Source organism: Lynx canadensis, chromosome B2, assembly GCF_007474595.2.
Source record: "Lynx canadensis isolate LIC74 chromosome B2, mLynCan4.pri.v2, whole genome shotgun sequence".
Lineage (NCBI taxonomy): Eukaryota > Metazoa > Chordata > Mammalia > Carnivora > Felidae > Lynx > Lynx canadensis.
This window is the reverse complement of record NC_044307.1, coordinates 101648458-101936815: the sequence shown is the minus strand read 5'-3', so window position 1 is coordinate 101936815 and position 288358 is coordinate 101648458. Positions and strand designations below refer to the sequence as shown.

Sequence of the window (288358 nt, the reverse complement as noted above, 5' to 3'; positions counted from 1 at the left end):
ACTACATAGACTGACTTCTAGGGGAAAATGAAGTAATTTCAGTCCTACTTCAATCTGTTAGCAAGTTCATCTATTCAATTTTTTTCTTTTTCCTTTTTCTCTTTTACAATTCTTTTTCTTGAATACGGAAAGAGAAAAAATTCATTTTTATTTTCAATTTTTATTAAAAACATCTTTCTTTAATTTTTATCACTATATTTTTTACTTTTGTGTAATTTTTTTCAAATTCTACTTTACTTCCATTATTTTACTTTAGTCTACTTCAGGGTATTCACCTTTTCAAATTTTCAAACAATTTCCTTTTTTTCTTCTTTCTCTTTTTTTCTCTTTTTCATTTCTTTTCTTTTTCTTGAATGCAGAAAAACTTCATTTTTACTTTCAATTTCTATTAAAAATATTCTTATGTAATTTTCATTACTATATTTTTCCTTTTATGTAAATTTTTTCAAATTCTATTTTATGTCCATCATTTTATTTTAGTCTACTACAGTGTATTCACTTTTTCAGATTTTCAAATGATTTCTTTTTTCTTTTTTCTCTTTCTTCTCTTTTTTCTTTTTCATTTCTTTTCTTTTTTCTTAAGTACAGAAAATGAAAAAATTCATATTTATTTTTAATTTTCTTTAAAAACATTTTTCTTTAATTTTTTCTACTATGTTCTTTACTTTTATGTATATTTTTTCAAACTCTATTTTACCCCCATTGTCTCATTTTAGTCTACTTCAATGTATTCATTTTTTCAAATTCTCAAACGATTTGCTTTTTATTTTCTCCCCACCTTTTTTTTTCTCTAATCTCTCAAACCACTTTCAACACCCAGACCAAAACACACCTAGGATCTAGTATCATCTATTCAATGATCTAACACATCTAGAATAGTATCATCTATTCGATTTGTGTGTGTGTGTGAGTTTTTAATTTTTAATTTAATATTTTATTTAATTTTAATTTTTTTAATTTCAACTTTTCTACATCATTAATTCCTTTTCTCCCTTCAAAATGACAAAACGAAGGAATTCACCCCAAAAGAAAGAGCACGAAGAAACGACAGCCAGGGATTTAACCAACACAAATACAAGCAAGATGTCTGAACCAAAATTTAGAATCACAATAATAAGAATACTAGCTGGAGTCAAAAATAGATTAGAATCCCTTTCTGCAGAGGTAAAAGAAGTAAAAAATAGCCAGAATGAAATTAAAAATGCTATAACTGAGCTGCATTCACGGATGGATACATCAGCGGCAAGGATGGACGAGGCAGAACAGAGAATCAGCGATATAGAGGACACACTTATAGAGAATAACGAAGCAGAAAAAAAGAGGGAGATTAAGACAAAAGAGCACAATTGAAGAATTAGAGAAATCAGTGCTTCATTAAAAAGGAACAACATCAGAATTATAGGGGTCCCAGAAGAGGAAGAGAGAGAAATAGGGATAGAAGGGTTATGTGAGTAAATCATAGCAGAAAACTTTCCTAACCTGAGGAAAGACACAGACATCAAAATCCAGGAAGCACAGAGCACCCTCATTAGATTCAACAAAAACCGACCATCAGCAAGGCATATCATAGTCGAATTCACAAAACACTCAGGCAAGGAGAGAATCATGAAAGCAGCAAGGGAAAAAAAAAGTCCCTAACGTACAAGGGAACAGATCAGGTTTGCAGCAGACCTATCCACAGAAACTTGGCAGGCCAGAAAGGAGTGGCAGGATATTTTCAGTGTGCTGAATCAGAAAAATATGCAGCGAAGAATTCTTTATCCAGCAAGGCTGTCATTCAAAATAGAAGGAGAGAGAAAAAGGTTCCCAGACAAACAAAACTTAAAGGAGTTTGTGACCGCTGAGCCACACCTGCATGCAATTTTAAGGGGGGCTTTCTGAGGGGAGAAAAAGATGAAAAAAAAAAAAAATATATATATATATATATATATATACCAAAAGCAACAAAAGATTAGAAAGAACTAGAAACTCCAACTCCACAAGCATCATAATGGCAATAAATTCATGTCTTTCAGTACTCACTCTAAATGTCAATGGACTCAGTGCTCCAATCAAAAGACATAGGGTAACAGAATGGATAAGAAAACAAGACCCATCTTTATGCTGTTTACAAGAGACCCACTTTAGACCTAAAGACACCTTCAGATTTAAAATAAGGGGATGGAGAACCATCTATCATGCTAATAGTCAACAAAATAAAGCCGGACTAGCCATACTTATAGCAGACAATCTAGACTTTAAAATCAAGACTGTATCAAGTGATGCAGAAGGGCATTATATCATAATCAAGGGGTCTGTAGACCAAGAAGACTTAACAATTGTAAACATTTATGCACCAAATGTGGCAGAAAACAAATATATAAATCAATTAGTCACAAACATAAAGAAACTCACCCATAGTAATACCATAATAGTAGGAGACTTCAACACCCACTCACAGCAATGGACAGATCATCTAATCAAAAAATCAACAAGGAAACAATGGCTTTGAAGGACACACTGGACCAGATGGATTGACTTAGCAGATATATTCAGAACATTTCATCCTAAAGCAGCAGAATATACATTCTTCTCCAGTGCACATGGAACATTCTCCAGAATAGACCATATACTGGGACACAAATCAGCCCTAAGTAAGTACAAAAAGATCAAGATCATACCATGCATATTTTCAGACAACAATGCTATGAAACTCAAAATCAACCACAAGAAAAAATTTGGAAAGGTAGCAAATACTTGGAGACTGAAGAACATCCTACTAAAGAATGAATGGGCTACCAAGCGGTTAAAGAGGAAATTAACAAGTATATGGAAGTCAATGAAAATGATAACACCACAACCCAAAACCCCTAGGGCGCAGCAAAGGCAGTCATAAGAGGAAAGTATATAGCAATCCAGGCCTTCCTAAAGAAGGAAAAAAGATCTCAGATACACAACCTAACCTTACACATTAAAAAGCTAGAAATAACAGCAAATAAAACCCAAAACCAGCAGAAGACAGGAAATAATAAAGATTAGAACAGATATTAATGCTATCGAAACCAAAAAAAACAGTAGAACAGATCAATGAAACCAGAAGCTGGTTCTTTGAAAGAGTTAACAAAATTGATAAACCACTAGCCAGTTTGATCAAGACGAAAAAGGAAAGGACCCAAATAAATAAAATCAAGAATGAAAGCGGAGAGATCACAACCAACACAACAGAAATAAACACAATAATAAGAGAATATTATGAGGAGTTATATGCCAATAAAATGGGTAATCTGGAAGAAATGCACAGATTCCTAGAAACATATACACTACCAAAACTGAAACAGGAAGAAATAGAAAATTTGAATAGACCCATAACCAGTAAGGAAATAGAATAAATAATCAAAAATCTGCCAAAAAACAAGAGTCCAGGGCCAGATGGCTTTCCAGGGGAATTCTACCAAGCATTTAAGGAAGAGTTAACACCTATTCTCTTGAAACTCTTCCAAAAAATAGAAATGGAAGGAAAACTTCCAAACTCTTTCTATGAAGCCAACATTACCTTGATTCCAAAACCAGACAGAGACCCCACTAAAAAGGAGAACTATAGACCAATTTCCCTGATGAACATGGATGCAAAAATCCTCGACAAGATATTAGCCAACTGGATCCAACAATACATTAAAAAAATTATTCACCACGACCAAGTGGGATTTATAGCCAGGATGCAGGGCTTGCTCAATCAACTAACATGATTCATCACATCAATAAAAGAAAGGACAAGAACTATATGATCCTCTCAATAGATGCAGAGAAAGCATTTGACAAAATACAGCATCCTTTCTTGATAAAATCCCTCAAGAAAGTAGTGATAGAAGGAGCATACCTCGAGGTCATAAAAGCCATATATGAACCACCCAAGGGTAATATCATCCTCAATGGGGAAAAACTGAGAGCTTTCCCCCTAAGGTCAGGAACAAGACAGGGATGTCCACTCTCGCCACTGTTATTCAACATAGTATTGGAAGTCTTAGCCTCTGCAATCAGACAACACAAAGAAATAAAAGGCATCCAAATCGGCCAGGAGAAGGTCAAACTTTCACTCTTTGCAGATGACATGGTACTCTATACGGAAAACCCAAAAGATTCCACAAAAAAACTGCTAGAATTGATTCATGAAGTCAGCAAAGTTGCAGGATATAAAATCAAAGCACAGAAATTGGTTTCATTCCTACACACCAACAACGAAGTGACAGAAAGAAAAATCAAGGAATCAAGCCCATTTACAGTTGCACCAAAAACCATAAAATACCTAGGAATAAATCCAACCAAAGAGGTGAAAAATCTATACACTGAAAACTATAGAAAGCTTATGAAAGAAATTGAAGAAGACACAAAAAAATGGAAAAAGATTCCATGCTCCTGGACAGGAAGAATAAATATTGTTAAAATGTCGATAATTACCCCAAAGCAATTTACATATGCAATGCAATTCCTATCAAAGTAACACCAGCATTCTTCACAGAGCTAGAACAAACAATCCTAAAATTTGTATGGAACCAGAAAAGACCCTGAATAGCCAAAGCAATCTTAAAAAAGAAAACCAAAGCAGGAGGCATCACAATCCCAGACTTCAAGCTATACTACAAAGCTGTAATCATCAAGACAGTATGGTACTGGCACAAGAACAGACACTCAGATCAATGGAACAGAATAGAAAACCCAGAAATGGACCCACAAACATATGGCCAACTAATCTTTGACAAAGCAGGAAAGAATATCCAATGGAATAAAGACAGTCTCTTCAGCAAGTGGTGCTGGGAAAACTGGACAGGGACATGCAGAAGAATAAACCTGGACCACTTTCTTACACCATACACAAAAATAAACTCAAAATGGATGAAAGACCTCAATGTAAGACAGGAAGCCATCAAAATTCTCAAGGAGAAATCAGGCAAAAACTTCTTTGATCTTGCCTGCAGCAACTTCTTCTTCTCAACATGTCTCTGGAGGCAAGGGAAACAAAAGCAAAAATGAACTACTGGGTCCTCATCAAAATAAAAAGCTTCTGCACAGCGAAGGAAATAATCAGCAAAACTAAAAGGCAACTGACAAAATGGGAGAAGATATTTGCAATGACATATCAGATAAAGGGTTAGTATCTGAAATCTGTAAAGAACTTATCGAACTCCACACCCAGAAAACAAATAATCCAGTGAAGAAATGAGCGAAAGACATGAATAGATAACTTCTCCAAGGAAGACATCCAGATGGCCAACCGACACATGAAAAAATGCTCAACATCACTTATCATCAGAGAAATACAAATCACAACCACAATGAGATACCACCTTACACCTGTCAGAATGGCTAACATTAACAACTCAGGCAACAACAAATGTTGGTGGGATGCGGAGAAAGAGGATCTCTTTTGCATTGTTGGTGGGAATGCAAGCTGGTGCAGCCACTCTGGAAAACAGTATGGAGGTTCCTCAAAAAACTAAAAATAGAACTACCCTATGACCCAGCAATTGCACTACTAGGCATTTATCCAAGGGATACAGGTGGTCTGTTTCAAAGGGACACATGCACCCCCATGTTTATAGCAGCACTATCAGCAATAGCCAAAGTATGGAAAGAGCCCAAATGTCCATCGATGGATGAATGGATAAAGAAGATGTGGTATGTATATACAATGGAGTATTACTCGGCAATCAAAAAGAATGAAATCTTGCCCTTTGCAACGATGTGGATGGAACTGGAGGGTATTATGCTAAGTGAAATTAGTCAGAGAAAGACAAAAATCATATGACTTCACTCATATGAGGACTTTAAGAGACAAAACAAATGAACATAAGGGAAGGGAAATAAAAATAATGTAAAAATAGGGAGGGAGACAAAACACAAGAGACTCATAAATGTGGAGAACAAACTGAGGGTTGCTGGAGGGGTTGTAGGAGGGGGGATGGGCTAAATGGATAAGGGGCATTAAGGAATCTACTCCTGAAATCATTGTTTCACTGTATGCTAATTTGGATGTAAATTTTAAAAAATAAAAAATAAAATTAAAAAAATAAGTAAAATTTAAAAAAATAAAAATAAAAATACATAATTACATGCTAATGGTTAAAATAAAAAAAAAAAATGTTACATACCAAAACAATAACAACAAAAAATACTCTCCAGTTCCATCCACATTGCTACAAACGGCCAGATTTCATTCTTTCTCATTGTCAAGTAGTATTCATTATATATATAAACCACATCTTCTTTATCCATTTGTCAGTTGATGGGCATTTAGGCTCTTTCCATAATTTGGCTATTGTGGAAAGTGCTGCTATAAACATTGGGGTACAAGTGCCCTTATGCATCAGCACTCCTGTATCCCTTGGGTAAATTCCTATCAGTGCTATTGCTGGGTCATACGGTAGATCTATTTTTAATTTTTTGAGGAACCTCCACACTCTTTCCAGAGTGGCTGCACCAGTTTGCATTCCCACCCACAGTGCAAGAGGGTTCCCGTTTCTCCACATCCTCGCCAGCATCTACAGTCTACTGATTTGTTTATTTTAGCCACTCTGACCGGCGTGAGGTGGTATCTCAGCATGGTTTTGATTTGTATTTCCCTGATGAGGAGCAACGTTGAGCATCTTTTCATGTACCTGTTGGCCATCTGGATGTCTTCTTTAGAGAGGTGTCTATTCATGTCTTCTGCCCATTTCTTCACTGGATTATTTGTTGTTCAGGTGTGGAGTTTGGTGAGTTCTTTATAGATTTTGGATAGTAGCCCTTTATCCAATATATCATTTGCAAATATCTTATCCCATTCCATACATTGCCTTTTAGTTTTGTTGGTTGTTTCCTTTGCAGTGCAGAAGCTTTTAATCTTGATGACGTCCCAATAGTTCACTTTTGCTTTTAATTCCCTTGCCTTTTGGAGATGTGTCGAGTAAGAAATTGCTGTGGCTGAGGTCAGAGAGGTTTTTCCCTGCTTTCTCCTCTAGGGTTTTTATAGTTTCCTGTCTCACCTTCAGGCCCTTCACCCATTTTGAGTTTATTTTTGTGAATTGTGTAAGAAAGTAGTCTACTTTCATTCTTCTGCATGTTGCTGTCCAGTTCTCCCAGCACCATTTGTTAAAGAGACTGTCTTTTTTTCCACTGGATATTCTTTCCTGCTTTGTCAAAGATTAGTTGGCCATACATTTATGGGTCCAATTCTGGAGTCTCTATTCTAGAGAATTTCTGAAATTTTGAAGTAGAGGAAATTATACCAGTAGTGGACAGTTCTGACTATTCTACACTGTTTTTATTTTTTATTTTATTTTAAAAATATTTTTAGAGAGAGAGCATGAGTGGAGGAGAAGGGGAGAGAGAGAGGGGGGAAGTATAGATATTTTAATTAAAACAACCTCTCACATGTAACGTGTGATTCTTATATTTTTAAACAACCAGAGTGTAAAAGTCACTGAGTGGCAGAAAAACTGATGGAAGATTTCATTTGAAAGACATTACTAACAAGCTCTAGGACACTGTACATGCTAAGCCAAAATGATGCCAATATCCCTGTTTGATTTATGCAATTTTATTAAACCAGATTGTCAAAAAGCATTTTACTGACTTATTTGATGGCTAGCTATCATATTTCAAAGTGATTCTAATTCCAGATTGGACATTTCACTACCACAATATCCAAAATATATATTGTGGTCTATTATGCTAAAGGTATCTTTCATTCCAACATTTTTGACTCTGCTCCTATTCAGGTCGTCAATACTGCAAGAGAGTTTTCTTATTGAAAGTGAAAGTCAATAAAGGGCTGTCAGAGTTTTGTTCTTAAAGTGAGCTATCGATCTTGTCATAAGCTGGTTATTGCAGGGTGAAAAAAGAAGGTTTGAAAATGACAATAGAAAAATGTGTTCCTTTTGCCTCTAATAGTTACACTTTAAGTTGATATGTATAAAGAACATAGTATGACATACGTTTTGAACTAAGAGAAAATTTTGCTCCAAAACTCAACGTTAGTTTGTGGTGAGTACCTAAGGTACTATCTTGCCACACCATCGCTTACTTTTCCAAGGGTGTGTCGCTGTCCCCACAACTACTCCATCCAAATGGCTTCCTTGGGAGATGACATTCTTACCTGATCTCATCCAAGCAAGGCTCCAGTCGATTGGCTCAGATGTGGATATTTCATTCAAGCTGGGCCAACTGAAGCCCTTCTGGGGAATTTTTTTGGACTGATACTGAAAAAGTAGATCAGTCTTCAGTGAAAAATATAATATCAAAAACTCATGAGCTCATGGCTTGTATTCAACTCTCTGTGGAGCAAATAAAAATGATAATGGGGACATGCAGAATGTCCGAGATGTGAGAGGTTATGCTGCTGGGAGTATGCAAATTCCTGGTCACAGATGCTTGGGAGAGAGAACTAGCTGCTTCTCTGAGGCTTGGTTGTTCAGTTCTTCCATGTATTCCGGGAGGTGATTTTGAATTTGATTATGGTCATTTTTAACCCAGAGGGCCTCATTCCCACAAGGGTGGGAACCAAAATTTTTAAATGGCTGAATCCCTCTAAGGTAGTAGTGAGTATCATTTTGAAAGTCAGGGCTTTAGGGGCGCCTGGGTGGCGCAGTCGGTTAAGCGTCCGACTTCAGCCAGGTCACGATCTCGCGGTCCGTGAGTTCGAGCCCCGCGTCGGGCTCTGGGCTGATGGCTCGGAGCCTGGAGCCTGTTTCCGATTCTGTGTCTCCCTCTCTCTCTGCCCCTCCCCCGTTCATGCTCTGTCTCTCTCTGTCCCAAAAATAAATAAACGTTGAAAAAAAAAATTAAAAAAAAAAAAAAAAAGAAAGTCAGGGCTTTGGAATCCAGCAATTGAATATGTACACTTTTATTAATATGTATACTTTGAAGATGGTAAAGCAGTTGGTTAAACTATTACCTCTTGGATTCAGACCAAGGAATCACTAAGACCTGAGCCTAGAGAGGTTGGTAGGAAAATGCAATAATACCTATCATTGGATGTTGGCTTTTTCTTTTAGCATTCATAAAAATGTGACACAGAGAGACAAGCTGACTTATCTGAAAGTGGACAGGGAACAAAAGGACAAGTGATGTAGCTTTTTCAAAGAAAGACTGCTCTCCATGGACTCAGTAATCCGAGGCCTCTGAATACCAGATAAGAATACAATTTGATGATTTGCCACAAACTCTATCTTTCCCTCATGTAGTGAGTTGAATATGAGCTAGTGGTTCCCAGCAATTGGAATGGGCATATTCCAGAGGATCCAGAGTTATTAGCAAAACCTGATTCCTTGACACTTCCAATGTATCTACTATAAGAAAAAGATGATAAAGCTTCTCATTAAAAAATGCATTTGTGTTCTAGCTAAACATGGAAAATTAACCCTAGGCTCCTTTTTGCCTTGAACCCCACTAAAGGGGGGTTAGCTAAGGGGGATAAAATGATACAACCCCAAAGGCAAGAGGGATGGGAGGCAGAGCAATGGCAGAAAAAGGTTTTAATACAATTTTTGAGGATGGAAAGTGGATGGAGTAGCAGTAACTATTCTCAGTAAGTAACTGAGAACTGACTGATAATCTGTGCCCTTATGGAGAGAGAGCATACCAATAGGAAATGAGTCAACACACCCCAGAGCACCCACAAAAGCTCGCAGTTGGGTGAGATACCAGGTAAGCATTAGGTGTGAAACTGAACACAGGTGGATTTTCTGATAGTCTAAACAGGGAGTAGTTGGACTTCCCAGCTCTCTTTCCTAATCAAACACAACAAGTAACTACCCCTTCAGTAATTTCCCAAAATAAATTGCAAGATTTATCGGAAGCCTAAGCAATGAGGGTCTAGACTTAAGGATGCATGAGTATGGCCAAGCGTAAGATTGAAAAGGGGATTAATGAGAGCATACACATGGAACTGCTGGGTTCAAAGACCTTCTGTTGTGACCAGAATTCTTCTCTGGATAAACTAAACACCAGCAAAAAAAGGCAGCCACATAGTAAATTTTGGCGCCTTCCAACAAAAAAGCAGTTTTAATATCTGGGAAGCTTACCGTGAGCTCCATGGGTCAAGTAGCCTAATGCACGCATACACAACTTGCAACCACCTTTTTAGTGAGTCACTCTTAATTATGAACAAAGAGCCAAGGATCATGGGACATTTGAGAAAATCTTCAAGTATGTAAGATGAACATCAAATTAACAAAGAGAACTCAGAGAAAGTAAAGACAACAAAAACCAGGGAAAAAACTTTAACCATGTAATTGAAAACCTCAAACAGATAATGAGCATGGCCAATGCTTATGGAAGCTCTTGCTATGGGTCAAGCTTTGTTATAAGCACTTTAAGTGTATTGAATCAGCGAATAAATACAACCATCCTTTGATGAAGGTTTATCCCACTTTACAGATAAGAGAATTTAGTAATTAGTCCAAGTTTACACAACCAGTAAATGGCAGAGCTGAGATTTGAGTGTAAATGGTCTGGCTACAGGTCAACCTCTTAACCATGTACTACAACACAATAATTTTTTTTTCCACGCCAACAAAGTCAGTTATATCCATCTGAGAATAAAAGAAGCTCTTCAAAATGAAATATGATAATCAAAATAAAGAACACAATAGAAGATTTAATAATTTCAAGAAATCTTCCAGAAAGTTGAATAAAAATATTAATTTAAAGGTAATAAAATCAGGGGCACCTGGGTGGCTCAGATGGTGAAGTGTCCAGCTCTTGGTTTCAGCGCAGGTCACAATCTCATGGTTTAGTTCATGATTCGGTTCTTGAAATCGAGCCTTACGTCAGGCTCTGTGCTGACAGTGTGGAGCCTACTTGGGATTCTCTCTCTCTCTCTCTCTCTCTCCATCTCTCTCTGCCCCCCCCCAAACTCTCTTTCTCAAAATAAATAAATAAATAAGTAAAAGATCATAAAATCAGCAGTTAAGTACATGTGATCCAGTACATGACTAATAGGAATTCCAAAAAGAGAGAATGGAAAGAATGGAAGCAAGGAAATTATCAAAAGTGATGATGATGATGATAATAATATCAGAAAATTTCCCAAAACTGATGGACATAAGTTCCCACATGGAAAAATGTTCACATGAGTGACAACCACACATAATTTAGAAAACACGAAGACACATCGTCATGATATTTCAGGATACCACAACAAGTGAGAAGATCCTAAAAGCACGGAGAGGCAAACAGAAGGCCACATGCAAAAGAATGGGGATCCAAATAGCATCAGACCTTTTAAGGGCAACAGTGGATACTAAAAGAGAGTCGAAGAATACCTTTAAGATTCAAAGTGAAAATTATTTTCAACCTAGAATTCTATATAAGATCGAATTATCAATCATGAGCCAGGGTAGGATAAAAACATTTCAGATATCAGAGAACTCAAAAAATATACCTCCCATTCATTTTAGGAAAGTTACCAGTACATGTGTCCTAAGAAAACAAGGAAGTCCACTGAGAAGGAGGAAGGTCATAGAATTAGGACACCCAACCAACACCCAACACAGAGACCTGGTAAAGAAAAGTTCGAAAATGAGAAACTGCATGCCAGGTGCAGAAACCATTTTGTTCAGATCAGAGCTGAGGGAATGTACCAGGAACAAATGAATGAATGAATGAATGAATGAATAAAGGAATTCATAGATTTTCAAGTGTTTTGACCATATTACTAAAACAATAAAGTAAAATGTTCTAGGATTTGCTAAAGAATTCATGTTCAGTACATACAGAGTTTAGAAAATAGAAAATTATATTAAAATGTATATCAGAAATATAGTTAACTACTGGGCTCATCAGTAAACATGTTTATATATTGAGAAAAATGTAACAGTAAATGTTAAGTTAACCCAAGTTTGAGTTTTGACCCTATTGGTTGGGTAGAGACAGAAAGAGAAGCCCTTGTTAAAGAATTAATGGTTCAGAGAAAGACAAATCTCATAAGACTTCACTCATATGAGGACTTTAAGACACAGAACAGATGAACATAAGGGAAGGGAAGCAAAAATAATATAAAAACAGGGAGGGGGACAAAAACATAAGAGACTCTTAAATATGGACAACAGAGAGTTACGGGAGGGGCTGTGGGAGGGGCGATGGGCTAAATGAGTAAGGGGCATCAAGGAATCTACCCCGGAAATCATTGTTGCACTATATGCTAACTAACTTGGATGTAAATTTAAAAAAAGAAAAAAAAAAAGAAAGCATTTGCACACAAAAAAAGAATTAATGGTTCAACTACCAAAACATCATGTTATAAATAAAGTCTAAATTTAAGAGTGAGCAACATAACTAATATTTGTAAAGATACAAACGTAAATTCCAGGAGAAACAGCTAAGAGTTGAAAGTAGCTCTAGAAGTGAGACTGAAGCTGGGGAGAGATGGGGAAGGAAAAGTTTAATGTGAGCTTTTTGGTAATTCTTCAATTTAAAAACTATGTGATATTACTTTGACAAGGCTAAACATTAAATTTTGTGAGTTGCATTCAACTGAGTGGCAACATTCCAGGGGTACCCCATCTCCCCACTAGAGCCCCTGATCTCCCTCCCATGTTCTATGAATGGCAGAGCCCACAAGTTCAATTTTAAGAAACGGAAATTCTAAATTCAGAATCCAGACTCAAAGTGCTTGACTGGACATAATTTCTAGCCTTATTAATTATGCAATGCCCCAAAATTAAGTTAACAAGAGATCCACTAGAATATTAAGTTGTATTGCCAAAGGGGGGAAACAATGAGTATATGTGATTATTCAACCCCAGCAATGTCCAGCTTTATGGAGCCTGACCAATGGGAAGGGGCTGTCAAGGCAACACAGACTGAACAGAATTGCCTCTCATGTCCTTCACAGCAACACTGAGGATACTAGAAAAAGAATTCATGTTGATAAGCGGACCCTAGAGAGACCAAGAGACTGACCAAGGGCTCAAGAGATGCCCATGAGATTCTCACATTCTGTAATGTATTCCATGGTCTTCAAATTATTTTACATTCTCAGAATTTTGGAAAACTATGGAGCCCTCACATATTGGCACTTAATAGCTTCCATTATAAATGTAAATTGTTGCAGTTAATATAATGCTTGGCATATTGTAAATATTGACATTTTAAAATAAAAAGACATCTTCTAATATTTTTCATCATAAATTTAAATGGTTGAAAATAATGTAATACTTGGCGTATTGCAAGTATTGATATTTTGATATTTTAAAAAATAAAATTATTATATCACTCTTCTAAATTAATCCAACGGACTGTAAAAACCATGGGATTTACATCTATTATCATCCATTTAAAAATAATACAAGAATATGTTCATCTTAAACAGCTGGAAATTTTATATTCCTTTTTTCCTTGAACTCATATTTATAATCTACTTTCTCACATAATTTTTTACTACTGCAATATACTTTATGCTGTAATATTTTTCTTAATCACACATATTTTTCTGCAATAAAATTTTGTGTCTAGATTACAATATTTTAAAATTTAATATAATTATAAGATTCGAAGCATTAAAATAAAATGAAATGAAATTATCATTAGAGCACAATGGATGAAAAGAGTCTAATTGCACTATAATTCCAATGAATAATTATTAAACATAAAAATAACTTTCATGCATCTGTGTACTTATTGCTAGAATGAAATGGGTGATTCCAATATCAGCCAGGACTGAGAACCAGTTGTCTGTGGGAGAATCTAAGGAGCCAACCTCCAGCTGTTAACAAATGTCCTACCCAACTGTAGCCATCTTCTCGAACTTTTATTGTTAAGATGCACATTCTGACTTGACTAAGCAAGTCTGGGCCCTAAGTTTCCGTGGGCCCAACAAGCTTTCAGATGATGCTGATACCACAGGTCCAGGGGCTACACTTTGAGTAGCAAAAAGCTGGAGCTGTGGTTCTTTTTTGTTCGTTTAAGTTTTATTTTATTTTTGAGAGAAAGAGAGTATGAGCAGGGGAGGGGCAGAGAAAGGGGAGCAGAGGATCCGAAGCGGGCTCCGCACTGACAGCGGGTGAGCCCAATCCGGGGTTTGAACCCACCAACCGGGAGATCATGACCTGAACAGAAGTCGGAGGCTCAACCAACTGAGCCACCCAGGCGCCCCTGGAGCAGTGGTTCTTAACCTCAGCTGCACTTTGGAATCACTTGGGCAGATATAAAGCATCCCACCCACATCCAGCCATTCTGAGGTAATTGGTCTGGACTGTGGCCTGGGTGTTGGAATCGTCTAAAATTCCTCAGGTAATGTTAATGTGGTGCAAACTGTGAAAACCACTGAGATTGAGGATGAGAGAAACCATTCTAACCCGCCTTTCCACCAACATTGCTTAATCACATTGGGCACAAAATATCAAGACTTTTAAAAATAGGAGGCCTGATTCTGGGATAAAGTGGACAAGAAAGAAAGCGGCATCGGCCCTTCATTCCCTTTTCTTGCTCATCCCCGGCGGAGGGCAGATCATCCTATGGTCTAGGAATTCTCGCCATTGGAAAAAAGAAGCTAACGCGAAATGTGGTATTAATATTTCCTCCCAAGCTTCCTTCGACGGAGCCCATGCCCTGGAAGGCCTGCTACTCTAAGGGGAAACAGTATAAATCTCAGGGTATCATCTGAACAAACCGTCTGTTGTAGGCTGGTTTCATGAGTGTGTAACCAGTGCTGGCGCTCAGAATACCATACCGAGAAGGGCCCTGCATTTGGTTTAATGCTCTGCTGTCACCATCTTTAAATTCTTAAAAATACTGCCTTCGAACTTCTGTTTTGTAAGTGAAGTCTGATAGGACGATGGAGCGTGAGCAGAGAAGACCGCGTCGTCTGCACATCAACCGTTTCTTGCGGCCCTTTTCACTTACAGCATTCTCACTGCCCCATGAGTGAAAAATTCCGGTGGACCCACAATGGTGAGAGTCCAGCAAGACTCAAAAAATACAGGAGATGCATGTTATATTATGTCTGAATAAGTGGAGGCACAGACAGTCCCAAAACGCCACAGTGTGCATTCTATCAGGCAAAAGGCAATGGTGGTCTGAGAAACATTCGAGACTAATCATATTCTTAGTATTTGCATTACTCCCTCTAGTAACTAAACACTTACACTAAAAATGATGACATTAAAGGAAAGGGGAAAGAGAGAGTAAACTATATTTTGCATATATCAAGAAGTGAAGTAAAAACAGTCAAATCAGTTTCATGCAGCTTTTCAGGTCTTCCAGTAAGAACGAAATACGTGTACATGAACAAAATACAAATTATATAATTTCAGTGATTCTGCATACAAGCTGAGTGCTGTTACATTTATGTTTAGACTCTAAAGATGAATAAAATTCACACTAATAATTTAACATTGTACTTTTTTTTTTTACTTTCAAAAACATTAAATAGCAAACTGAAAACCCCATGACAATTTGGGAGAGACTATGGAATATAGAGAAAAGCTTTCTATTTTAGTACGTTTAATGACACCTTCTTCCTGCTTTTTGAACAACGGAGCCCACTTTTTTATTTTGCACGGGGCCACACAAATTTCACAGACAGCCCTGGTCGTAGGTTAAGCACAGCTTTGGTCCTTGTGACCAAGACTCCCTCCTGTGCAACCAGCCACGCCTGCCTCCCCTCGATATTCCACAAGCTAAGGTCCTTAGAGCTGGCATGGGCGTTACTTCTCCTTGGCATATTTACTCTTCCAAGAAGTAATGGTTTAATTATCAAAAGCCCAGTTCTTTATCTTAGAGAAACAGAGATTAAGTTCTACTTTAGTGCTAGAATTAAAAATATTTCAATGGCTCAGTTACGCTGATCGATACAAAATTATCTTTATGTGCTCAAAACAGAAAGTCCTAAATCAAAATGTACTCAATATTCAAACCCAAACATTCATTTTCACTCTTATTTTGCTTTTACTTAAAATAAAAAATTATTTTGAAACTTCTCAGGGCTGCTGTTAATAGGGAAGTAGATAGAGCATTAGCAGAAATAGCAAAGGTTATTTTTGCTACTGAATAAGAATTTTTCAAAAACATGAGTTCATGCACATGTTTTCCATTTAACACTTATGGCTGTCACTATTCCCTTCCCCCTTTTTGGTATGACAACAAAAAAGTACTCAATCTGACCAACCTGAATTTCCTTTTTTATTCTAATATAATAGATATAAATTATTTTCTTCAAATTTCTTTACATGTTTTTCTGCATTTTCCTATAAAATGTTATAGCAAATAATGAACATATATTAATTTATGCTTACATGTTTAAGGTTTTAAATGTAATATCTCTAATATACTCAATATATTAGCAACAGATTCGAGAAAATTCTAATGCCATTATCACCCAAGGTTCAGTTTCTTTCATAGGATTTGATAATATGAAAGCACATTAGAAAGAAATATTCATGGCATGAATATTAACATTAGCTACTTAAACTTACAGAATGATTGGAGATACAATCCATTCCACATAACCATACCACCATTATTCAAATTAAACAGCATTAAATCTTTTTCTGAATTGTGCTACTAGGTTTGGCTCATTGGATATCCATATGGAAAATAAGATGTATGTTTCTCAAGCCATAAAAAAAAAAATCAGTTTGAGGTAGATTGCAGATCTAACTGTAAAAGTTAAAACAATAAAACTTAGAAGAAAACATAGGGGAAGGTCTTCATGACCTTGGATTAGGTAAAAATTTCCAAATAGCGTTAATAACAAAGAAAAGATTATAAATTAGACTATAGCAAAACGGAGGCTTTTGTTCATCAAAAGACACTAACTAGTAAGAAAGTAAAAAAGCAGCCCATAGCATGGAAGATATTTGTAATACATTTACCCAATATATCAAATATATAAAGAAGTGTAAATCAATAAGAAAAAAGACAACTCAAATCAAAAATGGAGGAAATGACTTAAACACTTAAAGTGTACAGCTTGATTAAACATCATGATTATTTCACTTAGCATAATAAGCCATACAGAGAAAGACAGATACCATATGGTTTCACTCTTATGTGGATCCTGAGAAACTTAACAGAAGTCCATGGGAGAGGGGAAGGAAAAAAAAAAAGAGGTCAGAGCGGAAGAGAGCCAAAGCATAAGAGACTCTTAAAAACTGAGAACAGGGGCGCCTGGGTGGCGCAGTCGGTTAAGCGTCCGACTTCAGCCAGGTCACGATCTCGCGGTCCGTGAGTTCGAGCCCCGCGTCAGGCTCTGGGCTGATGGCTCAGAGCCTGGAGCCTGTTTCCGATTCTGTGTCTCCCTCTCTCTGCCCCTCCCCCGTTCATGCTCTGTCTCTCTCTATCCCAAAAATAAATAAACGTTGAAAAAAAACTGAGAACAAACTAAGGGTTGATGGGGGGTGGGAGGGAGGGGAGGGTGGGTGATGGGTATTGAGGAGGGCACCTTTTGGGATGAGCACTGGGTGTTGTATGGAAACCAATTTGACAATAAACTTCATATATTGAAAAAAATAAAAATAGAAAAAAATAAACATCATGATTAAACAAATTAAAAGCAAGTGTAATATCACTATGTACCCTCAAAGAAAATATCTAATGTTGGCAAGGATGTAGAGCAACCAAACCTCTCTTACACTGATGGCAGGAGTATAAATTGATACAAACATCTTGGAAAATTATCTGGTAGTATCAAATGTATAAAATATGCCTATTTTAAGATCCTATATACACAAAAGAGACATATATATATATATATATATTCACCAAAAAAACAACAACAACAACAACAACAACAACAAAACACAAAAAGAACATCCATAGCAGCACTTTTTCTAACAACCAAAAATTGGGGATTACCCAAGTGCCCATCAAGAATGGAATGAAAAATAAATCATGGTCTATTCATATAATGGAACACTATTTAGTTATAGTCTTTATTAATAATATTCAGAAAAAAACCACATACGACAATATAGAAAAATCTCAAATACAATTCCAAGTGAGGGAAGCCAGATACAAAAGAGCAAATACTGATTTCATTTATATCAAGTTCTTGATTGTTTCCTATCTGGATGTTAGTTTACATGAATGAGTTCATTTTGGAAAAAAAGTCATCAAACTTTGCATGTGTATGAGGCTCAACTTAAACATTAAAAAAAAAAATCTCTGCCATGTGTAGAAAGTCTATATTCTTAGCAGAATATTATAACACTTTGCTGAGTTGTATGACATCATCTCTAACAGAAAAGTTGAGTGTGTGTGTGTGTGTGTGTGTGTACCTCAGTGTATGTTTGAGTAGGGAGTTGCCTTTCTATGGGCCTCAGCATGACCAGAAAAGAGCCATTGTGCTCAGCAATGCTAATTCAGCTGAATCACATATTTAAAATATTTTAACCACTTTCCTGGTATCTGAAGAGTTGGAAGCCTAATTGTGTTGAGTATAAACCTTTTTTTTTTTTTTTTTTTACTTTGTGTCACCTGTTCTTGACCCGAAATTGAGTTAAACTGCAAATAAGAATTGGAAAGCCATTTTAGGATGTGAGTTTATAAAAATCAAATACATTTTTTAAAGTTGATACAATTTTTAAATCTAGAAAACTTAACCTTTGTTTTTTCACATCCAAGAGTCTTAGCTATGACTTGGCTATTTCCTGTCCACAGGAGCAAAGCAATTAAGCTACTGTTCATTTTTCGCTGAGATATTCAAACCATTAGTCACCTCCATTCTACAAGCTTTCCTAAACCTTTCCCTAAAGTAAGTAAAACTAAGTTGTGAACCCTGATTATCACTAAGTTTCTGGAGCTTTCTGAAAAGCAAGAGAATCCTCTGAACCCCTAGCTTCCACTCCATACTCTCACGGGAATGCTGCCTTGAGTGCCTTGAGTTGAGTGTTTGACCCTGGCTGAGTGCAGCAACATGGGCTGTGGAGCAACGTGCCCTTGCCATTGGTCAGTGCAGGTGAACGACTGGCAAAAGAGAGAGAGAGAGAGATGTAGGGGGTGAGAAATTTGGCTCTGAGGAAAGCAGAGGCCCCTGAGGAAATAAGATTTAATGGTAGACCCGGGACCAGAGCTTAGTTGTGGCTTCTAATGTCTGAGCTGTCTTGATCTAGTTATCTAAACTATATGAGCTATACCATTTCCTTACCGGCATATTGGTGATAATAATACCCACTGCAGCATAACTATAAACCAAGTTGACAAACCATCTGGACTTGAATAGATGTTTCATAATTAGCACCTGTTATTTATCCATTGAACTGCAAGCTCTTTAAGGTGGCGATCATGCATTGTTCAATTTTGTCTTCAATGACCAGCCAAGTCCTTGGCAACAGGAAGTGCTCAATACATAGTTGTTAAATAATTAAGTTAACGAATTAAATAATTACTTGGAAATATAGATTAATGGCTGAAAAATGTTCCACTTTGTATATAACTTGGTTTGTTTTGAAATACTAGGTGAACCTGTCCTGTTTTCCTGGAATTCTATGCCAGAGCACACAGATGAAAACCGAGGTATCCACATTCTCAGTTCAGAGAATCATCTGTCCAGAGACCAATGGCCATCCTATGGAGCTTTCTGAGAAAGACGATTCAGGAGAGCTACTTGGCACAAACTTTGTTTATGAATGAAACATATATATCTTCCTAACCCATCCATCCTCCAACACTACATGAAGACACTCAAAAAGCTTAGATCAAACTAATGGCACACACACACACACACACACACACACACTTCAGGGAATTCCATATTCATTCATTGCTCTTTAACCTAACTACAGATTTGAAAGACTATAAGAAACACTAGTACTCACTGCCCATTACCAACCTCATATTTTCAAAGGAAAAATGATAGCCATCAAGAATGCCAGAGATCAAATCGGGTGTCTCAGTCAGTAGGCCGAATGAGCCTTACACTGTGTTCCTCTGCTCACAGTTCAAAAGCAGACACTTTCAGGGAATCAGTGCATTCTTCCACACTGGGGTATAAATCCCTGGAATCACAGAGCCAGTCACGTTCGGACTGGAAACTGAATTTCTGAAGGCAGTTTCAAAGGGTCGATCTATTTATTGACTGACAAGTGGTAGGTGCTGGGAATACAGCTCTGAACAAAAGAAAAGCTCTTCCTTCCTGGAGCTTACAATCTCAAGGAAGAGGCCCTCAACAAGTGAAGAAGTAAATAATAAATGTCACTTTGGCAAATTTTAAGTGCCATCAAGGAAAACAAAGCAAGGAAGGGGAGGTGACAAGGAGGGACGTTTGTTGTTGGCAGGTTGTCCCGGAAGACGCCTGAGCAAGGGCGTGAGGGTGGTTTGAAGGATGAAAGAGAAATGTAGGGAAGGGGCACCCCAGCACACAGAAGGGCAGGGAGGGCAGCCCCGCGTGAGGACACAGAGTGGGTCTGAGGGCTCCCACCCTGGCTCCCGCACGTGCCCTTGCAGAAGCTGCACGTCAGAGTCCTTTCAGAGTTTCATAACAGGAGTGAGATATATTTCAGTCACCTTTGCTGCACCTCCCAGCACCCTCACGCCCACACACACTCCAGAATTGAAAATGACCATTGCCCTGGGGCACCTGGGTGGCTCAGTCGGTTAGGCGTCTGACTTCAGCTCAGGCCATGAGATCATGGCTCGTGAGTTCGAGCCCCGCGTCGGGCTCTGTGCTGATAGCTCAGAGCCTGGAGCCTGCTCCGGATTCTGCGTCTCCCTCTCTCTCTGCCCCTCCCCCACTCGTGCTCGCTCTCTCTCTCTCTCTCTCCGAAAAAAATAAATAAACATTAAGAAAATGACCATGGCCTAATTTTTCTCAGTGAACTCATTTACACATAGTCGCAAGCACCCACATTATCTGCCTAAAGTCAGATGGGCTTTCTCTGAGTGATAATCCCTGGGCTACTTGCTTCAGTCGCTCGGGGTTCTTATTTAAGACGTTACCGTCTCATCTTCTCCATCTCCCCATAGACTTACTGGTCAGAATCCCTGGAGTGTGTGTGTTGCCTTGTAATATTTGCACACACTAAGTCTAAGAATCACGAGGCTATACCTGCATGTCTGCATTCCTCATTTAGCATTCCAGCGACCATATTCAACTTCTCAGTAATTTTCAAATTCACTTCCCCCTCCCCCCAAAAAACCCTATTTACATAAAAAGCAACAAATCAGTATGGACATATCCAAAGAGAAACAAAATGCATGATTTACTTAAAAATTATGATTAAAAAGGGTCAATTTTTTTTAAATCCCATTTGGGACTTTATCAACATTTTTAGCCACTCCTCAGCGTGTGTTTCTCCCTCTCAACCTAGGAGAGGATTTGAGGTGACTTTTTGTTTGTTTGTTTGTTTGTTTGTTTGTTTTGAAAGAGAGAAAGCACGCGTATGAGCACGAGAGGTACAGAGAGAGAGGGAGAGAGAGAGAATCCCAAGCAGGCTCCTCACTGTCAGTGCAGAGGCTGATGCAGAGCTCAGGCTCACAAACCATGAGATAATGACCTGAGCCAAAACCAACCAACTGAGCCATTCAGGCACCCCTTGAGCCAACTTTTAATATAGATGAACAAGGTCTCCACTTCTTTCTATGTCTCTGGGGCTGCTAAGGAGCTTCTAAGAAGCTTTGATTACGAAGAAAACTCAGGCTTTCTCATTGCCAAACAATATGCCATTTGCAGCAACATGGATGGAACTGGAGGGTATCATGCTAAGTGAAATAAGTCAGGCAGAGAGGGTCAGATATCATATGTTCTCACTCATGTGTGGATCTTGAGAAACTTATCGGAAGACCGTGAGGGAAGGGAAGGGGAAAAAATCGTTACAAACAGAGTGGGAGGGAGGCAGACCACAAGAGACTCTTAAATACAGAGAACAAACTGAGGGTGGGGGCGGGTGGTGGGAAAGAGGGGAAAATGGGTGATGGGCACTGAGGAGGGCACTTGTTGGGATGAGCTCTGGGTGTTGTATGTTAGCCAATTTGACAATAAACTATATTAAAAATAAATAAATAAATAAATAAATAATGCAATTGTAACAAAAGAAGGAAAGAAGAAAGAAAGAAAGAAAGAAAGAAAGAAAGAAAGAAAGAAAGAGAAAGAAAGGGAAAAAAGAAAAGAAAGAAAAGAAAGAAAAAAGAGAAAGAAAGGAAAAAAGAAAAGAAAGAAAGAGAAAGAAAGGAAAAAAGAAAAGAAAGAGAAAGAAAAGAAAGAAGAGAAAAGAAAAGAAGGAAAGAAAGAAACTCAGGCTGGGGTGCCTGGGTGGCTCAGTCAGTTAAGTGACCGACTTCGGCGGCTCAGGTCATGATCTCAGAGTTCGTGAGTTCTAGCCCTGTGTCGGGCTCTGTGCTAACAGCTCAGAGCCTGGAACCTGCTTCAGATTCTGTGTCTCCTTCTCTCTTGTTCCCTCCCCTGCTCACACTCGGTCTCTCTCTCTCTCTCTCAAAAATAAACATTAAAAAAAATTAAAAAAAAAAAAAGAAGCAGCTCAGGTTTTCTCAATTCCTGGCATACCACCCCTTCGGCACCTGACATTGCCTGTGCATACCCAGCAAAACCATAGAAAATCACCATAGAAAATCACTCTCAGACTAATGTTCCTTTAAAAATTATTACCTCTGATTTACATAAAGAACTTGGTAGTTTAGAAATACTGTCTAATTATAATATGTTTCATCTTAGAGCATAGAACTCTGTTTAATCTTGCATTTTTCTTTAAAAGCAAACCAAATAAATTACAAAATGTACGTAGTTAAAATTTTTCCCACTAAACCGAATTCACACAGACCTTGGTTTAGAGGCTTGGAGTAAGTACGCATGTGTTTCGCGATTTCAAAAATAACAGAATTGCTTGCAGGTCGGTCAGAAATTTTATACAAGCATGAAGAAAAAAATGCCCCTCCTAATGTCAAAACATAATTGAATTTAAATGAAGCACTTTATTTTTTAAATGTTTTTATCTTATTTTTGAGAGAGAGAGAGAGAAAGAGAGCGTGAGCAGGGGAGGGGCAGAGAGAGAGGGGAACAAAAGATCTGAAGCGGGCTCCATACTGACAGCAGAGAGCCAGATGCGGGGCTCGAACTCACAACCTGCAAGATCCCAACCTGAGCTGAAGTTGCAGGCTCAACCAACTGAGCCACCCAGGCACCCCTAAATGAAGCAATTCAATTATGTGTGTTGGTATTACTTCTAACAACTCATACTATTTTGGTGCCTTTGGAATACTTTTTTTTCCACTCAAGTAATTTTAATTAATACACATATACCACTTCTTCTATGTGAAAAAAAAAAATGAAATTTGACACATGCACATTTTCAAGAGAAAAAGCATCAAAAATTCTTTTAAAGAAAGGAACCCATTTCTGATAGTGCTCTTTTTGTGCACATTATTTAGCCACACTGTCACTCTTATCTATTGGTCACACCTCCTATTACATTGCATGGAAATATTCTTTCATTCCACAGGACTCCAGAAGTTAATTGAGATTGGATCAATAGTGACAGAATCATAGTATTAAATAAAGAATTTCCGGCTTGTTTTTCAAAACCTGAGCAATTCTCTATGCATCAAGTGATTTTAGTCTAATGAAAATTAGAATTTTTCTAACTTCGCAATCAGCTTTTCATTGTTATATTTCTTTCTTTTTAATGTTTATTTATTTTGAGAGAGAGACAGAGAGAGAGAGTGTGTGTGTGAGTGCAAGCGGGGGAGGGGCAGAGACAGAGGGAGAGAGAGAATCCCAAGCAGGCTCCCTGCTGTCAGCACAGAGCCCGATGTGAGGTTCAAACCCAGGAAACTCAAGGACCTGACCTGAGCGGAAACCAAGAATTGGATGTTCAACCAACTGAGCCACCCAGGCGCCCTCATTGTTATATTTCCATACTATGATATCAGACACCCCGACTCTCTTTTCTGTGAGGAGTGTCTCCCGAACTTTCTCCACTTCCCTAACATTTTACAAAGGACAGTAGAGTGAAGCTAAAAACAAGCACTGCACCACACCCTGTGCACACACACACACACACACACACTCACACCTTTACCATCCATTGCCCTTTTCCAGTCCTATGGTTAACCTTTCAGATTCTTTGTGTTACCACAAAGGAGCAATCGCAACCTACATATTAAAGGGTGCCAAAAGTGAGTAATGTCACCACCCCTGAACTGACCCGATCCCAGCAGTCTGTTTTATCCGTCTATACCAGTGCTTAAAATGTCCACTAGAGGGTGCACTATTTCTTTCTAACTTTTTGAGGGTGACCCAAATTAATAATTAATGGCAATCTATTCCAACCCTCGTAATCCACCCAAATATTCCACCTAAATAAAGCATTCAATTTAAGGGATATCAAAAGCCAAACAAAACAGAAGAGTCACATTTAATGGGTCGAGTGGCCAACTTGAAGTAGCAAGAACTACCTACCTTAGTCTAACGGCAGGATAATTTCTTAATCCAACAATTCTTAACCTCAGGATGAACGCAGTGGGCACTGTATGCACTATGATCTATCTGTGCTGCCTACGTACCCACACACACACACATACACAGTCCACACGTCCCGCAAGGTTCTCAAGGAAAAGATTAAGGAGTGAGATGAATCTCAGATCAGTAACCAGACAGGATAGATATAAGGGCAACAGCCCTGTTTGACCACAGAGCTCAACACTTTTAATAGCAACCCTTGTCTCTCTGCTGCTATGTGTCAGAGCAAAGCAGTTTTTTCAGTTGTTTCATGAGTTTGTTAACTCAAAAGCAGGCTTACTTGTCAATGATGAGTCAATAGGGTAAGCTCTTAACTGTGTGTCCTGTGATTTAGACAGACAACATGGTCACCAGGAGTCAGGCATTAACATCAGGAGATCAGTGAGCCTAGCGCTCCGTAGGACCTTCCGTAAGAAGGGCTGGGGAGGGGCAAACTTCTCATCTCCACTGCCGAGATTATTGATATTATTAAGGAAATACAAATGGCCTTCTTTTCTCAATAGCAATTATAATGTAATGCTCACAATATCATTCATTCAGTATATTATCTCTTCTTCAACCTTAATTCATGTGTTTCATGCAATTGTCTTTCCACAGAGTGTGTCAGTGAGCACACACCGCGTCATCTGTTGTTTTAAATATTATTACGAGGGGCGCCTGGGTGGCTCAGTCGGTTAAGCGTCGGACTTCAGCTCAGGTCACGATCTCGCGGTCCGTGAGTTCGAGCCCCACGTCGGGCTCTGGGCTGATGGCTCAGCGCCTGGAGCCTGTCTCCGATTCTGTGTCTCCCTCTCTCTCTGCCTCTCCCCCGTTCATGCTCTGTCTCTCTCTGTCCCAAAAATAAATAAACGTTTTAAAAAAAATTTTTTTTAAATAAATATTATTACGAAACTAAAATTCCTGTAAAAGCTCGCAGTATTTAGGGGCGCCTGGGTGGCGCAGTCGGTTAAGCGTCCGACTTCAGCCAGGTCACGATCTCGCGGTCCGTGAGTTCGAGCCCCGCGTCAGGCTCTGGGCTGATGGCTCAGAGCCTGGAGCCTGTTTCCGATTCTGTGTCTCCCTCTCTCTCTGCCCCTCCCCCGTTCATGCTCTGTCTCTCTCTGTCCCAAAAATAAATAAAATTTGAAAAAAAAAATTAAAAAAAAAAAAAGCTCGCAGTATTTAACTTTATGATAGTAATGGACTTTTGTTGGTCGCCACCTGTTCACTACTAGGGCTAGCCAATTTTCTTCTCTTGATACTACTCCAGAAACCTCTAAAGTTATCATTATTACCCATCAGCTAAGATGTTCCAGACCTCTCTTATGCTCCCTGCCCTAAGTTTAGCAGTAGCTACACTCAACAGAGACATAGTTCATTTCAGAGAAAGATACTACAAAGTCCTGGAATCTGGCTCCTAGTCTGCATTCTATATTATTCATACCATCCCTTACATTATTCATACCACCATAAGCCATCTAATGTTAGAAGCTGCGTAAGTGATTTCAGTAACATAAGAGTGGACTTTCAAAATCAGTTCTTCAGCTATATGGGTGAACTAACTGGTATTTATCAGGATTGTTACAACAGTGGGTATTTACTGCAATGCATGTTGATCTCCAGTAGGGGTACTCTCCTGGTGGTAGCGGAGTGAATTAAAATATAAAAACTGGTTCTCTAATATGGTAGAAACCCATAATGCGTCCAAACCTACACATAACAAAATACAGGTCCATTTCTGATTGATTTTTCCTGCATTACTGAGTAAAGCATGGAAAATTTTGTTAACACTCCTTGGCCAAGTGTCCCTTGACTTCTCAGTCCCAGTTAAGAAAGAAGGGATATAATAAAAATGAAGTTCATTCATTTCACTGTTCTTACTAGTACTACGGTTTGGGATGTAATATCTAGTATGTACTAGTCACCAATGTGCAGAAAAGTCCTGGGTTTCCTTTGACTTTGACTTTGTCCTAAATAGGACATGTTATTGCAGCTGTCTTAATTTTTTCTACCTATTGCATATCAGTTATGGGTGTAGTCATTAAATTTTTGTTATTGCAACCATAGGTTACAGACAAAATCTTTATAAATAATATCTTTTTTAAATTAAGCTTTTGAGTCCATTTCTGTTCCTTCCTACCAAAAGGTCTTAATTGTTAAAGGTGGTCTCAAGTCACTGGCTATTCTGGAATGGAACATCCTTAGCATTTTAATTAAAAAAGGTCACAATTGGAAAAGCTACTATTTTCCGACAAAAGTCTACAGGAGTCAGAATTCATTGGCACGTTTTCAGCAGAGTAAATTGAAAACTTTAATCAGGGACTGAAAGTGTGACCATTCCCAAACGGTAGAAAAGTCAAAGGTGAGAAGATATTCACCTCAGCTGCGCCCTTCATCGGGCTCTTAACTGAATTATTAATGATGGGAGAAGATACTACACTCATAAAAGTTTCCTTATGGGCTTTATTTAGAATCATTTCTCTATTTGGATCTTCTGAGGGATCCTGCCTAGGGTGAGTATCGACTCCAGGGCATGTAAAATCTTCTGAGCTGCTTTGTCTTTTGCGATTCTTAGCCCAAGTAGTTTATCAGCACAGCAACCGCTTTTAGGATAGTTTATCTCACCCTGTTGGGTCTATGAACCTGGCTCAAGCCCATAAAGTGTCTGCTCCTGAGGCCCCCTGCCCTCACCACCTGGAAAAAAATTCTGTAGAGCAGATGCCTTAATACAGATGCCTGTGTTGGAGATGGGCATCTCCATCTCCATTATAACAATCTCCATAATGTTATATCTCCATTATAACAATATAAATGGGTAGTTCTGACTGCTGAAAGACAGCAGGGTGAGGTAAGTGGTGGGAGATTGGTCCACATCTACCCTCCTAGCACCCACTAAGCCAGACCTTAGGTTGTCCAATCTACCTACGTCTCAAGAGAAACTGGGTTTTTATAAGTATGTTTACTGTAGAGATGTCAGATGAGCAGAATGGGACTGATCTTGCCATCAGCTCAGGACACGTGATCTTCATTTGTTCTTTATTTTATTTGGAGTTTTATTCCCTTCATCCTATATAACCCAATGTCTCTCTCCCTCCATAGACTCCCAACCTCAAGTATTTAATAGTTGTACTTTCAAAGCAATATTTCTATCGGTTCTTATTTATATGTGTATTTGTGATAATGTCTTTAAAATATGGATATTACTGTTTGTATATGTTTAATTTACATAAATAGTGTGGGAGCATAAAAATTACATTTTAAAGATCTATCCATGTCTACTTAGTTCATTCCCTGTGATTGCTGTAGAGTCTACATTTAACCTAATTATTCCCTGGTTCTTTGCTATCGCAAATAATGCTGTAATAAACATATTCGTAAATACCTCCTGGTACATCCTTGTGAGAATCTCCCTGTTGTTAATGGTCTATATAGTAATTACTTAATTCCACTGAGTATTGCTTTATTGCCTTCCAAAGCGACCATAGCAGTCTACATCCCCACCAGCAGGGCATGAGGTTCCCACGTCTCTATACCCCACCAGCGTTTGATGTCCAACTTTATAAATTTTTGCTCTTCTAGAACCAATATCTCGGATTTTAATTTGTATTTCATTGATTATTGTAAGGTTGAACATCTCATTTCTGTATTTCTTAATCATTAGAATACCTCTTAATAACCTTTCTATTTTTCTATTGTTTCTTTTTCTTATTAGTCAGAATTTGTTTGTTATTCTAGATATTAATTCTCTCTTGGTCCAAAATACTCTATCATTCTTCTCCCAGACTATCACTTAGCCCTAAATTTTGTCCGTGATATACTTTACTGTCCTTCATTAAGCACTGGCTGAAAACTGAAGTACAGCTTTCTCAGAAGCCACTGCAGCTGGGAGTGGCCAGATAACAATTAATTTTGATATAATAAATTATGTTCACCTTTTCCTTTATACTTTATGTCTCAAAGGATTTATTTTAAAATAATTCTGCATCCCAGGGCGCCTGGGTGGCTCAGTCGGTTGAGCGTCCGACTTGAGCTCAGGTCATGATCTCACAGCTCGTGAGTTCGAGACCCATGTCATTCTCTGTGCTGACAGCTCAGAGTCTGGAGCCTGCTTCGGATTCTGTGTCTCCCTCTCTCTCTGCCCCTAACCCACTCACATCCTGTCTCTGTCTCTCTCAAAAATAAACAAACATTAAAAAAAATTTTTTTTTAATATTTCTACACCCCAATCACAAAGAAGCCTTCTCAGATTTTCTTCAACTAGCTTTACAGCTTTGCCTTCCATGCTTAATTTTGTAGTCTATCCATTGAAACAACTTAATTTTTGGACCTATTCTATATCCTACCTCTTCCACGTTCTGTCCAGTTTTCCCAACATTATTTATTGAATAATTCATCTGTTTTCCAAAGATCAAATACTAAGTTTACTTATGTGTCTGTTGTAATTTCTACTCTTCTGAATAATGTCTTAATATCAAGTAAGATTTTTTGCCCCCTTACTGTTCCTCATTTTCTAAAATAACATAGCTAATTATAGGTCTTTATTCATCTATATAAATTTGAGAATCAGCCTGTAGAGATGCACACACAAAATAAATTCCCTGAATATTTAAAATATTAAATTGTGTCATCTATGAATGTGATTTAGCTCTAAATTTTTTCAGGTTTCTCTTATATGCTTTACTCATAAAGGTATGATTCATTTAAGTTAATTCCCAGATACGTTATAGATTTTGTTACTGCAAGTATTGAGATTAATACTCAAAAGGTCTCAAAACTACTTCTTCTCTTGTCTTTCCTATAAAGACTAGAAGCTAAAATACTTAATTTTCAGAACAGTGCAAAAAGGAGGCTCTACCCAGTTCTGTCCAAAGAGAGAAAATCCCTGCAAATGGCTGTCTTTCTGAACCACCTTCCCCAAAAGCAAGCCTGATGAGAAGGCACCAAAATGATATCTTAGACATCAACGTCCTTTTATTTGTAACCTTTATAATTTTATTTAATATATTTGAGCTATAGTGATATGCTTAGCACACTCCTACCACTAAGATTTCTTCACCCCGGTTTCTTCAACAAAGAAATCTCAAGGGAAAAAGGTAGAGGGGGAACTTTAGAAATGTATCAACCAATAGTGATGTTTGGACCTTATTTGGATCGCAATTCAAACAGAGAGACTGAAAAAATAATGGAAGAAAATATGAATATTGGATATTTGATATCAGTAAGGAATTTTTAGGCGTAATAATAGTATTGCACTTAATTTAAGGGTTCTTATATTTTAAAGATGATACAGTGAAATTTTTATATATGTAATGACAGTACCTCAGATGTGTTTCAAAATAATCTTGAGGCCACATATTTGTAATTCCTGAACTTGGTTGGTAGGTGCACTGGGTTCATTTTATGTATGTTTGAAACTTTACATAATAAAAAGTTTATTTAAAAAAAAGAGTGCTGGGGTACCTGGGTGGCTCAGTCGGCTGAGTGTCGGGCTTTGGCTTTGTGTTGACAGCATGGAGCCTGCTTCAGATCCTCTGTCCCCCTCACTCTCTGCACACGCTCTCCCTCAAAAAAAAAAAAAAAAAAAAAAAGTTGAAAAAAAGAGAGCGTTCATTTTCATGTTATTCGTATTTTCTGAATTACTTCTATTATTTCAAGGGTCATTTTTTGTTTGATAATCATGGTTCTTCTTTTCCCGTAGGTTAATCCTCTTCAAAAATGCCTGGTGACCTTTGGTTGTCCGCTCATATTATTAATTAACAACTAAGCTAATAACTATATATATCTGACACGAATTTCCTCTGCTGTTGGTAGATCTGTTTATCCCAAATCTTCTTTAATTAGAAAAGAGAGCTAAAGGGTCAGTGTCCATAGATAAAGTGAGTCAACACTCAGCCTTCAAATAAAAATAAGATTAAGCCAAGGGGTGTTCCCTTTAGTGTATTACTCTCCTGGGAAGAAATGCTCACCCTTTAATCCCACCCCACCCACCCCCATAGCTCCTTTGTGGATGTCTGGAATTACCGTGAGATTTACAGCTCTCCCATCTGGCCCAAAGCCTGTTGCAAGAGCCCCAGCTAGCCACTTGCTTTAAGAAGCAATTGTTGAGTTCTAACCTGGCGGGATAACAGATGACTGCAATTTGCAGCCATCGAGTGAATACATCTTGAATTAAGGACTCTAATTTACACCCAGTCTCAACTCCCACTTTCCATACTGGCTTTCTCTAAACTTGAAGCACCTCTGAAGCTCTTGATTCCCAGCTCCAATGAGCATTTTTTATGTGTTTTCTAGGTTGAGGTTTTTTCTGTTGTGTTTTGTTTATCAAAAAAAAAAAAAAAAGCCCAGATGTTTTATCAAATCCATATAACATATTTCCAGCTTCCCGTTCTCAAAATCCTAACAAATTCGACCTCTTGATACTTCATTCTCATCATTCCAAGAGAAGGTAACCTGTGCTCTGGGCCCATGAACTTGAACCTTTGTACACACCTGAGATAGATTTAGATGCAGCATCAAAGTAGCTGATGGGTGGGAAGTGAGAATCCTTTGATGTCATAGATATGCCCTGATGGCAGGGAAGGAAGGAAGAGGGGTGGTGGGAGGGTGTGATTACCAACGAGGCAGTGAGAACCAAGAAGAAAGAATCTCAAAATTTTCAGCACAGTGCTAAAGAAAAGCAGTGATCAGCTAGCAGCCAACCACTAGCCAATCATTTATCATCATTCCAGAGATCCGTATTTTTAAAATCAGGTCCCTTTTTGTAACACCAAAGTATAGTTCTCCAATGTCACTGATTGCACTTATCGCCACAAAGCAATAACTGTCTTTCTGTGGCATTCAGATATACAAGGCCCGAAAACTTGGGAAAGTAAGCAGTTTGCAGTGAAGGTGTTACAAGAAGGGCACTGGCGATCGGAGAAAGATCAAGTCCCCTCATGCAACGCATTAATGTCTCTGCAAGAGAGCGTCAGAGGCAGGAAAGGGTTAGAGGTTTTCCTGTATAGATTCTATAAGGGAGAAATGCATGATTTTGTTCGGTATTCTAGCTTTGGTCGAATGAAAGAAATCCCAAGTTGAACTGGCTTAGGCAAAAAATGGAGTTTAGAGAAAGGACATGATGGTGTCTCATGGCAGAACCCAGGAGTGAGCAAAGCCCCAAAGCGTTTGTGTAACTGAGCTAACACGAGTTCGCTGCTTGGTGAGTCACAGAATCTATACCAGGTGAGTTGTCACACAAAGGAAACTGTTTGGCAGCCAATAAGGAGATCACAGGGAATAATTTCCAAAGCTGTGACTCCCAGAGCAAAGATGAGTGGGTTCCTTTTATTTAGGGTTGGGATGAATTTTTTTTTTAATTTTTTTTTTAACGTTTATTTATTTTTGAGACAGAGAGAGACACAGCATGAATGGGGGAGGAGCAGAGAGAGAGGGAGACACAGAATCAGAAGCAGGCTCCAGGCTCTGGGCCATCAGCCCAGAGCCCGACGCGGGGCTCGAACTCACGGACTGTGAGATCGTGACCTGAGCTGAAGTCGGACGCTTAACCGACTGAGCCACCCAGGCGCCCCGGGATGAATATTTTTTTAATTAATTTATTTAATCCAAGTTAGTTAACATATAATGTAATAATGATTCCAGGAATAGAATTTGGTGATTCATCACTTACATGTAACACCTAGCGTTCACCCCAACAAGTGCGTTCCTTAATGCCCATCACCCATTTAGCCCATTCCCCCACCCATCTCCCCTCCAGCAACCCTCAGCTTGTTCTCAGTCTTTAAGAGTCTCTTATGGTTTGCCTCCCTCTCTGTTTTTATCTTATTTTTCCTACCTTTCCCCTGTGTTCATCTGTTGAGTTTCTTAAATTCCACGTATGAATGAAATCATATATTTATCTTTCTCTGACTTATTTTGCTGAGCATAATACACTCTAGTTCAATCCACATTGTTGCAAATGGCAAGATTTCATTCTTTTTTATTGCAGAGTAATATTCCATTGAATATATCTACCACATCTTTCTTTATCCATTCATCATCCAATGGACATTTGGGCTCTTTCCATAATTTGGCTATTGTTGATCGTGAGGCTGTAAACATTGGGGTGCATGTGGCCCTTTGAATCAGCATTTGTGTATCCTTTAGATAAACACCTAGTAGTGCAATTGCTGGGTCGTAGGGTAGCTCTATTTTTAACTTTTTGAGGATCCTCCACACTGTTTCCCAGAGTGGCTGTACCAGTTTGCATTCCCACCAGCAGTGCAAAAGCGTTCCCCTTTTTCCACATCCTCACCAACATCTGTTGTTTCCTGAGTTAATTTTAGCCACTCTGACCAGTGTGAGGTGATATCTCATTGTAGTTTTGATTTGTATTTCCCTGATGACGAGTGATGTTGAGCATCTTTTCCTCTGTTTGTTAGACATCTGGGGGTCTTCTTTGGAAAAGTGTCTGTTCATGTTTTCTGCCCATTTCTTCCCTGGATTATTTGGTTTTGGGGTATAAAGTTTGGTAAGCTCTTTATAGACTTTGGATACTAACACTTTATCAGGTAAAGGGATGAAGATTTACATAGGGGAGCCCTGTCATCAGAAGTAGAAGCAGGCATAAGGAGGCATGTGAGCTTTAAGGAAACATGCCTGTACATACATTGTATGCTATGTAAATGAGGCTTGAGCTCCTCCTTGGGCAGAGAACGTAGCATCATAGTGAGGCAAAGTTAACCGTCAGTCACTCTGTGGGTCACTCCATGGTCCATCTGCGCAGGCACGAGTCAGGGGTTACGCTCAAACTGGTCCGAGTGGTCTTTGCTGCCGGAGCTCTTCATCCGGGCAGACGTTATTGCTTGAGGGGTAGTTTCAGTTTCCATCACAGATGCTACACTCAGATCTTTTGCCTGAATTGAGAGACAAGCCAGAAAGAAGAGCTTAAGAAAAAAATGTGGGACAAAGGTCGTTGGATACAAGCAGGCGAACAGTAAAGGTCAGATCTTGGGGTCCAGGTGGTGACGTTTGGGCCCCGGGGACCTGTAAGAGCCTGGGCCTGGAACGGGGAGTATTACCACCTTCCACCTCTGGCTCCCACTAAATACTGACGTGGTTTATCTCTTGTTGCCGGCCAGTCTTCTCCACATGATGAAAATCACACATGCTTTCTGTTCCAAACTTTACTATTTGCAAATGGAGTCAACACCAAAGGAGGCATGGTCTGTCTCCAAAGCCTCGATCAGCAGTGTGGTCTGGAGTTTTTAAACATCTCCTTAACTCCTAGAGGGTCGCCCCTTCCCCCTAAAGATTTCAATGTATGAAATCATATTCTCTCGAGGCAACGACAGGGTTATCTTCCCTTTCCGGTAGTTAGCTTTATTACTAGCTTGTACATCAGTGCTTCGCTGATAGATGTTTAACAACCGATTTTCAAAAAAGAAAGGAAAAAGAAAGAAGGTAACTGTTGTAATATTTACCAGGTTGCCAGTATAAATACTGTCACCGTGACCCATTTAAAGCTACCAATGTGACATCACCGAAGCCACAGTTAGGAACAGATACATATAATCTGCTCTCCAGAGCCCTCACAAGCAGCACTCAGCACAGCACTGCTTATAATTTATTTATGTGACCTCTATTTAGATAACAATGTAAAATGGCAGTCAGCAGCCTCTTCTTGATCCTGATGCTTTAGAATCCAGTGGCAAATAGCTAGCATCCCTAGTGCTACGTTTAATTAAATATGAGTGGGCCTGGGGAACTCCATGTCTAGACTTAGAGGGAGTGTCACCATCAGTTAGAGATGTGGCCACGGACTAGGGGGGAGGAAATGTCCATGCCTCACCTCTGTCCGTTAAGACTATGGTCTCTGAATCCAACCCTTTGGACCCAGAGTCTATCTTTCCCTTCTTTGACGATACGCACTTATGGAGAAAGGCAACTTAATAATTACATTACTTATTTAACCTCCTTTTGCCTCAGTTTCCTAATTTAAAAAAAAAATTTAATGTTTATTTATTTTGAGACAATTCGAGAGACAGAGTGCAAAAAGCGGAGGGGTAGACAGAGGGAGACACAGAATCTGAAGCAGGCTCCAGGCTCTGAGCTGTCAGCCCAGAGCCCAACACGGGGCTCGAACTCACCAACTGTGAGATCATGATTTGAGCTTAAGTCGGACGTTTAACTGGTTGAGCCCCTCAGGCACCCCTGAGTTTCCTAATTATTAAAATAGGGGTATTAGTATACGCACTTCATATGACTTTTATAAGGATTAACTAAAATAATTCATGTGATACAAAGAGTTCAGTGCCTGGCACACAGTAAGGGTGCACTAAATGTTTTAGCATCATTTTAATTACTTGTCTTTTTCTCCTTAATGCTATGTTAACCAGAGTATTGTTTAATATGGTTCACACTACATTTTTAAATAGTCTTTCTCGTCCTTGTTTTCTAAGTTCTTTTTGAAAAACAAAGAATGGGGGCGCCTAGGTGGCTCAGTCGGTTGGGCATCCGACTTCGGCTCAGGTCATGATCTCTCAGTCCGTGCGTTCGAGCCCCGCATCGGGCTCTGTGCTGACAGCTCAGAGCCTGGAGCCTGTTTCAGATTCTGTGTCTCCCTCTCTCTGACCCTCCCCCATTCCTGCTCTCTCTGTGTCTCAAAAATAAATAAACATAAAAAAAATTAAAAAAAAAAGAAAAAGAAAGAATGGCTGTTAAATTTTGTCTTTTGTCTTTTCCGTGCCTCTTGTTTGGTTTTTCTTATGGATTACAGACAGGACTTTCAACGAATTAGCGTAAGCCAATAAATACCACCTTCCGCATCTACTTCAGGTTCCCTTTCTCCATAAAGCCTGGCCTTCCTCCAGCCTGGGCACACTCCCCCGCGTAAGGCCCACTACCCCTCAGCAGATCTCCACCTGGCCGCACCCCCACTAGGCTCCTGCACAGCCCCTGGCTCTAGCCTTCCTCAGAAGCAAAAATGTAAGAAAACAAACAGAAAACAAAAACTTGAGCCCTTGGAATATTACTGAAGGTGGGGTTGGGGGGGTTGTTATTTGAAACCACAATTGGCTGAAGAATCTTCTCCTCCCCCCCCCCCCAAAAAAAAAGAAGAGACAAAGACACCTAATTTGCTCAGCATAAAATGTAGGAATTTGAGTTTCCTGCACGTTGAGCTTTCTGAATTTCTTGAAAGCTGCCCAGGAAGCAAGGCCAGCTGTCTGTCTGGATAGGCGGGGAGGCGGCTGGGGCAAAAGCAATGGCTACAGGATGGGCACCATGATCTGGAATCAAGGTCAGCTGGAATGGTTATGAGGGTTTTACAAAACCTGACTATCTAATATCCAGAATTCGACTGTATGAGTCACGAGGCACATCTCATCACCCTAAAAACTGAAGACCTGCCTTGCTCGTAACATTGCGTTCAGAGTACTTTAGAGAGAGAAGTGAACATGCCTAATAGGGTTTCTAAGTTGACTTCTCCTGGCTGATCAGGACAGAACAGACACACAGGCTCCAAGCAGAGGAACTATCAGTACAGTGAAGAGACCATGATCAACCAGAAAACTCAGCATCTAGGAATGTTCCCACACACTGGAGGGGAGGGCTGGCAGAAATTCTGGTCTATAGAGAGGAGCCAGTGTTCTGAAGGATTCTGTGAACAGAGGTCCAGGAGAGCCCTGGAACCCATTCCTCTCTTCTACCTCCCAGCAAAGGCCAGAGGCGAGGCAGGGACCCCCAGGACACAGGACATGTGGGTGAATATTTTGAAGTCATTAGGTATGATAGATTTAGATCATTGGAGAGGAAAAGGAGGGAGGTAGAGGTGGGAACAGTGAAGGTCACATCACTGAGAACCACTGGAGTTAGTGAGACATATGCAGACTCCACTCTACGAGACAACTGTGCCATCTGATGAGAAATACCACCTTCCTAAATTTGTCACTCAACAGGAAAATTCCATCGCTTTCTGTTATCCCAACTACTCCATAGTGCACTTAAAACTAAATCATGGGAGCCTGGGTGGCTCAGCCGGTGAAGCAACCAACTTTGGCTCAGTTCATGATCTCACGATTTGTGAGTTTGAGCCCTACAATGGGCTCTGTGCTGGCAGCTTGGAGCCTGGAGCCTGCTTCAGCTTCTGTGTCTCCCTCTGTCTCTGACCCTCCCCTGCTCACACTCTATCTCTCTCGGAAAAAAAAAAAAAAAAGTTTAAAAAAATTGCCCTGGCATGAGAGAATATGGGTGCTTATAAAATAACCTAAACACATGGGACAAGTCACTTTAGTTTTTAAAGTGCCATACTTTGTGAAGCTCAGGTGTCATTGGTCCATCATCTCTGCCATCTTTCACAAAACAAAACAAAGCAAAGCAAAACAAAACAAAACAAAGAACATAAGCTCAAATGGACCTCCAGTCATTATGAGAAGCATAAGTAAATCTGTTTTAAAAATATATGGCAATCATTGGGCAGGGTTTAGGTACTTAGTCTTCCTCGATTTGTCACATTGAGATATAACTTACTTTGAATTTAAAAAGCCTTAATGAAGGGTGCCTGGGTGGTTCAGTCGGTTAAACGTCCGACTTCAGCTCAGGTCATGATCTCACGGTTCGTGAGTTCGAGCCCCGTGTTGGGCTCTGTGCTGACAGCTCAGAGCCTAGAGCCTGTCTAGGATTCTGTGTTTCCCTCTCTCTCTGACCCTCCCGCCCATTCACATTCTCTCTCTCTCTCTTTTTCTCTCAAAAATAAACATTTAAAAAAAAAATCTTCATGAGAAGTGTTTGTACTCTTGAGTAGAATATATGTTTGGCAAAATCTATTTGTGATTTCTAAAACCTGTATTAAATTTTTTTCTCAAGAATAATTGGACTTATTAAGTGCTATTTCTGAAGAAACAAATTCTAGTTTTCATGCACAACAAAATGTATGAATAAGTAAATAAACTGTTTTAGTAATAACAGTAAAGAGCTTCCAGAACAGCTTGTAGTAATCAGCTTTCCAAGACTCTGGTCCATTTTAGTCGGGAGCAAGAAAGATCTCTGTTCTATTCTTTTGGTTCATCATCTTGATTAAATCTTTGCTGACAGAAACAGTGGGTTGACACACCTTTCAAATGATCTGTATAAATCCGTTCAAAATTCCTCTTCTCAAGCTGTCTGGAGTATCTGTATGTGAGCCTAGACTAACTATTAACAAGCCAAATGCCCCCACCTCTTCTGCCTTCTTTTGAGGATCCTCCAGTCAGGCCAGGTTTTAAAAATATCAACATCTTGGGGCCTCTGGATGGCTTAGTCAATTATGCATCTGACTCTTGATCTCAGCTCAGGTCGTTATCTCATGGTTTGTGAGTTCGAGTCCCACGTCATGCTCTGAGGCAATGACATGGAGCCTGCTCGGGGTTCTGCCTCTCTCTCTCTCTCTTTCTCTCTGTCCCTCTCCCACTTATGCACCTGCAGGCACGCACTCTCTCCAAAAATAAATAAATAAACTTATAATAAATAAATAAATAAATAAATAAATAAATAAATACATAAATAAATACACACATAAATACATACATAAATAAATAAAAACATCAACTTCTTTTATGGTGGTTGCCAGAGGGGAGGTGGGTGGAGGGATGGGTGAAATAGATAAAGTGACACCCATCACTTAATTGTGATGGATACTGAGAAATGTACAGAATTGATGAATCGTTATATTAACCACCTGAAACTAATATAACACTGTGTGCTAATTATACTTGCATAAAAACTTTTTTAAAATAAAAATATCAACATCTTTTATGATAAACTTGCACCCTGTTATGCTTACAAGCCTCGCTCAGGATCCTCAGTGCCATCCAGGCTTTCTGCTCTGACAACAATTTGGATTTTCTGAGCCTGGTACAGGGAAGCATCTTTTTTCGCTAAGAAGCTATTACCATCTTCCTGCTTTGTTTACTATACTCAGCAACCTCTACGTGAAAAATAAAATTATTTCTTACTTGAAAGATTCAGGGCATGAGGTCAGTCTGTTTTTACCGGCTTTTGTTGTTGTTGTTGTTGTTGTTTTGTTTTTTGGGGTTTTTTTTTGTGGTAGTTAGCCATTCTAGCAGTTCTTTGATGGCAGTCATAGTGTCATGCATTTTGGAGTGAGAAACTCCAACGATTTCCTGGAAAACTGTAAAGAAACGTTTTGCTTAGAAACCTGATTGAGAACTGTTTTCACAAAAGTGACTGATTAAGTTGATCTGCACAGCACAGGAACTCCCATTATCTGAGTCCTGGGAAAAGACCATTTAAATAAATCTCCTTAAATATTCTCAAGGGAAAAAAAGCAAGGAACAAAACAATGTACATGCTAAATGAACATTTAGATAAAATATGTACATAACACATATAGAATACCTCTGGAGGAATCCCCAAGCAACTGACAACATGAGTTGTTTTAGAGGAGAATGAGGTGAATGGGGACAAGAATGCCATGAGACAGTTTCACTATGTGCCTTTTTGAACATTGCACCATGTGCATTTCTTAAAAAATACACACATATATGTATAACACATACACATATGTTATATATACATTTATACACATATGTACATATAAACGTTATACATATATATGTGTTATACATATATATAACATACATAGCATATATCATATATATAACATATCATATATATAACATATATAACATATATCATATATATAACATATACAACGTATATATAACATATATCATATATAGATATAGATATAGATATAGATATAGATATAGATATAACAAGTAGCAGGATGGGAAAAATATCTCTGATGGATATAAATCTAGCAGTTGGAACTTTAAGATCATTGGTCCCCCTGAAAACAAGCCACATGTTAGTGACCGTGGCAGCTCGCAGGTGCCCCACACAGGCATTGGAGTGGTATAGTGGCTGGGGCTGGGGGGCTGGAGGGGAGGAAGGCCCTGCTTGCCTAAGCACCTAACAAAATGACTGGGAAAAAAAAGTGCCTGCCTGTTTTGAGGTTGGAAATTTTGATACAGAAAGCACAGGGACTCCAAATGTAGGCAAATAAATCTTGGACCAGGATAACAGGAGCTACTTGAAGTGAAACTCTCATAGAGATATTTATTGACCAATTATGGATGAAATGATATGTGAGATTTGCTCTTAAATAATCCAATGGAGGGGCACTTGGGTGGCTGAGTCGGTTGGGTGTCCGACTTCGGCTCAGGTCATGATCTCACGGCTCATGAGTTCGAGCCCCACGTTGGGCTCTGTGCTGACAGCTTGAAGCCTGGAACCTGCTTCTGATTCTGTGTCTCCCTTTCTCCCTGCTCCTCCCCCATTCACGCTCTGTCTCTCTCAAAAATAAACATTAAAAATTTTAAAAAATAATAATAATCCAACGGGGAGGCCTGGCATTTGTTGATAATTGTTGAAACCCAATGAGGATACATTATACTCTTCTCTGTTTTTGTGCATGTTTGGAATTTTCTATTAAACGGGAAAGCTGAGACACACTTTGCACATCATCTTTTAGTTTTTGAAATTGGTCGTAGAAGGGATGGAGAAGGAAGCTGAGGGCAGGCTGTGAGCATACAAAATCCTGGAAGATTCACCAAAGTTCTAATGGCTGGAGCCAGGGAACATGAGACAAAATAAAGGGAGACTGTGGGGCTGCTCTATGGGTCTCCAGAAAGGCATGTAGGGAAGGGCGTCCTCTAGAAAACACCCAAGAATCAACCCCATGTCACAGCAATGTTGGCACACTAGAAAATGAGTCAGGAATAAGTCCAACTGCAAGGAGAACACAGAAAAACAACAGTGGCTTAACACAGAAAGCTGTTTATGTTTGCATCACACTGATGATGTCGGGGTTACATGTTCCAAGGCTAGCAGACTGTCTCTGCAGCCTTCCGAGGTCCAGGCTTCTCGGGCGCTGAAGCTGCCCCTTAGTCTTGTGGTCCAGGAGAGTAGCCTCTGCACTTGAAGCAAGAGGATGGAGGAAGAGCCTGAAAAGTGGGCAGAGAGGCTGGCTCTTAGGGAAGGTTCTTAGAAGCTTGTCACAAGGAAGTCTGAAACCAGGCTGCATGCGGCAGCTATATGCATATTGTAGCACCACAGCAGAATCTGTCACCTAGGAAAAACAAGCCCAGCTTTTGCCAAACTCCAAGCCAGTATTTATAGGTTGTCCAAAGACGGTAACCTCATAAGAAGCAGAAGATTATACCATTTTTTTTTTCCTGGATGCTTCTTATGGGGGGGGGGGGGGCAGGGGAGGGCGGGGCTCGGGGAACTAGCCCAGAAAGGCTTTAATGAGAGCCTTTTCTTTACCAAGGGTTCCAAAACCAAATATTAAGAACACAGACTTAGGGGGCGCCTGGGTGGCTCAGTCAGTTAAACATCTGACTTGGGCTCAGGTCATAATCTCAAGGCTCGTGAGTTCAACCCCCAGTCGGGTTCTGTGCTGGTAGCTCAGAGCCTGGAGCTTGCTTCAGATTCTGGGTCTCCCTCTCTCCCTGCCCCTTCCCCACTCATGTTCTGTCTCTCTGTCTCTCTCTGTCTCTCAAAAATAAAAAATAAACATTTAAAAAATTTTTTTAAGAAAAGGAACACAGACTTAGGTCACTGTAGTGAGCAGTTATTTTTACATACAGTTTTGGGTATTGTCAGGGTATTAGAATTGATGACAGAAATCTTGTGGTAAAAAATGTGGGTGGGGAAGGGTGGAGGGTATTAGGCAAGAATGTCCATAGCACTGTAGGAGTTTTGTTAATACACTAATCTAATTCCTGCTAAAACCATCAACCTCCCTCTCTTCCCTTCATTGTTCTAGGGTTGTTTGTTTGTTTAAAGGCAGGAGTTAAAATTAAACTTAAATTTAAATGGAATGAATTTTAAACCAATTAATTAATTGAAAGGTAATTCGTCGGATGATTCATTTAACACAGAGATTAAAATCAAAATGCACTGTGTCCTCTTGACCACTGGTTTCAAAGATGGTCCCCACCAACATCACTTGGGAATGTATTACAAATGCAAATTCTTGGGCTCCACCCAGACCTTCTGAACTCATCTGAGAGATTCTGGTTCACGATAAAGTTTTGGAACTGATGCTCTAGCCCAGCGATCCCCCACCCTGACATCACGTTACAATCACGGAGAAAACTTGGGAAAGTCCTGCTGAGCCCCATCCCCAGAGACTCTGATTTGATTGGTTTGGGATGTGTTCTCGGGCGTGGAGATTTTTGAACGTCCCTCTCCAGACTGTAAGGAGAACACAGGACTGAGGACCGTGGCTCTGGCCAGCTTCGGTCGTCTGGGCCTTTGTGGCCAAATAAAGCCACGCAAAGCAACTACATTCTAGGAGTTGTGGGGGACAAATGTCCCTCCCAAATAAAGACTTCAAGAGTAGTCGTTTTTCCTCTGTCCCCTCATAAGCTCCCTTTGACCCTAGGTCAGGAGGACCGAGCTGCCCAGACTCCATGAGCCGAGGGAGGAGCTCCCCCAGATCCCATCTACCTTCCCTCTTGCATCTCCACAATTTTTCTAGTTCTCCTTTCCCACCTAACCTGGAGTTCGGGTCAGTTATATCAAACGAGTCAGACCCAAACAAGTCGTACCCAAGATTTCGGTGGCGGAAAGAACATTGTATATGGATATTGTGGGAGAGGCAGAGGCAGACATGAACAAGAGCAGGGGTTATGATGCCAGTATAAGTTTCTGTGGGGAGGCTCTTTTTTTTTTAATTTTTTTTTCAACGTTTATTTATTTTTGGGACAGAGAGAGACAGAGCATGAACGGGGGAGGGGCAGAGAGAGAGGGAGACACAGAATTGGAAACAGGCTCCAGGCTCTGAGCCATCAGCCCAGAGCCTGACGCGGGGCTCGAACTCACGGACCGCGAGATCGTGACCTGGCTGAAGTCGGACGCTTAACCGACTGCGCCACCCAGGCGCCCCAGAGGCTCTTTTTAAAGGAACCCTGTGGGGCGCCTGGGTGGCTCAGTCGGTTAAGCGGCCGACTTCGGCTCAGGTCATGATCTCGCGGTCAGTGAAGTCAAGCCCCGCGTTGGGCTCTGTGCTGACAGCTCAGAGCCGGGAGCCTGTTTCAGATTCTGTGTCTCCCTCTCTCTGACCCTCCCCCGTTCATGCTCTGTCTCTGTCTCAAAAATAAATAAATGTTAAAAAAAAAAAAATTTGAAGGAATCCTAGATGGGGACAGGATGGGTTGAGGCCTGAGAAGGCCTGAAATTTGTGGAGAGCTCTTGGAGGAGAGGTGGGAAGGGTGGTCATAATTAATACTACCCTGTTATGCTAATTAGGATTTCTAATTATAATGTATTTCCATACTGCTATTGCTTTTTGGGGCAGCCAGAGTTCTTTTCCCCAAAGTGACACCACCTCTAACCCCAGCACCTGTCTACAGGCATTCGTACCCATGCTACAGTTCTCAAGAGTTGGGGGAGGGGGGTTGGCTGAGGAGTGGGAAGAGGAGGAAAGTACCTGACACAGATGGGTGAGAGGGATGGGCACACCATGATGCTTTCTTGTACGGACCCCTAAGCAATAGCAAACAATCATTTTAATACTAAGACTAGTCAAAATGCAGGGTGCCTGGGTGGCTCAGTCGGTTAAGCATCTGACTTCACCTCAGGACATGATCTCAAGGTCCGTGAGTTTGAACCCAGTGACGGGCTCTGTGCTGCCAGCTCAGAGCCTGGAGCCTGCTTTAGATTGTGTCTCCCTCTCTCTCTGCCCCTCCCCTGCTTGTGTTTTCTCGCACGCGCGCTCACTCTCTCCCTCTCTCAAGAATAAATAAATAAACATTAAAAAAAAAAAGTTGGATATGTGAAATGTTTTGCAAAGGGTGAATACTGACTGACAACAGAATGAGCTTGTGACTCATTCCCCTCAAGGTTTCCCCCCGGCCACAATATTCCATCAGACAGGAGAAAGGAACCAGGTCAATCATTGGCCACTGGCATTTTCCCCTAATGATTGATGAAGAAAAAAATCACTCAGGTCCATCAGCTGGGATGAAGGGAACTTGGAACTTAAACCTCTGTGAGGAAGAGACAGAAAGTCCCTCAAAACAAACAGTCTTTGAGAGAACCTGAAATAGGCAAATACAATACAAGCTGTCACCTCAGGTCTTAGGGAAACTGGGGCTGCCCGTTCTTTTGCATTCTGGGACATAGGAAGGGACTAGAAGCCTAGGGCCCATCCCGGGGTTTCAACCTACAGCTCTCAACCTGTTGACCAGTTGTGAAATCAAATGTGTGTGGGCCCAGCAATTTTTTTTTCAAAGCAAATATAATAAAAGAGAAAATTATAGTGTATCGCTCATAAGTACCGTTTCAGGAAACTTTTGTTTCCATATTACCAGGACCTGTTAAGGTGGATCAGGGTGGATGCAGGCCCTGAGTCAGAGAAGGGCAAGGAGACCCCTTAATAAAATCACAGGGATCAAAAGAAAATAAGGGGGGGAAATACCAAACCTGGACTGTCCTCCCACTCTGGTGGAGTTGGTAAGAGAAGGAAGCTGACTATCCTCAGTTTCTTTGGAAATGAGGTCAAAGCAGATTCCTGAACATGTCCCAACCCAACTCTTCCAAAGCAGATGTCACCTCAGAAGTGGCTGACTCAAGTAAATTAGAAAAAAAAAAAAAAAATAACAACAACAAAAAAAAACCACAACCCTAAAGGACCTGAATGGTTTGAAAAGGAGCCATCATGAGCACTTGAGCGTCCAGTATGAGAAACCGCCATCTGAGAGTGCGGGTGCGGTGTTGGGGAGAGGGGCACAAGTTTCAGACCGAACAGGAGAGGACCAAACACGACCAAACAGGAAAACATCAAACGTCTCAGAGAGTTAACTGCAAAACCTCTAAAATTCTAACATTAAAAAAATGAATTCAGAAGCAACCTGGAGAACAGTTTTTGGTGAATATCTGTCTGCAGTTTAACGTAGTTGATAAGAATTCCCACAGCAACAGCAGTGGCCTGAAGTTCAGGCGTGTGGGGAGGTGTCCTTTCCTCTCAGAAGGAAGGGTTTCCCATGCACAAATGCATCCGGTGGGCGGAAGGCCAGGGGTCCACTCTTCTCAAGGGCCGTTTCCCTCATTACTCATTTCCCTCATTCCCCATTCCTTCATTACTCCAGAAGGTTCGGGATCTTAACAGCTTGACATTGTCTCAGCCTGTTGGCATCTCTGTGCCTGCCGTGAGACCGTACCACATGGGAGGTGGTTTGACAACCACATGGGAGGCCAATCCTTGAAATGGGCAAAGGACAATTCCCATTAGAACAAACGTGAATCACCATTAACTGGAGACACCTCAAAGTTTTGTCTTTCAGGAAAACTTTGGCAGCTGTGTTTGGGAGAAAACAAAAATGAGAAACGTAGTTCTTTCCCAGTACTTTTGTCTCTCACTGAAACTTCATGTCAAAATATCTGATGCTGGCTGTTTCCTTCTTCTTTCCCAGACAGCTATCATTATCAGGAATTGCAGAAAAGGCATAAAATAATGAAAAAGGCATTGTCTCTACCCACAAATGTTTTATTTAACTTCCAATCTGAAATGGCCCATTTGTATTTAGTACAAAATAAATGCACAGCATCGTCTCTGATCATCACAGCTATTTGGCTGAGAGATATAATGATCCCCACTTGAAGACTAGGAAAACTGGGGCTTCGAGTGCTTACTAACACCCCCTAAGACCCCATAGTTCTTTAGCTACGAAGTCTACAAAATGCACCCCAAAAACTCTTCAGCTGCAAAGTCTACAAAATCTATTTCAAAAATCGGCACAACCTTTCTACTACACACATGGTCTCTCTCTAGGTCATTCTGCCCTTTCTCGAGTCAAAGGTCTCATTCACCTCTGAGAAATCTTCTAGGAAGTGCTGAGTTTCTCATGAGCAGAGTTTCAGGGAGGCACCACTGTCACTTTCTCTAGGCAGCTCGGGACAGAAGAATGGACGCAAAGGCTCCACACATGAGAGATGACTGTGTGTATAGATGAGGGCATTACCTCTCACATCAAAAAACTTGATTTCTTCCATCTCAACATCTAAAAAAATTCCTACGTGGCTAAGTTCAGGGCTCGCAGGAATTCTGGTTTCTGGGAAGGAGCTGGTATAGATGGTCCCTGCTTTCATGCTGATAAACCAGAAGCCATGCTCGGAGGAGAAACCGGCCTTTCTCTTTCTGTCGACTGATTCCTGGCAGATCCCCAGGGTCCACTCCTCCGCCTGTCCCACTTCGACCTCCCAGTAATGGCAGCCGGAGGAGAAGCATGGGGTGCCCAGGACACAAGCCAGGTGGGTGAACCTCTGGGGATCTTCCACTGGGTTGCGGCAGATCTTCCCACACCGAACATTCTTGAGGTCATCAGAGAGGATGAGGAAGGAGTGGGCGGTGCTTGTATCCAGGGTCATATCCTCCCGGAACCTCAACAACTCATTGCTTACGTGCAGACTTTTCTCCAGTAGGGCACTGTGCTGTGTGAACAGAAGTGATAGTGCTCCAATTTGCCATTCCTCCAAAGGGGGGCTGTCACTTACCCCTCGACACACGGGGCAGGTCAATTTCAGATCCCTGTGTTCTAGCATCCATCTTTGCACGCAATGAAAGCAGAAAATGTGTGCACAGGGGAGTAAAATGGGGCTTAAGAAAATTTCCAGACAAACCGGACAGGTCACCTCCTCTTGCAGACTCTGGGCCATGGTCTCTGAAGGTCACTCCTTGGCAGTGAACTGAGCTGAAGTCGCCCTTTATTAGCTTCTGAAAGCGATTGGGAGCCTTCAGTACACAATCTGCTCTTCAATAATCAGGATGTACCTAAATCCAATACAAACATTAAATAGTATAAATCTTCCTGCAGCTTATACAGGAAAGCAGCACTAAATCACCAGAGAATCATAGTAAAAGCACTATCTGTGAGAAAAACAGGGAACCGTGTATCTTTGAGAGAAGCTAGGTGATCACAAAAGAGAGACAGGACAGCGGACATTATCTTTTCAGGTGGGGCAGCTGACCTTGTGTGGAGACGCCCAGACGAAGTCTTCTCTGCTCTGACCACAGCTTCTCTCTGTGGGAGCTGAGTGCAATGAGGCCTTTAGCAGGATCTGGGAGCCCAGCTTCTGCCTCTAATCTCTGTAGGTCACCTGCAGTTCAAGAAAAATAATTTGCATATCCAAATCCAACTATAAAAATAAAGCCAATCCGACTTAAGCGGTCACAGAAAAGTGGCTCTAAGAAGCCCTCAGTATTTCAAAGAAAACTACCATATGTAAGTAAAAAACTAGAGAAAACCGCTGCAAAATGGTTGAGATACCCATTACAGAATCAATTTTAAGGATGAAGTATCATTCAGATGAAATGCTTTGAAGCACTCTTAGAAAACTCATAAGGCTTGAGTATGAATAAAAACATAACCATTGTCACGAACTTCTCTAAAATAAATGTCTGAACACAAGCCAAAAAGGTGTTCCTGACAAGGAAGATGCCCTCCAGTTACAGCATCCTCTCGCTCCTCCCAGAGCTCACTCCTCCCAGAGCTCACTCCTAGAGACACCTCCTGGGCCTTCCTGCAAAGGTTGCGTACTTTGAGTGAGGGCTTGGAACAAGTTGGGCCCCTGACCCAAAGACAGCCCCGCTTAAGGCTAGTCAGTGCCGGTGAGACAGTGTGAGCGGAGGACTCTTCTTGAAAAAGGGCCTATACTGAATAATAACTAACAGAACTTCTTCCTGAGAATTCACAAACCACACGGTCAGTCGTGGCTGAAGTAACAGAATCAGAGACAAAAACATGAGCCATGCCATTGTTACCACAGAGGGACAGAGTAGAAAGGAATGGGCACTCCTGAGGCTAGCCCAGAAAAACTCGGTTGCTAGAACATCCTGGAACACGTTTCCTCATCTTCATCCAACAAATACTTACTAGGAACTTTCCATGCTCCCACCCTTCACTAGACTTTGGGGATACAGACATATGTAACGATAGACAGGACATCTGCCCACAAGGAACTTGGAGTCTTTGGAAGTCTTCCAGTTCCTGGATGGCATTCCAGTCTGATTGGGCCTGGCTGAGTGACAAGAGATACGCTCCTTCCTGAGGCACCTGGGTGGCTCAGATGGTTAAGCATCTGACTCTTGACTTCAGCTCAGGTCATGATCTCACAGGTCACGATCTCACAGCTCAGGTCATGATCTCAAGCCCCATGATGGGCTCTGCAATAACAGAGCTGACAGAACCCTGCTTGGGATTCTCTCTCTCCCTCTCTCTCTTTGCCCCTCACCCACTCATGCGTTATCACGCTCACAGACACACATACACTCTCTCTCTCTCAAAATAAATAAATAAATGTTAAAAAGAGTGGGTGGGGCGGGGGGAACACCTGGGTGGCTCAGCCGGTTGAGCATCCGACTTCAGCTCAGGTCATGGTCTCGAAGTTTGAGAGTTTGAGCCTCGTGTCAGGCTCTGTGCTAACAAACAGCTCAGAGCCTGGAGCCTGCTTCAGATTCTGTGTCTCCCTCTCTCTCTCCCCCTGCCCTGCTCATGCTCTGCCTCTCTTTGTCTCTCAAAAATAAGTAATGTTAAAAAAATTTTTAATAAAAGAAAAGAGATACACCTCTTCTTTAAATCCCCATCACACTTTCCAAAAACCTGAATTTTTTTCCTTAATGTTTAGCTTTGAGAGACAGAGCACAAGCGGGAGAGGGGCAGAGAGAGACAGAGGCACAGAATGTGAAGCAGGCTCCAGGCTCTGAGCTGCCAGCACAGAGCCCGACGCGGGGCTCGAACTCACGGGCCGTGAGATCATGACCTGAGCCAAAGTGGGACGCTTGACCAACTGAGCCACCCAGGAACCCCCCAAAACCTGACTTTTTAAGGCAAATTGAATATGGTGCTTACAATCTAAAAGAGCTTGCCCAACCCACCTTGGAATATATGCAAGAAAAAAATTCACAAAAGAAAAAAAAAAACACTGCATTTGTAAAAAGTCCTTATCCGTGTTATCTATGACTCCAAACAATCAGAAACAATCTAATCATATAAAGATAATGAAATAATTCTGTTAATTATAATACAGCTATTAAAAGTAGCAATTCTTAAATTCCACATTTGAGTGAAATCCTATGGTATTTGTCTTTCTCTGACTTATTTCCCTTAGTGTAATACTCTCTAGCTACATCCACATCATGCCATTGCAAATGGCAACAAAACAAATGAACACAGGGGTAAAACAAGAGAGGGAGGCAAACCAGGAAACAGACCCTCAGTGACAGAGAACAAATTGAGGGTTGCTGGAGGGAAGGTGGGTAGGGGAATGGGTTCAATAGGCGATAGGGATTAAGGAAGGCACTTGTGATAAGTACTGAGTGTTGTATGTAAGGGACGAATCACTAAATTCTAACCTGAAACTAAAATGACACTGTGTGTTAACTAACTGGAATTTAAATAAACATTTGGAAAAAAAAAAAAAAACAACAATTGATAAATATATTTAAGTAAAAACCCAGAAACAGCTTTAAGAAATAATGCTAGGGGCACCTGGGTGGCGCAGTCGGTTAAGCGTCCGACTTCAGCCAGGTCACGATCTCGCGCTCCGTGAGTTCGAGCCCCGCGTCAGGCTCTGGGCTGATGGCTCAGAGCCTGGAGCCTGTTTCCGATTCTGTGTCTCCCTCTCTCTCTGCCCCTCCCCCGTTCATGCTCTGTCTCTCTCTGTCCCAAAAATAAATAAACGTTGAAAAAAAAAATTAAAAAAAAAAAAAAAGAAATAATGCTAGAAAATAAAAAGGAACCCTTTCAAAACACATACATTTGTCATTGAAAACACATAAAAATACACGTATGCAGGGGGCACCTGGCTGGCTCAGTCGGTTAAGCATCTGACTGCAACTCCGGTCATGATCTCAAGGTTTGCAGTCCAAGCCCTGAATCGGGCTCCATGCTGATAGGGCAGAACCTGCTTGGGATTCTCTCTCTCCCTCTCTCTCTTCCCCTCCCCAGCTTGTGCTCTCTCTCTCTCTCAAAATAAATAAATTTTAAGAATATATATATGTATTCAAATAATAATAATAAAAAACACTTCTATGCATAAAAAGAAAACCACCTGGGGGCGCCTGGGGGGCGCAGTCGGTTAAGCATCCGACTTCAGCCAGGTCACGATCTCGCGGTATGTGAGTTCGAGCCCCGCGTCGGGCTCTGTGCTGACAGCTCAGAGCCTGGAGCCTGTTTCAGATTCTGTGTCTCCCTCTCTCTCTGCCCCTCCCCCGTTCATGCTCTGTCTCTCTCTGTCCCAAAAATAAATAAACGTTGAAAAAAAAATAAAAAAAAAAAAAGAAAACCACCTGAAGTTAATAAGTAAAAATTTAACTAACAATATTAGAGTAGAAGGTGGAAAAAGTTCCCTGACACAGGATAAGACTGACTCCAGAAATCTAAAGATAAAAGCATTTAAAAGATAACTTGTAGCGAAAGAGAGAGAAATAGGACAGTGGAAATAGCACAGAGGGAAGAGACTACTTACACTGATTTAGACAATTGCAGCCATCTCGTAGGTCCAAAGTCTACACCTCCACGTCTCCTAGCCTTAGCTTCTCTCTAAAGTGAGTTTGAGCTCAAGAGATTCTGGCCTTATATAGTTCCTATGACATTGTCTCCACCCACACGCAGGGTCATTGTCTCCACCCCAAAGATTGGATTATCTCAACCTGACCAAGTAAACTCAAGCAACCCTCCTCCGCGCGCAAGATGTTGGCCTGAAGTCACATTCAAGATTTTCCAGCGGTTATCCTCCGAGGTAAACTAACAAACCTACTGCCATGCAAATGAGATTCTCTAATTTCAGGGCTCAACTTTAAAAAACAAAGTATTTTGGAGATCAAATACAGAAGCGCATTGCTGAAATCTAATGAAGTCTTGGCTAATGTAATAATTGGTGTTATCATCTCTGAAACTATTTTGAGTGAGAACAGGATCTAGAACAGTTTCCATATCCTTGGACTCGGTGATTCTGCTCTTCGGGGACAGTTATCGGACAGGATGAGAGATAGCAACCAGGTAAGCCTGTTACCCCACGATAATTATTAGTAACATCCCCTTTTACTTTCCAATCTGTCCCAGTTTAAACAATAAATTATATAGCGTTTATGTAAGAAGTAGAAGAAGCGTGCGTGGGTGGCTTAGTTTGTTGAGCGTCTGACTGTCGATTTCAGCTCAGGTCATGATCCCAGGGCTGTAGGATGCATCCCCCTCCCCCCAACCCCCATTGAGTTCTGCGCTGAGCATGGAGTCTGCTTAAGACTCTTTCTCTAGGGCGCCTGGGTGGCTCAGTCAGTTAAGCGTCCCACTTTGGCTCACGTCATGATTTGGGGGTCCCTGGGTTCGAGCCCTGCCTCCGCCCCCCCTCCACCCCCGCCGCAAGCTCTGTGCTGACAGCTCAGAGCCTGGAGCCTGCTTAGGATTCTGTGTCTCCTTCTCTCTCTGCCCCTCCCCCACTCACAAGCTCCCTTGCTCTCTTGCTCTCTCTCTCTCTCTCTCTCAAAATTAAATAAATAAATAAATAAATAAACATTGAGAAAGAAAAAATATTCTCTCTCCCTCTCTCCATCTGCCCATCTCTCATACTCACACTCTCTAAAAGAAAAACTAAAGTAGAAGAAGCAGTAAAAGTCATAATGAAGGAGAACTATGACACAATAATCAAACAAAAGGGAGATGAAAGGTCAATGAATTCCGGTAGTTGAGGGAAAGTAAGAATAAACCCTCTCCCTGAGATACACACATTCTGAACAACCTCCCGTTCCTCAGGGTTCCTGCTCTTGATGCAAAGCCAATTGACCAGCTTTTTCTCTCTTTTTACCCAGTTTCTGTCTCCATTTCCATGAGTTAAATATCTATAGCGGGGGTCTGACATTTTTAAAAGTGTTTCATCATAAGCTCCTTTCCACTCTTTTTTTTTTTTAATTTTTTTTCAACGTTTATTTATTTTTGGGACAGAGAGAGACAGAGCATGAACGGGGGAGGGGCAGAGAGAGAGGGAGACACAGAATCGGAAACAGGCTCCAGGCTCTGAGCCATCAGCCCAGAGCCTGACGCGGGGCTCGAACTCCCGGACCGCGAGATCGTGACCTGGCTGAAGTCGGACGCTTAACCGACTGCGCCACCCAGGCGCCCCTCCTTTCCACTCTTAAACATAACTGCAAATCCCCAAAAACTTCCTGTTTATACAAATTATACTTCTCCGTGTTTACAGTATTACCCATGAAAACTGCAAACATTTCTAAAGATTTATTTCACACAGTTAAAATAACAAAACTATTATATGGTAACATAAATAACATGGCTTTATAGACAATAAGTAGTTTCCAAAACAACCAAAAACATACAATTAAGGTGGAAGAGTGTCATTATTTTGCGTGTTTGAAAACCTCTATAATTCCTAATCAACAAATACGGCTGCTTTCTCACATCTGCTTCTGCTTGATCTGTCGCGATACATTGTTTTGGTTGAACCCTGTAAAGAATATTTGTCTTCCCACAGATACTTAATTGGAAAAAGGAAGTCCACTGCTTCTCAACCAATTTCATAACTCCAAGCGGCAGCTCCAAATCTTAGTTTCTTGGCAACCAAAGACCCCAACGATGAACCCAACGGTCTTTTTCGTGTGGCTTCTGTAGTCTCAGAACTAATTCATACGATGTAGCTAAATATGAAATGTTTTTCTTCTTTCTTGCCCAATCATAGAAAGGTTCTTTTCATTTTTTTCTTCTTAAACTATTTAACTGCAATAACAATGCCAAACCAGGTTTGTTTGTTTTTTTTTCTATCATTAACATCTATCAGGCCCTCAGCAGACCATTTGTCACAAAAAGCATCACTGCTCACTGAGTTTATATTTTTCAGCCAGCTCTTATTGTGGCTGTGGCTGAGACTTTATCTGCTGGGAGAAATATATCTTCCCCAGAAATACTTTAATTCCCAGATTCCTCATAACTACTGTAATGCTGAATTTAGTAAGAAATGTCATTTTTCATGTTCAAGTGCTGAAAATACTTGCAGTCACTTGTGTGTAATATCTTAGCATCCTCGTGACAACAGATCAAAAATGCGTGTATTTTTTTAAGCTTTAGCGTCATTTTTAATGATCATTAGTGCTTCCGTGAGTTAAGACTAAATCACAAAATACGCTTGTTTCCATAGCTCCCTGATTAAAAAAGAAATCGACTTTCACACTTGCTAGTTAGATAAGATACAGCCATTGATGGGGGAGCCGGGCACAGTCAGCCCGATCAGGAGTCTAAGATCCCTGCAAGGAGATGATGTATTCGTTCCAAACACCGTTTTTCAAAAGGCAGCAGCTACAGTGGGGCGGCTTTTCACAGAGAGCTTCCTTCCGCTGGCGCTGGGCTTTCTCTGGTTTGCAGCCTCCTCTTTTCGCCAAACCTCGTCCTCCCTGGCTCTTGGCTGCCTGGTCACATTAAAGTGGACCCGTCTGTCTAAATGGGAGAAGGTGGAGGGCACATCTCTGAATTAGTAATGTCGCCAGAATTTGCTAATGGAGTTCCCACACTCTCCTCTTCAAAGGGAGCCTATATTACGAACCTGGCAAACCCCATAAAGAAAATATTTGTGGCACTTTAGAGAACAGGTTTCCCCCACCATCCAAAAGTAGAAGGTTCCTATGAAAACTTCCCTAAGCTGAAATGGTGTAAAGCGAAGAAACAATCCCCATTGATTTAGATGGACATTTTTTTGAGTGTCCCCAGACTCAACATTTAATAACCTCTTAGGCATTTCGGATACCTTAGGATACATGTTGCCAATGGATGCAGAAAATAAAAGAAAAAGCACAGATGCGACCACACTGTTTCAGAGCTCTGGCAGCTGGACGCTGAGAGGCTGGGTGTAATTCCTGGGTGAGGCGCTTGGTGGCGCCACTCCGCTGCCCCAGCGCGCGTTGCGTGTATAATGGTTCCTGTCAAACAAACGCTGAATGCTATCTTCGCTTCCACATTTTTTTTTTTTTTTTTTTTTTTTTTTGGTCAAAGTGCAAATTCTCTTTGCATTGCTTTCAGTTAGCGAAGACAGGTACTAAGGTAGGTCTTTTATAAAAGCAAAATGGTGTAACATGAACCTTCCTAAAGCAGGGGGAGACCTGCGGGCAGAATGTCCCAGTTTCGCACTAATTTTCAAAAACAGTCTACAAAAACGGACCTTTGGACTCCATAGTTATATATTTGATATGTAACCTCTACTCTGATCCTATTAATGGGCCTCTTGTTTTTTGTTCCTTTGAAGGGTTTTTATTTATTTATTTATTTGCCCAAAATTGGGAGGAAAAAAAGGGAATGTTCATGTGGTTTATTCACGACGTGTGTTCCTTTCTGTATAAGAACTGGCAACAGAGGTCTTTATCTGCGGCAAATTACCTGTGAAAAGAACAACCTCTAACTTGGGTCTCTATGTGTCAATGACCTTAGGCCACCCACCCTCAAAAAAAAAAAAAAAAAAGGAGTAATGCTTAGTGACCCCAAATGGGCCCACCCTCCTCCCAGCTCGAAGGTTCCAGATGCTGAGCAAAGGCTGGAGGGAGACAGTGTGAATGTGAGTGAGCGGTGAATGTGCCGGAGCGCACACACACATGTGACCCTGCCCCTCGAGCTGTTGCTCTCTCGGGGTTTCCAGAGCCAACTAGAAACGTTTTCAGATTACCCGTATGTTTTCTCCTCCGGATTCGGGCTGTCAAAATATTTTTGTGGAGGTGAGGAAGTCGGAGTCAAAATAAATTTCCTCTCCACCTAATTAGCTGACGCTCGATGTATTATCAAATAGAGCCTGCAGATCTCTCACAACAAGTTGTGTTTCACCACCCCCCCCCCCCCCACCCCCGTCCTGGGAGTAGAGGTACATCAAGGCGAGCTGCCTGCAGTCCTGCCTGCAGCTGCTCAGCCTCACAGAGGTCAGAGACTACCAGTCCGGCCCAGGAAACAAGGCAGCCATCCAGGCTTGGTAACGCCCTCCTCCACCGGTTCATCTTCTTTGGTGGCTGTCCATCCGTCTTCGGAGACACGCCAAAGCCCCTACCATGGCTTCCTGGCCTCTGCCCCTCTCTCCAGCCTCATCCTCTCGAATGTCGACATACATCCTTCTTTCATTCCTTCCCTGTGCTCCTCCACAGTTCACAACAGTCAGTTCCCTCTAACTGGAACCAGCCCCATCTAGCCACCCTGACAACGCCTATTCACCCATCATTCAGACACAGCTGGGGGGTCAGTTCTAGAGGGGAGTGTGGTCGAGGCCAGTGCGGAAGCCCCTGTTATATTCTCCTGTACTACCCTCCTGCATCCTTCCTTATGCATGACCCCAGTGCTGGTTCTCCGTTTATTCACGCGGTCGCTTGACTCATCTGCGGTTCCCTCACATTGAATAAATCACACCCTCTGAGCACTTGCTTTCTGGCAGGCATTTTTCTAAAGACTTCACCTGTTTTCCAGCGTGGAATTCTTGTAGCTCTACGGAAGGTACGTGCTGTCATCATCTTAAGCTCACAGACGATGACTTTAAGACTCTATCAAGCCAGGTGCCCTCACTGTGTTGCGAAGCCTCCCTGGTGGCCTACCTCTAGTCATCTTTCACATGAGACCGAAATCAACATCTATCCTGCTCGGATCAGTATCTTGTGACGTCTCTATTTTATGCATACAATCCAATACAATTGAAGTCCGATTAAAATAGCCACTAACTTAATTCTTTTAGCTTCTGGAACTATAAATCTGTGCTGCCTTGATCATCATAGTAACTCATCAGATCTGATCTAGGGATTGAAAATTCTGGATCCTGTCGATATTTTCTGCCATTTGTTTGCATCTTAGTGATAGTTTATCACCTAACTAAAGAGAGAGGTGTGACACATATTTCTAAATGACCTTATTATTACTTGAATGCCTGGGCATTAACTTTTTAGGTTTTTGTCTGTCTGTCTGTCTGTCTGTTTGTTTGTTTTCTACAATTCTATTAGTGAATTCTTTAGCACGGTATCATTGCCAAACAAGAAATGGTAATGACTAATTAACAAAGTCAGCACAGTCCTGCGAACACAACATAGGACGAATTATGCAGTCCAGTCATTCAATTCGTTATCATTTAAACACAGCACGGTGTCTTAGCAACATGCTGCCCATTGCCATGAGGTAGGTCCAAATAAACTAAGCGAGACAACTGTCCTGCTTCAGAAGAGCCAGCCACACTTTAAGCCTTGCACACAAACATCCATTGAGTATCTACTAGCTTCAGATACTCTGTTAAATACTAAGGGGATCCAAAACACAGGAGTGACCCAGCTGACAATTTATATGTTACAATATAAGGAAGGGAGGTAAGACAAATATATGAGAAGGTAAGTAAGGTCGAGAAGTAAACAAGGCACTCTGTGGTGTATAATGGGCTGTTAGTCACCCATATACTTTTTTAACCACGTCTACATATAGATGGCAGAGGACAACAGATTTGGTCTGTTTTTGGACATCCTCTTTTCAGAACCCTCATGCCATTTAATGTTTATTTCTTAAAATCGAAGACCTTTGAAGTTTTATTGTATTTTTTAACGTTTACTTATGTTTGAGAGACAGAACATGAGCATGGGAGGGGCAGAGAGAGGGGGAGACACAGAATCCGAAGCAGGCTCCAGGCCCTGAGCTGCCAGCACGGAGCCCGATGCGAGGCTTGAACCCACAAACCGTGAGACCATGACCTGAGCTGAAGTCCGACACTTAACCGACTGAGCCACTCAGGCACCCCAAAATCAAAGACCTTTGAAAGCAATGCCAACTCATCTATCCTATGTGAATCAAATGGAAGTGATTCGTGTAGCTTTACTTTTCTAACCAAGCCCTCCTCTCACCCTAAAAGAATTCCAATTATTTAGGACTCTCCACAGAAAAGTGTCTAACAAGTATTGTGGACTGATAGTTCATAGTGAATTTATTGATTGACTCATGTTGTCCTACCCCAAATAACGGACTAACTATTCTACCCCATGTGCCTACTACAGCAAGACATCTAAGTGTCTCTATAAATGTGAGACATCTACAGTTCTGAAGCTCAGGAGAAGGATCTGGGCTACAGACATGGGCGTGGAAGGGATTTGTGTGTACGCGGTACGTGTAAATGGTAGCTGGGGCATTGCCCATGACAGCCGTACGGTATGGGGAAGGAGGGCCTAGGGCAGAACTCTGAGAAACACCAGCATCTAGAGGAAGGGGAAGAGCAATCCCCAAAAGAGATTATTTCGGAGCCACTGAGGAAAGAGACCCCTGCAATCAGCAACATAATCCCATAATCCAAAGGCCTTCGGTGCACTGGGGCAACTCTGAGAATACCTAGCATTTCAGCCTCACTGGGCCCTGTGTGCCGGCAGAGGAAGTCAAGCCAGGAAAAGCCAAAGCTAGGTGTTCTGGGAGACTGTGGAGGTCTGAAATCTAAATGGACAAAGAGATCTGGAAAAATAAATATGATGTAGCATATTTGTCCAGGTGGGAAAGGCCAGGCAGGCCACACACGCTGCAAGACAGAGGTCGGAGCAAAGCCCCCAGTCCCAGGACACAAATCCAGACAGAAGGAAAGGTTAGGAAAGCATGAGCATGGGTGCATGTCTACTTAAATTATTAAATCTCAGTGTAATTAAGTGTTGCACACGATTTACATATAACATTTCTCCTGTCCTCTAGGAGCTCCTATTCTAGGGAAATGCCCTTTTTAAAAATATCTGTTACTGATGTCAACTAAGGTCTCCTTTGCTAGTGTTTAATAATGAGCAGCATATTAAAAAGGGTTTCTTTGCTTATGAACGAAGTAATCACAGTTTCTAAATCTTCAACAAAACTCGATGCCTATCCCTTCTGTAATCAGAAATTTTACTTGCCTTAAGTACCTTTCGGGACTACTGAAAAATGAGCATTCTATTGGGGGGAATATGCAAAAATATATAAATGCTTTAAAAATAACCAAAGAAAACACAGTCGACGCTGACTGCTCAAATTAGGCTCCTCATGATGCTGAAAAGTCAAACCACAAAGTCCTAGTGTACTCAGCACGTACTTATGAAATGTCCAGAGGGCTTATCTATAGCTTGCCCAGAATGATCTTGTTTTAGGGATTAATAAAATATGAAGCATGGGAAGGTCAGCACATCGTATAACCGAAAGATTACACCATGCATTGAAGAAGAGTTTTGAGGTTCAGATTCTTTGCAGACTTAAAGAAGCTTAACATTCTTGGGGGTCAGAGCAGTTCAAAAGAACTGCAGTTTACTGATTCAGCAAAACCAAGTTTATGCAGAGACATCATTTCCTAGGAGGACAACCTCTTCCTCTGGCTGGGCTGGAAAAAAACAACATTCAGGTCCAGAGATTCAATCTCTTCCCAGTCATCTGCCCGGCTACGGAGGTCACAAGCTCAGGAATCTGTGTTGCACACTGCCATCTACCGCGTCTCTGTGGGAACTGCAGCCCCAGCCTTCATTATTCAAGATCCTAGCCTTGATGATGGCCAGCAGGAAACCAGTCAATGGGCATCACTTTCCTTGCGCTTGTGGGAAGTTTTATGAATATTAGCAATAAATGCAAATGAGATCTGCACCCTCACGCAGTTAGATTCATCAAGATTTGTAGCATGATGATTTTAGAAGCAGTGGAGTAAAATTAGCCAAGACATTGCCTCGCTGAGGGGAAATCAGTTTATAAAATTTATAATCACTTTTCTCAGCATCACAGAGAACTTAACAACAAGAATTCTGGTGTTTTTTATAATAAATCCCAAAGCATCAACCCTTATTAAGAGGACCGAATGATGTCTACGTAAAAGAAAATATTCACGCAGGTCTTGAGTTTCTTGCTCTTCCGATGTTTCCAGGCATCAATTTTTCGAAGATCAACAAGCCTATATTTGCTCCATCCTCTCTAATTTTTCCTCTTGGTATCTAACTTCTGCTCATTTCTCTGCAAGTGAGGCCAAAAGAAAGGAAATAATGCGTAACACCGATCTGTCACTAACGGGCTTGTTACTGGAGCTTGTTAGCGATTCCGATAGGTCAGTGGGGAAAGAGATTGCGAAATTCAAATAGGATTTCATTATGGATATAGTTCGCCAGACCACGGATATTACTACACATGAATACTGGTGGGCTTCATTTTAATAGGATTTACTAAGTAATTATAGTCTGTACTTAGTACGTGATGGACGCACGACTAGTGACCTGATAACTAGTGACCCGCAGTAGGACCAGCTTTGCAAGGATTTGGCAAACGGCTGAAGGCACTGTGCATTGGCAGAGAGCTTGAAATGCCACCATTCCAAATACATTTTTTCCTGCTATAACAAGCATGGGCTTGTAAAAATTACCCTGGGGAGAATAACGTTTTAGGATGATCCTTGGAGTAGGTGAGAATTCGGCCCCGGGAAAGGAGCATCTGAAAAGAAGTAGGAATCACAGCAGCTAAATCGGGAGGAGAGCAAAGGCATTGGAAAGAGGGGACTCCTGCTATGATGATGCTCACCCTCTTGTTCCTCAGCCCAAAAGACTGAGAGGGCTCCACTATGATTTTTTTAAATTAATTATATCAAAGAAATGGCTTGTTTTGCTCTGTGCCGGGTTTTGGCAGCCAGTTTTAATTAGAGAACTTTTACAAGAAAGACCTGCTTTCGGGGCTTCCTATCTCTACAGATCTTCCAGAAACGGCCAGACCTCCCTTCTCAAGGAGAGCTGAGAGTCGCAAAGGCGCTGCTGTTGCGTCAGTAAGGGAAAATACAGCAAAAATTTTGCACTTCAGCTCTTCGGGCCATCCGTTCCCCCTGCGGACTAATCCAACAGTGCGGGACAAACCTGCTTCTGGAGACGTAGGGGAGGCTTCGGACCTCTAACTTCAACCACCCACTGCTCTCCCTACTCAAGAGACTAAACAGTCACCGATTTTCCTCTCCCCCACAGAGAGACGGGTTAGTAGAAGAGGGAAGTTTTTCATCCTTTCTCATGCTCCAAATATGTATTTATCCCATTTTTCTGAATAGTTTCTAGGAGGAGCAAGGCCAAGCAAAATGTCATTTGGGCCCCTAATTTTAAACATCTGCCGGTATCATGCTCATGCAAGTTCAGCCGAAACCCTCCCTTCTGCACGTGCTTGCCCCAAGCCCTCATCGCTAAAGGCCAGCCACATCTCCCCACCACGTTGGCCCTTATCCCAGGCTAAGCTACCACTTGCTCTGGCCCCAACTACCACAACAGCCTAACTGCTTGCCCTGTATCTACCCTAGCCCCCTTCCAGTCTTTCTGTTACTCAGACCCACCACTGCCTGCCCCTTGGTTACAACTCTTCAGTGGATCCCCATTGTCCCTAAGATAAAGACCAAAATCCTTACACAGGCCTACAAGGCCAGGTACTGGCCAGCGTCTGGGAACTATCTACCTCTGCGGTCTTAACTCCCACCACCCTTTCCCTTTCCCCCCCATATACAGGGTCCTTCATCCAATTCTAGGATGGGCTAAGCCCCTCCCCCTAGCCCCTGAGCAAGTACTGATGAAATATTTTTTCTGCCTGAGGGACTCCTCCTTCCCTTCATCCCTAGTTTATTTCTCTTGTCTTTTAAACATAACTTCTGTAAAGCTTTCCCAGAACCCAGGCCTAAGTCCCATTCCTTGGATAAACTATCTCATAGAATCTTCCCCCCCCACCCCTTTGGAGTACTTAATATGGAATTATTATTAATACTGTTTTTATTATTGCCAAATAATCAAAATATTTGATGTGATTGCTTCTAATCTGTCTGTCCTAGTAGACCATAAGTTCCATGAGGTCAAGAGCAGTTTCTACTCACCTTTATATCCTGAGCACCTAGCCAGGGTCAGCTTTAGAGATGCCCGATCTATGCAATTGTATGGAAGACTGAGAAGAGCTTTACGCCTGACTTAATGTTCTGCTGTTGTTATCTTAAAATTCTTCATCTTTGAACACTTTTTTTTATTTTGAACTAAGACCTGCAAATTATGTAGCCTATCCTGTAGCTGGTGTAACATTTGACATACAGAAGGTAATAAATACATCTCCAATGAATAATTATACAGTGAATAATACACGAATGACCTTACATCCAACAAAAGATACGGCCTCGAGAATTTCACGTGCAGTAGCATCTCCAAAATATATACGTCTCTTAGTAACTTCTATCGGAAATTCTTGTAACATGCCTAAAACATTTTACTAACAGAGGAAAGCTAAAACTTCCAGTGTTACTGAGATTAAAACAAAACAAAAAAGCAAACAAAACTTAAGTTCACTCAGGGACATAGATCTGATCTTGCGATTTGCATTAAGACAAGACTTGTTGAGGAAGAATGGAAAGAATGGGAAGAATGGAAAGACTTGTTGAGGAAGAATGGTGGCCCATTCTCATACTGAAGACCATCCTGAAGCTGGAAATGCTGAAGTCAGACCTGGTTTAATGTGGAAGCTACACTACCATGTTTCAAGCTTGGTATACCACTCAATGCTATAATTAGGTCAACGTCAGACATTCATTTTATTAACGAATTTCTTAAGTTCATGTAGATATTTTACTCATGGAGAGCGATAGATCTGGGTTTGATTTCTAGGTGTGTCTCCCTAAAGCCAGTTATTGAACCTTTCTGAGACTCAGTTTGTTTATCTGTAAGCTAGGGGAAATAGAGCTTCATGCACAGTTCTGCGGAGAATTATAGATAATGTGTGTAAAGCACCTTTAATTGCCACTCAAACCATTTAAATGCCTACCAAGAAGAGGCAGAAGTCACCAGTGGCACTTATAGATTCGTTGCCATTTCCTTAATGTCTTCTCAAGTAAGAAAAAGTGTATTTTTCTTGCTTTCTTTACCACTCATTCATTGTTTTGAGTACCAAGATTTACAAGCCATTTAATAGCTTTGACTTCTTGATACTTAACTGAAGCCGTCTCTATATTACACATTATTCTCTATAACAACATTACTTTAAACTCAAGTAGTTTGAAAGTGAGTTAATCTTTCCCTCTCCTGTCCAAGTAATCAGATGGACCTAAAGGTCTTTATATTCAAAAAACCATTTCAATGTTTCTTTTGTAGCACTGGAAACAGTATGTCCACTGAATCTAGACTTTATTTCTACTTCCTAATGGGTACTGAGCTACAATCTCCTAACAAATGACTAGAGATGAGTGAAGAACTCTGTGGTCCTGGAATTGAATTGTTGACCTAGGATAGGGTTTGTCCTATGGAGAATTGGTAAGAAAATTATAAAACTGGACCAGACACCGAACAAGTGCAGAGTAGAGGTATAGAAGTTAATTTCTAAAATCGTGATTGTAGAGTTGAAGACTTGTTGTAGTATTCAATCTGTTACAAATGAAGAAAAGTAGTAGTAAAAAATAGAGAGAGAGAGAGGAAACAATTGAATTCCTTTTCCTTGTCCTTACCATAGGGATTTTATCCCTGGGTTCACAGAGCAATATCAGAAACATATTGAAATTGAAAGCCTCCAAACCCTGAAGCTTGTATCGATCTGATCGTGGAAGAATTTATAGGCATCCAGGTTTTCTTGGTGATCATCACTTATCCATCCATCCACTCACTTTATGCAACAATTTTCAAGGCCCTACTATATACCACAAAGCTTGATAGGTGCTAAAGTATTCAATGAAATGTCATGAAACTCACATTTTACGCTGGTAACCCAACTAACCACCATACAATGTGCACCACTCTTGGTGAAGGGTGGACAGCATTTGAATCAGGAGGAAGAAGCCTTTAATTATGCTGGAGTAATGAAAGAAACCAGGAGGAGATTTCATTTATCATTCGCATATGCAACATATCATACTACAGCTAAGGTAAGAATAGTGTGTATGTGTATCTTCCATTCCCTGATGGTCATGTTCTCCTTTGAAGCCAGGAGGGCACATCGTACTCCTTCATCTTTCCCCTACCTTGTGCAACACGATGCTCAGCATAGCAATGCCAAAGTTCCAATTGAAGTTAACTGAATTACAGAATGGATTTTGAGAAAAGAATATTGGTGCTTCAAGCACAAGTGGTGAAAGACTGAGCAATAAAGAGGTGAGTCTTTCAAAGATATTAAAGAGTTGGAGCAAAACTTTGAAATTGTCCACCTTGCCAATGAGTTGCTGAAAATCAGTCTTTATAGACCCATGTGCTGTCAGGTACTCAAAAACAATGAGTCAGAAAAAGAATAGAATGGTCAAATTTGGGACTGAGGGTCCTTTGTTTTTTAGAAAGTGAATTTTTATCGAACTACTTTTGATATTTTTTTAAAGTAAGAAGCCCCAAAGGCTTGCTTTCACAGCCGTGTTGAAAAACTCCCACATGTGAACATGCCCCGTACCCTGGGCTATTTGACCTATTAAAACAAAGATTCTCCACGAGCTCACATCATCATGGAATTTTTCTTTCAAATTTATGAATCAGGCCCTTAGTGTGAATAGACAGTGAGGGAATATCTTCATGAATAGCCTCCTATTATCATGGTTCATGACTTTTTACAATGCAATTATTGTGGCACGTCATATCATAACATAATTGAGATTCTAGAAATGGAAATGAGAGGTAATTGAAGGGACAAGGTTACTCAAGAAAATGCAAATGCCATTTTATTTGCAAATTAAATTAAAAATATAATGAGATGGGTGTAGAAATTGAAAAATCAATTGAGAGAAACGAATTTGGGATCTTTCTAGAAGGGACATCTGTAAGAAAATTCTTCTGCTCTGACACACCTTTTCAGAGAGTAAAGCTCTTCCTGATAGCTTGAATGGAGCTTGAATGGAAGCCGGAGTCAAGGCAGATCTTTAGAACACACAGGAATAGTGGAGGCTCGGCAGCCAAATGGTGAGCTTATGGATGTGCCTGGCCTTGAACAATAAGCAATAGGGAGTTTTTCCAACGTGAACTCCAAATCAATCAAGCTGTAAGTGAAATCAACTAAAATGCGAATAATCTTCCCACAAGAAGTCAAGAGTTGTACCTACTCTCATATGACTGGTGGTCTTATACAACCAGAGGCAAAGATGCTTACAGTCTTTAATCAGAAGTCCAATTTTTGAGTGCTGGAGTTTCTTTGCTTGTTTAACATTCTCTCTCTCTCCTCTCTCTCTCTCCTTTTCCCTCTCTCTCTCGCTCTCTCCTTCTTCTTTATCTGTGTCTTTACTGATTAAAAAAAATAATAAGTTGGAGCTATCAAGACATTTTGCCTCTAAATACTTGAGCATGTGATTCTTAAGAGTGAAGGAATTCTTTATAATCACAATATCATTATCACAAGAAAAAAAACCGAGGTGCAGGAGTCTATATTCCATTTGCTTGTCATATCTCTTAAATCTCCTTTATTCCAGAACAGCCCACCGGCACCACTTTTTTTTTTTTTTTTTAATTTTTTCAGGACCTTGACATTTTGTTAAGTCCATGCCACTTGGTCCATCTGGATTTGTCTAACTGTGTCCTCAGAATTAGGTTCAGGGCAAACTGAGTCATTGTGTTTAAAAGCGGACCTCAACGGTATTTACCGTTCACTCTATCTTTGAACAATGGTCTTAAAAAGAACAAAAGTGGGGCGCCTGGGTGGCTTGGTCGGTTAAGCGGCCGACTTCGGCTCAGGTCATGATCTCACGGTCCGTGAGTTCGAGCCCCGCGTCGGGCTCTGTGCTGACAGCTCAGAGCCTGGAGCCTGCTTCGGATTCTGTGTCTCCCTCTCTCTGACCCTCCCCCGTTCATGCTCTGTCTCTCTCTGTCTCAAAAATAAATAAACGTTAAAAAAAAAATTAAAAAAAAAAAGAAAGAAAGAATATGAGTTGACCTTTTAAAATATTTAAAGTACTAAAGATAAGAAGTAAAGAATTGTTGACCTGTTTTGGTGCCAGAGTCTTTAGATCAGGTTAGGACAGTATATTCATGAGGTGTTTGTGAATCTTGAAATTTCTGAGCATGTTTATAAAGGATCCGTCCGGCCTTTGGAGATTTACTCAAAACCTCCCGGTTTTTCCTCCACTGAGAGATTTTTGAACTTGAGAATTTAGAAAGTGATTGTTCATTATCCAAACTCTTTGAAAAAAAGAAGAAGGAGTGGGCGGCACTGTAAAGGAAGAATCTTAGTTACCGGGATAAGAGACAAAATTTATGACTTTCCCACTGATTCCTCAGCCAATTCTGCCCCTCCCCAGTCCCCACTTCTCCAGAGATTAAAACATGCTTGAATTGGAGAAGTCGTTTCCTTCCTTCTGTTCAGTGCCAGTTCTCAGAGGAAAACATCCATTTTGCTCTTTGATTCTTGTAGCCCAGAGACGGCAATGAAAGACCCACTGCTTCCTCGAGTATAAGGATTCCATCTGGGGGGCTGCTGGGCAGGAAGGAGAGTTGCAGGGTGTATGTGCATCAAGCGTGGGTGTGAGAATGATTTCCCCCCGGGGCCAGTTCTTTGGCCTGGAGCCCAGAGTGAACCATTCATCTACCTTAAATTGCACCGGGAAGCAGAGATGGCTGGGGGGGAGTCACTCCATGGCCCTGCCACTTTCTGCCAGCTTTCACTGGGTCTCCTCCATGTGGGATGTCCTAGAAACTGAGGCAGTTTTTGGTCTCCTCCAGGGGGAGTAAAAGACGCACCTTCCAGTGGTCAGTAAACTGTAAGTGAAATCAACAAAAATGTGAATACTCTTCGCACAAAAAGAGTAGTTGGACCTACTCTCATAATGACTGGTGGTCTTAGATCACCAGATGCAAGGATGCTTACAGTTTTGATCAGAAGTCCAATTTCTAAGTGCTGAGTGGATGTTAAAGACGAAAGTGCTGGGGGCGCCTGGGTGGCGCAGTCGGTTAAGCGTCCGACTTCAGCCAGGTCACGATCTCGCGGTCCGTGAGTTCGAGCCCCGCGTCAGGCTCTGGGCTGATGGCTCGGAGCCTGGAGCCTGTTTCCGATTCTGTGTCTCCCTCTCTCTCTGCCCCTCCCCTGTTCATGCTCTGTCTCTCTCTGTCCCAAAAATAAATAAAAAAACGTTGAAAAAAAAAATTAAAAAAAAAAAAAACAAAAAAACAAACAAAAAAAAAAAGACGAAAGTGCTGTTGATACAGACATAGAACCTGTTCAGACATCTGATGCTCAAAAACGGTAGGCCCAACTTGCTTCACTTTGATCTGAGAATGTTTACTTATAACATTCAGCTTCAGGTTGTAAGAAAAAGAAACACGAAATAAAGCACATAAATAAACCTGGCTGAGCTGTTTGCAACATGCAATCAATGTCTTTAGTTTCTAATTAGGGACAGTGAGTTGAAAGTACGAGGGGTTGTTTTTCTTTTGTCTTGTGGTGGTGGTTTTCGTTGTTGTTGTCGTTGTTGCTGTTGCTGCTGCTGTTGTTGTTGTTTGAAACAAGGAGAATATTTTGGTCTGTTCACATGGAGGATTTGGCTGAGCCTAGGGTGGCCGATTGGTCTGGTTTGCCCGGGACCAGGGAATTTCTCAGCACAAGGGATTTTCACTGCCAAAACCAGGACTGCCCCGAGCAAATCAAGATAATAGGTCATCCTAGTAAGGCCAAAATGGGCATAGCCTCTAAAACATGGAATGCTTGGCCTCGTCCCATTGATGTGATGTTCCAAGATCAAAGAATCCAGAGAACCAAAATGCTTGCAATTTAGGGAATTTAAAAAATTCACTAAACAATGTCTTAACATTCTAAATGGTTAATGCACCTTCAGGAGAATCTGTAAACTTTGACCACAGATAGTGAAGTTGAGATTTAGGGAAAAAATGTGCATCAGAAATCTGAAATGTTGATATAGGTTTTTAATTTTCTAAAACAGTCAAATAAGAAATAGAAGAAATACCAGGTCAAAACTAACAGATTTTTCTGTTACTCATGTATCTCAATTTTTAGGAGCATTTTAGTGGTGGTGCTTTATGATGAGCTCCACACATAGGTTTGAAATCAACCATATTTGTATTTAAGAGCCAGTAAATCTCCGGAAATTATATTAATTTATTGGAAAGAAAGGTTGAATGTACCTATTTTTTCAAAGATTTAATAATGGCTTGCTTTTATTATGAAAACAAGTTAAACAAAATTTGTTTGTGATTCCAAACAAGGCTTTTGAGATTTTTTGCGGTTTTGAATCTTCTTTTTAGTAATAACAGCTTTGTTTAAAAGAAAAAAAAAGCTTCAGATAATCACGCAAACTAGACGTCCAGTTATTTTATAACAGTCTTAGATGCTCAGGAATCCTGCTAAATGTTTCTTTGTAAGTAAAAAATTTGAATCGGCGCTGTCACAACAAATTCGTGGTCCAAATAGTTCTTAGGATACTTACAGTTGGAAAAATCTAAAGCATGATGGAATCTGGATGAGTTGCTATTGCAGATTGGAAAGTATAATATTTTATTTGAAATGCTTCTTGATATGATTGTGTTAGCTCTTAGCAATTAAATTTTCCTTTTGAAATGAAAAATCCATACAAAGTACTTTACATGCATTTATCTGAGTCAATCCTCATAACAATGTGAAACGTTGTTAATTTCGTTCTAAAAGAAGAGGAAACTGGGATACAGAGGGGTTAAGAATCTATGGAAGCACAAATAGTAAGAGACGATCTAATTCAGAAACTCTCACTCTTGTACCACCAAAGGCTACCTTCAGTGAACTTTTAAGTGATGAAAGATGGAGGGAAGCACAACCAGGCTGGAATGGAGAAGACCAGAAGGGCAGAGTGTTGGAGAAACCAAGGAAATACACAGAATGTTTTTAAAGAGAGGGAGTGGTCAACTGAGCCAAGTGCCACACACAGACCCAGGAGGACCAAAAAAGGTCAGTTGTATCTTGGCCATGAGGGGCTTTTGGTGACCATAGTGAGAGAAGTTAAGGAATGGTGGGGACAAAAGCCAGATACCTGTATGAAGTAAGAAAGCAAAGTTAGGGGTTAAGCCCACTCCCTTGACCATCTGAATTCTCAAAGAAGAGAGAGCCTTGATGGTAGCTGAAAAGGGAATGACCAGTTTATTTTTCTAGGAGCCTTGGGGAGGGCAAGGCTGGAGAGGCAGGAGAGTGGGACAATGACCTAGGAATGAGATGCCATAGAGTTCCGAGGGGCCTGGGGGCAGTTGACGTAGGTCCGTGTCCTAGTGGACTTGGACTTGAGAAAGGAGTGAGGCATTCTCTGAGACCAGAAGACAGATCTTGGGAACATGCATGGGTGTCGACAGAAGGAAGCATTAGGTACTCAACTGGTGGCTGATGATGGGCTTACCTGAGACCTAAATGTCCACGGTGTCTGGGCAGCAAGGTCATCTGCTGAGACAGAAGAAGAGGGCACTAAAGGGGGTCAGAAGGACTTCGGTGAGTGTGGGGAATCTTTGAGGGACCTGGACACTCTGAACAAGTATAAGCACTGACAAGAATTTCTGAGGACCCAGCCGAGACTGGAGACCAAGTGTCTGCAGGGTCCCTGATCTGCAGGTGGTGTGGCTTTTCATCCAGACTGTTTACTCTCCTGAGCATGGGAACAGAGAAGGCAGATACACTCCGGATTCAGCTTCGTGCAGAAGCAGTGAGAGGATGCAGTAATCAAGAAGTAAGATGACTGCCAAAAAGCTATTAAGATTCTTAATTATGCCATTCAGGCCAGATACAAAATGAGGTCCCTGCACCAGTGGTTGGAGGTCCTTTCTCCCTGTTTCATATTTTCCAATGTCCCCATTCAAGACCTAGTCAGCCAAAAGTTAAATCATATGCCCAGGATATTTCCTAGAGAGTTCAAGTATTTCACACTTTGGGAGCTTGACCTACAAACACTGCTCCTGGTGTGTAAGGAAATGAACTTTTAAATCAGAACCTTACAGAAAAACATCAGAAACCAAGAAATGTGCACTAACCCCTGCACACCCTGCAGAGAAAATGGACGGCGATGACTCTAAATTCAAAACAATATTTGTAGTGTGGTCTCCAGAAGAATTTCTCCCCCTGACCGTCACCGCTAAGAATGGATCCAATTTTGACAATCGCTCTAACATAACAAGCCCTCCCTTGGTTCACGTCAGTGGCAGAAATGTCACATGCCTTTGCCTGAAAAAAAAAAAAAAAAAAGATGGGGCGCCTGTGTGGCTCAGTCGGCTAAGTGTCCGACTTCTGTGCTGACAGCTCAGAGCCTGGAGCCTGCTTCACATGCTGTGTCTCCCTCTCTCTCTCTGCCCCTCCCCTTCTCTCTCTCTCTCTCTCTCTCAAGTAAATAAACATTAAAAATTTTTTTAAAAACGTAAAAGTAAGCATGTTCAAGCATTTTAGAGACATTGTTCAGGAAGTATTTGCAGGCACTGACAAATTAGATTAAGATTATAATTTGCAGGTTTGATATAACTAAAAGCAGGGATTTCTAGAGGCAGTGCATCATGGACTAAAACCCTTGCTCCAAAACTATCTGAGCAACTAAATTACTAAATTAACCTCTCTCTCTTTCTGTTTTCTTTTCTGCCAAGTAGGTAAACTAATACTATTTTACGGGATTTCTATAGAAATCATATGCCAAGTACCTAACAGAATAGGAAATGCAGGGAGTATTTAAAAGAATAGCTATTGTTATTGCTCCGAAAAAGGCTTTGCTTGAATTCTCTGTGGTCACAGAGAAAACAAACAGTGATTACTCCCCACATCAAAAGGCTTCATGGGGCTCAAGTTAGCTTCCTTTGAATCAGCAGGGAAAGCTTCATCTGTGAGCACACATTCTTTACATTTGAGCCTCAAGGACATATCTCCAAATGCTAAAGTTTAAATTAAAGATGTTTGATTTGCATCTGAACCACCAGAACCACCAGATGGTGGCGGGGGGGGGGGGGGGGGCCTTTTTGAATTTGCCTTTGTCCCCGCTTTGAGTCTTGGGTCTCCGGGATCTGGAATGTGAGGTGCCTCCAGACCGCCCCTGCCCCCATTAGTGCTTACAGCTTGCCTCTTTCATAGCACCTGGCACCCTCATTGATTTTGGTCTGTCTTCCCCAATACATCATGAATGACTTGAGGGCAAAAAATTCATCTCACTCTTATTGGTATTCCCAGTGCTTAGGCAGATAACAAATATTTGTTGAGTGACCAGGTCCTGCCCCAGCCGTGCCTCATGTTTCCACTCTTTGGAACACTTAGCTTAAATTCTTGATTAGCTAATGGACACTTCAGCTAATGGAACCGAGGTATCTTCACTTACAACAGAGAATGAGGCAGACGGACGGTTGCACTTTGCTTCTCTTCCATCCAAACATGTCCTGATTTCCAGTTTGTTCCTGGAGCTTCCCTGCTCAGAGAGAAGCAGCTTTGTATAAGAAAGGAATGATCAAAGAATTAGGCTGCTTAGCATATATCCCAGGAAAATTTAGGCATTTATAATGGAATAAAATAAACTATAATGGAAACTCAAATTCCTCATTATGCCAAAAGGTAAATAAGTTACTACAACAGTAGGTATGATCAGACTCAGATGTGTTAGCGGAAAATGATACAATTTCCCTACCATCCATGAGTATGTACAGTGAGGAAAGAATCAGCCTATCAGGGTCTGCTCTGCAGATCCGGGAAGGAGACACTGGCCTTATCTGTAAATAGCTGGCCAGGTAATACAGGATGAAAGATAAAGGTTTACTCTTTCTGGAGGAGGGAAACTAAAGAGAAAGGAATCCTCACACATCATCCTGCAGTCTGAGGTGTGAAAATGAGGAGAGAGGCAGGGGTCAACGCCTGTGAACTGAGTTCCTTTACAAATTGCCCTTTTGCTGCCAGACGCGTGTGCCTTTAGGATTTAACCCTTTTCAGTGGTCTTCTGTGGGCCAAGTTTCACACTTTCCAGGTGGTGGTGGATTGGAGTTGGCACAGCAGACAATGGCCCCGGGACGTGTGACGCAGCTGGGTGAGCCCAAGTAAATGCAGTGACCCAAAGTGCTGGTGGCTTCTCCTGAGGCCCCAGCACACTGCCTCATAGCAACCTGCCCAGATAGTTTCCTCCTAATCCACTCAATTCTAGCACAATCCCAATTTTGTATTTACCCTCCATTAGCTATTCTTTCAATATTATTTTTGGCCGTATAGGTCATGGACATTTCCCAGGGGATGCTCCTGAAGGCCTTCCAGAATCTCCAAGATTCTGGAATACAACAAGTAATTATTTCCCCTCTCTTTCTCTGATGAGAAGCTAAGTAGATGCTTGCACACTAACTTTAAATGCCCTCGATGGGGGCCAGTTAGGCTCACTCACTCACTAAGAAATTGCTCCTACAATCCCACCTTTGTCAAAGCCTGTGAAGTTCAAATTGACTACAAATTTCTACTTTCCGTGGTCTGAAAAGCTAACTCGTGAATAACAAAACCCTCCATGTTCAGCCTGAGAATATCACTTCCTGAGCAATATTCACCCAAATTGGCATGGCTGTCTTTGTGGCCCATGTGTCAGGTAAATGTCACTATTTCTGCTCACCTTGTTTTCGGCATTCATTTATTGATTCATCATTCAGTAAACCACTTGCTGAGCCCTGACTATGTGTCAAGCCCACGGAATACAAAATTAAATAAAACGGAACTTCTTATCCTTGCAGACCATGCAATGTACTGAGAGAAGATAAATAAAAGTGTATTATAATCTACTGAACAAATTGCTGTGGGCCAGAGCTGTTTTTTGTGTTTTGTGGGAGGATGACTTGGTTTCAATTAGAAGCCTACAAACAAAAGAGTTTCTAAGAGCAAAATGCTGAACATAAAATAGATCGATTCCCCAGGAACCATGGTAAATTATTTTAGAGAAATGGAAAACCGGGAAGGGCTCACCTTGATGCCATTTTTTCCTGATTGAACCAATTCCATGCGATGATAATCGATGTGGACTAACCAGGTGAGAAGCTGACCTGGAACAGGTGTTCCTGGGACTTCTTGTAGTAAAGCTAAGCTGGTGGCATTCCTTTGTGAACTACCGTAGCTGAGAAAACCTTCCAATATGAGAGTTCACAAGAAATGGATAGCGTACTTTGTCTCTAGCTTAGAGCCAAAAGCTGAGAATGCCAGTCTATTATGGCTGTGATAAAGGACAAATATAAAAATAGAACAAATGGTAATATAGACTTATACAGTGCGGTACTTTTATAATAACAGCTTTATTCAGCTATAGCTCACATACCTAGGACACATTTCGCCCATTTGAAATTTACAATAGTTGTTAGTATAGTCACAAAGTTGTACAACTATTACACAAATCAGTTTTAGAATATTTTCATCACCCTAACGAGGAAAACCCATATCCACGAGTTGTCACTTTTCATTTGCCCCCAACCCCTCAACCATAGGCAAACACCAACCTACTTCCTGTACCTACGGATTTGTCTACTCTGGGCATTTTATCTAAGTTGAATCATACAATATGTGATTCGCTGTGACTGGCTTCTTCCACTTAGCATGCTTTCAAAGTCCGTCCAAGTAATAGCACATACCAATACTTCATTTGTTTTGATTGCCAAGTAATATTCTATTCTATGAGTATACCACATTTTATTTATCTATTCATCTGCTGCTAGATATTTGAGCTGTTTCCACCTTTGGATATTAAGAATAATGCCCATGAACATTCATGTACAGGTTTGTTTGTTGTTTTTTTTTTTTTTTTTGTGGACATGTACTTTTATTTCTTTGGGGTATATAACCAGAAATAAAATTGCTGAATCATGTGGCCACTATGTTAAACTAAAAGAAACTTCCAGGCCGTTCTACCAAGAATCTGTACCATTTTACATTCCCACCAGCAATGTGTGAGGATCCCTATTTCTCCACATCCTCAACAACACTTATTCTCACCTGGCTTTTTTATTATAGCTATTTTATTCATAGGTGTAATGTGGTATCTCCTTGTGGGTTTGATGACTAATGATGTTGAGCGTCTTTTCATGTAGTTATTGGCCATTTGTAGGTATTCTTTAACGAAATGTCTATTCAGATCACTTGTCCATTTTTAAAGTGAGTTATTTATCTTTGTGTATGATACTTTTATTTGTTAAAGCTTATTTATTTATTGAGAGACAGAGTGTAGGGGAGGGGCAGAGAGAGAGGGAAAGAGAGGAGGATTCCGAGCAGGCTCCACACTGCCAGGACAGAGACCAATGCGGGTCTTGAAATCACGAACCGTGAGATCATGACCTGAGCCGAAGGAGTTAGATGCTTAGCCAACTGAGCCACCCAGGCACCCCTGTGTACAGTAGTTTTAAAGTTTACAAAAATGCTTTTATGTTTATTATTTTACATCTTGTACAACAATGCTATGGGTATTATTATTATTATTATACAAGATAAGAGAACTGAGGCTCAGAGATGTCAACTGACTTGCCAAGGTCACGTAGCTATCAAGTAGCAAAGCCAAAACTTGAACCCAGCAGAGGCATATCCCCTGCCATAACTGTGAGCTCTGAAAAAGGAAGAAAATTTTCCTTGTATTCTATCTGGTACTGATTAGGCAGCCCACCATGTCCAAACATTATTAAATCAAATAGTACTAGAATCTCTACACTAAAGATAACTTCCAAGGGAGAGTCAAGCCAGAGCATTCAAAATAAATTGCATGGATGGCCAGACAGGAATCTTCCTTAATAAGACTTCTGTCCAAGCCTGCCATAAATACCCCTGAGAACTCAGAAGATAAAAATAAATTTCATAACAGTGATCTTGCTGTGACCATAACCGGCCTAAAATCACACTGCTTTCTGAGGTCCTGCAGATGCTCAATTTTATTCTTCTTTTCAGAATGGGAGTTCTTCAACTTTTTCATGATTGATAAGAGCTTATAGATGTTTCCAAATGCAGTAGGTAAATCATTTTATAGGGTTAGTGGAAACCATCAGAAAAGACCCCCACAATCTACAGAATTCCAAAGCACCTTAAACAGAACACCAAGCAATTACCGCTGAGGATACATGATAAGCTTTGCGTTAATTTTAAGCTAAACATAGTATGAAAGTTACAGAATTGAAAAGAAACAGCAAAAAAATGAGGTTAGGTAGAAAAACGTGGACTCTGGAGCCAGACAAACTTGAGCTCACCTGAGAGGAGGCGTCTCAGTAGCTTAAACTTTTAAGTGATTTATTTTATCTGAGACATGGATTCTACATTGAATTTACATTTCTTCTGTGAAATGTAAATAAATAGATAGATAGATAGATAGATAGATAGATAGATAATTTTTAAAAAGGCAAAAACAAAAAAAAACAAAAACATCCTATTCTATCTAGCATTATCATAATATTAAATGAATTGTGTATATAAAATGTCTGGCACATTACACTCGATAATGGTGCCTAATTTATGAGAACAGAAGAGAATATTTGTAGGATCTTTGCAATGTCAGTTCCATTTGAAATTAGTAGCTCTAAAAAAAGGAATACTTTTCCAGACCCATGTCCCAAAGGGCATTTTTTAATATAGTAGGGGGAAAAAAAGAATGTTCAAGGCAATAAGAATGCTCTTGCAACATGGCCTAAGACTTTATATTTGACAGCTAATGTATCATTGGGAAGATCTGTAACCTTGAACCAAGGATACAAACCTACAGTGTAGACACAAAGCAGTGTTTAGATGGAAATGAAATTTCCTTTTTTGTTTTTTGCCTTCTTAAACAACCCATCACTCATTCTCTCAACAAGACCGGGCACGATTTTATCAGTCACTCTCAGATTTTATTCTTTATTGGAGGAGAGATGGCAGATACACTTTATTAAAGGCATAAGTTGATATAGACATACCTTTGGAAGCTAATGCTATTTTCAAGATTGGTGTTAGGACGCACATGCCCCATTGCATTCTGGGAAAAAAGGAAAACTTGTGCCCAGCTGATTCTCTCAGGCAAGTACAATGCAGACGAGGTCCACCATTCTGGGTCCAACATGAAGGACTCTGGGCAGGTTAATCAGAATTTTTTACAGAACCTGTTCAAAAGAAGTTTAATATACTTTGCAACATTTCAAAGAGGAAAAAAAATGGGACCTAAAACTAGCCATTGACGTTATTAGTGAAGTTGAGCATTATACATGTGATATTTATATTTTCTCTTCTGTGATTTGTATGTTTGTAACATTTGCCCATTTTCCTATTACAGTGTTTATCTTTTCCCATGTTATTTAAGGTTTTAATCTGAGGATATTAATAGGGTTGTCAAAGACAAAGCAAATATTTTCCAAGTTTTTTGTTTGCCTTTTCATTTGTTTTTTTAAATTATTGATGTAGACATGTCTTCCACTCTAATGCAGTCAAATCTGCCTTCTCCTTCATGATCTCTTGTATTGGAACATCTCCGTTTCTTCGAACCTTATTTTACAACTATACTTAATGGCATCTAATGTGACAGAAGGCCTAGGAGGTAAGGATGAAGAGCAGCTATTCCATTAAATAATTAGGACGTCCTTGGTCACTTTTCGAAAGAAATTTCTGTATACTTGTGAGTTTTGACCCAAGATTGCTGGAGTATAAACAGTAAATGCAGACTAATATTACAAGAGCCTTGATGTGAATGTGAATAGACACTATCAACATCTATGGATGAGAAAAATGAAGACCTGAGTTGAAGATACTGACCTTGGTCTTTTACTCTGGCAGATCTGATGCGCCTTCAGAGAGACGGTGTCTGTTCCTCATGATGGCTGTGACCCTTTTTGGTGTTTAACTCTATCCTCAGAAGGAAATTCCATGACCCTATAATAGGTGGTATTTCAGGGGGAAAAAGAGAGGTTATGCATCATGATAATTGTGGTAATACTTGAGTTTGAAAGCTTTGAAGCCTTTGCCCACTTTATTTCATTTTAGCTTCAAGTGTCAAAAAGGGATAGGTAGAGAAGCATCATTATTTCCATTTTACAGAAGAAGGAAATGAATTGCCCAGAGTTTAAGCCATTGATAAAGCCCAGCATGGTACCGCTCTGTGAAATACCTGACTATATTCTTATCCTCATATGCACAGATATAGTCTTGTGAGTAAGACAAGATATAAAAGGAACAATTAAGAGCACCCAAGAGAATACACACTAGCATCAGATTAAATGCCACAAAATACTCTAATGCATGGAACTCATAATAAATGCTGAACAGGTAGCTGAGAAAAGATTATATCCATGTTGCCTGATTATTCGAGAAAAAGTTGATGGAAATATGAGTATTTCAAATGGGAGTTGGATTTGGACAAGTACATTGAAAGAAAGCATTTTCGACAGGACTGAAAAGAGACCACACTAGCGTAAGAACGGAAGACCTGGACGGAGAACGCGGGAGGCAGGAAGCCGGCCTGCCGGAATAGCCTTGTTAGGAGCAAGATATTCGGCTGGAGAGGTAAAGTCAAAATTTAAAGGGCCTAGAATATCAGGGTGAAACATTTGAAACTGAACCTTTCAGCAACAGAGAAGCACGGAAGATATGTTCAAAGGAGAGGGAAATGGTTAAAGATGCGTTTCTTAGGAAGACTCGTGCGATGAGAACATGCAGAGCAGATAGAAGGAAACAGTGCGAGAGGCTAGAAAAAAAGAAAAGCAGAGGGGCAAACTCAGAATCACAGGTGCTGAAGAAACGTCTTCCCAAGAGTTCAGTCCCAGAGAGTGGAGATTACCTGATGCCAGTGAAAGGAGACAGGCAAGGAGATGTATTTTTCTATCTTTTTTATCCGTATTTTATGTGTACACACACACACACACACACACACACACACACACACACACACACACCACTGTGCTCATGCACCAGGCACCCAAAGGCCCCTTGTTGCCTGCTTCTCTTCCAGGGCCCTGGAGAGGACAGAGCTGAAGCAATTAGTTCAGACTGATAACTAGGCTTGTGGAAGTGGATGAGCCTTCAGACGCAACAGAGGAAGATATTTTTAAAAACCAAAGGCCCAAAGAGGGAGATTCGAGGAGCGCTGGTAGTTAATGGATAGGAGCAATGAACAAAGGCGATTAAGGGAGCAGAGCAGAACGGTAGCTTCCTCTGACAAGTGCACAGCACCTTCTAAAGCACTAGGTGTAAAGCCTCACATGCACTTGTCAAGGGTGTGAGCGGTGAAGTTAATGGAGAAAGCAGAGTTATTCTGCCGAAGAGACCCATTTGAAAGTGAAATAGAGGTCAAAACCCCACTCTAACATGGAAATTGGAAACTGCCAGATGTTCCAATGCTGTGGTATAGTTCAAAAAGGGCAGAATTGACGGATTATTAACTGTGCCAGCTGGCATCGTGGAATTTATGTTTTCTTTGTTGTGTGAAATGTACAATCATAACAGAAACATTAAAAACCTGAGTAGGTTCAAGGAAGGACATAAAACAATATAAATCAAAGTTTACTGTAATAAATATAGCTAACAGCAGAGGGCTCCCTTCAACGCCTGGCAAATTCTCAAGGCAGACAAACTCAAGGGAAGGAGTTTTTTTTATTTTCTGGTAACTTCTACCAGCATTGAACATTTTCATACATATGGGGGAAAAACCCAACTAAATAAATGAACTAAACTAAACTAAACTAAACTAAATGTATTACAAGCATAATTTTTAGAACTTCAGGTCCTAAGATTCCTTTCTTTAAAAATTTTAACTGTATTTTTTTTGCTAATGAGAAACTATCTGAAGTTATTAATGCAATAATTCAGGGCGGTCTAGTTATAAAATGCCTCGAGATAATAGAGTAACAGCAGTTACACCCAGAATAATAAAATATTTGGTAATTATGATAATGAATCAGTCAATAGGATTTCTTTTAAAATGAATGTAAAGATTTCTAGAATAGTGATACATGCTCCACATGGGAAATAAGTAAAAATAGAAGATAAAAAACAGTAAGCTTAGCCCTCAGATATATCCTTAGTTAACATTTTAGTTTTTTTTTTCAGTCTCTTTTGTGTATAAGTTTGTTTCCATATTAATATATACAGTCAGATTGATGACTGTATTATGTGTAGAATTTATCATTTTCATCTTGCTTAAATAATCCACATTTTAACAAAACATTTCATAGTCCATTATAAATTCATTTGTATACATAACTCTTAATAATTACATAATACTCAGTAATATGAGTATATGTCCTAAGAGGTACTTAACCAATGTAGGTACTTAACCAAATTTAAGCACATTCCAAGTGTTCTTTTTATGTAAGTATAATATCTTTTCACTTAAAATCATTTTTTCGTATCGTGACTTAACTCCTCAGGCTAGTAATTTTCAAGATAAAAAAACTTTAAGAAAAACAAGGGAGTATGAAATAAGTAGCCTAGCCAATTTACACATAACTTCTATTTAAGTGGAAATGACACTGTTAAACTACAAGACCTTGGTGTGGCAACAAAAGGACCATTTTTAACCACATTGCTGCCCTTGAAGGACAACTGATAGTGACTCATGGGAAATAGCCCACGAATAGCACAGAAAACATGTAAGGAGACACAAGTAGGGTTTGATTAATGCACATCATAAGCACACTATAGTCATATCTATATCTGTGTGTTTTTATATTGCTTTTAAATTTGTTTATACGTATTTACATTTAACTGGGGAAATGGACATAGCACATTCTGAAGTATAAATATAATTATTCTTTTACTTCATCATATTTTTGTTTTACTATTCAGAATTAATAGAAACAGTAGCCATTATGAAAAAGAGATATCAGATTGTAAAAAATAAATAAATAATAAAAATAAAGAAATGGATGCATCGGGCCATTAAAGAGAGAGAGGGAGCACGTGTGCTCTATTTAAGCCAGTTAGTACCCCTGACACCAGTGAAAAATTCTGGTGCCTGGAACGAACAGCCCAGATGCACAACACCTTCTAACACATGGTGTCTGCAGGGCTCAGCTTTTCCTTTTGCAGAATATTGTGAAGTGTGAGTGGTGCAATGGACTAAGCATAAAAATCTGCAGTCTGAGTCAGATGATGTGGGTTCAAGTTTCTCCCTGATCATTACCAGATGTGTGACTTTGGAGGAGTTAAGTAATCCTTGAAATTCACTTAGGGGTAAAAAAAAAAAAAGTGATTTTTATAACCCTCTAATGCATTTCAGACTATCTACCTAATGACACAGACAGCATTTCCATAAAATGGCAATTTTGACCTATAATCCCCACATCCAAACACACAGAATAGAAACCCAGGAGGGCTATACTCTGCAACCAGGGCTCTTTAGCAAATCAGGGCCTGGAAAGAGTGGACATTAGATTAAACACAAGCTGTTTTTAAGTCAAATTGAAATCCTACTTACATTTTTCATAAGATATTTTAGAAATAAAGTATTGGAATCATTTACGAAGCATATTATTGTATGCAGTAGACTATAGTGTAGCCATATTTTCAACCAGTCATTTTTAATTTATGATGATGAAAAATATGGTTAAAGTAGACTTTGTCTCAAAATGTTGTCATTTGATTTGCACGCTGTCCCCAGAAAGGATAATGATTTTCCAAAGGCTAGTTTTACTGCTAGTCAGGTACAGCACTCATTTGAATACTGATGTTTTTGTTTAAATACACATGTCTGAGGACTTCCTTGGATTCATCAAGGTACATCGTTAACTATACCATGAGTCAGCAAATTTCAACCCTTCAACTCAGGGGCCAAACCCAGCCTGCTGCCTGTTTCTGTACAGCCCTCAAGCTAAGAATAATTTTTTAAATTTTTAATGGTTAGAAAAATCAAAAGAACTATAATGGTTCATCACACATAGAAATTATATGAAATTCCAAGTTGAGCATCCGTAAAATTTTGAATTTCATCAGAAAATTTGTGGAAATCTGTTTTCTCTCTTGTTACATAAGCGCTTACATAATATCCTCAAATTTGCCTCTTGGCCTACAAAGCCTAAAACATTTTGTTTACTATCTGGCTCCATACGGAAAAAGTTTGCCAAACCCTGAACCATGCCAAAACCCAAAACCATTCTTCAGTGTTCCTTGGGCTCTTTATGAATAATTAAAGACTGTGCCCCTTTCATATTAGAAGCAAATAGTCAATAGCAGTGGTTCTCCAAAATTCTGTACTTTGCAATTACCTGGGTAGCTTCAGAAAATATTGATGTTTGTGTCCCAGCCCCAGAGACTGTGATTTAACTGGTCTGGGGTATGTCCTCAGCTTTGAAAGCTTTAAAAAAACCGTGCGTAGGTGATTCTAATATGGAGTTTAGCAACAACTGATTTGGTACTTTGGCAAATTCAATCCACTCAACTTCCCTCCTGCTGATTCCCCAACACATGGCCCATTGCAGCTGCCCTCAACCCTTCAAACTCCCAAACCTCTTGTTCCTGCTGCCCCAAACTCCATTTCTTGTAGTGCAGGAGTCCCTGACCAACTCAACTGAGAAGTTCAAGGCCAATCCACTACCAAGTTTGCCTGTCTTACTTTCTGAACAGAATTCCTTCCTGAAGTTAATTCTCTTCTGTCCTGACCCTTCTAGAGGGAATACACCATGGTGATTTAAAAGAGGTTGCTTGGGGTGCCTGGGTGGCTCGGCCAGCTGAGCATCCGACTTCGGCTGGGGTCATGATCTCACGGTTTGTGGGTCTGAGCCCCGTGTCAGGCTCTGTGCTGACAGCAGAGCCTCCTTGGGATTCTCTCTCTGCCCCTTTCATTCCCTCTCTCTCTCTGTCTCTCAGAAATAAATAAACAAAAAAGAGAGAGCTATTGCTTGAATCAGAACTGAATTTGAGTCCCTATTCCTTTATGTATAAGCTATGCAAGCTTGAACAAATTGTTTAATCAGTTCAACTATCAGTTTTGTCATTCATAAAGTAGGATTAAGAATAAAACCTACCTCAGTACACCTGTGTGGCTCAGTCGGTTGAGTGTCCAACTTCATGATCTTGCAGGTCATGATCTCGCTGTCTGTGAGCTCCAGCCCTACGTTGTTGCGCTCTGTGCTGACAGCTCAGAGCCTGGATCCTGCTTCAGATTCTGTCTCTCTGTCTCTCTCTCTCTCTCTCTCTCTGCCCCTCCCCCACTTGTTCTCTAAAGAAATAAATGCATACATAAATAAATACATAAATAAACTTTAAAAAAAATTTTTTAAAAAGAATAAAACCTACCTCATAGGGATCTTTGTGAGAATTCAATGAAATTTGCTTGCTAAAGTGTGGTCCTCAGACTAGCATCATTAGCACCACATAAGCACTTGTTAGAAATGCAGAATTTCACACTCCACCCAGATCTTCCAAATCAGAATCTGCCTTTTAATGAGATCTGATAGTGATTTGTGTACACATTAAAGTTCGAGAATCATGGTGCTAGGAAGATTTTATTTCACTGTATGTCCAGGCTGAGTCTCTGCTCAGCCCCTCTACAGCAACACCCAATATATGTGATGTTGCTCGTGCCCTTAATGGTGTCTTTTTTTATGTACAAAAAGAAATTTCCTTCAGGTAAAAAAAAGAAATTGATTTGTCAGCCATGTACAAAAGAATTTGAAATTAAGAGAGACTAGGGTGGGGGCAAGGGATGGTTAAAAAAGTGCGGGGTCACCTTTATACAACTTAGGAAAAGATGCTCCTGCTGAGCATTGAGCATTCATCACCTCACAGGCACACACCTGGTGAGCTGACAGAGTCCTTGTGTAATTTAGAAACACATACTCCCATGGGCTGCTGTTGTCAAGTTTTAGACCGCATGGCTCGCCAAATGCGGCAATGGCTCAACCAGTTGTCCTTGGCAACATGTGGCAATACTTTGAAGGTGAGTTTACATGAGGTCCCAAAGTAGTGTGTGGTCCACTGGAATGAAAAGAATGAAAAACGCAAGGGTGGATCCAAAAGAAAATGCCAAAATGACAGAGGGCAATGGAGAAGAGGTAGGGTGGAAAATGGACCTGGGGTTATTAAGGAAGACTTCTGGAAAGAGGTAGGATTTGACACAAATCTCAAGGATCTATGTAACTGAGATGTGAGGGGGAGGTGGAATCACATATTAAATATGTTACAAACAGTACTGGACTGTGAGAGAGACTATATTTTGAGATTGGCAGGATGAACCGTGAACAAGAAGGCAAATGGGGGTATTGAAAAGTCTAAACTCATTAGACTATAAATATGAAACCATTTTATTTTCTTCCAATAACTGTCCCCATCTATGCTAGACCGACCCCTCCACCCCCGCCACACACACACACACACACACACACACACACACACACACATCTTAGCCCTAGTCCATGGGTTTATTTGGTTAAGTCTTAATGTTACATCTAATTCATCATGTTCTTCTGCCTTCCCCCAGCCAGGGGCACGGTCTTTATCAGTTTCCCTCTTTCTCCTCTTTCCAGAACTATCTCCTCTAGAGGTGGAGCAGGGCAGAGTAAGGCTGCATACCTCCCTGCTTACCTGTGGTTCCAATGTGCTTCATGCTCTCCAGTATGCCCCCTCCAACCCACAACTCTGGGCACTGGAAGTTCCTAATTAATTATGTCCACATCTTTGGCTGACCCCAGCTAGCATTGTCATGTCACATGCTTTTGTCCTTCACTGTGGGATTCCTCTAGAGACAGTTATCCCCAAACTCAGTCTAACTTTCTTGGTCAGTTCCCAGGCTTGCAACAAGTACATGTGGAACCATCTCAGTATATCTTGGAAAGGGGCACGTGTCAACTGGGGGAGTGATGAGAAATCTTATGACATCTCCACCTGACATTCCCCTCCCCAACATGCAAGTGCACGTACATCACCTCTATAAACGCCCTACCTACACACCTGACAGCTCAGAGGTAGTTCATCAGCTCTGCTATATAAGCAGATATTCAACCAGGGAATAAAGTGTCAGTCTGCCTTTCCTTAGCCACTCCCAAGTTTATGAACGATTCTCTTGGACCTCCCTCTCTTTCCTTCAAGGGAGGAGATGAAGAGAGAAAGTGAACACTTTGTTCCTTCAAAAGACTCCTCTTCTCAGTTGTTGTTGTTGTTGTTGTTGTTGTTTTTAAATATCAGGAGGAAGTGAAAGACAATGGAGTAGTAACCCCAGGTCTGCTGGATAATCCTTATCAAGTCCTGCAAAGAGATAGCAGGTCTCAGTAGCTGTGGTTCCTGGGGCTTAGAATTTGGGGTACATATTCCCAGCTTTGAGTCTTTGATGGTTCTGGGACAACATGAAAAATCTCACTCAGCCCCTGATGTTGCACTGTTATAAGATAAAGAAATTAATTCTCAGAGAAGGGCAGATGTTTCCCCAATATTAAATGAGAGATGAGATTTAAATACCAGCATCATACTTCTTCCACGGGTTCTTGATAAATGCAACTTACCTATCCATAACCCAAAAGCTTTTGAGCTAGAAGACTCCAGGAAAATAGGAGGGAATAGGCACATTCTGTAAGCACAGTTAGCAGTATCTCTCAGTAGCTACGATTATGCACCTTTTACAAATTTATATGATTAATCATAGTGCTGAAGGCTGAGCCTAACTCACTCATCAGTTACAAGCATCTCAGTGTATTATGTTGGTTTAAGAATTATCGACTGTATATATTACCCCACAGATTTTGACTTGTTGAAGACTGAGGTAAATACCAAAGGGTATTAACATACCCAGCTAGTAAATGAGGAAGGGCTTCCCTTGAGAACACTGTTCCACCTACACTGAGACATTCCAATCTATAGCCATGGACAGCTATGCTCAAGCCAGCTTCCCGTGCCTTCAGAAAGGTCAAGCTGGAGATCATCTTAACTAAACATTTACTTTTAAGTTAGGCCAGGTCTATACAAGCAGAGAGAGAGAATATTCCCCCCTTATCTAAAGTATTTGGTTCTTCTCCAGGGAGCAAACCAAGATCATCTGCAGACATGTTTAGAGGTAGGACACTGGGCATTTACTTAAAACTTCAAGTTACTGAATATTTATGTAATCTTTTCTTTTACTGGGGATTAGAAGGTTTGCCTGTATGGAAACACTACTCTGAGAAAGCTGATGTAAGACGGCACTTAGTCAGATGAAGGCATTTTAGAGTCCATTCAAATCAAACGTTACTTCAGCAAACAAGTATTTACTGAGCACCTGCTCTGTGCTGAGCACTGTTATAGTTCATTACTCAGTACAAGTTCTCTGCGAGCCAGATATTTTCTTTCCGTTTTTTTTCTAAAGGCACAATGTAGAGATATTCTGTACAGAGAGAGTCAATGTAGAGAAATTCTTGACTCCTTGTCCATGCCTGTGATTGCACTGATCCGTGCTGCCTACGATCAAGATCTTTGGTGCTTTCTGGTTAGAAAGACTGCTTTTTCTTTATGGACGTAACTCCCTTTGAGTTGGCAACAGCTGGGAAATCTTTGCTCACTTCACTTAATTGAGCTGTCAGCTGAGATCCCAGTCCAGATTTTTTTAAAGAAGGAAGAGAGGGAGCGCCTGGGTGGCTCAGTCAGTTAAGCGTCTGACTTCAGCTCAGGTCACGATCTCACGGTCCGTGAGTTCGAGCCCCGCATCGGGCTCTGGGCTGATGGCTCAGAGCCTGGAGACCGCTTCCGATTCTGTGTCTGCCTCTCTCCCTGTCCCTCCCCCACTCGTGCTCTGTCTCTCTCTGTCTCTCTCAGTCTCAAAAATAAACGTTAAAAAAATTTTAAAAAAAGAAGGAAGAGAGGAAGGGAGAAGGAAAGAAGAGAAGAAGGGAGCAAGAGAGGAAGGGAGGCAGACAAGATAAAGTTAATTCTAGCCCCTAAGATTGTAGTCTTCATTCATGGCTTTTTGAAGGGGAATTAACATGCCATTCTCCCGATACTCAATTTTGTGGGGAAGGAGTTCTAGGGAAATGTTCAAGAATTACTGTTCAAGTGTCATTATTAATTATGTCACCATCATTCGATGATGCATCCCCCATTCATATGTGTATCTTCTTCCCCTTGATAAGAGGTGATCGGCACATGGTTGAATTAAAGAAAAAAAATAAATGTCTGAAGGCAACCTGAGTGTTTAAATGCCTGCCCACAGGACTTAAATAATCCATGACACCTGGTGAAAGGACACAAGGCCACCAAGAAAAGACTCCACAGAGGGGTGGAGCCATCCAGACACAACGTTATGGGCAGGGATAACCTGCAGATTCATAACATTTGAAACATGAAGCAGAAACTGTAGAAGTTACTGCACCTAGAAGAGCTTTCTTATGACGTGGAATAATGGAAATTTAACTAAGTTTCTTTTACAAGTCTCTCAGTCTTATTTAATACAAAGAACCAAGCAATCCATTATCTTATTAGAAAAGATCAAAATAACAATGCAGGAAATAGAAGTGAGAAGACAGCAAGAAAGGAGAAACAGAGGTGAGAGGAAGGGAGGGGAGGGAGGAAATGTGGGGAAGAGAGAGAGAGAGAGACTAATTTCTTCCTTTAGAGCTAACCTGGGAGTATAGAGCCATGAAATAAAGCACCTGCCTCTACTTGAAAGACGGCATTGTGTTCGCACTAATGCCCCATATAAGACATCAGTTTTCAGCTAATGCCACTGAGACAGGATGAAGAGCTTCCAATAGTTTGGAAGCAGCATGCAGTCTGCCCAGTTTATTTCAGAAATAAAAAAAAAGAATGAAGTAACACAGCAAAATGTATGTTCCCCCTTGGTCCGCTGAAACATCAAACTCCAGGGTGAGATTAATGTAGTATCATTTCCTCAAGCATTTTGTTTTCAAATATGTGCTTGCCGGCTTCAGGAAAACTGATACTTAGGAGAAAATGGAATCGTACATAATCCAAGCAATGGACATTGTTCTGATATCTGTGTCTGGCTTTAAAATATTTCAAGTCCAAAGACAATGGGCTTCAAAGTGACCATTAGAGGGGTACCCCCATCTTCCCTCCAGTGGAACACAGGAGAAATGGGAAGAAGAGGCCAGCAGCCTGCTTTGGTGGCAAGATAAAGAGAAAGCTGAGTCTGGGTTGAGAGGAAATTGCGCTCCCTTCTGACAGTGGGTCAAAAGTCTGTAGAACTCAGCTCAGATGTAGAACATATAGCAGTAAGGCAGACACTACCCGAAGTGACCTCCAGTGAGTCACAATCTATACACCCACCTCCCATTGAATGTGGGCAGAACCTGTGATTTGCTTCTCGCTGACAGAATATGGCAAAGGGGATTAGATGGCAATTCTCCTGATGATGCGACTTTGTGTGGCAAAGCGTTGGAACGTCACTCCCTGGATTAAGCAAAGATGATGGGATAGTCCCGCCCCCATCATTACATTCATTGCATCATGTAAGACTCTCTTTGCAAACTGGATAGAGAGAGTTAACTTATGTTTTTGTTGGGTTTTTTTTTTTTGAGGTTTCAATATTTTATTCAAGTTTTACTTGAAGCAATGATAATTACAGCACTTGGTTTTTTTTTTTTTTTTAGTTTTTTAATGTTTATGTATTTTTGAAGGAGAGATAGAACACAAGTGGGGGAGGGGCAGAGAGAGAGAGGGAGACACAGAATCTGAAGCAGGCTGCAGGCTCTGAGCTGTCAGCACAGAGCCCGACACGGGGCTTGAACCCATGAGCTGCGAGATCATGGCCTGAGCCGAAGTCGGATGCTTAACCAAGTGAACCACCCAGGAGCCCCCAACTACAGCATTTGAAGGGGAGGATCTAATTCCACATAAAATGCACCCATTAAACTGCTAAAAAAAAAAAAAAATAAACTGCCATGCTGTCAAAGGTCCTTTGAGAGGGACATAAAACAAAAAACTCAAGTAGTCTCTGGGAGCTAAAAGAAGCCCCTGGCTGACGGCCAGCCAGGAAACAGGGACCTCAGTCTTAACAACCACCGAATTCTGAATTCTGAATTCTGCCAACAATCGCATGAGCTTGGAAGAGGACCCCAAGCTTCAGGTCAGCCCACCTGACACCTTATGTGGAAACTTATGTGACCCTGAGCAGAGTACCCAGACCCCTGACCCAGGAGTCTGAGATAATGAAGGTGTGTTGTTTTAAGCCACCAAGTTTCTGGTGATTTTTAATGCAGCAATAGAAAACTAATATAATATCAGCAAGGATCCCGCCCAGGGTGCAAAGGGACCCCCAACAACAGGAATCTGTGGGGTGAGCATCTAAAACCAGAAGCTGATTGGTGGTCAGCAGTGGTCTGCCAAAGTACAAGGTCACCATAGAGGTATCCGATGATGATGGGAGTCTCTGAGGAACTCGCAGATCGTGAGAGGAGAGGTGAACAATCTGACAGGTCTAGAGATCTCAAAGTCCCTGAGAGCCAGGGAGAACTCCCCATTCCCTAACCCAGTGGGGTGTTAGCAAAACAGCTACCCAGAGAGGGAAAGGCTTGATTTATAGCATTTGCCAATTTCTGTGGTGTAGAGACTCTCACCATGACCGGATTCAAGCTACCAACAGTTTAACAGCTTACTCACAATTTTCCTGATGTCTAATAATCAGCTGTTGGGAGCCAGTGTCTAACACAGCAGGTCTCCTGTATTTCCTCCACCCTGGAGGGAGAATCGGCCAGCCTGGGGGGAAGTGGGGAGAGCGGAAGCCTGCCCTTCAACAATAGGTTCCCAGTCAGTCGGGAGGGGGTGAAGAGACTTAACCCTGAATGGCGAAGGAAGCGTTGATTCATACCAGTTAGACTGGCTCCAAAAGTTGAGACCCAACCTAAGGTAACGTTGAATTGCGCATTATACGAGGGTGAGTAAAGGTCATGGTCTGCCCAGATTGTCAAACACACACTCACACAGGTGCGTGCACACACACGCACACACATACACACATACTACTAACAAGATAAATTAATCTTCTCTGTAGGTTTAACTATCCAAGACAGAAATAAAAGTTGCAGAGTTACCATTTTCTTTCTTCTTCTTCTTTTTAAAACAATTTCTTAACATTCCCCTCTTTTCTCGCAATGCCTTTATAAGTGAGGGGACTCTTAAATCCCAACATTAGACACATGAATGACTAAATGACTGAGGTCAATCTCCTAATGTGTTTCTCTGTTTAGAAGTGCTAGGCCATCCCAGGAAGCCCCCTGCTAAAAGGCAGCTTGTCCAGCTAAGGTGTGCACACGGGTGTACCGCTGTGAGGCATCTCAGGAGACAGAAGCCAGGGGAAAGAACCCTCAGATTTTAAAGGCAGTGAGAATTAAAGCGGCTTTGGCTACCTAAATGGAACTGACAGCCAAATGGGAAGAGACAATGGGGCTAAACATGAATGCTTGCTTCAGGGTAGAAAGAGGAAAGACACTTTAACCTTGGGTGGAACCAGACCTCCGGGGTCAAGGTGAATCTGTCTGCACTGTTTCCATGGGATTTCCACTCGTAAGTTCTCTGGTGAGTCATCTGAGAGCAGGTTGAGCAGTTGCCATGGGTTACCTTCCTTTTAGAACATGTTCTAAGGGAGTGAAGCCTTGGGATTTTCATCCATGTATATCAAGTTCTGGAAGGATATCACTTTGAGTTCTACATCACACATCGAGACGTGGGCTGTCCGTGGCAACTGTTCTTTGTACACATTATTAGAGCACGTACCAAACCGAATTCTTGCCTCTGTTCATTCCATTCAGGTGAGACTCTGGCAAATCAACATGGCCTAATAGAAGGAGCTCAAAAGTAATGGGTCTCTTTGACATGTTTATATCTTCATAGAACTTTTGGACTATCCTTGCTCTCATCTCCTGACCTTAATTCTCACTTGACTGAGAAAAAAAAAAAAAAAGCAATTAGAAGAAAATTTCCACGGGCTTCTACCAAAATATCTACCCACTTTCTCTGCACTCCCAACTCTTCCGTGGATGACATTTCCATTCTAAGTGTCAGCCCCTGTCTGCTAGATCCCATCCCTCTTGCCTAACCAAAGTTAGGTGTCAGCCCACCAGTTCTGCAATTTCCTACACCATGAATTTTTTGCTGCCTGTTGGATCATGTCTTTCAGGATTCAAACTCTGCCATGATTTGTCCTATCTTAAGAAGAAAAAAAAAAAGCACCTGTTTTGACCCCACTTTCCCTATCAACGCTCTTCTCTTCACTCCCCCAGCAGCAAAGTGCTTGGTTGGCTCTCTCGTTTCTTTCCTCCATTCTGTCTTGAATCCACTCAGTTGGGTTTTTGCCCTCACTCCGCCACTGAGACGGTTCTTGACAAAGGTATCAGCCATTTCCATGTTATTAGACCCAATGGCCAGTTCTCACTGATCACCCCACTTGCCTGTCAGCTCAGCATGTGACAAGGTAGGTCACTCACTCCTTAACACAGTTTCTTTATCCTGGTTTCCAAGATGGTACACTCCTAGTGCACCACTGGTCACTCCTTCCTAGTCTCCTTGGTTACTTCTGCCACTTCTCCCTGAAGACTTAGTGTTGGAGAGTCCCAAGCTCAGTCCTTGGCCTCTTTCCTTCTTCATCTGTCCCTACTCCCTTAGGACCTCCCCATGTCCTGTGACTACCTTACCACTTGTACGCTGATGGTTCCCAAATGTAGATCCCCAAAGCAGACCACTCTTCCAAATTCTAGACTCCCGCAGTCAACTGCCTCCTGCATATCTTCACTAGGATGTCTGACCTCTCAAATGTAACAGATCCCAAACTGAAGTCCTGCCTGACCTTCTCCCCAAACCTTCTCCACCTACAGCCTCCTCCCTATCTGGAGGTAGCAACTCCATGCTTCTATTCGTTCAGGCCAAAAACCTTGGAGTCATCCTTGACTCTACTTGCCCTGACATCCCCCATACAACCAGTCAGAAGATCATGCTGGCTTTACCCTCAGAATACGTCAAGACTCTGATCACTTCTCTCTACCTGCACAGCTTCCAGAATAGCCCAGTCCCTGTTCTCGCTCATCTGAATCACAATAATGGCTTCCTAAACAGTCTCCTGGCATCCATTATTGCCAATTAGAGTCCTTTGCCACACAACGGCCAGAGTAATTAGTCTGAAACATAAGCTCTGCTATTCCTCTGATTATAGCCGTGTGGTTGTTAGCATTTTCCTGCAAGACAGTTGCTTCAGGGGAGGCCACAGGGCTGGTTCTTCAGCCTAAGGGAGACTAGCTTTCTCAATTAGAGAGGAAAAGCTCCTTTTACTGGCAAAGTAAGCAGAATTTAGAGCCCCAATTTCTTGGGGCGCCTGGGTGGCTCAGTCGGTTAAGCGTCCGACTTCAGCTCAGGTCATGATCTCACACTCCATGAGTTCAAGCCCCTCATCGGGCTCTGTGCTGACAGCTCAGACAGCTGGAGCCTGCTTCAGATTCTGTGTCTCCCTCTCTCTCTGCCGCTCCCCTGCTCATGCTCTGTTGTTCTGTGTCTCAAAAATAAATAAAAACATTAAAAAAAAATTAGAGCCCCAATTTCTTTGGTTAGATTAGATCCACCTGCGTGCTCTCATCCCTGATTTGTCAGGGATTTTCCTCTAACTTCCCGGTCAATGCCAGAACCTCAATATAAGAGGTTGCAAGAGGATTTGAGTTCTGTTTACTATTTCTAGATAGCATATGGACTATGTCACACATGTTTCAATATACAGTGTTTTTCTTGTCATTAATTCTTCCCTAGTTTGTAATTGGGGTTGATATACTTGTTAGAGTTTTTTGAAAGGGTGCTTTTAAATTTCTAAGTGCATATATACATTTTGAAAAACAGTCTTCTTGTTAATGCCTGCTTTTTTTTTTTTTTTTGCACTGTTGTGAGATAATACGTTATGTATGGGTTTCTTCTTTCTTGAATGTATTAAGATGTAATTTGTGATCTAATGCATGAACATTGTTTATAACTGTTTCCTGTGTGTTTAAAAAGCAAATGCTTTTAGAACTGGTAATACATTAATTTGGCTTCGCAAATACCCTGTAGCCTTCCATATTCTGTGTTGACTTGATCTGTCAACTTCTGATGAAGGTATACATGTTAAGGTTTATACTTATAAACCTGTAAAAACAAAACAAAGCAAAAGGGAAAGAAAACCCTGTAGTGGCTCCCATGTCCCATAGAGAGAAACTATGTCCTTACGTGACTGCAAAGCCCCCACTGCCCCTTTGCCTGTCCTTCCCCTCGTGTCTGGCTGTTCATGTTATTTGTGCCAGAAGCCTCCTTGTGGCTCCCCAAACATGGCCTTTGCTCTGTTTTCTCTACTTTGAAAGTTCTTTTTCAGGATCCACTTGGCTAATTCCCTCACTTCCTTCGAATCTTTGCTCAGATCTCACCTCTTTGATGAGAGCTTCCCTGTCACCCCATTTTTTCTATTTTTTTCTTTTTTTTTATTTTTGAGAGAGAGAAAGTCCAAGCAAGGGAGGGGCAGAGAGAGAGAGAGAGGGACAGAGTATCTGAAGCCGGCTCCGTGCTGATGGTAGCCAGCCCTATGTGGGCTCGAACTCATAAACCATGAGAATGGTCAGGACCTGAGCCGAAGTCTGAACCTTACTGACTGAGCCACCCAGGCACCGCCCCCCTCCACTCACCCTATTTAATGGACAATTGTGCCCCACCCCCAGTTACCAGTTTCAACTCCCCTCATCCTGCTCAATTTTTTTCCCCATCACATTTATATCACTCTCTAACATACTATGTGACTTCTTATTTTGTTTATTCTTTGATGTCTATCTTCCCTACTTGAAAATAAACCCTGGGACACCTGGGTGGCTCAGTCAGTTAAGCATCTGACTCTTAATTTTGGCCCAGGTCATGATCTCACAGTTCATGAGATTAAGCCCTGCATCAGGCGTATTCCTACAACCGTGCCTGGCACATAGTAAACCTTTGCCAACATTTGACGAATGAACGACCTATCCTTAGACTGAGGCTTCCATTTTGATCATCCTTTCGGGGAATGTTCATTGCATTCTAAGACTTTTCTCAACTCTCTGTTGGGAAAAAGAAATATCTACATTAACAATAGCTCTTGTTATGAGATAAGATCACAGTGCATCTATTTTTTCACTATTTGATTTACAAGGGTAATTTAGTTAATATAAAAGTATGCTATTATTTCTCAAAAGAATACCCCCATGGTCAGTGTCTCTTCATTATTTTTGGCTCATTGTCCTCATTTCCTCATTGAGAATCCCCAGGAAAATGTATGTACATATGTTTTCCTTCAATTTCAAAGAGTCCAAGGAACCCCCAACACTTCTTCATGAATCTCTGGGTATTCATGGACTTCAGTGAGAGGCTTCATGCACACATACTCTCACAAAGGCATGTACATACACTTGAAATTGAATTTACATGGCCTTTCTGGATTTAATCTTGTTTCAAACCTTTTTTTTTTTTTTAACAAGTATTTTGTTTTTAACTTTCCCCTACATCTTACCAAGTCAGTTTGGTTTTGTCGTTCTTGTTGTTGTTTAGTTACGATTGTTTCTGTTTATTGAAATAACTTTACTTTTTAAATTTTTTTAATGTTTATTTATTCTTGAGAGAGAGAGAGAGAGACCGACAGAGTGCAAGTGGGGAGAGACGGAGAGAGTGGGAGACACAGAATCCGAAGCAGGCTCCAGGCTCTGAGCTGTCAGCACAGAGCCCAACACGGGGCTCGAACTCACAAACTGCAAGATCATGACCTGAGCCGAAGTCAGAGGCTTAATCGACTGAGCCACCCAGGCGTCCCTACTGAAATAACTTTAAAGTGTTTCAGTTTCACAAAAAGCTTGTAAGTATAGGACAGCCATATGAAAATCCTGCTGGAAATCTATCATGTGTAAATTTTCACTTCAAAGTAAATGGAATGCAAAATGAAGATGTAAAAATAATTCCTGGGTCCATAAAACTTTTTTAAGCTTATTTATTTATTTTGAGAGAAAGAGAGCATGGGGAAGGGGCAAAGAGAGAGAATCCCAAGCAGACCCCACACTACCAGCAGGAGGCCTGATGTGGGGCTTGAACCTATGAACCATGAGATCATGACCTAAGCTGAAGTCAGATGCTTAACCAACTGAGCCACCCAGGCACCCCCTGGGTCTGTAAATATTTAATAGGCTTTTGGGCCTATGGTTGTCAAGTGGCAAATTTATAATACACTGTATTTAAAAATAAAATACACAGATTTCATGGACTTCTCTGAGTGAAAAGTTATTCAGTTTACTAATTGTATTCCTTATACTCACAATCGTGTATATCTTATTAATTAGTATATTCTTTTTTAGCTTTTTTAATGTTTATTCGTTTTTGAGAGAGAGATGGGGGAAGCGTGTGCGTGCAAGCAGGGAAGGGCAGAGAGAAAGGGAGAGAGAGAATCCCAAGCAGGATCCATTCTGTCATCACAGAGCCCAACACGGGGCTTGATGTCACAAACTATGAGATCCTGACCTGAGCCGAAATCCAGAGTCGGGTGCTCAACCAAGTGAAGCACCCAGGTGTCCCAGTATATTCTTAATTTTAATTGTAAAAAGCAATTCTGGCTATAGCCTCTGAACAATTGTTTACTACAAAAAATTTTAAAGTCTTTGTAGGGGCCATGTCATTGGCCGCTCCGTTTGTCCTGCAGACAAGTGGTTTTGCAACCCGTGGAATGTATGAGAATCTCCTGTGCCACTTTACAATTATGGAGCTTTCCTGGTTCAAGGACAGTCCTATTGAATCAGAATCCCCCAGGTGGAGCCCAGGCATGTAAGTTTCAAAAACTTCCAAGGAGATTTTTTTAAGACAAGCCCTGCATAAGCAGTGGGAAGCCATGTTTTTTCTTTTCCTTTTTTTTTTTTTTTTTTTAGGTTTTATTTTGGATTAATATTTGATTTATACAAAAGTTATTAAGTTAGTATAGAGTTCCCATATACCTCTCACCCAAGTTCCCCTAATCTTAACAGTTTCCATATCCATGGAACATTTGTCCAAACTAGGAAATTAACATTGATTCATTAAACTACAGACTTCGTTCCAATTTCACGCGCTTTTTTCCACTCATGTCCTTTTTCTGTCCCAAGGCCCAATCCAGGGTGCCACACCATATTTAATTATTGTGTCCCCTAGTCTCCTCTAATCTGTGAAAGTTTCTTAGTCTTTCTTGTTTTTTTTATGACTTTGACACTTTCAAGGAGCACTGGTCAGGTATTTTGCAGAACGTACCCTCCCTCAATTTCGGCTTGCCTGATATTTTCTCACGATTTGGGGAAGAATTCTTCAGAGGTGACATTCCCCATTCATCACATCATATCAGGGGACATGATGTCAAAATTGCTTATCACTAGTGATGTGTCAAGCCTACTCACATGGTTAAGGGGCTGTCTGTCAGGGTTCTCCATGAAGCAGGGACAATTTTTCCCCTTTTCTAATAAACTGTCATGTTCCTGAAATAACTTTAGAGTGTTCCCGTTTCACAAGAAGCTGGCAAGTCATGACAATTCATTAGAAGACAGTTGCTAAGTCTAGCCTGCACGGAAAGAGAGGTGGATTACGCTCCAGCCCCCGAGACGGAAGCAGCATCTACATATATTATCTGGAATCCTTCTTTAAGAAAGATCTGCCTCTTCTCCCTTATTTATTTACTCAATCAGTTATTTATATTAGGATGGAGCCAAGTTTTGTTTTGTTTTGTTTTTCAGGTCATATGCAATTCTAATGTTTTTTATTTCTCAAATTGTTTCACCTCTGGCCATTTCAAGCTCTTTCAAGTTGGCTCCTATGTCCTTTGGACATGCTTCATCTTTTTTTAACAAATGCATTTCCTTTCATTGTGGCACCACAAGTGCCCCAGGCTCACCTTGGATTTTCCCTGACCCAGGACTGAAATCAGACATTTCTCCAAGGAGACTTGGCTCTTTTTGTTGGAAAATGACATCTGGAATCCAAACTCTAGGTGCTGGGTATGCTTGCTGTTATATGACAGTTTTACTGCTTCAGGTCCTAAGGACAGAGCAGGGAGATATATACATGTATACACACATGCCTGTAATTATTTCTTTATCTATCGATCTGTCTAAATAGTAAATTAAATGTGAGTTTGAACCGATGTTTCCAATTCCAATCCTGCACCACAGGGCTTATTCCTGCCTTCCCCACTTGCTTATGTGTCACTTCTATCCCTGACAGTGGGAAACCTGGATCCCATTGTCTACAATTTATTTACATGTCCACTCAGCCTTTGTGTGTTTGTGGAGTTGCAGAATCGCTAACCCATAATCCTGTGAGAAATGAATTTACCAGCCAGAGTACAGTGTTTACGTATAGTCCTTTTGTTTTTAGCCTTATAATATCTAGTAAAAACGTTATTTTCCAAAGTTACTTAAGTCAGCTCCTTTTTTACCCCATCAGTTTATTTTTCAATAATATTCTTGCCTCGTGACTTAAGTCACATATGGTCAGTACAGAAAATAAGAGCAAGCAAAAAAAGAAGAAAATACAACTCATCCCGGTACCATGACTCAGCAATAACAGAGAAGCACTACTGACATTTTGATATAGTGTGTGTGCATTTGTGTGCTTTTGTGTTATTTTTACTAATATTGGGATTATTCCTCATGTTCTGCTGTGTGATTTTTTTTTTTTCACCTAACGCTATGGATCCTTAAGGAACTATAGGTTTGTAAACAGAGGCATCTCCTGATGAGATGCATATTTGGAAAGACCATCCTGGAGCCCTAAAGAGAATGCAATGGAGGTGAAGGGAAGGAGGGAGATACCGAAATCAGAAATACTCCTGGGCAGATAGAATTATCTAGACTGACAGGGGTGCCTGGGTAGCTCAGTCGGTTAAGCGACTGACTTCATGATCTCACTGTTTGCAAGTTCAAGCCCCGCACCAGGCTCTGTGCTGAACGCTCAGAGCCTGGAGCCTGCTTCACATTCTGTGTCTCCCTCTCTCTCTCTCTCCGCCCCTTCCTTGCTTGTGTGCTCTCTCTCTCTCTTTCTCTCACTCAAAAATGAATAAACATTTAAAAATTAAAAAAAAAAGAATTACCTAGACTGAGAGATTAATATTATTATTATGTGACATATTTAAAAGAATAACAAGTGGAATAGATGAGGGTAAATGAATTTGAGAGGCATTTCAAGATAGAATTGACAAGATTTTGGTGGATGCTTGGCTACTGGAGTGAGCTAGAGGAGGAGGTGAAGAACTCTGACATTTTAAGACAAGTGGATCCATCAACAGTGATGACATTAACCCACATCCATATAGAACACAAAGCAAAGGTTGGGTTTTACAGAGAAGACGATTGTCTGATTTTTGTACATGTTGAGTTTAAGGTGCTTCGTTCTTTCAGCTGGAGCAGTTCAAGGTCAATTGCATGTTTGTGTCTGGTTGTCAGATAAGAGGATCGACCAAGAGCTAGAACTTGTAGAAAAAATTGATAGACTCCCTGCCAAGAGATTGGGTAAAATCACTCCAGGAGATCTGTAAAGCTAAAGAAAGGTGCAAAAAATACAATTGGAAATTTAGATACCACTTAAGATTCGGGCAGGGGAGGAACAATCAGTAAAAGGGGACAAAGAAGGGGGAAATGGGCCAAGAGCTAAGAAGAGAAGCAAAAGTATGTAGTGTCTAAAAAGTAAAAAGTGGAGAAAGTTCAGAAAATGACCAAGCACATCAGTGCTCCCGTCACAGAGATGAGGAGGCTTCCAAGGACTGAAAGAGGTGAGGACATTGAGGTAACACATGTCAACTCTCTTTCCAAGAATGTGAAAGTGAAAAAAAACAGAAACAGTGTAGTCTCTTAAGGAGAAGTTAGAGTCTTGAAAGGCATTGTTTCCTCTCTTTCTCTCCTTATTTAGAATTGGAGAGACTGACAGGCCCAGGGGTTGGAGGTGAGAGGTCTCAGATGTCTGACTGGGCAAGTTGGGTCTCCTGCCATTTCAGTTACCTTTCTAGCCCAAAGGCTTCGTGAGGAATTATTGCAAAATATGAAGAGTGGAAATTCATAGTATGGGTTAGGTGAGGGCAGAGAATATTGTGAGCCTTCACGTGTTACACACAGATCATTTAAATAATCATTATCTGAAATGATGTTTGAGAGAGCTGTTTAAACATTGAAAGCAAAGTTAAAAATTCTGGCATTACATGAAGAAGACCATAATAACACAACTTTGTGCTTTTTATCCAGTATATGGTTTTTTAACTCAGTCAATCTATAATGCTCAAGTGGTTCAAGAACAATAATACAATGTGTTTCCTGAGAGTTTCAGATATCTAGTGACCTTGAGTGTGCATGAAACTCCAGTTAACTACATAATACTGTGAGAAACATCTAAGCTTCAAAAGAAAATTCTCCATTTCATTCTTCATGTAAAAGTAAATGTTTGGGGCTCCTCTAAACAAACAAGTTCAACATATATTTATGCTAGATTTTATAGAAGAATGTATTGAAAACATAAACAACACTGAACTGAAATAGGAACTGTTTATTTATCGAATGGCTCTTTTTGAAAAGTAATGATAGTGTGAGTCACAGAAGTTAACTGCTTCCTTTTGTAATACGACCTGGAATTTCTTTTGATGTGAGCAAAGATACAATTATTTACAAGTAAAATAAAAAGAATTTTTTAAATTTTTGTTAATGTTTATTTCCTTTTTAGAGAGATTACATGAGCAGGGGAGGGCCGGAGAGAGAGGGAGATGGAGAATCCCAAGCAGGCTTTGACCTGTCAGCGCAGAACCCAACCTGACATGGGGCTCAAACTCATGAACTGTGAGACCACGACCCCTCAGCCCTGGGACGCTCAATCGACTGAGCATCCAGGAGCCCCCCAAAATTTTTTTTTAATTTTTAAAATTAAGATCAAGGCACTGATTTAAGTCAAACTTTGCATACAGATAGAATTCTATTCTATATTCTGTACTTACAATATGTCTACACTATATTATGCTCTATACTTATTACAATGTAAGTATATTCTGCAGAAGAGCCTTTACGATGAGGAGTGAGAAATAGACAGTGACCGACAGCACAGGCTCTGGATGCGAACTTCCCAGGCTCAAGTACAATCTTTGTTACTAACCAGCTGGAACTCTGGGGTGAGTAACTTAATATCCCCATCCTAAAAAAAAGTGGGCGAATAATAGACCTTACTGCTTAGGCTTTTTGCAAGGATTGAAGAACTTAATATAAGAAAAATATTTAAAAGAGTGCCTAATACACGTAAAGACTCAAGAAATGTTAGTTGTTCATATTATTTGCACCAGCCTCTCCATATTTGACCTTCAAGGGTTTAAATTTCTTAGTCAAACATGATATGGATTGAACCGCTGCTCAAAAAGTCGCCCAGCTGGGGGCAGATCTAGGTTTTAAGCGGCCTGCAAATTGTATAATTTGGGAGGCCCTCTAAGAAACAGAGCAGAGAACTATGAAGAAGGCGTGTGGAATCCAGGCATTTGAGGAGCCCGATGCTCCCCTCCTTCCCCCTCCGCCCTCCACTGTTATGTAGGTATAGGGTGCTGCTGTCGCTCGGAAACTCTCTTGGTACCCTTGCTGTAAAATACCACAAATGAAAGGATGCTTCCACAAACCAGCCACAGCGTAGTCCTGACTCCGCTGAGAGGTTCTTGGATCCCCTAGGACCCAAGGCTGAGAGACTCACCGAATGTTTGAAGTTGGACGAGCCCAACTCGATGTTTTTATTATTAAAGCATGCTTTACGTGCAGGCGCAGAGGCCGGCTCTGTAACCACTGGGTCCTGTGATCTAGCAGGAGCTGATGAGAGCGGTGAGGCTGCCAGAAAGCAGGGCCCCAAGCGGCTGCCTGCAGTGTGTGTGTGTGTGTGTGTGTGTGTGGTTAGAGCCAGAGTTCTCAGACTGTGACCTGGGAGGTCTCACGTTACCCAACGCCTGGGTGAAGTTAGCCATTACTTATTTCAAAAGAACAGAGCTGAGGAAGGAAAAGGGAGAGGATAAGAGTAAGAGAAAGAAAGTGAAAGATGTTTCCTGTCTGTCCTCTTGAAAGGCAGTGAGGCATTTTCTCTAATGGCTTCATTCTGACAGCAATGTGGAGTCTCTTATGGACTCCAGCAGCAGGCAGTGAATGGAGAGCCAGCCCACTGGAGAGCGGGAGCATACGAAGGCATACAACCAGGGAGAGAGTTTTCTTTTTCTTTCTTCAGTTCTTCTTGCAAACTGTCCAAAACTCCTGCAGTTGTCATTATTTATTTACGCTAAGTAATCACGAATATACTAATAGAATTTTCTTTCCCTTTGTTGGGTGGGGAGGGGCAGGAAGGGGCGGTATGGAAGAAGAAAAAGAGGAAGGTTGGAATTATCTTTATAGCTCAACTGTAAAACTCCCTGTCACGTGAAGGAGGCAGTATAGCTTAGTGGTCAACGTGGCCTGACTCTGTCACCTTTCCGCCGCATTCTGGATGATGGGTTAACCTTTCTTAAGCTTAGTTTCCCTATACGTGAAATAGGGAGGAAGATGATGTCTACCCGTGGGAATGCTGGGAAGACTAGAAGAGACAGCCAGACAAGCTCCTAGTAAGGCACCAACACCTACTAAGTACTCTAAAAGGCAGCTATTATTGGGGTTCCTGGGTGGCTTAGTCAGGTAAGCACCTGACTTCAGCTCAGGTCATGATCTCACAGTGAGTTCAAGCCTCACGTCAGGCTCTGTGTTGACAGCTCAGAACCTGGAGCCTGCTTCAGATTCTGTGTCTCCATTTGTCTCTGCCCCTGCCCTGCTCATGCTCTATCTCTGTCTCCCTCTCTCTCTAAAAAATAAATAAATATTTTTAAAAAAATTTTAAAGATAGCTCATTATTATGATGACCATTATGCATGCCTTCACATTTTCATAATCCAATGTGTCAATCGCTTCACTGATCAATGGAAATATGGAAAGTAACAAGTACTAAACTCTTTTTTTCCATTTGTCAATGATGACTTATTTCTCAAATTGTAGACTTGTTCTTTTAATTTTTCAAGTCAAAAGTCACCAACTGAAGGCCCCCAGTTTGAACATTTCTATAGAATGCTGGCTAATGCTGACATTTCTTTAAGAAATACTGCCTTAGATAAAAACACAATGTTTGGAAACTTGCCACTAACATCTCATTAAAGCAGTACTATATGTTTTAGTTTCAGCCTTCCTGAGATCTCTTCTTGGAAGGACACCCGGACCTGTTGCAAGAGCAGAAAATGTGGTCCTTGGCCCTGGGGAATTTATAATTTAATAGAGAAACTGGCTGTACACAGAATCACATAAATAAATATAACAGAAGCACATAAGCAAACATTTATACAGAGCTGAGCACAGCTGCATAGGTTTACACAGGTGCTAAAAAATATATCAGGGAAAGAAAAATTAAGAAACCAGTGGTTATTACAGTGCTTGGCAGCTAGAATACAGAGCAATGTAAGTTTTGCAATTGCACAGATCTACACAGGCATGGTCTTCATGTTTGCTAAATGGTACATTGAGCCTAAGGAAGCTCAGAGATTAGTGAAGAAAGAAATAATTCCAAATTATGGGAAGAGCAGGTAAAATAGATGAGAAACGAGTGGGGTTGAACTTAAAACCTAAAATAAATGTATGGATCATATAAATACTGTAATCAGTCCTTGTTGTTGGCAATTGTTTGTGACTAACATTTGAACACTTCCATTGTACCAGGAAGGGGACTTTATGTGAATCATCTCATGTAATTCTCGCAGCCACCCCAAAATACTGTGTCACTGCTCACATTTTACAGACAAGAAAATTGAAGCCCAGAGACATTAAGGGACCTGACCAAACTGTGTGTCTAAGCATCAGCAAGTGCCTACCGTGGAATTTGAACCTGGGTCTGTAGGATTCCAAACCTGCCCTCTTCAGCTACTACTCTACATCCTTGCTGGCACAAACTGAAAAGATAAGAGAGGTAGAGGGAATCATTTTAAAAACAGACAGTGGAATGACTGTTTACTAAACCCCTGAATGCCACAGATGCCGATCATGATGGGACCAAACTGTGCAGAAGAGGTCAAAGAGATGTGCACAGGCTAAAGGAGCCTTGGATGAGGGGAAGCCAGTCAGCAAGGAAGGTCACCAATCGCATACATCCGTCTGCCTCCGAAGCATTACTGACAAACTCTTCCTTTATTACTAAGCAAGTTGCTCTTACCTGCAAACCTCCACTCCCTGACAAACACTGCTTTATCACAATACCACACAGTAGAAAGCTGACCACCCCAAATATGCATGTAGATAGCCAGACAGAGTATTGGCTATCCACTTGGTGACTTGGCCTGTTGGTAACTAAACTGGAAAGGTGTCTACTGTCCTAATAACTTCTCTACCGGGCAACTTTCTCTCACTGAGTTCCCTGGATAGCAGAGGGAATCTTGAGGAAGGATGGACCTGGACTTAAGTCCAGGCCCAAACAACTCCTGGCTTTGTAGCCTTGGAGAAGCTTCGCGGGTACTCTGGGCATCATCTCTAACATACACACAATAATTCTATCCTAGGGTTATGGAGAATATTAGCTGAGGTGATACCTATGAAATACTTCGTACAATGCTCAAACACATTAGCTCAAACGTAAAAATGCTCAAACACATTAGCTGTTGTTTTTAAAGATATTATGAGACAGGTAATATACTCGATAAGCTCTTCAAAGCGGTCAGAGGCATCCTTTCTCTTTGGTCCTGAAATCAACAATGTTACTCTCATGTTGGAGCTAGAAAACTCTGCCATTTAGCGTCAGGGTAACATCAAGCACATTTTTGCGTGGGTGGCCCCCCTTCTTCATGCAGGATAAAGATCGGGTTAAGCACAGTACTTTGGGACCCCAGAAGTCAAGGCCTATAGCTGCAGTGGTCCGGGAGTGGGGAGGGGGCCACCACTGCTAAACTGAGCATTTCCTCTCATGCGATCTGTTTCCCTCTGGCTTCCTGTGCTGCTCACGCAGATACAACCACTAGCCGGGTTTGCAGTGCAGTTTAATGATGTTCCCATTGCATAAGGTTTTGTTTGGGTGCAGTTCGGTCAAAATGAGGTGGGGGCAGGGGGAGTGCAATCTGTTGCAGCTGTTCATCATTACCCAGATAAGCTTCAGAAGCCTCCCAATTAACCTTCGTGTGTAATAAAGCCAATCAGCACATAAAAACAAGAATTTCTCATTTACTGAAATGATATTTGGCTTGTAATTGCTGTCTGAGAATGTTGAACCAAGTAGAAAACATTAAGAAAATTGCACTCCTCCCCACAAATTTAAGCTTAGTGATTATTAAAGAAAAAAAAAAAGACTAAGAATGTCATTTGGTAGCATAAGCTGTTTTGTCCTGATTTCAAGGTAAGAATAGAAATATAGAGTATGCCTTTGGATGTGAGACTAAGACATACTTGCAACTTAAAACCTAAAATAAATGTATGGATCATATAAATACTGTAATCAGTCCTTGTGACTTAAAAATCTAAATAACAGAAATTAATATTAAGGGTGAGAAGACTAAAACATTAATTTTGTGTCCAGTAGTCCCTCAAATGTTTATTAGAATGATTTGAGTTTAACTGCATTGAATTATTATATTGACTTGAATTAGGACAATTATGACACACTGTCACTATACTTAAGTCTCCAATCTATCTAAAGAATTAAAATATAAATGCATTAAATTTTAAATAACACCACTAATGAATAACAATACGTAGCTACAATTTTTTTTTTAAATAGTAGTAGACACACAGGAAGTTGCAAACATGTACATAGAGTCCCATGGACCCTTTTCCCCACTTCCATGATACCATCTTATATGCGTGTAGTACAAATATCATAACCAAGGAATTGACATTGGTACCATACTAATACCTAGACTACAGACTTTGTTCAGTTTTCATCAGTTTTTACCGGTCACCCAACTGTGTGCTTGTGTGTGCACATAGTTCTATGCAATTTAATCCCCTGTATAGCTTTTTGTAACCACCACCACAATCAAGATACAGAACCATCCCGCCATCACAAAGGGACCCCTTAAAGATATCCCTTTGTAATGACATCCAGTCCTATCCCTGGCCTCTGGCCCAACTCACCTGTTCTCAATTTCTATTGTTTCCTCATTTCAAGAAAATGTTATAGAAGTAGAATCATATAGTATGTCATCTTTTGAGATTGGCTTTTTTCACTAAGCATAACGCCCTTGCGATCCATCCAAGTCGCTGCATGTGTAAATAGTTTATTCTTTTCTATTGCTGAGTAGTAGTCCATAGTATGGACATACCGGAATGTATTTAACTATTTAATCTATTTAATTCTCCCATCAAAGGACATTTGGATTGTTTCCAATGTGGGGCTTTTATCATTAAAATCACTATTTACATTTATATACAGGTTTTTTGTTTTTGGTTTTTTGGGGTTTTTTTTTTTTTTTTTTTGGTCAACCTATGTGTCCACTTCTCTGGGGTAAATGCCCAGGAGGACAAGTACTGGGCTGTATGGTAGCTGTATCATTAGCTTTGTAAGAAATCATCATAGAGCCCAGCACCTGTATCATATTCCCACCAGCTCTGTATGAGACATCCAAATGCTCCCCAGAATTTAGTCTTACTACTGTTTTTTATTGCAGCCATTCTGGCAAATGCATAGTGATATCTCACTGTTTTTTTTTTTTTTATTTGCTTTTCCTCAATACACAGCTACAATTTAAGAGATGTCACAAGACAGTTGATTGCCAAATTGTATGGACAAATTTTCTCTTCTATTTTGGTAGTTCTCAGTTTTGACTTTATATTAGAATCAGTGGGGAAGCTTTAAAACCGCCCAAAGCCCAGGCCACACCTCAGGCCAATTAAATTCAAATCTCTCAGGATAGACCCAGGCATTATTGCTTATTTGTTAACGTTACCCAGATAATTCTAATACACAGCCAAGGTCAAGAACCAGTGTGGAATCTAATTTCTACAGATGACAAGAATCTAATCGTACTAAAAGCCCTTCGCTGACTCCCTATAACCTGTACTGTAGATAAGACTCAAGCCCATTGACACGTCCTCCAAATCTTGCTCCCTGCCCATTCTTCCAATCTCATCAACCTCAACTTCAGCCTCACGTTTTATGCTCTAGCATTAACGAATTCTTTCTAGCCTACCACATGTATTGCATTTCATGCAAAATCCCTGAGAATGTGCTTTTTTATCAAATACTCCAACGATCCCAATGCACAATCACGTTGAAAAGACACTACGCTGGGGCACCCGGGTGGCTCAATCAGTTAAGCGACATACTCTTGATTTCGGCACAGGTCATGATCTCACGGTGAGTGGGATCAAGCCCTGCATGGGGCTCCACGCTGACAGCAAGGAGCCTGCTTGAGATTCTCTCCCTCCCTCCCTCACTCAAAATAAATAAATTTTTAGAAAACAACCAAATAAAAGACAATATACTTCCACTAATTGCAAAGCACTTTATTTGTTTGTCCATTCCTCTAGCCTTCATTTATTCATTCAGCCAACCAATATTAATTGAGAACTTAGTATGTGCCAGGCACTAGAGAGAATAGCTTTTGGTGCAGAGGTGGAAGGTGCGAGCAGACAAGCTAAAGTGTGACATGTGGGTAGGTGAGTGGGTGGGTGAGCACAGGGCACCCCACCCAGCTATAGAGATGCTGATAAATGCAGCTCAGGACTTGCAGGATGAGGAGGAATTAGCCAGGCAGAGAGGCAAAGGAAACGATAAGAGTTTCACTAAAAGAGAAAACAGCATGTTTGAAGACCGACATCAAATGATATGGCTTGTTCAGAAAATGTAAAAACCTTTGGTATGGCTAGCGCGGGGAAGAGAAAGGAAGAAAGATAAACATCGATACGGTCGAATGTTTTGAGTATCTTATCTTAACGTTACAAATAAAGTAGTATCAATAAATAAGAATCAATGACTCTGAATGGGTCGAGTCATTTCTCTTAAGCAAACAGTAAATTCTAATTGCAGCCTGAAGGGCTTTTGAAGATTCGGTTGGAAAGAGCCCTCACCCCATTAAACTCTATTAACAACCTTTCTATTCCGCATCTGACCCTGCCCAGGAGTGGTTGACCTCAACTTCAGGGTCAAGAGATTTGCTTCTGACACTTATTGCAGATGCTAACTTTCATGAGAACGAAGTACTCTCTCTTAATCCAAGTGTTCATCTTGGAGGGAGGAAATGCTCCCTACATGACAGTAACACTTCACTTTTCAACTACATGTCAGCTGTGTTGCTGAGTGTCCACAGCAGATGTCATCGTGCTCCTGGAGTCAGCGGCTCCCAGAAGCTGTTCTCCCAGCAGTGTGTACGTGTGTTTGGGGGGTGGGGGGGTGGGCACAGGGGAAGGTGGGGATTAAAACAGGGGATCCAAACTGAAGGACGTCCTAAACCTGCCATGGCACTCCACCAGAGCCAAAAGGAGGTGGATTCTGCACTTGGGCTGCTGAAAAAGTTACCAAGAGAAAGTGGAGGGGGAGAAAAATTCAGTAAAATTTCATTTTCACAGATTTAAAAAAAAAAACAAAGAAGAAGAAAGAAAAAGGCAGGTCTCATTTCACAGGGGAGCTTTTCTGTTCCAGAAGAGGTTTTAAGTTCACTTCGGGATATTTTAGTTTTATTCATGTTTTGGCAAAATGTATGAGCCACAGATCATTTCCTGAAAATAGGAAAGTCACACAGTCACTGCCAACACTGGAGTCAATTTCACTTTATCAAGCAAAATGGTTTAGGCTCACAATTTGAAATACAAATTCTCCCAGATGCCATGGAGAGACTTTTCTCCTTCCTCTGGATCTCCGAGCACAATAAAACTACGGGGTCCTCTCTTGGAAGCAGCTCTTGCGAGAGGAGACCCTGGCCTGGATGTCACCGCACTCCAACCGTATGAATCAGGACTTGTCACTGCCTTCACCACAAAGTTTAACTAACAACTTTTCTGAACATGAGGCCATGCAGACGGGGCAGACCTTCTGAAATATTTAAGGGTATTTCAGGGGACCACACAACAGAACATCTGAAATCGGGGTTATCTTAGAAAATCTAGGGCATATATGTTCACTGTCCCTACCCTCAACCGGCTTACAACCTAAACTGTGTCGATATGGATGAAGAAGAGGCCAAAGGAATAATAATCCTTGGACACATAGGAAACATGGATGAAAATTTATATCCTCAGCCTTTTTTTTTTTTTTTAACCACCAGCAATTTGCAAATCCTTTGAAGGCTCAGAAGTCTGTAGTGAGTGGAAGGGGTTATGAAAAAGGCCCCACTGGCCAGCTTCTCAAGCTGCTCATCTTTGCCACTTTATATAACAAAACAAAAAACAATACTCTCTTAACCAGAAGTAAGGCTAGGGAGGGTGTTTTCATGCACACACACAAATTGAGAAAGGCCAGAGCTTGACTACAACACTACAGAGCTCATATCATGCCCTTATTAAATAGCTTAAGCCAATAATCATTGCATTCATGATTGCCTTCTTTGGACGCTAACTCTGGGAGCAGCCAGCCTTTAGAATAACAGCAACCCTGGCTATTCCCTGAGGACAACTAGGGAGGAGCAGGACCTTTCCCTCCTGCCATCAGCCCATGTTCACCCAACTTTGGCCGTTTGGTTAACTGAGCATTCAATATAAAAATAAACGAAAAGGGGAGCCTGGGTGGCTCAGTCAGTTAAGCGTCCGACTCTTGGTTTCTGCTCAGGTCACGATCTCACAGGTCACGAGATCGGGCCCCATGTTGGGCTCTGAGCTGACAGTGCAGAGCCTGCTTGGGGTTCTCTCTCTTCCTCTCTCTCTCTGCCCCTCCCGTGCTCTCTCTCTCAAAAATAAATATATAAACTTTTTAAAATTAACTAAATAGATAAAAATATCCTTCAAACTACTGCCAGCCTTGAGGCAACTGGTCTGCCCCAAACTCTTATGTGTCTCTTCTCCACCCATCTCAAAAATTAAATAGGACAGACAGAGGAGACACAAGTTTCAAACTACCTTATTCCTCCCGTCCTCACTCCCCTTCCCCCAGTCCTTGAGTCTTTGTTCTTTGCCTTAAGAGCGTCTTGGTTTTTTTTCCCCTTGTTGTCTGGCAGCCAAGAATATTGAATGTGGCTTGAAGAAATAACATCATATTATGGAAACATCCTTTTATTGAGACAGCTGACAACATATGTCACTACATGTACTCATTCCGTAGATTGCTATGCCATTTTTAGGGCAGGGAGGGTTTGGATACAGCCTTTGTGCTATTTTTCAAATTTCATGTGCTGCAGAGAAAAGACAAAGCAGGCCATTTTCCATTTTTGAAAGTTTATGAGGATCAGGGAGTATTTTCTCCATCCCATGATTTCATACGACTTCAAAAACTGGCTGTTAACTCCCAACAAGATTCTGACGTGGTAAAGCCCTAATAATCGCTAAAAAGAAACAACAAAACATAGCTAATTAACAAGGATCCCCTTCGGGAAATGACATGGTAGATTTCCAGGGTCTGGCTCGGCAGAGATGGGAACAGTGATCCTCAGGAAAGGCAGCCAGGTCAGACATTTAAGCACCATTGTCTCCCTGCGAGGGTGAGCTGTCTTTCAAGCTCACATATGAAAGCCTGGCAAGATTATAAGCTGCCTCTTCCTTCCTTGCCCTTTCCTCCCCATCTCTTTTATCACCCTAACCCTTCTCTTCCACAAGAACTAAGTGGCAGGATGGTGAGAGGAAATGATTTCATCTGGGTGGAGAAGAGAAAAGATAGAACTTTGGTCCCAAATCCTGTAAATCGAATGTGCCATACAGGAAAGGACAGCTGCCAAGCCACAGGCTGAGTCTGCTTAAGTGACAGCGTCTTGCTCCAGCAGCCCTCCCCAAGGGATGGAGCAGGACAGGGCGGGGACATGGAAGGACTTAACCAAGAGCTGCATCTTGGTTACATGGTCATAATTCTCTTTATCCTGTAGTCCTTTCTTTTTATTTTAGCAGGAACATTTCTCTCCCTAGGTCTAGAGGACTGCTCTGACTGTCATAACTTCCAAACATAACTCTCAAAAACTGTAGAAAGAGGTAAAAAGACAACTAATCGTCTCTACTTTGGCTTGTGCAAAATGTCTATTCCTTAGATCTTTGCATAACGTGCTGACTCTCAACACATATCCAGAAGTATATTCAGAAAGTAAAATACTTTTCAAACTTGGATTTAAGAGTCTGTTCCAAACCAGAAAAGTACAGATAATCCCCCCCGGGGGGGGGGGGGGGGGGGGGGGGGTGGATATTGCTAGGCGTGTGTTAATTAATTTTGCTGTTGCTTATCATGTCGTTCTTTATCTCTGGCATGCTTCACAGAAGAGGTTAATGTAGAATGCATTGAAATGGAATGGGTTTCAGGGTGATAATCACACCCAGAATGGACGTTGGTAGGCTTCCAATGTGCAGTAGAGAAAATGGTGTCCACCTCTCGGCCCATCGAGCCAGTCTTCTGGGGAGCACAGCTGTGGGAATAGTTGTGAACTTACTACTTTAAATACCAGTTTTGTTCGTGTGTGCCGGTCAGTCTTTTTTGGATGGAGCTCTTTGAATATGTACATATATCTATGTCTTCATAAAAAGAGGACATTTGAATTACGTTAATTTTTGATGACCCGGGTCTTTATTAAAAAGTTCACCATCTGACCCACTTCCTTCCCTATGTTAGCTCATTTCCTTTCTTTTTTTTTTAATTTTTTTAACGTTTATTTATTTTTGAGACAGAGAGAGACAGAGCATGAACAGGGGAGGGGCAGAGAGAGAGGGAGACACAGAATCCGAAACAGGCTCCAGGCTCTGAGCGGTCAGTACAGAGCCCGACGCAGGGCTCGAACCCACGGACCATGAGATCATGACCTGAGCCGAAGTCGGACGCTTAACCGACCGAGCCACCCAGGCGCCCCAGCTCATTTCCTTTCTAACTCTTTCTCAAGAATGAAGGCCCTTGTTAAACTTAGACACATCCAATCATAGACATTGAGTTGGTTGCCATGCACTAGGAGGCAGTCATTGTATGTTAACAGGCCACCGCTCACTTGTACCTCTTATGACCTTTCTAGAGACCTGACCAAATGTATTTGCTCTCTTTGATATCTTTTGTCCATGCACCTATTAAGAGGGTGCATTAAAATCTACTCGCTGGGCTCTCTATATTCTACCTACTGGATTTTATCATTAAACCTTCGTGGTAAGTTACGGGTATGTGCTATTATTATTTTCATTTTACTGATGGGAAAATTCAGTCTCAAAGAATGTCAGTAGCATGCACAAGGTAAGTAGAGGGCCAGCATGTAAAAGAATGCACTCTTCCTCTAGCCCTTGCTCTTGACCTCTGAATTATACAGCATTTTATCTTAGCCCTGACTGTTTGACACTCCGCAAGACCTCTGATAATCTTGCCAAGAGTCTCATACCCAGTGCTCCCAAAGTGAAGAGTCCTTCTACAGGCCATGGACAGATGTATTCTGAGCAGGTGCAGGAAGAAGGCCATTATCACCCACTCAGTTTTGTACTTTGTCAGGGGTGCTGAAGCAGTCATGCTCAAGTACTTGTTTTTTAAATTTCCTCATGAAAATGATCATTCAGTTCTGCAATAGCCATTCTTCCTAAGGTCAAGGTGCACATCTGTGAAGCCAACACAGGGACCAGTGTCTGAGAAAGGCTCCCTACCCTTCCCTTCCCACTGTCTCCATCAAGGCACACTGATCAACTCCTGGAGACCTCACCTGCGAGTTTACCAATGTCTTCCCTGACCCTCCATTGACCCTTAAGTACACAGAATTAGATTCATTGTAATCCTGTTTCATGACATAGTCTCATCATTCATAAATGCATGTCCTGGCTGTATTTACTGAATTATCTATTTGATTATTTTAAATAATTTAATAAGTACCTATGAAACTACCCCCCCAAAAGCTAGAACTTTGAAAATAACCTACATGGATCCATATGGCTCCTCCTCATCCCCTTAGCCATCCCCCTTAAAGTAGCATCATCTAGAACCCAGTGTTGACCATTCCCTTGCTTTCCTTTTTAAATAGTTTTATTACATCTATACACATTCTAAAATGTATATTTTACTTTTGCTTGTTACTAACTTCAGAAAAAAGGTATCATACTATAGGTAATCTTTGAGCCTTAATGTTTTTAACTTAATATTATGTTGCTGAAATCAATCCATTCATTGACACCGTAATCTCCCTTTGTATAAACAGACCACAGATCATGCTCCCAGGCTCCCATTGGTGGGCATCTGGACTGTTTCGTGTTTTCCTTGTTGTGAACAGAGCCGCTATGAACATTCTTAAGCACATGACCTGTTGCATATATGTGGGAATTTCTCCTGTGAAGAGGAGAGGAATACTTGGGGAAAAAATTCTGTAATTATGTATGGTGATGGGTGTTGACTGGACTTAATGTGGTGATCAAATCACTATGTCATACAACTGAAACTACTATAAGGTTATGTCAGTTATACCTCAATAAAAAAAAATTAAAACTTGCTGCTGACACACATACACACAAAAGAAAAAAATAAATACCTATTTTCCAGAATTCCACATATTAGATTCTGGAAATATTCTTTGATGTGAAAAAAAAAAAAAAAAAACAATGCTATAAAAGCAGTGAATATAGGTTCTGGCCCATGTTTTCAGAGCTATACACAGGTGAGAGTAGAAATAACCAAAGTCAATTTCAGGATCTAAAGGAAAGTGTAATGTATTTGTTCATCCGAATCAATTAGCATTTTATAAAGGCTGAATTCATCAGTTTACTTGACTAGTCTTGGAACATAGTTTTTCCACTTGGTGATACATAGAAACAATAGCTTTCAATGGAAATTAATAGATAGCATTTAAAAGATAACTCTTTGGTAAACCTAAGCAGGACCAAATGAGAGACAGAGTGAGATGACTGATGACCACTGAAAGGAATTTTTAGCCAAGGTAATACTGAGTAAGTATGGAACTGTTTTTACCTGGTTTTAAAATGCCTGTGCATATGTGATTACTTTCACATTGATTATGGAACTTGCCAGCAATAAACTGCACAAATGTTTAGTTTTGGGATCAGGGACAATGTCAGGCAAGAAGCCCATCACTCGTGCTGCATAGATCTCACCAAACTTGGCCTTTTCACATCGCTCACTTCTGAACGAATTCAGTGAAATAATACATCAAAACACTTTTATTAGAGAATGACATTTTTTTCTATGCATGCATTTAGTAAAATGTATTCCTTTACCTCTAGAGAGACTTCAAGAGGTTTCTCCTGAAAAGAAGTGTACTTTGGTCTCTTAAGTGGAGAAATGCATGGGACCTGGGATTCACAATATAAGACTCTGAGACGTGTTATGTTTGTTTGTTTTTAAACCTTTGTTTAATTCCGCAACATTGTGGCTTGTGAAATGCTGCTTTAGTAGACTCTACTTACTTGGCAGTGGATGGGAAATGAGATTCAAGAAAAAAAAAAACAGTAATAAAAAGTATGCTATCATTTGAGCCTGAATGACTGAAAGAATGGCAATTCTGTAAGATTTTATTTATTTATTTTTGAGAGAGAGATAGAGAGAGAGAACACATGCACATACACAGACGAGGGGCAGAGGGAGAGGGAGAGACAGAGAAGCCCAAGCTGAGAGAATCCCATGCTGAACATGGAGCCTGACGTGGGGCTCGATCTCACAAACCATGAGATCATGACCTGAGCTGAAATGAGTCAGATGCTTAACTGACTGAACCACTCAGGCGCCCCAAGAATGGCAATTCTTATAGCAAGAAAGGAAGCATGCGGAAAGTTTTGTGTGGGGAGAGATGATAAATTCCATTCTGAGCATACTGAGTTTGGTACCAAGATACGTTTTGGGATATCACTGTCCATTAGTTAGAATTTCAGGACTAGAGCTTACTAGAACGGTCCTGACCAGAGATGAAGATTTCACAGGCATATGCAGAAGCAATAATTAGGGGTGCCTGGGTGGTTCAGTCAGTTAAGTGTCTGATTCTTGGTTTCAGCTCAGGTCATGATCTCAGGGTCATGAAATCTGACAGCACAGAGACTGCTTAGGACTTTCCCTCTCTCCTTCCCCTTCCCCTGCTTGTGTGTACTCTCTCTCTCTCTCTCTTTCAAAATAAATAAACTTTAAAAATTAAAAAAAAAAAAGAAGGGGCCAGTCTGTTAAGCATCCGACTCTTGATTTCAGCTCAAGTCATGATCTCACAGTTCTTAAGTTCAAGCCCCGCCTCATGGAGCCTGCTTGAGATTCTCTCTCTCTGCCTCTCCCCTGTGTGCTCGTGCTCTCTAAATAAATAAATACATAAATAAATAAATAAATGTTAAAATTTTTTAAAAAGTGAAAAAAAAATACAAGAAGAAGAAGCAATAATTAAAGCCAGGGCAGTAGATTAGATTGGGAAGAAACTGATAAAGAAGAAAGAATGTGAAAAGTAGAATGTCTCCCTGCATTTAAGGAGCCATCAGAAAATTGAGAGAACAGGAGACAGATGTTCCTATTGAAGCCAGAAGAGGAGAGAGTCTCCACAAGGAAGAAATGCTAGCCAAAGGTTATAAAGACAAAGACCTGAAATAAGGTCATTGAGTGTAGTGATTTGAGGTGACTGGGATCTTCCAGAGAAGACTGTCAGCATTGTGATGGGACCTAAGCCTTACGGAAAGTGTTAAGAATTGAAGGCATGCAGAGAGTGACGGCCAGGAGGACTGACTTAGTATGTCAGCGATGAAGGAGATGAGAAAGATAGGTTGATAAACTTAAGAAGCAGCAGAATAGAGGGAATCCTCACACATCTAGGATGTAGGATTGCCTGAGCTTTCTTGTAGGCAAAGGAAGTGATTACGGTTACAAATAAGAGGGGGATAGTTGATAAAGCAAATTTTCAAAGAGCCTGGTAGGACTCTGATTGCTATTGGTAGAAGATAAGTTGATACAGGCTTTTTAGAGAGCAACGTGACAATATATCACAATATTAAATGTGTATACCTTTTGGCCCAGCAATTTCATAATACAATTCCATCCCAAAGAAAAGCTAATGAAAGTGTACAAGGATATTCATTATAATATTTGTCATAATAGCAAAAAAAAAAAAAAAAAAGACCAGAAAACTTACAGGCACCTGGATGGCTCAGTTGGTTAAGCGTCCAACTTTGGCTCAGGTCATGATCTCACAGTTTGTGGGTTCGAGCCCCACATTGGGCTTTGTGCTGACAACTCAGAGTCTGGAGCCTGCTTTGGATTCTGTGTCTCCCTTGCTCTCTGCTCCTCCCCCCCAAAAAAATACATTAATTTTTTAATAATAATGATGGAAAACTTAAATATTTTTCAATGAAGGAATGTTTCAATAAATCATAATAGACCTCTTCTATAGAAAACCTTATACCTGTTAGAAATAATGAGAAAAATACGTATATACCAAAATGAAGTGAAACTTAGAGTATCTTTCCACTGAACTGTAAGTTTTACTGGAGCAAGAACTATGTCTGTTTTCTCACTCTTGTATACCCACACCCTAGCATAGAGCTTGACCCACAGTAGGTATTCAATAAATATGTGTTGAATGATATGTTAATTTTTAAAAATATATTCCAGCATAACATGTAAATTGCTTGTGAAAAGATTCACATTTGTTTTATATATACATGTGTTTATATTTATATCTACATAGAAAAAATTCTGGACAAATACTCAGCAAATTAAAGTAGTTATCTTTGGAGAATAGGATTGGATGGGAAGTAGAGGAAGAGAAGTAAGTATATTTGTATTGTAATTAATTCTTTTTTTATTTTTTATTTTTTGACTTTTATTTATTTTTGAGAGAGAGAGAGAGACAGAGCATGAGCAGGGGAGGGGCAGAGAGAGAGCGGGAGACACAGAATTACACAAGAGTTCGACGCGGGGCTCGACCTCACGGACCATGAGACCATGACCTGAGCCAAAGTCGGACACTTAACCGACTGAGCCACCCAGGTGCCCAATATTGTAATTAATTCTATCTTCTTAAATTTTTACTATGATGGATTTGTTTTATAATGCCAATAATCTTTTATATATCAATAAAAGATCTAAAATCACTGAGGAAAAGGAAAGAAGAGTGCAATAACATGGTTCAGTCTTGGCATGGGTCAAGCCCCATCTTCCTGAAAGACACTAGTGGGTGATAGTGAAGTTACAGAAAGGAAGAGAAACTAGGGGACCTGTCATGTGTGTCTCAGTAAAGTAGAATCCAGTGGCATCCATGAGAGGGAAGGCCGTGGTGACAGACTGACATCTGAGGGAGGTTGAGAAGGTTCAGACATGAAATCAGTTTAGAGCTGGGGAGACCTTGGAGACCATTCAATACAACCACCCACTTTACACAAGGCCTTGCCAAAGAACGCAGAGTTTGGTGCCAGTTCACTACAACAGCCTCTAAAAATATGCAAAAAGAATTCAAAACATATGAATAAATGGCTCGTGAGGCATTTGTGAAGGACCCTGATAGGGTAAAGAAAAAGAACTTGTGGTATAGAGCCTGCGCTATACTATGACATTCTGTGTCACTGGCAGTCAGCCTGTGCCCTGGAGCAGAGGCAGGAAGTGGGTGGAGTATGGGAGTAAGTGAGGCAGCGATGAATCCCAGGAGACCATTGCATTGACGACTGATAGATTGGCCTTTAGAACTGACTGATTGACTCAAATGAGCAATAGTCCACTCGATTGCTCCATTTTCATCCAGGGAGTCCTAGCTATGCTGGTGTGACGATTAGGTAAGTGGGTAAAGGTGTTGCCCCAATTGTAAAGGTAGCACCCACTGACTTAATAAAACGTGAAGTCACATCAGTGAATCAGAGTGTCTAGAGGTTCCCAGAAGATCTGCGGTGAATTCTGACCTACCACTTTGAGCAGGTTTAGCTAGCAGCTCAACCTTTCATTAAGGCAGTGGCTGATTAAAGCTAAGCATCCTGGCAGTTGTCTCTGGAATAGAGGATCAGCCATTTAGTCAGCCTGTTGGACATGCTATTGATATTGTAACTTCTTCCCAGATGCAACTGACTTCTACCAGACTGATGTCCTGCCATGATGCCCAACCATGGTGCGGTAATGGAATTGCCAAGATGGAGGGTAGACCATGAGCATATGGTATGGTGTTGTCTACCATTCCAAGGAGGGGTCAGAGGCAATTGTGTAAGTTATTAAAAGGGATGGGTATGAGGAGATGGAAAGGCACAATGTTCTTCTGATCTCTCTGTGATTGCTTTGTATTTTAATGCTCCTGGCTTTTTGCTGTTTATTTTTAAATTTCTTCTCTTTTTAATGGTTTATCTTTTTATCTATGTCACACATGGACCAGAGTGTTGAGTTTGTCTGTGTCTTACTGTGGCCATATGTGCTACTACAAGCTACTTAATGGTCTCAAATTTACTGCTGCTTTGTTGGGTTAAATAAGAACATCTTCCATGAAAGATTGAGTTCTCTTTAGTCTAAGTAGTAGACTGTTTAAAATCTGTGAGTAAATAACAAATCTACACATCAAATTGCATAATACTAATTCCCCATGTTCCTCAGCATCCTGCACACCAGCAGATACTCCTTTCTCTTCTATACAGTCCAACCAAGCTTGTGTCTACACTTGGCCTTGGGGGTGTGTGTGTGTGGGGGGGGTGCTTATGAATTTCATATATACTGTGTTCATAGTTTACCCTTTTGCTTTTCACCAATTCTGATTACACATTTAACATCTTCACAAAGGGCAAGGATGAAATAATTCACAGCTAAGAGAAGACATGGATTAAAGGAAGGGAGTGGAATTCAACTTCATTGAACACTATAACTCAATCAATGATTTTGGATCGCACTACAGGTGACCTAATGGCTGGAAGCAACCACCCTTTTCTGCCGGTAGTCACAATTTCCTGTTGCAGTATCCTGTGTGGTTTGCCTTGTCTTTTTCCATCTCCAGCACTACACGATTTGATGGCCTATTGTTCTAGAAAGTACATACCATAGGGCCAGCGAAGGGCTGTATAACAGAGGGGTGAATTGAGGACAGCAGACATATTTCTAAATTATTTTCCTTTTGTAGTCTCCAGCGGCATTATTTCTTTTCTAGCCTGTAGTTCTGAATCTGGCAGAGTTTAAGATAATAACTCATATTTCTCTTCCCTTTGTTGCATTTGAGTTGTTACATTAACTGTCCACAGGCTTTCCTGAGGCACCTAAAATATAGCTTCAGGCATAGATTACCAGACCCTGGTCTTAATTATTCCAGCAGAGAAGGCCATGGGACAGTCCTCTTAGTGTTACTTTCTAAACCATCAATCTGCTCCTGCCCATGACCAGAATAGTCAATGTCTAGGTATAGGTCCCTTCCTAGAACATAAGAGCCTTGAAGCTGAGTGGGATCCCAGGTGCATCTTATCTCACTTTTCATCTTATAGAGAGAAAAAGTGGAGGCCAGGGAGCTTAGAAGTCTAGCTCAAGGCTGTGACTAGTGAGGTGCAGCCCTGGGATGGGAATACCCATAGTGTAGAGCCTTTTCTCTTCCCTGTGGTTTTTCTTTGGCCCTTCAGGAAGCTGCTGGTCATCACTCATTATAACACCAGGTTAAAAACACACTAGACTTTTCCTAAAGGCTATCCAGCTGAAATTAGCACAGAAATGTGATGGGCCCATCTTCAATAGCTAGCTGGAAGAAATAGCTATTTCAAGGTCTTTAGTACATAATCATATTCACCCAGAAGAAGAATACAAGTGTGAGCCATGGCAAACCCAGTCCTTAGGTAGTCTGTACTCACATAAAGAAAGGGAGACTAAGCCTTCAGTTTCATTCAGTCATTTAATGATGAAATGTGTCTCCTTCCAAAGATGTGCTCCCTCTCTCCTCCTACCGCATAATCAATTATTTTGTCATTGGTATTTTCATTTTTAATAAGTTTTAATTTAAGAATGATAATAAGTGATTTTCTTTTTCAAAATCTGATGGGCATAATCTTGAATGCTGCTCTTTTTATGTGCTTGCTGCTCAGCTATGACTTAATTTGGGTTGTACAAGTCAAAAATGTCAAAGACAGATGACTTGGGGAGCTAGATGGGATGGGAAGAAATTACACCAGGCTGAGGAGCTTGCAGATCAAGCTTCTCACTGATATTTCCATCTCTGTCAGTTTCAAGTTGGATGGATGATGGTGCTTACCCCACAGGGTTGTCAGAATTGCTTCAGATGCTGTAGGTGACAGCATTCTGCATGCTCTAAATGATGGAAAGTGAAAACCAGTGTAAAAATTCCATAATTCTAAAAACCTTCAGTAATTACAGTCTGAATTTAAATGCCTGAGAATACCAGACAGGAAACTGTCCCCTAAATTATGGTCTAATTCTCTAGAAAAGCCTGTTCACTTCTAGTCACCTAATCCTAGGGAGTTTAACCATGTCTGAGTCTACAAATGAAAATTCAAATAGAGAACTAAGTCCACTAAGGACATGATTTATATTGAAATCACTTTGGACTAAAAGAGTCAAGTAATTGAGGATGGAGTAGTTGGAGCCATGAATTATCTGGATGGGGCTAAGGATTAAGATGGGACTAGTAATGAAGGGCTAGATGTTGTCTTAGCTCAGTAATGAGACCAGAACCATTGTTACCCTGAGTAGCAGCCTCCATGAGAAGGGTTAACAAATGTTAAGTACGACACTGATAATGAAGCTTCTGTAATTAAGTTATAGCTTCCAGATATTAAAATTACTGAAAGTGAAAAATATTTATTGAATTATTCTGTAGATAACAAAGAGTTCTATTCACTGTGTAATCATTAGCCTATTTCTGTCTTCTAGTTTTCTCCAGAAGACATTAGTTCTATAATAACAGTAGTAATATTAGTACTATTAGTAACAATAATAGCAGCTAAAGTTTATTGAGTGCTCACTATGCGCCAAGTGCTTTTCTGGGAAATTTATGTACATTGTGTTATTTGACCCTCACAAAGACCTCATGAGACAGTTACACTTCGCACTTTACAGATGTGGCAGCTGAGGCTTTGAGAATGAAATCGTTGGCCAAGATCACACAGCAGGTTAAGTAGGAAAATAGAGGGACACAAACAGACAATCTGAATCTATAGACAGGCTTCTTAACAACTGCATCTAATTTCTCTTTTAATAAATATCTACATACTAGAAAATTTATGGAAAAACAATATATCCATATATAAATTTTGCTTTTATGATGACTTCTTCCAGAAGACTAACATCCTTACTCTGCAAAACAGCATGTTTTACTTCTCACTGATATGGTCATCACAGTCTTTCAAAATCATATGCTTCTTGGGGCGCCTGGGTGGCTCAGTTGGTTAAGCGTCCGACTTCAGCTCAGGTCATGATCTTGCTGTCCATGAGTTCAAGCCCCGCGACAGGCTCTGTGCTGACAGCTCAGGGCCTGGAGCCTGTTTCAGATTCTGTGTCTCCCTCTTTCTCTCTCCTCCCCCACTCATGCTCTGTCTCTCTCTTCTCAAAAATAAATAAACGTTTAAAAATTTTTTTTAAAAAATCCTATGTTTCTCAAATTCCTACTGTTCTCATATCAGAATCCTTTTGGGAGTCAGTAAGAGAAAATCTAACTCAAATTGGCAATAAAAGTATTTCTTGGCCCATGAAATTGAAAGTTCAGAGGTCAATTTGATTTCACACCTAAACAACACCTTCTAAGACCCATTTTATTCCACTTTTCAATCTGCTTTCTGTGGCTTCTTTTGTTACAAGTGGCTTCCTTTGGGACTGCCAATGACTCCAGGGGAACAAAGTCTACCTGCCACATGCAAGAGAAAAAAGCTGCCCACCTCTAGAAGCTGTCTCCAAAAGAAGCGAGAAAACCTCTTTCCAGAAGACCCTAGCAAACCTCTCCTTCCATGCGATTGGCCTGTTGGTCATATGACCATCTCTGACCCTATAATTATACTCCACTATGGGATAGGATCCCACTGTTAATTTTAATCTGATCCAAATACCCCACACCTAGAACAATGAGACACTAACACAAGTACTGTGTGGAAGAGGTGTGAATGCTCCATGGAAAACAAGAGTTGTTACCAAGAGTCTCTTAATGTCCGCTAGAGTTCCCATCATCATTTCTAGGGTCCCAGTGATGTCAGGGTAAGAACTAGTCTAAAATCTTGATAGAGAAATTTGGCTATATTTAAAGGTGATAACCTATGTTCATGGGTTATTTTATTAGTAAAGAACTACATGGACTACAGTCCCAAATATCATAACTGTTTGTTTTTATATATGTATTACATATATTTCTTTTTAATTATTAAAAAGGAAAAAAAGGCCTTGAGAGCTGATTTAATAGAAAAGATTATCTTTTTTTCTAGTTTATTTATTTATTTTAGTAATCTCTACACCCAATGTGGGTCTCCAACTCACCACCCCGAGATCAAGAGTCCCAAGTTCTTTCAACTGAGCCAGACAGATACCCTGGAAATACTATCTTTTTATTATTTTTAAACATATTTTCTTTTTTTAAGTAATGTCTACACCCAGTGTGGGGCTCGAACTTACAATCCCAAGATCAAGAGCCGCTTGCTTTACTGACTGAGCCAGCCAGGCACCTCTATCTTTTTATTAAATAAAATAAGTTATGCACCTAGCCTGAGATAAATGTAATTAAAGTCAGTGTGGGACTTTTGAGAAAAGAAGTGAGGACAAAGAAGAAGAAGGGGGAAAAAAAAGGAAAGAAAGCAAGACTGAGAGAGAAAAGAAAGGAGAAAAACATTCATGAGTTATTTGGAAGTAGTCAAAATAGTCCAAGTAGACCCGGGCCAGTAATTAATGAACTTTACCAAAGGACGAAGTATATGATGGGTAGACGTTCTCATAGGAATTACTGTCACTTGACATCTTCCACTGGCACAAGAGCCGATGTACTGTGGCTTCAGTGACAGTGTTGTGTTGGCTTGCAAACACGATGTCAAACATTGCTCTCTTTCCTGGCCTATCCTCTCCCTCCAGTAGGGAGGGGCTGACTCCATTCAAGCTAAAATCCATCTCAGCTTCAAGGAAATATTGGTTTTACAAATTGAGATGTCTGGGTTGCATGTGGATTGTCCCAGGAGTGAGGAGTTGTGTTCAGGGAACACAGTGACGGTTCATAAGATTTATTCTGGGCATCACCTGAGGCCTATACTGTTATCGCAACAGTCTTCAGCTTGTCCCCTGGGCTCCTGTCTCTCCACTCCAGTGCACCCTCCTCATGGCTATCAGATTAACCCTTCTTAGCTCCCCTGTGATCCTATCTCTCTCTTCTAGTAGTAAGCTAGTGATCAGATCCATACCTATCTATTCTATAGTATCTCTCATTATCCACCCAAACAAACTTTGCACAGTTCTTTAGCTAATCTGCCCTTTCTCTTACCTAAATTTGCATGTGATTCCCCATTCCTATCCCTGCGTCTCTGCTGTTCCATTTGCCTGAAAGTCCCTTCTCCACACCCTTTCTCCACTCATCTTCCCATACCTAATTCTTATACTTGTGTGGAGATCCGGGTCCAATCTATAATGTTTTCTCTTCTCACTGAGCTCAAAGTATCCCTTCCTGCTTTATTTGATCCCCAAGAGCAATAGATTTGTACCCATCTTGAACACCTACTGACTCAAATTATAGGCGCTGCTGATACCTGCATGCTGTAACCCTCCCTCGTTAGACTATAAGGTTACTATATAGTGTTATTCACAGTGCCTTGTCCTAGTAGATCCCAAAAAGAAGACAGTGTGTGCTTTGTGTAGTATGTATTATGCACTGAGTGTATGTTTTTAAAACAGTTCTTTAAGAAAAAGAAGAGAGTGTTAAGAATCTGATCTAAGAGGCATCTAAAAAAAAATTTTATCCCACACTAATCTCTTCATCATCTCCATTCTTCCAAATGGTTCTTCCTTCCCATTTAATAATGACAAATCAATCATTCAAGTCTGCTCAGGCCAAAAAGATGGAGTCCTTTCTTACTTTCATTCCCCATATCCAGAAAATTTCACTGGTTGTACATTCAAAACAAATCCAGAATTTGATGACCTCTCACCTCTAATGCTAACATTATGGACCAAGTCCCCGTTGTCCCTCACCTGAATTGTTGCAACAGCCTCTAAATGGTCTCCCTGGCTCCTCCTTCATCGTTTCCTTCTACCCTCATTCCCGTATGGCAGGCAAAATGTGTCCTGTCATGTTGTTTCAATACACAGAACCCTCCAAATACTTTCCAAACCACTAGGGTAGAAGCCAAAGTCTTTACAACTATTTTGATGGTCCTACATAATCCATCCCACACAGCCCCTTAAATTTCTGACTTTATTTCCAGCCACTCTGCCTATACCACTTTATTCTAGCCTCTTTCTCAACAAGGCAAGCACCTTCCACCTGCTGCCACCTGCACTCTCTACCCCCCTTACCCTGCTTATTTTTCCCCATAGCACTTTCGATTTGACACACTGTATCCCATGCATCCGTGTTTCTCTTGCTTCATTGTTGATTCTCTCTCTCCTACTCTTGCCTCCATTAGAATGTAAACTTCCTGAAGGCAGAAATTTTTGCTTGATTTCTACTTTGCCCTATCCTCAGAGCCAAGACAAGGGCCAATTGCAAAGCAGACTTTTTCAAAATATTTGTTGAATGAATGAATGATGCATAAATCTCATTTAGAGTGTTAAATCTTATTTAGAGTGTTAAATATGCAGGCCACCTAACATATGTGGTAGACAATAATTTGAGAATCTTTCTCCTAAAGGTCTAAATCTGTACATTTGAAGTTTTAGAACCGGGTCAGTTTCTCACTTGTTAGAGAAGCAACAACTGTATTTCAATCCCAAACTGTAAAGCACAGTGCAAATTTGAGACATTATTATAGTTACGCTCCAGTTCTGGCATTTTTTCCAACAACGGTTAAATTCCCAAAGTGAGCATGCCCAGCATGCATTTTCTAGAGGATAATGCAAGGGATACAGAGCTAGATTATATAGAGCTTTCAGGTTAGACTCTTACAGACCGGTTTCTGCCACCACTCAAAGCAGGTTAGAACACGTTTTAACTACCCCCACCCTGATTATACACTCACCATGGTGACAGCCATCCTTCTCTTAAGGAAAGTTCTCTTCCCTTTGTGGTGCTTGGGTTGGGATGGGTGCAGGGACACAAAAACCCAGTTTCTTGGGTATCCTCTTTTGAATGGTGCTCAATTCTCCTTAACTGTCTCATTTCATTATCAAGTCCCAGGAGCTCCTATTTTATATTGATCTCATCACTGAGCAAATGGATGTTGACACCTCTGTTCTCAGTTGATTGCGTTACCGCTGAGCAGCAATCGTTTCCCTTTCACCTAATGAAGTAATTATCCCAGTGGACCTAAGTGATGACCACAGCCACGGTGGTCGATAATCCTTGTGAGGACCGTTCTCCCTCATCCGTTGGTTTCACCTGTTTCTCCATCAGGCTGAACCACTCGGATCAGGATGTCCTCATCACTGTTATCATTCCCCAGTGTAACCTGGTCCCTCCTCTCCCCTACAGGGTCTAGGCACTTGGAGCATACAGAGCCAGTGCCAGTGGTCCTACTGGTCTCTCAGTGATGCCCTCTACTCATGATCCCATGCATACTTGAGAATCTTCCCCCAGTGCAAATCTGAACACAAGAAGTTCCTCACAGTAGCATATTAAGGTTACACTGACATGGAGTAAAAGCTTAAAAACACTATGTACAGGGGTGCCTGGGTGGCTCGGTAGGTTAAGCACCCAGCTTCAGCTCAGATCATGATCTTACAGTCCATGAGTTCGAGCCCCACGTCGGGCTCTGAGCTGACAGTGTAGAGCCTGGAGCCTGCTTCAGATTCTGTGTCTCCCTCTCTCCCTGCCCCTCCCCTGCTCATGCTCTCTCTGTCTCTCTCTCTCTCTCTCTCAAAAATAAATAAAAACATTAAAAATTTTTTTTTAAAATACTATGTACATTTTGATTCATTTTTGTTCTTTTTAAAAAATTTTTTTAACATTTATTCATTTTTGAGGGACAGAGACAGAGCATGAGTGGAGGAGGGGCAGAGAGTGAGGGGGACACAGAATCCAAAGTAGGCTCCAAGCTCTGAGCTGTCAGCACAGAGCCCGACACGGGGCTCAAACCCACGAACCATGAGATCATGACCTGAGCCAAAGCCGGATGTTCAACCACACGCCCCTTGATTCATTTTTGTATGAAAAAATAGGATATATAAAGTGGATATATAAAATATATGTTATACACATGCAAAACATATATAAAATGGAATATGTAAATATTTAAAGGCACGGAATGTATCGGTATAGATGCAACAAGTCGGAAGGTATTTGCACCCAAACATTTCCAGTGTTTTAAGTCATTACCCCAGAGAGGTAATTCCTGGTGACCACCTCTTCCTCTTTTTTTTTTCCATACCTGTAATTTCCAATTTGACTATAATTATATCCGCTACATTTTAAATTCTTTAAATGCAACTGTGATTATGTCATTCCTGGGCTAAAGTTTCTTCACTTAAAATTTTAAAATTGACAACAATTTTGTGATGAGGTCGGTCAGAGAAGCACATGCCAGCTATCACCTGCCATGAGGTCTCTGAGAGTGAGGTGGCAGGAAGGAAAGGTGGAGGATGAGGTCTCTTTTCTGCCAGCACCCCTCTCCTCTTGGGCTGGGCTTCCCTGTGGATGACTCAGGTGGGAGTCCAGCCACATGAGAAGAAGCCAGGGCAAGGGAGCTGGGTGGGGGAGGGCGGGGCCTTCTAAGAGTCATTCTTCCCTCTGTGACATTGTACCATATGGTGATTGTACATTGAAAACCAGTTAAGAGGGTACTTCTCCTATTAAGTTCTTACCACAATGAAATGCAAACCTTTTATTAACTTATAAGAAGTTGTTCTTCCTCCCATTGGTTTCCTCAGGCTTTTGTTCAGGACACAAATGTGACTGTGAAAAGCCCCTCAGAGGGTTCAGATTTGCATTTGGGGAGGACCCCAGTGCAGCCTAGAGCCTGGGGCAAGTTGAGAGACCCAGAAGAGGCTGGGAAGCTTTCTTCTCACTCAAGCTGGCCCAGGTCTTGCAGGTAATGACTGTGGCCATGAACAGGCACTCAAAGAGCCTCCAAGATGCCATGACTCTTTCACCCTTCCTGTGGCAGCATGTCTCCGATGTGTTTGTACCTCTGCAAATGCGGGTTTCCCCTCCTCTCATCACTGAGGACTCAGGACAGCTGCCCCCTTCTTCCGGCCAGCGAAGTCCCCGCAAGGGGCTTGTTCTACGTGGTTTCTTAGCAGCTTGTCTGGACTTTCCCTTTGAATTCCTGTTAACCACTTTGCATTCCCCATGGGGTCTACTTAAGAATGCCTCAGCAGGCTCTTAATTCCTTCAGAGTCAGGACATGTTTTTATCATTTTACCCTCAGCATCTAACCTGCCATATTGAAGTGTTTGGCAAATGCTAAATAAATGACTACATGAATTAATGAATAACTAAATAAAGGATGGATGGATGGATGGATGGATGGATGGATGAATAGATGGAAGGAAGGACAGATGGAAAGAATGCAGGAAGCACATGCTAAAAGTCAAGTGAGGCTGTGACAAGTGTCATAGCCCAGAGAGGAAGCATAGATAACAGAGGCTGTCCACATCCTGAACAAAAGTCTAAGAAAGTGAATGGGAGGGAGAATGGCTTTTGGAAGTCCCCACCCTCACCCAGCCCTCTTGCTCTTGCTCTTCTTCACATGGCTGGACTCCCCCCAGGTCACCAGGTCATCCACAGAGGACAAGTGCAGCCCCAGAGGAGAGGGGTGTCAGCAGAAAGGAGACACCACTCTTCACCTTTCCTTCCTGCCACTTGACTGTCAGAGACCTCATGGCAGGTGATAGCTCGCGCCTGCTTCTCTGACCAACCTCGTTGTAAAATCGTTGTCACTAGGACACAGTCCCACAACAATCCTGTGTAATTATGTCCAAGATTAGCGCCTAAAAATCCAAAATAGCATCTGACGTGAATTTCTATTTACAGAAGGGCATATGGGATGCATTAACAACACCCTCGCTAGATCCTTGGATGCTGTGGACAGGCCCAACAAGCAAGTGCTGAAGGGAGTGGGCAGCCCTGATATTTCTCTGCTGATAATCGCACCCACCAGGGGACTCAGAAGGGAATTCCAGAACCTTCTTTTGATAAAGCCTCCAGGCCTCCAGATCTGCTGCTGCCAGAACTAAAAATAGTTAGGTCTAGTTGGGGAAGCATTGATCTGGAAGTCGGAAGGTGTGGGGCCCTAGTTCTGCATTAACTGGTGCAGTGTCCTTTCCATTTAACCTCTTCGCCTCCCTCTGTGCTCCCTTCTGTGCATCAGGGATTATAGAGCAGCAATCCTTTGATCACGGGGCAGGTGGGAGTCCCAAGGGAGATAATGAACATGAAAGTATTTGGCAAATACCCAGCCTCAGTCTCAGGAGACAAGGAGGGAAGGTCATGATAAGAAAGCAGCCACACTGAAGAAGTTCTCCAGTTGTCTGTCTTTCGTTGTAGCAGGAGTAAAATCCTTCCACCCTTAGGCCTTTGATGGTCTGAGGGTGGCCCTTTGGTGAGGAGATGATTCCCTTTGTTCTACTGGCTCCTAACTTGCTGTGAAACAGTCAGCCATGCTCCCTTCTTGCCTGCTCTGCCCTATTACTCTGTCATCCATGACTGTCTTGTTCATGGTTAATATGAGGAAGACCCACGGAACAGCCAGAAATGTGAACAGCTATTCTCAGCAAATGGGAGGTTACCCGAGCCACAGGATAAATAAATGTGGTTATTTTTCCTCTTTAAAAATAGTTACTCTGTTCTTTTTTTAAGGTTTTTAAATATGGTAGAGCTAAATAGTATATATTGGACACTGACTATATGCCAGGCTGTGTTAATGCTTTATTTGCATTATTTCATTTACTATTCATTCATAACTCAGTAGAAGAAGCACCATTATCCCATTTTACGGGTGAAGAAACTGACATTCAGAGAGACTATGTGTGTACCGAGCTCCCAGAATTGTAAACAGACCTACGGTTTGAACTTTATTTTGTTTCATACAGAGCCCAGGATCTTGTGTATTATGCAGTTTTGCCTCAAAAATAATATTATCTGCAAAAAGTAAGATGAGGAGGAAGATTGGGAAGCACATATTTAACCAACAATAAAAATTCATGGGTCTTGAACAAATACACTGAACATGGCCTATGTCATATAAAAGTGTGTGATTGATTGACAGTGAAGAACAGGACATAAAACAAACAAAGGTGAACAGTTTTTGTGTACTGAAGAGGTCTGTATTTGAAGTTAGAACATGATGCATATGTTATTATTGTTATTATTTTATTATCCCTTAAGGTTTTTTAAAGGGAGATGGGGACGGGATAATTAAGCATCATCTTTTCCTCTTGGACTCTAGCCATCTTGCCTCCCAACATAAGTTTCCAAGAACCAACCAAACATATTTTTAAGTTCTTTCACTTAATTTAGCGAGTTATCCAGTTTATGTGGAAGATGATTATAGTTTAGCTTACTGGTTCGGGACAATACTACTTTTGTATCTTAAAATGAAAACATTACAAACACTTGGGGATATATGAGAACTGTTTGCTTCTACCAGCTTTGTCCCCTGTTGTCTCTTATCACTTTATGGTCCAAAATCAATGACCTTAGCATCAGATAGTAGCACTTGTACCTCTCACCCATTACTAAATATATATAACAATTCCTGTCTCATGGGATTACAGTAAAGATGAAATTGAAGGAGATAATTTATGCAAACTTTTCAGCACAGAGGAAGTACCCCAAAAATGGGAATGCCATATCTCCTATTCTGAATGTATACCCTCTATTTTATGAGTTTCAGGGTGGTATAGCTGTGAAAGATCATTTTGGAATCAGTGATGCCCCAGTGCAAACCTTAGCTTAGCTTTCTACCAGCTGCGTGATATTGGGCAAACGTCTTAGTCCCTCAGAACCTCCTTTTCCTTTCTTTCCTCTTTTCTTTTCTTTTCTTTCCTTTTTTTTTTTTTTTTCTTTAAAAGGAAATGAAGTCCTATTTTCCAGGAATGCTGTGAGGCTTACTAATGCCGTAATATGTAATTACTGATTACACAGTATGGTGTATGTAAGATATTACATATAGTTGGTGCAAAATAAATGGGTGTTTTGCTTTTGCTTAGATAAAATAGCTTTTGTCCTATAAAACAGAGGTAAGGATTAGGTTTTACGAAAATGCTTCACTCCACGATTGTGGATGATTTCAAGCATCTAGCGACCTACTTGGGTGTCGTTTTATGGTTGCTTCATCTAATCCTTTTAAAGCCATGGACATGTCTTGTGGGAATGCTTAGAGTTCCTTTCTGAAGCCAGTGTAAGCAAAGGTACCTAGCGGCTGCAGTGACCACTGACCCATCCACAGGGCGCCTGGCACAATTTTGGCCCACTTCGCCCAAAGTCCTAGAAAGGTTACATGACTCACAGGGATGCAGCAGGCATGAGATTACAGGCCTAGAGGAAGAGGCCAGGGCTGTGGGCAGTATATTTGACAGGCTCATACACTGTAAGCCTTGTTCCAGACCCCTTACAAAGCACCTCTTGAGGATGAAAACAAGATGTTCTTTGTAAATAAAAGTTCATGCATTTGCGTAATAAAGTCATTTTCCAGCCCCGCAGTAAAAGATATTCTTCTCCCAAGCCCTCTGGGTGAGGACTGTCAGGAGGAGGATGGGTGGCCAGCAAGTCTCAATGAAGATAGCTCAAAGACTGCAGCCTTCCATCTTTAGAAAATGAGAAACCTTGCTCCAGAAAGTGGGTGCCCTCCCCCTCTGCCGTCTGACAAGCCGCACCTCTCTGGCTCCTGCCCCTACCCCTGGAATCCCTTTCCCCCCTCACTTGCCCGCAAACTCGGGGGTCACATAAAAGATCTGCATAAATACAGATAAGACACCGAGCACCTTGGCTAAATAAATAAAAGATGTGAGGAAGCGATCACAAAGGCTGAATATTCATGGGGGTCCCTTGGAGGGGCTCCAAACTGAGAGCGCGCGGGGAGGGCAGGCCAGGGAAAGGCCCGAGCTCCCTGTGTGAAATGCCGTTTGGAGTGGGAGGGCCTGGAAGTGGAAGGTAAAAAGGGAGTGGTGAGAATGGATGTGGGGAGGAAGGCAGGGCAGCGCAGCCCGCAGACCCCACCCGCCCGGGACAGGAGGTGGCCGGCGGGGCTCGCCCTAACCCCGTCCTCCTTTTGGTGCTCAGCCTTAAGCTGCCTCCATCTGGACGCCCCTCAGCCAGAGCCTCTGGGGAGAGAGAAAGCGGGAGAGAAAGTGCGAGAGCCAACCGAGGGGGAAGAAGGAAAGAGGAGAGACAAGGGGGGAAGGAGGGCTCCCGCTCACCCTCTCGCTGTGCCTTTTTCACTAAGTTGCGCGTCGGGCCGCCTTGACTTCCCACATCCGGACAAGGCGGGGGCCGAGAAGGTAATGCACGCGAGGCACCGCCGCCCCACGGGGGCACCGACGAGGACGCACAGCCGCCGAGCCCCACGCAGCGCCCTGCTGGATGGCAGCGGAGAGATGGCCGTGAGCTCAGCCTGGCGCCCCGTCCTGAGGCTCTGGCTCCTCTGGGGCGCTGCCTGCGCGGCCGCCGCGGCCGGGGACGACAGCGCTTTTCCTTTTGACATTGAAGGGAGCTCAGCGGTCGGCAGACTGGACCCGCCCGAGGCGAGCGAGCCCCGCGTGGCTCCCGGAAGGCTGCCGCCCGCTGCCGAGGTACGGTGTCCCTGCCCTTGTCACCCCGCCCCGGGGCACCTGAGCCCCGCGGGCTGTGGGTGCCACGCTCCCGTCCGTCTCTCTCCCCCCCCCGCCCCCACCTCCTCCCCTCCCCCATCCCTCAGAGTTTCACCTGCACCCTGTTGAAGAGTTTTACTTTGTCAGTGGGATTTGGGCGTCGCGAGTTGTGAGTTGAGGCTTTGGAACCCGGCACTGTTCCAACTAGCAAAAGTGCCATGTGCTCCGTGTACTGGGAGCCGGTCTGCTTGGATTCTCACCTGGAGCTGCCGTGGCGCTTCTGCGACTTTCTGCCACTTGTGTGTCCCAGGAGGGTTACTTAAAGTGTGTGCCCTGTCCCCGGCTTCCTGCTCTTCTGAGATGTTGGGACAGTGGGAACAATACCGCGGGGCCAATCTTTTTGTCACAAATCAAGCAGAAGGTCCTCTCCAACAGGGGAGAGGGACTGAGCGGCTGAGGGTGATGGGATACTAAAGAATCTGTTGGGAAACTGCCGAGCAGATGCCTTAAGTAGATAGGAGCCATTATGTTCCAGAAGCAAAAAGTTGTGATGGAAATCAAGCCCCATCCCCAAAGTTAAAATGATTGGGATGTGCTACTGGTGATATGTTTATGCAGAGAGCTGCTGTTTGAGTACCTTGCAATAGCTTTTATGTTGAAAGCATAACCAGAAAGTAGAAATTGGGTAAAGGAGGATGAATCCAGAGTAAGTGATTTAAGAGTCCCTTGAGCCAAGACGACAAGGGCATGTCCAGTGCGTGGGAGATGTTAAGTAGGAGGAAAATGAAGTCACCTAAGTTCATGGGAAAGGAAGGAGCAATTGACCTAACACCGCGCGCGCACACACGCGCGCGCACACACACACACACACGTGCTACAGCTATGGTTACAGCAACTATAGAACCAAAGCATTTATATAGATTGACATCATTTCTAACAGCACCAAAGTCTGGGATTATTGCAACTAATTCTACTAATTGTTAGTATAACTATAGTTATTATTACTACTAAAATAAGGTGCATGGAGATGGTCCGTCTCCAGGAGTGAGCCCCACTCACACCCCCCAAAAAAGGAGGGGGGGTGTGTGTAGGGCCAGAGCATACCAACCTCCCATTGTGGTTCAAAAAATAACCTCTATAGGAAAGAGTGGGGCACAGCTGGCTTCTGCTCAGCTTTGTGCTCCCCAGACCTGGGGAGAAGCCGGGCCAAGATAGACACCGTGCAACGGGAAGGCATTGCGTCTCCACGGGCTTGGGATTAACCCCTGGGAAGCATTTCCACCTGTTGCTTTGAGCGTGGAAAGTCTCAGAACAAAATGCTTAGGGGCAGAGTTGCCAGATAAAATACAAGACATCGAATTAAATTTGAGTTTCAGATAGCAACAAATAAATGTTTTTGTTTATGTCTCAAATGTTGCATGGGATGTATTTACAGTAAAAATTATTTATTGTTTACCTGAAACTCAAATTTACCTAAACCTTCTGTATTTCTGTCCACTAATTTTAAAGAGATGGGCACACATACCTTTTTGTAACTCTTACCCCACAGAAAGTAAGAAAATAATTATTTGATTTTTAGGGAACCTTAAATCTATTGCTGAGACTCTGAGGAATTTCTTATATACTCATGTGCTCAGTGAAATAATAGGAAGGCAGCACAGCAGAGTGTTTTGGGATTGCAGGCTCTGCAGTCTGATGGTCCCAAGTTCAAATTTCAGCTTACCTCCTCCTTACCTTAGGCAAATTCCAGATGCCCAATTACACAGAAAGAGACCAAGGCTTAAAGAAGTTATTGATGCCTACTTCATACTTCCTAGAGTTACTGTGATGGAATTAGATAAAATATACAGACAGAATGCTTAACACAGTACCTGATATGGTATTAATGCTGTATACATGCTAAGTCTTGTTATTAATAGTATAAAATATGTAGACGATTGAATTAAAAGAAACCCTTGTTTGGGAATATTTCTCAGAACATTATTTTTATGGCGCTATTTTACTTAATATTGCTGTATGTCTGTTTGTCTATATCTTTCCTACCAGAAAGAATATCCTATAGTGAGTTAAATGTGTAATACTGTCAGAGTCCAATAGGTTCAGAATGCCAATTCAGTCTTTTGGTTTAGGGAAACAGAAAGAAGCTATTAGTCATTCCAGAAGTGTCAAAGTATATGATGTAAAAAGTGTGGGATTGGAGTAATTACATTCCCACTGCCTAGTTTCACATAATACCTCCAGTTCCTTTCTGGTCCCGTGGCAATCCCAATGCCCCACCATTCAGATTTCCCATGCTCTTTATAGCCAGTAAACCAAATACATTCTGGAAATTTAATAATATGGTGCAACCATTCTACTGACTGGTTAAGGAGATTGTATTTACATCTATAGACGGAGAGAGAAAGAGACCGTGGACATATGTGATACGTTATTTGTAGGAGGTTTGAGATGTAGATGGAGGGATATTCTAAAAATACATTCATTTTACTTCACTTGGATTTATATGAATGGTTATTCCTCAATTTTCCTTCAAGGGGCGGAAGGAAAATATACTAAGGCAAGCATACAGCAGTGGGAGGGCTTGGCTGATGGCGCTCCAAAGATCTTCGATAGACAGCAAGGCTTGTGCCCTCTCCACCCCTGGGTCCTTGGCACTCAACAGAGGACTCCAGACTCTGGCACACTGGTGCCCAGTGTGAGTTAGGGGTTCAATGACATGAAATACACACTGAATAAAAGGATGAGGAGCATGGGCTGACCAAGAAAGAAAGTCCCTCCTTTCCTTCTCAAACAAGCCCAAGCTTCCCCCAGGATACAGGGTTTGAAAAGAGGAGCAACCATGGGTGCTAATTTGGTAGGATTTCCCCACCTTCTGCTTTTTCACAGGCAATTTCCCACGTTCACCACTGCTGAGTTTATGGTGAGAGCAGTGTTTCTCAGTAGGATGGGCAAAAGGGTGATGGGGTGGTTTCAAAAAAGCATATTCAATGTTCTAATATTTTACATTTAAGAAGAGAAAGTCTTGATTCTATCATATACACTCTAGCAAGTAAAACCAGGCAGAAGCCTTCTTAACCAATATGGACCTGCAAAAGCACTGAAAGGGGTACAGAGATGGGGATAGGAATGATCCCCAAGAAGAGGGTGTCACAGTGTCCTTGGCAGGAATGACAGTGTTGTCTGTCAAAAAGGAGCAGGAATTAAATAAGATCGAGAACACTAGGTTAGAGGTTGACACTGTGGGAAGAAGCCACCACACAGAGACTCTAAAGAGTGAAGTCTCCACTGGAAAGGCAAAATGAGAGGTATGGAGGGCAATGGTGCTGTTACTGCCCTTGGTAGATAATTGAGAAATTAAGGGAAATAAATGACAGTGTTGAGCAAACTTCTCTCAGCAAAGAAAACAGGAATTTATCTCCTGGTAACTTGACTGGGCTTTGTTGTTGTTGTTGTTGTTGTTGTTTTTGTTGTTGTTGTTAGCTTCCCTCCAGGAAAATCAGTGGCCCGTGAACCACATGTGCACGTGTACCCCACACTGGACAAACTTACTTGCTTTTAAAAAAGCACTATGAACTAGACTAATTCTGAGCAACTTTTCCTCTAGACTCTTTTTATCATGGATACATGATCCTATGCTCCAACATAACTGGTGCCCTGCCACTAAAGGATCGCAGTATGTTCATTAAAAGGCAGCTTAGATCTCTTTCACTGTCTACTTTCCTTCTCCTTCTCTTGGGCCCTTACTTTGAAAGAGGCCCTGTTGAATCACGTGAAGACCTCTAGTCACTGGCCTGGGCCATCATTCTATATTGCTGTCCAACAGTGTGTGTAGGTAATGTGAACTCCCACATGCAGTCATTATTTCATTCACTTTATATCATCCAGCAAGTATGTTTGGAGCCTTACTGTATACAGAGCAATGAAGTAGGTGCCAGGAAGGACAGAAGAAGGCAGAGTCACATCCCTCCCCTCAAGGAGTAAGCAATCTGAGAAAGAAAAATGTACATAGCCACCATATAAAGCTGAATGAATTAATGTTCTGTAAAAGTGGCTGGAAGCTAAGGGCCATGGGGGTAATGTGGAAAAAGTATTACTCCAGAGCCAGACCAGTAGGACACAATCAACCTACTCACCAAATACCAAAGAAGGTTCCTGGGAGACATTATTTTAGAAGGACTAAATATAGCGGCAGTAGTAATAATAATAGCATGGCTTATGGCTAATGCTCATTGAGTATTTACTGTGTGTCACACACTAATCTAAGCACTCTCCAAGAGCTATTTTTTTTCACCTTCAACAACTCAATGGAACTTGTATAGTTATTCTCTTACTTTGAAAACAGGGAAACTGAGAGGATTTGCCCAGGCACCTTACCCGGTAAGTGGCACAGCTAGGATGGAATTTATGAAAGTAATTCAACTATGCAAGAGTACCTAGGAAAAAGTTATTAGGTAAATAGAACTATCTGTAGGCATAAGTTTTAGTCAAAGTTTTAGAAATTTCTTAAAGATCTATAAAATGCCATTCAAAGACTATTTGTGCAATGCTTGCTGGATGAGTAGCATAAGTTGCATACAATGTTAGGATTATCAAAGAATCGAGATAACTTCCCTTTCCTGGCGAGTCTAATAACTACTTTTTAAACTACTCATATAGGAAAGACAGAAATTAATACTTATTGACTTCTACTATGTCCCGTGGAACTACATGTATTATCTTTTGTAGTAGTCAATAGTGAACATTATACCCATTTTATAGATAAGCAAATTGAGGTTTGGAGATGGTAAGTATTTTGCCCAAGGTTACCAAATCCCATTCTTTTCTCCCCAGCATATCACTGGGTCCCCCTGATAGATTTTTTTTAACTCTAGGGTCTTTTTTGCATCCCATTTTCCTTTTTTAAACATATTCTAGTATGTTTCCTCTACATGATGCTACAGTTTACATTAGAACCTCCATATTTAGGTTAATAGGTAAAGAATTCAGAACACCACCACCTATAGGAATACATGGCCTATCTTAGAATGTATTATAAAATTGCTAGAAAATAAAGAATTCCATTTGCTATGGTTCCAGAGTTCTCTGATTTAACCATAAATATGCATAACATAAAATTTTCCATTTGAATCATTTTTAAGTGGCATTAGGTACATTCACATTGTTCCACAACCGTTACCACCATCCATCTCCAAAATATTTTCATCTTCCCAAACTGAAACTCAATACCCATTAAACAACAACTCCCCAGTACCCCCTTCCCCGGGCCCTGGCAACTGTCAGTTCACTTTCTGTTTCCATGAATATTACTCTGATAGATACTTCATATCAGTGGAACCTACAATATTTGTTCTTTTGTGTCTGGCTTATTTCATTTACCATAATGTCTTCAAGGTTCATCCATGTTTTAGTATGTGTTTAAATTTCATTCCTTTTTGAGGCTGAATAATATCCTAGTGTATGTATATATCACATTTTGCTTACCCCTTTATCTATCGATGGACGTTTGAGTTGTTTCTACCTCTTAGCTTCTGTGAATAGTGTTACTGTGTCCATTGGCTTACACATATCTGTTTTGAGTCTGCTTTCAGCAATTTGGGGTAGATATCCAAAAGTGGAATTGCTGATTGTATGGTACAGAAAAAGTTTTAAAACTTGGATTCCTAGAGAGGCCAAGCAAAAACAAAAACAAAAACAAACAAACTAACGAAAAAAAAAAAAAAAAAAAACGGGCAGTGAAAGGAATACATCCTGTGAGTGACAGATCCAAAGTGACAGGAGAAGGGTTGCCTCTTCCAGAGGGACACCCACCTCTGTGTTGCCAGGTCTTTTGTTTTTTCAGGAGAAAACAGAGTCCGGATTCTTAAGTAAATTTGCTGACTCATTTTTTTTTAATACCCTGTGGGAAGTGCGTCTGATGGCCCAATTTAGCCCAAGCGCTGTTTATTTCAGTCTTTGCTCAACAACATTTGAAATTCACCTTTCACCAAAGGTACAACTTGGGTGTCTAGCCAGACAGATGTGCTGTGAATTCAGCCCCACTACTTTCTAGCTGTTTGACTTTGAGCAAATTAGTTCATCCTTCAGAGGCTCAGTTTGTTTGATTGTAGAATGAACAGAAAAGTATTTGCCTTGCAAGATTATTGTGAAATAATGTCTAGGAGCTGCCTAACAAAGTCTGCCTTTAGTTCCCTCTCTTCTGTACCTCCCTTCTCTTCCTTTCTCTTCCACTGTTTTTATCTACCGCAAGTTAAGACTTGTTTTACCGGTTTAATTTTTTTCTAAATTTTTATTTATTCTGTAAATTTGGTTATTTCCAACTTTTCCATACAAATGTACTGATCAGGCAACATTGGAGGAGACGGAGACTGGACTTTAATTTTTATAATCACTGTATCCCTAATGGTTCTTTAAACATAGCCTTTCCCCAGTTGGGTGATCTGATCAGTGAAGAGAAATGAATGAATTTTTCTAAATTCCAGAAAAGCTAAACAAAAATACCAACATCTTTGATATGAAAAGGACCATAACTTTTTTTTTCTTTCACAATTAAATTCTCAAATCTGACTTTTTCATAATTTTTTGAAATATGTAACGTCAAAAACACTTCTCTCCTTTTGGGCTTTTCCTCACTCAGAGTAACCATATAAATATAATGATGGCCAGACATAATTTTGAGACATTTGATTGATTAGAAACCATTAAACCAGATTACCAGTACATCTTTGAGTTCCACACGTTGGTATTTCCAAACAGTTATTTATTTATTTTCTAAAACCAGGAAGCCTGCTGGTTCACTGAGATGTGGTGACCACATAGAAGAATATTTAAATATCTACTCCAGTATTTGCCAAAGAGCAGCATTCTTTTTCCAACTGTTTTCTTTTTTGCTCCTAGTGTGGTAAAGTTAAATTCTGGGAAATGGTTTACTGAAGGGAAGCTTAGCCACAGATGTTTGTAATTCCAACTTAAGTTTCCCATCAAAGTCTTAATGAAATTCAGCTGCCAGCAGTTAGGGTCTGAATCTGAGTCTTTTTATCATGAGAAACTTGGGGAAAACAGCATTCCGAGGCTGAATGGTAGTGGGAAAATGTCCATATTCAAGCTTAAATCCCCTGCATAAAGAAAAAAAAATACAGAAACAAGTACTGTTTAAAAAAAAAAAAAGAGGAGAGAGGGGTGGTCTGACATACTTTGAGCAATATGCAATATGACCTTCTTTTCACTTCCAGCACTTTCTTGGTTTGTACGTTGTGTTTTGGAAGAAGCGAGACATCTAGTGTTTACCTAAATGGAGTGAAATATCTACATTTATGACTCCATGAGAACTGATGAGTTGGAGAAATCCCATACCACCAACAGCTGCGTGTGTGCACGTCTCTCGCAGACTAGACCAGTAATCCATGCTGTGCATACTGCGCTAAAGGGACCCTTGAGCACAGTGCAGACTTTGTGCATTCATATTTATTTTGAAATCATGCCCTCCATTAGATGAAGTGGCACGATTACTTCAAAGGAAATGAGGGAGTCTGAAGATCAGAGATGTCTTCACTAAAACTCGCCTCAGAGGTGACTGTTCCGCGCAATCATGTTGTCTGTTTACAGAGTAAATTGCAACATAGGACACTGCACTCACTACACAGCTCTGTAAAGCCAAGTGTCAGCCCAAAGGAATGTATAATATAGACACCAGCAGAAGGCAAGAAAATGTTTAGTGGGCCTCATACGTTGGGATGCTAGGGCTGTAGAACCATCTAGTATTACAGCAAGAACCAGAGCACAAATTCGGGATCTGGGGCTTAAAATTGGGGCTGGCCTCTCCTTCCACAGGAGAGTTATTTTACAATGCCTTTCAAGTTTCACTGGCCAGGCAACAGTGTGTTTCCCCCTTGACGAACAGTGATACAATTTAACAAGCGAAGAGTGACCTAAAAGTAACCTCTCTACCTGCTGATATGCCTGTGAGTCCTGAGAGCAGGAGAGTGATTCTGTCGTCTGTGATTCTGTCAATCCCCAGGTCACAGGTGAGGTGCTAAATGCGTGTTATTTGGAGACCGAACAGTGTCTGAATGCCTGGCGATGAGCCAGTGTTTGTGGTGCATGAATAAATTGCCTCATTCTGTATTGTTCCCTTGGAATTGTTGTGTGTCATACTCACTGAAATTCCATCTATAAGGAACCAGCCCTGAAGCCCCTGTTGCAGCACAGAACTCGGCGTAAAGGAGACGTGTTTGAATGCAGAGGCGGTGGGTGGTTATTATTGGATGTATGACTCTATTATATCTTGCGGTGTGAACCGTAAAATCAAAGGGATCACAGAATGTTAGATCTAGAAAGAGAGTTTAGAGATTCAACCTTCTCATTTTGTAGATAGGGAAACTGAGCCTCGGGGTGGGAGATGGTTAAGGTGCTTCACTCAAAGACACAAAGCTCATTCATTACCAGCAGTGCCAAAAACTGTGTCTTCTGACTTCCAGCCTTATACTCTTTCAAGCTATTTCTATGGGCTATCTATCTATATAATTTTTCTCTTAAAGATATATATCTTTAAGGGAAAAGTTGCTTGCTTCTAACATACTGTTATTCACTTTGCTCTTTATTGCTTCTATTTATTCTTGAGTTGAACAATCAGTAAGAGAGGCTCACGGAATTCAGCAGAGTGGGACAAGCACTGGAATGTGACTTTGGAACCAACTCTTCTGGTTCTTGGCCATGCCACTAACAACCCGATCACCTTTACCAGTTAAAGGAACCTGGGCACGTCCCTTCACCTCCTGGGCCCTCGATTTCTACAGTTTAAAAAGAAGAAAACAAAATAAGCAAACAAAAACAAGGTTACTTCTAGCAACGGAGTTCTGTGATTATCTAATGAATAGATAACAGTCTAAGCTACTTGAAGGGAAGCTGGCTTAAGGAAGAGAATCACTCAGCATCACAGCGGCCACCCCGGTTAGAACCCCAGGACTGAGGAGCCTAGAGCCCAAAGGAAACACAGGGACCCATCTGGTGGGGTGGGGGTGGGAGGTGGGGGTGTTAATGGGCCCTTCTCCCTGCTTCTTGGTGAGGGTGGTTGCAGGACAGAACACTGGCCCAGCCTTAGACATGAGCCTTTCCAAGGTGACCACCAAGGAGGCTTCCCACACAGCTTCAGTTGCAGACACCTAAGTGTGTCCATGAAAGTCACTCTCCCACACCTGGGCTCCAGAGTGCTGCCACCTGCCCTATCCAGACCCTTCACAGTGACTGTAAATGTGAAGCTCCACACAGAGACACCGGAGGGATGACGTTAGAGGAAGTGAGGGACACAGAGAACTACTGAGGGGAGGCTCGTGTCCTTGCATCTCTTAATAGTGAAAGGCACATAACAAGCTCTAGAAAGGAGAATGTATTTACACTCAGTGCAAAAGGAAGGGAAAGCCAGTGACAGATTATCGATTCATCACAAATGTCAACTGAGGGGTGCCTAGGTGGCTCAGGTGGTTGAGCGTCCAGCTCTTGGTTTTGGCTCAGGTCATGATCTCATGATTCGTGAGTTCAAGCCCCGCATTGGGTTCCCACACTAACAGTGCTGAGCCTGCTTGCGATCCTCTCCTTCTCTCTCTGCCCCTCTCCCATTCAAATGCATGCGGGCTCTCTCTCTCTCTCTCTCTCTCTCTCTCTCTCTCTCTCTCTCTCAAAAATAAATAAATCAACCTAAAAAAAAAATCAACTGAAATCACAGCATTACAGTATGCACAGTCTAGCCATCAACTGAGACTTCATGTTAAGGTAAAGAGGAAGCCTAATTTGATAACCTGCCCTAGATTGGGCAGGACACAGCACCCCCGGCCTAGAAATGGTACCCCTGGAGACTGTGTCCTTGAGAGTAAGGGAGGCGAGGCAGGGGAAGAATTTACTTGTGGCACTGCTTGAAAATAGGGTGTTGCTCACGCCTTTCAGGAAATAGTGGAATCGTAATGTTTCTCTTGTGAATAAGGGATGCTTTCTAATTCAGGATCATGTGTCTCCCGGGAGTGAGAAGTGTGGTCTTTGTGCTAGGCTAGAAAGATAACGTGAAGAGACAGGGAAGAGCTACGTCCACAAGATGAGAATTGCCGTGGCTCCTTCTCAAGCTGGTATTTTTCTAGACGGATTGAGATCTGTAGGAAAGTGCTCGTGAGTCAGGGTCTGTGCCTCTCGTGCATCAGAGGGGGCATCTGCATCTTGCTGGCAGACTCTAAATCTCCTCGATGCAGCCCCAGCCCTGAGAGGGGCTATTTTAGAACAGCCTTGAACATCAGCTATCCTCGAACCCCTTTGAGACACCTAGTTGACTGATTTCAAAGAGCCTTTTAGCTTTAACTCCTAAGCATGTGATTAGCACTTGCTGTGTCCCAGGCATTGTTTTAGGCGCTTTGCATTATTAATCCATTTATTCCTCATAACATAGTGAGGAAGGCACTACCATTAATACCATTGTACAGATGGGGAAACTGAGTCACATAAAAAAGCTGAGTAACTTATCCAAGATCACAGCTTAGAATCTGGCTCCAAGCTTGTAATCTTTATCCTATAAGGATCCTTTAACATCTATGTTTCTAAATCTCACAGTGCCTTACGGTAGCTCAACTAACAGGGATCCCCAGTATCCTCCAGGAATGCCAGAAAGGTCATAGTAGTTGACAAGTCGATAAAGAATATTCTAATTACTGGTATGTTTATATTTTTGCTTTTTTTTTTTTTTTTTAATTTAGAGCATAAACTGACCTTATCATCTCAGTAACAATGAAAGGTTCTTCTTTGGACGTAATAGGAATAAAAATTGACGTAATTTCTGAAAGCGTATATTTTCGCGTGTCTCCAACTATGCTAAGCATTAATCATCTCAGTAGGTTCCTGAGTTTACTTTGTGGATCTATGACTTAAAAGAACTTGAGAGAAGGATAAAGAGGGAAACCAAAATGTGGTAAAAGCGGGTCCTTAGGGAAAATGGTTAGAAAAGGGCTAGAAGTCCAAGATCAGGGAGACTTCAGGCTTAGTTTATGGTGAGTGCTCTCTTCCTGGCTTGTAAATAGTCATCATTTCTCTGGGTCCTCACCTGTCCTTTATTCCATGCATGTGCAGAGAGAGAAAGGACTCTCTAGTGCCTCTTCCTCTTGTATAAAGACACCGGTTCTATCAAGCTTTACCCTTAGGACCTTGCTTAACCGTTATTACCTCCTTATAGGCCCTGTCTCCAAATACAGTCAGTCACATTGGGTATTAGAGCTTCAATGTAGGAATTTGTGAGACACATAGGAACCATAACACCTACCCAGTGAAGTATGTTAAGCAATAATTCATTTTTATTTTTTAATGTTTATTTATGTATTTATTTTTTGAGAGAGAGAGAGAGAGAGTGAGAAAGCATGCACAAGTGGGGAAGGGGCAGAGAGAGAGAGGGAGAGAGGGAGAAATCCCAACCAGGCTCCTCACTGTCAGCACGGAGCCCAATGCAGGGCTCAAACTCACGAACTGTGAGATCGTGACCTGAGCCGAAGTCAGATGCTTAACCAACTGAGCCGCCCAGGCGCCCCTGAGTTAAATCTTTAAGACTGAGGGAAATTCAAGGTGAAGGGACAGGATAAGGAAAGACAAAAGACAGAGGGTTTCTTCTAGAAAGAGATAGAGTCTCAGCTGGTGAGACTAGACAACCAGGAGTCACTGAAGATTTCAGAGAAGAGAAGAAACTCAATGAGAGTTGTGCTTCCAGATCAACATTAATCTGGAAACAGGCTACTAGATGCATTGGGCAGGAAGCAGCAGAGAGCCTGGAATCAGAATCACCGATGTTGGGGCACCTGGGTGGCTCAGTCAGTTGAGTGCCCAACTCTTGATTTCACCTCAGGTCATGATCTCACAGTTTATGAGTTCGAGCTCTGCATTGAGCTCTCTTTGCTGTCAACACAGAGCCTGCTTTAGATCCTCTGTCCCCCCCGCCCTCTGCTCCTTCCCCCTTCTCTCTCTCTCTCTCTTTCAAAAATAAACACTAAAAAAAAAAAAAAATCACCTATGTCATGCACTGGTAATTATCCAGGAGAGAGTAAGAAGGTCCTGGAAGCGAATGGTGGCTGTAGTCTGGAAAGGAGGGAAAAAGATGCTGTGGTCATTGCAGAGACTCTATTAAGACAACTTGTATGTTTGGAGAGCAAGGGTGAGGGGTAGATTTGTCAAAAGCGCTGCTGATGTTGATGTTTGTAGAAACATATTACATCATGGGGAAAAATCTCTTTGGAGACTTTTTAACACAAGACCTACTAAATCAGTGACTTCCAAGCTGAAGCCTTACAGAAATGCCTTGGCTATAATTTGGGGTGAGGGAGGCTGAGCAGCAGGAAGTTGGGGCTTTGCTTCCTTCAACCAGAACATCTTCTTGCTTTTTTTTTTTTTTTTTAAATCTGTTTTGTAGATGAATTCCACATGCTATTTCACTGGGGGGCGGGGGGCAGGGGTGGGGGGAAGGAGATCTCTACTCTAAAATGTTTGAGTAACATATGAGTAAATCGTTATGCTGGGAGCTCCCACGTTGATATTCTAAATCATGACCAGTCTCCAAAATGGTACCCCAAATGTCGTCCAAATCAGTGTCTCCTAGGCAGTTTCCCAGCGGTGCACACACCTGCTGATTTGCACAGAGCCTCTGACATTCCGAGCACCTCTGCAGCTGTGCCAAACATGAACCAGAAACCTCTAAACAATTGGTGCTCTCCTGAGAGATATTTTTATGCTTCCTCTTCCTTGTTTGATGATATTTTTGGCCCTTTCCTAGGAAATAAGGAAATTCCAGTTTTGTCTCAGTTATTACCTGGGGCTACTCAGGACACCTAACAAAGGAGTTTTGGAAAGAGGATAGGGTGGTAGGGAGCAGACCAGATAACTGGTGTCTTTGTCCTCCGAGGAACGGTCAGATGTTTGCTTGGTTTTTATTTTTTAATCCAATTATTCCGTCGCCATAAACATCATCTTATTCCAACACTTATCCAAAGCCTCATCTTGTTCTAAACTCCAGCTTCTCACCCGCACTCTGAGCTAAAAAGATGGTTCTTGATCTTATTCTTCCCTCCCTCAATGCAGCATTGTACTGGTCTGTGGTCCTTTACCCCCAAAGGCTAAAATGCTTCCACATAAATGTTACGTCTATGAAAAGGGAGAAAATAAATATTACAAACTGTAACTTATCTTTACTTTTTCACTTGAATAAGAACAGTGACACCTTAAGCATTTCACAGTGTCATCAAGGCAATTTTCACTTTGCTTTATTTTGCTTTGTGATGTATATGCAGAACACCGAGGGAGAACCGATCTTCCAACGAATTAGGAAAACTTTCTACATCTTGAAAGATAAGCGATTCATATTAGGGGCACCTGGCTGGCCCAAAGAAGCACGTGACTCTTCATCTCGCAGTCGTGAGTTTGAGCCTCACACTGGGCATAGAAATTACTAAGAAAAATAAACATCAAAAAAAAAAAAAGCTACTGACATTGGACAAGTGTTATTCATAGCTGCCAGATATTGGAATCTCCAATGGCTACTAACTCAGTTGGAAAATAATGTGAATACTTACAAAGCTTCCATGGTCTTCTAGATGTATCCCTGCCTCTTTCCACCTTTATTCCTGGCAACCACCTTATAAAACAGGCAGGCCACGGGTTATTAATCTAATGGATGGGAACATGGAGATGTCAGATGATTTTCCCACAGTCCCATAGCATGTGGCCTTATTGCAACCGCAAGAAACTTTACAGAATTACAGACTGTTTAGATGGGAAGAGGAATCACTCTGCCACTAATGTCATTGAAAGAGAAGGAAATGAGCCAAAAGTTTTGTCACTTCCTCAAGGTCCCGCAGCAGGTTTCTAGAGCTGGGGCCAGAAACCAAGTTTCCTGGCTCTTGGAGCAGTCCCCTCGCCCCGCATCACAGCATGAATACCATCACCGGAACAAGTAAGAGGGGTGAGGAACAGCTGAAGCCGTGTGTGTCGAGACATTAAACAAGCTGCATCAGACAAAAGCACATCCATGGGACTTTCGTGTTATGTCTTATGTCACCACCTATGCCTTAGTCCTGAGTAATTTAGGTACAGAAATACTGGAAATTCTCTTAGCCTTTGCGTCATTATATGTATCCCAGTTTTGAATTTAACTTATAACCACATCACTCATAACCTTTCTTTTATTTCAGAGATCTTTGCCTTGGCCCCCTATGGCTATTGACCCCTTAAATTATGCTTTCAGCACCAATACTTAGAAAGAAGACTTCCGAGAGCAATAAGATTCCAGAATTTCCGGCTACAGTTTTCTGATGGTCCTAAAAAATAAACAACACATCCTGGATCTTAAAAAGAAGACAGAAAAAAAAATCGATTTCAAAAGTGAACAGTAATGCTTTTGTTTTAAAGCAATTTTAGAGCTAATTTGAGAAATTCCCAGGCCACATCGCGTCTGCCACTCCCCCTGCGCATGAGCATCATTCAGGTTTCCACATGACTTTAACAAATTCCCCTACCATGCAGCAAAACAACTGTAACATGAGAAATTAATGAGGAAAATGAAACGTAGGAGAGCACCAAAGCAGTCTACTCTGGCAGACACATCCCACCACGACCTTCCCACCCTGCTTTGTGACAGTTCCGAGTTTCAGCTACTTTACTTTCATTAGTACCCGTGTCGCGAATAAAATCTGCCCCGTCCCAGCAGAACTATAGTTGGTGAAATCCAGGGACTGTGCCATGAGCAGCATCTGCTCAGACGTGTCCTGAATCCGATAACGACAATCTCAGGGGGTTGCTGACCTTTGTGGTCCGCAAGGTAGGAAGGTCTGTGGGAGGCAGAATAGCTCTTAACTGCTGCCCAGTCAGTGGTTTGTTTTCTAAATGGCAGGTACCATCCTCGCTTGTCCTCCCCCCTGGTCCTCCCCCCTGGATGTGAGGAGGATCCTCAGCATGGTGACAGTAATACTGTATTTAAGGTGATACAAGTATCTTCGTAAGGTCAGAGTAATAATCTTTATGAGGGAAGTATAATGTTCTTCGGTGCTTAAAATCTCTTGGTTTTGTTAAAGGGCTGGATTCTTCCTACTCTCAGAGAGGATTTGTGATTATTTTGGCAGATGCACCACATTTTTCCTGTGACCCGTGTTTCTGGACCTGCAATATATCAAAATGTTCGGTGGAAATAAGCATGGAGTTGTTTTTTGTTTCTTTCCTGTAGACCATCTCTGTCTGCTCTTCCATTTTAATTATTTTGAAAGCTAACAAGTGTGGGACCCTTTTTTAGTTTTAAGACGTATCTTCATCTCAGATTATCTAAACTGTCTTGATTTTCCTTTGATTACAATCTCTCTCCTTTTTTAATCTGCTAACATAAGCTCATATTCAACTAGAAAATGTGCTTTCTCCTCAAAGTCATGAGTCAGCATGGATTTCCTTCAAGCTTAGTTCAAATCATCTGAACTAAGAAATTTACAAACTTCAAAAAGGAAAAAAAAAACTGAAATAGTAGTTGAAGTTTTAAATGAGGACAGTTTTCTGCTCTATTTCAGCTGCTCAGAGACCGGGCTGTTGACAATAGAGTATTGAAAACCAAGGGTACCAGGTTTTTGCTATAATTCTTGGTGGGTTCTAAGTAAATTAAGTCAATCTAATAGCTACTCAGAGGGCCAGAAAACCAAGCATTTCTACCACCATTCTTTTGTTCCCCTCACTTTGGGAAAATTTCACTAGACAGCAAAATGAAAAAAGGATAAAACAAAAAGATCCTCTTTTTATAATTGAATGACATTCTCCCCATGCATCAATTATAACTTGGAAGTTATTGCCACTTCCAAAATTCCTACATTCCTCTCCACATGAAAGTCACTCGTGGAGTTCTGAGGACCACAAAGAATTATTGAGGCTTCTAGGCATACTTAACATTTACTTCAGGGTTTAGGGGATGCCTCTAATATTATCTACAGTGTTTGAACAGAGAGAGTCGTATCTCTGTGTGAGTATAGCAAGTAGTATAAGCAAGAAGGTTACAAAAGATGTCACATGAGTTTAATGGTGATATTAAACCAATCTTTCCAAAGAAGATCCCAGAAAGTAGAAAAATAGTAGGTCCAACTTATAGATTGAAGTGGATTATTGAAGTATATTGAAGTAGATTACCAGGAATGAAGAATGCCTGCTTTGAGAAAACAAAACAAAACAAGCAAACAAACAAAACCAGAAGGAATAAAAGTTTGAGCCTTTGTACCTTATGGGGAGTGACTAAAAATTGACCTATGCTTTCCAGCATTTCAGCTCCAGCTTTCCTCAAAAAAAAAAAACAAAGAAAAAAACAAAACAAAAAAAAACAAAAAAAAACAAAAACAAAACAACAAAAAAAACCCTTGACACAATGGTCACCTCCTCTGAAGTATGTCTCTCCCCCGCCCCCTGCCCATTCCCAAGGTAAAAGTCATCTTTCCTGCGACGCCTGGGTGGCTCAGTCGGTTAAGAGTCCGATTATTGGTTTCAGCTCAAGTCATGATCTCAGAGTTTCTGGGATTAAGCCCCATGTTGGGCTACTTGGGATTCTCTCTCTCTCTCTCTTTCTCTCTCTCTGTCTCAAAATAAATAAATAAACTTTAAAAAAAAGTAAGCTTTCCTTCTTCAGTCTCTCAGCATTTCTCTGTACCTCTCCTGTTACACTATGATCTTAGTACGTTCTACCCTACCTTTATGGCAAGTTACACAGGCCATCAGTGTCCGTGATTCATCTTCTGATTCCCTAAATTGCCTTGCCAAGTGCCTTCAGTATGGAGTGCTCAAAAAAGGTAATAATTTATGCATCTCTCACTTATTCGTCAAATGCCTGCTTTGTGCTACACTCTAAACTAGGTCTCAGGTGAACGGTGGTACATAAAACAAAAAGAAAGACTAAATGACCAAGTAAATACCAAGTACTGAAAGCCAAAGCAGTGCTGGGTTTTTTGTTTGCGGCATATGTACATTCTGACATAACTCTGTAATTCTGGTGGCCCTATCAGCATTCAACTTGACATCAATGGTGAGCCATGGCGTCCCTACACTATGCATTCCAGGCGCTCTGCACTGCGGGTGAAAATGCCTTTTAAGCTAAAAGCTTTGTCTTTCCCACTGTATATGGAAAAATTGACGATGCAGTTTCATAGAGAAGGTCTAGCTAAGAAATGTTTATATTGGAACAAGCCCCATCTCCAAATCTGGGTTTGTTGCTGAATGGTATTTTGTTTCCTTGGATCAGGGAAGGGGTCTGGAAACATCTGTAACTCAAGTATTGTTTTAAAATCAGCACAACTTTCCCCCCTCAAATGACAGATAACAGAGTTACTTTAAATCAAACACCCTCAGCCTTCCCCATCCATTTCCTTTCACAAATGTGTATTATTTTGTTGTCAGTAAAGTAGCTGTGCACAGAATAGATTTGTAGCATTCTGCACGCTGGCAGCTACTTTGTCCTTATTTTCCTTCCACGCTAGTTTGTATCTTTTCACTGGTGTGAGTATGCTCTACCCCAGTAACTATCATGATTACGGTAGTTATTTGGGGGCAAATTTTAAAAGCTACAGATACCATCAGATGGTAAAGTGATTCTGAAACTATCCTCAGAATCTTTACTAAAAAGAAAGGTACAGGTTATTTGTGCCATTTATAAATGTAAACCGGAACGAAGTAAAGTTAGAAATTAAGCAGCATTTTACCAAAATGACACAATTAAATTTTTAGGGGAGGGAAGCTGGGGACAAAAAAAATCATAGGAAATAACCCCAAATGATAGGAAAAGGATGGCAATTCTGCACCAATTTTGAATATCATTCATGTTCTAAAAAGAACTGAAGTAGCTTATGGACAGTTCATGATATAGTTAAAATTTTGTTTGCATAGATTTACCATTTATTGGAAAAGTTTCTTTCTTTCTTTCTTTCTTTCTTTCTTTCTTTCTTTCTTTCTTTCTTTCTTTCTTTCTTTCTTTCTTTTCTTAATTAGCTTCCCACATTGTGGAGCTAAATGTGCAGGATGGTAACTCTTTCCCCATACTTTCTGAAAGCACTTGGTGTTTGATATATTTGTTTATTTACGAACTGTTTGAAAATGGCCCTGTCATCAGAGTCCCTAAACAGACTCCGATCTTGCCCTGAAAATTCATTCTTCTGAGACTTTTGGGCACTTGACACAGAGCAGAGACATAAAATGTTTGCTTAATAAGTTCTGCTCACATTTTACAAATAAGAACACTTGGGGGTTGAGTCTCATTGTCGTTTGCCTCATAAAATTGGCCTCATAAGACATATCAATGGCAGGGTGCAGGGTTCAACAAACAATTCTAAATTTTGAGCCAATCACAAGCCCCTCTGTGGGATCTAGCCTCCTTCCGTGTTGCTGGTTTCATGGCTCTGTCAAAATTATAGTGATGGTATTTTATTAGTACAATTTATGGGTCATAGTCTCCCTATTAGTTGGGGCCGGACATGTCAAGCTGCCATACATTCTGCCTAACCAGACATCCGCTTCTGATTCATAAGGGGAAACACCTGCTGATGTATACGACACAGAGGGGCATCCTTTCCCAAGGCCCGTTGTCAGATCCCTCACATGGAACAAGGGAGGTGTCAGGGACACAGCCAGATGTCATACAACCAGCTTCTAGCAAGGGTTGACTTCCCTAATGAGTAATCTACGTTATTTGCTTTGCAGTCCATTTCTATCTGCACTACCCAGAAAGTGTTACACATTGAAACGCCAGCTGTAACTTATTATATTTAAATTAATAATAATTGGCATATGCCAAATCAAGTAATTACAGAGGGCTGACAGGCAATGTTTCCTATCTTGAGTGCACCCTACACTCAAAGGCAACCTGAAAAAGGCTTAAAAGTGTTCTCTCTCATCACCTTCCCCCACTGTCCATCCCACCCCCACCCTCACGCCTTCACCCGTCCTGCCTGGGGAGTGGTGTTAAGACCTTTTGATGATGTTGGCAATTACCTGTGAAATGGGAAGATGGTACTAGCAGTATAACTTTAGTAAAATTCTCGTCAAATCTGATAACCATGAGCAGAGTTGATTTTTTTCTAAATGCTTATTTATTTATTTGGGGGGGGGGAGAAAAGGAGAGAGAGAGAGAGAGAGAGAGAGAGAGAGAGAGAATGAGCAGGGGAGGGACAGAGAGAGGGAGAGAGAGAATCCTAAGCAGGCTCAGCACTGTTAGCATAGAGCTCAATGTGGGGCTCCATCCCACGAACCATGAGATCATGAACTGAGCCGAAATCAAGAGTCTGACACTCAACTGACCTGGCCACCCAGGTGCCCAGAGCAGAGTTGAGTTTTATCCCAGATATATACCTGTGGAAGGCAGAGGAGGACAGTGTGGGCCTGTCTGCAGCCCCAGAAGAGATGTGAGTTTCCACAATACCCTTGCAATTCTCAACGTCATTTTCTGCATCATCATCAAGAAGTGTGGCTTAGTGGAAAGAGTAGAAAGGGCTGCATTAACACACTCTATGTAAATGACTTCTGATAAGTCCCTTATTTCTCCAAGTCTCAGTTTTCCCACATTTAAAATGAGGGGCTGGACAAGGTAATCACTAAGATCCTCACCAGCTCTCAAGTCCTGTGATTCTGTAACACCAAGATACATTCAGTACATATTTATTAAACGCCTGCTATGCAAGGCACCAAGGATACAGTGATAAATCAGGCAAATCCAGTTTCTGTTCTTGGGGAGTTAAGCCTTCTGGGAAGGAAAGACGATGAACCGGTAACTTCAGGTGTCATTGCTGAGCTGTGTGCCATAAAGAAAGAGTTACACCGCACTGCAGGGCCACCAGTTAAAACAGATGACTGTGACACAGACAGGTTGAAAAGGAAACGAGGAAACTAATAGCTATTGAACCCCTTGCATGTCCTTCTGTTGGACTTTGAAGGCACAATATTAGTTAATCCTCAGAGCCACCCTAGGAAGCAATATGGTGACCACTCCAATTTTTTTTTTTTTTTTCAGAAAGGGAAACTGAGAGGCTAGCATTAAATAGCCTGGGTTGTAGAACTGGAACTGGAATCCAGGTGACCCCATGCCTTCCGCTGCTCCAAGTTGTCTCCAAAGGACGGGACTGTAGGGAATTATGGCTGCTGTAAGGAAAGATGGTATAGTGTATCACATCAATGCACATGGGAGATATATCAACGAGGTCTAAAGCTGGGGGTGTCCTAAATGCAAGCATATTTGGAGGAGAAATTGATGCACTCACTCAACAAATACTTCCTAAATGACTGCCAGATGCAGAGTTAACAAATGGAAACTTGAACATGGATACACATGTGTGCATTTCTTAAAATACCCAAGGGTAGATTTTCATCATATTCTGACAATTTGGGGGGGGGGCAAAATCTAAAGGAAAATGACCTAAAGTTACGTATTTGTATGTAGAGAGGGAAAGAGAATTTGTAAGCTGTTAGAAGAAGAAGAAAGAAAAGGGAACACGTTGGAAGGAAACTTTCCCCCTCCCTATGAAATGCTCTTTATTTCCTGATTTCACAGTTGATTCACTGCAGTTATATTGAGAACCCCCAAACTTGATTACTTGAAAGGCATCCTATCTTTGAAAACAAATTCTTATCTATTTGGATTTCCTAGATATGTGTTCCATCAACTGAACAGGGGGGAAATGTCGCCTTTTTCAGATTGTTATAAATTATTATAGAAGGGGTCCAAATATATGAAGTGCAATCTGTCTTTAGATAGTGCAATTTCGATCCCCAGATGGATAGAATTCAATTTGTTATCTCTTTTCAGTCTGTTACCTGCTACTCCAAAATGCCTTGTAAGAGGTAGTTGTACCCATGCTTTTTCCTGACTACAGCCCCCTAGTGGGACCACTTAAACATCTGTTGTCACTGCCACACTAATGTTCAGAATAATTATAGCTAAAAAGACCGTTCCCCTTCAACAACAAACAGCTCTCTCCTAAATGCTGAGCAAATTTGTATGAAATGTAAGGTTGAGCTTGGGATGTTGGAGGAGATAGTGGGGGTCATCCTTGTTTTGCCTGTTTACAGAGGCTGTGACTGAGGAAAACTGAGGAACAGGGCCATCTGGGAAGGAGACAAACTGCCCCCCACCAACAAAGACAGTGAGGAGGGGGCCATGAAGCAGGTGTGATTAAAAGGCACCTGGATATAAATAACCCTAAACTTTCAGACTAACTTTAGCTCAGTGCACACAGCCGCAGCGATTTCTGGTATCACATTTACTAATTTTCTGACAAAAGCCAAGTTTGCTTCCGTTGCAGGGTTTTAAAACCACCCTCATTGGTAAAATAACATTATTTAATCAGCCTTCAAAGATTTGATTTAAAAAAAACAACTTGGTTATTTGAAAGAGGCGTTGGCCTAGGACCGTCTGAAAAAGAAAGTCAATCAGATGTCATTTCACACATCTGCTGGACCATTAAGCAGTCCCCAGATAAAGAGCTGGCATGACAATTATTTCCTACTGCTGCTTGAGTGTCTTCTCCTGCCACACTCTTGGGGGCGATGGCGTGCTGTTTACTCTTCTGCACCTGCTCCCCCCAGACCCTAGCTTGGCCCTCCTGCCTTGCTCTGCCTGCAGAGGCCCACCCTTGCAGACTGAGATACTCATATTGCCTTGCTGAACCAGAAAACAGGAGGGGGTGGGGGGGGCTGGTGTTCTGCCTGTTCCCTCTCTGCCTTAAGCACTGCCTCCTGGGCAGAAACTGTGGCCTCGGCAAGACTGCAGAGCCCATGGTGGCCTCTCCACAGCTCTGCCCCGACCTGGGTTAGTGGAACAATGTTTCTTCACTCCTTGGGACCTAGGTGTGGTAGATTTTTGTTCCCATTGCCTCTACATGCCTTGCTGCCTTAACTTCCCCACGCTTCATTCGAACCCTGTCAAGTGAATTCTGTTTCGTGCTGGGCCCCTGACGACCGACTGTGTCAATGGACAGGCTCTCTTTGGAAATTCATGGCTTTTACCATTTCCTCTCAGGTGGGGGAATACTTTCCCAAGGCATCTGCTGCAATTAGCTGTCTTAATTTGTGAACTATTTACTTTCAGGTGAGGGAACAATGAGGAAGAGATCATACCGAAACAAATGAAGCAAAGACCATAATCTTGATTTCCACGTAACGCAAGAACATAACCTTACATTCCACAATTCAACTCCATTTGGCTTGAATCATTGCTCAATCTTTCCCTATTCCCCTTTTCATTTCCATGCCAGCTGGAGAGGCCAAACTTTAGCCCAGCTTCTGGGTCACTCTGCCACGTTCTGCCAATCTAAAGCCAGAAGTGGGTGGGACTCCCACTTATCAGATGTCTTTGTCCCTCAGGAAACAGGGCTGTCTGAATTCGGACCCCAACTCCCCTTTTAGAACAGAAAACTAGCCTGTGATTTCTCCTCCTTGAATTTTAAAATTTAGTTTCTCAGGCATTGGAAAATTGTGCACCATTTTGAGTATCTTTTACCTCTGCCTTAAATTAGTACATCCCAACTAGAATAAATAAGCCCCCTAAAAGTACTCCAGATTGCACAGATAGCCCAGGACATGTAGCTTTACTGCTGGAATGAGTTAGTTAGTGGAACTCAAGTTAAATAGTCTTTTAAACATTTGAGAAAAACCTAAGAGCTGATGCATGCTTTAACTAAGACAGACATACAGACACATGCCAGGCTTTCCCATGGGCTGTTGTAGCTGCTAGCTGTAAGATGAAAAACAAAGGAAGGACAAATTAAGAAAGGAATGTTCTTATGCTTATTTTTTTAACTCTGTATAACGATCATGGTACATAAAGTGAATAACAAGGAAGTTAGGGAAATTATACACAAGCATCTAAATCTATTGTTAAGACCACATTAGTCACTTCCCAGAGATGATGTTTTAGAGACCTCACCAGGTCTAGACAAGGAAATCCAAAATCCAGCCAACCTAAGTGTCATCTTTTGTTTCTTTTTCATGTTTTCGTGCTTTTACTCTTTCATGAGCATTTGTGTGCCCTGTATGGAGCTCAAAAAATAGGGGCGCCTGGATGGCACAGTCGGTTAAGCGTCCGACTTCAGCCAGGTCACGATCTCGCGGTCCGTGAGTTCGAGCCCCGCGTCGGGCTCTGGGCTGATGGCTCGGAGCCTGGAGCCTGTTTCTGATTCTGTGTCTCCCTCTCTCTCTGCCCCTCCCCCGTTCATGCTCTGTCTCTCTCTGTCCCAAAAATAAATAAAAATGTTGAAAAAATAAATAAATAAAACATTGCCGACATATATCCTTCCTCAATCCCCTTCCCCTCCTCTACCCTTAAATGGCCTGATTTCTTAGATTCCCGTTCATATCTCATACTTTTCTTTATATGTGTGTGTCCCTACACACTGTATAGTATAATATTATTTTACATGTTTCCAAATGCAGGATAAATGTAGTGTTTCTGTTCTGCAGCTGTTTTTTTTTTTTCTTCAGCATTATATTTTAAAAATTCAGTCACAACTGAAGATCTTTACTTGTGAGATTTGCCAAAAGCTCTCCAAAGTTTCTACACAGTTTGCCCACACTTGGTTCCTTCGTTACAGATTCAAGTCCACTTTTTTCAACTAATGTATTTTCTTTTTTTTTTTAATTTTTTTTCAACGTTTATTTATTTTGGGGACAGAGAGAGACAGAGCATGAACAGGGGAGGGGCAGAGAGAGAGAGGGAGACACAGAATCGGAAACAGGCTCCAGGCTCTGAGCCATCAGCCCAGAGCCCGACGCGGGGCTCGAACTCACGGACCGCGAGATCGTGACCTGGCTGAAGTCGGACGCTTAACCGACTGTGCCACCCAAGCGCCCCAACTACTAATGTATTTTCAAAACCTGCTTGTTATTCGCTAACGACTCTGATAGTTGCTGCGGATACAAAGATCAGCATGATACTATTCCTGTTCTCCAAGGGCTCACAGAAAGAGGCAGAAGTGCAAAGTTAAAATTGTAATAACATGTTCCATGTGTTCCGATGAGATGTGTGCACAGAACCATGAGAACACAGAAGAAAAGGGACCGAGTCTGAGACTAAGGGAAAGGTTCACAAGTAATGAAGGGGAGAAAGACACCCCCAGACTCTGGTGCAAAGTCACCATGGTCAAGAGAATGGTATATTCGGGGGATGGGGAAGAGTGGAAATATGTAATTTAAGTATAGGGAGCACAGGTTGACCCTAAAGGACAAGTTAAGGTTGAATTGTGAAAGAGGAGCCTCATACATCATGCTAAAGAAGGTTATTTACTCGTTTAAGCAGTGAATAAAGAGCCACTGGGAGTTTTGAAACAGAAAAGTAGTATTGTAAGATTTCTTAAAATTAATTCTGGTAATGAAGAATGAGCTGCAAGGGAGAAAGTCTGATGACCAAGAAAGTAGGGTGGAGACTATCATAATAATCTAGGAAAGAAACGCCAAGATCCTGAACTAAACAGTGGTTTGGGGAACAAGGGGAAAACTCATGTTGGTAAACATTTCAGAGCTAGAGTATAAACTCTACGAGGTAGCAGCATCCGAAGGGTGGCAGGATGTGGGAACTGTCTAACCCAGGTGGAGGCAATGAGGGGCACATTGTGTATAGAGAATTTTAAAACAATAATAAAACTTGCTGAACCACAGTCTGCTTTTCATTATCCCCATGTGCCAGCATTTCTAAACAATGTCAATGACAAAATTCTCCTCCCTCAAAAAAAAAAAAAAATCTTTTGTTGTCTAAGTTCTACACAGTTACTGTGGTTACCGTTGAGTTTTAATACTATAACAAATATGTAAGCTTCAAATTAGCACATTCCGGTTAGTTAATCTTTAATAAACATTGCATTCTACACAGAAATTAATTCGGGGAACTTCCAGTCCTACAGTCCCCCTGATACAGATGGAGGTGTTAGTTTAGAGAATAAGTTTACAACAGTTCAGAATTGTGTAAGGCCCTTTCTGACTTGGGATTCTAACCTCTGTGGCACTCCATCTGTCTCCAGTTAAACCATGGATTTGAGATAAACAATGATAGCACAATGGTTGTGAGAAGAAAGAGACAGAACTTGGGTACTTAACTTGGGTTCTCATTCTGTGTGCAAACCATTTTCTGATCCTTGCCAAGTCCATTCTTTTGGAAGCATTTCCAAAAATTACATTACTGCAAAATATATTGATAAAATTTAAAACTATCAGCCCATTACTTTTTCCTTTTCTGTTCTATATCTTAATCTGAGATATAAGAAGAGACGTAGATTGGGGAGAGGATATAATAATGTTACTATGGGACACATTCAAGTCCACGTGCCTATAGAACTACAGATGCACTTGGAAACAAGAGTGTGACATATAAGAGTGAGATCAGGGATATGTAGAGGGACCCGGGAGTCACCAGAATATAGATGGAGAATGAAACTGTGGGAGAGGTTGACATCACAAAGTGTGTAGATGGAAAAGAGGGATCCGGAGGCTATTCCTGGAGAACATCAACAGTGTGGAGGCAGCAGAGGAAGCGGGACAGCACTTCCTTCCTACCGCTCCACCCCCACCCCCCTCCAAAATACTAAGATAAGCAGCAGAAAAACCCAAAGACAGGATTGTCCTGGAAACCAAGAGAAGGGAGAACTTCATGGTGGGAATTTTAGCCAGGTGAAGTACTAGAAGGAGAACAAGTAAGACTGGAAAAGCAAAGCCACCAAGACATCAACCAACAGCTCTGACAGCTCTGCCCTGGCTCCTCTGACAGCTCTTTAGTGGCACAATGCAGACAGAAGTCAGACAAATAGAGGCACGGGTGGGCACAAAGAAAGCAGAGCCAGTGTGATTGAATTCTCTCTCACACATGAAGTTTGGCTGAGCGAACGAGGAGGAAAATGAAAGGGAGGTAGGGCTGAGGGAAGGTGTTCTTAGAATATGAGCCAGTGCTAGGAATTTACCCAAGGGATACAGGAGTAATGATGCATAGGGGCACTTGTACCCCAATGTTTATAGCAGCACTCTCAACAATAGCCAAATTATGGGAAGAGTCTAAATGTCCTTCAACTGACAAATGGATAAAGAAATTGTGGTTTATATACACAATGGAGTACTATGTGGCAATGAGAAAGAATGAAAAATGGCCCTTTGTAGCAACATGGATGGAACTGGAGAGTGTGATGCTAAGTGAAATAAGCCATACAGAGAAAGACAGATACCATATGTTTTCACTCTTATGTGGATCCTGAGAAACTTAACAGAAGACCATGGGGGAGGGGAAGAAAAAGAAAAAAAAAAAAGAGGTTAGAGAGGGAGAGAGCCAAAGCATAAGAGACTCTTAAAAACTGAGAACAAACTGAGGGTTGATGGGGGGTGGGAGGGAGGGGAGGGTGTGGGTGATGGGTATCGAGGAGGGTACCTTTTGGGATGAGCACTGGGTGTTGTATGGAAACCAATTTGACAATAAATTTCATATTAAAAAAAAAGGCATATGAGCCACAAGGAAGAAACTGCTCATCCAACACAGAACCCAGCACCTAATGGTGCTCTGCCTCTCCTCACCCCTGTAGGTGCAAATTGATGGATGGTGTGCGAGAGAAGGAGGCCAGATGATAGCACAGGGTCAGGTGGATGGGTCCCAGAGCACAGGGAGAGGGCTAATCTATTCTACTATGAGGAGTGCTATCTCCACTGAGATGAGCAGAGGAAATTAGAATGAGTCAAGATAAAGATGAATTTCGAGAAGAAAAATAGATAGTATGAGATTTTCTGCCCAATGACCTCTATTTTGTCATTGAAAGAGGAGGTAAGATTATCTCCTGAGAATTAATGAGTACAGTAGAGGTTTGGGATATATTTCTCCTTTCCTACTAATCTGCAATAGCATTTTTTTCAGTGATGCATAAACCCATGAGGAGAAGCATAAGGAAAGAAAAACAGGACTCTATTCCCCTTCGGCTTTGCGTCTTGAGTGATCCAGGGTGAGGGTAGCACTGAAATACTAGGGGGTACCTCATGACAGAAGGGGTACATTTACTAGCAAAGGAAACTGATGGAACACCCCAACCAGTCAACTGCCCAAGGAAGCACGACTGCCTTCCCTGGGTGCACTGAGAGGAAGCCACGACAAGTTTACAGACAATTAAGTCTCCCAACTCCTTGTGAAAAGAAAAGGCAATTTAGTCAGACATTTGCAGATGTCTGTGGGCCATTAAATGGTGATGACCAAATTGGAATGTCTATACAGAGCACTTAACTCAGTGCCTGGTGTCGGTCAATAAATATTAGCTGTTATTATTCAAAAAACCCAGTTGAGGATGACCGAAATGCCTGTCATCTCACAACATTGATTCCTGCCAAGTGGCGAAAGACTCACATAAAAATCCCCTAAATGCCTGTAACTCTGAAGTCATTTCTCTCTACTTGTTCTTATAGCCCTTGTACGCCACATCTCTTCCTTTCTTGGAAATGTGTCCATGGCATTTGCTCCAGTAAATTAAATAAAACTGAGTCAGTTTTCAGATATAAAAAAAAGTCTGGCAAAGGTTATGTTGTGTAACTGTAGCTTGGAAGGCGAGGAGTGAAAAGAACAAGCCAGTTACATGAGATGATGTGAGGAGAACCCAGAGCAGAAAGCCAGATGTTTAGCAGATTTTTTTTCAAGAAAATCAAAGGAAAAAAGGCAACACTAATGCTCCATTATGTTATATAAGTGCAATCTCTACTATAAATGAGCAACTTAAAAAGCATTTAAAGTAACTTTTCAAGGAGACAATTAAAGAAATTTTCATCAGTATTAATGAACATAATCATCCCCAAATCCAACACTTCAAAAAGAAAATCTTTAGGGCTTTAGGGCTCTAAACTTTCTTGTTTGATCCTTTTTAGTTATACAACTAAAGAGAGCCAAGTGTGATAAGTACTTCATCACAGCCTGAGTCTGTTGGTATCTACAGTCCTAACAACATTTGATCAAGTGTACAGTTTGGGAAAGTTATTTGAAATCTTTGGGTGGAGCACTGGTTTCCCTGCCCAAGAGAACGCTCACAAGGTCCATAAAAAGTGCTGAGAAATAGCCACACTAATGCGATGTAAATGCCACGCTAAATACCTCTCCACTTCACAGAATTAAAGGACCTGGCTTACCCGTGGTCAAGACGGCTCTGTGCTTTTCAGAATTCCTCAGACCCTAAATCCTTGTCTCTATTTCACTGGTGATTAAATGGAGAGCTGGAGTGTTTTGCAAGCCGGCCAGTGCATGGCCGATACGGGTCCTGAGCAACAGGCATGAAGGCAGCTCTAAGAGCCAACTAGGAGACGCTAGCACCATAGTTTGTGTTTCGCGATGCCCTCGCTGTATTATGCCAATCATAAGAAGAAATGCCTTTCAACTGGATAAACCTCTGAAGAATGTTGAAACCGCTTTCCTAATCAAGCTATGGTGAAATCACTGTCAAAATCTAAAAATTAACTTCACCTATTAAAAATGTGGGGAATTTCAATTACGCAAACAAGCGCTTCAAGAGGCCCAAGGGAGGATACGTGGGTAATTCTGTCCACATTCGAGTAAAATCAATCAAGAAGTCAACTTCTTGCTAGCTGTAGCACATTGCATGATGCCTTTAACATATTTTGGCACTTTGATATAGTTTGGTGTATGAACAACCGGGACGTGTTAAGCCCTACCTGAAAAATCATAGAGCTAAAAGTTACCAATAGCTTACCCCAGGACTGCCTTCCATCCCGGATACTTTACCTTTTATTTTTATAGACACAGAAAAAAGGTACTGTGAGATGCCTACCTATGTAATAAATTCACATGTTTTCAGAAGTGGCTCCTCCCCAGCAAAGGCTAAGTCAATGTTTTTGAATAGGTGTTGCCCATTTATTTTAATCATCCCCGTTAGAAGAGCTCTGAATACAGATTCTTAAGCCTGCCCAAGTTTTAAGCAGATGGAAGTCAGCATTTTGCAACATGCGTAGACTCAGAGTAAAGGCACAAAGTTTTGGCTCCTAAGTGAGCATAATATTCAATGTTAAAGTGACTTTTAATAATCGCTTTAAAAAAATGGAACTCACCAAAACTAAGAGTAGAGCTAAAATCGTTGTTGCCTAGAAACAAGGAGAAAAGTGGATTCATTATATACATACAAAAACCCAAGCAGAAAGATAATTGAATGTGGGCTCTTAAATTTGAAGAATACTAATTTGGAAGGTAGCAATGACTCTGGGCACAAGTGAATGAATTCAGAGAGGTTTTTGGTTTGGGGTGTTTTTTTTTAAATGCTTTCTACATTGAGCCTCAGTAAATTAAAGCAAAAGCTGATGAATCAGAATTCTAAAAGTCTAATTCAGAAGACAAGACGAATCGGTATTTGTAAAATGTTTGTAAATCCTTGATTGAAGACACAAAGACAATTTCTACAGTGCCCCCCTCCACCCCGTCCATGGTTTAGCTTTCTGTGGTTTCAGTTACTTGAAGTCAACCTCCGTCCAGAGGCAGATGATCCCCCTTCTGATGTATTGTCAGGTTAATAGTAGCCTAACGCTAGGTCACAATACTTACATCATTCTCCTCACTTCATCTCATCATGTACGCATGTTTTCATGTCACATCATCACAAAAGAAGACAGGTGAATACAGTACAATAAAATATTTTGAGAGAGAGAGAGAGATCACATTCACATAACTATTATTACAGTATGTCATTATAATTGTTTTTTATTGTTATTGTGAAATCTTACTGTACTTAATTTATAAATTAGATTTTATCACAGGTATGTATGTATCAGAAAAAACATAATGTGTACAGGGTTCATTCAGGACTATCTGTGATTTCAGGCATCTACTGAGGGTCTTGGAGTGTATCCCCCACAGATAAGGTGGGGACTACCATATTATAGGTCAGATCTTACTAGAACAGGCACAGGGCTGTAGAGTATGCTCTTTGTAATGGAATTCTATTATAATTAATCCACGGTCATTTGCTAGAGCTGATTTCTCTCCAAGGGTGATCTCAAGATGTGTCTCACAGCAGATGACAACTTCAGACTCCTAAATTTGATCAATTTTTGTCGTTTTAATGGGTGGTTGGGGACCTCAGATTGCTAGAGAGTGCTATTTGAGCATTTAAATTATTTAGTCAATCAGGGTTTTCAACAGAAATTCTGAAGGTTCTAGAGATTCAATATCTATGCATATGTGGTGACTTTGGGCCAATTAGCTCCTCTGTGACAATATTTGGAAAACACAGTGAGATTTTTGTGAACGTTTTTAACCTAAAATGGTATTACTTAGCTTGAGTTTGCTACACCCAAGGGATACAGACTGGACAATACCTCAAAAAAGCCTGATTTCAGAATCTTAAGAAAATTCAAAAAATGTTCTGTATGATGACAATATTGTCAGTTTAAGTCATTGCTCTCAAGGGACTTCTTCATAGGAGAATAAAAATTATCAAGCAGCTATATAAGTGTTACCTCTTTGTTAAGAAATAGTCTTACTTTAGGGGCGCCTGGGTGGCGCAGTCGGTTAAGCGTCCGACTTCAGCCAGGTCACGATCTCGCGGTCCGGGAGTTCGAGCCCCGCGTCGGGCTCTGGGCTGATGGCTCAGAGCCTGGAGCCTGTTTCCGATTCTGTGTCTCCCTCTTTCTCTGCCCCTCCCCCGTTCATGCTCTGTCTCTCTCTCTGTCCCAAAAATAAATAAACATTGAAAAAAAAAATTAAAAAAAAAAAAAAAAAGAAATAGTCTTACTTTGCTATAATATTAACTTATGAAATGATTAATATTATGATTGTACGATGGACCTGTGGAAATAATGCTTTCTGCAATGATATCAACATATACTGCCATTCCCAGTTCCTTTAAATATATGTGGCATGTGGTTATACTAATTTCTTCTTAAAGTTCCATCCAACTTCTATAAATGTAAAATTTGTCAAATATACGTACATTGATTTTTACTCAAAGCAAGACATCATACTAATGATAACAAAGTAATCAAATGGTAATCTTCACTATTATTCTTTGAAGACAGAGGTAAATGTTATTGATTGATCTAATCAGTATTCAAGCGAGACAAGCTGTAATAATATAGTAGCTAATAATGGAGAGCTGTAGAAAGTCTCCAAGTGATTTAGTGGAAAGTAATTTGTCAAAATGACAACTGGGCTGAAGTAAATTGCTTAAAGAGTAGATATTCCCATTCAATAGTTTTCATATATTAATAACTATATATTTTAAGCATGTATCTATTTTGTAAGATTTTTTTTCTGGAGTTTAAAGAAAAGGTTGTACATTTTTATCCTTTTAAACCTGCTTTGAACTGTTTGTAGCAGCAAAAGTTTGGAAATAACCAAAATGTCCAACAAAAGGGGTTTGGTTAATATATATTAATGGTATACCAGATGATTAGGAGCTCAAACCCAGGAGTCAAACAAATGATCTAAATCCTAGGTCCACCATTTCTCATCTGTGTCACTTGGTCTGTATCACAAATCCCATAAGCTACAGAGACTCATCTGTAAAATGTGGGTGACAGCTATTACCTTCATAGGGCTATTGTGGGGTAAAATGAGAGAAGTATACAACATGATCAATGCAGTAATATTTATGTTCAATTAATTAAAGGTTCAATTAAATTTTTCTTTTCTTTCTTTCTTTCTTTCTTTCTTTCTTTCTTTCTTTCTTTCATCTTTCTCTTTTGTTTTTATGAGAAGCAGCATGTTATAATAGAGAAAGAACAAGATTTGGATCAATCTGAACTCCTTATAAAGCCGTGTGACATCGGATACATTTTTCATCTTCTCTGACCCTCAGTTCATTTCTAAAATGCAGATACTTTTACCTAATGCACAGAGTTGTTACAAAGAGCAAATGTCATAATATGGATGAAGCTCTTATCATAATATTTGGTATATAGACCCTCAATGAATAACAGCTACACTACAATTATCTTCATTCTTATCATCATTATCCTTGTTATTATTATTAATTTTTTAAGGCCTTGGCACCATCCCAGGCAGTATAAATCCTCTGAATGCTCTCAGATCAGCCACCCATGTGTTCATATAGTTGTATGCTATCGGTCAGGTCTTCTCGTGTGGGCAAAAGTGTTCAGTATGGCATCTAAAAATTGATTGTAAGACTTCTCTTGCCCAAACACACACATATATACATAAACACCATCTTTGTTTAATAAATTTTGGAGAACATTCCAAAAGAAATCAGGCAGACATTTGTTTTCTCTGTGGGAAGACCACTCAGCTTTCAAAGGTCTCGAAATAACACAGGTCTTACAATCACTAAGCCAAGAGATTGTTAACCAGAAACCAAACTAAAAATAACTCTACTTTCATTCCTAAAATTATCTACCTTTTAATATTATAACGAAGGTCAATTTCGCCAGTTTTTACAGAATTTCAAGACAGTTAGTACAAATTAACAGAACTTTCTGGAGCCATGACAGAACATTTCTACATAAAAGGAACAACATTTTACAGCTCTTCCTTGAGGACATTCAAACTTCTCTTGAACCACTTAAGAATTTACCATTCCAAGAAATCCTCTAAGATTCTACAACACAAAGGGTCCAAGGTAGCCAGTGCATGTGGTAGTGACATCAGAAGCTCCCAATGAATGCCCAGGGCTTCCATTAGCCTATATGGTGCCTTTACACAAATTTAAAATGGTGCCTCCCCTCAGGATAGACGAATTAGAAAATATAATCTTTCAGGTAAACAAGGCCCTACAGGAAAGAAGCTGGCTGGGTTTCTACCCAACCCCACCCTCCCGGCAGGGGGCCAAATGACTGCCCCACATGACCCTATCCCTGCCTCCCTTTTTCTTCCTATCTCCCACAGTTTAAGAGACTGGAGCCAAGTCAATTTCACACAAGGTCAGAGCCTTAGCCTGGGGAGTGGATAAGTGGATAATGACAGACTCTCTGGGTGAAGTCACCTCCTAAACTTGGCACAACATAAAGATTTCATTTGGCACGTCCAGTCTGGGCAGTGGCTGCCTGGACTGTGTCGAAAAAGACTGGAGACCAAATCCAGCCCTAGTTGGGAGCAGTGAGTCTATTAGCAGCATAAACCATTGGTTTCCAACAGCACATATGCTTCAGATTTCCTATCTTGGGCCAAACAATTTAAGTCACAAATATTCACTGAGCAATTAACATGTACAAGGCACTATGAGGGACGTTGTAGAGCAATCCTTTCAAACCTGGTCACCCTTTGGAATCTTCAGGGGACTTTTTTTTTTTAAATTTAAATCCAAGTTATTTAATATATAGTGCAGTAATAATTTCAGGAATAGAATTTAGTGATTCATCATTTACATATAACACCCCGCGCTCATCCCAACAAGTGTCCTCCTTAATGCCCCTCACCCCTTCAGCCTTTCCCCCCACCCAACACCCTACCAGCAACCCTCAGTTTGTTCTCTGCATTTAAGAGTGTCTTATGGTTTGTCTCCCTCTCTGTTTTTATCTCATTTTTGCTCCCCTTCCCTTATGTTCATCTGTTTTGTATCTTACATTCCACATGTGAGTGAAGTCCTATGATGTTTGTCTTTCTCTGACTGACTTATTTCATTTAGCACAATACACTCTAGTCCCATCCACATCGTTGCAAATGGCAAGATTTCATTCTTTTTGATGGCTGAGTAGTATTCCAGTTATATCTAGATAGATAGATAGATAGATAGATAGATAGATAGATAGATAGCACATCTTCTTTATCCATTCATCAGTTGATGGATTTTTGGACTCTTTCCATACTTTGGCTATTGTCAATAGTGCTTCTTACCCTAGAACACTAATTACCAGATTCTTGTAATTTTTCAATAAATCTAAAGCTATTCTAACTTTACCAGCAGAATTTACCAAAACTGTTTATTGCTATTGTTATTTGGGTTTTTTTTTATGTTGTGTAATTTTATTTTTGTTTTTTTGTTTTTTTTCTTTTATTGTTTTTTTTATTCCAGAATAATTAACATAGAGTGTTATGTTAGTTTCAGGTGTATAATACAGTGATTCAACTATTTTTGTTTTTAAAACATGAGTGTCTTGATTTAGCTAGGGCCTCAAGGACATAAGGGATTAGCTACCATCATATACAAACTGATGCATTTATTCAGGGCAAATCTTAATTTTCTTTGCCTTCTTCAGGAAAAAGAGCTGCAGAAGTGCCCAAAAGGCTTGAACTAATATCAGTTGAGAGCACCTTCACTGAAACTTGATGCTTTGGGCCAGAGGAAGGTCCTACTACAGTTGATGATACAAGTAGATCTTCTCATGTTCTGTTTCCAGGCATCACTACCAGACTCCCTACCATCATAACATGCTTTTCTCCTCCTAATGCACCTCTAGTCTCTGCCCCACTCACTGGGACTCATAGAAACTCATAAGGATCAGAATGGTGGTCACAGGGGCTGGGGAATAGGGGAAATGGGGAGAGGTTGGTCAAAGGGTGCAAATTTCCAGTTACAAGATTATCAAGTTCTGGATACCTAATGTGCTGCCCAATGAGTGTAGTTAATAATACCGTATCAGACGCTTGAAAGTTGCTGAGAGAGTAAATCTTAAATTTTCTAATCACAGAAAAAGAAATGGTAATTAGGTGGCATGATGGCTGTGTTATCTAAAGCTATGGTGGTAATCATTTTGCAATGGATACATGTATGAAATCAGATGGTCTAAATGAAACGCTTCTTGCCACAGTTTTAGCACCTTTCTCTCTCTATTGTTCCTTGTGGAATTGAGAAAAACCACAAACTCTCCATTATAAATTATAAATTGGCTCCCTCTCAGTCTTACTTTCTCTCACTTAGAAAAATGGAATTTCTGCTTTTCTTCATGGACAAGTGTCATTATGCCCTATTAAACTTCCTCCCAATTGAATATATTAGATTTTAGTTTTGGGATCCCAACTGGTGGTGTTTTTATACTGTGAACAGTGTCTAGTGGTTCTTTCTTTACAGACAAAAAAGCAAGAGGAAATGGGCTTGCATAGCAGTCAGAGGGACTTCAGCCAGATATAATGAAAAATTTCCTGGTGGCCAAGATAGTACAAACTACAATGAGTCAATGAAATGGGGCGTGGGGGGAAGGGTGATGTGAAATCTCCTACTCTGTAAGTTTGTGGAAACAACCCAGATGCTTATCTGTCTGGAATTCTTTAGAAGTAAATCTGTCTGATGGGCAGGGAGTGGACTTCCACGTCCACAATGCCATTGCTGCCTTGCATCATCAAGGCATCCTGAAGAAACATAAAAGACATAGTCACAATTCCAATCACATAAATAAGGAAAAAAATCTTACAAAGCTTCTCAACTGGGGCATGAGTGACATTGGTGGGAGGGTAATTCATCATTGTGCAGGTTGACTCGTGCAGCACAAGGTGGTTTAACGTCACCACAACCCACTTAGCACCTCTGGGTCTAAGGATTTGGCCACTAGAATGAAGGAAAATAATGTGTTCCTCGCAGAGCTGCTTGGATAAAAGGAATCTCTGTCACCCACACAGGACCTGACAAGTGTAAGAACTCATTAACTTCCCTACTCCTCCCTTTAAAATTTTAGGATCTGAAGAGATAGATTTTTTTTTTTTTTAAAGAGCCCAGGCATAAAAGACACATCCCTAAGCTGTTATACTATAGCCAGTAATTTGTGATACTATAAGTCTTTATTTATAGGGAACCTAAAGCAACTTCTCACCTTGACTGATTGTCAGAGTTTTGTTTTGTTTCGTTTTGTTAGAAAACATTAGAAAATTTCTTTCTCCTTTACTGTTACCTAAAATCTCCTTATTCTTCCTTACAATATTAGGACAGTGTTAAAGGTGTTCCTATGCTTCCGAACAGTTTTTAAAAAGGAGGGGGAGGGAAGATAGCAAAGAAAATTGGACATACATCACTGAATGGCAGTGTAAATAGTTTATTCTGGTACATTTTGTAAAGAAATATTTAGATAGCTGAATAATCATCTCCCCTATTCTTCACAGAAAGCATTGACCAAAATAGGTCTTTTCAATAAAGCACATGTTTTTTGTTGTGTCTGTTTCAGAAATGTGGTGCCGGATTCTTTCTCGCCCAGTCGGGAGCATGTATGCCCTGTGACTGCAACGGGAATTCCAACGAGTGCTTGGATGGCTCTGGATTCTGTATGGTAGGTCGGGGGCACCTATCACTTTTCAGACATTTCCTTGGCCTTCTGTTTCTTAAGTGGGGATAAAATATTCTTCCTGGACCTTTGAGCTACCTAGGAAAGAGCTAATCAAGCTCTCTTTTTATCCTTCACCTTTTCCTGTAAAACACTTCATAGAAACTGCTTACGATTGTAAGTGGCCATCAAGGCATATGTGTGACTGTACATAGTCCTCCTGAAGGGTGACTGACTGACCACCCTTGGCAGCTGGTTTCTTCCCGGAGGCCAATGGTGAAGAGACTGAAAACAATACACGGCGGGGGAAACCATCCATCCAAATTCCTCTGTAATAGTATAGTTTGCCATATGTTTGGCTTCACTCCACCTAAACCAGGAGAATAAAACAGTTGTTTCATATAGCATAGTTCACAGCTTAAGATAGTCAGGTCTACAGATCAAAATTTGTTTAAAATAAAAAGGCCTGAGCCAAATAGCTAATAAAAACGAAAGCTCTGGCCTTGTGGTCTTTGTAATTCTGTGTTTCAGCCCCGAGAGGACTATTTTTCCCCTTAACTGGAGTGAATCCCTGAATTCCCCAGTTAACTCTTCTTCAGTGAAGTATCATAGAGACTCATGGAGGAGACAAGACAAGCCTTCTCGCAAAAAGTGCTTGCCACATCTTTTCTATTCTCACTGAATGGACTGGCAACTTTGTGAAAATGGCTACCGAAATATTTACCAGAAATGGCTTTAGGAGAAGTCCCAGGAGGCATTTTGAAAGTCTTATGCCCCAAGATCATGTTTTCCATCAGGAGCTGTACCACACGGCCGGAAAATCAGATTCTTCAGGATCCTCTGAGGCAGAAGAGACTTTCCAAAATTGCAAGAGTATTTTTGCATAAGCTACAAGAATTCTTAATTAAGTACACCCTGTTTCCCTCAAAATTAGTATAATTATCCCTGTTAAGCAGATCATTTTGATTACAAGTGGCCTCTGAGGTATGCACATGGAGGTGTGATTTTACCCACTGTAAATGCATTACATTAAGATGCAAATTAGAACATTTCATCTACTTGGAACCTAGCAGTTGCCATTTTTCTAGAGACAGAGAGTATGTAGTGGCAAACACTGGGTACTGCCGTCTCTCTGTAGTATTTGTTCAGTCCTGGTGTTTCTGTCTTCCCCTTCCCCCCATCTTTTTAATAACCGTTACATCCAGGATGTCCTCTGTAGCCGTGTAGGCACACGCAGCTGCCAAAACCTGCCCCTTTCTAATGCTTCCATCTCCGGTTTCCTGTTATTTTAATCCCAGTGACATTTGAAAAGAAAATCCCATGGATGCACTTGAACCAATGATGTACATCTCTGATGATTTGACCAAGTAGAGGCTCTTTGCCATCTGGCTTATTAAAATAGAAGGCGATAGGGACGGGTAGGCCCCGTCAGCTGCTGTCAGGCAGCCAGTAAGATGGAACACTGAAGTAAAAGGACAAAAAGGACCATCCTGCTAGTGCCTGCGAAGAGCTATGACAAAGCCACTCTTCCTGACGATGACGTTGTCAGAAAAGGCACTGTCATGGCTTCATCTCTGACCTAGACGTGAGCCTCCGAAAGGGACAGTCATCACGTGACTCCTTCAGGGCTTCTGGGCGTCCGAAGTTCCAATAAAAGTTTGGGAATGGGATAGGGGGTAAGTTTTTATACGCCTGCTCAAGGAAGCTGCCAATCTTCCCGCCGTTACTTTGCTCCAAGACAGAACATTTGAAAAAGAAAGAAAGAAATAGCCGTCCTACCCCACCCGGAAGGAAATAGCTTTCTTCCCTGAAGTAATATGTGCTGGATGTAGCAAACAAACAAAACAACAATACAGACCTAGACTACATGAAATTCAAAGTGAAAATCACCCACAACCTTATCCCACAGAGCTAAATGTATATATGTATATCTATACACATATATATTCTTATAAATTTCATTTGGAAAGACAGAAAAAAAAAGGAAGTAACTTGTATTTAATTGAACGTAAGTAGTGAGCAGAGAGGCTTGCCCATATAGTAACGATATGTTGTCATTTAGATGGCAAATATATTGTCAACGGTGTCCCACTGGAATCAAACTCAGATTTTTCTGTTTCCCTTGGCAGCCCCTTCTGGCCTCCTGGCCGAGCAGTGCCAGATTTTAGGCTCCTTCCCTGTAGCTCCTTCAGTTCACCCAGTTGTCAGGGCACCAGACAAGAAGCAGTGGCCTGGAGGAACACTTCCTCGCAGCCGACTGTGGGCCCGAGTTTCAATCAGTTCTCACTGCTTAACAGCCTCACTCATTTCCCCCATCTTCCATACACAGCCAAAAATAAACGGCCTTCTTTTATTTCATCTTGTTTCATTTTGTTCTTAGTTCGAAGGCTTGTAATGCCTCTGCCTTGCCCGCCCCCCCCCGTTGTTTCTGATTCTTCCCCCATTCCAACGTCCATTTTTAATTTGACCTCATCTTTTACAGACTAATCTTAAGGAACTAAGCCATTTGACAATAGAATATAGAGTAGACAAAGTTATGCTACCATTTTAGATATAGCAAAGGAGCTTAGAGATGTCTCCACAAGAGGGATGCTAACGCTTCAAATGCAGGAAAGTGGCTAAGTGAAAAGTGAAAAGTGAATGAAATCCAACATATGTTGGATGTTTCCAAAAAGCCACCTTGCATCTTATCAGAACTAGAATGCATTGGGAAGGGTTCTCAGCTGAGTCAGCCAGGTGAGGCCCCAGGTACTCCAGTGAACATGGCAGACTCTCTAGAAAGGCTCCAGAAGGAAGCATGAGAAAGGAATTAAGGAAAAGAAACATGTGGAAGCAGACAGATAGCTGGTGGTAGGAATGCTCAGTTTCTAATAACCCATATTTTATCCCAAGTCTATAAACTAGGCCCAGAGAACTAAGAAGAAACCATGGCTAAGGCCAGTTCCCATCCAATAAGTTGTCTCATCATTAGAGAAAGCCAGGCGCCCACTGACCAGAACTAGACGGAAGAAAATCTGACTTGAAGTTCACCACTGACACAGCGCTCCTTAGGTTCCTTTTGATTAAGGATCGGTTCGTCTATTGATTTCATCTATCCATTTAACAAAAAAAGTGTTTTACTTGAGCACCACCTATGTGTAGACACTGGGTTGGGTTGAAGGACTGTCCAGACAGAAGCACCCACTCGAAAATGCTGGTGGACATGACCAATATAATAAAGCTCAAGGTATGAGGACCATGGGAGCTTTAGAAACACACACAGAAACCCCTATCTGTTCAGTGGCAATCAAATGAAAAATTAAAAATAATACAGGGTCTGTGCCAGCATTGCAAGAAAAACATTTTTTGTAAATCTGAATGAAAATATTCAGATTTCAAACCAGAGAACTGCACAAATATAATTGAAATCTAAAGAGACACTGTCAAGCTGTTAAGTATTTATATCTGGCTAGTGGAGACATGGATGGATTTTTATTTTCTTCTTTTCACTTTATAATATGCCTCCCGAAATTTTCTGCAACTGCCTATAGTAATTTTATAGTTAAAAAGATTGATATTCAAATGGACTTCTACCCCACCCTAAGCATAATGGAGAAAGAGAAGTAATCCAATATATTGAAGGTTAATGAATTTTTTATTACTCTCAAAGCCTAATTAAAACTTCATTCAGGAAAGCAAAGATATTGCATCTCTAATTTCTGCAGATACTAGCATTTTTCTCATGCTTTTCAAACCCTCCTTTATTATGTGTGTAAGACAGAAATCAACCAATGTAAGTTCCTGTAAGACTAAATATGTGTGGTTAATAAACCAGCACATTCATTAGATGTCCCAGAGCAAGAAAAAATTCAGTTATAGAGACTTCTTTTTCCTGTCTTATTTCCAACTACAAAGTTGGTATCTAGATCGAGTGCATAATTCTTACAACAAAATTTTGACAATTTTCCAATATGTTGCAAACTTGGAAAACCCCCAAATTTTGCAATAGTGATGGATTTGGTACTATGCTAACTGAAGCTTAGCAGAGTCTACAGAATCTGAAAGAAAGTCAGAAAATTGCATGTCCAAAGAATTCAGAGTTCTCTGTTGCTTTGCGGCCAGTCGTGTAAGAATATAATGGGAACTGACTGCAAATAAGTTCTCCATATATTGTTCGAGTTTCTTCTTCCAACCCTGAATGTGTTCCTCTTCTGATATTCCCCTTCTCAATTAACTACCGTATCATTCTGCCAGACCCTCATGCTAAGATGTCCCAGATGCTTCCTCGGCTTCCTTTTCCACTTCCCCAACATTCAACCTGGAAGAAAGCCTCTCCTCTTCTCTGCCATCCCACTGCCTTAATTCACGTCCACAGCATCGCTCCCTGACCGCTGCCATGGCTCCCCAACTACTCATCATGCCTTGCTCCAGACTTACCTTCCCCTAACCAGCAATGGAGACATCCTTCCACCTAGTCAAGGCATTCTCCTTTCTAAAATCTTTCAGGAATTTCTACTCCAGCCCCACTGAGCTTCTCACTACCACCAAAATTAACTCTGTACGAGCACCCCCTGAGTCTGAACTTGTGTTCACCTGCTCTCTACCTGGGATTCCTTGCTTATCCTTCGAGGCCTAGTTCAAGTGTCGTCACCTCCATTAGGTTTTCTCCAATTTTCTCGAGATGAGCTACACCCTTTCTATCCTCTTTGTCCCACAGTAGGTACGTACTTCACACATACCTCAGTCATAGCACCTAGCACTCTATATTATTGTTTGTTTACCTCTCTCTGAGTAGTTTGCCTCACAAGTGTGAGTTACTCAACTGCAAGAACCGGGTCTTTTTCATAAAATGACACATAAGGACAAAATGACACATAAATGAACCTGGTCTTCATTTTAGTAGCAGTCACAGTTCCTTGTCGTGATAGCAGCTTAACCCAGCCTTGTTAAGTGAATGAATGAATGAACGAATGAGTTAGTAAAATAAGAAACCAGCAAATGTAAAAATCTTTAATTTTATATCATATGAGCCACTTGGGTCACTCTTCATTGCAGTAAAATGTACTGTCCTTTTATGCTAGATACTCAGGCTCAGGCCCAATGTTGAGCAACTAGCAAACAGTGTTACCTATAGTAGGTGTTTCTATTTAGACCCTTGCTTCTCAAAGTATAGGCTAGACCGTAGCACTAGCAATAATTGGGAGCTTATTGGAAATGCAGACACTCAGGCATCCTGACACTCTAGACATCCTGAATCAGAATCTGCATTTTCACAAGATCCCCAGGGCATTGGTATGCACAGTGAAGTTTAAGAAGCACTGATCTAGGGGGGCCTGAGTGGCTCAGTTGGTTAAGCATCTGACTTTTGATTTTGGCTCAGGTGATGATCTCATGGTCTTGGGATTTAGCCCTGCATCAGGCTCCATGCTGTGAGCTTGGAGCCCACTTGGAATTCTCTTTCCCTCTCTCTTTGCCACTCCCCCACTTGAGTGCCCATAGTTGCTCTCTCTCTCTCTGTCTCTCTCTCAAAATAAATGAATAAACTTAAAAAAAAAAGAAGAAGAAGCACTGATCTAGATAGAGCAGAATTTCTCAAACTTTTTGGTCTCATGAGCTCTCTGCATTCATAAGAATTATTCAATTAACTAAAGGTCTTTTGTTTATGCAGATTGTATCTGTCCATAGTTACTGCATTTGACATTTAAAACTGAAAACTTTTCTCATATTTCTTGTTAATTTATTTGAAAATTACAGTAATGAACCCATTGCAGGTTAACATAACTAATATGCTTTTATAGAATATAAACATATTTTACAAATTAAAAATACGGTTCATGTTTTGCTTAAGAGAAGGCAGCTGGATCTCATATCCGTGGTGATATCTCCATGTCATGTAGCCCCAGGAAAATTCTACCTTACAGCATGAGAAAATGAGAGTCCAAAAGATAAATAAAATCTTAATATTATTATGAGGATAGATTCGACCTCCCTGGACGTACTTTGAGAACCACAGATCTATATAGACTATAATCTTGCATAATGCATGTGACAAACCACATGAAGGCCAACCTGATCCCCTTAGGCTTCTTCCAACATTATGTTCGTTCTGCGGCCAAGTTATTGAGACAGCATTTCTCATGTGAAGAGTCACAGCTGGTGCCCAAATGCCATTCCTAACACTTATCCACTTATCTGCAATCAACTGTCTACATGCAGCTTTCTTAACAACTGGCCAAAGATTCAGAATGTTTTTTTCATTTTTAAGTGGGGTCAATTTTATGTAAAAAAATAAATTCCACCCCCCCACCCTCCACAACATATTTATTGTTGCCAGTTTTTCTTTTTGTTTTTTAAATGGTAGAGCTTTGAGGGTTAAAGGCATATTTGCAATCCCAGAGTAAAAGGCTTCAGAGCTAGAAGAAACTTTACAGGCCATCTCATCTGGATTCTAATTTTACAGATAGGGAATACAGACACCAAAAGATCAAGTGATTCGTTCAAAGTCCACCAGCTAGAACATGGAAGCAGTAGAAATCTTTGCCCTTGCTCCCAGTATCATTTCCAACAGTCTTCCAGAATGTACATTAATGCCTTTCAGGGAATTCCCTGACAAACCCGTTAAAAGAAGGCAGATGAGGAAAATCCGTGTTTGCACTCTGAGCATGTAAAGGTCAGAGAGATTTGGTGAGTTAGCCCTTGAGGATAATTGCTCCTTGTGGCTGCCATGGCAGAATTAGAGCCCTGACAAGAAGTCCAAAGCATCCATCAAGCCATAAGGGGACAGAAGGGAATCAGCTCATTTTTGCAGCTTAATAGGCATTTCAGGCAGGAAGAATGACCTAACATTTTACAACAAGCCTGTTTTCTTCTGCACAGATGGGCTTCATCTGTCCAACAAGGACTCAGACAAAGTTGACCTCAGCCTATGAACAGACATGCCAGATTGCTTGTGCCTTAGATTCCTGGTAGTCGGGCAAGGCTCATTGGTGTTCCCTGGGATGTGAGTTTGCCAATTTTGAGCTCATTTGGGTACATGTTAATTTCTTTTATGTGCTCCAGACACTAATTCATTAATTCATGCTTTCCCACTTTTTCCTTCATTTTTTCCCCACAAATATTTACTAAAGGCTGACATAGTTCTGGAAACAGAATTAAGAAGTGGAGGACAAATATGTTAACAACAGTTGTCTTCACATCTTTATTTTCCAGTTTCTCATTAATCTGTCAGGCCGTCTGAACTGGCCTCTAAATTCTGTTCTTCTAACATAATTCTAATCAGGAGCCAAAGATTGCCCATTCCTAATGGCTGATCAAATGCCCAAAGAGTGTTCAACCGTGATAACCTGTTGCCTACATTAGAACTCTGCCTTTTTGATTCAAAGTCCAAACTCTTAGTAAAATTCTATGATACTTACATAAAATATAGACATTTTATGACTCTTTTGGGAAAGGAGACTTTTGTCTAACATATTGGAGAAGTAGTATAATATGGGAATTAACAGCCTGGCCTCTGGAGCCAGATTGCCTGAGTCTGAATCTCACTTTTGCCTCCTTCTGTGTGACAATTTATTGGGCCATTTATTTCACCTCTCTGTGCCTCCCATCTCTTCGTATGTAAAATGGGGAAAAAATAGTAACTTACTTACTTTAGCATTATTGTAAGAATTAAATTCATTAATCCATATGAAATGTTTAGAGCAGGACTTAACTTCACTATTATTAGTCCATTTTGAACTTCAACACAGAACACAATGACAAAAATAAAGAGCTTAGAGTTCACCTTACTACCGCTACTCCATCCTGCCTCCCTAAGGTTCTTCCACTGAGCATTATTTGAAAAAAGCTTTGTCTGTTGAAGATCTTGTGTACAGATGTTACCAAGGGAATGGACCAAACAGGAGGGTGCCTCTTTGATGACATTCTAATTCTAACAGCATAATTTTTCACTGAAAACGCTATTCGACTTTTATACACTCTGGGGGATATAAAGCTGAAAATATCACAGTGCTAATGCCATTGCCTTGTCCAACCCAGTTCAGTCCTGTTGGAGAAATCTATGAGACTAGCATCACTGACTCTTTAGAGTACTAGACAGAAATTAATCCGTGAACTTGTCACTGCTGAGTTGACTCCAGTCTACTGAGTACGTCCTTCATTTGAGTTAGTAGCAGTACGGTACTGAGAGGCACAACGTGGGGGAAGGGCCGCTGAGGTTGGGAGCAAAGAGTAACAGTACAGTGTGGGTGGTAGAAGGAGGGGAGGATCCAGGAGGGGACATCAGAAGGAATTCCTGGAGGTTTCAAGGCCATGTACAGATCTTGAAAGATGAACAGGCATTATAAGCAGAAAAATCAGTCCATTTGGTGCTTTTCCTTCCATTCTCCTCACCACAAATGGAAAGATCATACAAATAAGCCGGCATAGTATTTCTTGTATGTCACTATCCAAGTCACCAACCCGTTAGCAGGACATTTTTTACCTACCTTCTATTCCATCTATGCTTCATTCTGACATATTTTGCCCACAAATCCTTAAATTGTTCCCATTGTCATGGGTAAACATCAGAGGGATTTTTTTTTCATTTCATATTCAATCCAAGTCAATAAACTGATGTTTCTCGCACAGAGTTTGATCCTTCTGATTATCACTTTGAACTGAAATGAGAAGCTGATGCGTTTCCCCTCTGCACACAAAGTCTAAACTCCTCAGGCTGCTAGTGCACCCACAGAAGTTCAGGGTGAAGTCATCTGCCACTGTTCACACTTTCTAGCATTGACTGGAGCCAACATGCCTCCTTTGTCCTGACCATTTATTCAATCAGCCTGACATCCTCTTTGCTTTGAGTATTGTTTGGTTCCCACATATATTGTGTATAGAATTTCTTTTGTTTTTTGTTTTTTGTTTTTTGTTTTTTTTTGTCAATTTTCCTATCTTTTGCCTCACAGCACTGCCAGCGGAACACAACAGGAGAGCACTGTGAGAAATGTCTAGATGGTTATATCGGAGATTCCATCAGGGGAGCACCCCGGTTCTGCCAGCCATGTCCCTGTCCTTTGCCCCACATGGCCAAGTAAGTTCTGAGAGAAGATGTTCCCTTCTGCTGCTTATCCCCTTAAGTATTTCTTTTTTATTTTTGCTGTATCCAAAGTTCTCAGGTTTTCCTGAGATCAACCATTTCTCTGATTCTCTGAAGCCAAGTGGGTGTCCTACAATCAGTTCACTTCTGACACTAACTACCTAGAGCAAATTAGCCCATAGATTAGGTCCCACTTCAGAAGCCAGCCACAAATAGGGTCCCTAGGCTACTTACATAGCTACTCAGCTAACTATAAATTTAGGGGTTGCCTCAACACCCCCTCAGGCTCAATAATTCTCTACAGTGACTCACAGAACTCAGGGAAGTGCTGTACTTACGACTACAATTTTATTCTAAAGGATATAACTGAAGCCAAATTGAAGAAATCCTTAGGACAAGGTGTGGAGGGGGAGATGGGAGGGAGCAGAGCTTCTGTGCATTTGCTGTCCAGGTACATCACCCTCCCAGAAAATCAATGTGTTCACCCAACCCAGGAGCTCCACAAACCTCATTTTTTAAAGAGCTTTATCAATGTTTCACTACATAGTCATGATTGATTAAATCATCAGTAATTAAAACTCAATCTTTATCCCTTCTCCCCTTCCCTGAGGTTGGGGGAAGTATGGGATTGAAAGTTCCAACCCTCTAATTAGTAGTTTTCTCCTCTGGTCAGATGCCCCCAGCCCCATCCTGAATCTACTTAGGGGCCCATCAAGTGTCACCTCGTTAGCATAAACTCAGGTAGGACTGAAAGGGGCTCATTCTGAATAACAAACAATAATCTTATCACTCAGGAAATTCCAAGAGCTTTAGGAGCTCTGTGCCAAGAACAAGACAAAAACCAAATACATATTTTTTTCTTATACCACAAGTGGAAAGAGTAATGAACCTAGGTTCATATCCCTCCTTTGGCACAAAATAGCTGTGGGATCTCAGGCAAGGTACTTTCTCCCTCTGTCTCACTTTCCATGGGATTTGGGGTCAAAGAGACTAGATTCAGATCATGGCTCCATTCATTGATTCCTTTTATCTGCTCTGATCTCATGTATTTTTTTCCTCAGTTGGTATAAGGATCTGCCTCATAGAGTTGGACAAGGATAACACATGTGGAGCATTTGAGTTGGTGTTTTACATACAGAAAGCTGTATGTTAGCTGTTGGCTTTATTGAACACATACTTTGTACTTTTTTTTAACACTAACATTTTGCTCACTCTGTGCCAGGCAATGTTCTAACTGTTTAGATATAATAGTTAGCTGATAGATGTTGTAAAGATTAAATTAAACAATGCCTATAAAATAACTCTTAAAAAGGCCTGAATGTCTCTCTCTCTCTCTCTCACACACACACACACACACACACACACACACACACACACACACACACTTTCTTATAAAGAGAAAAAAGATGACACCATTTTTTTCTTAATTTTTTTCTTAATTGAACACCAACACCAACTAACATTTCACCTAAAAGCTTGTGATTTGTTCAAATCCTCTGATGAGTCTGACAGTGAGTGAAGAAGTCAGATGTTTTACAGCCCCATTTTTCCTTAGAAACCACTAACCTACTTCAAGCCTTACTTTGTGATTTTTCATGTCCCATGGTATCACTAATGTGTGCAGAATGGATAGTATTGAGAGGGAGAGTAGAAACCTCAAACATTAAATGTTCTGTTATTTTCACCCAAGTGTGTCCTGATTTATGAGCTCCCTTTGTCTCATATTCCTTAATTGTTCATTAATATTCTGCTCCCAAACATTAGTCTTAACCATATCTGATGAGCTGTTTCAGCATCCTGCTCTCTTGCCAAGCTGTAGTTATTTCATTAAACACACCGATCTCCAACTTTGCAATAACAGATTCCCCTCATTGTTCCATGTAAACAAAGATCTATGTAGCCTCACCTGCTGAAAACAGGTTTGTAAGCTCTGAGTTGCAGTTTCCTTAGAAACTAAAAGATTAATTAGAAAGGCAATCCCAAGTGGTTCCTCTAAATTGTATTATCTGACTTTTGCACTCTTTGTCCTATTCACATGATGAGACTTTCTTATCTAAATTATGACATTAATGTCTTGAGATAAGAGACTTTTGGAACTTCATTCCAAAGGACTGATGGACTGAGAAGTTTGTCTATATCCAATCAACAAATATTTATCACACACTTATTTATTACATGCCACTCATGTACTACTAGCCGCTGGTCACAGCGGTACACAAAACAGTCAAAAAGTCCTGCCTTCATTAAAATAGGTCAAAATACAGCAGCATTTTGGGGCGCCTGGGTGGCTCAGTTGGTTGAGCGTCCAACTCTTGATTTCAGTTCTCATCATGATCTCACGGTTGTGATCTCATGGGCAGGAGATAGAGCCCCGGGTCAGGGATACTTGCTGAGCAGGGATCCTTGCTGAGCTGGGGCACTTTCTCCCTCTCTCTCTGCCCCTACCTCTCTCCTTCTCATGCCCACTCTCTCTCTCTCTCTCTCTCTCAAAATACATATTTAAAAAAAGGTACAGCAACATTTTGAAGCTCCTGAAGCAAATGACCATTTACCATTTGAGCCAGGTTATCTGCATTTCAGCTGATCAAGAAGCTATCCCAAAGGCTCTTTCAAATAAACAAAGCAGAACGTGCCAATTGGGTGATGAGCTTCCTGTCTTGGAGGAGGAAACAGTTGCTATCGAATCACCATTTCCATACATGTTCTTTGGGTGTGTGAGCAGAGCCGGGTTCAAAGAGCAATTGACTATCTTAGGGAATGTACCCAGCAGTTAGGTACACATTCACAGATATGAAAACTGAGACCTCTAAAGCACACCGTTGAAGTTGAAAAGCCTGCTGAAAATCAGCCCAAAAGCAAAATTATATCCTCCCCCACCCCCATATAAGACATTGTGTGAAGGTGTGGGGAAATTGTGGGAGACTTGCTTTCTCTGAGGTGGCAACAATTCAACTTCCCGGATCCCTTGTGGGGGAAAACTGACTACAAACAGGGAGGTGGGGATTGAGGGCTGGAGGGGGGTAATCTGTGGTCACAGGACAGGACAAATTTGCCTGGATCCTGTATGGTTCTAGCCTTTGATATGGCCTTACTAGAGATTTAGTTAACTAATCTCAGATACTAATCAAACATCTCATCAAAAATTAAATATCCACTGCCCCTTTCAGCTTTTCAAAAAAATTCATATTGCTACTTTCTATAAAAATTAAAGTGCCAGAACTTTTATTTGAGCTCAAAAAGTCACCTAATAGAATCCAAATTACACTTTGCAAGATCTTCTGATTGAGCCTCCAGACCAGGATTTGGATTTCCAGTTACAATAGCCACATCAGAAAGCAAAGAAATTATGCTCAGGGGAGGTAAGTAAGCAAATAGTGCTGAATCTATTTTTCTTTAGGGTTTCATAAAGGTTTCCAAGGACAAAGGCTCCCTTCCACTTGGAGAGGGCGCCATGGTTGTTAATGTGGGCTGAGAACGGCTCAGTGTTTTCATTTCCCTAGCCAGAAACAGACTTTACCCTAAGAAAAATATAAACAATTAATGCTGATAAAAAACAACAAAAAAGGAACTTAGTGGCTGGTGACTGCCTCTGAGTCTCCCTCCACTGAGACCAATGGTCACGCAGCTATTCCCAGGGACCATTTGCACAGAGTTCATTTATTTATTTTGGAGTTGGCCAGACATCCCCCCCCCTACCCCTGCCGTCTACCAGTAGCCACGGTAATGGCTCCAATTAAGGAAAATGTCATCTGTTTGAAACAGCAGGACATTAGCTAAAGGCAGACGACTCCAGACACCGGCAGATGCTTCAGTCCTTCAAGCCATGGGCAAACTGCTGGGGGCGGGGGCAGGGGGGGTGGGGAAGGGTGATATCTTCAAAGAAACATGCATGAGGGTTTGTCCATGCTCTGGACTCTTGACTGACAGTGTTTTTTTGAAGTAGGCTGAAAAATAAGAACAAGCAAAATGAAGGATAAAAGCCAAAGAAATGTAATTTTGTTGAAATGTTTTTAGCCAAACTGACAGAAAAAATAAATTGTGGATGTTGCCTTTCACTGACAAGTGTATATTGTTTTCTGACTGATTTTATAAATGTCTTCAAACAAAGCAAACACACCCATTTGCTTTCCTCCAAAGACCATTAGGGTAAAATTGTTGATGCATGCAGGAATGTGAGAACAGCAGGTCACACGCCATGGATAGCACAGTACCTAAGCCAAAATTAATTTAGAAGTCTTTAAAATTTTTCACACCCCCCTCAGATGGATGGATTCATGTGTCAATGTAAAATTTTCCAAACACGTGGTGAGTTATATTCTATTTCCCTTGCCTTAAGAGTTGAGCAATATTTTTATTGCTTTTCTGTCCTGTGTCCTAATTTGTATTATCTAAAAAACAAATAAACAAACAAGCAAAAAAAAAATAAGAGAAGGATTTCTATGGACACGAATCCTTTTCCTGTGGGTCCTATTTATTACTTGTGTACTGGTTTTGTGACTTTGATCAAAACAGCCGGTCCCTGCCCCCTTAATTATCAATCTTTAAGGTATACAATGAAGACATGAAGGTTCAGTGGAGATTATAGAGTATAGTTTAGAAGTGGTTCATGACCCTGAAGAACGGAAGAGATCTAGTGCAGAAAAAAGGGAACAACTTTCAAATGTATACACAGAAAATGCTGAGAATAACAAGAAATTCTCGTAAATATCATAAAATAACTTGATTATTTGATTTTTGGCTTTAGAATATGTGTTTTAGACTTGCATTATATATATATATATATATATATACACACACACATATATATATATATTCTGGAAATTCCCACTGCTTCAAGTAAAAATAATTAAGTGCTTCTATGGCAAAATAAGTAAGTGGATCTGGGAAATGGTCTCACCAATGGATGGGCATCTTGGCATTTTTCTGTCTGGACTGCTGGTCTAAATTTTCCTGAAAGGAAGATTTGACTTAAATAAAACAAATGATCACACCCATTAGAATTTGACTGGACCAAAGTAGAGATGACCTAATTAAAAGTTAAGACAATCTTTTCAGTGATGTATGGAATCGACTTCTAATATTCTCTTGTATGTCTAGTTTTGCAGAATCCTGCTATAGAAAAAATGGAGCCGTTAGGTGTATTTGTAAAGAAAACTATGCTGGACCTAACTGTGAAAGGTAGGCTAATAAAATTCACTGTTTTCTGTGTGGGTCAAAGGAAACTTTCTGGTTTTGGCACTCATCAGCTCTGCCAGAGCGTCTTAAGAGGAACCCCTGGGGGATGCCCCAGGTAGAGCTATAATAATATGCTCCCTAGGAGACCCTGGGTGGCTCAGTCAGTTAAGTGTCTGACTCTTGATTTCGGCTCAGGTCATGATCTCACAGTTTGTGGATATGAGCCTGCGTCTGGCTCTGTGCTGACAGTGTGGAGCCTCCTTGGGGTTCTTCCTTTCTCCCTCTCTCTCTGCCTCTCCCGTGCTCGTGCTCTCTCTGTCACCCTCAAAATAAATAAACTTAAAAAAAAAATGCTCCCTAAGGGTCCAGGTCAGGACCACATCTCAGGATAAATGGTCAGGTGGAGAGGAAAATTAGTATCTATATTTTGAAAAGATTCTTTAGATGGTTTTGGTAACACTCCTCTCTCTTCATCATTGAGAATCAGCAGTGTTAATAGAGAGGCTTCCTCAGTAGGAAAAAAAAAAAGTGAATCCTCTGTCAGTAAAGCAATACACTGAAAAAGCGTGAACTTATTATTTAGTCTATTCTTTACACTGTCTCCTTCCCTGAAAAGTAAACAAATTTCGTGAGAGTTCGGATTTTCTGAATCCCTGTTGGTATTGACATCTAACACTCTTTTTTTTAAGTTGCTCTTGGCTTTGCTTAAATAAGAAGGACTTTGGTGACTAAAGTTGTGAGGCGTCCCACTGCATGGTTTCCTGGCAAGACATTTCCCCTTCTCCCCACCTGGAGGCTACTCAGTTTTCTCAAGTAAAATGATTTTTGCTAAAAGAGTGTTACAGAGAGGGCTTCTTATTTTTAAGAGAAATGCCAGGGGCGTCTGGGTGGTTCAGTCTGTTGAGCGTCCAATTCTTGATTTCGGCTCAGGCCATGATCCCAGGGTCATGGGATTGAACCCTGAGTCAGGCTCTGCACTGAGCATGAAGCCTGCTTAAGATTCTCTCTCTCTCTCTCTCTCTCTCTCTCTCTCTCTCTCTCTCCCCCTTTCTCTCTGCCCCTCTCCTGCTCTCTCTCAAATAAAAAAAAAATGTTATTAATGTCAGCCTCCCCATTGTCTTTAGGCAGCAAGATGATGTGGGAGGGAAGGACAGGGTACCTCTCAAACCTCTGGTCCAACATCCGCACATGCTCACCTCCCAGCAGCGTGCTCCCACTGCCCTGAGTACAGTTCACAAACCGGCCCAGGACTCAAAATGTCAACCTTAAATGATAAACCATCTCACTTCCTAAGAAATCACCTTCTACATCTCAAAGAGTAGTTCCGGGATTCTTTTTAAAAAGCCACAGTGTCTACAGTGCAGAGAAAATCTCTATACTTGGAGGGCATTACTATTATGATTGTTAAATGTACAAATCATAGCTAATCCTCTTACTGAAGACTTTTTAAAGGTATTTTTTTCTCTTTTTTGCTACGAGGGAAGGGAAGGTCAAAGCTGATGGCACATGTGGATTTTATACCTTGGGAGGAACAAATAGACATTTGGTTAATTAATGTTTGTGACACACTCACTCCGTATTTTCTTACTTAGGGGTTCGGGAATTTGAGGCACCTGGTTTGCTCACTTTCTGGCTCAGAGAGGACTGTTAATCAGCCAGGGATGGAACTTTGTCCCCTCAGTGTCTGAGGTAAAACTCTGTTTAGTCTGACAGAGATCGAGCAGTATTACCAGCTAATGGGTGTTTGCTGGCCCCTGGGATGGCCTTAAATAGAGCCATGCTGACCAAATGCAAGCCCTCCCAGAAGTGAAGAAATCTCTGTGCCTCAGGGCTCGGTCCTGCAAAGTTGCACAGGGGTGCAGATAGAGGTTCTGTCAGTCAGGGTAAGGGGCCTGCATGGACAGGACAGCATGCCCTCCTCAGAAGTAGGATTGTAGATGTAAGTCTCCTGATGCACATTGGAGGCTCCTGGACCTGTAAGTCTTGGTTAGATCCGGTGCCTCTCCTGGATCTGGAATGGTTGGATCAAGGAGAGAGCACTAGTTGTCAAATATTGGAGATGTAGCTTTGGCCTGGCTGAGTTTGTCTCTCAGCGCGAGCCCTTTGGGATCCTCCTGAGGGAGTTATTTGAGCTCTAAGTGTCCATTTCCACATCTCCAGAATGGAGAAAATGAAAATGTCCACCTCCTAGGACTGTTGTGAGGTGATACTGTGATGTTATTGGTATGGCACATGGCACTTAAGAGACGCTCAATAAAAATTACCTGGTGACTGTAGGAGTCATGGTGGCCATTGTCCAGTTTCCCCCACCAGCATAATGTGTGCCTGGGAACAAGCTGGCTCATTCTCCTGAATCTCAGTTTCCTTAGCCAGAAATGATAGATTTGAACTAGGTAGTGCCCTTTGTTGATTGTCCACTGTGTCCTTGCTTTACATTCTTCATCTCTTAGCCTCACAACCACCCTGAGAGCAGGTGCTATTTTGTCATTCTGCAGATGAGGAAACTGAGGCTAAGGGAGGTGATGGGCCCGGTCTAAAGTCACAACACTGCTAAGTGGGGGCACCAGGACCCGCACAGTTTGGCTTACAAATCTGGATTCTTTCTCTATGCCAATACTGTTTTTCCCAATTGTCTTTGTAAGGTCTTCCACTTTATTTTTTTAGTTTATTTATTTATTTATTTTCAGAGAGACACTGAAAGCACATGTGAGAGGGGTAGGGGCAGAGAGAGAGAGAATCCCAAGCAGGCTGCAGAGCCCAACACAGAGCTCAATCGATCTCACAAATCATGAGATCATGACCAGAGCTGAAATAAAGAGTCAAACGCTTAACCAACTGAGCCACACAGGTGCCCCAAAGGTCTCCTACATTAAACTTTGACAATTAATGAATTAGATGAGTCTCTCATATTCAGGAGAAGCACAGTTAACCTGCTTCCCTTTGACAGGAGGCTGCAGCAACAAATGTGCTGGAAATAAGTGCCCCCTCAAAGGCCTTTCATCTGCATTGGGGGACAATCACTCTGAGCAACTTTCTCTGTTTTGTCTCCTCTCTCCTGTCCCCCTTTCCTTATACCCTGTTGTTTTAAGGAGAGTGGATGCAGGCCTTTTACACCAAAATTGACTTTTTACACCAAAAATCCAGGGGACTCTTCCTCAAAATGGAAGCAACCACACAGCAGATTGGTGGATGGGACAGGGACGTGATAACAAGCAAGACATGGTCTCTTGTCCTCAGTGAAAATCAAGGCTAGAGCAGGAGACAAACCCAAACACCATTCATCACAAGGCAGAAGAAAGGAAATACCAAATAGAAGGACAAGCAAAGGCTCCTCAAGAGTGCAGTGGAAGGAGTGATCTCATTCCCACAGAGAGGGCTGGGTCATTAGGAAGGGAGAAGTCTTCACTGCTTTGGTTTTGTGTTTGACCCTGGGACTGAGGGGGGTGTTTTGTTTTGAGTTTAACAGTGAAGTTGTTAAATTGTCCCAGTTTAGCTTCATCTAATCTATATTTTCAATGTATTTATGAACTTGGACCTAACCACGAGGCATTTTCAGAATATGCTGCTGACTTGTATGGATGTCTATCTATTGCAAACACTAGGTGTTTCCGTACTTAGAGATCATTTAATCAAGGGATGGTTCTCAAATGTGACTGTATATAAGATCCCCTAGAAACCTTGGATTCCATCCCCAAATCCCATCCATGCCCCACAGAAAAAGAACCTGTATGGGTGAGGCCTGGATACCTATTTTTTGACTCTACTGGGTTCTCATGCCAATCCTCTCACTGCCTGCAAACTACTGCCCCACCTCTTATATCACACCTGCATGATATAAAACACTGTTTCTCAAACTATAGCTCAAGAACCCCTGGTGTCCTCAGAAATATTTGTGGGACTCATGTCCCACATTCATGAGGACTCAGTGAATATTTTCTTAATTCGGTGTTTAATTTCCATGATAATCTCGAGGAAAAAGTTACTCGAAACATGTTCTGGACTTTCTGTAGAACCACTTTGTAATAAAGGGAAATCTGCCTCAGAGCTGAGGAGAAAATAACAGCCGGGGGTGTGTCAATGACACATGACAGACAATTGGAGGCCAAATGGCATGACATCAAAACAAACTGAGCCGTCACATAACACATGGCAGGGCATAGATGTTGAGCTCACACAATCCTCTGTCACGCCATGTTGCAAGTAGCCATTCAGCTGCAACAAGACAACACCATCCATCGTCTTGGTTAATTGGTTTCATAGTTTGTGTTTTATCGTAAAATTTATTTTGGTTTTTTTTTTTTTTTTTTTTTTGGTTTTTAAGATGTATAAGAGCCATAGTTATAAAGAGTTTCTCTACCTTGTATTATGTTTGAACTATTTAAAGATTGAAACGTAACTTAAATGAACACTAGCAGAGGTATTCTGGGAAAATCTTTTGCCTTCCACAGGGACCCACACTGCATTTAAGTTTGAGAAACATTGGTCCAAAGCATAAAACACGAACCTCTTACTGTACCATGTAACACAGCTCTAATACACTTGTTTTTACAATGAGGTCCATGTTTTAAGCCTGCCCTGGCCCCGGGCTGGCTCTTTCCCAACGTCTTCCTCCCACCTCACACTTTAACTTCCACCTGTGGGAGCCGCTGCTCCCCAAATCCGCCAGACCAACTGTAGAGCTCACCACATTGTGCTGCATTTAGATGACGACTGTGACGATAAAAATAATACTTTTATTGAATGCTTACTGTGTGCCAGAAAGTGTTGTAAGCACTTTGCATACAATGACACACTTAAACCTAAAAAAAATCCTAGAAGATACCGTTTTCATCCTTATTTATAGAGGAGGAAAGTAAGACACAGAGAAGATAAGCCACATGCTCAAAATCACACATTTGGGTTTTCTTTTTCAGTCTCTACTATTAAACTATGAGCTTCTCAGCAGAAGTGGCATCTCATTCATTTCTCTACGACTCTTCCCCCATCACAGTATCTGGAACATTGTAGGCACTCAGTTATATTTGTTTAAGTAATATCTTTTTTTTTAAATGAAAAAACAATAATGGTACTTTTAATGTTCCTTTAAAAAGGCACCTGTAGTGATGAGAGTGAGTCATTTCATGGTCTGTTTGATCTCCTACTCTTCCTCGTGCCAGGAAAATGGAAGAGGGTAACACAAAATTGAGTGAGTTAAGACACTGCCCTCTGGCTGAAGAGAGGTTGCAAATGGAAGTTACCATGTGATGCAAATGAGTATAAAATGTACAAGCCTCATAGCCAGCAATTTTGCAATTCTCATTTTCATCCCAGTGTGACTTTCCCTCCGCTCTATGTAGTACATTTGAAAAGATGAGAAGCCTGAGACATAGAGCCTTGAGACCTAGTCCAAGGTCACACAATTGGTTAGTGGTAAACCCAAAACAAAACCCAAGAGCCTTGATGTTCAATCCCAAGTTTTCAGGTATGGGCCACAATCCCAAGTTTTCAGGTAGGGGCCACCTGGGTGGCTCAGGTGATTAAGCGTCTGACTCTGGATTTTGGCTCAGGTTATGTGTGGTTCTCGAGATCAAACCCCAAGTCAGGTTTTGTGCTAAAACCTGCTCGGGATTCCCTTTCTCCCTCTCTCTCTCTGCCCCTCCCCTGCTCATGCACTTTCTGTCTCTAAAAATCAATTAATAAACTTAAAAAAATGTAGATGATCTCAATACCTCAGTATTCCGCATTGTCCCCCATGGCAGCTTTAATTGTATTCCTTCATCCATTCAATTTTGCAGTGGAGTGAGAGACATACTAAGATAGTATGAGGACTTATCATGTGGATCTTATTGCTTAAGGATCAGGAGAGAAGAATGGACCGAATTCAAGCAAATCCAAGGGGACCCTAAAGCCCTAACAGGAGAGGCTGAATATAGTATCAACAGATATAATAATGATGACAGTGATGATGCTGATAATGGCCTTGATGATAAAAAGGAAGAATAAGGGTGCCCGGATAGCTCATTCAATTAAGTGCCTGACTCTCGATCTCTGCTAAAGTCATGATCTCACTGTTCATGAGATTGAGTCTGGCACAGAGCCTGTCAGCATAGAGCCTGCTTGGGATTCTCTCTCTCCCTCTCTCCCCCTGCCCCCCAAAATAAATCAACTTATTTTTAAGTTGATTTATTTTGGAGAGAGAGAGAGACAGACAGACAAAGCATGACTAGGGGAGGGGCGGAGAGACAAGGAGACACAGAATCTGAAGCAGGCTCCAAGCTCTGAGCTGTCAGCACAGAGCCTGACACAGGGCTCAAACTCACGAACCTCGAGGTCATGACCTGAGCCAAAGTCGGACACTTAACCGATTGAGCCACCCAGGCGCCCCAATAAATAAACTTTAAAAAAAAAAAGAGAAGAAGAATAAAGAAGAGGAGAAAGAAAAGAAAGCCAACATTTATTGAGTTTGGGATTCCAGGGTTTAGTCTTATTCTTTCTGCAGGCACTATGTTTTTTCAAACTCACCCTCTGTTATCTACATAGAATTCTTCTATGACTCCCTCCTCTCTACCTTGCTCCACTTCTGGATTCTTATCCTGTGACCTTGAGTGGGTTACTTACATTTTCCTAGCCTTGTTTATCAGTGTTTCATAGAGAAGTAGAAAGCATTTATATGGCATCTACTATGTAACAGGCTCTTTTTTTTTTCAGCATTTAATTTAATACCAATGACAGCTATAGAATGGCATCCCTCCCAGAAAGACTACTGTGCCACCTGGGAGTTTGGCACCCTTGGTAAAGGTATTCAGTGACAGTTGTATGGCCCTAGTAAGAGAAGCAAAGGAGAAAGAGGAGAGGAGAGAAAAAGAGCTCCAAAAATTCCCAACACAATAGCTCTTGGTCAAAGTCTTTTCTTTTTTTTTTCTCCTAAAACATATTTCTTTGTTTTCTATTTTGCCTAAATACTGTGATCACTAACTGAAATGACAATGTTCATATGCCACCGTTCTCTCATTTCCACTGTAAATGTATCAACCCATTTTCCATGAGTGAATCAAGTCATTAATAAAGCTAGAAATGAGATTATGGGAGAAAAAAAAAAAAAAATAGAACCAGACTACGGGGTACAAGTCTCCAGTGCTGACTCTAATTCCAACTGCTGGTCCTTTTGAACCTTTGTTATTTGTTATTTGAGGGCAGGAATTGGATGCATTGATAGCATTTGATTATTCAATTATTGTAATTGCTAATCAATTAGCTAATTCATTTAATATCAGACTTGTGGGGGGAAAGGGTATTACGCTTGGAGTCCCATCATAGGGTTGAGCCCTGCAGTAATGAACACATTATTTAGCTTCTCCACACTCTAGTTTCCTTGTCTATGAAAGTAAGGGGTTGTAGAGTGCTATAGGAAGAAACCTTTGCATGTCTATTCTATAAAATCTGTAGGGTTAAAGTTTGGACTATGACTTCAGAATTGCATCTGAACCTACCACCAAAAGATGTTCTTGAAACTCAAAGTAGGTTTCCACTGTGATTGAGCTTCTGACTTACAGAATAGAGAATTTGGTTTTTCTCTCGTGGAAGACCAAGAGACAACCTATGGAGATCAAGTACAATGGAATTCAACAGAGAAAAGAAAGTCAGTGTCATCTGACTTCTGTGAGCTTGGGCAAGGTCCCACGCCCAGAGCTCACGATTCCCTACAGTACATTGAGGTGCCAGGTCTGAGTCCCATTTCAATGGGACCAAGAGTCTAATACTCTCTGGTGAACTGCAGCAAAGGATAGAAATTCAATCCAACCATGTGTTCCAAAGAGGAATGATTTGTGCTGGCTTGGGAACCAGAGAACCTGTAAATCAAAGGTGCAAAGGCATGAGTATGAATAACAAAACTCACTGAACATTTCCTCTTAGGGGGGTGTCTCTCTGTGGGTTGTGTGGCACTTGCATTCATTCTTATCTTTTTCGTAGACCTTGATTTCTAGAGTTTATGATTTTATGCATAATTATGCTCGATTTGTTTCCTGTTCTTTCAGGGCACGGGCTGTGTGTTTTTCCTCTTCCTGTCTCTCCACGCCTTACATAAAATAGACATGAATTGTCCCTCTGTTGGGTGAATTCATTCATCCACTTATAGCAGCAGCAGTGTGGTCCAGGGTGGAGTGAAGGAAAGAACATCAGGGTCAGAAGGTCTGGGTCTTGTGCTGTGAATTCCTTGCTATATGAGCCTGGAAAACCTAAGTAGCCTCTCAGCCTCAGAATGCCAGGCCTGTGTGGCCTACCTCCCGGGTGTGTGCGGTAACTAAACTCACCTCAGTGAAACCATGAGGTACGGTGCAAGTAAAGGGCATAAAGATTGAATGTACGCCATCATTACAACTACACCAAAAAACTGAGACATAAAGCTTGGAAGAATATGTGCAAAATATCGGACAGTGATTTTGTTAGGATCGTGGGATTACAGGTGATTTTTTTTTCCCTTTCTCTGTTTTTCAAATGTTTTGAATCATGAAAGCCTTTTAAAAATGTAGTGTCTTGTTATTATTGGCCAGGTCTTCCTGATTTCCTTGGAAAGTCCTCCCCAGCTCTCCTCTCCAAGGCCAACGCCCAGCCCAGGCTCTCCACACCCCAGCCTGGTCTCCCCATTCCAGCCCGCAATCCACCCTGCATCTGGAGCCAACACCGGCTTCCCCCACCTCTGCTTTCATCACAGAAACCTCCATCTGCTCCTTTCTTTTTCTCGCTCACATCAGAACCCACTCCTGCACCTGACCTTGAGCTCCATGAAGGGGTGACCACACATTCTTTCCAGCCACTCCCAAAGCATCTTCAGCCCCAATTAGCCAGTCTTGACACTAGTTTAGGGTCACAGCAAAGAGGAGCCTATGGCCAGCCAGAAAACATGTGTAGTTTGGCTCATAGGGTATTCTTACAAAGTTTGAGCCAAACTTTCAAAATTGTAAGTTCACATAAAAATCCACACTTTAGCTTTTCTCTCCAAAAATAGAAAGATCTAGCAACACAGTTCCCTCAAGGCTACAATCTAGAAACAGCTGACAGGAGCTGAGTAGCAGCTACCCCTTCGATCGAGCCTGCAGTCCCACTACTCACAAGCAGGGCCTCCTCTCCTGGCCCGTGAGGCACCTTTGGGAAAAGTAGAGAAGGCATTTCTTCTTCTGAGTAGAAGCAGCTCCACCCAGAGGGCACAGCTTGGCAAGGCCAGCAAAGGCTGGATGGATTTTGGTCTCTACTCTCCAACTGAGCTGGGGTCTGTCCTTAAGGGCCCCGCTGGCATGACGATAGGCACTAGCTCTGCCCTCACAACGAATGCAGTTAGGTGCCTGGTCTCTATAGGCTTACATACCTAAAATGCCCACAAAAATGGCCATCTGGGCTCCAATTTCATTTATGTGTGGTACTCTCAGCCCTGCTCTCTGCTTTATCTTCACACTGCCTTCCTGCCATCACAAGATGGCTGCCAGCTGAGTGCTACCTGCCTCTATGTTCACCTGTGGATAGAGAGAATGCCTTCCCACAACCCTCAGCTAAAAAAGCCCTGAGCTATAATACTCCGACTAGATCACTCCTGAGCCAACTTGTCTTGGCCAGGACAATGCCAGGCACTAACTGGCTCAGGTTTAGGTTATCCGAACAATTCGTTATGGCAAGGCAGATGGTGATTTATGCCAGTGTTTCTCAATAAGGGTATTATTAACATTTCGTCCAGGATAATTCTTAGCTGTGCCCCAGTGGTACATCTCTTGCTGTACATTTAGCGTATCTTGTACCATTCGGTCATATAGCAGCCATGCACCCCAATCATTAGGGTGATGAAAAATGCCCACACACTGATCATATCTGGACACTCCTGCATCTGGGGGTCTGATCATACTAAATGGGCTTCAATCCAATAGGGAAGAGAAGAATGGTTCCTTAAAAACAAAGTCTGGTCCTATTAAGAAGCTGCGATAAAGGGAATGAATTCCAGGCGAGCAATCCACATATATTCACTACACTGTCTTCTAGGTAGGAAAGAAGATAAAAGACAAGAAAAACTATGGCTGCTAAATTTTTAACCTGTGATTTCTCCTCCAGATGTGCCCCGGGTTACTATGGAAACCCCTTGCTGATTGGAAGCACCTGTAAGAAATGTGACTGCAGTGGAAATTCAGATCCCAACCTGATCTTTGAAGATTGTGACGAGGTCACCGGCCAGTGTAGGAATTGCCTACGCAACACCACGGGATTCAAGTGTGAACGCTGTGCCCCTGGCTACTATGGGGATGCCAGGGTCGCCAAGAACTGCGCAGGTACAGCACATACACCGAATTCAGATGGATCGATGTTGGGAAAATATTGCAAGTGTCCCACTGTCACTTTTCCAGGACACTGTGCACTCTTAGGAATGTGCATCCCATACTCACCAGGGTAGATATTATCAAGGCTACTGGTGTACCTTAGCTCATGGGTAGATTAAACCATGAGACACTCACACAAGTGAACTTTTGCCTTATATTCTTCCAATTTTTTATCAAAGGAGTAAGCCAGACTTTCATGGATTACCTATCACTGACCAGAATTCTGAATGAAAACTTACAAGATTTACATCAGTTTTCTTATTCTGGAAGCTGGTCATAGCTTTAAGAAGTAAAACTGACTTCTAAGTGAAACAGATTAGCAAGCCAAGGGTACAGTTTAGTCATCCCCCAAGTTCCTCAAATTGTCAGAGTAAATATTGCAGATATAGTATAAGAAATCTTCCTGCTTAAACTGCAGTCAGACTGAAATGCACACATTTCGTTCATGATTTCTCTAATCAATTTGCTGCATAGAGTGGAACTCTTCAGAAATAAAAGTGAATTGACTTCCTTTAGGAACAAAGGAAGGTTGAGAGTGAGTATTTCTTACTCTGTGACTTTGAGAGGAAAGAGGGCGAGGCAGAGGCCTTGTGCTCTTGTGGCATCCTTCTTCTGGAATCCCCTTACCGAAACAGATTCCCACCTGCAAAGATTTTAAGAAGAGTCTAAAGTAGAGAAGAAGACATAAGATCTGCAGCACTCACAGTAAAAGTAAACGTGTCTATAAGAAAGCGAGGTGCACAGAGGCATGAAACCAGAAATGACAGAAGCAAGAGAGGAGTTCTGTGTCCAGTCAGACTAAAGAGAGAAAGCAGGCATCAGAAAGGATGTTGGCAAAATCCAAGCCTTAGACATTGATGTTCTGATTCTCAAAAGATTTTTTTAAACTCCTGTTAAACTACATAGATGCAGATCACTCTTAGAAAAGATAGCATGATCTTGCTGAATTGTTTAACAAATCTACATTTTGTGGAACATTAAACAGCTGAAATGTAATAAATGCATGTTCCCCCTTGAAGCTAATTTTTTATGATTATTCTGTAAAGACAGTTAAGAGGTGGGGGAGAATTTACAACACTATTCCAGCTTATTGCCAGCATAGATAGCTTAGGAAATCCTTTTTAAATATTACAAATTGATTCCTACTGAGCAACTCAGTGGAAAATGAACAGCCTGATGAGATTGGGGTTTTGCTTTTGTTTTTTTCCAAAAGGCATTTTTGAAAATCATCCGTAGATTAATAGTGGGCTCTCAGGTCTTCTAAATTCATGTAAATATGCTCCTAATTCTTTCCACGACATTACTCCTAGCCATCCCACTGATGGAGGTTTGGAGTCAGACTTGCCAAGGATCAAGCACTGTGGGAGCCAAGAATCGCTCTTGAGCCTCCTCCCTCCCTCCCTCTGGGCTGCTCCTCCCTCACACCTGGCAATGATCAACCCTGGAGTTGGATTAAACTGGAGAATCAGTCTGCGATGAAAGGAGGGCTCTCAGATTCCAGCTGAATGATGGGTTCCAGGATCGTTTTGTACTTTGTGAAATTTACCAGGATCTTTTTGGACTGAAGCAATTGCACAGTCATGTCAGCATCCCAGAAAGTGGGGAAAAGAGTCCTAGAAAATTCAGATTTACTTTTGCCCCAGGGCCACCTTTGAAAATCTCACCAGGCTGGGCTTTACTGGGTGAGGGGAATAATCTCTAGTTCATGGATTCTACATGGTGGTAAGGAAGAATATAATTACTTCCCTTTGGAAGAACTGTATACTGATAGCCAGTATTTCTAGAAACCAGGAAAACGTTGCCATATTTTAAGCATTTTAAGAAACGAAGCCCTAACCTCTTGTTTTTGTTTCCCACAGTGTGCAATTGTGGGGGAGGCCCATGTGACAGCGTAACCGGAGAGTGCTTGGAAGAAGGTTTTGAACCCCCTACAGGCATGGACTGCCCAACCATAAGTAAAAATAACAGTACATGATTGACTAACCCCACTCTCTCTAATGTGCTGCAGGTGTAGGATTAGGAAAAGCTATGCAATAGCCTCTCTAGAAACTGCCTAAGCCCCACTCCTGGCTTTAACCCTGTCTGTGCCTCCACCAAATAAACCCTGAGCGAAAGATATTCAACGCTCTGCTTGATTCCAATTGGCAAATGGGTGACTTACATTTAAGCAGCTCTGTTTTAGAAAACTTATTTTATGAAGCCCTTAAATTCAGCATCTTACCCAGTGGGTAAAGGCAGACTCAGAAACACAATTCCCAGTGACCGAGTTCATTTTGGCTCCTTTTTCTATATTATCTCTTCAAGTCCTCAGATAGTGAGGTAGACAATGCTTTACAACACTAGGGAAACCAAGACACTAAGAGATTCGAGTGGCTTTTCCCAGATCACTCCAAAACTGAAGTGGCACCAGAAATAAACTATTCCCACCTTATAGAATGGAACTGTCATCTTACTTTCCTGGATTTCTCTGTCATCACTTTCATTCAAATCAGCAGTCCTCATGGTGCAGGAACCTGCTGAAACACTTCGAAACAAATGCCTAGAGATGGTCTTAATGACTTCTCAACCATCCTTCAAGCACTTAGTCTAGAAAAACTGATTCTTAGAATGATTTAAAGAAGCTTTGCCTTAGAAAGCCTTTTATCAAAATGGCTGCCCAGCTGCCTCATGGCTGGCTGGGGAGTTTATTCCTGTAAGATAGCCTATCAGAAAGATCATGTTAAACTTCAAATAACAAATTAACACATTAACAACTATTAACCCTTTAGTCTTCATTTATTGGTTCCTTAGAAAAGGGGACAATCTGGGGGAAAGATAATTGGGAACAGAAAAATTTCAAAATGAGGTCAAGACAGGCTTCCAAGCATGGTCGGCTGTCCTTCTGAGTGTGCCACAAGGGGGCGCTGGGCCTCCGGGGGTGACGACGCAGTGGGAGGAACTCGAATTCCAACTAACTGCAAGGAGCAGAAACTGCGGCGTCTTCACCGGTGGGCACCAAGCAGAAGCCCAAAGCCTGATAGGAAGAGAGCCATCTCAGAGGGCTGTCCCACCACTAAGCAAAAGTGGAGGGAGTGCTTCTCCTTACCCACCCATCTTGCAAATGTCTTGCCCTTTTAAGCTTCCTTTCTTTCAGTTCAGCGATTAGAGAGTCCAGATTAGCCTCCTTCCCTGTCGCATGTGTTGTTTTGTTGTTTTAAGCGGGGATCGTGCCTGATGCACAGTTTGAGTCATCTTAGACTCTCGTCTGCTTCGAGTGTAAGGACTGGTTCGGTGACCCGGAACAGCTCCTCGGGGCACAAAGATAAAAATAATATCTATTTATTTGTTTGTTTATTTTTTGAGACAGAGAGAGACAGAGCACAAGCGGGGGAGGGGCACAGAGAGAGGGAGACACAGAATCCAAAGCAGGCTCCAGGCTCCGAGCTGTCGGCACAGAGCCTGATGCGGGGCTTGAACCCACGGGCCGTGAGATCATGGCCTGAGCCGAAGTCGGACGCCCAACCGACTGAGCCACCCAGGCACCCCTAAGATAAAAATAATATTGGGTGTTGTATGGAAACCAATTTGACAATAAATTTCAGATTAAAATAAAAATAATAATATTAACAGAGGAAGTACACATAATGATCTACTAGCGCACATGCTTCCTGGCTGACTTTCAGTTTTAAAGAAATAACACGTGCATTTTATCTCCAGGCTGTGATAAGTGCATCTGGGATCTGATCGATGACCTTCGGTTAGCGGCACTCTCTATTGAAGAAAGCAAATCGGGTCTGTTGAGCGTATCATCCGGAGCCGCTGCTCATAGGCACGTGAATGAACTCAACTCCACCATCTACCTCCTCAAAGTATGCAGCCATGTTGTACCTTCAGCTGTATCTCATGCTGGCTTTGCACGATCTGTCCTAGAACTTCTATCTCCTCTATCATCTGAGTCCCATGGCTGTTATTACAGATGGATTGTTAGATTAGGAAATTATGAAACGTTGATTATAACCATGAACTTCAACCTAAACCAAAGACTGCCATCTATAAAAGAAGTTAAGGTGTTAAATAAAATAACTAAAACAAGGAGTATCTATCTACCAAACTATTGAGGGAAGGAAAACACTCTTACTTCTTTGGTAAGCTGTACATTGATCGTTCAGATCCTTCCCACAAACTTACCGTTACCTTAGCCTCAATTTGCCATGTTTTGGGGAGTTTCTCTAGAAACCTCTCTCCTGCTCTCTCCCTCCCACCCTTTCCTTTCCTTCTTACAGACACAGTCTGTCTCATTTTCCCACACTCACACACACACTGGAGCACACAGACATACACGCCCTGGGTCTCCTCATAGGTCCAGTGGTTAATATCTGATAAACAGTTAAAGGCTGACAACAGTCAAAAACAGTAGATTATAACAGTGCTTATACAGCTAAACTTTAAGAGGTATTTTTCCCTTCTAAATCATCGGCTTCTATCACAACCAACAGACATTTTTTGAAACAATGATAATTAACTGAAAGAAGAATAGAATTAATGCCAGCACACATTTTTACTGTTTGTCAACCTAGCATAATGATTAAGAGCATAAACTTTGAAACCAGATCGGTTGCATTCAAATCCCAGCTCTCACCCTTACTAGTTACGTGACCTTGGGCAAGTTATTTTAACCTCTTAGTTCTCCAGTTTTCTCAACTGAGGATAATTATCACGCCCATCTTATGGGTTGTTGCGAGAATTCAGCAAGCGATATACGTAGAGCAGTTTCAACAGTGCACACCATAGAAAGTGCTCATCACTCTACTTTTTAGAGGTGCAAATAGATGGCATCCACAGCAATTGGCCAAATATGCAAACTGTGAAGCAAACCAAAAATCGCAAAATTGTAGAGCTGGATGGACTCTTAGTGAGCATCCTATTCCAAACTTAACAATCATTCCTGTCCAAACTCATCTGTTTGGACACATGCAGGCAGTACTTTTCCGAGGAATCACCCAGACACAGGCCTCATGACACCGCCTGAACTCTCTTTCCTCAACAGCACAACATCAAGATAGGTATGATGATAACGGACAGGACAGGACGCCTGTGCCAGGATCGAAAGGCTTTCTCCAAAGTAGTCCAAGGAAAGCTACATTGGACCAAACTCCGCAAAAATGGGAGAGAAAGGGAAAATGGTCCAAAATAAAGAGAATCACTCTCCTTGCACTAAAAAGAAGAAAGAGAATTTCCAAACTCCATTTTACATTACATTGATCCTTATGGCTTGATCATTTCCTCCAAGATCTGCCAAAATGGAAATTTTAAAGATCACACATGCTGGGCCTCCACCAGTCTATACGGTACTTTTGTGAAATTAGAAAAAGATGCCCTTTCTTCATGGCCAGCACAGCCTGGTTCAGGGTCTCCGGCCCAGTGAGCAGAGCTCGTAGAACTTCAGCTCTGAAGACCATGGGAACCCTTGTGCAGACCCCAACCTTCATACAAGGTGGCAGCAGCCTTCAGACCCCACGATTTTGGTAACAGAAGCTCACATTCTACTCTGAGTCCCCTTACACTGAAAGCGTTGTATGTATATGTTTAAAAGCCTGGTATGCACATCTACTGATTTTTTTTTTTCAAAACATTTTTCTTTTCCACAGACAAAATTGTCAGAAAGAGAAAACCAGTATGTCCTAAGAAAGATACAAATCAACAATGCTGAGAACACAATGAAAAGCCTTCTGTCTGATGTGGAGGAATTAGCGGAAAGGGTAGGTATTCAGTGTCTGGGAGTGCCTTCAGAGAAAGGATTTAGCCGGCATGAGCCTGGCTAGTCACAAACGACTGAAGCTTAACACAATGAAGGAAAAATGCAGTGACCCATGTGCCTTAAAATAAATCAAGGCAAGATCTGTGGAGAAAGTTAATATACTTGGTCTCTACAGTCTCTTCTCGTTTTGATGACTTTCCTTGAAAAACTATGTTTATGGGGAACTTTCATTGTATTTGTTGCTGGTTAATATGGTTGATAGATGTTTCAATTAGGATGGTTGGTCAGCTGTTTGCCTTAACATTTTATGGCTAAGAGCTGTAGAGAGCCCAGAAATAAACTTTATTATATAGAATATGAAATTTAAATGTTTGCTAAAGGATCCATTAAATAATAAAAGGAAAGAAGAACCATGCTGAGAAAGCAATTTTGCAGTTAGACAGGAAAAATAATCACCTTCAACTTTCTCTTTATAACATATACTAAAATAAATTCCAGACAGATTAAGAGTTGAGTTTAAATCTCAAATCCATAAGAAAGCAAAATGAAATCATTGTTAAACCTTGAAAGGAAATAACAGTACATTTAAATATAGCATGAAGAATTGTAATTTAAAAAAGGTAATAGAGTTGACAAGATAAAATTTCAAATACCCAGTGAAACAATAAATAAACTAAGAATTCAACCAGACTAAGAAAAATATTGAGGGAAATATGACTTGTAAAAGCTCTCACAAATGAACAAGAAAAACATGAAAACAGGAAGAACAGAGTTAACATGAAAGACTATTAAATACACTCCCCAGGAGCCTAATGGAAAAATATCCATCATCTGTACTAATAAGGAAAAATATAACTAAGCCACCAGGTGCCATATTTTACGTATTAAAATGTTTGACACATTTTTCCCCTGATTATGCTCTACCAAGGCTGTCCAATGTACTCGGATTTCAACTTTTAGACATGGGTGTTTGACATTGAAGATCTCTTTGAAAAATAATTCTTATTTTCTACAAAAATAAAGGTTAAAATTAACTCTGGCCATCTCTTTTGATGTTGGACCTCATAAACTTTTACGAGATTAGGCTTCTAAAAACATGAGTTGTTCCAATTGGATCTTTGGAAGATACAGCTACTTCGAAATGTATATGAAAATTGGGTCCCTCATTCCCATGCATTGTGCATATTAAAATCCAAGCATGAGCATATGTAGGAAGCAGTGAGATCTCTTAAGTTTCAAAGGAAATACTAGGAAAGAAATCTTTGTGAAAAACTCACTGCTTTTTCATTTCTGGTGTCATGGTTGGAATTTGCCCGGTGTCTCAATTCTTGAGAAAATATTTTCCCCAAGATTAGTTCCTCTCACAGCTCAGACATGGACTGACTGATCCTTTTGTTGTACAAATTTTCCACTTCCAATATAACCTAAATGCAGACATTCATGGGGAGAAAATAGCACGAGCTTTCAAGTGATACCACAGTAGTGGGGCGCCTGGGTGGCTCAGTTGGTTAAGTGACTTCAGCGCAGGTCATGATCTCACAGTTCATGAGGTCAAGCCCCACATCGGGCTCTGTGCTGACAGCTCAGAGCCTGGAGCCTGCTTCGAATTCTGTGTCTCCCTCTCTCTCTGCTCTTCCCCCACTCATGCTCTATCTCTCTCTCCTTCAAAAATAGATAAAAACATTAAAAAAAAAATTTTTTTAAGTGATATCACAGTAGAAAAGGCTCCTGGGCACCAAGAAGAGACCACCAAAGCAAAAGGTTGATGAAAAAGCTACTGAAACTTTCAGGTATTTCCAAGAACTCTTATTGAAAATAAGGTCCTTCTAACTATGACAACAGTCCTGATGGTGTAAGAGACTGCTGAAAGATTTCAAAACGAATGCCCAGAGCTGGTCTTAATGACTTCTCAAGCATCCTTCAATCCTTTAGTCCAGAAAAGCCCATGATTGATTCTTAGAAGGATTTAAGAAAAGGTTGCCTTACAAAGACTTCTACCAAATAAGTAACTAATATTTACCTTTAAAGAGAGCGAAGGATAGGGACGCCTGGGTGGCTCAGTCAGTTAAGCATTCGACTCTTGATTTCAGCTCAGGTGATGATCTCACTCACTCTTCATGGGTTTGAGCTTTGCATCAGACTCCGCAGCTTGAGGCACAGAGCCTGCTTGGGATTCTTTCTCTGTCTCTGTCTGCCCCTCCCCTGTTCACGCTGTCTCTGCCTCTCTCAAAATAAATAAATAAACTTTAAAATAAAATTAATTAATTAATTAATTGAAGGATTTCACTGTGGGTTCATTCCCACAATGATTTTTTTTTAATCACAGTAATGTTGCCTCTTGAACTTGAAAATACCTCTGTTTGCAAATTGTCACGTAAACCTCATGAGCCCCAAATCTCACAGTTTACATTAACCTAAGTTAACTGGTTTCGTCCTAGCCCTCTTTTGAAAAAGTCTACAGCCCTTTCCTACTCCCTTACTTCTGGGAATCCCCTAAAGGATGCCCAGGCATTTTGTATTCTCAAATAGTCAGTGCTCAAAACGACCTCCCTTCTACCACTGGCTTGTCATGTCTGTAAGAAAATGCCAAAGACTAAGTCAAGATTCTACTTTCCTATGTTCCCCAGGCACCATGCTCGAAATCTGAGTGATGCTAGGCTACACGCAGGAGAAGAGGCAGGGGCCCTCTCTCAGTTTCAGTGCTGCCCCCTGACAACGGGGCCTTGAAGTTGCAATGCAGAGCCCCAAGTCGCAGAGCCCAGTCTCCAAGGGCTGGCTCAGGAAGGTGCTGCACCACCCCTCTACTTCCCCATCTCCTCCATATCCTCCCTACTCCTTTGGCCACAACAAAAGCTCCCTTGCTTATCAAGTCATCGAAGAGATCTTTAGGACTGGAAGGAAAGTAGGCCACCACCTCTATACATCAAAAGCACCTGGGCTCATCTCTGATCCTGACAAAACGGTAGGGCAAAAAATAAGAATATGTTTCAATTCCAAAAGCATTACCTAACACCTGGTGTATAAGCTATTGTGCTAGTGCTATGGATACTGAAATGAACATGATAATGTAACATAAACCCTGCTCTCCAGGAGCTCACAGCCAGCAGGGAAAACGGGTATGTAAAACAAAGTAATTATAACATAGCGTTCAATAAGAGAGGCATGGTACAGGCTAAAGAGATAACTCTAAGGAAGAAATAATTAACTTGTTCACTAGGCATACGCTAAGGAACACTTCTTAGAGAAGATGAGTATTGACCTATGTGTTTAAAAATTACTGGGAAAAAAAATAAAATAAAAATTACTGGGAGTTTATCAAGTACTTCCTAAGCAGGAGAAAAGTACCAGGAAAGCAGGGAGATGTGAAACAACATAGTGTGTTCTACAACTAGAAAAACTTTGGCCTTGGCCTACTGAAAGGTTAGCTGTAAGGCAAGGCGCAGGAGACACCGCTGATGAAGTTCCCAGAGGCCAGGTCATGAGGAACCTTGCCCACCATGCTCAAGAACATGTAGGCTTCATCCTGTGGGCTTTGGAGAACATTGAAGTATTTACGTAGGACAATGAACTGATCAGATTTGAAATTTCAGAAACATTCTTCTGCAGTAGGGATGATAGATTGGCGAGTGAAGACGCTGAAGATATGGGCACCAGGAATCTGGAAAATTGCCACAGAGGTCTAGACTAGAGTGGTTGGCGGGGCACCTGAGTGGCTCAGTCGGTTAAGCATCGGACTCTTGATTTCAGCTCAGGTCATGATCTCATAGTCATGAGATCACAAGCCCCACGTCAGGCTCTGCACTGGACTGGGCATGAAGCCTGCTTAAAATTCTCTCTCTCTCCCTCTTCCTCTGTCTTTCCACCCCCACCCCTCTTTCTCTTTCTTTGTCTCTCAAAAAAAGAGTGGTTGATTGCTACCTTGCCTTTATTTGAACAGAATTTGCAGTGAACAGGTATCAACCGAGACTGTGGTAGTATGGAACAGGAGGAGAGGCCAGAATGGCAAGCGGAATAAGAATGATCTGGTGACCAATTGGACATGAGGGAAGTTCTGGCTTGGAGAAATGACTATTCTAAAATTACAGAAGGGGGGCACCTGGCTGACTTAGTACATAAAGCATGCATGCAACTCTTGCTCACTACCCCCAAGATTATAAAAATATGTAGAGATCTTAATGTAAAAATCAATCAATCAATCCAAAAATTAAATTACAGAATGGATTACTCAGGACATTTCTCTGGGGATGCCCAGAGGGCAGTTAGAGAAAGATTTGAGTTTGTAGCTCGGAGGAACTCAAGTCTGGGAAGGTTTTTAGAAGCCGTTAATGTTCAGGAGGTAGGGAAACCCACAGAAGTAGATATCACTGTACAGGTTCTGAAATGGAGCGTCATTTCAGAACCATTTTATTCCCACTACTGTTTTGTCCAGCACTGTCCTTATTTATGCTTGTCTCCCAGAGTGATTCCTGGAAGTTCCGCTTTCACTTTCAAAAGTGTCACAGTTTAAACAATGAAGTCTATTCTTACCCTAGATATTATCATCTTCACTTAGTCTGGTTGATTTTTAAAATATCAGTCATCTAGGTACACTACCCTTCATATGCACTGTATTATCAAAAAGATCTTGTCACTTAAAAATTTTTTTTTAATGTTTATTTATTTTTGAGAGAGAGAGCCCAAGCAGGGGAGGGGTAAATAGAGGGAGACAGAGGATCTGAAGCGGGCTCTGTGCTGATGGCACACAGCACAAGGCAGGGTTTGAACTCACGAACTGTGAGATGATGACCTGAGCCAAAGTTAGACGCTTCACCAACTGAGCCATCCAGGTGCCCCTTTGCCACTTTTTATACCAAATATGTACAGGGAGAATTTGTTGTTGGGGTAAGTAAATGATTAATCTATTTGTAATGTAAACCATCAACTAGTTTATAGTTGTGAGTTAATTTTTTAATCTTGGCTTTTCTTAAAGCAAGGTACGCTGGTTTTACCATGTGCCCATACCGTTATTTTTATTTTTCATCCGTAAGCAAAGTTACAGAAAAACATAAATCTTTCCAATAAGGCATGACTTCTATTATAGCCAGTAAGTTTGCTGTGTAAAGTCACAGACATTGCTTAACCACTTATTTTCTTATATAGTGTTACTAAGCGCCCTCTAGTGTTTGTCAGAAAGAAATTTTCTTAGCAGTATTCACACCTTCCCCCCCCCCCCAGCTGCCTTTCATTGTTTCACTTCAAAGTTTCCATATCAAGAAATAAGTTAAATGAACACAGTAATTACAATAGGCCTTTTTCTTTGAAGGATGAAACCAAAGTAAAAGATATAAGTGTTGTGTTTTGCAAATATATTTTGAACTGGATCAAAAATCAACTAGATTTTTAAAAAATTTCTAGATGTTTTCAAGGTTTGTGTCCATACTTTTTAAAAGCAGGAAGCGTGACATCAAGAATAAGATCGATTTTATTTTCTGCATCATATAATTTTTTAATGTTTATTTATGTTTGAGAGAGACAGAGAGACAGAGTGAGAGTGGGGGAAGGCAGAGAGAGAGGGAGACACAGAATCTGAAACAGGCTCCATGCTCTGAACTGTTAGCACAGGGCCCCAAGCAGGGCTTGAACCCATGATCTGTGAGATCATGGCCTGAGCTGAAGTCGGGCGCTCAACGAGCTAAGCCCCCCAGGCGTCCCTGCATCATATGATTTTTAAATGACCACAGATGTTGTGTTTCTGGAAAGCATTAGAATGAGGCAAGAAGAAGACAGGCATTGGAGGAAGGAATGCAATGACTCAGAATGCAGTGCCCATTCAGAAAGCCCACTGTTTCGGGAAGGGTCTGATGGTTGCACTACTGCTCTATAGGGGGCTTTATGTGGAAGGGATTCCGGACTTGCTTGAAAAAAAACCTCCAGGGCACGTGTTTGCTATGACACCACTTCTGCATTTCTCTTCCTTGACTAAGGGCCACTTATGTGGGTTGGTTATGCCTAGAAAGCCAAAGCATTTCAGGTCAAATCATGGCACAACCCTCTGGCTAGAACACTGGGTGAGAGGAAAAAAGTTTGAAACGGGCCCTTCCCTGTCCCGGGGAACCTGTGCAGTGGGACAGACCACGCAGTCCACTCAGACACGACGGCACTTTGTAATAGAACTGAGCCGAAAGAGCACCAGATGAGGCCAATAGGCATCTGCCAAGTGTCAGATCAGAGAACTCCTTCCCCCCTTAAATATAACCCGTGAGTCAGTCTTCCTCATGCCAAAGGGATATACACAGTACACATCCCCAATGCTGTGCATACATGCCAGTGTCCTGCCCTTAAACCATTTCTTAGATCAGCTTCTGTCCTGACACACACAGAAACATGCACATACACTTACACACCCACATGCGCTTTCAGAAGCCACATTTGAGTTCAAATTTCATTTGGACAACTACTACATGGGAGCTCTGAAACAGAAGCTCCCTGGTGGAGAGAATGGAGTCTGCTTCTCAGGGAAGAGTCTAATTCACTCTGAGCCAGATCTGCCTGAGTGGTTATTTGTACCCAAGTGGCATCAGTGTTGATGGGAATTTGGAATGCAGCACTGAAAACAGCATTGAGCCCAGTCAGCATAATCCTTTAAATCTCTGTGGTAAATCAGTGTCAGCTCTGGTGGGACCACCCAGGAGCCCCTAGACGCACGAAGCATTTCAAGGTCTGCCTACTTTCTCAACGATTTCCCCTTTGAAACTTTAAGCTCTTCCATCAGCACAATGTCAAATTGATCAGCAGACACGGGTAATTTCCTAGTCTGGAATCCAGAGATACAGTAAAAATTCAAAGAGTAAATTACATATGAAAGGTGATTGGTTTGGACCCAACTGTGACTGATGGCGTAGGAATACGGCTGATTTTATAGCATTCTGCAGTTCTAAAGCTGGTCATCACATCACATTCATGCATGATTTCTGGGACCATTTTATATGTTATAGAAGCTCCACATGCTGAGGAAATTTATGTTTATGGAATGCATTATGCCCACCCACTGTTATGCGCACATACACAACATTCCCTTCTCATAAATTTAAGCTGGTGTTTATATGGATTATTTGTAGGAAAGTCAAGCCTCAAGAAGGGGCGAACTGGCTCAGAAGGAAAGCATGGATACCATCAACCACGCCACGCAGCTTGTGGAGCAAGCTCACGATATGAGGGATAAAATTAAAGGTAAATATATTCTCTTCTGGTGCAGCTTAATGTCGAGGAATCATTCGTGTTGTTAAACTACAACAAAAATAATGGCTACTGATAGTGCTTACTATGTGCCAGTAACTTGTTAGAGAGCTCTATATAAGGAAATATGTATGGATTTATAGTGTATGCATATGGTATTCATACTATAGTATATAGTATATTTATAGTGTGTGTGTGTGTGTGTGTGTGTGTGTATATATATATATATATATATATATACACACACACACACCCACATATATAGTCATCCAGTTTGTTCGCTAGGATTTCTGAGTACTATCCCTACTTACTATCTGTTAGCTGTCAAGAATAAATGTATAGAGTCATTCCCTTTCCAGGCATTTCACTAAAGTGGAATGGCGGAACACCTTTCCAGCACAAGAAACGGAATGCTATGGAGTCTTGAGTAGGAGTCATGGTTTTCTCAACTATCTGCAGCAAAAAACATCACCTTTAGAGTGGCAGGAAATTGCACTAATCCAAACTGTCCTAAACTGTCTCGATGATCCCATTTCCCAAGGACCAGGGAGGCAACATGCTCTGATCCCCAGTTCAGAAGAGAAGTCTGGAGGGGACGTGTGACATTTCTTCAGCCTAAAACGCAGTGGCAGATTTTACCTTCCCTCTTAGAGGATTACTTATTTGTGCTAACTTCTGATAAGTGCGGGCAGTATTTTGAAAACCATCTTAATAGCCCATTGAAAGCCAGCCTTCAATTTATCAACAGAAAACAGGCGCTCTCACTTGTTCTAAAATAAAGAGACTTTCCTTGGGTTACAGTCTGCTAAGATACAGTATTTGTGTGCCTCCATAGCTTTTATCCTATGTATTAAGAGCTAGATGACAACACCAAGCGCAGTGGCAGAAAAGGAACCCACAGTGAGAGGGTCATATCTTTACCCTGAGGTATAGGGAACATACTCCAGGCAAAGGGATGAATGGAGCCAAGATTAGACATTTGCTGTATTTCCTAAAATACATAATAAAAATGAATGGCACGCATTTCAAACAGCCCTCACTCCCATCCTCACTGACTCATGCTTTTGCACCTACCAATAAAATATTTTTTTCCTATAACATTTTAGGGCTACCATTGATTTTTTTCAAAAAGTTGGATTGAGCCTGGATTAGCTGACCTCATCTAATTAAGAAATAAATGCCCCTCTAGGCAGCAAGTAAAGCCAGCATTCTAGTAAGCCATTCAGAGAAAATAATTCACATTTGCTGTTATAAAATTTTTATTCTAAAGTGTTTCATTTGGAAGGAATCTAAGCCCTCTATTTGACCCTGTAAGCACAAGAAAAGATGAAAAAAATACAAAAGTGTAAATGGGAAACAATAACTGCCATCAGTTTACCTTTTAAAAATAATGTATGAAGGGGCACCTGGGTGGCTCAGTCGGTTGAGCGTCCAGCTTTGGCTCAGGTCATGATCTCGCGGTCTGTGAGTTCGAGCCCCGCATCGGGCTCTGTGCTGACAGCTCGGAGCCTGGAGCCTGCTTCAGATTCTGTGTCTCCCTCTCTCTCTGCCCTTCCCTGTTCATGCTCTCTCTCTCTCCCTCAAAAATAAATAAACATTAAAAATTTTTTTAAATAATATGAATAGTCTCCAAAGACCAAGGCAAAAAATGTCATTGCCTGCATTTCCTTTTTCTAATCTATTCCAGACGTGGCTAAAATAAAACAGGCCAGAATTGTAAATGTAATATTTGGATCAAAATGCCAAACGAGTCAGCCCTGGAAGTGTTAGATCTGAGGGAGGAGAAAAAAAAAATCTATGTTTAGTGTATTTCCAGAGTTAATATTATAGATTTCACTTGAAAAGTAAATGTTTAATCCCTTCATAAGTTTCGTTTCTAGCGTATCTTGGTTTTCCCTGTAACTTTCTCAGTAATATTTATAGTGTTAAAAAACCCCTTACCCCATTTATCTCCTTTCCTTTGGAATTCAGGAATGCGACACAGTATCAATAGCGTGTCATTCCTTATTCCCAACCGTCTGTGAAAAAATTACTGGTGACCTTCAAGCTATTATCCATATAAAATAGAAGCCCGTATCTGGTATGATTTATGTGACACCAGTGTTTGTTTACCCGTCTTGTCTGGCCAGCCGCATACATCACAGTAAACCACAGACACACAATTTCACTTATGCCAGGAAGATAAAATGCTTCCTCCCAGACCTGTCATGCGGACAAGGTGGCAATTACATAACTTTCATCTGATCATATGTAGTAGGAAGAGAAAATCAGAGAACAACTCAGCACTGCTGGGATTTAGACAACTTATCTAATCTCTCTGAGCGTCAGCGGTCTCTTCGGTTCTAAAATTCTCCATCTGACATCTTACTTATGTATGGAAGTGGAGTGAAAATGACACGGGATCAAAATGGCCCAATCTCGAAAAACAGTCATACTACAGAAGGCAAATAGCTATTGCAAAAATAGATAGATAGATGGATGATAGATAGATTAATTATTAATATATATTAATAAAAGAAAACTCACATCACACTAAAACAAACCTCTACTAAATATCTGGTCTGTAGAATAATCTGAAAGACCCATTTGAACAACTATCAATATGCTTTTATTTTGATTTAGAGCTTTGGTCAGATCTTTGGCTGAAATATAATTAATACCTCTAACACATCCTACATATGACAGGAGATACCTCAGATAATTTTCTCCAAGTTATATATTTTATTCAAAAGGTTGATCAAAGACCCCAGGTTTGTGTGCCTTACATAGTAACGTTCAGGAATTACCATGGAAACCAGACACAGCTGCAGTCAGGAAAGGCTTTGTATTAATCCCATTCCCATCCTGAAGACACCAAATGGGGGGAGGCAGAATCGTTTCCTCAAGTTTTACTTCTCCTTGGAATATATGGCGAATTCCAATGCCGCCACCAGTGTTTGCAGCACGAACATCAGAACAGTCTTTGAATGATACCCTCTTTCCATTTGGGGATCAGCCCTGCCCTTTGCCCTCCCTCCATGTTTTCAGTGGCATCACTGTAAAATGCCCAGACACCCCCCCCCCCGCTTTCTTTTCTCACTGTGTCCTTCCTTTCAGAGATCAACAACAAGATGCTCTATTATGGGGAGGAACAGGAACTTAGCTCTGAGGAAATCTCTGAGAAGATGGTGTTGGCCCAGAAGATGCTTGAGGAGATCAGACGCCGTCAACCATTCCTCATGCAGCGGGAGCTAGTGGACGAGGAGGCAGATGAAGCCCAGGAACGTAGGTGTATTCAACTCCTGGCACACAGCACATGTTTGCTTCCTTTGTGGGTCCAAGAGAGGACATTGAGCCGCAAGGGAACATTTGGTCAAAGCAAGCAATTCCCAGTATTTGGAGCTATTTAGCACTTGTACATGGCCTCAGGGAATCATTTAGGACAACTTAACTAAATGACCAGGAGTTTTAGACTCAAGCCCAACCTCGAGGTTTTGAAAAACAGTTGAGATCTCACACAGAATCTATAGACCTTTAACTCCTGAGAAGAAGAAATAGGGACTTAACAGTTGGTGGAAACATATAAAACAGGGGAAGAAAAGCTAAGGGGAGCCAGTTTTCAGAACAACAATAAAAGGAGTCTTATTGAGAAGGCAGTAAAGCTACAAGCCCAGCAACACTCACATTCTGAAGTCTGGTGAATGACTTTTAGGCTTTCAGCCTCCGACTTTTCACATTTCCTTTAATGATGAATGTAGGCAACACACAACAGTAGTATTAGCGAACCTATGACTTGGTTACTCTATCAGTTATCAATGACTAACAACTCATCCCAAACATATTCTTTTAAAACAATAACCATTTATTTGTTCATGACTTCATAGGCTTCCAATATGGGCTTAATTCAACCTGGACAGCTCACCTCTGCTCCATGTAGCAGGAGCTGGGCTCACTCATATGTCCTGGCCCTTAGGGGCGGATGGCTGGGCCTCCCCCCCTTATAGTGTCTTACCCTCAAGGAGACTAGCCCAGCCTCATTCATTTAGCAGGAGCCTTCCAGGAAGCAAGAGTGGAACTCAAAGATGTCATATCTATCCTACTGGCCCAGACCAGCCCAGACTAAGGGTGTGAGGAAATAGACTCCACTCTCGATGGGGAGAGTTGCAAAGAATTTGTGTCCATTTTAATCTACACAATCAACAAGAGAAGCCGTGGATTTGGGTATCAGATACTAGCTGTTGTTCTTATCTCACAACATGAAGTTTAGCGGTAATTCAAAATAGAAGAGGCATATGTGTTCTTATAGTACCAATTTGTTTTTTAATATATCGGTCTTCTTTTTAAGTCTATGTATTTTACTTTATTCATTTTTAAATACATTATAAGAGGGGGTCTGAAGCTTTCACTAGATTGCAAAGAGTCCCATGGCACAAAAAAAGGGTTAAGAACACCTGCGCTGGGTTATTTTCCTATGATCATTACTAGCAACTTCTGCTGCAAATTATTACGAATATTTGAGAAGAGGAACATTCTTCACGTAAAGGCATATTACCATAGCAAACATATTAAGTCTTAAACAGTAAGAACTCAAGACGAACCTTGAGCCCCATTTCTGAGTCAGGATGAAGGCAGCACTCAGGAAGGCTGGAGATCTAATGTCATAGACGGATGCTTCCACATTTCTTGCCTGTTTGGGAATTTTAACGAGTCTGCCCTGGGGAAATGAAACCAACCACATCCCCCACTTAGCCACCTTCCAACCTCGTGGATGCGTTTTTAACCACTCTCTTTACTCAGCTATGAGCTTGCATCTTGTGCTCACACAGATGAAAGAAAATACAAGACCTCCAAGAGACAGACTGATACTCCCTGGAGGGAAAATAGCATTCAGGCACATAGTCAATGCATGCTACCTTGATCAGAGAATTAAGACATATACAGAATTTAAGAATATATCCTTGTCATTCAACCTTCATACCACAGAGTCAACGGTAACTCTTCATTACCAAAGTAACGGTTTAGGTTTGACCTAAAGAAGCTAACTAAAAGCACTTGCCTGGAGAGAATACAGAAAATGAGCAGCTGTGAACATCAGTTGTCGGTAACAGACAAGATAATTTGGGTTATTTTTAATAGTAAAACTATGGTACATTCAAACCCTTTTATATGGTAAAATTACTAATAACCTGGGTAATAATAAACACAGTATAATAACAACACAGTTTCCACATAAATCATCATCTCGATGGGAAAACGAACCACACTCTTTTTTTTTTTTTTTTTTTTGGCTGACTGCCATCCAGGGGCTCTCAATCCTACAAAATAGGACTTCTTTCTTCCAGTATAGGACATGGGGCTAGTTTTGCGAACAAGAGCTTCAGTCTCTATTGCTAAGGAAGGCATGGCCCGACAAGTTTGCGTCTTTGCTGAATGCTGGATGGAATGAGAGGAGACAGGAGAAGCCCAGACTGAGTTTCTGTGTCCATGTCTTGCCAGTGCTGAACCAAGCTGAGAACTGGCAGCGGCTGTACAATGATACTCGCTCCCTGTTTCCCGTTGTGCTGGAGCAGCTGGATGACCACAATGCTAAGTTGTCAGACCTCCAGGAATCACTTGACCAGGCTCTTGACCGCGTCAGGGATGCCGAAGACATGAACAGAGCCACAGCAGCCAGGCAGCGGGACCTCGAGGTATGGTGGACGTTCCACCCGTAAATGCATTTCAGACACATATGACACAAAGTTACAACAAGGAGGGACAGTTGGCTCACGATTTTTGTAAAATATTGGTACCTTCAGATATTCATAGCTTTAAAAGATTTGTCCATGTTTTGCCGCTTTAACTTGCTAATGTAAGCGTGTGCACCTAAAATCAAGTTGAAATCATTCTAATTGTTTCGCTTTCGCACCAGTAAGAATGTAGTTGTTCTTGGTGCCTGTGTCAATGTATATGGCTATGTTGTTCTTGCAAGTGAGTAACCAATGTGCTAGTCCTATGCTTGCCTGTTTTTCCTTTTTTAAATTTTTTTTTTCAATGTTTTTTTATTTATTTTTGGGACAGAGAGAGACAGAGCATGAATTGGGGAGGGGCAGAGAGAGAGGGAGACACAGAATCGGAAACAGGCTCCAGGCTCTGAGCCATCAGCCCAGAGCCTGACGCGGGGCTCGAACTCACGGACCGCGAGATCGTGACCTGGCTGAAGTCGGACGCTCAACCGACTGCGCCACCCAGGCGCCCCTGTTTTTCCTTTTTTAAACTGAGAGCACTAGAACATCAAAGCAACTCAGAAACATGTGCCTAGGAGGGTATGTATAATTTCTGGAAAGGCGAGATAAGCAAATTGCACAGCCTGGCTGGTCGGTATGCACACAGATACGGAATCTAATTCAAGCCAAAGGTCATGCAGATACAAAGAGGTGAGAGAAATTCCCAGATGTAGCCACAGCTTGCAAAGGCCAGGATCCCTATGGGGGGCAGGATTTGTGCATGCCCACCTTAGGGGGCTTAGATCTGGTGGTGGTCACGGCTGTTGCAAGCAATGCAGGCACTCACAGCCACCACGATCGAGAGGGGTCATCCTCTGATAGGGAGATGTGTGTATCTTTGGACAGACATACAGATGAGAGTAAAATAACAATGTCAAAAAATAGGAAGCAACTGTGAGCAAATTCATTAATTCAGTTGTGTTTATTTTTATTGTCTTCGAAACCAACTTAACTGAGGCTCTCCGCCCTGATTTTCAGTCATCACCATCTCTCAGTAAGTCACTGAACATTTTCCTAAATAAAAGTGAATTTCCCTTGGGGCATCTCTGGCTGGCTCAGTCAGAAGAGCATGAGACTCTTGATCTTGGGGTCATGAGTTCGAGCCCCACATTGGGTGTAGAGATTACTTAACAAATAAAAACTGAAAAAAACAAGTTAATTACACTTGTCACCACCATTTTCTAATAGGAGGAATCCCTGAATCAATATCTTTTAGAACAATAATGGTCAAGATAGCAACCAAAATAGCCTCTCCCTTTCTCCCTTCCATTCTTTCTCCCTTCCCACCCACCCTCCCCACCCATACTGATCAGCCACCTCCATTACAGTCCTGGGGATCACCATTGCTCTTGTTAAAACCCTTCATTTTCTCCTCCTGACCCATAGCAGTGCCTTTGATGCTTCAGCTTGTAAACCACTGAGTGATCCTAAAATGAGTTTGGAGGGTTGTAACCAGCTCTTTTTAAAAAGTTGAAGTATAGTTGAATAACAACTATAACAAACAACAACAAGCATTTTTAAAAAGACAAAAAAAAAAAAAGGAGAATGGATGGAATAGAATAGAATAGAATAGAATAGAATAGAATAGAATAGAATAGAATAAATAGAATGGAATGGAAAGAACAGAATAGAAAATATCAAAGCACCTCATGTATAGGAAAGTCTGGTTTCATCACATTTCTGCTTTAGTGTTGCAACAAAACATTCACTTTTTACTGTGGGTTATGGTTAAGAACATTTGAGACACTGTCCTATAGGACAGTCTATGGTCCTTCACATGCCATGAGGAACCATCTCTGATCGACCCTTGCCAGCCTCCTTGGCCTTGCCTTTTGTTGTGTCCCTGCCTGACGTGTTCAGTGCAGGCAATATCACGCTCCCAGTAATCCCATCTGCCTGGAATGGATTTCTTTTTCCTTTCTCTTTTGCCTGGATAACCCCAGGCACCTCCTCCAGGAGGCCTACTCCCTATCCCCAAGTTAACAGGTGCTTTCTTCAGCAATCCCATAACAAACCTTGTGACATTCCCGTTTCTGTACTGCAATCAGCCGTTAACGGGATCTGTCTTCCCTACTATACTTAAGTATTGCAATTTCACATTTCACTGTCAGACCTGCAGCACATCTTAGAAAAGAACCACACCAAATTTCTGATCTTTTTACAAAACCAAAAATAACCACACACTTTAATCGTTTTGAATGTGCAAACAGTAGCCACACAACTAGGAATAATAAAAATCTTCATCAGATGAATGTAAGATTCTATATTTTGAAAAGCACAATTAACTTAACCAAACCCCCCCCCCAGAACTCTTTCTATCATTTTTTAAGAATCAGGATTTTTTTTTATTCTTTGCATATGTGAAATGGATATTGAGCATGCCTAATAGTGCTAATTGTGTATCATTTTCATAATTATTAGTTTTCAAAACTCTCTTTTGTTCAAATTGACCTTCTTTCTGTGGGAGCATCTTTGTTTCAAAGCTAAGTTTATTCATTTCTGTCTAAGGCTGTATATGATGAGTACAGTATATGATAAGTGATAAACCCCTTAACTTGAAACATCATTTTCCAACTACTACAAATGAACCTATCACTCAGTGCTGTTACCACAAGGCTTTATAGTTTGGCTCTGGCTTCGGGGTGTTACCTGTGTTCCCTTAAGGGGACCAGATACAAGATCTTCTGACAGGGGTCATGTCTCAGAAGGAAAACCTCTCTGAACGAGCTAAATAATACCAACCTTTTCCACCTCCTTTCCTTACCTACCTTAATACCCTTATTTTATTTTTTTCTTTTTCTTTTTTTTTTTTTGCATTAATCAATTTTTTTAATTTAATTATCAAATTGGCTTCCATACAACACCCAGTGCTCATCCCAACAAGTGCCCTCCTCAACGCCCATCACACATTTCCCCTCTCCCCCAAGCCCCTCCCCATCCACCTTCAGTTTGTTCTCTGTGTTTAAAAGTCTCTTGTGTCTCGCCTCCCTCCCTCTCTGTTTGTATTTTCCCCCTCCCTTCCCCCATGGTCTTCTGTTAAGTCTCTCAAGATCCACATATGAGTGAAAACATATGTTATCTGTCCTTCTCTGACTGAGTTATTTCACTCAGCGTATTTCATTTCCAGTTCCATCCACGTTGCTGCAAATGGCATGATTTCATTGCCAAGTAGATAATACTCTTATGTTAAGATACTGCTTTTGTATAGAGCTGTGTGACCCCCGCTGCTTGTGGAGACAAGAATAATTAACCCCAGATAGTCACACTGTATTAAGCTTGGTGGATTTCGAGGGGAAATTGATTTTGGAAGGTTCTTGCATTAAGATGTTCAAATGGGGTTCTTTTCTGTCCTTGGACCTATATCTTCCCCTGTTGCAACGTGTTTGGAGAAGATGCTTCCATCTTCCTTCCCTAAATTAGAAAAGACTGCAGGGAACACGAAAGACACTGAGATGAATTTAGGAAGTGTGTCCTTCTATATCTGGGCTTCTGTAATTATTCCCATGATATCTTAGATCATACCATAAGTCATATATTTCAACCTCCATTCAAATTACCACTTCTAAAGTAACTTTGACTCATTTTTTACTCAGATTGTAAAATGAGTCTTTTACTTTTCCCTCTTAAAGTATCATTCTGTGTTGCTTTCAAACTCCAGACTCATTTGAGGCTATCTAATATTTCTTCAAAATCACAACATGCCTGTTTCTAGAACCCAACAGCGAAGGTAGAAATGAAAGCATTCATCAAAAAATAGATTAACACTTGGGCCATTTTCCCTCCTCAAAAAGTCTGAGCATCTAACATTACGAGCTCAGAATGCCAAGAAGCAAGATCACAATTTCATGCTTTCATAGTAGGGCCATTTAAAAAAATCTTTTTAAGGACTGTAAGATTGTTTTGTATATGCTTTATTACTATCCAAATGAGCTATCCGTGCCTGGCCCAAAGTCAGCACATGAAATGCCTTTCTGAATTAATTCATTTTTCCACTTAGTGCGAATATAGAGCTTCTGTGCACTCCCGCATCCAGTGTCCCACTTTCTACATTTGTGGAGAAAAAGTCAAAGGCTCTCTCTGAAGTGGTCACTCCCCTTGAGATGATGGTGTTTTGAGCAATAATCATACCTAAGTGCTTCAGAGCTCCCAAAGTGCTTACATTTGTTACCTCCATATTATAAATGAAAAAACGGAGCATGACATGAGTAGAATTCCCCAAAGTTATACAGCAATTAAGTCTTGGGGCCGTGAGAGGAACCTAGATTTGTCTGAGCACAAAGACAGGAGGTGACACTGACCATTCTGCCTGATGCTTTCTCTACAGTGACCTTCTCTTCTGCTGTATCTTACGCTTCCTTCCCACAGAAACAACACGAGAGAGTGAGGGAACAGATGGAAGGGGTGAATGCTTCTCTGAAGACGTCTTTGGATTCTCTGACAACACCCCGTCTGACCCTTTCAGAACTTGATGATATAATAAAGGTAGGGATGCATGTGGCCTGTAGGTTTGTATTTATAACAGATCGGAACAGCATCTCATTGTCACAGAACAACAGTGGAATCCAATTCAAATCTGTCAAGTTAACTGGAGTTACAGAAGTAGGATCAGGAGACTGAAGTTTTCAGTTTCCCTCATTGCATGGCGACACTACCCACATATGACTGTTTAAATTTAAACGACTAAAAGTGAAAGAAATTAAAATGGAATTCCTCCATTGAATTAGCCATATTTCAAGTGCTCAGTAGTGCCACGCGTGGCTCCTAGCTACTGAAAGGAGACCATTTTAAAGTCATCTGATCGCCATCTCATTCTTCTTCGACTGTTTCAGCGCCAAGCTCCCTGTCTTCCTCTCCATCCCTACTCCCATCACTATCCTTGGTGACACCAAAATCGAGATGGATGAGCCCACCAGCTCTCAGACCTCCGGCCCCCATAACTTCTCCTGCCCAACAAGCTTTTCCTCCAGCCCACCCTGCTTATCCCTCCTATAGCCTAATGCTACATCACAATACCTACCTCATTCACCTCAATTCATCTCATCACATAGACGTTTTATCATCTCACATCATCACAAGAAGGGTGAGTACAGTACAATAAGACATTTTTAGAGAGAGACCACATTCTCACAATTTTTATTAGAGTATATTGTTATAATTGTTCTATTTTATTATTACTCATTATTATTACACTCTTACTGAGCCTAACTGATAAACTAAACTTTATCATAGGCTTATACACGTAGGAAAAACATAGTATATACAGGGTTTGGTACCATTCACAGATTTAGGTACCCATTGAGGATCTTGGAATATATTCTCTGTAGAGAAGGGGGAGCTACTGTATAATCATTATTTGAAAACAGCTTTAACTTCTTTATCCACCTCTTCCCTTATTGCACACACATGAGAATTCTATCCCCATAGACCAGTAAACCCAAGTATCCCCAGCATCATGGCCATACCAGAGAAGCCAACATAGTGAAAAATTCACCTTCCCTTCTATCAGTCTGGCTGGTGAATTTGCTTCACGCTTCACTGAAAAACAGGAACAAAGAGAAGAGAATTTCCCTCATCTTTCTCCCCAGTTCTACCAGCTCACCTGCATTTCTATGCACACATCTACCTTTCTTCTTACTATAATTAGTGAAGTATCCCTTCTCCTGTTGAAGTCTCATCTCCTCACCTGTGCTCTGAATCCCATCCTTCCCCACCTCAAGAACGGGGCCACAGTTTTCCCCCTGAGAGTATGCCCTCTCTCTTCTCTTTGATCCCATTCTTACCCTCTACTGAACCATTGCTGCCAACATGTAAACATGTGTAAGTATCTCCTATCCTTTAAAAGAAGAAAGCCCTTGCCTGCATGCCTCTAATCTCTGTCCCATTCATTACTCTACACTGCTCAACTTCACAGCAAAACACCTCGAGAGTCATTTATAGCTGGCATATCCACCTTCCAGCCATCTGCTGCCTTCGGTACACAACCCACTCCAAATGGGATTTCACGCCCCTCCACCGAGACTGTTCTTGTCCACGTCATCAGTGAACTCAACATAACCAAAACCACAGTTACTTCTCCCTCCTCAGCATTCTTAGCCTCCTTGCTGACTAACCTTTTCTCCTTATTTAAACACTCAGAGTTTTCATCCTGGCTCCTCCAGTACCCTCCCCCCTCACCTGGTCCCCCTCCCACCTCATTGGAGACTTTTTTCCAGCCTCCTCTGCTAGCTTCACCTCTGCACATCCTCTGTGTAGTACCTATTTTAGGCTCTGCAGGCCACGTATAACCACACTCCCTTTTTTTCTGTGTGGTTTTTTTTTAATTTTTTGTTTGTTTTTATTTTTTACAACTCTTCAAAAATTTAGATAATGTCCTTAGCTAGGAGCTGTGTAGAAACAGGCCTCGAGCTGTACGTGGCCCTGAGCTGTTGGTCCATCCCTGCTCTTGATAATGAATGGCTCCATTCTCAGTCCTGGGCCCTCTTTGGTACTTACCCTTTCTCCCTAGCTGATTGCATTGAATCCCATGGCTTTAAAGAACAATTATATGCATGACCCCACAATTTATACCTCCAGCTTTCATACTTCCACTGAGTTCCAGACTCATATCCAAATGCTTACTTAAAGTTTTCCAGTAAGAACTCAGGGATTTTATCTACCACTTAGATGTGTAATAGTCATATCAAACTTAACACATTCTGAATAAAACCTGCTTCTTCCCCACCTCAGTAACCGGCACAACCCCATTTGCTCAAATCAAAACTCCAGAGTCATTGTTGATTTCTCCTCTCTCCTCCTTCCCGTTTCGATAAGACCCATTGACCTTATCTCCAAAAGGAGTCCTGGTTTCTGACCACTCCCTTCGCTGCTTCCACTCTGCAGTCCAGGCTACCTCCTCTCCAGCATGAACTGCCAAAGGAGCCTCCTACCCATTCATTTACCTCCACTCTTGCCCCTCAAGACTCAGTCTCCATTCAGTAGCAGAACAATCCCTTAAAAATATTATTTCTCCCACACAAAAACCTCCAGTGAAACTTAGAGTAAGAAACAAGGTCATTTTACCATGGTTCCTAAGTGACCTGACTCTGACCCATCACTCTACCTCAATCCACGTATCTCTTCCCCACTCACTACCTTCCAGTCCACTCCTCTCTATCACCCTCCAACTCTGCTCTATTTTTCAAACACACCACACTTTTCCTCACCTCAGGACCTTTGCACCTGCTGTCTCCAGATCTTCAAATGGCTAGCGTCCTTGTGACATTCAATGCAAATGGTGTTTTTACCTTCAATCACTCTCCAACCCATCCCACTCATACTATTTTATTCAAAATACTTTTTACTCTCTGAAATTAACTTGTTCAATTATTTGACCATTTATCTATAATCTATATATTCCCACTAGGTTGTAAATTCCCTGAAAACAGAGACTATATTCATAGTTATGCATTCTATCTCCTAAAAGAGTGCCTGGCACACAGTGGGGATATGCTGAATATTTATTTAATTAATTAATAAGTAAAGGTGGAATGTCCATGGTATTCTTTCTGCTTATACAACTAAATATAATTTTCTTCAAAGTTGTTCCCCAGATGATCTACCAAATAGCTAGAGACTTAATACTGTCTCCACAGAAATAAACCCTTTGTGCTAAGAACTATGCTACATTCTGAGAATACAAAAATAAATTAGACACAAATCTTGCCTTCCACAATTATGTAGTCTGGTGGGTGGAATAATCATGCAAAATTATTATAGTAGTGTGATACATGAACAGTAGAAATATATAACAACACTGAACTCATCCTGGAGAAATTAAGGGTAGCTTCATAAAGGAAGTGATATTTCAGCTAAAACTCGAAGGATTCATAGAACTTTTCCAGGTGGGTCAGACAAAAAAGAAAGCAAAGTTATCCTGGATAGAGAAAATATTATGTGAAAAGGTAGAGCGGCCAGAAAAAAATCAGGGAGCATTAAAGCATCGGTTACTCAAGGTTTGACCATGGTACATAATGGGGTGGGGACGGGTGAGAAATGATGAGATTGGAAAGAGGAGGGATCAGTTGATGAAGCCACCTGAGTAATCAAATGTGTTCCTGCAGCGCAATTGGCTGATTTTGAGAGGGAAAATAACATGAGCAGATTTGCTTAATAGAAAGATGGCCATTCCTGTAGGATGGTGCAGAGTGGGTTAGAAGACTTGAAAGACTAGGTTGGCAGAGCTAAATTAGATTATTCATAGAGGAAAGGTCTGAGTCCAGCCTGAGCAACACCAGCTTTTGAAGTCTCCTTCCTGGACAGTGAAAAAGGAGACCCAAGAGAGAACAGTGTCACAGAAGCTAAGGAAAGAGAGAGTTTTGGGGGAACGACAGTGACTAACACCGTCACAAACCAGAAATAAATCCAGTACATAAAGCAGGAAAGTGTCAAATGGATCTGGCAATAGGGTGTCTGACACTGGGGACCTTGGCAAGAACCATTTCTGTGGAATGCACTCAATCAACAAAGAAAAGAAGCTGGAGGGGAAGCTAGAGTCAAGGAATAGGTTTTGTTTGTTTGTTTTTAATGGGAGAGGTTAACCGGGCATGTTTATACATGAGAGGAGCCACTAGTTAGGGAGCAAGAAGAGGAGAAAACAGGGCAGCATGCCTCATACAGAAAAGGAACACTTTTCCTCTTAAAATATGAGAAAGATGTACATAAAAATGTAGCTATAATAGGGTTTTCTTTGAGGGGAAGGGACTGAAGGATGGTGGCAAAGAGTTGTTTGTGATTCTTCTTTGTTGGTATTGGAGTCTCCGAGGAGAATAGTACCCTCTATCAGCTCCCAAGTTCTAAATGAGTTGAAAAATAAATAAAATTGTAAATACGAGACCCAAGAACATCACCTTCATTTCTGATGCAGCTAAGATGAGGACATGGCTTTAGGTCTCTTAGCCAAGTGGGGTGGCTAATACTCAATCCCAGAATTAGGCAGAACTGCCCGCTCAGACAGGCAACATTGCAGGAAGGTTCACGTGGGGGCTCTGCCCAGAACAACTTTCATTATGGACAAACACAGGAAAACTCAGGCTTGCTACCAAGAGGCAGAGCATAGAGTTGAACAGAGACTACACAGTTATCCCCCCCAAAATTTACCAATCAAATAAACCAGTCCCTTTCTTAGGAGCAGAATTAGGAAAGGGGTGGAGAGGTCTGAGGTTTCAGTGACTGAGCTCCCTTCATAGGGAGGAAACATCAGGAGTACAGAAAAAAAAAAAAAAAATTCCCTGCTACAGTTAGTTGATGTCTTCTAAATAAAAAAGAAAATAAAGTAATCTGCTTAGAATCAGTTGGAGATGGAAAAAGGAAAAGTTCATGGCTTAAGAATGGTGACAATGTCGAGAATCACTATTTGAGTGACTGGGAAAAATGAATGATGCTCATTAGATTTAGTAACATAGATATCATTAGTTTAATTTCTGTTTTTTTGGAGCAGTGAAGTAAAAACCAGACTAGAGTGGGTTAAAGAGTGAGTTAAAAAGTGATAAAATAGAGACAGCTAACATAAACACTTTTTTGACGATATTTTACTATACGGTGAATAGAAAAGTAAGGTAATAACATTGGGGAGATGTATGGGTAATGGAGGGTTTTTTTTGGTTTATCTTCATTTTGTTTTGTTTTCAGGTGGGAGAAGGCAGAGCATGTCTGAAAGTGGGGGAAGCAATCCATAGAGAAAGAGTTAAAGATGCAAGAGAAAAAGATAAAAGTCTACTTGAAGTATTTTAGACTCGTATAGACCCGGCCTGAAATTTACTAAACCTCATGATAAGGAGGAATAGAGATTATCTTTTGGTGCTCCAAGGGAAAAAGATTTTAAGTCCTTCTATGTTCAACAATTCACTTTGTAAAACATTTTCTTTAGAATGCATCAGGGATTTATGCAGAAATAGACGGAGCCAAAAATGAACTACAAGGAAAGCTATCCAACCTAAGTAACCTTAGTCATGATTTAGTCCAAGAAGCCGTCGACCATGCCCAGAACCTTCAACAAGAGGCTGATGAATTGAGCAGGTAATATCCTGGTTTTAGAAATGCAAATAACTACATAGGGTGAATAACTCATTTTTATTCAATTCCACATGTCAGAATTACTGGGATACAGATTCGCAAATTGGGCTTGGGGTTGTGTTTGTTTGTTCATTTGAAGGTTTGTTAGTTGGTCGGTCTAAGAGCCAGCCAATCATTGTTTATTGCAATTGCTTTAGGGAGAGTTTTTTATTAAAAAAAAAAAAAAAAAATCTGTCGGATTAGAGGCCTGTGTTGTGAGGGGTGGTTCTGCTCCACAGTTATTAATAGGGGAACTAAGGCATTTTTATTAGGGACATAACTGCTGCACAAAATATTATCAAGTCCCTTCACAAGGTCCCAATTAGATCCCTCTACAAGGTCTAATTCTGCCACCATCACATATTTATTTCACAGACAGCATTAGCTTTCACACCCAAGGGTCTTAAGTAAAGCTGGTTAGAAGTTGGCAATACAGCTGACTTCTGATATATACTCTGGACATTCTACAGTGCCCAGCAGGAACTGTTTGATTTCAACACCTGATTAAGAGAAAATCAATTGCCAATTTTCCTCACAGCATCTAGAAGAGAGTCCCACACCCTTTGGGCACTCAATTAGTGTTAACTGAAATGTACTGAAAGTCTGGAATTGAATTCATGACCTTGAAATGATAGGTAAATAATGAGATAATTATAGAGAAAGACTACAAATCTGGCAATTAGAAATAAGGATCAGTAAAGGTCATGGATAAAATAAGAACCAATTTAACTCTTGTTCAAAACTTAAACTACCTTTTTATTCCTGATTGTCAAAATTTTCAAATATCCCTCCAAATCTTCTGAGAATTGAAGGAAAGAGAGGAGAGAAAGAGAGAGAGAGAGAGGGAGAAATAGATGTTATGTAAACTCTTCATGTGCAAAATGGCATTGTATCCACCTTAGCATCATGCTTCCAGTAAATGTGATTTTGATCAAGCCAATAAAATGGAGCTTGGATAAAATATTATTTGGATAATGTGCTGTATTGGAATAACATTGTTTTTGAGATTCCCTCCTATGGCTGTCTTCATTTTTCTTTTTTCTTTTTTTTAAATTTTTAACGTTTATTTATTTTTGAGAGAGAGAGAGACCACAAGCAGGGAAGGGGCACAGAGAGAGGGAGGCACAGAATAACAAAAGCAGACTCCACTTAAGCATCCAACTCTTCATTTCAGTTCAAGCCAGGATCTCAGTTTCATGAGTTCAAGCCCCACATCAGGGTCTGCACCATCAGCACAGAGTTTGCTTGGGATTCTCTCTCTCTCCTTCTCTCTCTGCCCCTCCTCCACTCGTGCTGTCTCTCTCTCTCAAATAAACAAATAAAATCAAAAACTTAAAGTTCTTTTTAAAAATAAATAAATAAGTAAAACGGAATAAAATAGAGACACAGGATTCAGGATGAGCTGCAGAAGTAAAGCGGTGCTTATATTATGGAGGAAAAAGTGTCAATAAAGTGAATTATTCTATGAATATATTTAGAATTTGAAATTCCAGTTCAAGAAATAGTTCCGGCATAATAATAAACCCTGATGTTTGTTGGATGACAGGCAGGGTAGCAAGCATTTCACATATTTTGTCCCTGTTGTACCTCATATCAATCCTCTGCGACATGAAGCGTTTATCAGCCACTATGTGAGAGCGCCCACTGCATGATGGGTACCCAAGAAATATTAGATGAACCTTAAGGAGTCCAGAAAGGGGTAAAGGCAGAAAACATGGTGTATGGGGCGAGGGAGGAAATGGGCATGAGAAGGGCTTTGCACTTCAGAGAAGCAGCTGGGCCGTAGGAGTGAGACAAGTCATAACAACCTGTATCCTGGTTCCTTCTATAAAAAGGGAATAACAATGTCTACTTCATGGGTGTGATAAGAATTAAAGACGTACTATATAGAACAAGTCCAGCCCAGTATCTGCATATAGATGCTCAGTATGTGTCATTCCCCTTCTTAAAGGGAAAATACGATGTTTTATAAAGTGAACAAAAGGTTGAGTAAGTAGAGTGCAACTAAGACTTAACACCACGCTGTGGCTATGCACCCTCTCTGAGAGCCTTGGTTTCTTCTATGGGTAGAAAGTAACAATGCTGATTTGGGTAAGTAGGTGAGGGAGGACTGTGGGTTCATTCCTCTGCCTGACTGCCACAACATAAAGAAGCCGTTGCTTGAAGAGGTGCAGAGGGCTGATTTAAATCATCTTTCTTTTTTCCTGTGGCCACTGCCAGGCAAACAGCTTCCATGAAGCCAAAATGGGGTAAAGTCTTAGGGGCACCAAAGGCAGAGGAAAGCAAAGAAGATGTGCTCCTAGGAAAGGCAGCTCAGGAAAACCTTTCCAAGCCAAGTGACTTTAAATAACAGGAAGGAGGTCCCTGTGGTCCCGGAAATATTCCAATCAAGCCATAACAATGGTCCCATTTCCCAAAAAAGTAAGAAAGAGAAAAAGGACGAGTTTCTTCTTTTACAGGAATTTGCACAGTTCAGATATGAACGGGCTGGTACAGAAGGCTTTGGACGCTTCAAATGTCTATGAAAATATTGCCAATTATGTTAGCGAAGCCAATGACACAGCAGAATTGGCTTTGAACATCACTGACCGGATTTATGATGTGAGTGTTCCCTTATTTTTTTAAGATTTTGTTTTGAAGTAATCTCTACACCCAACATGGGGCTAGAACTCACAACTCCAAGACAGAGTCGCACACTCCACCAACAGAGCCAGCCAGGTGTACACACACACACACACACACACACACACACACACACACACCGAGTATTCCCTTATTTTAAAGTTCATTTACATGCTGCCGTCTCCCAGCTTATGAGTTTTCTGTTTTCTAATGTCATCTCTTGAGCTTCCAGTGTAATACGAATGGCAGAAAGGTCAAGAAAACTAAGAAAACAGCATTTTATTTGTGTTATGAAGGTTTCAGTAGTTCAAGATGTGCCATACTCCTGTCAGCAAATGCCAGTGTCTTTTTGACAGCATTTTTAAACCACAGTCCCTGAATAAACCATATTTAAGATTACTCCATGCTGATAGAGAAGTTGCTTTATGCACACATTCACATTTTTTCAACTCAAAAACTATTTATTGAGTGGCTTCTATTTGACAAGTACTTCAGAGGGGACTTGACCAGGCACTGTTCTAGATTTACTGAATTTTCCTTGAAAAATGTTTACCGTGAAAACGTCATGCACTTTATCTTTTCCTGTTCACATTTGACTTTGATTTTGAGCTATGGAAATGAAGTTGTACGAGTCTTGCTTGGTGTTTAGCAGAGAAACGGTGTCATTTAAATCTTCAATCCATGAGAAGTGGATTTCTTCTGCTGTCATTCTTATTCTTTCCATACAATTCCTTTGTAGGCTGTGAGTGGGATTGATACTCAAATTATTTACCATAAGGATGAGAGCGAGAACCTCCTCAATCAAGCCAGAGAACTACAAGCAAAGACAGACCCTAGTAAATATGTTTTCTACCTTCCTTCTGATTTATAGCTGCTTCTCTCCTTTCATACAGTGCTTCTGCATGTGGATAAAGATTTCAAAATCCTAGGATTAAAAAACAAATGATCTTTTTTTTACATTATTTTCCCCATTTTATTTTTATTTTTTTAATTAATTTATTTATTGTTTAATTTACATCCAGGTTAGTTAGCATATAGTGCAACAGTGATTTCAGGAGTAGATTCCTTAATGCCCCTTACCCATTTAGCCCATTCCCCCTCCAGCAACCTTCTGTTCTCTATATTTAAGTTTCTAAAAACAAATCATCTTTCAACTGAATAGCACATTAGTAGTTCCTGCTGAAATTCAAGATATAAAAGAAACAAAGATGGGATATTTTAAAATAAATTGTGGTTTAAAAAAAAAAAAAACCTTCCATGTAGTGAAACATGTGGTAGATACTCTTGCTAATAAAGTAGGCTAATTAATAGAAATTTACCATAAATACCAATTTTCATGGAGATGATGCCATTAAATACACTTAACACTAAAACTATATTGGACATAAGTCAGTCTTCCTTGGACAATTCAGAAGACCCTTTAAATTTTTACAGGAATTAATGAATAAGCATTGGGAGAGTTAGGAAGATAGGACACCACACGGCCATCTGGTTATTCGCTCTTTCCTGTATTTGTGTTCTACAAGTTTACGATATTTGGGACAAGCCTAATGGCCATATGGGAAGAAGCATTTCCAAAGGCTAGTGTTTGCGTGTGTGAAAGCAAGCCCATCCAAAATGGGGGAGGGAAGAAAAAATAAAAGTGAAATCATTTTTGTCAATTCTGAATCTTGGGAGCTACTCTTAAAAACAATTGCAGTGATTAAGAATTTCACTAAACATTAATCATCTCTGAGCCAATGACCTCATACCTAAGGATGGTGGCTCACTGACTAATGAGGATGGAAATCCATTATCCAGCTAACTTCTAACTACCACCTGAAAAAAAGACCAAGTTTGCAACAAAAAAGGTCACATAATTTTATCAAAGCAATCAATCTCAATTCTAACCGTATGTTTTCTTTTTTTTTTTTTTTTACAAAGAGCACTACCTAGAGAAAAAAATGCATTTGTTTTCTTATATGCTAAATATTTAAACAGCTATGATAAAGCAACTATTGTTTTATGCTTGCTGGGTAAAGAAAGGCAATAAAAATGTTCTAATTAATTATATAAGTCTGATCTTGAACTTACTTTTTAGAAAAGAATTAGAATATTACCTGCAAAAAATTGAGAATATTAAAAGTAAAATATATTTTTTACTGAAGTAGAATTAACATGCAGTTTCATATTAGTTTCGTGTGTACAATACAATGATTCAACAACTCTGTACATTGCTCTGTGCTCATCACATTAAGTGTGCTCTAAAAAAGGAAAATATTTTTAGGTAAATGTTGCCATGTCCATATACTGCTTTGTTTCTTGTGATGTGAAGACCAGAATATGTGGATCTTCATGACAGTGACTTAAATATTTTATCCTCCTTGATAATTTGCAATTTTCTTAATCTTGTCATTATTGAGTTATTGAACCTCATGAAAACAATTTTTCTTTTCTGGTAATGGTATCTCTTCAAAGTTCTATATTTTAAGTACAGAGAAAATCTATCCGTATAGGTCTCTGAATATTTCTCAGTTCTGGTCATGTATTTCATGATCTTGTTTGCTTAAATTTCTTCACATATTTATTTGCAAAAGGGACACCAATGGGGAGTTAGGACTGCGTGGACCCGAACTTTGCCTCCCTTTAGATAACACACATTTGTGATATAAATTCAGATTTTCAGATTAAACTATTCATCTACTGAGTTTCATTACAATTTCAAATTACTGTTAATTCATTTCCAAATGACTTTATTAGTAATCTTTATATCCCAGACTTCCTTTTCTTCATTATCTCTATGAAATAGTTAGCAACCTATAATAAACTCAGGAAGCTGCTATTTAAAGGAGAATTCTACTGAATTCATTTGTAAAATGAAAAATGTTTATGTAAAACAATAAGTTTCAAATAGGACAGACTTTTTGTGAAACATTTTTTTCTTATCAACTTCCAGCCCAAAGTAGAATTTTTTTCACCTATTTTTATCAAGGGCTCCAAATATAGAGTTGAATATATTCTTTCTTGGTGTATCAGCCAGTGTTTTTTGCAGCTATAAGACCCAAAAGGAAGAGCTGAAAAGATTGTTTGTATTAAAAATATTTAAAAAACAAAACTAAAAGAGGGAGAGGGGATATAATTCAAGTACAAAGTATGTTTAAGTCCCTCCTTAAATTCTGGAAAATTTTTGGCATTACCCAGAGGAAATGAGAAAGACGTGCCTGTACTTTGTTTACATTGTACTTGGTGACAGAATCAATTCAGCATCACTCATTGTATACCCACTATACACAAAGGGGGAAGATAACCAAATAACAAAGCAACACGCAAAGACCGTATAATAGAAAGAGAAAGTACACCATGGGAGACAGTATATTTACAAGCCTATAGGAGAGAAAAAGAGTATAATAGGAGGTGAAGAAATTATTTCTCTGTCTGTCAAAAAGCATAAAGTTCCTGACGCTTTGGAAATAAACAAAGCATGAACCAAGAATTCTTGGGAAAGTTCATCCTTCGGTTCAGACAAGATACTACATCATGACTTGCTTGGATTTGCTCCAAAATAACCCATTATGATTCTATGCTATAAGCGGACTTTCAAGAATAGTTCTGTAAGAAAAAGACTAAGAAAATCTGATAGGCCTATGTAAATAATATGTATACATTTAATCAGTCATTAAACCCTTCCCACAAAGAAATCTCAAGGCTCAGATGGCTTTCCCCGTGAATTCTTCCAAACATTTAAGTAACACCACTTGTGTATAAATTCTTCCAGGAAACAGAAAAAGAGGAAATATTCTCTAACTTGTTGTATTAAGCCAACAAACCTAAGATACAAAACCTGATAAGAACATTATAAAAAAGGAAAATTATAAGCCAGATTCTCTCACAGAGATGTGAAAATTCTAATCGAAATATTAGCAGATCAAATCTAACACACATAGAAGTGATAATACATGATCAAGTTAAGTTTATTCCAAGATTTCAGGGATAGTTTAACATTTAAAACATCAATAGTAATTCACCACATTTTAGGAATATGGGAGGAAATTCATATGATCATGTCACCACATGCAGGAAGATCATTTACCAAAACTCAATACCCATTCATGTTTTTAAAAAACTTGTAGCAAACTAAGAATACAAGGAAACCTCTGTAATCTAAGAAATAATAATAAAATAATGGTCATCAAGCATATTAATACTGAAGTATTTAAAGTTTGCCCACTAAGACTGGAAACAAGACAAAGATACCCCCCACATTACCAATTCAGTGTGTAAAAAATCTGGTTTAATTCTATGTACAACAAAATTAGAAATTAACTTTATAAAATAACACCATTTACAATATCATAAAATACCTAGGAAAAAAGCTGATGAAATATAAGATCTCTAATCTTATTAAAGATGATCTAAATAAATGGAGATCAAAATGAGAATTTAGATCTAAATAAAAATAAATAAAAACTGTATTTATTAACTAGAAGACTTAAATTTGTAAAAATGACAATTCTGCCAAATTTATCTGTAGAGTCAATATAATACCATCTGAAGTACCAGAACTGTATGCATATATAGAGGATGACTCTAGAATTTCTATGGAAATGAGGGTGGGAGGAGCTAAGAACTAGCACAATCATTGAAGAATAAAACAAAGCTGGAAGACTTAAACTACCAGATATTAAGACTTATAACTCTACAGAAATTAAGACAGAGATACAAAAGATGTAGAAAATTACAATACTGTATCATTTCTTTTGAATAAAGCTTAAGAACAGACACAACTAACAGAGATAGCATTCAGAATAGTGGTCATCCTTGGGTAATCACAGAGATCCCAGGAAACTAAGAGGACCAATAATGTTCTACTTTCTTGACTTGATACTGCTTATATGCTGTGCTCAGTTTGTGAACATTCATCAAGCTGTGCATTTATAATGTGCCCCCTTTTCTAGATGTATGTTGTACATCAATTAAAATTTTATTAAAACCATAAAAAAGAATTCTTCTTATATAACAGTCATCACCATAAATAGAGGTAGATCTTTTCTTTTCAGCTCTTTATCAACCATGCTGCTAGGAGTTATTAGTCACAGCAGTGCTATATTTTTCAAAGAAGTTAGCCATTATCTCTAGACCTTTCACGAGTCACTTTATGGCATCCTAAATCATTCCCAAGCAGTGTTACTACTTTTCTATAATCGTGTACCTCTTAACTGAGATGCCACTTTCCAGAACTGGTGTTCTATGTTCATATCATATTGAGAATTTTACAGATGATTCCGTGATATAGATCAGAATTTTCCTTGTTGAAATGGAGATTTTTTTTCCCCCTAGCATCTTGGCTTTACTGGTACCTTTTTTTGGCTTCTTCTCCATAGGTAATGATGAGGCAGTGGCTGATACCAACAGGCGTGTGGGTGGAGCTCTAGCAAGGAAGAGTGCTCTTAAAAACAGATTGAATGATGCCATTAAGCGACTACAAGCCACGGAGAGAGGTAAGGATCACAGACAAGAACTTAAGCTTCATCTGTTTATTCACTGGGATTAAAATAAAGCTTTGAAGAAGGAATACATGATTCCTTATCAGTCCTCTTATAAATAAATATTGTTTTCTGATGACAAAAGAAACCATGTTCATCACACACACACACACACACACACACACACACACACACTGAGAAAGAATTATAAAAGCTATAATCATACCATCTAGGGTGACCATTAAATTTGAGAGCATTTTCCTCCTATCTTGTGTGTGTGTGCACACATGTGCATGTGTGTTTTAATGGGATCATGCTGCTTATACTGTTTGGTAACCTACTTTCTTGTGGACATCATTCTTCATTAATAAGCATGCCCTAATCTGATTACTGGGTTTCTCTGGCCCTAATTGTTATATGCCGTGTCATTCTTATGGTACAAGTAGGGAGACCAACAAGCCAAATAGAGACACAAGAGCACTCATTTTGCCCAGTCTGGGACTACAGTGGCATCTTAAGAAGATGGGCTTGGGACCAGATGTGCCTTCCCTGGTATAGTGAAAGTTAACAGATACTGCTGGATGAGAGTATTTTACTACATGGAGCAAATCCAACTACTGTACCATAGTGCACCAAAACCCCAGCCAGGGGGGTATCTTCCATCGAGAATCCCTGTCATCAGCACCATTAGAGCTATGACATACTAGCCACTGGGCTGTGTTTTATGTACATTCTGTCATGTGGGAAAATATCACCATTGCCTTCAGATGAATGTGAACCCTGAGGCTTGTCAAGGTTTGGGAACTTGCTCCAAAAGGCACAGCTCCAAAAGGAAGCAGACCCAGGATTCAAAGCTACATCCGTCAGAGTTCAGATCATGTGAGGTCGAATTAAATATTTCTCCACTTAAACAAAAAGAAAGCCTCAACCTCACCTGAGTGATTTTGATTACAAAAGTAATACATGATTATTATAGAAAAATGAGAAAATACAGATAAGAAAAAAAAGCACAAAAGAAGAAAAACCTTTTATAATCTCGTTACCTAGGAAAAAACACTTTGCTGTAAACTTACATTATTTTTATTTTTATTTTTATTTTAAATATATAACTTTAATGAAAATAGAATGCCACTCTATATACTATTTGGAAACTTGCTTTTATTATTTAAAAATAAGTTTCCTTACTAATTTACTTCTGTACTAGAGCATCATTTTTATGGTAAAAGGTGCTCCACACAGAAGAAAGTGATATTTACAATGCATTTCAGACATAAACATATTATGACTTAAAATCTCATATGTGTTTTCTGTGGCTTTCTTGCAATGCCTCTAACCTGAAGAGATACTAATTACTTTTTTTTAATCTACTTCTAATTTGAAAATGTTTTCAGTGAGCTACATGATTTTAATAAGACTCTAGAGTCTTTCAAGCTCATTTTTTAATGCTACTTAACAACTTTCTTCTGCATCTAACTTACACTATAATTAGCATACATTTAAAGGTCTTTGTGCAGCTTAAAAACCCAAAAGCTCAGGTCTGTTTTATCCCAGTGATTGAATGGATGGTAATGTTCCCAACCAATGTCCTGCTTCTCTGCAAAGTGAATGTCCCTGTGCTCTGTGTGAAGGTGATGCTCAGCAGCGCCTGGGTCAGTCAAGGCTGATCACGGAGGAAGCTAACAAGACCACAGTGGAAGTCCAGCAGGCAGCCGCCCTGATGGCTCACAATCTGACCAGCTGGTCGCAAAATCTGCAGAATTTTGACTCTTCTGCTTACAACACTGCAGTGGCCTCTGCCAGAGATGCAGGTATCATGGTTTGCATCCAGTTGAGGAACTGACCATTAAGTGCAACACATCCGTTCGTTAAGAAGGCAGTTTGCTTCATTTGGGTTTTAGATTGGAATATTGTAGAAGTTAGCTTAGGAAAAAAGAAAAACTTTTGCTCAGTTCATCTATCAATATATGTATGTGTGTGTGCATAGGAGATATATATATGTCACACAAATAGACACTAGATAGATGGGTTAAGAATCATTGTTTTTCCGAATGAAGTAATGGCAGCACTGATATTTATCAATGTAAGTTTGATCCTTTGGGGAAGAACGTCAATCACAAAATATTGGTTTGCATTTTAGAAAAATATTTACTAAACTGCCTTGCTTTTTCCTTACCTGAGTAAAGCAGGTTATTACCAACAAGTACTGACTATGGCGAAACATAACGGAAGGTTCCCATTAAGAAGAACCATTTGTCCCTCTCTCTCTGTCCTTACCTCCCTCTCTATCTCTCCCTCTCTCTCTTTCTCTCAAAAATAAATAAACATTTTTTAAAAAAAATTTTTTTAAGAAATCTAAGACTTAACAGAATTAAGATAAAAAAAAAGAAAACCCACGTGATCATATCAATGAATACAGAAAAGGAATTTGACAATATTCGACATCATTTAATGATACAAAAAAAACCACACACACACACACACACACACACACACACACACACAAAAAAAAAAAAAAAAGAAGAACCATTTGGGGGCGCCTGGGTGGCTCAGTGGGTTGAGTGTCTCAGATTTCAGCTCAGGTCAACAGTTCTTGAGTTTGGGCCCTGAGGCGGGCTCTGTGCTGACAGCTCAGAGCCTGGAGCCTGCTTCAGATTCTGTGTCTCTCTCTGCCCCTTCCCCAGCTCGCTCGCTCTCTCTCTCTCTCTCTCTCTCCCCCTCTCCCTCTCTCTCAAAAATAAACATAGGGGCGCCTGGGTGGCTCAGTCGGTTGAGCATCTGACTCCGGCTCAGGTCATGATCTCGCAGTTCATGAGTTCGAGCCCTGCATTGGGCTCTGTGCTGACAGCTCAGAGCCTGGAGCCTGCTTCAGATTCTGTGTCTCTCTCTGCCCCTTCCCCAGCTCGCTCGCTCTCTCTCTCTCTCTCTCTCTCTCCCCCTCTCCCTCTCTCTCAAAAATAAACATAGGGGCGCCTGGGTGGCTCAGTCGGTTGAGCATCTGACTCCGGCTCAGGTCATGATCTCGCAGTTCATGAGTTCGAGCCCTGCATTGGGCTCTGTGCTGACAGCTCAGAGCCTGGATTCTGCTTCAGATTCTGTGTCTCCCTCTCTCTGCCCCTTCCCCACTCATGCACTGTCTCTCTCTGTCTCTCAAAAATGAATAAACGTTAAAAAAAATTTTTTAATAAACATTAAGAAGAACCATCTGTTAGCCAGCTTGAATACAGATGTATAGCAATGATAATGAAATATTCTGATATCTCCCTAATTTGTTTAGTTACACATAGATTAAAATCACATATTACTACATTTATTCTATCTCTTCTGCCTCTTAAATATCAATGTCTTTGTCATGACTAGAACTTTCGGTTCCCCAGCATGGCTTTGCAGAACATACTACCTTCACTTCCATCTGAGTTAAGAAACAACTTTACTAATCCACATATGAGCCGCCTGTCACTAGAAATTTTATTCCGGGTCACAAATATCCATTCCCATAACAGGAAGATAACTCTTTTATGTTCATCTTTTAAGTATATATGTCTTTTAAGTACATGGAGTAATTTCTCCATGTAACCACTCACTTAATTACTTTTAGAACTTGATCGCTAAAAGATTTGCCTACATGACACCCAACATTTGCATTTATAAAGATAGGGCCAAAGGAATATTTACTAAATCTGTGTTAAGTTTTTTTCCTCCTTCTTCAGTCCAATCCATGATTCCAGTAATCCAGAACTAGCATTAACTGAAATTGTTTCAGGCCTCCGTGTTTTCCTCAAACAGCATCTTGTGGTTCAAAGCAAAGTAAATGAAAGAGCATACCACAGTATGAGACCTTATAAAGACTCTAATAAAAGGTGACTCCCTTTCTCTGACAAAATTGAGGACAGGGAAACCCTGTTTTACATACATTTCCATACTCAAAATTTAATGTACTACAATAAATATACTTTATTACCTGTAATTTTTAAAGACTATTATACCATAAAATGGCTACTGTAGTCAGTAATCCAAACAACAAATATTAACCTCTGTATCAATCAATACAATAACATAAGTAAATTGCTATTATTTTACTTAATATGATAAAGATATTAATTGATATCATATTAATTATTATCATATTAATTATTAATTAATTGATTAATTATTATCATACTGATAATATGATATATTATTTACTTAATATGATGGAGAAGCACCTTACTTCCTAAATAGAGAAAAGAAACATCCTTGGTCCTCACTGACATATTCTCCTGAATCTGAATTTAGTTTGGTTCTAGTAAGAAGCTTACTCTTTTCCAGCTCTTAATGCTCAATGACCATGGCCCTGCTCTTAGCTGGCAAACACCCAAAAAATGTTCATTCTCTAGTACAGTGGTTCTCAAACCTTCATATGCTTCAGAATCACCTGGTCCTCACTCCCAGGGTTTCTAATTCAGCAGGTTTGCGTTGGAGCCCAAGAATTTGCATTTCTAACAGGTTCCTTGATGATGCCGATGCTGCTGGTCTGGGGAGCACACACTGAGAACCACTGGTCGAGTTCATGAAACCTTAGGGAAAGTTGTGTTTTAGGCTTCTCTCATCAAGCTGTATGCATATAATTTGTTCTCTTTTCGATGTGTATGTCATTCCTTAAAAAATAAATAAATAAATAAGCTACACAGTTAGTGTGATGTCCTTGTACCATCCCTTTTCTGGGCCCATAGACTCGGAAGACTCAATTTATCATTATTATTATTATTGATGATTAATTATTTTAACCGCTGTTTTAGTGAAATCACTATATAGAATAATCTTGCCCACCCTCACCTTGGCACGACTGCCACTTTTCTGGGTGCTACCTTGTTCCTTCCATCTAGCTCCACTTCCGCTTGGACCAGTGCAGCGGCAGTGTGATATGTGAACAGGCATCCTGGGGGATAGCCTCTTCCACCTCCTTGTGCCCAGCGTTCCTTGTGACCTGTTGTATCAGTTCAATTAGAAATGCAAGCAGAGGGGCGCCTGGGTGGCTCAGTCAGTTAAGTGTCCGACTCTTGATCTCATAGTTCATGGGTCCAACCCCTGCGCTGGGCTGGGGCTGGTAGCGCAGAACCTGCTTGGGATTCTCTCTGTCCCTCTCTCTCTGCCCCTCCCCTGCTCAGGTGCACACACACTCTCTCTCTCTCAAATCAATAAGTGAACTTAAAAAAAGAAAAAGAAATACAAGCAGAACCTGTGCTGTATAGCGTGCTGTATAGTGAAAGGAACACCTGTATATTTGTCATGGATCCTGCCCTTTAGAAATGTACGTTATGGGGCGCCCGGGTGGCTCAGTCGGTTAAGCGTCCGACTTCGGCTCAGGTCACGATCTTGCAGTTTGTGAGGTCGGGCTCTGTGCTGGCAGCTTGCTCACAGCCTGGAGCCTGCTTCAGATTCTGTCTCCCTTTCTCTCTGTCCCTCCCCCACTCACACTCTGTCTGTCTCTCCCAAAACTAAATAAGCATTAAAAAAAAAAAATTAGAAATGTAAGTTATAAGTCAGCTTACTTTCCATATAATTTTTAGACCGATATATATTATAAATGCCACGAAGTAGTAATCGCGTATGCGTTGGGCTTAACTATTCGTTTTGCAGGATTGCAAATAATTTCTTATAGTTCTAACAGAGGTAACCATGTGTTTGTTGTCTCTTCACCTGATACCTTAAATAAAGTTAATATTGGTTGATATAGTTGAGCTATTTCCTCAAGTGGTTAATTTTTATTAACTGCAGTAAGAAATTTGACAGAGGTTGTCCCTCAGCTCCTGGATCAGCTTCGCACCGTAGAACAGAAGCGGCCTGCAAGCAACGTTTCTGCCAGCATCCAGAGGATCCGGGAGCTTATTGCTCAGACCAGAAGCGTCGCCAGCAAGGTAACAGTGAAAGGCATCTTTGTCAGTCAGTCGGGGACAGCGAGAACATGAAACCGAACTGCCAGTCTCGAGGCAGCTTCCAGAGCCCGGAACCTTCCGACTGTATTGCCCAGCTCAGTCGTTCTAAGCTGCATCTGGATCTCTTCATTTGAATTGCATGAGGCGCTTTAAAAACTAAACCAATTCCTGGTCCCAACCTCAGAGCAATGCATCAGGCTCTCTAGAGGATGGGCTCAGCACCTGTATTTTTCAAAAACTTCCCAGTGATTCTTACGTGTAGCCAAGATTAAGGGCCACAGAATTAACTAGTCAACAAAGCTCATAGAGCAAAAGAAATCGAGTGGAACCAACCCCAATAGAAGACTCAATGTGTTATTGTTACTATTATTGATTATTTTAACAGCTGTCTTAGTGCAATCACTGTATAGAAAAATCTTGCCCATCTACCTCTTCAAGGAATTCTCAGGTACAACACTGATGATATGAAGCCTTTACTGACCTCCCCCCACAGGCTTCCCTGGGGAATCACAGACCACATAAACTGGACAATCGCAACGAAGACCCTGCCCCGAGATGCTTGCACAGAGGCAAAGAGGCAGCATCCTAATTAGAGCTGGTGGTGGAAGGCACATGCCCTGACACGGCCGTCAGCATTTTCAGTGTGGCAAGCGGGGCTTTTTTTTTTTTGGCCCTCTTTCTCATTTGTGCTTTATTAATGTATAGACCAGCATCATTTTTACAGCCAAATTATATGGTTTTATTTTCTCAATTGCGAATTGGCCTGATCAGACCATTGGCCCCTAAGTGCTGACAGAAAGGAGTACTGGAAATCAATTATTTTGTAATAGAGGAGATTAGTATTGGTCAATATATCCAACTTTTGAATGATATATGATAATTAGTCCCACCCCACAAATCGCCTTTTTTAGGTTCCTTGGAGAACCTTTGAAGAAAAGGTGATGGTGAAGAAATGGCATTTCCAAAGCTAGGTTTCTGTGATGGCTTTCTGATAATTTTGTTTAAATGGGGAAGAAGTTGGGGGCCTTAATCATCTAAAACCATTTTCTAAAGAGGCTTGGCAATGCCTTGGGGAGCCCAGTTGGCTCTTCAAAGTGAGACAATTTCTGTGCAGACGTATTTCCTTCTCAGACTCAATTTTGACAAAAAAAATTTTAATCCCATAAACTGATTGTTTATCAACATGATTGATTTGTATTCAACTAGCAACATAGGACAGCTGTACTGCAAGCACTTGGGAATATTATCTTGAACTTATTGAACATCAGTATTAACCAAATCAATATTAAATAATGGATATAAATACATCTAATTATTCAGAAATATTTGTATGACATGGTTATAAAAAGTCCATCCACTTCTGAATACTCAGAAAATCACCCTGAACCAGTTCAGCTTTTCCTATTGGGCCTCTCCATAGATTTCATCTACTGAATTATGCTTTGTTGTGATGCCTTTCTGAGGATCGTTATAAGAAATATCTTAACGAACTCATCATTACAGGAATGATAATGATAGAGCTGGGAGCTCAAAGTACTTTAGAGATATTATCTTATTTCATTCAGCAAAACTTTTGTCCTCACTTTACAGTTGAAGAGACTGCAGGTTAAGTGACTTGCTCGTGATTACATAGCTAGTAAGTGGCAGAGCCAGGTTTCAAGATCCCATTTAAGACTTCAAATCTGGGGGCACCTGGGTGGCTCAGTCGGTTAAGCGTCCGACTTCGGCTCAGGTCACGATCTCGCGGTCCGTGAGTTTGAGCCCCGCATTGGGCTCTGTGCTGACTGCTCAGAGCCTGGAACCTGTTTCAGATTCTGTGTCTCCCTCTCTCTCTGACCCTCCCTCGTTCATGCTCTCTCTCTGTCTCAAAAATAAATAAACGTTAAAAAAAATTAAAAAAAAAAAAGACTTCAAATCTGGGTGTAGACCCCTCCCAACTGTCCAGATGTGATCAAGTATGTTCCTTTTATGAAGCCCCTGAGGAGAAAGTCTTAGCCATGTTGGTACCCAAGATTAATTATACTTCTCCTGATCAATTAATTGTTAATGTTATGGGCCTTGCGAACAGCATAACTGACCAGGTATCCCATCAAGCTCTTTAGTTCACCCCAACCAAGTATGTAGTTCATTGTGGAAGTCGTATTTATTCTCGCCTTGGATCTGCTTTGTCACTTTCTTTGGCTCCCTTCCCTTCACCCCACTTTAAATTTAAACAACTATATTATAATCTGCCTCAACTCCTTTCTCCCACAAGGTGAGGACATAAGGGAACAAGGGCCAGGAGGGGAGTAGGGCTCAGAGAGCCCACAGGAGCTGAGGGGAGCCTGTTGGGAACCATGAGAGAGAGCTATGCCTATTTCTGCGGGGTATTTTTAACAGAATAATTGTGTAACTCCAGATCCAAGTCTCCATGATGTTCGATGGCCAGTCAGCAGTGGAGGTACACCCCAAAACCAGTATGGATGACTTAAAGACCTTCACGTCCCTGAGCCTGTACATGAAGCCTCCTCCCGTGAAGCAGCCAGAACTGGCGGGGGCTGCAGACCGGTTTATCCTGTACCTCGGAAGCAAACACGTAAGAGCACGACGTCTTAAAAGAGAGAACACAGTTAAAAGGAAAGATAGGTGCTCTTCTCTTGCCTTCAAACCAAAACTACCTATGCAAACAAATTGAATTCCCATTCTGGCATTAGCTCACTCTAATGCCAAGACTCGAGTAGTGATTTAAAGACAAGGAATTCCTTCCCTCTGTGGGATATTTCAGGGGCTGCTTCATTACCAGCTCCACACTGCTAACTGAACGTAGCATTTCAAAGACTTTCCCAACACAGAGGCCTGCCGTGTTTGATGCTGCACCTGCTCGAAGATGCACAGCAATAGGTATTGGCAGGCTGCGTTTTGTCCCTGGGTTAACCAGACACGATTAGCACACTCCCGGAAGGCATCAAATGTCCACAGGCCTGCAGTTGCCTGCTTGCCTGTCCAGGATGCCCTCGGACAAAAACACAGGGGGGCAGCAGACTCATGTAGCCACAGAAGGCTGGAAAGGAAGAGGCGCCCGCCTACCTAGCAGCAACCTTGTAATAACTCAGGCCAGACGTGCCTTGTATACAGCCAAGCATTTGAACTGCTGACTGTCCTTTAAAGACAAAATATGATATTCCTTCATACGAATTTTACTTACGTGACTTCTTGATGTTGCAGGCCAAAAAAGAATACATGGGTCTTGCAATCAAAAATGATAACCTGGTGTACATTTACAATTTGGGAACTAAGGATGTGGAGATTCCCCTGGACTCCAAACCCGTCAGTTCCTGGCCTGCTTACTTCAGCATTGTCAAGATTGAAAGGTAAAGTGAAGCCACAGCCCAGGGCTTACATGCAAATTTCGTTAAGAAATCTACCGAACGTGCACGAACACAGTCTTCCTGTCGATGTTTAAATAGCATTTTCTTCCCTCTATTGTTGCTTCTCTTTTTTTACATTATTCCTTTATTCCCTCCTAAATACTTTAGTGGAAAACAAAAGATTAGGGAAAAAATAGTCATTGTTTCTAAATAGCAATCAATATTAGAAGTTTTTGTCTTTTTTCCTCTTTCTATTGGTTGTTGACATTCTGTAAATGCATATGCATGTGACAAAATCAAATCACCAATTCTGCGATGAGGGAACATTAGCATTTTGATATTCAAAAAAACATATTTTCTACAAACGATCTGGCTAATAAAATGTGAAATTCTTTTACAGGGTAGGAAAACACGGAAAGGTGTTTTTAACAGTCCCAAGTCTAAGTAGCACTGCAGAGGAAAAGTTTATTAAAAAGGGAGAATTCGCAGGAGATGACTCCTTGCTGGATCTGGACCCCGAGGACACCGTGTTTTATGTTGGTGGAGTGCCTCCAAACTTCAAGGTAAGCTATCCAGCTATATTTGGAGTTATTAACAATCTATAATGATTGTTTTTAAAAATTCATAAAGTGGGGGTAGGCTGGAAATCTTGATACATCTTTTTTTTTTTGATGTTTCAAGTTTTTGTTTAAATTCTAGTTAACATATAGTGTAATATTAGTCTCAGGAGTAGAAGTCAGTGATTCATCCCTTACGTATAACACCCAGTGCTCCTCCCAGCAAGTGCCCTCCTTAATACCCATCATCCGTCTAGCCCATCCCCCCGACCTGGAAGTCTTGATATTTTAAGAAAGAACTTAGCTCAATGGGTGGTAAAATTCTGATCTAGAAATCTGTTATATAAATCTGGTCTCTACTACCCATATTTTCATAGCGTCAAATCCTTTCAAACTATAGATAGCTAACATTCATTTCATTCTGATAACAGGCGTATATGATTAATATTACCCCTACCCACCACTACAGAGTGTGTGTACCTTGTGGATTTGTACCTAGCCTTCAGGTTCACAGATCACACGTTCAACTCAGTTATCTCAACAAATAGAGACATGAAATAAAATGCTTGAGATGAGGGAAGGGATGGAACTAGGGGGGCGGGAGATATGAGATCTGGCGAAGGGAAGAAAAATCAAAGGCCCAGCCAGATAGGGAGTTGATGTAGGATTTCAATTCCAGGGCTACGACATACTGGTTATAGACACATTACCGAACATCTCCAAGAATTACTTTCCTTCTGTTTGTATCAGAACAGGAATATCTACCTCACAGAGCTGCTGTAAGAATTGATTTTGGTCACGAATTCACTGCTCAGTGTGTGACTGATACGTAGTATATACTCAGCAAATCCCATCCTCTCTGTTAAGATATGCACAGCTGAGGGGTGCCTGGGTGGCTCAGTCGGTTGAGCGTCCAACTTCAGCTTAGGTCGTGATCTCACGGTTCGTGGGTTCGAACCCTTTGTCAGGCTCTGTGCTGACAGCTCAGAGCCTGGAGCCTGCTTCAGATTCTGTGTCTCCCTCTCTCTCTGTCCCTCCCCCGCTCACTCTCTGTCTCTCAAAAATGAATAAACATTAAAAAAATTAAAATGAAAAAAATAAAAAAGATATGCACAACTGAAAAATCACTGTTTATCTAAATTATTGGCACAGAGTAGACACAGGTACGGAAAGATATTTTATCAATGGGTTGTTCCCCTTGACCTGCTGTTTCATTACCTGTTCTGCATCGTCTGCGTGACATATGATCACAGGGTAGTTGATTTGCTTTGTCTTGCACAGCTCCCTGCAAGCTTAAACCTGCCTGGCTTCGTCGGCTGCCTGGAATTGGCCACTTTGAATAATGATGTGATCAGCTTGTACAACTTCAAGCGCATCTATAACATGGATCCCTCCAAGTCAGTGCCCTGTGCCAGGTAAGAAAGTGTTAAGTGCACTGAAGCCTTTGATGGCCACGTGAGGGCAGCAAGTGAGACAAACATGGAACAATATCCAGGTTCTCAATGTTTTCTTTGGGGAAACTAGTTTTGAAACTGCGTAATAGTCATGCCCGCAAAAATCATTTCAGTTCTTCCCTATCACCGAGGAGCATGCGCAATTATGAAAAGTCTTAAGCAATTTGCAGCTTTGATTTAGGATTCCAGAGACTGGAGTTTCACTAGAAACTTCTGTTGTCTTAGCACATAGGGTAGAAAAGAAATCCATTGAAAACAATTCATGTAGGATAAAGATGTGATATATATTCATCTATAGATGTGTATATAATGGAATATGATCCAGCCATAAAAAAGAATGAGATCTTAACATTTGCCACAAAGTGGATGGAGCTAGAGTATATTATACTAAGCAAAATGAGGAGCACCTGGGTGGCTCAGTGGATTAAGCCTCCAACTCGTGATTTAGGCTCAGGTCATGATCTCAGGGTTCATGAGACTGAGCCCTGCATCAGGCTCTGCACTGATAGGCTCTCTTCCTCTCTCTGCCCCTCCCCCACTCACACACTCTCTTTCTCTCTCTCTCTCTCTCTCTCTCAAAATAAATAAACTTAAAAAAGAAAGAAAGAAAACAGGTGAGCATAGGGTAATGGAAAGAAAAATAAAATAAGCTAAAAACGGAAAGGGAGGCAAACCAGAAAACAGACTCTTAACTATAGAGAACAAATTGAGGGTTGCTGGAGGATAGTGGGTGGGGGGATGGGCTAAATGGGTGTTGGGCATTAAGGAGGGTACTTGTGATGAGCACTGGGTGTTACGTGTAAGTGATGAATCACTAAATTCTACTCCTGGGGCGCCTGGGTGGCGCAGTCGGTTAAGCGTCCGACTTCAGCCAGGTCACGATCTCGCGGTCCGTGAGTTCGAGCCCCGCGTCAGGCTCTGGGCTGATGGCTCGGAGCCTGGAGCCTGTTTCCGATTCTGTGTCTCCCTCTCTCTCTGCCCCTCCCCCGTTCATGCTCTGTCTCTCTCTGTCCCAAAAATAAATAAACGTTGAAAAAAAAAAATTAAAAAAAAAAAATTCTACTCCTGAAGCTAAAAATATAAAAAAAAATAAAATGATTCATTTAACTTCCCTATAAATATTTCTCTATGTCTCCCATGCAAACGTCGGGACTTCATTTATTTTTTTCAAGTTTTTTACTTAAATTCCAGTTAGTTAACATACAGTGTAATATCAGTCTCAGGTGTAGAATTTAGTGATTCATCACTCACATACAACATCGAGCACTCATCACAATAAGTGCCCTCCTTAATCCCTATCATGCCCCATTTAACCCATCCCCCTGCCCACCTCCCCTCCAGCAATGCTCAGTTTGTTCTCTATAGTTTTTTTTTTTTTAATTTTTTTTAACGTTTATTTATTTTTGAGACAGAGAGAGACAGAGCATGAACGGGGGAGGATCAGAGAGAGAGGGAGACACAGAATCTGAAGCAGGCTCCAGGCTCTGAGCGGTCAGCACAGCTGACAGACCGCGAGATCATGACCTGAGCCGAAGTCGGCCGCTTAACCGACTGAGCCACCCAGACGCCCCTGTTCTCTATAGTTAAGAGGCTCTTTTCTGGCTTGCTTCTCTCTTTCTCCCCTGCCCTCCTCCCCCCGCCCATGTTCATCTGTTTTATGTCTTAAATTCCACATTTTTAAATACTGTAAGGTCCATGGAAGATGTCATGACAATGGGTTCAAAGGGCCACACCTGAAAAGCGTAATACAAATGGTCGTGTTCCTCTGATCCTTGCGTTTTTATTTCAGAGATAAACTGGCCTTCACTCAGAGTCGGGCTGCCAGCTATTTCTTCGATGGCTCCAGTTATGCCGTGGTGAGGGATATCACAAGGAGAGGGAAGTTCGGTCAGGTGACTCGCTTTGACATAGAAGTTCGAACGCCAGCTGACAACGGCCTCGTGCTCCTGATGGTCAATGGGGTGAGAAAAATAAAAGTCCTTTATCTTCTCCTTTATTGCCTTTACTTTCTGCTCTGTATATTCCTAGGAACCTGCCCAGGTTGCGTGTGTCATGCCACCAAGCTGAAGGTTTAGGTTAGAAAGCAAAATTGGATTTCTTTTTCTTTAGGGAAGTGATGCCAGAAGTAAGTAAAAGCAGCCCTGAGATGCATTTCCGTGCACTACATTTTGGGTTGTATATTAAATATAGCCCCCTTTAATAAACTGGGGGATTTTGCAGAAAATCAGCACCAAGATCTAGGTGAATAGCGTGTCTGCAGAAGTTTAGCACTGACTTTACATTATATGCCTTAATCAATAAAAGTAAATAAATAAAATTGCATGCTTACTATAAATATATAGCATTTCTTTATTAACGATATACATGAAAGTATGTAATGATGTACGTTATTAATGATTATTATTAATAATAATCCATATTATTGTGGATATGTATTCAAAATGAGGAATAAAGACAATTTATATAAAGATAAAATAGTGAATGAAAATAAACACAATTTTAAAATAAAGATGAAATAAAATAAAATTGTGTTCTGTTTGTTAACGATACAAATATTATTGTTAATGGCAGTGTTAATAAAAACAATATAATTAGGGGCGCCTGGGTGGCGCAGTCGGTTAAGCGTCCGACTTCAGCCAGGTCACGATCTCACGGTCCGTGAGTTCGAGCCCCGCGTCGGGCTCTGGGCTGATGGCTGGGAGCCTGGAGCCTGTTTCCGATTCTGTGTCTCCCTCTCTCTCTGCCCCTCCCCCGTTCATGCTCTGTCTCTCTCTGTCCCAAAAATAAATAAACGTTGAAAAAAAAATTAAAAAAAAAAACAATATAATTAGATATGCTTATGTATTTTCGAAAGTCTCATTAATTCTTTGAGATAGAGTGACTCAAAAGTCTTGTCCTAAGTCCAATTTATTTCAATACTAAGTTTAATTGGATGTCGAAACTGAATGAGATACCTCAAAAATAAAAATATGTGTATCATTGGCTATGCTTACTAAATCATGATACCATTTTTTTTAAATTTTTTTTTCAACGTTTATTTATTTTTGGGACAGAGAGAGACAGAGCATGAACGGGGGAGGGGCAGGGAGAGAGGGAGACACAGAATCGGAAACAGGCTCCAGGCTCTGAGCCATCAGCTCAGAGCCTGACGCGGGGCTTGAACCCACGGACCGCGAGATCGTGACCTGGCTGAAGTCGGACGCTTAACCGACTGCGCCACCCAGGCACCCCCCATTTTTCAATCTCCTTCACTAATTGGCAAAAGCTGTCTTTGAATTTGGCTGGTACATTTCCATCTTTCCTGATGCCAATTCTTGCTAGCTAATCAGATCTTGCATCATTTTGTAAACTCAAACCAAAGAGTTTAAGACTATTAAAATCTTTAATTGAAAGATTTGTAAACAAGTTAGAAATTTCTTTCTAAAACTATCTTAATAGTGCAGATATGAGAGTTTTTATAGGTGGTACACATATTGTTTTCATCAACAAATTCACTTAACAACAGAAAACTTGGGGGGGGCACCTGGGTGGTTCAGTCAATTAAACGTCCAGTTCTTGATTTTGGCTCAGTCATGATCTCACAGTTTATGAGATCGAGCTCCTCATCAGGCTCCGAGCTGACAGCATGGAGCCTGCTTGATATTCTCTCTTGCTCTCTCTTTCTCTCTCTCTCTCTCTCTCTCTGCCCCTTCCTCACTCGCACTCTCTCACTCTCTCTCAAAATACACACATAAACTCAAAAAAATAGAAAAATTTCCAAATACGTTTTTTAAAAATCATCTCTCCAGAGTGCAACTTTCTTCAAAAATGTTACTTTCTCTTCAGAAATCTGTTGCATTCCTATATACTAACAGTGAAGCAGCAGAAAGAGAAATTAAGAAAACAATCTCATTTACAATTGAATCAAAAATAATAAAATATCTAGGAATAAACTTGACCAAAGAGGTGAACAACCTGTGCTCATAAAAACATTTATGAAAGAAATTGAAGACAACTTAGTGAAATGGGAAGGCATTCCATGCTCCTGGATAGGAAGAACAAATATTGTTAAACTGTCTATACTGCTCAAAGCAATCTACATATTTAATGTAATCCCTAGCAAAATACCGACAGCATTTTTCACAGAACTAGAACAAACAATCCTAATATTTGTATGGAACCAGAAAATACCCTGAATAGCCAAAGCAATCTTGAAAGGGCAAAGCGAACCTGGAGGCATCACAATTCCAGACTTCAAGTTATATTACAAAGCTGCATTGATCAAGATAGTATCCCACGATTATATGGTCGATCAATCTCAACAAAGGAGAAATGAATATACAATGGGAATAAGACAGTCTCTCCAACAAATGATGTTGGGAAAACTGGACAGCTACATGCAAAAGAATGAAACTGGACCACTTTCTTTCCCCATACACAAAAATAAACTCAAATTGGATTAATGACCTAAATGTGAGACCTGAAACCATAAAAATTCGAGAAGATAGCAAAAGTGGTAATGTCTCTGACATCCTCCATAGCAACATTTTTCTAGATGTGTTTTGTTTCCTGAGGCAAGGGAAATAAAAGCAAAAATAAACATTGGGACTACATTAACATAAAAAGCTTCTGCACAACAAAGGAAAAAAATCAATAAAACTAAAAGGCAACCTATGGAATGGGAGAAGATATTTGCAAACGACAGATCTTATAAAGGGTTAGTATCCAAAATATGTAAAGAACTGATCCAACTCAACACCTGAAAAACAAGTAATCTAATTAAAAAACAGGCAGAAGACACGAATAGACATTTCTCCAAAGATGACATCCAGATGGCCAAAAAACACATGAAAAGACGCTCAATGTCACTCATCATCAGGGAAGTGCAAACCAAAACTACAGTGAGAAAAAAAAAAACCTACAAAATATCACCTCCCACCCATCAGAATGACTAAAATTAAAAACACAAGAAACAATAAGTGTTGGCAAAGATGTGGAGAAAAAGGAATCCTATTGGTGGGAATGCAAGCTGGTGCAGCCACTGTGGAAAACAGTATGGAGGTTCCTCAAAAAAATTAAAAATAGAACTACCCTATGATCCAGTAATCACACTACTGGGTATTTACCCAAAAAATACAAAAACATGAATTCACAGGGATATATGCACCCCTATGTTTATAGTAGCATTATTTACAATAGCCAGATTATGGAAGTGGCCCAAGTGTCCATCGAGAGGTGCATGGATAAAGATGTGGTTTATATATACAATGGAATAAAATTCAACCTTAAAAACGAATGAAGGCTTGTCATTTGCAGCGACATGGATGGAGCTAGAGAGTATAATGCTAAGCAAAATAAGTTAGGGAAAGACAGATACCATATGATCTCATTCTGATGTGGAATTTAAGAAATAAAACAAATGAGCAAAAGGAAAAAAGAGAGAGACAGAGAGAGAGAGAAACCAGGAAACAGACTCTTAACTATAAAGAACAAACAGAGAGGAGGTGGGTGGCAGGATGGGTGATGAGGATCAAGGAGTGCGCTTGTGATGAGCACCGAGTGATGTATAGAATTGTTGAATCACTATATTGTATGCCTGAAACAATATAATACTGTTTGTTAACTACCCTGGAATTAAAATAAAAACTTCATAAATAACAAACATTTCCAAAAGCCACATTCTCATGCATTGTTATAATATTCCTCCCTTGAAATTACAGATAAAGTATTTTTTAAGTAACTAGTAAATTTCATACCACTGAAAGACATTTGTCATCAGAAATGAAGGTCAACACATTTAGAATAATTCATTTTATAAAGAAAATGATTTGCAAGAAGTAATCTGCAGACATCTGTGTCTCAAAAATATTTTCACATCACTGCATCCCCATAAAAAACCATTGTGGTTATTCTATTATTTAAGTCTTCTCACATGTAAATCCATGTACCAAGGCACACATAACCTGCAATAAACTGCAATAGGCTAAAAGCAAAGAAATGGGTGAGGGGCCACCGCCAGCCTTCAAGTGTAAATCTCTTCTCTCAAAGCCTCACATACCATGTGAGGTCCATGAAAATCTGTCCAAAGGACAAAATGAAGGTCCAGATCGATCCATGTATTAAATACTAAAAGTTATTTTTTTCCCTCTATTTTAGAGTTTATTTATTTTTTTTTTTAATTTTTTTTTTTCAACGTTTTTTATTTATTTTTGGGACAGAGAGAGACAGAGCATGAACGGGGGAGGGGCAGAGAGAGAGGGAGACACAGAATCAGAAACAGGCTCCAGGCTCCGAGCCATCAGCCCAGAGCCCGACGCGGGGCTCGAACTCACGGACCGTGAGATCGTGACCTGGCTGAAGTCGGACGCTTAACCGACTGCGCCACCCAGGCGCCCCTGGAGTTTTTTAAAATGAGCATAAACGGAATTTGAAATATTTTCTTTCTTTCCCCCAATGGATTGTTTTCCACATCCCAGAAGTATACAAACCCCACTCAGGAGATCACTTCCTGACAAATAGACACTTTACCGTAATACCTTACTTTTCAAATCCATTCAATTCTTCTGTATATAAGCTTCCAAAACAAGAAAGCCTGACCAGTAAATTATATGAGTGATACAGAATTATTTTTAGGGCCCAAGTGCGTAATAATTTCATATTTGTTTACATAAATCCAATGTTTCCAAATAATACAGAAATGTCCTTCTTTTTCTTATATCTGTATTTGCTGACAATTCTTTAAGATTTTTTACAGCAAACCTTGGGATTATTTTTCAGTATTACCAATGTTTCTCTTAAAATGAAATGCAATTACATTTGCTGGCCTGTTACAATTGCTGAAAGTTTCCAAGATTTTTAAAAAGTCAATCAGGTAAACTTAAATTTGCATTAATCTGTAAAGCGAGTAAGAAACAGGATGTGGTTGTTTCAAATTATGTATAATATTAACTCTTTAGCATATTAACATGAGACATTACTGCTGATATGGATGGAGTTGCGATTTTAATTTTATGGTACGAATGTCATTAGACTTCCTTAGTTTTCAGTTTCAATGATAAATATTAGTGTTACTTCTCAAATTCAGCTAAATCTACACTTTTATAACAGCAGATGCCCACATCTTATTAACTTCTTTCTCTCCACAGAGTATGTTCTTCAGCTTGGAAATGCGCAACGGTTACCTACATGTGTTCTATGACTTTGGATTTAGCAACGGCCCTGTGCATCTTGAGGACACGTTGAAGAAAGCTCAAATTAATGATGCCAAATACCATGAGGTACAATCATTGCAATCTGTGTTGTCTATTTTGTTTTGTTTTGTTTGTACTTAGACCTATTGATCTAATCAGAGGATCAAATGACATAGGTGGGAAAGTAACTAAACCGAGCACCTTCACATCTAAAGTTGTTTCGTCGAAGGGCCCCAACCACACAACTCCAGGATGACATTTGCTTTAAAAGAGTGAATGAGTTTGTCATATCGATGTTTCTAATAAAAGAGTCACTGAAAGATTCATTTTAATTGCTTCATTGACCAAAAGGCTCTTCTCAACGTTCAGTGTCTTGATTACAATGGCACCCCCATAGAATTCTTTTATACCTTTGTCGAAAATGCCAGAGTGTGGATGCAACGGCCATTTTTAAATTTATCCCTTGAGCACTACTAAATGTAAAAGGAGTAGATAGTAAGCAAATAGAGAATTTCCTTGTAAACCATTTATCCAGAACTTAGAAAACACTAACACGGATTTCCTTATAAAGAGAGCCCACAAGGAATACTTACTCCTTAATCTTGAAACAGTTATACAGTATACTGATAATATACTTCATCTATTTTCATTAGCAACTACTCTGAATCTACAATTGAGTAAAATGTATAAAGACATATCTTTTAAGTTGAACCAAAATGCAGAGAGTAGGAGGTGGTATTTCTCTTTTCAGTTCAAAGTCCATGGCTTTCATGAGGATGGTTTATGATAGAGGAATATTTAAACTATTTCTCTGGCTAGCATTTTTGCAGATTCATTAAATCTTTTCACGATGTCACACACAAAAAAAAAAGGTACCCGGTAACATACACTTTAGGGTCCAAAAGGTAGCTGTTAATAGTTTTTTCCTGAATCCCCTCAAAGGGGCAAAAGACAATACCTGGTCTCATGACAAAAGTATTTTTTGATCTAGCTTCTTCTTCATATGGAAACCTTTCTCCAGAAAATGTGAATTTCTGCTTATTTAAGTAAGACTTCCATATCTGTAAGAAAGAAAAATCTATTCCCCATTTTGTGAACAAACAAGCATGAGAACATGGAGTCCCAGCTGTTATAATCAGAATAATTAAAACATAGTAGTCTTCAAAAAGCTGATTATTTTTTAATGTTTATTTATTTGTTTACTTAGAGAGAGCACACACATGAGCAGGGGGAGGGATGGAGAGAGGAGAGAGAGAGAATCCTAAGCAGGCCCCATGCCATCAGTGTGGAGCCCCAGCACAATCCCACGAACCATGAGATCACGACCTGACCGAAACCAAGAGTCAGACACTTGACCTACTGAGCCACCCAGGCACCCCCAAAAAGTTCATTATTAAATAACGATCAGGACCTACTATATATTATTCCTCCTAGATCTCAATCATTTACCACAATGATAAGAAAATGATTTTGGTGGTTGACAGACGACATGTCAAGAGCATGGACAATGAAAAGATGAAAATACCTTTTACAGACATATACATTGGAGGGGCTCCCCCAGAAATTTTACAATCCAGGTAAGGTGGGGTTTTTTTGTTAAGTAGTTATTGTTTCTAACAATGTACTGGGCTGAGTATTCAACATCCAGAAGAGGTCTAGTAAAACTTTTAAAGCCCTCCCACTTGCTACTTCTACACACATGCACAGGCACATGCACACACATTCATGCACCCTCATGACCTTCTTAAATTAACATCTTCTAGATGTGATCTACAGGTTTCTTTAATTATTGTATTACTCTTACAACATAGTCTAAAGCAATATGTCTCATCTGCAGGAAGAAAGGCAGAGCATCTGTTCCTTTACTTTTGTTTTAGTCTTAAACCTCTTTGAACTTTCAAATAGCATCTGAGGATATGGAAATTTTTAAGCTTATCCAAGAGGTTATGAATCATGTATCATTACAATTTTATTCTCATGTATTTAAAAATTTAACTATCTCTTATTACAACCGAGTCATAGCATCAGACGCCCTTGAGACTGAGAGGCAACTTTAGAATATTCCAGTCCAATCATTCTCAATGCTGGTTCTCATTAGAATAACCTGGAGAACTTTTATGAACACTCTAGCTTGTGACCACTCTCCAGAAATTCTAATTAGTGTGGGATAAGGCCCCAACCTCAAGCTTCCTTTACAAATTAGATACCCTCTTAGCCCCTTCAGCCATGCCACATGGGACTTTTAACCATTGTGGTTGCCATTATATATCCACTGTTAGTTAGTATGGTCCTCTATTTGTGATCTTGATGGAGCAAAATGTGTTAGGGCTATTACTCCTTAGTTTGGCCAGTGTTCATCTAAAATACATTGAAGCCATTATAATTTGGTTAAAACTAGCTTCATAGTCATTCAATATTTAATAATATGTTAGGTATTAGGATTACAGTGTTGATCAAAATGCCATCCCTCATCTCAATGATAAAGGATTTCTTACTAGCCTATTAATCCAAAGCCTAACATTCACTAAGACATTTCTCTAGCCTTAGCTGATTGCATTGCAAAATAGCCAAGAAGATGAGTTCATGACCCAAGTGGATTAATGGAAGACTGAATACCTGGGTTCAAATCCTAACTTACCTCTTGTGACATTAAAAAACAAAAACAAAAACAAAACTTGATGTTTCTTAGTTTCATTTAATAGGTTAAACCATGTGAAGTTGCCAAGAGTTGACTATTTTTTACCTAAAATATGTCCATTTTTTACGGTTCAACCTATTAATCATCTACAAAAGGGAAATAATAGCATTTCCTTCTATCTCAATGAATTTTTATAAATATGGAATGAGCTAATGTAAGTTAAAGGATCTTGAAAATTATAAAAAGGTAAACAAATTGGCTTGATGAAGAATAAAGCCATTCTATAAATAAAGATTAGATATTACTACATGCTTATGGAAGAAGCCATGAGAATATGAACAATTAGAAAGCTATTAAAGTGAGTATAAATAAAATCAAATTTCATATCCCACATGTGCAGGGTAACATCACCATCATCATCATCATCATCATCATCATCATATCAGTGAAGACTAATTTTCTTTTTCAGGACCCTGAAAGCACACCTTCCCCTAGATATCAACTTCAGAGGATGCATGAAGGGTTTCCAGTTCCAAAAGAAAGATTTCAATTTATTAGAGCAGACGGAAACCCTGGGAGTTGGTTATGGATGCCCAGAAGACTCTCTCGTAAGTACCAAACAAAAGTTTTTTATTAAATAGACACACACACACACACACACACACACACACACACACACACACATCTTTTTTAATAATAAAAAATAAACAGACACAAAACTTATCATTCTCAAAAGCTGAAAAAGCTCTTTTCAGCTTCTCTGTGATTGTAGGTACATCTTGGGCTCCTTTCTGCCACCAGCAAAGAGAAGAATCATTAAGCTAGAAAGGCTTGTGGGAATTCCTCTATGACTTGTCCATTTGCTTCGGTTTTCAATGGGTTTCCAAAGCCCAGAGAGGCTGTGTAGGCATCTTTTCTCACTCAGGGTGGAGGATGTGCAGAAGCTGAAACCCCATCACACAGAAGGATGGTTAACATGTCTAAATTCCAGTATAATCCAGAAGTTAAAACATAAAATATTAATACTTCTCTGTTCTTGGATTGACTACAGAACACTTGAGCTCACCTTCTAAAGGTATTTCAAAAATAAAATAGGCAGAGGTTTAGTGACCCCAAGACCCAACTTATTTATCTCTGAAAAGGTCATCACCAACACATACACTAATGGACATGGATTAGTGTATGGTGTTTGGTGTGTGGGAAATTGACATTTTAAGCACTTGATAATTATCTCAAACCCTATATTCACTTTTTTTTGGCCACACAGATATCTCGCAGGGCATATTTCAGTGGACAGAGTTTCATTGCTTCCATTCAGAAAATATCTTTCTTCGATGGCTTTGAAGGAGGTTTCAATTTCCGAACGTTACAGCCAAATGGGTTACTATTTTATTATGCCTCAGGGGTACGTATTTGTTTTTCCCTACAGGAACTTCCTTCTGATACTTGTTTTGTCTGTTAACAGTACTATTTATGCACGTTAAAAGTGAATTGCAATTCAAATTAATTTTGACTGACATGAACACGCATAGAGTGCTGCATTTCAGACACTTTATAATTATATATAGTGCATACCAGAAGTTCTGAACCTAGGATTTATAGAGCCACCCCTCAGGAGCTTATGGAGAAAGTTCAGTGCGTCTATCGACCTAGGTCAGAAAAACTTAAGATTTTTTTAAAATTGTATTTTCTCAAACTAAAATTTAGCATTTTCTTCAATTACAAATGTTGGCAACAAACCACAGTAGTATTTGCAGAACCTGTTACTTTATCATTAATAGAAACAACAGGTATTTTTCATTTCACATTATAGTTCTCACAGATATCTCAAAATGTCATTTTTGGCCATTGCTACTTTTAAATTATGGTAGTTATTAGATCTGCTGATAGATTTTATAATTTAATGCTTTAATAAAGAAGTGCATGTATTACTATATCACAGATTTATTGTTTTAATATTTTGAAACTGTATCTCAATGTAATTGGTTTCCTTTGTATTCCTAGATGTTTTGTTTGATGCATTTTAAAATGTTATTTTTGAAGGGGCCTGTGTGTATCACCAAGCTGTCAAAAGAGTCCATAGCACAAAAAAAATGTTAAAAAAAAAAAAACCCTTTGTGTATATATACAATTATGCATGTGATTTAATTTATAAAATTAAATTCTTAGACTGGCTATAGAACACTTGAGCTCACATTCTCAAGTTATTATTTCAAAAATAAGATAAGCAGAGGTTTAGTGGCCTCACGACCCAAGTGATTTATCTCTGAAAAGGTCATCACCAACATATACACTGATGGAGCAGGTCACAATATAATTTATAAAAGCAGCTTTTACTTTTCATACTTATTTTTTTATATTGAATTGAATTTAAATCCCAAAGCACTTTGTAGGACCTCCCCCACACAACCTGCTTCACATTACCATGGCTAGTTAAATAACACTTTCTGTCCACAAAAAGTAGTTATGTTGAAGGCTGTCCCTTCAACTGTAGAGGCCAATGCCCACATAAGGGAAGAGAAGCAAGATTATCAGTTTACCAATATTTTAAACAATCAATAAGCCCATTCAGAAAAAGAAATGGTAACTTCTGCTCTTTTTTATTTCTCTTCTGCCTCTATAGAGGAAAAGTAAAACATTTAAAAAGCCAAACTGGCAAATTACCCCTTGCCTGGTCGTCTAGCTACATCCCCAGGGAGACTCAAGTATTGCTTTTCCCAGAGGGAGACTGAAGACAGAATAGCAATGTCTGAGTTAGGGAGTTAACGAACACTGGGACAACTCTCAGCATGACAAAACACCAGAAATCTTCCATTCAGGATACAGGAGGCTCCTTTCTCCATTGAAATGTGCCTGATTTTATAGACGACACCAATATAAGCAACAGAGTGTTCTGTTGTTTTCATAGAAATTATTTGACAAATTTCCCACTCGTTGTGTGTTCCTTTAAGCAATACCACGAAGTAGAAGTTGAAAACGTGTCCATCATCTGGATCTCTGGCCTCCCTACTTAAAAACCTGTGCTTGAATTTCAGTCAGATGTGTTCTCCATTTCGTTGGACAACGGCACTGTGGTCATGGATGTAAAGGGGATCAAGGTGCAGTCGGCAGATAAGCAGTACCATGACGGGCTGTCCCACTTCGTCATTACCTCTGTCTCACCCACAAGGTACAGCCCCTCACTTTATACTCTTCCCACCAGACGGTTTTATTTATTTTGTTTGCATGATTCTCTTGAATGACCACTATGAATAATAGCCTATTTTATTGCTTTTCTAGAAGAAAAATGGTAGAAGGAACAACATAATGTTCTTTTAAAAGGAAGTTGCTGTTAATTTTCAAGAGATGCCAAATAAACCACTATATAATTACTTCACAAGAATATAAGAGTTTTTTTCCACTGAAACCACAGGCTACAGACCTTCTTTGGGGAAGTACCTACACATAGTACTTCCTGAATGGATTTCAGTGTTTTGCACATAGAAGGAGATCAGAAAACATTGATTTCATTTGGATTTTAATTAAACAATTGAGGGGAGCCTGGGTGGCTCAGTCGGGGAAGCATCAGACTCTTGATTTCAGCTCAGGTCACAATCTCATGGTTCATGAGTTCAAGCTCCACATTGGGCTCCACGCTGACAGTGCAGAGCCTGCTTGCGATTATCTCTGCCTCTCTCTGTCCATGCCTCTCTCTATCTCAATAATAAATAAATAAACATTAAAAAATAATAGAAGCAAGAAAGCAAGAAAGGGAAAGAGAAAGAAAGAACTTTACATTTATGGCCATATTTTGAAAGCTCTAACTTTAGTTTTTAAATGTGTAATACTGAATTTCTTTTTTATAAGAAGAAAGCTTTCTAGAATAAGAAATAAATTTCTTGTCATAGCAACTGCGATTCTGTATCCATTTCCATTACAAAAAAAATCGTTAATAAGCCTTTCTAGAGTCCATTTCCAATCACAATCAAAACCATTCAATGTGCTTTTCAATGAAAACGGTCTCCCCAGATGTGATTAAATAATCACCATGAGTTATTTTCTGTCTTTTCCACCTCCCACCCCTCCCCACAAAATGCTCATGACTAGTCATCTGAACTTCTTGTTTTTAGAGGTCTAGAGAGACTTTTCTGCATATCAAAATATTCATCTATTTTATCCTGGGCCTCATGACGAGTCTGGCAAATTGCTATCTTTTCACTGGCCAGAATGTTCTATTTCAATTTCACAAGAAAACCTGTAACCTGGAATGGAAATCAAGGTAAAATGGTAGCCAGGTAGTGTCTAAAGAAGCTTTTTCCTTTGCAGATATGAACTAATAGTAGATCAAAGCAGACTTGGGAGCAAGAACGCTCCCAAAGAGAAGGTGGAACAGACGCAAGCAAGTGAAAAGAAGTTTTACTTCGGTGGCTCACCCATCAGTCCCCAGTTTGCTAATTTCACTGGATGTATAAGTAATGCCTACTTTACCAGGTATAACATTTTTATTATTCATTAACTCTGCATGATTGATTAAAAAGAGGTCAGGTCAATAATGAAAGTATTTACACTGTTAAAACTGAGAGCTATGAGGGCGCCTGGGTGGCTCAGTCAGTTAAGCCACCGACTTCGGCTCAGGTCATGATCTCACGGTTCATGGGTTCAAGCCCCACGTTGGGCTCTGTGCTGACAGCTCAGAGCCTGGAGCCTGCTTCAGATTCTGTGTCTCCCACTCTCTCAGTTCCTCCCCTGCTCATGCTCTGTCTCTCTCTGCCTCTCAAAACATAAATAAATGTTAAAAAAAAAAAAAAAAAGACTGAGAGCTATGAAATTTAGGAGAAGCAGTAGAGGGTAGTCATTACAAGCTGTCATGTGCTCGGGCAACTGACATACTTGTTTGTGTGTAGGTTTCTTGCCTTTAAATTTCTGTATGACCTTGGCGGAGTCAACCTTTGTTTCTTCTCCACCTAAATGCAGATAATAATAACGCCTGCCTCCTTGTTATGACAATTAAATGAGAAAGTGTGCAGAAAGCACCTGGCATACAGCAAGCTGTAAATATTAGATGCAATTAATGAGAAAGAATGAAATCTGGCCGTTGTAGCATCCTGGATGGAACTGGAGAGTCTTATGCTGAGTGAAATAAGTCAGGCAGAGAAAGACAGATGCCATATGTTTTCACTCATATGTGGATCCTGAGAAACTTAACAGAAGACCGTGGGGGAGGGGAAGGGAGCAAAAAAAAGGTTACAGAGAGGGAAGGAGGCAAACCATAAGAGACTCTTAAATACTGAGAACAAACTGAGGGTTGATGGGGGGTGGGGGAGAGGGGAAAGTAGGTGATGGGCATAGAGGAGGGCACCTGCTGGGATGAGCATAATATATATATATATATATATATATATATATATATATATATATATATGATGCAATTATGTCCATACTTATTATTAACGGTGTAGTACAGAGCAACATACCCAAATCCTTGTTAGAAGTTTCAGAAAGTCTCCTTAACTTTAAACAAAGACATTAATCTGGGTCCTTAACAAAGACAATAAGGGCTCCCTGAGTACAAGAACAGGCAAGGGAGAAACTTAATACAGATCTAGGAACACAGAGGCAGTACCAATCACCCAGTGTGATGAGAGAAAAGGTGTTCATCTGTCAGAATGTGCTAGTGGCAGGCACAATCATCCATTCCTTGTTACATGGTTGGGTAAAGGTTTCTGATGAAGATTGTGGTTGATAAAGAAGGACCCATCACACACACACACACACACACACACACACGCACCCATTTTAATTGCCAAAGGACTTTCACTTCCATAATTTCCATCGCGTAATTCTGAACAGTATTTTAAGGTTTTTTTTTCCATCTGTTGTGTAGGTTGGATAGAGATGTGGAGGTAGAAGATTTTCAGCGGTACTCTGAAAAGGTCCACACTTCTCTGTATGCGTGTCCTATTGAGTCTTCGCCATTGTTCCTCCTTTACAAAAAAGGCAAAAATTCCTCAAAGCCCAAACCGAGTCAGAATAAAAAGGTAAAAGACAATGCCGTGCCAAATCCTCAGCTGCCCTCGTATTCCATGCACACAATGCTAGACACTGATGCTTTATAAAATTTCCTCCAGTTTGCAACTGTGCGCCTACGAAAGGTAGGATTCTTCTAGCACCCCGTATTATTGTTTACCAGCTTTGGTGTATCAATCTTTGCTCCCAAAGAAACATTTTGAATCGGCTTTTACTGTGTACTTCCAACTGCTTCTCATTGCCGGGGTTAAAATTGCTCGTTACTTAATACCGTAATTCTCCTTACCATTTGCTTTGGTGTAGCAATCTTGGGCTTCTGCCACAGTCTTGGATCTCATTAAAGTTTCTGATCTTATCCTGTTTTCCTCCTTCCTTGACCTTCACTTCAACCACCCACAGGCACGGTTGATCTGTGCCATCGCCTGGTGCTGCTGCATCATCGAAATCTTTTGAGTTCTTAAACTGCATCCCCTGACTACTGTTCTTTCTTGTTCATTTACTTCCAGCACGTATATTAGGTGCCTTCATTGCAGATGAAACTCTTAAGTCCTTCCCATTCTTTCAAGCTAATCCTCCCCACCCATCTTCCTGGCCCAGTTTTAACAATGCACTCGGGTGCCACTCCTCCCCCACCCCAACCCGGTCCAAGCCACCATCATCTCCCATTTGAGCCTTGCCATAGGCTCCCAACAGGCCTCTCTGCTTCCATCCACTTCTCTGATGCTCTATCCTCTGCACAACAGCCACATGCTTGTAAATATGTCATATCGTGTCACTCTCCTGCTCAAAGTCCCCCCCACCCCCAACTGCACTCAGAGCAAAAGCTCCAGGCCCTATGATGTCTGAAGAGGCTCTATACCATCCAGGCCTCTTTCCCTCACTCACTCTCCTGCCCGCACTAGAACGAGCCATGCGCACTGCTGCAGGAAAATCTTTCTTTCCGCCTGGACACTCTTCCCCGAAATAGCTGCACGAACAACTCCCTCCAGGATTGCCCACTTTTCATGTGTTCAGGGAGGCCTGCCTTAACCCCCTATTTCATACCAGCTGCCTTTTGCCTTCCACTGATACTACCTACCTCCTTTGCCTCTCTTAGTTGTCCTTTTTTCCATAGCACTTTTGTCATTTTAATTTATTTAGTGACTGTATCATGTTTACTATTTACTCTCTGCTTCCTCTGCAAGACTGCAAGCTTCCTTTTTTGTTGTTGCTCACTGATGTGTCCTAAGAGCCTAGAACAATTCACATAATAGGTGTTCAAGAAATATTTAGCGATCTGCATCATAGGGTCGTTATAAAGATTAAATGAGTTGGTCCATGAAAAGCCCTGGCACAATGCCTGGCATAGAGCAAACATTCAGTGAATATTAGCTGTTATATCTCTACAGAGCCTTGTGAATGTGTCCGGAGGACCAGTTCCTAAAAGTGGGATTGCTTGGCTTAAGGGAATGTGCATTCTCAATAATGAGATTATTTTACTCCCACAAACAGCACTTGAAAGAACCTATTGTCTTTCACAATAGCTAACACTGGATGTGATCAATTTTTTATAATTTTGCCAATCTAACGGACAGATACGGCATCTCATTGTGGTTTTAATCTGCATTTCCTTGAATGCTAGTGAGGCTGAGCATCTTTTAGAGGAAGAACTGATTTCTCTCCAAGACTGGCTTCTGAGCCATCAGCAAGAGGAAAGCATCACCCAACCCTCCAGCTTCTCGCTTCTGATGGTTTTGCACTGGCCGTTATACCTTGGGCACTTCCCTATAGATTTCAGCTTGCATGGACCACTTTTTAGAACCCCCATGCAACTTCTCCTTGGTTCACACATGATTTATCAATGTAAATAGAATAATTTCATTTATGTATAATCCAAAGTTAGTAATTTTTCAGGATCCTTTCCTGAATTTCACACAGAAGACTTTTTTAAGTGATTAAGGCAGAGAAATAATTTCATTGACTTTTATGAAGGCTTTTACTAGAAGATAATATAAAGGAGTCTTCAGAGGAGACTATGAGGCTCCAGTGAAATATTTCTGTCACCTTGTCACAGTGATGCTAAAATGTTTATCCTGAAATTGCTCAGCTGGGACTTGAGCACGGGTCAGTGGATCCTATGCAATAGGTTAATACAGGCTGATGAGGAGAACCAACCTTCTATGGCATACACCCAACCCCTTTAAATGAATACAGTTTTCTATTTGAAGCTGTCCATCAAATGTAGTTTCCTAACAAATGCTCATAGTCTCAAGGGTATAATAAACAGCCCTTGGAACTATTGACACAAACTTTTCAATAGGATAGGAAACCTCTTAGCCTTTCTTGTAAAAAGTCTTAGAAATTCAGCTTCAGAATAACAGATACAGAAGCACTTTAGATTCCACTTATATTAGAATGCCAAATGTTTGCTAATCTTCTCTCACATTTACCCTTGTAGCAATAGCTTCTTAAATACCTACCAAGAAAAGTTTGTGGCCTTCGGTTTAAATTTTTATCAAGGCCAATTCATAGCAATTTGGGCTTATAACAACTTATTTTCACAATAACTTCCTAATAGTCCACTTTATGAATATGTTACAATTTATTTAACCATTAATAGACTTCAGTGCTTTCTAGTTTTCTTCATCTATGGGTGAATACCATGGTACATTAATCTTTGATTTTATTGCTGAATAAACTTCTATGAAATATTCTTAGAGGTAGACTTATCGGGTCAAGTCAAACTACTTTCCAAAACAGGAACAGCGATTTATACTCCCCCATGAGTCCGTAAGAATACCTGTCTTACTGCCTATGTTCTACCCTGAAAATTTTTCATAATCTCTATGTTTTTAAATTTAATTGGGAACATAGTTTCTCAGGTGGTGTTTAGTGCGATAATGAAGATTTTATATATCAGACATCAATTCTGGAGTATTGGCCAACATTCCAGAGAATTGATCCCTACACACAGGGCAACCCAGTATATGAGGTATGTGACCTCATCTACCTGGATGTAGGTGTTTGGACCAGGGTAGATTATGTGAACTAAGCTGGGCTGTCAGATTCCTTTCCTTAGAAACTTAGAACCCGGAGACACCTGTCTAGGCTGGTCATTGAATAGAAAACATGGAAGAACTCTATATTAATCATGCACAAGAAAGAAAGCTGCTTTATACAAAGAGGAAAGGCAGAAAACTGTCCTGCAGAGAAAGAAAAACGAAAGCAGACAGTCTGAGAAAAACAAAGCTGAGATACCAGAAACATTTGGAAAAGAAGTATTTTGATTCCTCCTACTTTTCCAATTCCTGATTCTTGCCTGTGGTAGGACCCTGCTATACTGTACTATCTTCTCTGGGATTGTATTAAGATACTTCTATAGGGGCGCCTGGGTGGCGCAGTCGGTTAAGCGTCCGACTTCAGCCAGGTCACGATGTCGCGGTCCGCGAGTTCGAGCCCCGCGTCAGGCTCTGGGCTGATGGCTCGGAGCCTGGAGCCTGTTTCCGATTCTGTGTCTCCCTCTCTCTCTGCTCCTCCCCCGTTCATGCTCTGTCTCTCTCTGTCCCAAAAATAAATAAACGTTGAAAAAAAAAAATTTTTAAAAAAGATACTTCTATATCCCTATAACACATTACCGTCCTTTTTCTTAAGTAGCTCGAATACTTTGGCTGTTATCTGAAACAAAAGAAACTTAGTGAATTGAAATAGACCCTCAGAGAAAAAAATTACAGTAGTATAGTCAAAGTCTAGCGGGTTCAGGTTCCCCACACATACAGCTATTTTAGGATAGTAAACTGAGACTCTGTATTATATGGTAATGAAGTAATTAAGTTATACTTGTCTTCTTTATTACTTATTATTATTATTATTATTCAGAGCATATATCCACAGAGGATTTAGAGTATTTTGTTGCCATATATAAATATACCAGAGTTTATTAATTTTTGCAGCTGACAAGAGACAGAGCCTAGTCTATGTGTTCCCACACTGAAGCAGAAAAAGGCAGGGCTGGTAACTTGAGACCGTCATAGTCCGATAGTCCATTGCTTTGCTGACCCCTGTAGTTGATTCACAGTTGTTCTCTTCCCATAGCTAAGTGGATGCACAGACTGAGACAGCGAGATCCTCTCCATAGGAATGGAAAGAAGGAGGAACCAGAGTGGAGGGTCCCCAAACCCCCACCGACCACTCACCCCCACGCTCCTGAAAAACAAAACCCCATCCTCCAGCCAGTCATCTAAAGTCCTTTCCATCTGGCAACAGCCTGTCTTCCACTTTGCTATCTAAGTGTCTGCTTTTTCAAATCAATTTTCAGTTCCTTAAAAAAAAAAGGAGCCATTTCCCACTCACCTTTCTCTTCCACACCACACACTGCCCGTGGAGGGCATGCAGAATTACTCATTTCCTTCCAGGTCATTTCTACCTATTAGGTCTTCAATAAACATTGCTGGAGTAAATGAATAAATGTCTGATCAGATTTATTTTCATTTACTTTAATTTTGCTTCAGAAACTAAGACGAGACAACCGTTCCATATTAGTCTGTAGTCTCAAAGCTCTAAATTTTAAAATCAACAGCGCAATTTAAGAGCACAAAGTAATTTTTAAGTATTGCTCTATACCTTGTCGCATAAACGTTTACTACCTATCTCATCACCAAAAATGCTCTTAGATATGTTGACGGTGTTACTGAGTATGTTAACTTTTTGCACAGCATGCATAAATAATAATCTGTGTGTTAAAGAAATATCGTTGTCTATGATTTGAGGCCTTTGTTGATCGATTCTCTCAGCATTCTTTTATTGTCAATATTTCCCTTTTCCACCATTCGTTAAGATGTGCATTTAATTTAAATGCTGCAGCCAGTTACCTCTGTAGCTTCAGGTTAGCTCTACTTTACCATCACAGACTAGAATTTTGGATTTGTTAATATGCTGCGTTGTTGTTGTTTGTTGTTTTTAATGCCACAGCTACTGCTATCATTTGCTTAAGGAAAGAGAGGGGCCTACTATTTGATGAATGGAAGATCCACAAATAGTACACATTTTCCTTCCTATTTTGTTATGATGATGATGATGATGATGATGATGATGATGATGATTAACAATAAAGAAATCACAAATGAACTTTTGCTGCTAGTATATCACTTTTATTCCTTAATATGATTTATTTCCTATTCTTATAGGGAGAAAAAAGTAAAGATGCACCTTCAGGGGATCCTGCCAGCCTGAAGTTCCCAGAGCGGAATGCTCCAAGAGATTCCTACTGCCACCTTTCCAACAGTCCTAGAGCAATAGAGCACGCCTATCAGTATGGAGGGACCGCCAACAGCCGCCAAGAGTTTGAACACTTAAAAGGAGATTTTGGTGAAAAGTAAAGTAACACACTGTCCCTTCCAGAAACTTAATGCTATGGCTGAACTTCATCCTTGTTTGCCATAGCCATCTTTTTCTTACGATCTTTCCTTTCTGTGCCACCTTAATCCTATTGTTTTATCATCAAAATAATGCCACATAATACATGATTCATGCTGCCCAATAAATGACATTCTATGTGACTTTCTTCCCAAAAGTAAGATGCAAACGGCAGCATTCTCCTAGGAGTTGGCTGCATTTTATCAAAAAAGAAAGATAATCAAAGAAAGAAACATGGGGCAAATTTCAAATGACTCATCTTCTAACCTTGATATTACCTTCCTTCCCCCATAGAAATCGCTTTCAGATTGAAAGTGGGGGTGTCTCTGAACTACTGGAAGGTTAATAAGGAAAGACACTGAAGACACAAAACCACTGTATCTCCACTAACCCTCATGCTATCTGTAAAGCCCAGCACCTCTTCCCGGTATTCTGCAAATCTCCAGGTTACTGAGTACTTTTAAAGACTTCTTTAGGGGCGCCTGGGTGGCTCAGTCAGTTAAGCGTCCGACTTCAGCTCAGGTGGTCTTGCAGTCCGTGAGTTCGAGCCCCGCGTTGGGCTCTGGGCTGATGGCTCAGAGCCTGGAGCCTGCTTCCGATTCTGTGTCTCCCTCTCTCTCTGCCCCTCCCCCGTTCATGCTCTGTCTCTCTCTGTCTCAAAAATAAATAAAACGTTAAAAATAAATAAATAAATAAATAAATAAATAAATAAATAAATAAAGACTTCTTTAGTGTTAGTACCCAAATATCCTTATATAGGTCTTATATCCCTTTCAAACCTTCATAGAAGCAATGCATTCCAAAAGAAACCTCTACTGCCTTCTAACTTGCTGTCTCCTTAATAGGCAGTATCAGTATTTTATGTTCATTGGGAAGAATTTAGAGTTAAATCAAACTAGAAATTAGCCTAATAAATGTATCTTATCTATATGGCCTCGAGACAAATGTCTAGAAAGTTTTGTTTTGTTTAATTCCTACACATTCTAGTGACTGTTTTTAACAGGTGATATCTATTGATTCATTTTTACTGGGAAATAGAAAATGAATCTGTATTTTAGATATTTCACAAATGATATTGTTTCTGTGCAAATTTTTATATGCACATTCATTCCTGGCTAGCATTTTTTGTCCATGTGAATGAACTCAATGCAACCACATTTTCAAAGTAAGACACATTCTGATCCATAAGTAAAACAATGCTTCCTTAAATGTAGAATGTAGCCCTGCCGTATAAAGAAGCAGGGAAAGATTTACATTTTTTGAGTTAATCACGCTTTCCCAATAGCCATTAATTAATACTAAGGTATAATTAGAAGTAATGATGCTTAGGATTTGATAGAATGGCTACTCATTCTTCCTTACACTCTGTTTCTGTGGGAAACTAGAGATCACCGTCAGTCTCATTTTACAGATAGTAAGCTTTTTCTTTTCCTTTACCAGATCTCAGTTTTCCATTCGTCTGAAAACTCGTTCCTCCCATGGGATGATTTTCTATGTCTCAGATCAAGAAGAGAATGACTTCATGACTCTATTCTTAGCCCACGGCCGCTTGGTTTTCATGTTTAATGTTGGCCACAAGAAACTGAAGATTAGAAGCCAAGAGAAATACAATGATGGAGTGTGGCATGATGTGAGTTGAAGGCTGAGAATATTATTATGAGCAAATATTCACCATTGTCAAATGGACTGACATTAATGCCCTAGTGGTCTCTCTAGAAATACCCATTTTAAAATTCTATTGCCATGTGCTCAGAGTTCAATTTTGAAAACTTTTTAAAATTCCTTATAAAAGTCTTGAAGCATATTATTAAAATGAGTGTAATTTTTTAGTGTAATTATTTTCAGCAAAGGACCAATGGCAAACCTAAACTGAAGTTTAATTTCTAATGAATTTTCACTTGTTTCTTTCCCACTGCCTGTAAGTTTCTCAATTTTAACAGCAATTGCTGAGTGTCTTTTATAGGCTAAGCTGTGGAAGATACAAAGCAAAGAGTAAATCGCTTAGTTAGGAAGATAGAATAACCACTGGGAGACTATCTAAATATTGACGCAAATCAATGTTTTGTAATGGAAAGAGTAAGAAATGTAAGATGCATGACAATTAATTGCAATAAGTTTAAGAGAGGGAGAAAGCAAGTGGGCTGGTCAGCGGGGAAAAGCTTCATTGAGAACTCTACTAAATATGTATAAGCTGTATTCAGAAATTCAGCCTGTCACTTTAAATCAAGCTTTAAAGGAAAAAACTAAACTCTCGACCTTCAGAGAAAGGACCAGTATTTTATTTTTTTTTCTCAATGATATCATTTTTTTTAATATGAACTTTATTGTCAAATTGGGTTCCATACAACACCCAGTGCTCATCCCAACAGGTGCCCTCCTCACTATTTTAAAGAACTTCTGAAGATTTCCCACAGTACTGTAGCACCAAAGGTAGAAGAGGCAACCCAGCCTTCCCCCCCAGTCTTGGGATATACTTGAGATGTGGTCTTTTCTTTCTCTCCATCAGGTGATATTTATTCGGGAAAAGAGCAGTGGCCGACTGATAATTGATGGCCTCCGAGTCCTAGAAGAGAGTCTTCCTCCTACTGGAGCTGCCTGGAAAATAAAGGGTCCTATTTATTTAGGAGGTGTGGCTCCTGGAAGGGCTGTGAAAAATGTCCAGGTAAGCTAGGCATGACCAGGTAGAGCCACTGACCTTTAGAACTGGAAGATTATTTAATCTAGGCCCTCGTTTTACAATCAGCCAACTGGCAAGAGTGAAACTGGAGTTTCGCTGGATATAGGCTATCAAAGTGAGGACTGTCCCAGGGGGTGTCTGTCTTGCCTCTGGCATTACAAAGTCAGGAGTGATCTTTTGATTCTATGGTAGAGGGGAGATGAAAAAGTTTCAGAGGTATATAAGCTGGCTTAAAAAGTTATGCCTCACGGAGATGGTTGGTTGTTCAGCAAGTACCCATGCTTTTAGGAAGAGAGAAAGAAAGAAAGAAAGAAAGAAAGAAAGAAAGAAAGAAAGAAAGAAAGAAAGAAAGAAAGAAAGAAAGAGAAAGAAAGAAAGAAAGAAAGAAAGAAAGAAAGAAAGAAAGAAAGAAAGAAAAGGAGAAAGAAAGGGAGAGAGAGAGAGGGAGGGAGGAAGGAAGGTCATTCCATTATATATTATTGAGTGACAAAAAACTTTTGGGCCATTGGCCATTATGTAAACTACGATTTCATTTTTGTTTCCTACACACACACATACACACAGACACGCATGCACACACAATTTGTAAATGTGGAAGGAAGTGTGGTTACTCCTGCAGAAAAGCAGGGGTATAGTAAAAAACATGTTATTTTTATATTTTAAAAGTTAAAATTGCACCTGTACAAAAATATTTAGCAATCAAGGGGATGTATCAAAGGGCTAATTTTTTTCTTAACAAATATAGATTTGACTTTCGCACAAAAGATTAATGCATTTCTAAGATTCCGTAATATATGTGGATAAAGCAAAACAAGGGGGGAGCTTGTGTTATAATTAGATTTTAGGCAACTAGCCCCAATTTCATGACAATCCCTTTAAAAGTAAGGTTTCCAAAGCAGTATAAAATCAGCTGCCCAAAGTGGCCCAAGTTTCAGGTCCTGAGGTGTGATAAATGCTCAACCACAAGATCAGGTAATAAAGCCCGAAATGCAAGCTTTCTGCTGCTTACTTAACCATGGTAGACTTGACAGTTAAGAACTTTGTTAGCTGTGGGGCGCCTGGGTGGCACAGTTGGTTAAGCATCTGACTTTGGCCCAGGTTATGATCTCATGATTTGTGGGTTCAAGCCCCACTTTGGGCTCCACGCTGATAGTTTGGAGCCTGCTCGGGATTCTCTCTCTCCCCCTGCCCCCCCCAACTCATTCTCTCTCTCTCTCTCTCTCTCTCTCTCTCTCTCAAAATAAATAAACTTAAAAAAAAATAATTTTGCTTGCCCTCATCAGCATCAGGTGATCTTGGGCCAGCTGTCATCCTTGAAGGAAAACAAACTAGGATCCTTCTAATATTTAATTTGAAAGCCAAAGCTGCAATTTATTTTGTCATAGCGTATGTAAAAACATTCATAGCTAATTACTGCAGGCTGACAGTCTCAAATACAAAATCCCGGCTTCAAAGAACCAGTTGAGAAGCTACTCCCTGGAAAACAACTGATCCTTCAGATAGCTAAGATAACACGACGAGGAACTGCTTCATTTCTCTCGGGACTCGAGTCCCTTCCTTTTGTTTCCCTTTGGTGCACCTGTGAGTGTTGAGAAACTAGATTTTAAGGAATGTCTTCTTCTCTCAGATAAACTCAGTCTACAGTTTCAGCGGCTGCCTCAGCAATCTTCAGCTCAACGGGGCCTCGATCACCTCTGCATCTCAGACATTTAGCGTGACTCCTTGTTTTGAAGGTCCGATGGAAATGGGAACGTACTTTTCAACAGAAGGAGGATACGTGGTTCTAGGTAACAGTGACTTCCGCGCAGAACATGAATCATGAAACCCTTCTCTCCTGGAGGTGGCTGACAGGGATCTTGGGCTCAGAGTTAAAACTTCAGAATGCCAAACTCACTCAGCCCTAGGAAATGGCTTCTTTTCACAAGAATCGCCTTTCTCGCCTCCTGCCATGCCAGACCGGTCATGTACGTCCGTCCCTGTTTGCTTCCCCTGACCAGAGCTTCTCCACAGCTGCCACAACTCTGATGTAGACCATCTGGGCTCTTTTAGAATTTCCTGTGCTGCTCTGTGGTCTAACCTGGGTCAACTCTTAGCCACCCTGCTCTCGTCCTTCTCTGCTGCCTCTTAGCATGACCCATTGTCCCTACCAAAGGAAGTTCCGCTTCCTCCGTTTGCCCTGCATCCCCACCCTTTAGAAATTTTATGTCTGGATTTTTAGTCTCCTCACCTATTACTCTGTCATTCACTGAACCAAGTTTTTATTGTATACCTCCAGTACGTCGGTACCTGTGCCGAGGGATGGAACGTGATAGTTCTGAAAATAAATACATAAAGCCCTAACAGACTACATGCAATCACCATCCAAGCCACCCCAACAAATATTCCATAGAGCAAACATTAGGCATGGCAGTGCAGCCAAGTGCAGGTCTTGGAGTGAGCTCGGACGTTCTCAAAAAGAGTTCATTTTCTTGCATCACTGCAACAGCAGCTCCTAACTGCTTCTACTGCTCTCACGTTTCCTTTCCTCTGAAGTGCTCTGCAGTCCTGGTAGCAGTTACCTTTATTAAAACTTATTTTAAAATACAGACCTGATCAAGTCCACTCCCTTGAGCAAAATAAAGGCAACCTTCCCTGCGTGAGCTCTAGCGCCCTCCCCCCCCCCAGGGCTCCCCACTCGCCAGGCCTCCCTCTACCCTTGCAAGGGACAGCCCAGCCACCCTGGCCTCCACAGGGCTCCCCAAAAGTCTCAGGCTCTGTACTCATGTCCAGACCGCTTCCTCCGCCCAGGTTGCTCTTTTCTCCTCCTCACTTGGAAGTGTTAAGTGGTCCCGCTGGCCAGAATCAGTTTCTCCTCCACTGAGTTCCCATAGCCATGGTGCCTTTTCCACATGCTGCCCCCAGCCACACACCCCACGCCGCCCAGCAGGAGTGGGGTGCTAGTTATCTCGGACCCCATGGGGCTTGCCACCGTGTGTCTGACATGGGAGATACCACTTTCTGCTTTACCGATTGAAAAATCTGCCAAACTTTCAAAAACAGGTATAAAAATACATAATTACAAAATCACACCATGGTTGCAAAATTTAGGTGGCTGCTTTTGAGAGCTAACGTTTCTCTCCACAGATGAGTCTTTCAATATTGGACTGAAGTTTGAGATTGCATTTGAAGTCCGTCCCAGAAGCAGTTCCGGAACCCTCGTTCATGGCCACAGTGTCAGCGGAGAGTACCTAAATGTTCACATGAAAAAGGGGCAGGTAGTGTGGGAAAAGTTGTTTTAATAGACCATCTCCTTTGACCTTGGATTCTAGATCTGAAGCAGATTTATGTCACAGAATTAGTTCATCAATCTTTCCTAAGTGGAAAAAAAAAAAAAAAACCCAATAGGGAAGCTATACGTGGAATTTAAATGCAGGCAGTACTCAGATTCAGACTTATAGTTGGGAACTGATTTGATTAGAGCAAAGAGCCATGAAAATGTGACAAAGCTAAAAAAAAAAAAATCATCAACAAAATGGAATTAAAAGATTGTAATAAAAGAAAGCATTTTTACAACAAACGAGAGAAGCAAACATATCCAGCTGTCAAAATGAACTCTAAAGCATCTTTCTCTCTACAATATATGTGCATACCAGATGTGTATATGTGCATATATGTACATAAACATATATATTCTTTTCAATTGCTAGAAATCAAAAAATTGTTATAGTCAAGCACCACTTTCATCCTTAAAAAGTATGACTAAAGAACATTCATGAAAGTGTTTGAATAAATATTAAAGAAAAAGCAGCATATTTTCATTTATGTCCCTAACTTAATAGAACTGATTTTTTTTTTAATTCTGGTACTAGTAAAACATATACTAGTTTATGTTAAACTATATACTGGTACTAGTAAAACATATACTAGTTTAACTACTATAGATATGATAAAATCCTTATAATGGCACTTACTGTGTGTCAGGAACTGTTCTAAATGCTTCATATGGACTAACTCATTTAACCCCCCCCCCCCCCCCCCCCCCCCCCCGCCGCAGTGGCTCTGTGAGGCAGGTTTTACAAATGAGGAAACAGAGGCACAGAGTGAGGTGACTGGGGCACCGGGTACGAACCCAGGCAGTCTGGCTCCACCAATACCTTAACCTGCTTTGCAGAACACATTCCGTCTTTTGAAATTAAAGGAATTTATGCTATTATCTTCTTGTCCCTCTCCCCCAGCTTCTCTCCTGTGTCATTATTTTGTCCTCTCCTAGGAACAGTTTACTCTCTATAGCCTACCAAAGAGTGACCCCTTGTGTTCACATTGCAAAGCTAATCGTTTGCATGTGGTGAATTTAAGAAATCTAGTTTTATCAGGAGAAGGAGAGATGAAATTATATAATAATGTTCCCTGTCTTTTGCAGGTCATAGTGAAAGTCAACAATGGCATCCGAGACTTTTCCACCTCAGTAACACCCAAGCAGAGTCTCTGTGATGGCAGATGGCACAGAATTACAGGTGAGGAAAACGGAGTGTCCTGGGCTTCCTTTGTAAAGAGAGCCTACACTCCCATGTGTGGAGTGATGGCTTGGGAGAACTTAGACTACAACTCATATGATAAGATAGGGAATGGATGACAGTCTAAACGTGGCCAAGAAAAAAAAAAATCACATGTTACCGTATATATTGAATCCACACGTGATTTGAACATTTGAATACTGCCAAAACAGTCTTAAGGGGTTGTTTAAATAATGCACAATTTATGGAGCAAAAGAAAAGTAGGAGAAAAAGTATCCTAAATATTCTCCCTTTCACAGGAAAATGTTACAGTGATTGCTCGGTTGGACGTTGAAGTTTACAATGATATAGAAGAAAGTGTGAGGTTTATTCTGGAACAAATATAAGCCATTGCTGTTATAAATGAGTCCCTTTCGTGTGAAGATTAATCATTCCAGTGTCGTTTTTGACCGGTCTTTTCCTTGTATTTCAGTTATTAGAGATTCAAATGTGGTTCAGTTGGATGTAGACTCCGAAGTCAACCACGTGGTTGGACCCCTGAATCCAAAACCAGTTGATCACAGGGAGCCTGTATTTGTTGGAGGTGTTCCAGGTAAGAGTTATTTAAAAGGGACAAGTTTCCAAATCCAAAAAACAGTAAGTTCTCATTATTGTTATTATAGTATTAATTATTGAGCCATATGTTTTCCTAATTCACCTCCAAGGATTTTATATACAATGTCCTTTCATAGGAACAAGTATAGAACTACGCTCCAGACTCCTACCTTGTAGATATTACTCTCCCTTTGCTATATGTGTTATTTTTTTTTCTCTTTTCCGTTTCTCAGATCCACATAGTGAAACACACACCCTACTTTTTTCTCTAACACAAAGAAAACCCATTTACTAACACTGCTCTAAGATCTGAGAATCTTGGGGGACTAAAAGTTTGCTGGTAATTACTTCCCTTCCTTACTAAGAAAGAAGTTCTTTCTTACTGAGAAATACACAGTTCTCCTTGTCCAAGATTAGTCTGAATTGTGAAAACAGCTGCAGACCATAAGTTCTTTTGTCCCTATGTAGTGACAGTCCCAAAGAGAGGTTCCCAGCTGCCATCCTGCAAACATCATCAGTAACATTGCTGCTGGTACAATCCAGGATGGTCACAGAAGGACTCTCATGGACCCCCCACAATTGTTTTAAACCTCCGGAGCAGGGACTATGACCTATTGAAAGTGTTTGTTTCACACATTTAACTAACTTGGAAAAAAACTGAATGTTAAAGCTAAAGAGAGAGAGAGAGAGATAAGGAGAAACCCCAGCTTTTACATCTGGAATTTGGTAGAGATTTTAAGGAAAAACTTAACATGGTTTTTCCTTGTGTGCTATCTAGGTTATTTTAGACTGACCCATGTAAAGGCAAGCAATACTTTAATGCAGAGAGTGAGAGGGGAAAAAAAAGAGAGAGAAAACACAGATAAAATTAAGCACCTGACACTGGGTAGTCACAAAATCATACCATCAAAGCACTCCTCTGCTTTGTAACATGAATTTTTCAAATACTAGTATTGACAATAACAGTAACTCACTGATGAAAGAGTTGAGACCTTCCTCTTCTTTACGTCCATTATCCGCGCCCATCTCCATTCCCCAGCCCTCTCCTCTGGCTCCGGGCCGCGGTTCTCAAAGGGATTCTGGCAAAGGCCACCACTGAACTTCCTGCAGGCGGTACATAAGAAGTGTCAATTCTTCTGTTTCTGTACATTGCCTTCTTCCTGGAAACCACAACGTGGTTTAAAATATTTCACACGTTCCCAAGAGCGTGCAACACCAAATATAGCAAGGCCCTTGATCCTCTGGCCCCTCCTTACCCCTGCCTCTGGGGTCTCTCCACACCTTCTGAGACTTACAGTTTTCTGAATGCTCAGCGATGCTCTCCTTGCTCCGGGCCTTTAATAGCACACAGGGAAATGTTCTTGCTTCCCTCCCCCCCATACGTTTGGAGGAACAACTTCTCCCACTCTTTTCCCAATTTAACCCCTTATTGACCTTTAGGACTCAGCTCCGACCTCTACTTACACACACATGCCCTGCTCTTCCTAGAATGTGCTACATTTGCATATCCCTTTTGTAACACTTAACCACAGACTATTGTTGAACTTCAATAGTATACTCCTTGCTGCTAGGGACCGTGACTTCATCCAACACAAAACAAACATTTACGGTCTACTAAGCACTGTGCTGGGTTCCCAGAGAAGGACAAAACAAGCACGGCCCTCCTTCATGGAACTGACAGTATTTGCTCTTTCCTTTGCACCAAAGTGCTTTACTCTGTCATTCAAACAAGTATTTCTCCTTGATTTTTGTCTGTTTTCAGAGTGTGATCCCAGCATTACACACTGCCATCATCTCCCACTACAAGAGCTGCTAAGCTCCATAGGCTGGGTGGGAAAGGTGGACCTGAAGCCAGACTCAGCCTGTCTGAGGCATATAATGAACAGCAAATTTCAGCTAAGGAGCCCGCACACAGGAACTAATGGGCCAGGGGGAGCTAACCACCAGCCCACTGCACCATTACAGCTTTTAATTCCATCTAGGAAACGTGCCAGCAAGGCTAGAACGAAAGCAATTATAATTTAAGCTGAATGTCATTAATTACATCACATTGAGCTGTTCAACATTAATTCCACTAAAATCATATCAGAAACCGAGGCATGAAAAAGAATAACTAAAGGAAATTAAGGCATAAATAAAGCTCTTATTTGGAATCCTATTGGAATTCCAACCAGTTCTCTTCTATCATGCAGAACCCTGATAACACTATTTCTATCAATAAAAAGTTAATGCATTTAATGAACTATATTCCCCAAAGTCAATTTTATTGTATGATTTAAAACTCAAAATTAGAAATTAAAAAAATTTATGGGAATGGAAGCTGGTACAGCCACTCTGGAAAACAGTGCGGAGATTCCTCAAAAAACTAAAAATAGAACTACCCTACGACCCAGCAATTGCACTACTAGGCATTTATCCACGGGATACAGGTGTGCTGTTTTGAAGGGACATATGCACTCCCATGTTTATAGCAGCACTATCAACAATAGCCAAAGTATGGAAAGAACCCACATGTCCATCGATGGATGAATGGATAAAGAAGATGTGGTATATATATACAATGGAGTATTACTCGGCAATCAAAAAGAATGAAATCTTGCCATTTGCAACTACGTGGATGGAACTGGAGGGTATTATGCTAAGTGAAATTAGTCAGTCAGAGAAAGACAAAAATCGTATGACTTCACTCATATGAGGACTTTAAGAGACAAAACAGATGAACATAAGGGAAAGGAAAGAAAAATAATTTAAAAACAGGGAGGGGGACAAAACAGAAGAGACTCACAAATATGGAGAACAAACTGAGGGTTACCGGAGGGGTTGTTGGGAAGGGGAATGGCTAAATAGGTAAAGGGCATTAAGGAATCTACTCCTGAAATCATTGTTGCACTATATGCTAATTTGGATGTAAATTTTAAAAAATAAAAAATTAAAAAAATTTTTTAATTAAAATAATGTGATCCACACATACACACAGATTTGACTGTTCCTCTACTGAAAAGCCTGCATTATTCTATCATAGTCAGGCTTTTAACCCAAGGAATGTTCTTAATACCGTGTTGATTTTATTAATCAGTTACTTAGGGTACTGGGGCACTTTGTTGTCACTACCTACTATAAATTGTGTGGTGAATTATGCAGACCATAATTTCTATATGAATTATTTTCTCTAGATGATGTTCCCCATAAACCAAGGGTGGTAAGCTTGAGCAGAATGAAAAGGCATGTTCTAAAACTAGTTTCCAAAATGGGCAGAAGAAATAGATGTTTCTGCCCCTTACACTCTTTCCTGTTCACTCATTTTTATTCTGGTGATGAAGTACGCTGAGCAGCCTTGAAGAATATATATAGTCATACTAATCTAGAGACAAAGGGAATTGATCTCAGCCCCCTTCCAAATCTAAGACTTGATAATTATTCTAAATATGAAATGCTATTTCCATGATTTATTTTCAGTACAAAGCTTCTGCACAGTCTTAATCTACACTGCTTAGAAAACTTATTACAGCTGCTTGATGGTATTTAATTTGCTGTCCTGTTTTATGTTCCTTCCTGAGTTAGTGATTTCGAAGTGTTTTCCGTCTCTTATCTGCTACTGCTCACATAGCTGTTTGTTCATAATAATAAGCTTTGACTAAATGGATTTTAATTCCATGAAATTTCTAACCTCTCAATTGCTTTAAATTATATTGCTTCTATCATCCAACACATTTAATTTTATCTGTACAATTAATAAGCATAAGGCTTCTTCTAGATCTCTAATTAAGATAAGGGGGAGACGGTTCCCCTGGCATTCTACCGGGCACCTGTGCCCATACAAAGACTAGTCTAATTATCATTATCCCGTTTATAGTTCTCAAACCCTGAGCTCAGAAAAATTAAAATTTAGTTTATATGAATTCATTATTTTCTCATTGTATTTTATGAACTTGGCAAAAATGTGGAGGCTTAAAGGCAAAGGGTGATGACACAAATTAAGCAGAAACATGAACCAAGTCTAAAAACAGTGTGGAAGCTAAAATTCCTTTCCCTTTTCTCATTAAATCACACAAAAATAAGTATAGATCCTGAAAATTCACTACTGAAGCCTTATATATAAGTGGTAGATTTCAGCCCTGGAAGACAAATGAAATCTACTCAGAAATTTGATCAGGGAAAACATGGCAAAACTTTAAAATTACCACATGTACATATTTCTTCAAAGGCAGATAAAGTTCCTGAGAAAAGGAGTCAATTATAATTATATTCCATTTTTGACATGGAAATCATCTTGGTGATGTGAGCAGTTACTATGTATATTTCTGCCCAAGTAATATTTGGACTTGGAATGCCTCACTTGCAATCTTGGTTTTCGTTTCTTTCTTTTTTTCAGAGTCTCTGCTGACCCCGCGCTTGGCCCCCAGCAGACCCTTCACAGGCTGCATCCGTCACTTTGTGATTGACGGGCGGCCCGTGAGCTTCAGTAAAGCAGCCCTGGTCAGCGGCGCTGTGAGCATCAACTCTTGTCCAGCAGCCTGACGCAGCAGAGCAAAACTGCCCCTACGAAGTTCTGGAGAGCACTGAAAGAAACACAAAGCTAGCTGGGAGGAACAGCGACTTTTCCTCCCGGTGGGAGCCTTCATCTAGTTGAGCAGGACTTAAATGAATCGTCAGGGACTGGGTGTTTATTAATAATTTCTTACTTGGATTCTGACCTTGGATCCAAAAGGTCTCCAATGAACAACAATCAAAGGAGTGTTACACTTACTTGTATTATTTCCTGCTGGTGAAATTACTGTTCCTGTTTCTAATAAAATAGAAGGGATCCTAAATAAACACTGGCACACATTTTTTAAGTATGCCTAGATTCTCAGATTCATCTTTCTTTCAGGGATGATACTTTGAATTGGATTACACCAGAATATCTGAAGTATACTTTTCTTTATCCTGAAAACATTTACGAATTTATATAAAATCTAAAATTAGAGGACAAGTTTGCTTTTAGCATTTTCATTTGATCAGTATAACAAGGATATTTGGGGTTTATAGCAGTTACAATGTTTAAGAAAATAAATTTCTTTTTTTTTATTTTTTTAACATATATTTATTTTTAAGAGACAAAGACCGAGAACAAGTGGGGGAGGGGCAGAGAGAGGAGGAGACAGAATCTGAAGCAGGCTCCAGGCTCCAAGCTGTCAGCACAGAACCCAACACAGGGCTCGAACCCATGAACTGTGAGATCATGACCTGGGCCGAAGTCAAATGCTTAACTGACTGAGCCACCCAGGCACCCCAAGTAAAGTAAATTTCTAACAAATTTTTAGAAAAATGGAAGTATAATTTTTTCTAGATAAGAAAAAAAGAGTTAAACCACTTTTCCCCCTTATTTCTTTTTTTTTTTTTAATTTTTTTTTTAATGTTTATTTATTTTTGAGACAGGGAGAGACAGAGCATGAACGGGGGAGGGTCAGAGAGAGAGGGAGACACAGAATCTGAAACAGGCTCCAGGCTCTGAGCAGTCAGCACAGAGCCCGACGCGGGGCTCGAACTCACAGACCATGAGATCATGACCTGAGCCGAAGTCGGACGCTTAACCGACCAAGCCACCCAGGCGCCCCCCCCTTATTTCTGTATTTTTTAATGTTTATTTTGAGAGAGAGAGAGAGAGAGAGAGAGAACACATGCACATGAGCAGGGGAGGGGCAGAGAGAGGAGGAGAGAGAATCCCAAGCAGGCTCCAATGATATCAGTGCAAGCCTGACACAGGGCTCTATCTCATGAACTCTGAGATCGTGACCTGGGCCGAGATCAAGAGTTGGACGCTTAACTGACTGAGCCACCCAGGCACTCCCCCCTTATTTCTTTAAAATAAAAATAAAATGGCATGAGGGGAAGCTTCTGTAAGATATTATTACTGGGTGTTCTATAAGAATCATGAAGGATATTACAGCAAAGAAAGTATGACACAATCATAAAATTCTATTTACAAGTATAGAAGTCCTTTTATTAAAAGTTTTTCCCCACATAACTACAACACAATTAATATTATTTCTAAAATTTTATAATTTTTTAGGTGTCTATACTCATAAAACCTAGAAAAAATGGGCATGAACAGCTGGTGTAACATTAAAATGCAGAAACTAAAATAATTATACATGAAAAGATAGTCACCATTGAAGACTGAATGAGAAAAAATAGGCCCTTGTATCAATAGGATTAAAGATAGGTAAAAGGAATAACTTTGGGGGTGGGGGGGAGAAGGCATAAAATATTTTGAGGAATTACTCTGGGAATAAAATAATCTCTGACCTTGGGGAAAAATATATACGTAAATTATTATATAAGATAGGTATCTACACATATTCCCCTGCTACCCTCCTGTCTCACATACATTGGTAATAATATTGAGAATATCAATTAAAATAGCTAACATCAACTCATAAAAGGATTACTGCATGCCAACCTCCATGATAAGCTAAAGTTTATTTCATTCGATTATTACATTAATCCTATGAAATGGCATTCACAGATAAGAAACCTGAGACTTAGAAAGGTTAGATATATAAATTGTTGTTGGCTGTCACTCAGCTAGACCAAGGAGCCAAGATTCAAAACAAGAGGCAGCATAATTATCCCCTTGCTTCCTACCTCCAGAGGACTGTGCTATCAGCTGTTCTCTAAAACTGTGGTCACAAACCCAAATACCTATACAGCCAGAGAGTTACCATAAAGGAGTAAAGCTTATGGGGTCTGATTAACAAAATCAAAGGGACACTTGCCAGGTTCATCTAGAAAGACAGCGGGAGCTCAATTCAGCTATCACCATGAAAGAACACAAGTATTGAAGGACCAGAATTTCCAACAGAAGCTGGAAATGTAAAATTTGGGGAGTTTTGGAATGGCCTGATTTTTCAGTTGGTTACTAATTAAATTACAGCAACAGCAACCACAATATCAGCCAACCAAACAAAACCTTCTGAGAGCCATATGTTATATGTAGGCTAACAACTCTGAATCCAAGAGTCTAGAACCTTAACAAGTACAGATTGAACCAGAGCTCAAAACAGACTGTACCCTCATATGCCCCCCATCAGACCCAAGCAGGAAGAAGTGTTTCTGAAACACCCCACCATTTTCTTTTCCAAAACGTTCTCCCGAGGCATCCTAGAGCGTCACCTCTTTCCTCGTCCTCAGAAGAAGCACAAAGTAGACAAAACCAGCCAAGCTGCAGACGCTGTCTGGACCTTCAGGAGCTCCAGTGGGCATGCACAGGGACTCACATATAGACACTAAAACCACAGAAATCCTACCTTCTCCACAATTTACAAGGCCACTTTGCAGCATTAGTATTTCACCTTCTGATGCTTGGCAAATGAGAATCTACTGAATATACTGACCCATATACCTCTTAACAAACCACACAGTAACCTGAAATTTTGAGTTTACTATTTGTAACAGCGGGACTCCCATCTTCTCTCAGCTTATGTCTAGGGAGAAAAAAAAATCATATATACTTTTTCCTTTTAGTTAAACAGAGTATATCAGGACTTCATATAGAGAAATATGGGTTGGATGCTCATAATAATTTTGACCAATTGTTGTTTTAGTCCCTGACAGTTCAGAGCCCTTTCAAACTGCTCCAGTTTGAAGGAGCAGCCCTATTTAGGCCTATGTCCTACCTTCTCCTCTCATGACTACAGCTGATTGGACAAGAGTACCAAACTCTATAGCTTCCCAATGAAGCAACATCCCATTATCTGGTGGTGTGAAAGATTAATTCAAACAGATATTTTCTTTCAAAATTCTGAATTGGGAGGGGCGCCTAGGTGGTTCAATTGGTTGAGCGTCTAACTCTTGATTTCGGCTCAGGTCAGGGTCATGGGATCAAGCCCTGCATGGGGCTCCTGCTTGGGATTCTTTTTATGCCTCTCTCTCTCTCTCTCTCTGAAAATAGACTTTTAAAAAAGTAAAATGAAGGATGCCTGCATGGCTCAGTCAGTTAGCGTCCAACTTCGGCTCAGGTCATGATATGACGGTTCGTAGGTTCGAAACCCGCACTGGGCTCTGTGCTGACAGCTCAGAGCCTGGAGCCTGCTTCAGATTCTGTGTCTCCCTCTGCCTCTGCCCTTCCCCCACTCACACTCTGTATGTGTGTGTCTCTCAAAATAAATAAACATTTTAAAAGTAAGATGAAATGAAAAATAAAATTCTGAATGGGGAAGCATGAAAACAATCAAGCATTTGGCAGAAGTTGAGGCCAAAATAAAACTATCTGAAATGATGGTTTTAAGTGTTTACCACACACATTTATAAACACACACTTTAAAAAAAAAACGAAAGAAAAAAAAAGAATTTAGCATTTCGCATGCTACAGATGTAGGATAATACATCTATCTGCCCGTACAAACCACCTCAGGTCTCAGCCTGGAGTTTGGAGCGGGTAGTGTATATATCCTAAGTTACTAGGATGCGTTTGTTCTCTGGGCCCCCATATCCTTGTATGCAACATGATAGTATAGGGTGTCAAATAGAATGTTTTCTGTTTCCCTAAATTTGTGACTACAGTCTATAGCTGGGACCATAAAACAGGAAATACATCACATTTGAAGTGTGGAGTCAATCTCTTCTCCTTTAGAACTGACTCGGAGAAGCCATTTCAGCATAACCAGCAATGTAACACCACACTCCCCCAATATCACGCACAGACACACACACACACACACACACACACACACACACAAAGTCTAAAGAGGCTAGAAAGGCAACAAAATGAAACACTATCCAGAATGGAAGCTCCATGAAATTGTGTCTGTGTTATTCACTCATGTGTTGTAAGAGCAATGGAATAGCACCTGACACATAGATTTATGCTCAATAAATATTTATTGAATGAATTTCAGGAAGGCAGAATTTCCATAAAAGTTACCCCTCACCTCACCTCTCAACACAATCACTAGTAATTTTCATGGAAGTCTGAGGGGGAAAAACAACTGGTATTGACTTCTCCACTTGGGATCCCCTGAGCCCCAGGGATCTCTGATTGCCTGAGATGTAGGGAGTAGATGAGGGAAAAAATGGTACGGCCCACCAGAGAGACAAGAAGCATTCCCTCAGGTCACTGGTAATCTTTCCGGAAGAAGGATGGCTACATGGGTGGATAAGGCCATTCAGTTTTTTACACTTCGCAACACCAGAAGACATCATTCCCAGAGGACACTGCTAGGGGGGCAGGATGGGGCAGGTGGAGGGTAGATGAGATTGAGGAATGAAAGCCTGTTCTCATGTGCCAAAGCATGGGACAGCAAAGCACACACATCAGAGGAAGTTAGCATGTGACCAGCCGGAATAAGCAATGGAATCCCTCAAGGAGCTCCTGAAGTACAGTAATGGTGGCGCCTCACCAGCCTAGCCAGACCATAGTGCAGGGAGCTAAGTCAGCCACCTCAACAAATGCTTTCAGGTGACCACACCTAAGACGAAGGGTTAATGAGCTGATGTTAACCTGAAAGAAGGTTGTGAAAGCCTGATGCCACATGGTTGCCCTAAGACCTATTTATATTCCCTTACAGAAAGCCCATATCTAGCGATGTGAGCTATGTAGGAAGGCATTTACTCAAGGCAGAGGCTATAGAGGACTAAAGAATTCATACTGGTTGAAAACTTATTGGTTCATCTTTTTAATATGAATTAAGTCTTTATGATCTACAGTAATGTCTCCACTTTAATTCCTGATAACAGCAGTTTGTATTTCCTTTTTTCCCTGGTAATTCTGTTTAAAGGTTTATCAATTTTATTGATCTTTTCAAAATGCCAGCTTTTTTGGCTTCATTGATTTTTCTCCGTTATTTATTTTATTTTATTGATGTCTGGTCTTCATTGTTTCTTTCTTACTGCTTATTTTTGGTTTAGTTTGCTCGTCTTTGCTGCTTTCTTAAGGTGAAAGCTTAGATCATTCGCTGACGATGTTTCCTTTTTTCTAATGAAAGAACTTACATTTTCTAAGTACTATTCATCTGTGACCCATCCATTTTGATATGTTCTGCTTCCATTTTCATTCAATTCAAAATACTCTTCTAATTTCTCCTGTCATTTCTTCTTTATTCGTGGGCTATTTGAAAATCTGTCACTTAGTAGCCTAGTATTTGGGGTTCTCCAGATATTTTTCCGTTGATTTCTAACTTAATCCTGCTGTGGAATATGCTTGCAAATTCTGCATATTTTGCCTACATCTCAATGCATTGAGACTTGTTTTGTTGCCTACGATGTGATATATTCTTGGTGAGTTTTCCATGTGTACGTGAAAAAAATGTACAGTTTCTGCCACACTGTCATTCTACTATCAGATGTTGAAGTCTCCAATTATGAATGAATGCAGTTGTTTCTTTTCCATTTCATCAGTTTTTGATTGGTGTACTTTGAAGTTCTGCATAAACACTAAAATTAAGACTTTTTTAAAATTATGAAATGTCTCTCTTTATTCCTTGTGGTACTCTTTGCTCTAAAACTGTCTTATCTATTATTAACGTAAGCTATTCCAACTTCATTATTATTGATGTTTACATGGTATATCTAGTTTTATATTTTATATTTTTAATTTATGTGTCTCTTAGTATTTAAATTGGGCTCAGATAATCTCCTTTTCTAGCCAACCTGAGATTCTCCACCTTTTCATTGAAGTATTTAGACCTTTTGTGATTCATATAAATATCAATATAGTTTGGCTTAAATCATTCTTTGTTCCTTTTTCCCCTTTTTCCTGCCTTCTTTGGGAATGAGTGCTATTTACTCCATTTTATCTCCACTATTGGGTATTAGCTCTGTTACCATTTGTTTTTAGAGATAACTCTAAAGTTTACAATTACATATTTACTTAACACAGTCTATCTTCAAATACCATTATGCCATTTCATAGTCTACAACGGAAGAGTAAACTTCCTGTCTTTTGGCTATTTTTGTTACACGTTATACTTTTATATAATTATTTTTATTGGGGTTCCTGGGTGGCTCAATCGGTTAAGCATCCAACTTCAGCTCAGGTCATGATCTCACGGCTTGTGAGTTTGAGCCCCGCATCAGGCTCTGTGCTGACAGCTCAGAGCCTGAAGCCTGCTTCAGATTCTATGTTTCCCTCTCTCTCTGCCCCTCCCCTGCTCATGCTTTATCTCCCTCTCTGTCTCTCAAAAATAAACATTAAAAAAATTTTTTTAAATCATCGTTATTATTTTTCTTTAAACTGTTACCTGTTAAATGTTTAAAAATGAGAAAAAGGCTGTTATATTTATCTGCATAGTCTCCATTTCTGGTGCTCTTTATTTCTTTTGCAGATCCAAATTTCTATCTGATGTCATTTTCTTTCTGCCTAAAAAAAACTTCCTTTAACATACCCTGTAATACAGGTCTGCTGGAGTTGAATTCTCTCAGCACTTTGTTTTCTGGCTGAAAAGTCTTTTATTCGTGGCTTTTGAAGGATGCTTTAAAAAAAAACTGTTCTATTGCCTTCCTGCCTGCATGATTTCTGATGACAAGTGTTCTCTAATTCTTATTTTTGTTCCTCTGAATGAATTTCCTCTCACATTTTAAAATTGTCTCTTTATGCTTGGTTTTCAGATAATTTGATTATATTAAATTTCTCTAAATTTCTTTCATTCATTTCAGTTTCTTCATGTTTCTTCTTCTTGGGGTTGGTTAAACTACTTGGATCTGTGAGTTTATAGCTTTCATTAAATGTGGAAAAAAATTTGGCCATTATTTCTTCTAATATTTTTCTGTCCCACCCCCCCCCCTTATGGGAAGTCACTTACATATATGTTAGACTGCTTGATATTGAAACACAAATTTTATTTTTTCAGTCCTTTTTTCTTTGTATTTCATTTTGGATAATTTGTATGTCTTCAAGTTCATTAATCTTTTCTTCTACAGTGTCTAATCTGTTCTTAATATCATTCCATGTATATTTTTATTTCAGAAACTGCATTTTTAGTCTCTAAAAGTTCAGTTTAGGTCCTTTTATACCTTCCATATCTCTCATCATGATTATGCTTTCATCAATTACTTGTTTATAGTAACTTGTCCTCTAATGCTATCATCTGTCATTCTGATTCTGTTTCCATTGACATTTAATAATTCTCTTGAGTATGGATTGTATATTCCTTTCTTGCATACCTGGTAATTTTTTATTGGATGGTGATCATTGTGAATTTTACATTTTTGATGCTGGATTTTATTGTTGTTCTTTACATCTTTTTCTTTTCTTTTTTTTTTTAAGATTTTATTTTTAAAGGTCACCTGGGTGGCTCAGTCAGTTAAGCCAGGTCATGATATCACAGTTCATGGGTTGGAGCTCTGAGTTGGGCTCTGTGCTGACAGCTCAGAGCCTAGAGCCTGCTTTGGATTCTGTGTCTCCTTCTCTCTCTGCCCCTCCCCTGTGGGCTCTGTCTCTTGTCTCTGTCTCTCTGTCTCTCAAAAACAAATACATGTTAAAAAAAAAGATTTTATTTTTAATTAATCTCTACACCCAACATGGGGCTCAAATTTAGAATCTGGCCATCAAGAGGTGCATGCTGCACTGACTGAGCCAGGCAGGCACCCCTGTAGTTCTTTAAAGCTTATGGGTTTTTTCCCTCCTTGAATGTAGTTCAGTTACTTGGAATCAGTTTGATCCTTTCAAATCTTGCTCTTAAGCTTTCTCAGGGAAGGTCCAGGACAACTTGTAGTCTCAAATTATTCCTAACTCCCACCCCAAAGCCAACCCCACTAAGGCAATATCTTGCTGATGACTCTATTAAATGTTCCAATGCTCCATGTATTAAAAGATCTTTCCAGTATAATTTAAACACAAATTATTTCCAGCCTTGTATGGACTCTGAGGAAGTCATCACTCCTTTCTCCTTTTCTACTGTTCTTTCCCACCTTGGACAATTTCCTTCCTGGATTTTGTTATTTTATTTTAAGAAGTATTCAATTTTTATTTGTCAGGTAATTAAGTTACTTAAGAATCGGTTTGACTCTCTCAAATCTTATTTTTAACCTTTGTTAAAGGTGGTATGCATTAGCTTTCAATCTAGTGTTAATTTAGACCTCCTACTAAGGTGTGACCTTTCTGGGGTCTCCCTTCAATGCTCCATGTTTAACAAGGTCTTTCCACTCTGTCTGGTTGGAATTCAAACACCTCTGGGCACTGTGTGAATTTTTCCAGTTTATATTATATGCTATGTATTAATATATATTGTTATATATTACATTATAAAACTCAGTATTTTTCCATTTATAAGTCCCTGGAAATTTTTCTTTTTCACTTCATGTAGTACACATGTACATATATCCATGTAATTATAAGCTAATAAATCTTTCATTTAAAAAGGCCTATATGTATATCTACAGGTGCAGCAAGGGAGACAAGAAACTAAGGGAACTGTACTTGACCCTAGAGTTAGTCTTTTGGAGAAGACAATGTCATAGGATGGATGGTGGATGGTAACCATGTAAAGGAAAATAAAGCAGGATAAATTTCTTGGGAGTAGTGCAAGGGAAAAAAAAAAATAGCAGCTGGCCTAGACCTAGACCTCAAAACTTATTTGTAGGTCTGATCGAACAAAAAGATCTACCTGAGGCTTCTCAATACCAATTGTAAACAATCTCAAGATGACTGGTTGGGACCTAAGGGACAGTGTAATGATGGGACATAATTTTTTCATGGAAAATAGGGGATAGAGACATGGCCCTCACCCTCATTTACAACAAATTTAACCAATAACCTCAGCTCCCATATACAAACAGTTTATATGATTTGCAGATGAACCATGACTAAGAACTTTCTTTGGTCTCGGTATTCTTCCCCAAATGCACAATCTACTGGGCTCCATTTCTTACCCAATATAATTATTCCTAAGCAAAACATTATCAAAAGATATCAAGCCAGGTATTAAGGTATTCAAGTAAAAGGATTCAGGTAAGAGGCAACCCAAATATAAACAAAGGAAACCAGCCTAAAACACATTAAGTACTTAGAACAGGCCCTTCATGACTGATAATCAAGGTGAATTAACCTTCATCTTGAAACATTGATATTAATGATCCACTGTGAACAAGATGATCTCTAAAGGACCTTCTAATTGTGAAATATTATTCTGTCTTATCCATCAAACATAACTGATGGCTTAATACTACACATTTTGCAGATGACATTGTCTTTTCTTACTTAAAGGAAATATTTCAACTGTTGTCATCGTCCAAAGGTGCCACTGCTTTTATTTGTTTATCACATCATAAGATGATACTTGTCCATTACCCTTGACCTAGTCAAACCTCTACAAAAGACTTAATGATGCTATTTAGGATGCATTTCCTTGCTGCTTTGTGCAGGTGGCTTTCGCATTGTTGCATAGACAGTGATGGGAACGTCAGTTATTGTCAGGCAATGACTTCCAGGGCACCTTCGGAGTTGCCTGAATGAAAGAGCAAAGCACACGTGGTTAGATACTAAAAAGGAAATTTTTTCAAAGCAGCAAAGTTTGAGTGCATATCAACTGCTTTAAATCATTTTGAAATCTTTGACTGTCACAATATAACACAGTGACATTGATGAGCCAGACATTTTAGACTTATGTTGCAAAGAAATTATGATTATTGCCATACCCTTAATCACAGGAAATTCATAAATAATCCTCTAAATGACCATCTTGAAAGGTATACAGTGATTGCTAAATGGCAAAAAAAAAAAAAAAAAAAGTGCATGGGGAGTGCATAGTTGAAAACATAGTGGTACTACTAATGGCAATTTATATATATATATATATTTATATATATGTATATATATATATATATATATGCACCTTAAAATCACTTCAATTGAGTGATTTAAAAACTAGAATATGTGGGGGGTGCCTGGGTGACTCAGTCGGTTGGGCGTCCAACTTCGGCTCAGGTCACCATCTCACAGTTTGTGAGTTCGAGCCCCACGTCAAGCTCTGTGCTGACAGCTCAGAGCCTGGAGCCTGCTTCGGATTCTGTGTCTCCCTCTCTCTCTGCCCCTTTCCCGCTCACACTCTGTCTCTCCCTGTCTCAAAAATAAATAAATGTTAAGAAAATTTTTTCAAAAAGTAGAATATGTGGAAAAATATAAAACTGAACATACTATTCCATGTACTATTCAAATGTTGATTGAATCCTTAAATGACATCTACTCCAAAACTACATCTAGTACTTGAATTTCTATTCCATCATTCCCACCAGATAATCACCCAACCTCAAACATTTCTAAAGACAAGTGCTTAGTGCTTCCCAAAATAGCCCACTGCATCCTTAAATAACTCTGATTTTTAAAGTACCTACCTTATTAGGCTTAAATCTGTGTTCTAAAAGCTTCCAAGCCATGAGAAATCTAAGAGTGTAGTAATTGATGGTAAACAGCAGAAAAGTGGAACACATCCTATTTATTATAGTTTTCTTCAATTTTGCAAAAAATGATTTTGTTTTATAGAACATTCATACTCTATATCACTATTTTTCTGCTAAAGGTCAAATCAAAGCCAAAGTGACACTAAATCTGAGATAATAGTCTTCTTCATATTTGCAGCCTTGTGCCTAGCATGTAAAAAGCGCTGAAGATTTGCTTATTTAAATGAATGTTATCTTTCTTGTAACTATCAACAACAACAATCTAGCTAAAGATTTACCAGAAAATAATAACAATAAAATAAGAACTAGTCTATCATTGAGACTTACAGAGGTACCAAAAACAAACTGTGCTAAGAAAACCTGGAATCTGTTAATGCTAATTTCATAACAGCAAAGTTTGTTAATACTAATTTAATGGTCCCAGGCTTTTTTCTTGCTAATACTGAACATCAACCAAAGCTTATATTGATGATAGCTATTACACATTTCCTCAGCCATCAGGATGAGAAGACCATACCTGGTTGGTGACATCTCTTTCCCATTACAGGCAGCACTGGAGCTCAGCCCAGATTCCAGCCCAACTGAAGAATCTCCTCCTTCCACTGGAAACTTCCTTGGCTGGGTCCCAAACCGAAAAGGCATAATTCACAGAACACCTAGATTAGAAAGTTAAAATAATGGAGTGGGGGTGAGTTGTCTTCAAAAAGTTCTTTGGAGTCTTTAGTGTTATTATTTTGTCACAGTTATATAGAAACATGCTGAAAATGACGTTTTAACATATCTTTAAAAGTATATAAATGCCATATTACACAACTCCTCCTTACTATAATTTTAAGTCTAGCAACAAATATAAAAAAGCCATTAGCTGGTAGAAGTGAACTGTGCCCTATGGTTAAATTACGGAAGTCTATTTCTACTGTGTGGAAGGAAAAAAAAAGTTTGCTTGAAATGGCTGTTACAGTCAACAAGGTTGAGTCCCTACCACCACTCTCCACTGCCTCTCTGTCTACCTAAGCCCTTCTCTTCCTTTGAAGTATAGCCAAGCCTCCCATCTTCCATGACACCTTCCATCAACCCTCTTCCTGATGATCATTCTTTCCCCTGCCTCTCTACATTTATAGCACCTTAGGTGAGAAAGTGCCTTAGAAGAGTTAGACTGACTATGTAACCCTAAGCAAGGGACTTGATCAAGTATGTTTCTCAAGGATAAATTGGGGATGATACTATCTACTTCCAGGGTAATCATGTGAATTAAATAAGGCAAAATGTAATTAAATGTAAAATGTAATTAAATTAGGCAAAATGTAAACCACATGTAAAATACAGTGCCTAACACATAGTCAGTGTTCAATAAATGTTAACTATTATTACCCAGCAGATGCTACTGAGCATTAGTAAATATTGTACACACACACATTCAATTTAACATAATGTATATGTGAGATATATGATAAATATGATACACGTACACACAAACACACATATACACACACACTGTTCCCACTCCTTACTTGCTAGGACCAACTCATTCGTTAAGTCTGAATTTGCATTTCACTTTCTCAGGGAAGCCTTCCATAACCACTACATTATATACATTTTCACAGCACTCTGTAATTTTGCTTTGTAATAGGTATCACTCTAATTCAGGATTTCTCAACTATGACACTATGGACATTTGAGGCCAGATAGTTTTTTTGTTGGGGAGGGAAGGAGTTGGCCTGTGCTTTGTAGGACATTTTTGCAGCATCCAAGGCCTCCACCCACTACATGCCAACATCACCTTTCCCCAAAAGTTGTGACAATCAAAAATGTCTCCAGACATTACCAAATGTCCCCTGGTGGAGAAGGGGAAGAAATCACCCCATGTTGAGAACCAATGTCCTAATTTTTTGTCAATGTTTTTGCTTAATCATTGTCCACCACCCCCCGCCCATCCCTATTTCATGTCTGTCTTTGCCACCACTGACTGAATCCTTAATACCTAGAACAGTGGCTTGCACACAGTAGTTAGTAACTAACATAAATTTACATATGTTCAACAAAAGACAAGAAAAATGAAATATGTCTTATTATGGTTTCTTATGCCTAGAACAGTATTCTATGCCTAATAAGTATTTGTTATGGTAATAATAAAATTAAAGTTTAATAATTTGAATATTATGTGTAATGGTTTTTATAGACTCTGTGTTTCCTTTATCAAGGAAAAAAGTGGTATGCTCAATGACAAGTTAGTAAAACCACAGTAAAATCTATGGGTTAGTATATCTATCTAACTAACGTAGGTATGAAGTTTTAGCTAACTTGATCAAGAATACATAGACTTACCAAAATAGTCTGAGTCTGATTCCTGCAGAGGTGAATAAATCAACTGCATCTACTGACCTTCCATAGAAGACTGGAATTGCCAAAGGAATGATGATCAAATGTTCCAGTGACACCCAGAAATTATTACATCAGAAGATTCTTTCACATAGTTTCCTATCTGCTAAAGAATAGAAGGTCACAATTCATAGCTCCAGCAGCAAGCCGAAGCTTAGCTAAAGGTTGTCTCTAAAGTTTGACAGTCTTGTTCTTGTCACTGCCTTATTCTCCAACACTATGAAATATTTTAATCTATGAATGAGTTTATGTATATTCTAAACCTACAGTCTAATCTGTACAAAATCATGAGATTCTTCTCACTTTATATCCCTTTTCCTCATTATCTTTATCTTCCAGTTTTTTCCTTAACTATTAACACAAACTAATCCAACCTATGTCCTCATCCCACACAAGAGGCCTCAAACTGCACCTTTACACATTTCTGTTTGGCTCTTCCTATGTGGGATTCTTTACATCCTCTCTCTCCCTAATGCCTAGACTACCTCTTCTTTTCTATTTCCTCAAAAGCCTTGAAACTCCCAGATGACAGAAATAATGGCTCAATTTTCTCCCAATTGAGAAAATAAGAATACATCCTGTACTGTCCTGTTTTGTTCTCTGGACACTGAGGCTCTGTCCTCTGTTCATATCATCTTTGCCAAAGAAATGATGATCAAGTGTCCCAGTGACACTCAGAAATGACGGAATTTTTTCACGTAGGTTCCGATCTGCTAAAGACTAAAATGTCTCAATTCATAGCCTCAGCAACAAGATGCAACTCATCTTCTGGACTACCCTCCCTCTCCCAATTTCTGTATCAACAGCTTACCTCACTGAATATAATACTCAAGTATAACTCTTAAACCAGAACATTTCTCTTCAGCTAATCTTTTTTTGTTTTTCAGCGTTCATAGTTGATGGCAAACTACTAAATGACATTAAGCATTTAAATTTTCTTTCCTACCTACATTTTAGACTATTTCCCACTGCTCTGTTTTCATATGATTTGTGTTATAGAAATTGGCATTTTACATAACTAAGTTGATGTTAGACAAAATCTTACCTCTACTTCTTTTTCTTACCAGGGTGCTATCTGTGAATAGCTGATCACAATTTTCGCTTAAAGAAACCATTCAACTGACTGTGTCTTAGTCAGACAAACTGAAATAATTGCTGGCAATTGTTAGCTAATGTATCATGAGGACCTAAATATTGGATCCTTAGGATGGCAAAATTGTTTAATAGTTTACATTTTCTAGTAGAGGTGGCAGTAGAAAACCGATGGGTTTTGACATGATAATTAGGTTTGTATTTTAATACTATGTTAGCTCTGAGACTGTGAGCAAATCACTAAAAGTTTGCCTTAAAAAAAATGGTATTACTTTCTACATCATGGAGTTATTTTGAGGAATAAAAAAAAATCCAACATGTAATAAAGTCGATGTCTGGGATACAAAATTCCATCAGCACATAACCTCTTGGTGCATAATTCTTGAAATCAGAGTGTTGAAACATTGATTTCACGTTTCAGCCATTGATATATTTTTAAGCTACAAAGTATCTGCATGTGAAATAATCAAAAATCCTTTAATTTACCACTATTTTTAGCTATTTGGCACAAGTTGTACCAAGTTTCTTTTTTTAGTATGGGTGATACAATGAAACAAAAAAACAGTGGTCTTAATGATGAAACTTTCTAGCACTAGAGTAATATTCATCAGAAGACAAAATGAACTTGACTTTCCAGCAGATCTTCATAGAGAAATGGATGAATATGTGAAGTACCAGGGGGTGGGGGGGGGTGGGAGATGGTGAAATCTCTACATACTCCTATTCCTCATAAGCCCAAGAGTAATAATAATCTTCCAGTCCTCAGAATATTGATTCAAGAGATGCAGGAAAGGAGTAATGCTTGAACTTAGCATATCCTAAGAAAATAGATCCACTACTAGAAATAATTCATTCATACAACAAATAATTTGCTACGAATCCACCACAAGCCAGGCATGTGCTAAGTGCTGAAGATAAAATATTGAGTCAAACAAACACAGTGCCTATCCTAGTAAAGTTTACAGGTTAGGGTAGTAGAGTTTACAGGTTAGGGTAGGGTATGTCCTAGATGAGGCTATCAAACATAAATCTAAAGGATGAGAAGGCATTAACTAGCTGAAAATACAGTTGGAAATAAAGACATTGAGACCGTTGGGGTGGGGGAAAACAGAGGAAATAGCATGTACAAAAGTCATGGGCCAGTCGAGCGGACAACTGAAAATACGAAAGGCCAGCATAACCACAGCAGAGAAAATAAAAAAGAAATCATGTCAGAGAAATACGTAGAGGCTAAACCAACCAAGAACATGAACCCACTTAAAGATTTTAGACTTTAACTTATGAGCAAGGGAGCTCACAAAAGAATTTTAATCTCTTGGGAAACATACTAGGTTTCACTTATTTTTCTGTTAATTTTCTGGTTTCTATTTATCTGATTTCTTCTACAATCTATAGCGTTTCCTTTTTTCTGTTTACTTTGGGCTTAATTGGTTTTCTTTTTCTGGTTTCTTAAGATGGAAGCTCGGGCCATTGATTTGAGACCTACCTTCTCAATATAAGCATTTAATTCTATGAATTTCCATCAAAGCACTACTTTAGATTCTTTCCAAAAATTTTGAAATTTAGTATTTTCATTACCTTCTGTTAAAAATTTTCCTGTTGCTTTTTTCTTTGATCTGTAGGTTATTTAGAACTGTATTCTTTGTTTTCAAATATTTGGAAATATTCTAGCTAGTTTTCTCTTACTGATTTCTTACATTCCATTGTTGGCAGAGCACATTCTTCATATAATTGTAATTCTTTTAAATTTATAGAGACCTGCTTATGCTCAGAATTTGGACTATCATGGTAAATGTTCCAGCAGAATATGTTGTCATTGGGTGAGGTGTTCTATCCATGTAATTAGTTGGCTGACAGAGTTATTCAAGTCTTCTGTATTCTTACTGATTTTCTGTATTCTTCATCAATTAATGAAATAGGATGTTGAAATCTCCAACTATAATTATGAATGTATCTGTTTCTCTTTTCTATTCTTCCAGTTTTTGCATCATATATTTGGAAGCTCTGATATTAGTTGCATAAATATTTAGTAGTGTTATGTCCTCCTGATAAACAGACTTTACTATTAAAAACTATCCTTCTTTATTTCTAGTAATAGTCTATGCTCTGAAATCCACTGTCTGAAATTTATATAGCTACTTTATATTCCTTAGTGTTAGTATAATTTATCTCTTCCTGTCTTTTTCCTTTTAACCTATCTGGTCTTCTTTATAGTCAAAGTGGCTTTCTTATAAACAGTATACAGTTGAGTCTTGTTTTTTCTTATCTAGTCTCTGACTTTTATTTAAGGTGTTTCAATTATTGACATTTAGTGTGATAGATACCATTGAATTTTCTTGCCCTCTTGCTATTTGTGTTTTTATGCTGTTCTTTGTTCCTTTTCTCTTAGTCTGTTCTTTTGAAATAACTTAGTATATTTTGTGTATCTATTCTATCTCCATTATTGGCTTATTGCTTTACAACCCTTGGCTTTGATTTTGGTTACTTTAGAGTTCATAGTATACATTTTTAACTTTTAAGTTTGCCTTAAATAACATTATACCACTTCGCATACACTAAAAGAAACTTACACTAAAAGAAACTCACACTGGGATGCCTGGATGCCTCAGCCAGTTAAGTGTTTGACTTTGGCTCAGGTCATTATCTCACACTTCATGAGTTCAAGCCCCACATTGGGCTCTCTGCTGAGCCTGCTTCAGATCCTCTGTCCCCTTCTCTCTCTGTCCCTCCCCTGCTCTCTCTCTCAAAATAAAATAAACTTTAAAAATTCTTTTTAAAAACAAACTCACATTGAAAGAATCATTTCCCCTTTCCTACCCTGTATTATTTTGTCATACATTCTACTTGTATATTCTATATTATATATTATAAACCCTATAACACATATATTTACAAGTTTCTCTTTAAGCAACTATTTTTAAAGAAATTTTTAAAAACAAGAGAAGTCTTTTATACTCACCCACATTCTCAGTGTTTTTATTCCCTTGAGTAGGTCCGGATTTCCATCCAACACGATTACCCTTTTATCTGAATGAATGTTTTCATTTAACAGTTCTAGTCTACTAGTGATCAATTCATTCCATTTTTGTATGTTTTTACTTCATCTCCATTTTTTTAAGTTTATTTATTTATTTTGAGAGAGAGAGAGAGAGTATGAGCAAATCGGGAAGGGTCAGAGAGAGAGGGAGAGAGAGAAATCCCAAGGAGGCTCCACACGGTCTGAGCAAAGCCCGACACGGGGCTCAAACTCATAAACTGTGAGATCATGACCTGAGCCAAAGTCAGATACTTAACTGACTAAGCCACACAGGCACCCCAATTCATCTCCATTTTTTAAAAAAAAATTTTAACATTTATTTATTATTGAAAGACAGAGAGAGACAGAGCATGAGCATAGGAGGGGCAGAGAGAGAGGGAGACACAGAATCTGAAGCAGGCTCCAGGCTCCAGCCGCCAGCACAGAGCCTGATGTGGGGTTCAAACCTGCAAACCGCGAGATCATGACCTGAGTGGAAGTCAGACGCTTAACGGACTGAGCCACCCAGGTGCCCCTCATCTCCATTTTTGAACAGTATTTCATTCTCCATTCTGAACAGCTGAGTATAAAATCCTAAGTCAACAGTTTTGTTTTGTGACGCTTTTTAT

At 40.5% G+C, this 288358-nt stretch overlaps 3 protein-coding genes and 1 non-coding gene across 7 annotated transcripts; 1 reads left to right on the top strand and 3 right to left on the bottom strand.

Annotated features, from left to right (window-relative positions):
• Positions 1 to 44994: 44994 nt before the first annotated feature.
• On the bottom strand, positions 44995 to 46206 carry RFPL4B (ret finger protein like 4B). The gene has a single exon (XM_032593323.1). It carries the CDS (start codon positions 46103 to 46105, stop codon positions 45293 to 45295), a length of 813 nt encoding a protein of 270 aa, XP_032449214.1. The 5' UTR covers positions 46106 to 46206; the 3' UTR covers positions 44995 to 45292.
• Positions 46207 to 52845: 6639 nt separating this feature from the next.
• Positions 52846 to 127925, bottom strand: LOC115514302. Of its 3 annotated transcripts, XR_004343655.1 has the most exons (7): positions 127651 to 127925; positions 75028 to 75144; positions 74199 to 74381; positions 71248 to 71491; positions 69641 to 69727; positions 67697 to 67761; positions 64379 to 65081 (listed from the first exon to the last, which is right to left on the bottom strand). It is a non-coding gene; the product is annotated as an uncharacterized LOC115514302 (transcript). The 3 variants fall into 3 exon arrangements; XR_003968933.1 differs by lacking the exons at positions 64379 to 65081; positions 67697 to 67761 and adding an exon at positions 52846 to 52887; XR_004343656.1 differs by lacking the exons at positions 64379 to 65081; positions 67697 to 67761; positions 127651 to 127925 and adding exons at positions 52846 to 52887; positions 80232 to 80270.
• LAMA4 (laminin subunit alpha 4) lies at positions 127813 to 270707 on the top strand. 2 transcript variants are annotated; one of them, XM_030316187.1, is made up of 38 exons: positions 127813 to 128022; positions 164098 to 164199; positions 173118 to 173242; positions 178346 to 178426; positions 188498 to 188712; positions 190620 to 190715; positions 192457 to 192608; positions 194388 to 194498; positions 201595 to 201706; positions 204809 to 204976; positions 207188 to 207381; positions 211822 to 211938; positions 217361 to 217509; positions 220005 to 220146; positions 220907 to 221003; positions 225528 to 225644; positions 227258 to 227437; positions 231384 to 231523; positions 233940 to 234116; positions 234746 to 234891; positions 235289 to 235451; positions 236727 to 236860; positions 238689 to 238860; positions 244024 to 244155; positions 245503 to 245645; positions 247176 to 247314; positions 247974 to 248111; positions 249742 to 249875; positions 251012 to 251176; positions 252570 to 252723; positions 257875 to 258062; positions 259544 to 259733; positions 260610 to 260765; positions 262408 to 262567; positions 263904 to 264034; positions 265180 to 265273; positions 265746 to 265865; positions 270240 to 270707. In XM_030316187.1, exons 1-38 carry the CDS (start codon positions 127828 to 127830, stop codon positions 270383 to 270385), a joined length of 5475 nt encoding a protein of 1824 aa, XP_030172047.1. In that variant the 5' UTR covers positions 127813 to 127827; the 3' UTR covers positions 270386 to 270707. The 2 variants fall into 2 exon arrangements, with proteins under 2 accessions (XP_030172047.1, XP_030172048.1); XM_030316188.1 differs by having other exon boundaries at positions 127828 to 128022; positions 190620 to 190694.
• A 9432-nt stretch (positions 270708 to 280139) lies between these two features.
• FAM229B (family with sequence similarity 229 member B) lies at positions 280140 to 281884 on the bottom strand. The gene is made up of 2 exons (XM_032593322.1): positions 281760 to 281884; positions 280140 to 280290 (listed from the first exon to the last, which is right to left on the bottom strand). Exons 1-2 carry the CDS (start codon positions 281882 to 281884, stop codon positions 280173 to 280175), a joined length of 243 nt encoding a protein of 80 aa, XP_032449213.1. The 3' UTR covers positions 280140 to 280172.
• Positions 281885 to 288358: the final 6474 nt, after the last annotated feature.

Excerpts from the sequence above, each read along its gene's own strand:
- LAMA4 (XM_030316187.1), top strand. The coding sequence starts at position 127,828 with ATGGCCGTGAGCTCAGCCTGGCGCCCCGTCCTGAGGCTCTGGCTCCTC. Across the intron at positions 128,023-164,097 it reads GGCTGCCGCCCGCTGCCGAG|AAATGTGGTGCCGGATTCTT; the intron begins GTACGGTGTCCC and ends TGTCTGTTTCAG. Across the intron at positions 234,892-235,288 it reads AGCATTGTCAAGATTGAAAG|GGTAGGAAAACACGGAAAGG; the intron begins GTAAAGTGAAGC and ends ATTCTTTTACAG.
- RFPL4B (XM_032593323.1), bottom strand. The coding sequence starts at position 46,105 with ATGGCCCAGAGTCTGCAAGAGGAGGTGACCTGTCCGGTTTGTCTGGAA.
- FAM229B (XM_032593322.1), bottom strand. The coding sequence starts at position 281,884 with ATGCCTTTTCGGTTTGGGACCCAGCCAAGGAAGTTTCCAGTGGAAGGA. Across the intron at positions 280,291-281,759 it reads AAAGAGATGTCACCAACCAG|GCAACTCCGAAGGTGCCCTG; the intron begins GTATGGTCTTCT and ends TCTTTCATTCAG.